The 284,919-nt window shown below is 44.8% G+C and overlaps 8 protein-coding genes and 1 non-coding gene across 85 annotated transcripts; 6 read left to right on the top strand and 3 right to left on the bottom strand.

The window, feature by feature from the left end:
• The first annotated feature begins 13,744 nt into the window (after nucleotides 1-13,744).
• SP1 (Sp1 transcription factor) lies at nucleotides 13,745-45,770 on the top strand. 5 transcript variants are annotated; one of them, XM_035256639.3, is made up of 6 exons: nucleotides 13,745-13,853; nucleotides 15,212-15,363; nucleotides 15,807-17,175; nucleotides 36,177-36,345; nucleotides 39,294-39,493; nucleotides 40,239-45,770. In XM_035256639.3, exons 1-6 carry the CDS (start codon nucleotides 13,847-13,849, stop codon nucleotides 40,550-40,552), a joined length of 2,211 nt encoding a protein of 736 aa, XP_035112530.1. In that variant the 5' UTR covers nucleotides 13,745-13,846; the 3' UTR covers nucleotides 40,553-45,770. The 5 variants fall into 5 exon arrangements, with proteins under 5 accessions (XP_035112530.1, XP_002752575.1, XP_054094471.2 ...); XM_002752529.6 differs by having other exon boundaries at nucleotides 15,663-17,175; XM_054238496.2 differs by having other exon boundaries at nucleotides 13,813-14,224.
• Nucleotides 45,771-56,372: 10,602 nt separating this feature from the next.
• Nucleotides 56,373-66,724, top strand: AMHR2 (anti-Mullerian hormone receptor type 2). Its single transcript, XM_078338158.1, has 11 exons — nucleotides 56,373-56,421; nucleotides 56,726-56,908; nucleotides 57,150-57,341; nucleotides 57,606-57,683; nucleotides 57,892-58,010; nucleotides 58,126-58,341; nucleotides 63,958-64,072; nucleotides 64,211-64,383; nucleotides 64,589-64,736; nucleotides 64,904-65,040; nucleotides 66,229-66,724. The coding sequence occupies exons 1-11, from the start codon at nucleotides 56,373-56,375 to the stop codon at nucleotides 66,523-66,525; spliced, it is 1,707 nt and encodes a 568-aa protein (XP_078194284.1). The 3' UTR covers nucleotides 66,526-66,724.
• On the top strand, nucleotides 58,725-58,831 carry LOC118144561 (U6 spliceosomal RNA). Its single transcript, XR_004729329.1, has one exon. It is a non-coding gene; the product is annotated as a U6 spliceosomal RNA (small nuclear RNA).
• A 6,667-nt stretch (nucleotides 66,725-73,391) lies between the features above and the next one.
• Nucleotides 73,392-79,025, top strand: PRR13 (proline rich 13). Its single transcript, XM_002752534.7, has 4 exons — nucleotides 73,392-73,435; nucleotides 74,333-74,371; nucleotides 75,054-75,421; nucleotides 78,386-79,025. The coding sequence occupies exons 2-4, from the start codon at nucleotides 74,353-74,355 to the stop codon at nucleotides 78,431-78,433; spliced, it is 435 nt and encodes a 144-aa protein (XP_002752580.4). The 5' UTR covers nucleotides 73,392-73,435; nucleotides 74,333-74,352; the 3' UTR covers nucleotides 78,434-79,025.
• Nucleotides 79,026-89,808: 10,783 nt separating this feature from the next.
• On the top strand, nucleotides 89,809-116,114 carry PCBP2 (poly(rC) binding protein 2). Of its 50 annotated transcripts, none has more exons than XM_078336528.1 (16): nucleotides 89,809-90,084; nucleotides 92,411-92,557; nucleotides 93,027-93,050; nucleotides 93,141-93,173; nucleotides 93,584-93,700; nucleotides 96,578-96,709; nucleotides 98,320-98,448; nucleotides 99,808-99,882; nucleotides 102,369-102,461; nucleotides 103,548-103,589; nucleotides 104,794-104,866; nucleotides 105,378-105,416; nucleotides 106,343-106,395; nucleotides 107,963-108,061; nucleotides 108,398-108,567; nucleotides 115,662-116,114. In XM_078336528.1, exons 2-16 carry the CDS (start codon nucleotides 92,489-92,491, stop codon nucleotides 115,696-115,698), a joined length of 1,185 nt encoding a protein of 394 aa, XP_078192654.1. In that variant the 5' UTR covers nucleotides 89,809-90,084; nucleotides 92,411-92,488; the 3' UTR covers nucleotides 115,699-116,114. The 50 variants fall into 50 exon arrangements, with proteins under 50 accessions (XP_078192654.1, XP_078192653.1, XP_078192652.1 ...); XM_078336527.1 differs by having other exon boundaries at nucleotides 106,340-106,395; XM_078336526.1 differs by having other exon boundaries at nucleotides 99,796-99,882; nucleotides 106,340-106,395.
• On the bottom strand, nucleotides 115,928-136,198 carry MAP3K12 (mitogen-activated protein kinase kinase kinase 12). Of its 5 annotated transcripts, none has more exons than XM_009003877.5 (15): nucleotides 134,428-134,459; nucleotides 123,347-123,520; nucleotides 123,039-123,247; nucleotides 122,529-122,712; nucleotides 122,146-122,337; nucleotides 121,728-121,886; nucleotides 121,422-121,580; nucleotides 120,498-120,606; nucleotides 120,152-120,261; nucleotides 119,862-119,978; nucleotides 119,604-119,741; nucleotides 118,525-119,149; nucleotides 118,269-118,339; nucleotides 117,916-118,186; nucleotides 115,928-117,551 (listed from the first exon to the last, which is right to left on the bottom strand). In XM_009003877.5, exons 2-15 carry the CDS (start codon nucleotides 123,481-123,483, stop codon nucleotides 117,453-117,455), a joined length of 2,580 nt encoding a protein of 859 aa, XP_009002125.1. In that variant the 5' UTR covers nucleotides 123,484-123,520; nucleotides 134,428-134,459; the 3' UTR covers nucleotides 115,928-117,452. The 5 variants fall into 5 exon arrangements, with proteins under 5 accessions (XP_009002125.1, XP_002752579.2, XP_078192637.1 ...); XM_078336511.1 differs by having other exon boundaries at nucleotides 117,393-117,551; nucleotides 123,039-123,237; XM_002752533.7 differs by having other exon boundaries at nucleotides 123,039-123,520.
• A 62-nt stretch (nucleotides 136,199-136,260) lies between these two features.
• Nucleotides 136,261-141,348, top strand: TARBP2 (TARBP2 subunit of RISC loading complex). 12 transcript variants are annotated; one of them, XM_078336541.1, is made up of 10 exons: nucleotides 136,261-136,444; nucleotides 137,004-137,168; nucleotides 137,968-138,070; nucleotides 138,477-138,568; nucleotides 138,666-138,744; nucleotides 139,336-139,408; nucleotides 139,643-139,760; nucleotides 140,069-140,196; nucleotides 140,558-140,759; nucleotides 140,901-141,348. In XM_078336541.1, exons 2-10 carry the CDS (start codon nucleotides 137,009-137,011, stop codon nucleotides 141,056-141,058), a joined length of 1,113 nt encoding a protein of 370 aa, XP_078192667.1. In that variant the 5' UTR covers nucleotides 136,261-136,444; nucleotides 137,004-137,008; the 3' UTR covers nucleotides 141,059-141,348. The 12 variants fall into 12 exon arrangements, with proteins under 12 accessions (XP_078192667.1, XP_035112524.1, XP_035112522.1 ...); XM_035256633.3 differs by having other exon boundaries at nucleotides 140,853-141,348; XM_035256631.3 differs by having other exon boundaries at nucleotides 136,999-137,168.
• Nucleotides 141,349-141,605: 257 nt separating this feature from the next.
• Nucleotides 141,606-142,405, bottom strand: NPFF (neuropeptide FF-amide peptide precursor). Of its 2 annotated transcripts, none has more exons than XM_035256637.3 (3): nucleotides 142,294-142,405; nucleotides 141,939-142,072; nucleotides 141,606-141,808 (listed from the first exon to the last, which is right to left on the bottom strand). In XM_035256637.3, exons 1-3 carry the CDS (start codon nucleotides 142,393-142,395, stop codon nucleotides 141,691-141,693), a joined length of 354 nt encoding a protein of 117 aa, XP_035112528.2. In that variant the 5' UTR covers nucleotides 142,396-142,405; the 3' UTR covers nucleotides 141,606-141,690. The 2 variants fall into 2 exon arrangements, with proteins under 2 accessions (XP_035112528.2, XP_078192673.1); XM_078336547.1 differs by having other exon boundaries at nucleotides 141,606-141,799.
• Nucleotides 142,406-151,507: 9,102 nt separating this feature from the next.
• Nucleotides 151,508-258,996, bottom strand: LOC100411313 (cyclic AMP-dependent transcription factor ATF-7). 8 transcript variants are annotated; one of them, XM_035256574.3, is made up of 12 exons: nucleotides 258,893-258,996; nucleotides 235,703-235,771; nucleotides 185,253-185,349; nucleotides 175,829-175,980; nucleotides 170,589-170,726; nucleotides 167,403-167,560; nucleotides 166,382-166,481; nucleotides 165,742-165,855; nucleotides 164,968-165,120; nucleotides 160,009-160,206; nucleotides 158,435-158,543; nucleotides 151,508-152,578 (listed from the first exon to the last, which is right to left on the bottom strand). In XM_035256574.3, the coding sequence occupies exons 2-12, from the start codon at nucleotides 235,748-235,750 to the stop codon at nucleotides 152,361-152,363; spliced, it is 1,485 nt and encodes a 494-aa protein (XP_035112465.1). In that variant the 5' UTR covers nucleotides 235,751-235,771; nucleotides 258,893-258,996; the 3' UTR covers nucleotides 151,508-152,360. The 8 variants fall into 8 exon arrangements, with proteins under 8 accessions (XP_035112465.1, XP_017831594.1, XP_035112467.1 ...); XM_017976105.5 differs by having other exon boundaries at nucleotides 175,862-175,980; XM_035256576.3 differs by lacking the exon at nucleotides 258,893-258,996 and adding an exon at nucleotides 258,558-258,604.
• Nucleotides 258,997-284,919: the final 25,923 nt, after the last annotated feature.

Below are 284,919 nucleotides of genomic sequence, written 5' to 3'. Positions count from 1 at the left end.
GATCAATGCAACAACAAGAGCTAACGATCCTAACACCCAGATACATAGAGACTTAGACTCAATGAGACAGAAAATTAATAAGGAGATCAAGGACTCGAACTCAGATCCGGAACAAGTAACTTAATAAATATTTATAGTGCTCTCCACTTTAAATACACAAAATATACATTCTTGTCAATACCACATCACACCTACTCATAGGTTTAAATGAAACATTGATTGGCCATTATTAATACCCATTTTTTTTAGAATAAAGCAACATTTCCGTTCTCTCTCCCTCTTTTTCTTTCTCTTTCTTCCTCTCCTTCACTCCTTTTTTTTCTTTCCTTCTCTCAAAAAAAGAAAAAAAAAGAAATCAACTTGTAGACCTCTAGATCAGGTCGGCAATGTCTCTCTCATTGCTTGATTTCCTTCCTTCCCTTTTCTCCCTCCCTCCCTCTCTCCCTCCCTTCCTCCCTCCCTCCCTCCCTTCCTTCCTCCTTTCCTCCCTTCCTAAAAATAATAAAAAAAAAAAAAAATTAAAAAAAATACAAAACTTGTCCGGGTGCAGTGACTCACACCTGTAATCCCAGCACTTTGGGAGGCCGAGGTGGGGGGTATCACGAGGTCAAGAGATCGAGACCATCCTGGTCAAACCCCATCTCTACTAAAAATACAAAAAATTAGCTGGGCATGGTGGCGCGAGCCGGTAATCCCAGCTACTCAGGGATTTTTGCCTGATCAGGATTTTATCCTACTCAGGCAGGATAATTGCCTGAACCTGGGAGGCGGAGATTGCTGTGAGCCGGGATCAAGCCATTGCACTCCAGCCTGGGTAACAAGAGCGAAACTCCGTCTCAAAAGAAAGAAAAAAAAAAAAAAATTTAGCTAGGCATGATGGCAGATGCCTGTAATCCCAGCTACTCCGGAGGCTGAGAGGCAGGAGAATCACTTGAGGTAGCACGGAGCTAAGATCATGTCACTGCACTCCAGCCTGGGCAACAGAGCAAGACTCTGTCTCAAAATAAATAAATAAAATTTCACCAGTGGTCACTGCACACTTAAGGAAATGCTGAAGAAGTAGAATTGTAGTCAGAGAGTTCTGCCTGACCTGCCTTGAGACCTTGGCCAGGCACACTTCTCAAGCTGTGTTTATTTTCTAATCTTTATAAAGGGATAATATATCCACAGATGTTAGTTATGAGTTTGTGAGTGACTGGAGAAATTCTTCCTAGGACACTTCCAGGGACCTTTGCCCAAGCACCTCCATCGCCTACAGCGGCGGGGGAGGGGAGCGCAGCGCGCTGGCAGGCGGCGGTGAAGGTTAGCGCTTCTTAAGTAGGGCATCTGGGGCGCAGGCAGCGGTGCGAAAAACCCCTCTTGGAGACAGAAATCTGTGACGCTCCTGTCCTCTCCCTCCTTCCTTTCTCCACTATTTTCCTGACCATACCAAGAAGGAATTAACACGGTGTTCCAGGGCCTTTCCCCTACAGGAGCCACCCACTCGCCCAGTTTTTCTCCCTGGGGCAGCGAAGGCTTCCGGAAGAAGCGCTGAGAGGTCAGGCGTCAGGCTTCCACGAACCTAGGATAGCTTCTCGAGCTCGAGGGAGGGAGGTCAAAGCAGGAAGGAGGGGTTTGCGGCCGGGGAAAGCCAGAGGGCCCACCCCTAGCCGGAAACTGGGTTGTGGAAAGGCCCCAGTACAGCTCACTCGTCTTACAGCTCCGGGCTGGGCCTGAGAAGCCGGCAAGCCCCACCCCATTCCTCTGGGCACCTCGTGGCCCAGGCGGGTTTGTTTACCAATCCAGTTCCCTCCTCCTACAGCCCAGCCTCCGCCCGCCCCCTGGGTGGCCCCAGTTCCCTGGGGGGGTGGGGGGAAACAGAGCCAGCCCCTGGCCCCGCTCTCGCCTCTCCTTCCCTTCCTTCCTCCAGCCTCTGCCGTGATTCTCGGGGAGGGCAGTTCCTTTTCCCACACCTGTCGGGGCCATGCTGTTTTTCTGGGAATGGGGTGGTGTCTCTTTCTCCTCAACTCTGGACTCTGGAGCGGGCTCAGGGCTACTTGTCTCAGGAGAGGAAGGAGGAAAGGAAACTGCTTCACTTTGGTTAAAAGAGGAACTTTTTTTTTTTTTAATGCAGAGCTGGGCCAGGCTTGGAGGCTCACACCTGTAATCCCAGCACTTTGGGAGGCTGAGGCCCACGGACCACTTGAGGTCAGGAGTTCGAGACCGGCCTGGCCAATATGGTGAAACCCTGTCTTTACTAAAAACACAAAAATTAGCTGGATGTGGTGGTACGTGCCTATAATCCCAGCTACTGGGGAGTGTGAGGCAGAATTGCTTGAACTAGGGAGGTGGTGGTAGCAAGGAGCCGAGATAATGCCGCTGAACTCCAGCCTGGGCAACAGATCGACTCGTCTCAAAAATAAAGCTAAATGTTTAGCCGCCAGGCAGGACCCCATCACCCTTAGCGTGCAGGGGTCTGGGTGTGTGTGGGTACCACAGTGGGGGGTTAGTTCACATTAAGCACGCCTTCCTGGGGGTGGGAGGATGGCAAGCCTAGGTTCCCTGAGGAGCCTTAGGGGTTTGTATATTTGGGGAAGGGAAGGGAAATGTTTTAATTATGTTTATTCCAAACTGGAATTCCTAGGGGTCAGATTTAAATTTTCAGGAAAGCTGTATGTTTGATCTATTTGGGGTCTAAGATAGTCTCTGACCCTCCTCAGTTCCCTGAGCCTGCCTTCTCCAGTTCTTAAGAAAGCACATGGATTGCCGCGCGGTGGCACGTGCCTGTAGTCCCAGTCCCAGCTACTCGGGAGGCTGAGGTGGGAGGATTGCTTGAGCCCAGGAGTTCTGGGCTGTAGTACACTATGCCAATCGGGTGTCTGCACTAAGTTTAGCATCAATATGGTGACCTCCTGGGAGCTGGGGACCACCAGGTTGCCTAAGGAGGGGTGAACCAGCCCAGATCGGAAACAGAGCAGGTCAAAACTGCAGTACTAATCAGTAGTGGGATTGCGCCTGTGAATAGCCACTGCACTCCAGCCTAGGCAACATAGTGAGACCCCGTCTCTTTAAAAAAGAAAAAAAAAAAAGTTTTTTTTAATAAAAGAAAGCACATGGATTGTGAAACTTCCAGTCTCTCAGCAATTTCTCTTCCTCTTCCTCACCATGCCTCCTTGGTTTTATTTGGTAAAGGATCTTCCAGCTCCAGAGACCCTTAAATGGGTTTACTGGCAGGGAATATTCCAAGAGGTTGAGCCAGAGTTCAGCTCCAACATTAATTAAATTGTGTTCCTGACCATGCCTTCCAATCCTCACACAAAAACTCTCATTTTATCCCCAGCATTTCTCGTCCAGGGCCTTCAAGACCACCAGAGCCACAGGCTCTGCAGAACTGAATTAATGCCTTCCTATTATTACTAGGTGCAGCCTAGGCACCGATGAATCATAATGTTTCTCAGATAAGGAAACAAAGACGGGGCAAAGGTACAGAATGAGTCATTTTAAATAATGCTAATATAAAGCCACTGCACTGCAGCCTGGGCAGCAAGAGCCAAACTCTGTCTCAAAAAAAAGAAAAGAAAAGCAAAAAGAATATTAGCAGCCAGTTAGCAGCAGCCAGACCTGAATTCCTCACAAGCTTTGGGTTTACCAACTAGAAAGAAGCTCGTCTTGTTTCAGTTTCTTTTTAGATCATTTTTTTGCTTTTCCAGGGCTCTTAAAGGACTTTGGGGGATGTATGTGATGTTCCATCCAGCTTCTATAGTCCTAATTGCACTGAATGAGCTTAGCCTGCTTATCACAAGCTTGTGATGTGAAAAGTCTAGGCTTGTTTTCTTGTTCAGAGAGGTGAAAAGTAAGAATTTAGAAGACTGCAGGACTTTACTATTTCGTCTTTTTTTTCTAGCCTCCTTTATCCTAGAATAGGCAGGAAAGGTAAAGAAATTTCAGTTAGTCCACTTTGTACTTAGCTATAGTTGAGAGTTTACTGCGAGGGAACGTTACCATGACCTTGTAAAAGAAGGGCTTCAACCACCTGTGTATTACATTTTCTAAAATGTTCTTTTTTTTTTTTAAAAGATGCGGTTTCACCATGATGGTCAGGCTGGTCTTGAACTCCTGACCTCAGATGATCCACCCACCTCAGCCTCCCAAAGTGCTACAGGTGCAAGACACCGTGCCCGGCCCTAAAATGTTCTTTTTTTTTTTTTAGATGGAGTTTCACTCTGTCACCAGACTGGAGTGCAGTGGCATGATATCGGCTCACTGCAACCTCCACCTCCTGAGTTCAAGTGATTCTTCTGCCTCAGCCTCCCGAGTAGCTGGAATTACAGGCACCCGCCACCACACCAGGCTAATTTTTGTATTTTTAGTATAGAGTTGGGGTTTCACTATGTCAGGATGATCTCAATCTCCTGACCTCATGATCCTCCCGCCTGGGCCTCCCAAGTGCTGGGATGACAAGCGTGAGCCACTATGCCTAGGTTTTTTTTTTTAAGGCAGAGTTTTGCTCTTGTTGCCTAGGCTGGAATGCAATGGTGCAGTCTTGGCTCATCACAACCACCTTCCAGGTTCAAGTGATTTTCCTGCCACAGCCTCTGGAGTAGCTGGGATTACAGGCATGCGCCACCACGCCCACCTAATTTTATATTTTTAGTAGAGACAGGGTTTCTACATGTTGTTCACGCTGGTCTCCAAAAGTGCTGGGATTATAGGCGTGAGGGCATGAGCCACCCCGCAACCTGGCCATTTTTGTTTTTTGTGAGAGTTACAAGGAGTTACACTCTTGTTCCCCAGGCTGGGGAACATCTTGGCTCACCGAAACCTCTGCCCCCTCAGTTTCAAGCGATTCTCCTCCCTCAGCCTCCCGAGCAGTACAGGCATGCGCCACCATGCCCAGCTCATTTTGTATTTTTAGTAAAGACAGGGTTTCTCCGTGTTGGTCAAGCTGGTCTCCAACTTCCGACTTAGGTGATCCGCCCACCTTGGCCTCCCAAAGCGCTGGGATTACAGATGTGAGCCACCAAGCCCAGCCTGTAAAATGTTCTTAATTATCAGATTGCTAAGTGGGAGACTGATGAAAGCTGAGGATTGGCTTCAAATTTAGGAAGAGGCTTGGAGCAGTGGCTCACACCTGTAATCCCAGCGCTGTGGGAGGCCAAAGGCGGGCAGATCACTTGAAGTCAGGAGTTCAAGACCAGTCTGGCCAACTTGGTGAAACCCCATCTCTACTAAAAATACATAAATTAGCTGGGTGTGGTGGTTGCAGGTCTGTAATCCCAACTACTCCAGAGGCTGAGGCAGGAGAATCACTTGAACCCAGGAAGCAGAGGTTGCAGTGAGCTGAGATCACACCACTGTACTCCAGCCTGGGTGACAAAGCAAGACTCCATCTAAAAAAAAAAATTAGCCAGGCTTGGTGGCGTGTGCCTGTAGTTCCAGCTACTCAGGAGGCTGAGGTGGGAGAATCACTTGAACCTGGGAGAGGGAGGTTGCAGTGAGCTGAGATCATGCCATTGCACTCTAGCCTGGGCGACAAAGTTAGACTCCATCTAAAAAAAAAAAAAATTGACCAGGTGCAGTGGCTCATGCCTACAATCCCAGCATTTTGGAAGGCCAAGGATGGCGGATCACAAAGTCAGGAGTTTGAGACCAGCCTGACCAACATGGTGAAACCCCGTCTCTACTAAAAATACAAAAAATTAGCCAGGCATGATGGTACAGGCCTGTAGTCTCAGCTACTCAGGAGGCTGAGGGAGGAAAATCATTTGAAACTGGGAAGCAGAGGTTGCAGTGAGCACTCCAGCCTGGGTGACAGAGTGAGACTCTGTCTCAAAAAAACAAAAATCAGGACAAGTGGTTTAACTTTTTTTCTTCTTTTTCTTCTTATTTTATTATTATTTTTTTAGAGACGGTGTTTCACCATGTTGGCCAATCTGGTCTTGAACTCCTGACCTCGTGATCCACCCACCTGTGCCTCCCAAACTGCTGGGATTACAGGCATGAGCCACTGCATCTGGCATTTTTTTTTTTTTTTTTTTTGAGACAGAGTTCCACTCTTGTTGCCCAGGCTGGAGTGCAACAACGTGCCCAGCACGTTAGTGGCTCACTGCAACCTCCTCCTCTTGAGTTCAATTGATTCTCCTGCCTCTCAGCCTCCCAAGTAGCTGGGATTGCAGGTGCCCACCACCACACCCAGTTAATTTCTTTTTTCTGTATTTTTAGTAGAGATGGGATTTTACCATATTGGCTAGGCTGGTCTCGAACTCCTGACCTCAAGTGATCCAGCAGCCTCAGCCTCCCAAAGTGCTGGGATTACAGGCATGAGCCACCTTGCCCGGCTGAGTGATTTAACTTTTATAAGGTACCCAAATAAAAACTGAGAGGCCGGGTGTGGTGGCTCAAGCCTGTAATCCCAGCACTTTGGGAGGCCGAGGTGGGGGGATCACGAGGTCAAGAGATCGAGACCATCCTGGTCAACATGGTGAAACCCCGTCTCTACTAAAAATACAAAAAAAATTAGCTGGGCATGGTGGCGCGTGCCTGTAATCCCAGCTACTCGGGAGGCTGAGGCAGAAGAATTGCCTGAACCCAGGGGGCAGAGGTTGCGGTGAGCCGAGATCGAGCCATTGCACTCCAGCCTGGGTAATAAGAGCGAAACTTCGTCTCAAAGAAAGAGAAAACTGAGAATCAATCTTAGTATTATCATATCTGGAGACTATTCAGAATGATGGATTAGGCTTCCCCTCCCACTTAACAAAAGTGTTTACTGTGACTCAACTGTATTCCAGGCCCTGAGAATCCAAAATGAAAAGGCATCATCCCTACCTTCAAATAGCTTAATCTAGTTGGGGGAGACCAGATACTTAGATACCTCTAATGGAGGCAAATAAAAAGAACACAGTGGCCAGTGTATTCAATAACTGAGGGAGATAAGAAAGGCTTCATATAAGTTATTATTATTATTATTTTGAGACAGAGTTTCATTCTTGTTGCCCAGGCTGGAGTGCAATGACTCGATCTCAGCTCACTGCAACCTCTGCCTCCCTGATTCAAGTTATTCTCCTGTCTCAGCCTCCCGAGTAGCTGGGATTATAGGCATGTGCCACCATGCCTGGCTAATTTTGTATTTTTAGTAGAGACAGGGTTTCTCCATGTTGGTCAGGCTGATCTGGAACTCCTGACCTCAGGTGATCCGCTCGCCTCAGCCTCCCAAAGTGCTGGGATTATCAGTGTGAGCCACAGTGCCCAGCCAAATCGTTCTTTCTTTTTTTTTTTTTGAGATGGAGTTTCGCTCTTGTTACCCAGGCTGGAGTGCAATGGCGCGATCTCAGCTCACCGCAACCTCTGCCTCCTGGGTTCAGGCAATTCTCCTGCCTCAGCCTCCCGAGTAACTGGGACTACAGGTGCGCGCCACCATGCCCAGCTAATTTTTCTATTTTTTAGTAGAGATGGTGTTTCACCTTGTTGACCAGGATGGTCTCGATCTGTTGACCTTGTGATCCACCCGCCTCGGCCTCCCAAAGTGCTGGGATTATAGGCATGAGTCGATCTCTTGTCCTCGTGATCCACCCTCCTCGGCCTCCCAAAGTGCTGGGATTACAGGAGTGAGCCACTGGGCCAGGCCTAAAATTCTTATCTTTTATAAGAATGATTTGGTCACACCTATAATCGCAGCACTTTGGGAGGCCGAGGCGGGTGGATCACGAGGTCAAGAGATTGAGACCATCCTGGTCAACAAGGTGAAACCCCATCTCTACTAAAAATACAAAAATTAGCTGGGCATGGTGGCGCGTGTCTGTAATCCCAGCTACTCAGGAGGCTGAGGCAGGAGAATTGCCTGAACCCAGGAGGCGGAGGTTGCAGTGAGCCGAGATCGCACCATTGCACTCCAGCCTGGGTAACAAGAGTGAAACTCCATCTCAAAAAAAAAAAAACCCAAAAGCCAAAACAAACAAAAAAAGAAGATAAGAATTTTAAGTGCGGTGTGGTGATTTATGCCTATAATCCCAGCACTTTAGGAGTCTGAGGTAGGAGGATCCCTTGAGCTCAAAAATTCAAGATGAACTAGGCCACATAATGAGATCTTATCTCAACAAAACATCAAAAAGTTAACCAGGCACAGTGGCTCACACTTGTAATCCCAGAAGTTTTGGAGGCCTCAGGTCAGTTCAAGACCAGCCTGGCCAATGTGGTGAAACCCCGTCTCTACTAAAAATACAAAAAATTGGCTGGGCGTGGTGGTGGGCACCTATAATTCCGGCTACTTGGGATGCTGAGGTAGGGATAATTGCTTGAATGGGAGAGGCAGAGGTTGCAGTGAGCCAAAATCATGCCACTGCATTCTGGCCTGGGCAACAGAGCAAGACTCTGTCTCAAAAAAGAAAAAAAAAAAAAATGGCTGGGCTTGGTGGCTCATGACTGTAATCCCAGCACTTTGGAGGCCAGGTTGGGTGGATCACCTGAGGTCAGGAGTTTGAGACCAGCTTGGCCAACATGGAGCAACCTGTCACTACTAAAAATAGAAAATTAACCAGGCATGGTGGCATATGCCTGTAAACCCAGCTACTTGGGAGGCTGAGGCAAGAGAATCACTTGAACGGGAGATGCAGTGATAGGAGGGGAATGTGATGAACCAAGATCACGTCACTGTACTCCAGCCTGGCCAACAAGAGTGAAACTCCATCCCAAAAAAGAAAAAATTAACCAGGTGGTGTGTGCCTATGACCCCAGCTACTCTGGAGGCTGAGGGGGGAGGATGCCCTTGAGTCAGGGAGGTCAAGCCTGCAGTTAGCTGTGATCCCACCACTGCACTTCAGCCTGGGTGAGAGTGAGACCCTGTTTCAAAAAACAAACAAAAAAATGGCTGAGGAACAGTGGCTGAAACCTGTAATCCCCGCATTTGGGAGGCAGAGGCGGGCAGATGAGGAGATTAAGAGATTGAGATCATCCTGGCCAATGTGATGAAACCTTGTCTCTACTAAAAATACAAAAATTAGCTGGGCATGGTGGCATGTGTCTGTAGTCCCAGCCACTCTGGAGACCGAGGCAGGAGAATCACTTAAATCCAAGAGGTGGAAGTTGCAGTGAGCCCAGATCACACCACTGCACTCCAGCCTGGTGATAGAGTGAGACTCTGCCTTAAAATAAATAAATAAACAAAAGAATTTGGTAGCCCAGGACAGGCTGAGTGAACTTTGGTTATCAAGTTCTGGATTTTAGCTGAGTGTAGTGGCTCACTGCTGTAATACCAGTACTTTTTTTTTTTTTCCTGAGACCGAGTCTTGCTCTGTCCCCTAAACTGCAGTGCAGTGGCACAATCTCAGCTCACTGCAACCTCCGCCTCCCGGATTCAAGCAGTTTGCCTGCCTCAGCCTCCTGAGTAGCTAGGATCACAGGCATGCACCACCATGCCCGGCTAATTTTTGTACTTTTAGTAGAGACAGGGTTTTGCCCTGTTGGCCAGGGTGGTCTCCAACGTCTGACTTTGTGATCCACCTGCCTCGGCTTCCCAAAGTGCTGGGATGACAGGCATGAGCCACTGTGCCAGGCCTACTTTTTTTTTTTGAAAACAGTCTGTCACCCACTGGAACTCCTGAGCTCAAGCTATCCTCCCACCTCGGTTTCTGAAAGTGCTGTCATGTATCACTTTCAGTTTTCCTAGAAGACCCAAGAAAGCATGAATTTTAGGGGGCACTTCAACAAAGAATAAAGTAAAGAGCAAGCGAATGCAGTGGACAGTAGTAATGGCTGATGAGCCCGAATGTGTGCAGGACAGATCACTAAAAGCATTGACTGCCATGCTGGAACATTTTACCACTTGGTACATATGAGGCTTGCCACATCATAGCCAAACACAATTCATGTTCATACAAGTTGTTTTGAAGTTAAACAACCATCATATGATCGCTTTTTTTTTTTTTAATAAAGATGGGTTTTGGCCGGGTGCAATGGCTCACGCCTGTAATCCAAACACTTTGGAGGCCAAGGCAGACGGATCACCTGAGGTCGGGAGTTCAAGACCAGCCTGACCAACATGGTGAAACCCTGTCTGTTTATTTAAAAAAAAAAAAAAAGGTGGGTTTCACCATGTTGGTCAGGCTGGTCTTGAACTCCCGACATCAGGTGATCCGCCCGCCTTGGCCCCCAAAGTGCTTGGATCATAGGCGTGAGCCACCATGCCTGGCCCATATGATCGCATTTAAAAAAAATTCTTTTTAGAAGTTCTTTTTCTTTTTTTTTTTGAGACAAAGAATTGCTCTGTCGCCAGGCTGGAATGCAGTGGGCGGGATCTGGGCTCACTGCAACTTCAGCCTCCCGGGTTCAAGCGATTCTCCTGCCTCAGCCTCCCAAGTAGCTGGGACTGAACAGAACAGTCATAATTTAACCAAAGTATTTGAGCCTCAGTTTTCTCATCTGTAAAAGGGGACAACTATCTCTTAAATTGGTAGAATGAATTAATTTAGATAAATATGTGAAATGTTTAGAATACTCCTCCACAGTGTTAGTTTCTCTCCCTATCCCCAAGCAAGTTTAGGTGTGTGTCCACAGTTGCTGAATGCAGTAAACAGCTATTAGAATCTCCAGAGTTTGGTTTACAAAGATGAGCAATGCAGATTCTTCCTTCCAGGAAATTTCTCCCTTTCTGGAAGTTTCTTTTCTCCAGTTTCTTCTCTCGATGTTGTTTTTTTAAATTTGTTTTTTGAAACCAAATCTTGCTCTTTCACCCAGGCTGGAGTGCAGTAGTCTGATCTCCACTCACTGCAACCTCCGCCTCCTGGGTTCATGGGATTCTCCTGCCTCAGCCTTCTGAGTAGCTGGGACTACAAGTATGTACCACTACGCTGAGCTAATTTTTGTATTTTTAGTAGAGATAGGTTTTCACCATGTTGGCCAGGCTGGTCTCAAACTCCTGGCCTTAAGTGATCTACCCACCTCAGCCTTCCAAAGTGCTGGGATTACAGGCGTGAGCCACTGCACCCAGGCTTCTTGGTGTGAGTTAAACTGGGTTTAAGGACTAATCATTTGAAAGAGCTATTTAAAAATAGGTTTAGGGTGAAAGTCTAGGAATGTGCCTTTTTTGAAAAAGAACCCCAGAGGATTCTGAGAGTGTGTGACATTATGTTTTTTGTTTTTTGAGAAATGGTTTCGCTCTTGTTGCCCAGGCTGAAGTGCAAAGGCATGATCTCAGCTCACCTCACCTCAACCTGCGCCTCCCAGGTTCAAGTAATTCTCCTGCCTCAGCCTTCCAAGTAGCTGAGCTGGGATTACAGGCATGCACCCCCATGCCTGGCTAATTTTCTACTTTTAGTAGAGATGGTGTTTCTCCATGTTGGTCAGGCTGGTCTGGAACTCCCGACCTCAGGTGATCTGCCTGCCTCAGGCTCTAAAAGTGCTGGGATTACAAGCGTGAGCCACCACACCTGGCCAGTGACATTATGTTTTGAGAAACCTTGATATAGTGAGAGATGCAATTAATTATCTTATAATCTGATAAGTTTTATAAGAGGTATATAAGAGGATGATGCCTTATGAGCTGTCCTGGTAGTAGGGGCGGGATTTTTTTTTTTTTTAGGAGCTAGACAGTAAAAATAAAAAAGCATTTACTTATTTACTTAGAGACGGTGTATCGCTCTGTCATCCAGGCTGGAGTGCAGTGGCACAACCTCAGCTCACTGCAGCCTCAACCTCCTGGGCTCAAGTGATCTTCCCACCCCAGCCTCCAGTGTAACTGGGACTACTGTCGCACATCACCAGGCCTGGCTAATTTTTGTATTTTTTGTAGAGATGGGGTTTCACCATGTTCCTCAGCCTGATCTTGAACTCCTGGACTCAAGCGATCAGCCTGCCTCGGCCTCACATAGTGCTGGGATTACAGGCCTGAGCCACTGTACCCCACAGCATTGTTTGGGTGAAGAAATTATAGAAAACTTTTTGTTGGGGCCGGGCGCAGTGGCTCATGCCTGTAATCCTAGCACTTTGGGAGGCCGAGGTGGGTGGATCACCTGAGGTCAGAAGTTCAAGACCCAGCCTGGCCATCAGGGTGAAACCCCATCTTTAAAAAAAAAAACAAAAAACTTTTTGTGGAACTATTCTAGGTTGGAAGGTAACACTACAACTCACTTGCTTTGGGACCTTGGATAAGTTACTTTTCAGCCTAAATGTCTTCACTTATAAAAAAAATAATGTAGCTAATACTTAATAAAATCTTCCTTATAATGATGACATGGAATACCAACTGTTTCCTTGACTTAGGTACCTAATATGGTAGGCAGTCAGCAATCGCTTCACCTTTTTCAGGTCCTGTCTAGAGCAGCAGAGACCTTGGTTCCTACCTTCAAACGGCTTAAAATATTTTAGGAGAATTCAAATTTTAAAACATAAGAACATATAAACAAGTGACAACATAAGAGATTACTAAAGGACATGACCTCATCGTATCATCGACAAGCTATTAGGGCCGGCTCCACCAAAACAAGGATACAAGTGGAGGCCGGAAATCCAGGTGCCTGCAGTAAAGTTTCTTAACCTTCGTGATTGCAAAAAGCAGGAGCTCAGCTATCTTGCTTTATGCACAGGCGGTATTTACTATTAAGGGAGAAAAATGGAAGTGACTTATTTGCACCTTAGCCTCAAAGCTCTTGAAAAGTTAACCAGCCGTAAGTGGTTAGAGCCTTTGTCTGGGGGAACTTAATAAAATGGCGTTTTCTCGACTCTTACGGAGACTCTGCATATTGGTCAGCTCAGTATTAACTTATTTGGTGAGCGCTGTTCCCAGATCTCCCGCCTGCACTAGCAAGGCTTGCGGCGAGATGATGCATCTGACTGCCTGTCTGCCCGCCCCGGGAGGGTTTAAGATTTGAGAGGTACGTTATTCATAGGGACAGTTAAATGAAGACTCAAACAAGTCCTGGTGTTGAGGCAGAACTGCGCGCCGATTGCCTTGGCTCCAACGCCTGTTGAGCCGCAGGGCTCCGCTAAAGCGTCCAACTAAATACATGCAACGACGTCCCCCGAAGAGGGCCAATATGGCGACGGTCTCCTCTTGGCACAGCCCTCTTCCCTCCCTCATGATGGGCGGCTCCAGTAACTCCCATTGGCCAACTAGGAGGCGGTGCCAGGCTTACTTCGTCTCCTCATTGGATTGAATAACTGAGGGAGCAGCCAATTCTCCTCTGCCCGCTCCAAGTTTCCGCCCTCAGAGTTAATTCGGCGTTTAATTGGCTTTTAGTTCACGTCAATATGCGTCCTTTCCTGTCTCTTTTCAGTCTTAATCCAATCATAACTTCCCTGGCTGCCCGCCTGATTTCTGATTGGTTTTAATCAGCTTCATCCTATTATATTCCTGCCTACTTCTTACCTCTCCTCCCACTAGGATTTTGCCCAAGCACATCCCGGACTCTGGTTGGCCGTTGTTCTGTCATTCCTATCAAAGTTTTCCCTATCCCTACGTCTCAGGGAGCCCGCCTGCCGGTTGACTGGTTTTTTTTGAAGCCAATCACTTTCAGTTCCCGCCCATCTTCACTTCCTGCATCTTTCATTGGCTTTTAATACTGAGAGGACAGTCTTTTTGGGCGGACACCAGGCACGCAACTTAGTCATACACGCCTTAGAGAGCAAGCTTTTCTTGCCATTGGATTATCTCACCGTCTTTCTTCTGCAAGTCCCTCCTTTCCCCCTCCCTCATTGGGCGGGGCAGCAGCGAAGGGGCGGAGCCTAGGTTGGGCTTGTGGCGCGCTGCTCCCTCCTCCTTACCCCCCCCCTCCCTGTCCGGTCCGGGTTCGCTTGCCTCGTCAGCGTCCGCGTTTTTCCCGGCCCCCCCCAACCCCCCCCGACAGGACCCCCTTGAGCTTGTCCCTCAGCTGCCACCATGAGCGGTAAGGATGAGTCCACTCCAAGCTTAGGGGTGGGAGGGGAATGAGGGGGCGCGCGCGAGGGCCGACCGGGCGATCCCCGCCGGGAGGGGGGGGCGGGCGGGAGGCGGCGGCGGAGGCCTAGGTCCCGCCCGGGGCGGAGGGAAGGGAGGGAGACGGGGCAGTGACGGGGCCTCCGAGGAGGAGGGGGATGGGCCGCCCGCCCCGGGGGAGGGGGCAGCGTGGCCTCGCCCGCCCCCTGCCCGCCCCGGCCACGGGGGACGGGCCTTACCCCCCACTATTCGGCCGACAGCCTAAGGCTCCTCCCGCCGTGGGCTGGAGCCGCGGGGGCGGCCCGAGCAGTGAAGGCCCCGCCCGGGCCAACCGCCGGCCTGGTCCGCCCCTGCTCCAAGGCCCTCCTCCCCCCACTTTCCGTAGATTTCCCTTCGCCTCCCCCCCACCGTCCCGCCCTTTCCACGCCCCTCACCCCGAAACCGCCCTTTCCCTGAGGGCCCGCCCTCCGCCCCGAAACCTCCTGATTACTAATCCGTAGACCCCTTTAGTCCCTTATCAGTATTCACAAATGCTTTCCTACTCACACTTTTTACTTTTTTTTCCCTCCCTTTTCACTCTCCTCTTGTTACTTTTCACACTTGGATTTTTCTTTCTCCATTTCTTTTTCTTTTTTTTTTTTTTGAGTTGGAGTTTTGCTTTTGTTTCCTAGGCTGGAGTGCAATGGTGAGATCTGGGCTCACTGCAACCTCTGCCTCCCAGGTTCAAGTGATTCTCCTGCCTCAGCCTCCCGAGTAGCTGAGATTCCAGGGATACGCCACCACGCCCGGCTAATTTGTGTTTTTAGTAGAGACAGGGTTTCTCCATGTTGGTCAGGCTGGTCTTGAACTCTCGACCTCAGGTGATCTGCCTGCCTTGGCCTCCCAAAGTGCTGGGACTACAGGCGTGAGCCATTGCGCCCGGCCTTTCCATCTCTTTTAACCTTAATTTTAGCAAGCTTTCCATCCACCCACATGTTGTTTTTTGCCTTACCTGTTCTTTTCTTTTGTTTCCCCCAGGATACTTTTTCTCATTTTGAAACTCTTTCAACATGCCTACCATCCTTCACATTTCCTATTCCCAAAGCACTTTTTGAATGTTTTCTTAGTTTAATTTTGTGCAAGGGAGAAGTGAGGCCCACTTTTGGCACCATTGAGCCTATTTCATGTCTTGCATGCCCTGCAGCTCCCCTCTGTCCTCTAATCCATTTTCTTTATACTGGCGCCTTTTGCCTTCCTGTTAGTCATTGCTGTTTCATCATAGCCTCCTTTTATCCTTCCTACTTCTTTTCTTCCCTCCAGTTTAAGTTGCTTGTTTTTTAATACTTTCAGACCAAGATCACTCCATGGATGAAATGACAGCTGTGGTGAAGATTGAGAAAGGAGTTGGTGGCAATAATGGGGGCAATGGTAATGGTGGTGCCTTTTCACAGGCTCGCAGCAGCAGCACAGGCAGTAGCAGCAGCACTGGAGGAGGAGGGCAGGTAAGTGATCATCACAGAGTGGGGAAGGTGTTCAGAGGATGTAAATATTATTAGATAGTTGCCTTACTCTTCACAGAAAGCTTTTTAGGGAGGGACTAAACCAGTTTATAGGTAAGGAAGTAAGCACAGAGATTGGAGATCCCCAAAGACAGGAGTTTCAGCAATACAGATAGGTCAGCTTTTTGTTTCTGCTTTTTGCTCCTTGTCTGCACTACGTTGCTTTTTATTTGTTGTATACTGCCCCCTAGGCTGGCAGCTGGGTGTCACTAACTCCTTTCCTCTCCCTTATTTTCGGCCAGGAGTCCCAGCCATCCCCTTTGGCTCTGCTGGCAGCAACTTGCAGCAGAATTGAGTCACCCAATGAGAACAGCAACAACTCCCAGGGCCCAAGTCAGTCAGGGGGAACAGGTGAGCTTGACCTCACAGCCACACAACTTTCACAGGGTGCCAATGGCTGGCAGATCATCTCTTCCTCCTCTGGGGCTACCCCTACCTCAAAGGAACAGAGTGGCAACAGTACCAATGGCAGCAGTGGCAATGAATCTTCCAAGAATCGCACAGTCTCTGGTGGGCAGTATGTTGTGGCTGCCACTCCCAACTTACAGAACCAGCAAGTTCTGACAGGACTACCTGGAGTGATGCCTAACATTCAGTATCAAGTAATCCCACAGTTCCAGACTGTTGATGGGCAGCAGCTGCAATTTGCTGCCACTGGGACCCAAGTGCAGCAGGATGGTTCTGGTCAAATACAGATCATACCAGGTGCAAACCAACAGATTATCACAAATCGAGGAAGTGGAGGCAACATTATTGCTGCTATGCCAAACCTACTCCAGCAGGCTGTCCCCCTCCAAGGCCTAGCTAATAATGTACTCTCAGGACAGACTCAGTATGTGACCAATGTACCAGTGGCCCTGAATGGGAACATCACCTTGCTACCTGTCAACAGCGTTTCTGCAGCTACCTTGACTCCGAGCTCTCAGGCAGTCACGATCAGCAGCTCTGGGTCCCAGGAGAGTGGCTCACAGCCTGTCACCTCAGGGACTACCATCAGTTCTGCCAGCTTGGTGTCATCACAACCCAGTTCCAGCTCCTTTTTCACCAATGCCAATAGCTACTCAACTACTACTACCACCAGCAACATGGGAATTATGAACTTTGCTCCCAGTGGATCATCAGGGACCAACTCTCAAGGCCAGACACCCCAGAGGGTCAGTGGGCTGCAGGGGTCTGATGCTCTGAACATCCAGCAAAACCAGACATCTGGAGGCTCACTGCAAGCAGGTCAGCAAAAAGAAGGAGAGCAAAACCAGCAGACACAGCAGCAACAAATTCTTATCCAGCCTCAGCTAGTTCAAGGGGGACAGGCCCTCCAGGCCCTCCAAGCAGCACCATTATCAGGGCAGACCTTTACAACTCAAGCTATCTCGCAGGAAACCCTCCAGAACCTCCAGCTTCAGGCTGTTCCAAACTCTGGTCCCATCATCATCCGGGCACCAACAGTGGGGCCCAATGGACAGGTCAGTTGGCAGACTCTACAGCTGCAGAACCTCCAAGTTCAGAACCCACAAGCTCAGACAATCACCTTAGCCCCAATGCAGGGTGTTTCCTTGGGGCAGACCAGCAGCAGCAACACCACTCTCACACCCATTGCCTCAGCTGCTTCCATTCCTGCCGGCACAGTCACTGTGAATGCTGCTCAACTCTCCTCCATGCCAGGCCTCCAGACCATTAACCTCAGTGCGTTGGGTACTTCAGGAATCCATGTGCACCCAATTCAAAGCTTGCCGTTGGCTATAGCAAATGCTCCAGGTAAGACTTCCAGTCTTTTGCATGTATTGGGAAGTAACCCTAGCATCTTAGCTGAAACTTGAGTCTAAAGAAGAGAATAGAGCCTTTTGAGATAACACTTTCTTGAGGGCTAGCCATTTAGGCAAATAGAGAAATAAAGATTCTGTTAAAGTAATTTGGAACTAAAGTAAAGGAAACTTCTCCAGTTAGTCTGATGAGAAAGGAGCACTTCTGAGCAGTACTCTGGAGTCTGTGTACTACTCAGTGTTTTTGGTGCTGCAGAGTAAGAGTTGACAAACTTTTTCTGTAAAGGGCGAGATAGTAAATATTTTAGGCATTGTGGCCCACATGTCAAGTTTTCTATTTTTTCCCTGACACACCTTTGCTTTTTGGAGACAGTCTCACTCTGTCACCCAGGCTGGAGTGCAGTGGCTTGATATCGGCTCACCACAACCTCCATCTCTCGAGGTTCAAGCAAATCTCCTGCCTTAGCCTCCTGAGTAGTTGGGATTATAGGCACCCGCCACTATGCCCAGCTAATTTTTTGTATTTTTTGCTAGAGACCAGGTTTCACCCTGTTGGCCAGGCTGGTCTTGAACTCCTGACCTCATGATATGCCTGCCCCAGCCTCCCAAAGGGCTGGGATTACAAGTGCAAGCCACCAAGCCCGGCCTCTGCACCCCTTTAAAAATGTTAAACCCACGGGGCGGGGTGGGGGAGGTTGTAGTGAGCCTAGATTCCGCGGTTGCACTCTGGCCTGGGCAACAAGAGCGGAACTCTGTGTCTCAGAAAAAAAATAGATAAATAAAAATGTAAAACCATTCTTAGCTCTAAGGCCTTCTTTGGCCTGTGGGCCAACTCCTCGATAGGATAAAAATTGATTATGGATGGGGCGTGGTGGCTTATGCCTGTAATTCAAGCACTTTGAGAAGATGGGTGAGTGGCTTGAGTTCAGGAGTTCGAGACCAGCCTGGGCAACATTTCAAAACCCCGTCTCCTACAAAAATACAAAAATTGACTGGGTATGGCACATGCCTATAGTCCCAGCTACTCTGGAGGATAAGGCTACTCCGGAGGTTGCAGTGAGCCAAGATTGTGCCACTGTACTCTAGCATGGGTGACAAAGCAAGACTGTTGAAAAATATATACAAAAATTAGTCGGGCAGCTGGGTGTGGTCGCTCAGGCCTATAATCCCAGTACTTTGGGAGGCAGAGGAGGGTGGATCACCTGAGGTCAGGAGTTCAAGATTAGTTTGGCCAACATGGTGAAACCCCTTCTCCACTAAAAATAGAAAAAATTAGCTGGGCATGGTGGCACACACCTGTAGTCCTAGCTGTATGGGAGTCTGAGGCCAAGAATTGCTTGAACCTGGGAGACAGAGGTTGCAGTAGGCTGAGGTTGCGTCACTGCACTCCAGCCTGATCAACAAAGCAAAACTTTGTCTCAAAAAATAAAAATAGTTCAGGGGTGGTGGCTCAGGCCTGTAATCACAGCACTTTGAGAGGCTGAGGCAGGTGGATCATGAGGTCAGGAATTTGAGACCAGCCTGGCCAACATGATGAAACCCCATCTCTACTAAAAATACAAAAATTAGCCAGATTTAGTGGTGGGCACCTGTAATCCCAGCTACTTGGGAGGCTGAGGCAGGAGAATCGCTTGAACCCAGTAAGCCGATATCCGCCACTCCACCCCAGCCTGGGTGACACCGTGAGTCTCCGTCTCTAAATAAATAAAATAAAATTTGATTATGAACTTGACCTGTTTGTAGAACACAGATTAAATCATCAGATATTTCTTGTGAACTGTAACTCCTAATTGAAGGGAAAATGATGTAACAGATTCTGGAATGATTTTTCAACAAAATAAGTTGCCTGGTTAATATTAACCAGAATATCTCACACTCTGAGCGTGCTGGTTAATCAGGGTTTAATTTTTTTTAAGTCGTAGTTATCTTTTTTTAACTTAATTTTTAAAAATTATTTTTATTTTTTTTTTTTAATTTTCTTTTTTTCTTTTAAAAGAGTTGAGACACTTCCTCTAACATTCACAAGTTATCTTTTTTTATTTTTCTTTGGAGTCTTGCTCTGTTGCCCAGGCTGGAGTGCAGTGGTTTGATCTCTGCTCACAGCAGCCTCCACTTCCAGGGTTTAAGCAATTCTCTGCCTTAGCCTCCCTAGTAGCTGGGATTACCGAGGCCGCCACCACGCCCTGCTAATTTTTTTTTTTTTTTTTGAGATGGAGTCTCGCTCTGTCACCCAGGCTGGAGTGCAGTGGCGCACTGTTGGGTTACCACAACCTCTGCCTCCTGGGTTCAAATGATTTTCCTGCCTCAGCCTCCCAAGTAGCTGGGATTACAGTTACGCGCCACCATGCCCGGCTAATTTTTTTTTTTTTTTTTTTTTCTTTTTTGAGACGGAGTTTCGCTCTTGTTACCCAAGCTGGAGTGCAATGGTGCGATCTTGGCTCACTGCAACCTCCGCCTACTGGGTGCAGGCAATTCTCCTGCCTCAGTCTCCTGAGTAGCTGGGATTACAGGCATGCGACACCATGCCCAGCTAATTTTTTGTATTTTTAGTAGAGACGGGGTTACACCATGTTGACCAGGATGGTCTCGATCTCTTGACCTCATGATCCACCCGCCTTGGCCTCCCAAAGTGCTGGGGTTACAGGCTTGAGCCACCACCCCCGGCCTTAATTTTTGTATTTTTAAGTAAAGGGGGTTTCACCATGTTGGTCAGGCTGATCTTAAACTCCTGACCTCGTGATCCACCCACCTTAGCCTCCCAAAGTGCTGGAATTACAGGCGTGGGCCACTGTGCCCGACTCTAAATTTTTGTATTTTTAGTAGATACAGGATTTCACTGTCTTGGCCAGTCTGGTCTTGAACTCCTGACCTTCTGATCCACCCACCTTGGCCTCCCAAAAGTTCTGGGATTATAGGCATGAGCCCCTGTCCGGCCAGCTCCTACTTATCTTAAAAACAAAATGTCATAGCTTCCCTTCACACTAACAAATGAGTGACCTAGGTGAGTGATTCTGATACTTCCTAGGTAGAGAATAAGTTTCTAGACTGCTTTGAAAGTACTATGTATGGTTAGGAAGGGGGGAGAAAGAAAGGGAATGAGGTAAATTGGGGCCTGGAATGGAGTGGAGGAGGTAGGATTGAGAAGAGTTAAGAATGAAGAGAACATCAAAGGAATAAAAATCTGGGAAGAATATTGAATTGGTTGACCGTAATGTTCAGCGTCTTTCATTTTGAACTGATGTTTCATTATTGGTTAATTTGAAATTTAAAACAGAAAACAGTTCTATGTAGACCATATCTTTTTTTTTTTTCTTTTTTGAGATGGAGTCTTGCTCTGCTGCCCAGGCTGGAGTGCAGTGGTGCAATCTCTGCTCACTGCAGCCTCCCCCTCCTGGTTCCAGTGATTCTTCTGCCTCAGCCTCCAAAGTAGCTGGGATTACAGGCGCATGCCACCACACCCAGCTAATTTTTTTTTTTTTTTTTTTTTGAGACAATTTCGTTGTTGTTACCCAGACTGGAGTGCAATGGCACGATCTCGGCTCACTGCAACCTCTGCCTTCTGGGTTCAAGCAATTCTCCTGCCTTAGCCTCCCGATTAGCTGGGACCACAGGCGCGCACCACCATGCCCAGCTAAATTTTTGTCTTTTTAGTAGAGACGGGGTTTCACCGTGTTGACCAGGATGGTCTCGATCTCTTGACCTCGTGATCCACCCGCCTTGGCCTTCCAAAGTGCTAGGATTATAGGTGTGAGCCACCGTGCCCAGCTAATTTTTATATTTTTAGTAGAGACAGGGTTTCATTGTGTTGACCAGGCTGGTCTCGGACTCCCAACCTCAAGTGATCTGCCTGCCTTGACCTGACTGTATAATTTTAAGTTCCATTGTATGGAGCTAATCTTTTTTTATTTTTGAGACGGAGTTCCGCTCTTGTTACCCAGGCTGGAGTGCAATGGCGCGATCTCGGCTCACCGCAACCTCCGCCTCCTGGGTTCAGGCAATTCTCCTGCCTCAGCCTCCTGAGTAGCTGGGATTACAGGCACGCGCCATCATGCCCAGCTAATTTTTGTATTTTTAGTAGAGATGGGGTTTCACCATGTTGACCAGGATGGTCTCGATCTCTTGACCTCGTGATCCACCCGCCTCGGCCTCCCAAAGTGCTGGGATTACAGGCTTGAGCCACCGCACCCTGCCTGGAGCTAATCCTTAATAAAGCACAATAAAAAGATACACATACAGTTTTGTTTTAATTTTTTTCTTTTTAAAGACAGGGTTTCGCCATGTTGTTCAGGCTGGTCTTGAACTCCTGACCTCAGGTGATCCGCCCGCCTTGGCCTCCAAAGTGCTTGGATTACAGGTGTGAGCCACCACACCCAACCTACACATATAGTTCTTACTTTTTTTTTTTTTTGAGACGGAGTCTTGCTCTGTCACCCAGGCTGGAATGCAGTGGCATGATCTCAGTTTACACAACCTCTGCCTCCCAGGTTCAAGCTATCCTCCTTCCTCCGTGTCCTGAGTGGCTGGGACTACAGGCATGTGCCAGCACACCTGGCTACTTTTTTTTTTTTTGTATTTTAGTAGAGGCAGGGTGTCACTATGTTGGCCAGGATGGCCTCGATCTCCTGACCTCATGATCTGCCCGCCTCGGCTTCCCAAAGTGCTGGGATTACAGGCATGAGCCGCTGTGCCCCACCACACATACATATTTATATTCTAGCACAGTTATACCAATATGGAAAATAGTTGAATATCACCAAACTTGCAGTTCTTTTGGCATATACATGTGGGTTTATAAATTGTTTTACTTTTGTTACCGAGTCCTCATTTTATTTAGACTGATTCCTACATAAGTGAGGGTAACAAATAGGCAACCATATTTCCTGCCTCCTGCAGTTTTGGTGAATCTGGAGGGAAAGTCTGCTTAAGGTCCCTGACTTTCTTATAGTCCTGTGGTGTGTTTAGAGATACTACATGATTGCAAAGTGTCGATCCTGAGTAAGATAGAAAAAAAAGTACTACATATTGAACTTTAACAAGACAGTAATTTTCTTAGTTAATTGAAATCTTAGAGCTGGAAGGAATCAAAAGTTATCTAGTACAACTGCCTTATTTTTTAGATGAGGAAATTGAGGTACAGAGAAGCACTTAAGTAATGAGACAATAGCCAGAGCTGGGGTTAGTTAGTTCTACAAGTCTAGGGTGTAACCTCTTTTAACTAGGGACTTGAAAAATTATTTAGATTGTTAAAAATGTGTTCAAAAAGGTGTTTTTGCTTTCAGATTTAATGCTCTAGAACAAACATGTTTTTATAAATTAAAATTGATAGGAATAGAAATGGGAAAAGTTTTATAAAAACTGAGCTCAAGGCCAGGCGTGGTGGTTCAAGCCGGTAATCCCAGCACTTTGAGAGGCCAAGGCAGGCAGATGACTTGAGGTCAGGAGTTCAAGACTAGCCTGGCCAACATAGTGAAACCCTGTCTCTACTAAAAATGCAAAAATTAGCCGGGTGTGGTGGCATGTGCCTGTAATCCCAGCTATGTGGGAGGCTGATGGGGAGTGGAGGTGTGAGGTGGAGGTTGCAGTGAGCTGAGATCATGTCACTGTACTCCAGCCTGGGTGACAGAGTCTATCTCAAAAAATAAAATAAAATAAAATAAAAAAAACTGAGCTAGATAGCATAGAAAATTTGACACTTCTGGGTAATCGATCTACACCATCATGTTTGTTTGTTTCTTTTTTTTTTTTTTGAGATGAAGTCTCACTCTGTCACCCAGGCTAGAGTGCACTGGCATGATCTTGGCTCATTGCAACCTCCACCTCCCAGGTTCAGGCAATTCTCCTGCCTCAGCCTCCTGAGTAGCTGGGACTACAGGTGTGCACTACCACGCCCAGCTAATTTTTTAATTTTTTTTTTTTTTTCTAAAGATGGGGTTTCACCATGATGGCCAGGCTGGTCTTGAACTCCTGAACTCAGGTGATCCACCAACCTCGGCCTCCCAAAGTGCTAGGATTACAGGCGTGAGCCACAGCACCTGGCCTAATTTTTGTATTTTTAGTAGAGATGGGGTTTTGCCACATTGGTCAAGCTGGTCTCAAACTCCTGACCTCTTGATCTGCCTGTCTCGGCCTCTCAAACTGTTGGTATTACAGGCGTGAGCCACCTCGCCTGGCCCATCATGTTTGTTTTCTATTTGCTCTTCAATTGAAGTACCCAGTTTTGCTGTTCTTCAAAGCAGACTGTGTATTATTCCTTTTAATAATTTGGATCCTTGCAATTTCTAAAAGGCTTATAACTTAGACTCTAGAGAACAGTTATATGGCATCTCATTGCTAAATCATGTTGTGGGGAAGTCTGCCAGGGCTACCTAGTTGTTATTGATGATCTCTGAGCTGAAGAAAATGCATGTGTTTCTGGAGCTTAACATTCACTAATGAGAGAATGAGGCATTGACAAGCTGTTTTGTGAGATTGTTTGCTTCATTAATAGAGGTTATTGAAAATCCAAGTTTCCTCCTTTCTGGCTAGTAATAATTGTGCAGCATTTTTCCTCTTTAATTGATCGTTTTCCTTAATGAAAGATAATAAAATCATTTCCTGGAAGCTTAGTGCTTTTCAGTTTTTGCCTTTCTGCTACAAAGTATCTTGTTTTAGCCAGGCGTGGTGGCTCACACCTTTAATGCAGCACTTTGGGAGGTCAAGGTAGGCAGATCACTTGAGCCCTGGAATTCAGGATCAGCCTGGGCAACATAGGGATCCCCTGTCTCTACACAAAAAATACAAAAATTAGCTGGGCATGGTAGCACATGCCTGTAGTCCCAGCTACTTGGGAGGCTGAGGTGGGAGGATCGCCTGAGCCCAGGAGGCTGAAGATGCAGTGAGCCATGATAATGCACTCCAGCCAGGGCAATAGGGTGAGTCCCTGTCTGAAAGGGGGAAAAAAAAAAAGGTGGCTCACACCTGTAATCCCAGCACTTTGGGAGGCCAAGGCGGGTGGATCATGAGGTCAAGAGATCGAGACCATCCTGGCCAACATGGTGAAACCCCGTCTCTACTAAAATTACAAAAAATTAGCTGAGCGTGTTGGCGAATGCCTGTAATCCCAGCTACTCGAGGGGCTGAGGCAGGAGAATGGCTTGAACCTGGGAGGTGGAGGCTACAGTGAGCCGAGAATGGCTTGAACCTGGGAGGTGGAGGCTACAGTGAGCCAAGAATGTGCCATTGCACTCCAGCCTGGGCAATGAGCAAAACTCTGTCTCAAAAAAAAAAAAAAAAAAAGCTACCTCATTTTACCACCCTTCTCTGATAGTTATTTTACTGTAAAATATAACCTTTTTGCAATATTTTCAACTTCTTGGTGGTATGATGTAGAAAGAACATTGGATACGGAAGCATGTTGTATGATACATATATAAGTGTACAAAATGAGATATATTACATGATCGTGGGAGACTGCAGCTTCCTTGGTGTTCACTTAGTCTGTTTATATTTATTGTTGTTATTATTATTATTTTGAGATGGAGTTTCACTCTTGCCCAGATTGGAGTGCAGTGGCCCAATCTTGGCTCACTGCAACCTCCACCTCCCAGGTCCAAGTGATTCTTCTGCCTCAGCCTCCCAAGTAGCTGGGATTACAGGCACCCATGACCACACCCAGCTAATTTTTGTATTTTTACTAGAGGTAGGGTTTCCCCATGTTGGCCAGGCTGGTCTAGAACTCCGGACCTCAGGTGATCCGCCTGCCTCGGCCTCCCAAAGTGCTGGGATTATAGTCGTGAGCCACCTCGCCCCGCCAAAATGATCTTTTTTTTTTTTTTTAGATAATTTTGCTCTTGTTGCCCAGGCTGGAGTGCAGTGGCATGATTTCAACTCACTGCAACCTCCGTCTATGGGGTCCAAGCAGTTCTCCTGCCTCAGCCTCTCAAATAGCTGGATTACAGGTGCTTGCCACCATGCCTAGCTCATTTTTGTATTTTCAGTAGAGATGGGGGGTTCACCATGTTGGCCAGGATGGTCTTGAACTCCTGGCCTCAAGTGATTTGCCCGCCTTGGCCTCCCAAAGCGGTAAGAATACAGGCATGAGCTACCACGCATAGCCTAAACCAGCCATCTTTGTGTTCCTGTGTTTTTCATGGCTCTGCCCCTTGTGGGTGATAGTGAGGAGGGACCACCCAGTAAACTGAGTTTAATTTCCAGACTATGAAATTATCTATGAACTCTTAGTTTTTTGAAAAATCATCAATTGATTTTTTTTTTTTTGAGATGGAGTCTAGCTCTGTCACCAGGTTGGAGGAGTGCAGTGGTGCAATTTCAGCTCACTGCCACCACCGACTCCCTGGTTCAAGCCATTCTCCTGCCTCAGCCTCCCGAGTAGCTGGGATAACAGGCACACGCCACCACACTCAGCTAATTTTTGTATTTTCACTATGCTGGCCAGGATGGTCTTGATCTCCTGGCCTCCCAAAGTGCTGGGATTATAAGCGTGAGCTTTTTTTTTTTTAATTGACAACCCTTCCTCTTTATCAGTACCTTTTTCTTTCATTTTGTAGTCATGTTTTCTCAGATCTTTATTTTATTTTATTTTTCATTTAAAGCCTCAGATTTTTTTCTTAGCCACTGCTGAATCCTGAAACTCTTGCCCCAAGTTGAGGGGCAGCTGGCTTTTAAAGATTGAATTTGGATGATTTCTTGTGAGTTCTGTCTAATAAAGAGTGCAGGGCTAGGCTTTGGCAGAAGAATAGAACATATTTCCTTGATGGATATAATTCACTCACAAACCAAATTTTAGATACTAAAAATAAAAAGTTCACATCTGCTGGGTTTTATTGGGGTCAGGAAAATGTCTTCTTAGAAGTTAAGTTGAATGTGATACCAGGTTTGGTTTGCCAAGGGTGTCACTAAACTTGAGGTCAGATTGCTGAGATCTAATTTGTTTAAAAGTTGTGTTTTAGACTAGTACAATTGGACATTAATGAAAAGTAGGTTTAGATGATTTAAATGTCTTAGCAGTTATAATTTTTGTGCAAAAGGTCATATGAGAGAATTTTCTATTTTAAGATATTTTATCAAATACAATATCAAATGTTTCTGCATCTTTTGTCTTTACTTAGTATAACACTTGTTTTGGGCTGGGCGCGGTGGCTCAAGCCTGTAATCCCAGCACTTTGGGCGGATCACGAGGTCAAGAGATCGAGACCATCCTGGTCAACATGGTGAAACCCCATCTCTACTAAAAAATACAAAAAATTAGCTGGGCATGGTGGCATGTGCCTGTAGTCCCAGCTACTCAGGAGGCTGAGGCAGGAGAATTGCCTGAACCCAGGAGGCAGAGGTTGCGGTGAGCCGAGATCGCACCATTGCAATCCAGCCTGGGTAACAAGAGCAGAACTCCGTCTCAAAAAAAAAAAAAAAAAAAAAATCAACACTTGTTTCTCTTTTTTAATTTAAAAAGTTTGTTTTCTAGAGATATCAGCACAGAAAGATATATACTTGTTTTTTAGGATATTTAGTGCTTTTTTAAAGGGTTATTTCCGTTTAGGTAGGAAAGATGTCATTTGAAATCTAAGTGCTTTGGTTGATTTGAAAATCAGTGGGAAGACAGTTTCAGACATTTTCAATTGCTCCTATTTATTCATTCCAGTGGCTTTCTATAAATGACGTCATTGTTAAATCACGTTGCCCTGTGTAATGTGGCCATTTTAGTTCTTAATTAAATAACAAGAGGACAACTGTGCCTTCTGTTTCAGAAAAGTTTTGTATCTGTTCTATCCTCCTTTTCCTTTGTTTCATTTTGTAAAGTAACATGTAAATGTGCAACTAGTAATTTAGTTTTGCTCATTACTTGTTTCTAGTTTTTGTTTACGCACTTTGAAAATGTTTTAAAATGTAAGGTGAACGTCTGTAGAAAAGCTTTATTACATAATGCTTTTTAAGTTATCTTAGTGTCTGTCAACATTAGTGGATAGTAGTTGAGTTTTTTCATTTTGTTACTTAATTGAAAAACAAGCACATTATTTTTCATATTTTTTACAGAAAGTGTTACAATAGTATTCTTTTCTTTAACATTTAGCAGTATACAGGGTCTGGTATGCTAAAGGATTACTTTAAAATATATTTGCCCACACTGTGATATGACTATGTTGTTAATACTGTGCTAGATTTTAGATTCACCTTTGTTACATAATCCTGAGGTTTGGGATACAAATGATCTTGATACCCAGGTTGTGAGCATAGTACCCAGCAGTTAGTTTTTCCACCCTCACCCTTACCCCTTACCCTCCCCTATCTAGTAGTCCCCAGTGTCTATTGTTGCCATCTTTATGTCCATGAGTGCCCAATGTTTAGCTCCCACTTAGAAGTGAGAACATGCGGTATATTGTTTTCTGTTCCTGCGTTTATTCACTTAGGATAATGGCTTCCAGCTGCATCCAGACATGGATGCAAAAGATATGACTTCATTCTTTTTTTTCAGGCTGTCCTGAAAAATGTTTCTGTAGAAAGTTTTTAAGTGTATCTTTGAGTTCGATGCAAATCTGCTGTAATTTGGATTTGTTCTTTTGTTCCAGTGTTTTTGGACTCTGAATGTCTTGTGGAAATTGGGCAGTATTACTTGTTTGACAAGTTTGGATGTGCATATCTAACTTATTATGAATCCTCCTTCTCACCTATATACAAAATAAATAATTTGCCGGGCGTGGTGGCTCATGCCTGTAATCCAAGCACTTTGGAGGCGAAGGTGGGCAGATCACCTGAGGTCAGGAGTTCAAGACCAGCCTGACCAACATGGTGAAACCCGGTCTTTTAAAAAAAAAAAAAAAGGAAAAAAAAAAATAATTTAACTACTTTGGAGGAGAAGTTTTTTGTTGTTGTTGTTGTTGTTTTTTTTTTTTTTTTTTTGAGACGGAGTCTCACTCTTGTTGAAATGCAGTGGCATGATCTTGGCTCACTGCAACCTGTGCCTCCCAGGTTCAAGTTCTTCTGCCTCAGCTTTCTGAGTAGCTGGGATTATAGGTACCCACCACCATGCCTAGGTAATATTTATACTTTTAATAGAGACAGGATTTTGCCATGTTAGTCAGGTTGGTCTTTAACTCCTGATCTCAGGTGATCTGCCCACCTCAGCCTCCCAAAGTGCTGGGATTACAGGTAGGAGCCACCGTGCCTGGCCTTTCCTCCCACCCCCGAGATGGAGTTTTGCTCTTGTCACCCAGGTTGGAGTGCAGTGGCATGATCTCTGCTCACTGCAACCTCCACCTCCCTAGTTCAGGTGATTCTCTTGCTTCAGCTTCCCAAGTACAGGCCCAGCTAGGTTTTTTTTTTTTTTTTTTGAGATGGGGTTTTGCTCTTGTTGCCCAGGCTCGAGTGCAGTGGCTTGATCTTGGCTCACTGCAACCTCCGCCTTTCGGGTTCAAGCGATTCTCCTGTCATCTCAGCCAGCCAAGTAGCTGAGATTATAGACATGTACCATGACGCCCAGGCTAATTTTGTATTTTTTTTTTTTTTTTTTTTGAGACGGAGTTTCGTTCTTGTTACCCAGGCTGGAGTGCAATGGCGCAATCTCGGCTCACCGCAACCTCCGCCTCCTGGGTTCAGGCAATTCTCCTGCCTCAGCCTCCTCAGTAGCTGGGATTACAGGCACACGCCACCATGCCCAGCTAATTTTTTGTATTTTTAGTAGAGACGGGGTTTCACCATGTTGACCAGGATGGTCTCGATCTGTTGACCTCGTGATCCCCCCGCCTCAGCCTCCCAAAGTGCTGGGATTACAGGCTTGAGCCACCGTGCCTGGCCAAATTTTGTATTTTTAGTAGAGATGAGGTGTCACCATGTTGGTCAGGTTGTTCTCGAACTCCCGACCTCAGGTGATCCACCTGCCACAACTTCCCAAAGTGCTGGGATTACAGGCTTGAGCCACCGCACCTGGCCGAATTTTAAAATATTTTTAGTAGAGACTGAGTTTCACCACATTGGCCAGGCTGGTCTCACTGACTTCAGGTGATCTGCCCACCTTGTCCTCCTAAAGTGCTAGGAATACAGGTGTGAGCGCCCCCACCCCTACCCTGTGCCTGGCTATTTTGTTGATTATTTATTTATTTTGGTGACAAGTTCTCACTCTGTTGCCCAGGCTGCTCACTGAAGCCTTTACCTCCTGGGCTCAAGTGATCCTCCCACCTCAGCCTTCCAAGTATCTGGAATTACAGGCACAAGCCACCACAGCTAATTTTTTTTTTTTTGAGACAGTTTCCCTCTTGTTACCCAGGCATGCAGGTGATTCACCCGCCTTGGTCTCCCAAAGTGCTGGGATTACAGGTGTGAGCTGCTGAACTTGGCTGATATTTAGTCTTTGAAATCAAGGTCAACCATGTCATATCTGGTGTTTAGAGGGATTAACCCCACCCCCTGTTTTTTTTAAATTAGGGAGATGTGATCTGTTTTCCTGTTTCTTGTTTTTTCCTTGATATGCTTGAGACATTGTTAGAACAAACTTTATCTTCATAATTGTTGCCCACCTGCCCATCTGTTGTTTTTCATATTATGCTGGAAATTCCCTTCACTGCCTTCCTGTTCCCCTACCCACCATTTCTGACTTAAAAAAATATATGCATATGCGTGTATATATACATTTATATATCCCGATGTACTTTTAGGAGATATGGTTTGACAACTTTTTAAAAGATGATAAAGAGCCCAATATTTGTTTATTTATTTATTTATTTATTTTTATGAGACGGAGTCTCACTCTGTTGCCCAGGCTGGAGTGCAGTGGCACTATCTCGGCTCAGTGCAACCTCTGCCTCCCAGGTTCAAGTGATTCTCTTGCCTCTGCCTCCTGAGTAGCCAGGACTACAGGCAATGCCACCACACCCGGCTAATTTTTATATTTTCAGTTGAGATGGGGTTTTACCATGTTGGCCAGGATGGTCTCGATCTCTTGACCTTATGATCCGCCTGCCTTGGCCTCCCAAAGTGCTAGGATTACAGGTATGAGCCACCTCGCCTGGCCCTTTTTTCTTTTTTGAGACAGTCTTGCTCTGTCACCCAGGCTGGAGTGCAGTGGGATGATCTTGTCTCACTGCTTTACTGCAACCTCTGTCTCTCTGGTTCAAGCGATTCTCCTGTCTCAGCCTCCCAAGTAGCTGGGATTATAAGCGTCCACCACCACACCTAACTACTTTTTTGCATTTTTAGTAGGGATGAGGTTTTACCATGTTGGCCACGCTGGTTTTGAACCCTTGACCTTAAGTAATCTGCCTGCCTCGGCCTCTCAAAGTGCTAGGATTACAGGTGTGAGCTGCTGTGCCCGGACAGGGCCCAATATTTCTTTCTTTCTTCTTTTTTTTAGAGTGAATCTCATTCTGTTGCCCAAGTTGGAGTGCAGTGGCATGATCTTGGCTCACTGCAACCTCTCCCTCCTGGATTCAAGCAATTCTTCTGCCTGAGTAGCTGGGATTACAGGCACATGCCACCACGCCCAGCTATTTTTGTATTTTTAGTAGAGACAGGATTTCACCATGTTGGTCAGGCTGGTCTCAAACTCCTAACCTTGCGATCTGCCCGCCTTGGCCTCCCAAAGTTCTGGGATTAAGGCACCCCGCCGGCCCAATATTTCTTATGACTACTGGCAGTATGATAATTTCTGAAAGTACTCTGCTGAGAACTCTTTGACTGTTTTTTGCACTAATTTAAAAAAATAAATTTTATGTAGATCATTTGCCTTAAAGAAGATAAAAAGCCCTTAACTCTAAAAACTGTTTGGAAATTTTCCAAATCATCAAATTTCTTTTTATTTTTTTGAGACAGAGAGACGGAGCCTTGCTCTGTCTCCCAGGCTGGAGTGCAGTGGTGCAATCTCGGATCACTGCAACCTCTCCACCTTCCAGATTGAAGCGATTCTCCTGCCTCAGCTCCTGAGTAGCTGGGACTACAGGCACCTGCCACCATGCCTGGCTAATTATTGTATTTTTTAGTACAGACAGGGTTTCACCGTGTTGGCCATTTTTAAGAGAAATGGGGTTTCACTATGTTTGCTTGGCTTGTCTTGAACTCCTGACCTCAGGTGATTCACCGGCGTCAGCCTCCCCAAGTGCTAGGATTACAGATGTGAGACACCTCGCCTGGCCTGACTTTTTTTTTTAAGAGACTAGGTTTTTTCATGGTGGTCAGGGTGGTCTCGAACTCCCAACTTCAGATGATCCACCCATCTCAGCCTCCCAAAGTGCTGGAATTACAGGCGTGAGCCACCGCACCCAGCTCTTTTTTTTTTTTTTTTTTGCATTGTTAATTCACTTTATTTTTATTGTATAAAAACGGTATGTTGTAGCCACAACTGGAGCTTAGGTCCTCTCCACAGAGACTCTGGTGTGGGTCTTGACAAGGTGGTCAGTGAATTCCTGAAGGGAGACTTGGTGAATACAGTCTCCTTCCAGAGATTGGGAGTCAGGTAGCTGTAAGTCTTAGAGATGGCATCAAAGGTGGCCTTGGCGAAGTTGTCCAAGGTGGCAGTGCGGCCCCTGGCTAAGGTGTAGCAGTCATCGATACCAGCCATCATGAGCAGCTTCTTGGGGACAGGTGCTGAGATGATGCCAGTGCCCCTGGGCATGGGGATGAGGCACACCAGCACAGAGCCACAGCGGCCTGTCACCTTGCAAGGGACGTTGTGGGACTTGCTGATCTTGTTCCCCCAGTAGCCTCTGTGCATGGGGATAATGGAGAGCTTGGCCAGGATGATGGCCCCACGGATGGCAGTGGCCACCTCCTTGGAACACTTAACACCCAGCCACATGACCATTGTAGTCCCTAATAGCAACAAACACCTTGAACCTGGTGCTCTGGCCAGCACGGGTCTGTTTCTGCACCGGCATAATCTTCAAAACCTCATTCTTGAGAGAGGCCCCCAGGAAAAAGTCAATGATCTCAGATTCCTTGATGGGCAGAGAAAAGAGATAGATCTCCTCCAGAGACTTGATCTTCATGTCTTTGACCAGGCGGCCCAAATTGGTGACAGGCATCCACTCCTTATCCTCGGCCTTGCCTCTGTGAGCTCCACGGCCTTGACCCTAGCCCCGTCCACAGCCACGACCCCGGTCCTGAATGCCACTGCTGAAACCTCTGCAGAAGCCACCGTGGTTCCCCATCCTCGGGCCTCTGGGCTGCCTGCTGCAGCGGTGTCATCTGCCATTTGGTGTTTTATCGGAGAAGCATTTTTTTTTTTAAGACATGGTGGTCAGCCGGGCGCAGTGGCTCACGCTTATAATCCTAGCACTTTGGGAGGCCGAGGCAGGTGGATCACGAGGTCAAGAGATCGAGACCATCCTGGTCAACATGGTGAAACCCCATCTCTACTAAAAATACAAGAAATTAGCTGGGCATGGTGGCATGTGCCTGTAATCCCAGCTACTCGGGAGGCTGAGGCAGGAGAATTGCCTGAAGGAGACAGAGGTTGCGGTGAGCCAAGATCACGCCCTTGCACTCCAGCCTGGGTAACAAGAGCAGAACTCCGTCTCAAAAAAAAAAAAAAAAAAGAGATGGTGGTCTTGCTGTGTCATGATTATAGGTTACTGCAGCCTCAAACACCTGGACTCAAGCAGTTCTTCTGCTGTGGCCTTCCAAAGTGCTAGAATTACGGATGTGAACCACTGTGCCTGGCCCCAGCTGACTTTCTTGTTAGGGGGTAATGCAGCTGGTTGCCTTAAAGCCAGTTCTCATTTTGCATTCTGAAAATTCTATGCCCCTTAAGCATTATGCCCTTCAGGTCGGGCACTGTGGCTCACCCCTGTAATCCCAACACTTTGGAAGGCTGAGGTGGGTGGATCACCTGAGGTCAGGAGTTTGAGACCAGCCTGGCCAATATGGCAAAACCCCTGACTCTACTAAAAATACAAAAATTAGCTAGGTGTCATGGTATGCGCCTGTGATCTCAGCTACCCAGGAGGCTGAGGCAGGAGAATCGCTGGAACCTGGGAGGCAGAGACTGCAGGGAACCAAGATTGTGCCACTGCACTCCGGCCTTGGTGACAGAGCAAGGCACTGCTCCCCCCCACCACCAAAAAAAAGGGCCTGGTGCAGTGGCTCATGCCTGTAATCCCAGCAGTTTAGCAGGCTGAAGCAGGCAAATCACGAGGTCAGGAGTTCCAGACCAGCCTGGTCAATATGGTGAAATCCCGTCTCTACTAAGAAAGAAGAAAGTTAGCCAGGCATGGTGGCAGACGCCTGTAATCCCAGCTACTCGGAGGCTGAGGCAGGAGAATCACTTGAACCTGGTAGGCAGAGGTTTCAGTGAGCCAAGATCCTATTACTGTACTCCCACTCCATCTCAGAAAAGTAAGAATGAGAAAGGAGAGCTTTATTAGGCATAGTAACTCAAAATTATGTTGAGCTGAAAAGAGTAGGGATTAGGTACAAAAGTAAAATCAAGAACCTGGATTTCTAGATGTTAAGTCTGTCCTACCTCATTTTCTTATTATTTTCTTTCCTGTAAAATAGATAAAGCTGGCTGAGTTAACACCTTGCATTTATAGAAATGTTTTTTGTTTTTTTGTTGTTTTTGAGATGGACTCTCACACTGTCACCCAGACTGGAATGCAGTTTGTACAATCACAGCTTATTGCAGCCTCCACCTCCTAGACTCAAGTGATTATCCTGCTTCATCCTCCCAAGTAGTTGGGACTCCAGGCACACGCCACCATGCCCAGCTAATTTTTTTTTTTTTTTTTTTTTTTTTTGTAGAGATGAGGTCTTCCTATGTTGCCCAGACTGGCCTCAAACTCCTGGGCTGAAGTACTCCTCCCACTGTGGTCTCTCAAGGTGCTGGGATTATAGGTGTGAGCCACCACACCTGCCCAGACATCTTAAATATGTGGATAGAGTTGTTAACTTATTTATAAGATGCCATGATAGACTAATACTTATTTATAGTAAATGCTTCAGAAATTTGAGAAAGGCCAGGCAGCTGTGGCTAACATCTGTAATGACAAGACAACACTTTGGGGGGCTGACTGGAGGATCACTTGAGCCCAGGAGTTCAAAATCAGCCTGGGCAACATGACGAGACTCGGTCTCCTTAAAAATAAGAAAGAAAAGTCTTGAGAAGAATGTTATCTGTCACTTTATAAGATGCTACTTTTTACCAGTGGCCTAGAGCTGTTTGAAAATGTCAGATGTGACCAACTGAGTAATGATGAGAGTCTAAAAAATTTTAGCACAAATTATTTATTTATTTTTTTGAATTGGAATCTTGTTCTGTTGACCGGGCTGGACTGCAGTGATGTGATCATAGCTCACTGCAGCCTTAAACACTTGGGCTCAAGCAGTCCTCCTCCCATCTTAGCCTCCTGAGTAGCTGGGACCATAGGCACCTGCCACCATGCCCAACTAATAATAATTATTATTATTATTATTATTGTTGTTGTTGTTTTGGCAATGAAATCTTGCTCTGTCGCCTAGGCTGGAGTACAGTGGCACAGTCTCAGCTCACTGCAACCTCTGCTTCCCAGGTTCAAGCAATTCTCTTATCTCAGCCTTTCAAGTAGCTGGGATTACAGGCGTGTGCCACCATGCCCAGCCGATTTTTTTTTTTTTTTTTTTTTTTGTAGAGACAGTTTTACCATGTTGGCCAGGCTGGTATTGAACTCCTGACCTCAGGTGATCCAACCACCTTGGCCTCCCAGAGTGCTGGGATTACAGGCGTTAGCTACCATGCTTGGCCTATTATTATTATCTTTTTATAGACAGAGTGTTTCTGTGTTGCCCAGGCTGGTCTTGAACTCCTAACCTCAAGCAGTTCTCTTGCCTCAACCTCCCAAAATGCTGAGGTTATAGGCAGAACCATATATAAATATATTGACATTGCTGGTTCAAAGTAGGTTATAAGCAGAACCATATGTAAATATATGGACATTGCTGGTTCAAAGTAGATGTACATTTAAATTTTTAATATTTTCAAATTGGCTTTCAAAAAGGTTGTACTAATTTATCACCATCTGTGTATAAAAATGCCTGTTTTTGATGAGGTCATACCTGTAATCCCAGCACTTTGGGAGGCCGAGGCAGGTGGATCACCTGAGGTCAGGAGTTCAAGAACAGCCTGACCAATATGGTGAAACCCCATCTCTACTAAAAAAGAAAAATTAGCCGGGCACGGTGGTGCATGCCTGTAGTCCCAGCTACTCGGGAGGCTGAGGCAGGAGAATCACTTGAACCAAGGAGGCAGAGGTTGCAGTGAGCCCAGATCGCATCACTGCACTCCCGACAGAGCGAGACTGTCTCAAAAAATAAAAACTAAAAAACGAGAGACAAATAAGGAAGGAGGGAAAGAAGGAAGGAAATAAATGTCTGTTTCCCTGTACCGTTACCAATGCTGCATATTATTAGAGTTTGAACTTTTGGTAATCTAATTGGTGAAAACTTACAAATGCATTATATGTGGAGTTGCATTTTTAAAATTATGACTGAGATTTGATCAGATTTTTACATATTTATTGGCTCTTGGTATTTTCTTTTTGGAGGTTGGAGGGGGTATGGAGTTTTGCTCTTGTTGCCTAGGCTAGAGTTCGGTGGTACCATCTTGGCTCACTGCCACCTCTGCTTCCTGGGTTCAAGCCATTCTCCTGCCTCAGCCTCCCAAGTAGCTGGGATTACAGGCATGTGCCACCACACCCAGTTAGTTTTGTATTTTTAGTAGAGACAGGGTTTCTCCATGTTGGTCAGGCTGGTCTCGAACTCCCGACCTCAGGTGATCTGGCGGCCTCAGCCTCCCAAAGTGCTGGGATTTCAGGCAGGAGCCCAGCCAGCTCTTGGTATTTTCAATAATGATTCTTGAGATTTAATTGAGTCTTCAGGTGTCATTGAATGGAATGGCTAAACATAAAAAAGCTTCAAAACTTGTTGTACTGTGGATCTGGGATGTCAGTTCAAAAGAAATGATGCTGTGAATGTAGGCTATTACTGAGATGCCTATGATATCCTGCACACGTCACATGTTGACCCTTTTCTCAATTTCAGGTGATCATGGAGCTCAGCTTGGTCTCCATGGGACGGGTGGTGATGGAATACATGATGACACAGCAGGTGGAGAGGAAGGAGAAAACAGCCCAGATGCCCAACCCCAAGCTGGTCGGAGGACCCGGCGCGAAGCATGCACCTGCCCCTACTGTAAAGACAGTGAAGGAAGGTGAGTTGACCCAGCCAATTTCTTAAAAATATAAAGAAAAATTGGCCGGGCATGGTGGCCCACGCCTGTAATCCAAGCACTTTGGAGGCCAAGGCGGGCGGATCAACTTAATTTTTTTTGGGATTTGATACTCAGAGCTTGGTGCAATGGCACATGCATATAATTGTAGCACTTTGGGAGGCTGTGATAGGAGGATCACTTGAACCCAGGAGTTTGAGACCAGCCTGACCAACAAAAGTGATAGCCATAAATTTTTTTTTTAAAGACAACTCCTGCTCTGTTGCTGAAGTGTGAGTGCAGTGGCATGATCTTGGCTCACTGCAACCTTCACCTCCCAGCTTCAAGCAATTCTCCTGCCTCAGCCTCCTGAGTAGCTGGGACTACAGACATGTGCCACCACACCTGGCTAATTTTTGTATTTTTAGGACAGATGGGGTTTCACCAGTTGGCCAGGATTGTCTTGATCTCCTGACCTCAGGTGATCCGCCTGCCTCGGCCTCTCAAAATGCTGCAATTACAGATGTGAGCCACTGCACCTGGCCCTTCTACAAATTTTAGTGGGAATATTTTACTGGCAATAAAAAGAGGAAATGACATTTTTTTTTTTGAGACAGAGTCTTGCTTTGTTTCCCAGGCTGGAGTACAGTGATGCAATCTTGGCTCACTGCAGCCTCCACCGCAGGTTCAAGTGATTCTCCTGCCTCAGTCTCCCGAGTAGCTGAGATTATAGGCTCGTGCCACCACATGTAGCTAATGTTTTGTATTTTTAGTAGAGATGGGGTTTCACCATGGTAGCCAGGATGGTCTCAATCTCCTGACCTTGGGAGTTGCCCAACTTGACCTCCCAAAGTGTTGGGATTACAGGCATGAGCCACCTTGCCAGGCCAAAACAATTTTTTTTAGAGACAGAGTTTCACTCTTGTTGCCCAGGCTGGAGTGCAATGGTGTGATCTTGGCTCACTATAGCCTCTATCTCCTGGGTGCAAGCAATTCTCCTGCCTCAGTTTCCCAAGCAGCTGGGATCACAGGCATATGCCACCATGCCCAGCTAATTCTGTATTTTTAGTAGAGATGGGGTTTCATCATGTTGGTCAAGCTTGTCTTGAACTCCTGACCTCAGGTGATCCTTCCACCTTGGCCTCCCAAAGTGCTAGGATTACAGGTGTGAGCCACTGCATCCAGCCATTTATTTATTTGTTTGTTTGTTTGTTTGTTTGTGACGGAGCCTCACCAAGCCGGAGTACCAGTGCACTCTCCACCCCTGGATTCGAGTGATTCTCTTGCCTCGGACTCCTGAGTAGCTGGGACTACAAGTGCGTGCTGTCACGCCCAGCTAACTTTGATATTTTCAGTAGAGACGGGGTTTTACCATATTGGCCAGGATGGTCTCCATCTCTGGACCTTGTGATCTGCCCACCTCAGTGCTGAGATTGCAGACTTGAGCCATCCTCAGCTGGCCTAACTTAAATTTTTTTATAGCGATGGGGTCTCCCTGTGTTGCCCAGGCTGGTCTCAAATTTCTGGGCTTAAGCAATCCTCCTGCCTCGGCCCCACAAAGTGTTAGGATTACAGGTGTGAGCCACCTTGTTCAGCCTAGAAGCCTTTTTAAAAAGAAACATTGGCTGGGCATGGTGTAATCCCAGCACTTTGGGAGGCCAAGGCGGGCAGATCACCTGAGGTCGGGAGTTCAAGACCAGCCTGACCAACATGGAGAAACCCTGTCTCTACTAAAAATACAAAAGTAGCTGGGTGTGGTGTCATGCGCCTGTAATCCCAGCTACTTAGGAGGCTGAGGCAGGAGAATTGCTTGAACCTGGGAGGCGGAGGTTTTGATGAGCTGAGATCGTGCCATTGCATTCCAGCCTGGGCAACAAAAGTGAAAGTTCATCTCAAAAAAAAAAAAAAAGCCTCTGGCCTGGCACAGTGGCTCACACTTGTAATCTCAGCACTTTGGGAGGCAGAGATGGACGGATTCATCACCTGAGGTCAGGGGTTTGCGATCAGCCTGGCCAACATGGCTAACTTCGTTTCTACTAGAGATACAAAAATTAGTTGGGCCTGGTGGCGTGCACTTGTAGTCCCAGCTACTTGGGATGCTGAGGCCAGATAATCTCTTGAACCTGGGTAGGAGAGGGAGAGGTTGCAGTGAGCTGTGATCATGCTACTGCACTCCAGCCTGGACGACAGAGTGAGACTTCGTCTCAAAAAAAACAAAATAGAATGAACAACAACAAAAAATGAGGCCTTAGCTAAGCGCAGTGGCTCACGCCTGTAATCCCAGCTGTTTGGGAGGCCCAGGTGGGCAGCTCACAAGATCAGGAGATCGAGACCATCCTGGCTAACATGGTGAAACCCCATCTCTACTAAAAATAAAAAAATTAGCCGGCGTGGTGGCCCACGCCTATAGTCCTAGCTACTTGGGAGGCTGAGGCAGGAGAATCACTTGAACCCAGGAGGCAATGTTGCAGTAAGCTGAGATTGTGCCACTGCACTTCAGCTTGGGTGACAGAGAGAGACTCAGTCTCAAAAGCAAAAAAAAGGAAGCCTTTTTCAAAAATAAAAGTTTGGTCACACCTGTAATCCCAGCACTTTGGGAGGCTGAGGCGGGCGGATCACAAGGTCAGGGGTTCGAGACCAGCCTGACCAACATGGTGAAACCCAGTCTCTACTTAAAAATACAAAAATTGGCTGAGTTTGGTGGCACGCCTGTAATCCCAGCTACTTGGGAGGCTGAGGCAGGAGAATTGCTTGAACCCGGGAGGGGGAGTTTGCAGTGAGCCAAGAGGGCACCATTGCACTCTAGCCTGGGTGACAAAGTGAGACTCTGTCTCAAAAAAAAAAAAGTTTGAGTAAGTTTGGTGTAGGTTGGGTAATTGCTGTTGATACTTTGTGGTTCTTTAGTTTCTGTCTTTAGAATGAATGATGAATAGTTGTATTCTTACTTTTAGGGGTTCAGGGGATCCTGGCAAAAAGAAACAGCATATTTGCCACATCCAAGGCTGTGGGAAAGTATATGGCAAGACCTCACACCTGCGGGCACACTTGCGCTGGCATACTGGCGAGAGACCATTTATGTGTACCTGGTCATACTGTGGGAAACGCTTTACCCGTTCGGATGAGCTACAGAGGCACAAACGTACACACACAGGTGAGCAAGAGCCTGTGGGAGAGAAAAATAGTAATAGATCAGAATGAAAAACACAAAATACACTTACAAAATAACTAAAATTTCTTAGCAACTTAATTTGAAACTGAATTATATGGGTCACAAATGGAATTGGAGTTAATCTGGAAAACTTTTAAGAAGGAAGGAGGGCCAGGTGCAGTGGCTCACGCCTGTAATCCCAAGACTTTGGGAGGCCCAGGCGGGTGGATCTCTTAAGGTCAGGAGTTTGATACCAGCCTGGCCAACATGGGGACACCCTATCTCTACTAAAAATACAAAATAGCCAGGCTTGGTGGCGGGCATCTGTAATCCCAGCTACTTGGGAAGCTGAGGCAGGGGAATCAGAAGGCTTAGTTGCAGTGAGCTGAGATTGCCCCACTGCACTCCCACCTGGGTGACAGAGCAAGACTCTGTCTCAAGGAAAAAAAAGGAAGGAGCTAGGTTTTGAGTGGGATTTTGAAGGCGAAGTATTGAAACCATTACTCTTAGTCTCTGCCTTGCCTTACTTTTCTGCTAAGTTCCACCGTCCTTACTGAGTACTCCCTAACCTTTATCTACTTTTCTTCCCTGTCCCCCCAACCAAAAGGAAAAGATACTTCAAGATTTTTCTTGTTTTTAATAATCTTGTCATACTGGCCTTATTCAGCCTAGTAGAGTTTGAAAGCAGTGAATTAGGTAAGGTAATCTCACTTCCTAACATGTCAGCTTCTTTTCTTCCTTTACCTAGGTGAGAAGAAATTTGCCTGCCCTGAGTGTCCTAAGCGCTTCATGAGGAGTGACCATCTGTCAAAACATATCAAGACCCACCAGAATAAGAAGGGAGGCCCAGGTGTAGCCCTGAGTGTGGGCACTTTGCCCCTGGACAGTGGGGCAGGTTCAGAAGGCAGCGGCTCTGCCACTCCTTCAGCCCTTATTACCACCAATATGGTAGCCATGGAGGCCATCTGTCCAGAGGGCATTGCCCGTCTTGCCAACAGTGGCATCAACGTCATGCAGGTGGCGGATCTGCAGTCCATTAATATCAGTGGCAATGGCTTCTGAGATCAGGCACCTGGGGCCAGAGACATATGGGCCATACCCATCAACCCTGGGATGCAAGGTAGCATGGGTCCAAGAGACATGTGGGAAGAGAGAGCCATGAAGCATTAAAATGCATGGTGGTGGGAAGAATTGGGAGAGGGATACAAGAGAAGAGATGGGGTCCTGGCACCCATCTATATCATCAGTGCCTCTTTGAAGGTGGGAAACATTAGTGAAAATTCTGTTGGTGCCACCCTTTGATGAGCATTTGTTTTACCCCAGTTTCTTCTTAAACTTCTTACTCCAGCCTACCCTTCCTGCATTTCTCTTCTCAGCTCTTCCATGATGGATCACCCCCCTGCCCCATTTCCTAAAGCCATCATGCCTTGATAAATATATATGATCATTGAAATACTTTTTAACAAAAAACAGATTCTATATTATTATATATATATAAATATATATATAAAGATATATAGAGATGCATTCACAGGGGTTGGCTGGGAGGAGGAAGAAGACCATTCTGTGACCAAAATACCTTGGTCATTTTTTTTATATTGCCTTATTTCCCTATGGCTGAGCCTTGTTGTGACACATCAGCTTTTCTGTAGATGTTGCCTTGGCTTCTCACCAAATTAAGCATTCATATGCTCTGCTTTTAGTTTATATATACATACATAATGTTTTTCCTTTCATAATTTTGTCTTTATTTGGGATCAGCTTCTTGCACTCCTTTCCTGACTCATCTGTTGCCATCTCACATTCTCATATCTGATCACTTCATGTTTTATTTTTGTTAGTGCCTGGATAAGGCACTTCTGTCAATTTTTTCAAGACCTTAGTTCCAGCAGCAGAATGGAAAAACCTTGAAGCCCAGGCTGATGCTTGAAGTAGCTGTGGAAGGAGTATTAAGAATACTACTGACGCAGGCACCTTCTTGGCGCTGGAGAGTCAAAGGCATCTGCCTTCATTAGCTGTTCTAAGCATTGAGAATTAGGAGTCTTTCAGTGGAATTGTACAAGAGACCCTTTGAAGATAATAATCTTGGCTAAGTTTATATGAACTGTCAAAAAATGGTCTAGTAATAGGTAGGGGGCTTTCACTAGGAAAATCATGTGCTGAGAAGAGGAAATGACTCATGGTAGTCAGGTTCAGGAGTTAGTGGAGTATTTGGACTTTGATACCACTATCTTCCAAGGTAACTCTTAAGTTTTAATGTGGGGTTCTGAGTTTATATTCTGAAAGGAAATAGACTTCTTCTTTTGAACATCCCCACTAGGTTCTTTTCCATTTTTGAGGAGCATCAGCCAATGAACCTGTTCCAGGTTTCCATTCTGCAGAACTCCAGAGCATGTGCTAGTGGCAGGACAGTGGTTCTTAAAATCTTTTCCTTTAACTTTTCATTGTATGTTCTTGGGTGGTTCCTAAGGGAAAAGGAAGCACAGGATCATAAGAATGATAGCCCAGAACAAAAAGAAATCTTGTCTTACCACTGTGGTTTATAGGAGAGATTGGGAGAAACCATCCTGTTTTCTCTGTGACCTGATTCCAGAAGAGACTGATCCAAAAATTATAACGGCAGGGAACCTAGTGCATTTGGCACTGAGATTTAAATGCAACCAGAATTGTCCTCAAGGCCCAGCCATAAAAGCATTGTCTCTCTCAACCTTCTGGTACCTTGTTAGAGAGCTTTTCACTGTGAGGATGTATGGAAAAATGGCTGTGTGTGTGTGTGTGTGTAATCTGTTAGGTTGGGGATAGGTTTTCTGCTAGCCAATATTAAAAGAGATCTGCAATAAAAAAAATTACCCTGATCTGATAGAAAGCAAATGTTTTTGTATGACTGTGTGTGTGAATGTGTGTTTATGCCTGTATATGTCTACACCAGATGAGAAATTATATTTGAAATTGTTGGAAAATAAATTCAGATCAAAATGCCTTTCAGGCCCACTACCTAGAAATCTATCTTAAAACCTGGATATGTTCCTAAGGTCATTTCTTTGCTTATGCTAAATTAATTACAATTATGAATGGAGGATGTTCTGTACTTTTTTTTTAAAAAAAGAAACTTTTTGTGTTTGAAAGTGAAACCAACATCCAGATCTATAGCAGAGTCCTTATTCTTTTCATAAATCTTTTTACTTTAGCTACAAATAGATGATGGTATGATTCTATTATATATTTTATATAAAATCCATCCAAATTAAGTTTTGGGTAAATGTGTTGTTGTTTAACCTGAAATACAATAATTTAATACTCTAAACAATAGTTCACTCCATTTGGTCCTTTCTCCACAGATGTAATTCTGTTTTAAGCTCAGGAACTATTGTAAGGAACTTTCCCCAGATCAAATTCTATTAACGCCAACATACAAGTCATTCATGCCTAGCCAGTATCATACACTTTATTCTCACTGAAAGGCAGAATTCAGAACCTGTTATTTTATGTCTGTAATCATGTACTTTGGCATCTTTCGGAGGAAAGGGGCAGGGTAACTCACTGGAGTGTACAGTATTTTGCTAGTGCATTTCAAGGAATGGAATCTTCTCTAGTATGAAATTATTAGATATAAACTAGTGTAATGATGCTGAGGATATAAGTTTTTAGAAGGTAATTTGATACTTCTCTTAAATGGAAAGCTGCTGGTTTACCCTCAGCCCTCTTCATTAGCATTACCGTGAGTGAATTTATATCTAATTATTTCCACTTGCCCTGTTCTCACCAAGGAAGCTCCAGAGCCAGTATCTCTTAGGCCCCCAAACAGAATCAGCTTCTTCTTTTGTCTCCCAGCAGTAGTGAGCCACTCAGTCTTTTCCACGGGAAGTTAGGAGCCTACATTCCTTGAGTTAGGAGCTCATTACAGAAAAACCCCCTTTCCCTGAACTTCTGGCCAATAGAAATTAATGTAACTGATAGGCAAATTGATTCTGAATTTTTTTTTGAGTTTTTTCATTTTTTTCAATGAGTTTAAAAAAATTTTTTAGATGACTAAACCTTGCAGGGCACGGGATGCTCTGAAGAGTGGTGAGATAGTAAAACACTCATTTCCTCATCCTTTCAGGTGGCAACCTTCATATTCATATTGTTTGAGGCAACCTCATCCTTCATATTCATTTGTTTGTCACTGACTGTCTCACTTTTTACCCAGAACAGTAACAACACACACCATCTTCCTTCAGGGACTCCCAACAGGCACTCTGTGAGTGCTACACAGAATGCAATTTAATGGATATTTCTCAGCCCGGTTCAGAATAAATTGAACCTTTGATCCCAGAAAGTATATATTAAAGTGTGGCATAAAGATTATGATTAGGGGAGGGTTGGAGACAAAAGCTGTAAATTACTATGGCTGATTTATTTCTACTATATACATATATATTTTTTGCTTTTGTATATCCTATATAGGAAACTAAGCATTGTATTTTTTTTAAGCAAATCTAAGAAAGCACTATGAACTGCAGGTGTTTGACTTTCAAAATATATTTTGTATTCTTAGTATCTTCACGTCGTGTGAATACTGGAAGCTGCAGATCTTTGCTAGGATGCAATAAATTTATATACTTTTTGAGGGGTTCTTCTGGGGGTGCTAATCAGGCCCCTGTTATGCTTAGGGGGAGCCCTGGTGCTACTTGCTTGAAATTTTCAGTTGTAAGTACCCTGATGCCTTTTGGACCTTGGGATCAGATCAGGAGTTTTGGAGATCAGGTACCAAGGAAATAAGGACAGTCTAGCTGCCTCAAGTGAGGGGTCATTTGCATAGCTCTCCTTCCCCCTCACTGAAGCTGGGTAGCTTCTTGGGGTTGAGAGGGAAAATGTGAAATCTCAGAATTTATCTCCCTTAGAAGAGAGCCAGTAAGTTATGTACCAGGATGAAAGGTGGCAGCAGTAGCTTTGGGGAAAGGGAGGAGGACATGGCACTTCTCCAACCCCGGAAAACATTGCTTTTGAAAACTGCTGATAAAATATGAGCCGATTATTACTTCTGTTTGGGAGACTGTGCTCTCTCTGGTGCCTCTCTTGGCTCTACTCCACAGATACCAGACCTCTTCTAGGAGGATGAGCAGACCAGCTTTGAGGTTGACCTGTTTCTCTTTGTCTGCCTTCCCAAAACACCAGCCCCCAGGAAGACATTAAGCAGCCTTAAGCTTAAATTCCTACTCCCTCTTCCAAATTTGGCTCATTTGTCTTAGATCCAAGTCAGGGAAAGGAAAAGAAGGGGGGTCCCTGGCTTTATTACCTACTCCCCTAAGTCTTCTCCGCTCTGATTTCCCCAGACCCAGAAAAATTTTCTCCAACAGTGTTCATTTGAAAGAGGAGTATTTTGTTCCATTTTCCCTTTCCTCATTATCAAACAGCCTCAGTCTTCCTTGTCTCTGCTAAGGGAGTAGAGGTGTAATGATCTACCCCTCAACTGCCCTAAGTCCTAGCTAAGTATGGGGGGACGGCGGGGGAAGCGCCTAACAAATGGGATTAGACTAGGGCTGCAAGTAGTGAGGATTTTGTTGATACCTCTCCTGGGATGTCTGCTTTCCCATATCTTGCCTTTAGAAATTACACTGTGCCTTCTTCCCAGGGATATGGGCTCTGTCTTCTCAGTGCTCCAATTTCCCGTAACTGCCCTTGAACATTGTGGACAAGGGTAGGTCTTCATATTTCTGATCATCCCTTTCTCCCAGTGAAATCCCATAGTCCTTACCTAGAGTCTAGGGCACAAAGACTTTGGGGAAGATATGCTGAGATTGACCTGAGGAGACATCACACACCAGTGGCAGCTGCCCCAGGGCCTGCTTCCTCTTCCTAAGTCTGTCATCCTCTGTAAGGGAGGGGTGGTGCTCTGATCTCTGGTGCCTAAAAATCCAAGTTTATTTCTCTTTCTTAACACTGGCAATAACCAGTCCACACCACTGTTGCCTTTTAAAACCTCTTAATCTCATGCTGTGTTTGTTGTTGATTCCAATCCAATTATCACCAGGGCTGTGTGGGTAAATGCTTTTAAATGCTTTCTCATCTTGCTCTTCCCCATCACCCCCAACTCTTAGGTATGTATGATGCTAATCTTGTCCCTAAGTAAGTTTCTTCCTGCTCCTTTTGTATCTTCCTTCCTTGTCTTTCCTACCTTTTGTCTCTGGGTGTTTTGGGGCTTTTTTTTTTTTTTTTTTTTGGCCTTTTGTACAAAGATTAGTTTCAATGTAGTCTGTAGCCTCCTTTGTAAACCAATTAAAAAGTTTTTTAATAAAAAGCCATGTCTCTGGTGTATTGAGGAGGGTTGGGAATGGGGAGAGTATATGTTTAAAACTTCATACTCTGAACTTAACAAAGGTTTCCAGCTACACTGTGTTGTGCTCCCATACATGTTAATCAGTGCAATTGCCCTACACTTAACTCCCGGATAAATGGTTTTGTGATCAGCTCAATGTGCTGCAACTACATGGAAATGAGGACCAAGTCAAACGGGCAGCACTTTTTTTTTCCCCATATGCTTTCTTATTTTTGAATACTTTTAGATTTACAGAAAAGTTGCAAAGCTAGAACAGTTTCCATATAATCCTTACCCAGTTTCCTTCATCATTAACCATGACCATGGTACATTGTCAAAATTAAGAAACTGGCACTGAGCCGGGTGTGGTGGCTCACACCTGTAATCCAAGCACTTTGGAGGCCAAGGTGGGCGGATCACCTGAGATCAGGAGTTCAAGACCAGCCTGACCGACAAGGTGAAACCCTGTCTTAAAAAAGGAAAGAAAGAAACTGGCATTGGTACATTACGTTAAACTCCAGACTATGGGTTTCACTAGTTTTTCCACTGATGTGTTCTTTCTGTTCCAGGATCCCTTCCAGGGTGCCACATAGCATTTACTTATCATGTCTCACCAGTTGGCTCTGAGAGAGTTTCTCAGTCTTTCCCTTTTTTTTTCATAACCTTGACAGTCTTTGGGAGTATTGGCCAGATATCCTGTAGGATATCTCCCAATTGTTAACACTTAGCTTATGAGCTTACCTCCTAGAGATTGAAATTATCTACATCTATAATCTATTGAGATTATCTACATCTGGAATTTTTGTTTTTTCCTCCCAGCTTCCCAAGCTTATGGTGGAATTCTGTAAGAAAGGGAGGTTTGAGGCTGGGCACAGTGGCTCACACCTGTAATCCTAGTACTTTGGGAGGCAGAGATGGGTGGATCACAAAGTCTCCTGATCAGCCTGGCCAAGATGGTGAAACCCCATTTCTACTAAAAATACAAAAAAATTAGCTGGGTGTAGGCTGGGCATGGTGGCTCACACCTATAATCTCAGCACTTTGGGAGGCCAAGGCAGGTGGATCACAAGGTCAGGAGATCGAGACCATCCTGGCTAACATGGTGAAACCCTCGTCTCTAAAAAAAAATAAATAAATGAACAAATAAAAATTAGCTGGGCATTGTGACACACACCTGTAGTCCTAGCTACTCAGGAAACTGAGTCGGGAATTGCTTGAACCTGGGAGGTGGAGGTTGCAGTAAGCCATGATTGAGCCACTACACTCCAGCCTGGGCAACAGAGTGAGACTCCTTTTCAAAAAAAAAAACGGAAGTTTGTCTCTTCTCCCTCATTTATTTAGTCAATTTATATTATTATGTGTTACTGTGTATTGTATATGTGGATTGTAATCCAATACTATTTTGTTGCTCAAATTTTTTTCAGCTATGGCCATTGGGAGCTCTTTCATGTTGGCTCCTGTATCCCTTTGATATATCTATATTCTTTTGTTTTCTGATAACTTTTTTTTTTTCTCTGTTGCCCAGGCTGGAGTGCAGTGGCGCTATCACAGCTCATTGCAGCCTAAACCTCCTGGGCTCAAGCAGTCCTCCCACTGCAACCTCCCAAGTTAGCTGGACTACAGGCACTCACTGTCACAACCGGCTAATTTTTGTGTTTTTGATAACATGGGGTTTCACCATGTTGGCCAGGCTGGTCTCAAACTCCTGACCTCAAGTGATCTGCCTGCCTCAGCCTCCCAAAGTGCTGGGATTACAGGTGTGAGCCACTGCCAACATTCTCAATTACTTTATTCATTTGATTTCCCATTTCCTTTGTAAGTCCCTCAGCCCCTGGTAAACTCAGCTTTTATTTATTTATTTTTTTTTTGAGACAAGAGTTTCGCTCTTGTTACCCAGGCTGGAGTGCAATGTCGCGATCTCGGCTCACCGCAACCTTCGCCTCCTGGGTTCAGGCAATTCTCCTGCCTCAGCCTCCTGAGTAGCTGGGATTACAGGCATGCGCCACCATGCCCAGCTAATTTTTTGTATTTTTAGTAGAGATGGGGTTTCACCATGTTGACCAGGATGGTCTCGATCTCTTGACCTCGTGATCCACCCGCCTCGGCCTCCCAAAGTGCTAGGATTACAGGCTTGAGCCACCGCGCCCGGCCAACTCAGCTGTTTTGATTCCTTACATAGCCATTAGCAATATAACGTTTTAATATTTAACTTCATTCGTGTTTTTTGTTCTGGGATGTGTTTTGTTTCTACAGCCTTAAGTGAGCCCTTAATAGCTGCATCATGTATTCATTCAACAAACATTTATTGAGACTTTACTGTATGCTTAGTTTGAGGATTAAAAAGTTAAATAAGGCCGGGTGCAGTGGCTCATGCCTGTAATCCCAGTACTTTGGGGGACCAAGGTGGGTAGATCACTTGAGGTCAGTAGTTCAAGACCACCCTGGCCAACATGGTGAAACCCCATCTCTACTAAAAATACAAAAATTAGCCAGGCATGGTGCCAGACGCCTGTAATCCCAGCTACTCAGGAGGCTGAGGCAGGAGAAATCCTTGAACCCCAGAGGCAGTGGTTGCAGTGAGCCGAGCTCGTACCACTGCACTCCAGCCTGGGTGACACAGTGAGACTCGCTGTCAAAAAAAGTCCCTTATATTGACAATGAAAAAGTTTTTATTTTATTTTATTTTATTTTTAAAGGCTAGTCAAGGGAAGCATTGGGAGTGGAGAGGAACAAAGAAATCTGTAACTGGTTGTGATCAATTAGTTGTAAACACCACTGCACTCGGACCAGCCGAAAATCTTTTAAAAAGGCCCTGACACCAAGGACTTCATAGTTTCACCAGTAAGGCAGATACCATGAACTGCCAGTTTGCCAATCCTGACCGCATTTTCAGCAGATAATTTGCCTCTTAGTTCACAGAGAAAATGGAGTCTCAAATTTCCCTCTCCATACAGACATCTATTTTTCACCAATTTACTCCTTTTTTTTTTTGAGATGAATCTTGCTCTGTCGCCCAGGCTGGAGTGCAGTGACATGATCTTGGGGCTCACTGCAACCTCTGCTTCCAGGTTCAACCTATTCTGCTCCACCTTCCAAATAGCTGGGATTACAGGTGTGTGCCACCACACCTGGCTAATTTGTATTTTCAGTAGAGATGGGGTTTCACCATGTTGGCCAGGCTGGTCCCAAACTCCTGACCTCAAGTGACCCATCCACCTCGGCCTCCCAAAGTGCCGTGAGCCTCTGCACTCAGCCCCATCTTTCTTTTTAGTAGAGTAATTTTTTTTTTGGTAAGGCCGACCCTGCCACTTGTGCTCTCAACCTGTTTCTTTGACTTATTTTTGTTCTTTGTTGCAGTATCTTCTTTTATCTTCAGTCTCTCCTTGGTTCCCTTTTGTCAACCTATAAGCATGTTCAGGCCAGGGGCAGTGGCTCATGCCTGTAATCCAAGCACTTTGGGAGGCTGAGCTGGGTGGATCACCTGGGATCAGGATTTTGAGACCAGCCTGGACAACATGGTGAAACCCTGTCTCTACTAAAAATACAAAAGTTAGCCAGGCATGGCGGTGGGTGCCTGTAATTCCAGCTACTTGGGAGGCTGAAGCAGGGAGAATTGCTTGAACCTGGAGGTGGAGGTTTCGTGAACCAAGATCTCGCCATTGCACTCCAGCCTGGGTGACAGAGCGAGACTCTGTCTCAAAAAAAAAAAAAAAAAGCAGGCAAGGCTGGTGGCTCACGCCTGTAATCCAAGCACTTTGGAGGCCAAGGCGGGCGGATCACCTGAGGTCAGGAGTTCAAGCCCAGCCTGATCAACATGGTGAAACCCCTGTCTTAAAAAAATAAAAATTAAAAAAGAACAACAACAAAAAAGCATGTTCAAGTATTCCCCCTTCCCCCATTTTGAAAAACCTCAGCTTCCTCTTCAAGCTACCGATTAGTTTTTTCCATTTCCAAAGTTAGTGAAAGTAGTTTACACTCATTTTTCTCTTCCTTTATTCAATCCTCAGGCTACTTTGTGGGTTTGGTTTTTGTGTAATTTTTTTTTTTTTTTGAGACAAGATCTGGCTTTATTGCCCAGGTTGGAGTGCAGTGGTATCACTCTTATCTCAGCTCACTTGTACCTCCACCCTCTAGGCTCAAGTCATCCTCCCACCTCAGCCTCTCAAGTAGTTGGGACTACAGGAGTATACCATTACACCTGGCTAATTTTTGTGTTTTTTGTAAAGATAGGTTTTTTTGCCATGTTGCCCAGGCTGGTCTTGAACTCGTGAGCTCAAGTGATCCACCTGCCTCGGCCTCTCAAAGTGCTGGGATTACAGGCGTGAGCCATTGTGCCTGACCCAGGCTACTTTGTTCAGCATCCACCATTTACCAGAAAATTTCCCATTAGCATCAGCCATCTGGTTGCCAGCTCCAGTGATCTTTCAGTCATTAACCTCTTAGATCTCACTGCTTCAATGTGCTGCCTTTGACTACTATATCTTAGAGCTTTCTTCTCATAGAATACAACACTGATACACTCTTGGTTTTCCTTCAACATTTCTCTATTTTTTAGTCTCCTTCATAGCCACTTATTCCTCTGTCTCTTAACTATTTGTGTTTCCTGTCTTGTGTCCTTTTCTTTCTCTACCTTTTTCGCCCTTAAACAAGTCCCATCCACTCTAAGGATTATGTCCATGTTAATGACTCCCAGATTGGGAGCCCTAACTTTTCTCTTGGCCTGGAAGTCTGCTGGCTAGACATTTTCATATGGATATCCTCCAGATAAACTCAACATGGTAGAAGGGGAAATAATTCCTGTGTTTCAACATCTCCCTTAATAATATCACCCACCACTCCTTGATCACTCAACCTCAGAATCATCTTTTAGTTCCTTTCACCTACTATTCATTTGATTACCAATCCTGTCAATATTACCTAGACAGTATATAGCAAATTTTTACTCTTTTATTTTCATGTCCACTGTCCCAGTACTCACTGTGTTTGCTGCTTAGGTCTTGCAGCTGACCTCTTCAAACCCCAGTAGTCATCCATCTTCCACATTGCCACCAGGCCCCTGCCTAAAATTCTTTGCTTTTAGGAAAAGTCTAAGCTCCTTGATACATAATCGAAAGCCTTTCCAATTTGGTCTGTCTCTCTCTAAGGTGATTTTCTGCCTCATATCTCATACTGCTTCCTCCTCACTCCTTCCACCTCTAACACACAAGGCTTTGTGTTTATGTCTCTTTGCCTTTACTCTTGCCATTCTCTTTGCTTAGAACAGCTGTTCGCCTTTTACCATTGTGTTTACTTTTGAGATTATTTAAATATCCCCTTCTCTGTGAAACTCTCTGGGTACCCTTCTTCTCTTCTATGCCCTAGGAAGAATCTATTTGTATAGCCCTTTGCTCACGCATCTAGTAGGAAATAGTTTTCTGGTTGCTTATCTAATACATCTGCCTGTATTTCTACATTACGAGTTCCTGGAGGTCAGTAATCACATCTTTGTAGGCCCAGCACCTAATGAAATACATTTTTTCGGCAGTACACAGTGGCTCATGCCTGTAATCCCATTACTTTGGAAGGATAAAGCAGGTAGACCACCTGAGATCAGGAGTTCAAGACCAGCCTGGCCAACCTGGTAAAACCGCATCTCTATTGAAAATACAGGCCGGGTGCAGTGGCTCACGCCTATAATCCCAGCACTTTGGGAGGCCGAGGCGGGTGGATCACAAGGTCAAGAGATCAAGACAATCCTGGGCAACAAGGTGAAACCCTGTCTCTACTAAAGTACAAAAATTAGCTGGGCATGGTGGTGTGCGCCTGTAGTCCCAGCTACTTGGGAGGCTGAGGCAGGAGAATTGCTTGAACCCAGAAGGCGGAGGTTGCGGTGAGCCGAGATCATGCCATTGCACTTCGCCTGGGCAACAACAGCGAAAACTCCATCTCAAAAAAAAAAGGAAATACAAAAAATCTAGCCAGGCGCGGTGGCTCACACCTGTAATCCTAGCACTTTGGGAGGCCAAGGTGGGTGGATCACCTGAGGTTAGGAGTTCAAGACCAGCCTGGCCATCATGGTGAAACCCCATCTTTATTAAAAAAGAAAAATACAAAAAATTAGTCAGCCATGGTGGCAGGCATCTGTAATCCCAGCTACTTGGGAAGCTGAGGTCAGGAAGCTGAGGTCAGGAGAATTGCTTGAACAGGAGGCAGAGGTTGCAGTTAGCTGAGATCGCACTACTTTACTCCAGCCTGGGCTACAGAGCAAGACTGTCTCAAAAACAAAATACTTTTCAAAAAATTTAAATAGGCCAGGCGCGGTGGCTCACACCTATAATCCCAGCACATTGGGAGGTCGAGGCGGGTGGATCACGAGGTCAAGAGATCGAGACCATCCTGGTCAACAAGGTGAAACCCGGTCGCTACTAAAATACAAAAATTAGCTGGGTATGGTGGTGCACGCCTGTAGTCCCAGCTATTCAGGAGGCTGAGGCAGGAGAGTTGCTTGAACCCAGGAGGCGGAGGTTGTGGTGAGCCGAGATCATGCCATTGCACTCCAGTCTGGGTAACAACAGCGAAGCTCCGTCTCAAAAAAAAATTTTTTTTTAAAATAATATATGAGTACACAGGTTTGAGTAGCTTAGAAAAAAATAAATACATAAAAATAAAAAAAATTTTTTGTTTGTTTGTTTGTTTTAGAGCCAGGGTTTCACCATGTTGGCTGGGCTGGTCTCGAACTCCTGACCTCAGGTGATATTCCTGCCTTGGCCTCCCAAAGTGCTGGGATTACAGATGTGAGCCACTGCGCCCGGCCAAAAATTTTTTTTAATAAAAAAGTTTAAATAAATATGGGTGTCTCACTATGTGCATTACCCAGGCTAGTTTCAAACTCATGGCCTCCCAAAGAATTGGGATTACAGGCATGAACCACAGCGCCCAGCCTCTAATACCATCTTAACTCTAAAACCTAACAGCCCAGAGCAGGTATAGTTCCCATAAACCTGACTGGAATGTTTCTAGCTTGGAAAGAATTAGTTATTCAAAGCTCTGGGTGAGGAGACTGCCTTTCTGCCTGATCCTTACCCTGCTCCCACTCTGGAGGAGATAGTCTCCTGAGACATTCCAGACATAAGAAACTATTTCACCTTCAAACCTCCCCTCAACCCCCACCACACACAGCACCCCAGACTTATCTGATGTGGGAGCCAGTGAAGGAAAGTAGCTGGAAGTACAACATTCCACCTTACTGGCAAGGCCCTGCAGACTCCTGGAAGTGACCAAGAAAGGATGGGCGGCTGTCTCCACCCTGGTCATTCCTCTAGCTGGTGTTTCACAACTATTGTCTCTTCCTTTCATGTGCAGGTGCCCAGAAGAAAGACCCCAGAATCAAAAAGTCAGTCCTCAGGCCAGGGGCAGTGGCTCACACCTATAATCCCAGCACTTTGGGAGGCAGAGGCAGGCAGATCACCTGAGGTCAGGAGTTCAAGACCAGCATGGCCAACATGGCGAAACCCTGTCTCTACTAAAAATACAAAAAAAAATTACCTGGGTATGGTGATGTGCGCCTGTATCCCGGCTACTCAGGAGACTGGGGTACAAGAATCATTTGAACTCGGGAGGCAGAGGTTGCAGTCAGCCAAGGTTGTACCACTGCACTCAGGCCTGGGTAACAGCGAGACTTCATCTCAAAAAAAAAAAAGAAAAAAGAAAAGAAAAGAAAAAGTCAAAAAAAAAGAGAGAAAAAGAAAAGAAAAAGTCAGTACTCAGACTATCATCCCTGGTCTAAGCCTGATCATTCCAAGAAAAGGGTTTCCAGGTAGTCACTAGGGGGACAGAAAGCTAGGGAAACAGATAAATCCCCACTGACTCTAATCTCAGGGAGCCAGATGCTCACAGGTGTGGAAGTGATTACCTATTTCTGTTGTTTCTTTTCTTTTTCTTCTTCTTTTTTTTTTTTTTTAGACAGAGTTTCGCCCTTGTTGCCACGCTGGAGTGCAATGGCACAATCTTGGCTCACCGCAACCTCTGCCTCCTGGGTTTGAGCAATTCTCCTGCCTCAGCCTCCTAAGTAGCTGGGATTAGAGGCATGTGCCACCATGCCCAACTAATTTTGTATTTTTAGTAGAGATGGGTTTCTCCATGTTGGCCAGGCTGGTCCGAACTCCTGACCTCAGATGATCCGCCACCGCGGCCTCCCAAAGTGCTGGGATTACAGGCATGAATCCACTGGAGTTTCTTTTCTTTTTCTTTCTTTCTTTCTTTTTTTTTTTAGACAGAGTCTCGCTCTTTTGCCAGGCTGGAGTGCAGTGGCTGAGATCTCTGCTCACTGCAACCTACGCCTCCTGGGTTCAAGTGATTCTCCTGCCTCAGCCTCTCGAGTAGCTGAGGCTACAGGCACACACCACCATGCCCAGCTCATTTTTGTATTTTTAGTAGAAATGGGGTTTCAGCACACTGGTCAGGATGGTCTCGATCTCTTGACCTCAGGTGACCTGCCCTCTTTGGCCTCCCAAAGTGCTGGTATTAGAGGCGTCAGCCACTGCGCTTGGCCTATTTCTGTTGTTTTTTGCTCTGGGAAAGAGTCTGGTGGAGTTGGACTCCTCGGTCTCTATTGCAGAACAAGCCATAGCCCTTTCCTCCCATCTCCATGCTGAAACTCTCCACATCCTGTGCCTGCCCTTCACATTTTATAGTCCCTGCAGCTTAGTAAATGTACAAGGTGTACTATGTGTATTAGTCATCAGAGGAGGTACTTTCTGCCCTCTCACCGCAGCTGGGAATTTCTCTTCTGCTGACCTCTGGTGGTGATAGTTTGAATTGTACCCTCCCTTTTTAGTTGGTGGTCTGTTGGCCATCAATTAATGGTGCATATTTTCTCAACAATTTAAATTCAAATGTCCAAGTATAGTAGTAAGTGGTAATTTTTTTTTTTGAGACGGAATCTTGCTCTGTCGCCAGGCTGGAGTGTAATGGTGCAATCTCAGCTTACTGCAACCTCTGCCTCATGAGCTCAAGCAATTCTCCTGCCTCAGTCTCCTGAATAGCTGGGATTACAGGCACGAACCTTCGCCCCCAGCTAATTTTTGTATTTTGGTAGAGACGGGGTTTCACCATGTTGGCCAGGCTGGTTTTGAACTCCTGACCTCAGACGACCCACCGGCCTCAGCCTCCCAAACTGCTGGGATTACAGGCGTGAGCCACTGCACCCGGCCCAGTAATTTTTTTTTTCATTGTTGAATTTTGTATGTGTTTCAGGCAGTATGGTGGAATGCAAAGAAGAGAGCCTGGACTTTGGAGTCAGACTTGCCTAGGTTCAAATCCCAGCTCTTTCCTAGCTGAATGACCTTGGGCAACTTAGCTCAGCTCAATTTTTTTTTTGAGACAGAGTTTCACTCTTGTTACCCAGGCTAGAGTGCAATGGCACGATTTCGGCTCACCGAAAACTCCGCCTCCTGGGTTCAGGCAATTCTCCTGCCTCAGCCTCATGAGTAGCTGGGATTACAGGCACATGCCACCATGCCCAGCTAATTTTTTGTATTTTTTTAGTAGAGACGGGGTTTTACCATGTTGACCAGGATGGTCTCGATCTGTTGACCTCATGATCCACCCGCCTCGGCCTCCCAAAGTGCTGGGATTACAGGCTTGAGCCACCGCACCCAGACTCAATGTGTTTTTAAGAAATTCTGATAAATTGGCCTGGGCGTGATGGCTCATGCCTGTAATGCCAGCACTTTGGGAGGCCGAGGCATCAGATCACAAGGTCAGGAGTTCAAGACCAGCCTGGCTGACATAGTGAAACTTCGTCTCTACTAAAAAATACAAAAATTCTCCTGCATCAGCCTCCCAAGTAGCTGGGACTACGGGCACCCATCACTACGTCTGGCTAGACATGGCGATGGGTGCCTGTAGTCCCAGCTACTTAGGAGGCTGATGCAGGAGAATCGCTTGAGCCCAGGAGGCAGAGGTTGCAGTGAGCTGAGATTGTGCCACTGCACTCCAGCCTGGGTGATACAGCGAGAATCTGTCTTAAAAAAAAAAAAAAATTCTGGTATACTTTCTGATTCTTAAGTTTGGAAAACAAGGTAACCTCTAGTATGGGCTGTGAGGCATTCCTCTGCCCAAGCAGCTACAGATGTGAACCCTGAATATAAAGGGATCTTAGGCTAGAAAGGATCTTGGGCAGAGCTGAATGACTCTAAGCATTTGACCTCACTTTGGCTTCCTACTGAAAAGAGTCAACAGAGTCTGCATCTTCTTCCAAGGTCAGCAAAGGGCAGAGATTTGAAATTAGGCATCACTGGGTTCTCAGCTGGGCCTCCAAGGTCCCCTCCTCCCACTTTGCAGAGCAAAGAGGAGGCTGCAGAAGAGAAGAGGATATAAGATTGGTTCTCTGCTCCTCCCTTTCTTTCCCTGCTTTCCCCACACCCACCCTCTCCCCCACAGCAGCCTTCTCCCCCACAGAGGCTGGGAAAGGATGAGGGGGGCGGAGTTGGGGACTGAGGGATCAGAAGTCCCACGATGCCCTGTATCTGAAGAAAGCTTTGGCCAGGGGCAGCTGTGCTGGCTCATGCTCTCCTTCTCCTGCTGCTGCCATCCTCCAGCAAGATGCTTGGGTCTCTGGGGCTTTGGGCATTACTTCCCTCAGCTGTGGAAGGTAAGCGTCGACAGGGAGGGGCAGGGTCTTTCCATCCATCCAGCGAGGGAAAGGGGTGCTTGAAGCAACAGCCACCCCTTTGGAAGAGTGGTGAGTGGGCTGGGTGAGTGAAGATGAAGGATAGAGCCATGTGTCCCCATGGCAGGGCTCAGGTTCCAGGCCTCTGCTGACCCTGGTTCCTCCTGTGGCTTTACCATACTGACGCTGGGATGTGAAACATGTTTTGTCTGTTCTTTTGGCCACTTTTCGGCCTCTGCATTCACTCCCATCTTGAATCCTTTCCTTTCCCCATCCTGGGCCTCAGCACCCCCAAACAGGCGAACCTGTGTGTTCTTTGAGTCCCCCGGAGTGCGGGGAAGCACAAAGACATTGGGAGAGTTGCTAGATGCAGACCCAGAGCTCCCCAGAGCTATCCGCTGCCTCCACAGCCGCTGCTGCTTTGGGATCTGGAACCTGACCCAAGACCGGGCACAGGTGGAAATGCAAGGTGAATGGCAAAGTATATGGCAGGCAATAGCTAGGGTGGGAGACAGACACATCCTGGGGTGTGGGTGGCAGCCAAGGGGGAAGGGGAGAAATAGAATATTTCATGGTGGGAAAGAAAAGCCCATGAGAGATGGAAGGGATGCCTCTGAAAGAGAAGGGATTTATCCTCTGTTTCCACACCACTTTGTGCTTTCTTCCTTGCTCCTTCTTTCTCTCCTCTTCCCCTAATCCCACCCCATCAGGATGCCGAGACAGTGATGAGCCAGGCTGTGAGTCCCTCCACTGTGACCCAAGTCCCCGAGCCCACCCCAGCCCTGGCTCCACTCTCTTCACCTGCTCCTGTGGCACTGACTTCTGCAATGCCAATTACAGTCATCTGCCTCCTCCAGGGAGCCCTGGGACTCCTGACTCCCAGGGTCCCCAGGTCACCCCAGGTAGCCACCCAAGGGTACTGGAACCTGGTAGGGGCTGGGGCCCAGGTTAGGATGAGAGGTGGAACCAGTGCTAGTTCTCACCCTACTCCCACCCCATACTTTCCTCCTCCTGGCCTTGGGAAGTTGGTTACCCTGGTGACTGGGAGATAAGGGGTCTTGTGACCAGGGTGGGGGTGGGTTGAGAAGCAAACTCTCAGGAGGGGAAGAGCAGAGAGCAGGTTTGGGTCAGGGTTCACCAGCCTGCATTCTTGCCTTGATGTCCAGGTGAGTCCATCTGGATGGCACTGGTGCTGCTGGGGCTGTTCCTCCTCCTCCTGCTGCTGGTGGGCATCATCATCTTGGGTACTAATCCACCCCATCCCTCCCTTGTGACCCCAGATTGCCCCAAAGCTCTGACCCCTCTCCAGGCACCCCTGACCCCATGGTCTTGGGATCTCTGTAGCCTGATTCCCAGACTCCCATTACCTCTCACAAAGCTGCCTTTCCACAAAGTCCCCTTTCCTGTCCCCATGCATGCGCACCCTAACCCTAAGGCTCTTCTCTGTTCCAGCCCTGCTACAGCGAAAGACTTACGGAGTTCAAGGTGAGCCAGAGCCAGAGCCAGGGCCAGACTCAGCCAGGGACTGGAGTGCGGAGCTGCAGGAGCTGCCCGAGCTGTGCTTCTCCCAGGTGCCCCAGGGAGGGAAAGAAGGGCTCCTCTGGGCACTCCTGGAGGTTGTGCTGGGGAGGAAGCCTTGCCCTGGTATAGCTGAGAGGCCAACACTCAGCACAGTGTCCCTACCAGGTAATCCGGGAAGGAGGTCATGCAGTGGTTTGGGCTGGGCAGCTGCAAGGCAAACTGGTTGCCATCAAGGCCTTCCCACCGAGGTCTGTGGCTCAGTTCCGAGCTGAGAGAGCACTGTACGAACTGCCAGGCCTACAGCACGACCACGTTGTCCGATTTATCACCGCCAGCCGCGGGGGCTCTGGGCCCCTGCTAATACTGGAACTGCATCCCAAGGTGAGAGCATCAAGGAACGTATATGTGTGTATGTATGGAGATGGGGGCTACACAGCAGCTGGGCCCTGTTCACGCTTCTGCTTTAGATTTTCTCTTTTCTAAAACATTAAAAATGGCCACACAAGATAGCCCACACCTGTAATCCTAGGCCTTTGGGAGGTCAAGGTGGGTGGATCAGTTAAACCCGGGAGCTCAAGACCAGCCTGGGCAACATGAGAAAACCCCATAACTTCAAAACTACAAAAATTAGCTCAGCATGGCGTTGCACACCTGTAGTCCCAGCTACTCAGGAGGCTGAGGTGGGAGGATTGCTTGAGCCTGGGAGGTTGAGACTGCATGAGCCACAAGCATGCCACTGCACTCCGGCATGGAAGAGCAGGATCGTGCTCGCTTCAGCAGCACATATACTAAAATTGGAACGATACAGAGAAGATTAGCATGGCCCCTGCGCAAGGATGACACGAAAATTAGTGAAGCGTTCCATATATAAATTAAAAAAAAAAAACAGAGCAAGACCATCTCAAAAAATAATAATAGGGGCCGGGTGTGGCTCACACTGGTAATCCCAGCACTTTGGGAGGCTGAGGTGGGCGGATCATGAAGTCAGGAAATCAAGACCGTCCTGGCTATGGTGAAACCCCATCTCTACTAACATAAAAAAAAAATTAGCTGGGCGTGGTGGTGCACACTGTAGTCCCAGCTCCTCAGGAGGACGAGGCAGGGGAATCACTTGAATCCGGGAGGCGGAGCTTGCAGTGAGCTGCAATTATGCTACTGCACCCCAGCTTGGTGAAAGAGCAATACTCCATCTCAAAATAAAATAATAATAATAATAGGCTGGGTGTGGTGGCACATGCCTGTAATCCCAGCACTTTGGGAGGGTGAGGTGGGGGAATCACTTGTGGGCAGGAGCTCGAGACCAGCCTGACCAACATGGTGAAACATCATCTCTACTAGAAATACAAATATTAGCCAGGCATGGTAGCAAGTACCTGTAATCCCAGCTACTCAAGAGGCTGAGACACAGGAATCGCTTAACCCAGGAGGCAGAGGTTGCAGTGAGTTGAGATTGTGCCACTGCACTCCAGCCTGGGTGACAGAGCCACACTCCATCTAAAAAAATAATAATAATTAATAAAATAATAATAATAATAAATGTTAAAAATAATTAGGCTGGCTGGGCCTGGTGGCTAATGCCTGTAATTCAAGCACTTTGGGAGGCTGAGGCAGACAGATCATAAGGTCAAGAGATCGAGATCATCCTGGCCAACATGGTGAAACCCCATCTCTACTTTAAAAAAATACAAAAATTAGCTGGGCATGGTGGTGCACACCTGTAGCCCCAGCTGCTTGGGAGGCTGAGGCAGGAGAATCGCTTGAACCCGGGAGGCGGAGGCTGCAGTGAACCGAGATTGTGCTACTGCACTCCAGCCTGGTGACAGCAACACTCTGTCTTAATAAATAAATAAATAAATAAATAAATAGGCCAGTTGTGGTGGCTAAAGTCTGTAATCTCAGCACTTTGGGAGGCCAAAGTGGGCAGATTGCTTGAACCCAGGAATTCAAGAACAGCCTAGGCAACACTGTGAAATCCCACCTATACAAAAACCAAAAAATTGTCTGGGCATGGTGACACATGCCTATGGTCCCAGCTATTCAGGAGGTTGAGATGGGAAGAGCACCTGAGCCTGGGGAGGTCAAGGCTGGCAGTAAGCTGAGATTGTGCCACTGCACTCCAGCCTAGGTGACAGAGTAAGACCCTATCTCATAATAATAGTATTTATTATTATTTTTTAATTACATAAACAATACATGTTTATATATATGTGTGTGTGTGTGTGTGTATTTTTTTTTCTTTTTTTTTGAGACAAAGTCTTGCTCTGTTGCTCAGGCTGGAGTGCAATGGCACGAGCTCAGCTCACTGCAACCTCTGCCTCCTGGGTACAAGTGATTCTCCTGCCTCAGCCTCCCCAGTAGATGGGAGTACAAGCATCCACCACCTTGCCTGGCTAATTTTTGAATTTTCACTAGAGACAGGGTTTCACCATGTTGACCAGGCTGGTATCGAACTCCTGACCTCAGGTGATCCGCCCTCCTTGACCTCCCAAAGTGCTGGGATTACAGGCATGAGCCACTGTGCCCAGTCAAAAAAACCCCAAAAAACAAATTTAAAAACCCCAACATTGTTAAGGAAATACCTCCAAACATAGCCCTCCAAACTCATTCATATATTAATTCAACAAATAATTATGAACTATATGTCAGGCACTATGTTAGAAGGCAGGAAAAACACGGTTCCTGCCTTTACAAATCTTACAGACTAGCAGAGGAGACAGAAATGGATCAAGTAAACACAAGCGTCAAATGTCAAGTGTGCTAAGTGCTAGAAGACAGCACCACTGAACTATAAGAAAGAATAATAAGATGTGACTTGATGGGGAGAGCAATGAACAATAAGAAGAAGTAACAGTAGGCAGAGGCCAGCCACACCAGGCCCTATGGGCCTGCTAAAGATTTGGGACTTTTGGCTGGACACAGTTGCTCACACCTGTAATCCCAGCACTTTGGGAGGCTCAGGCAGGTGGATCACCTGAGGTCAGGAGTTTGAGATCAACCTGGCTAACATGTTGAAACCCTGTTTCTACTAAAAATACAAAAAATTAGCCAGGCGTGGTGACACGTACCTGTAATCCCAGCTACTTGGGAGGCTGAGGCAGGAGAATCAGAGAGGCAAAAGTTGCAATGAGCCAAGATTGCACCATTACACTGCAGCTTGGGTAACAAGAGCAAAACTCCATCTTGAAAAAAAAAAAAAAGGCCTGGTTCCGTGGCTCATACCTGTAATCCCAGCACTTTGGGAGGATGAGGTGGGTGAATCACCTGAAGTCAGGAGTTCAAGACCAGCCTGGCCAACATGGTGAAACCCCGTCTCTACTAAAAATACAAAAATTAGCTGGACATGGTGGCCCGTGCCTGTAATCCCAGCTATTTGGGAGGCTGAGGCAGGAGAATCACTTCAGCCCAGCAGGTGGAGGTTGCAGTGATCTGAGATTGCACCATTGCACTTCAGCCTGGGCAACAGGGCGAGACTACATCTCAAAAATTAATTTGGGACTATTTAAGCTTTTGTATAATTTCCCATCTGCTTCCTGCTAGGTATTACACTACATACTCTTTTTCTTTTTGTTTTTGAGATGGAGTCTCACTTTGTCACCCAGACTGGATGGAGCACAGTGGCATGATCTCGGCTCACTGCAACCTCTGCCTCCCAGGTTCAAGTGATTCTCCTGCCTTAGTCTCCCAAGTAGCTGGAATTACAGGAGTGTGCCACCATGCCCAGCTAATTTTTGTATTTTTAGTAGAGATGGGGTTTCACCTTGTTGGTCAGGCTGGTCTTGAACTCCTGACCTCTTCTTTTATTTACTTTTTCTTTTTACTTAAGAGTGAACATGATTGCTATAAACTTCTGACCTCAAGCAATCTGCCCATCTCAGCCTCCCAAAGTGCTGGGAGCCACCCTGCCCTTTCTTCTTCTTCTTTTTTTTTGGACAGAGTTTCATTGTGTTGCTCAGGTTAGGGAGCAGTGGTACAATCTCGGCTCACTGCAGCCTCTACCTCCTGGGTTCAAGCAATTCTGTCTCAGCTACCGAAGTAGCTGGGATTACAGGTGTGCTGTCACCACTCCTGGCTAATTTTTGTATTTTTAGTAGAGACGGGGTTTCACCATATTGGCCAGGTTGGTCTCGAACTCCTGACCTCAAGTGATTTGCCCACCTCAGCCTCCCAAAGTGCTGGGGTTATAGGCATGAACCACCCCACTTGGCTGCAGTGCCCACTTTAAACACATTTTCAAACTTACCCTTCACAAACACATTGTGAGGAAAGAATGATTATCCACATGGGGCTCAGAAAAGGAAAGTCATTTGCCCAGAATCTGCGTGACTCTAGAGCTGGCTCCTCATCATCTTGTCTATTGCCTCCTGTTTACCCCTCCATCAGGACTGTGTGTGTCTCTGTCCACGTGGGACAGCTCCCTATTGTAAGTAGTTCAACCTGTACAACCTGTTTCAGTGCTCAGATGCAGGGGCTTTCCCCTGGACTTTATCAGCACCTATAGCTTCTGCACCTCTGAAATCTTGAATTCTGGAAAATTCCCTCTTTGACCCATACCTCCTGGCCCAGCTCAAATATCACGTTTTTGTTTGTTAAAATTTCTGTGACTTCTCCAGGCAGGGTTAATCATTCTTGCTTTATTCCCCTCTGGACTCAGTTAATTTTCCCATCTTGGGGTTTACTGCATTCTTTTTACTTTTTCTTTTTTTTTTTTTGAGATGGGAGTCTTGCTCTGTCACCCAGGCTGGAGTGCAGTGGTGCGATCTCAGCTCTCTGCAGTCTCCGTCTCCCAGGTTCAAGTGATTCTCCTGCTTCAGCTTCCCAAATAGTTGGGACTACAGGCAAGAGCCACCATGCCCAGCTAATTTTTGTATTTTTAGTAGACACCGGGTTTCACTATCTTGGCCAGGCTGTTCTTGAACTCCTGACCTCGTGATCTACCCACCTCAGCCTCCTGAAGTGCTGGGATTACAGATGTGAGCCACCATGCCCAGCCTTTGCATTCTTTATCTCTCTTTTTTTTTTTTTCTGAGACCGAGTCTCTCTTCACCTCCTGGGTTCGAGCAATTCTCCTGCCTCAGCCTCCTGAGCAGCTGGCATTACAGGTACCTGCCACTACTCCTGGCTATTTTTTTGTATTTTTATTTATTCATTTTGTTCCTTATTCTAATTTTTTGTATTTTTAATAGACACAGAGTTTCATCCTGTTGGCCAAGCTGGTCTCGAACTCCTGACCTCGTGATTCTCTTGCCTTGGCCTCCCAAAGTGCTAGGATTACAGGTGTGAGCCACCACGCCCAGCCTTGCTTTCTTTATCTCTTACCTTCCCTGAGCCATCTTGTGCCTGAAGACAGATCATGGCCACTGAAGGTGCTCTATAACACTTGTTGAATAAGGGATTCTATTGCTTCTTTCCCTCCAATTCCCATTTTCCCTCCACCTGCTACTCTGTTATCCACTGGCTCTGCCCATCCATGTGTACACAGGCCTGACACCTCAGACAAGGTGGTTCGTGAGGGATGCCCGAATAGCTTACCTTGCCTCCTCTGTTTCCGTCTTTGCTCCATGTCTTCTGAGTCAGTATAAGCTGCTGGTTATTAATAAGTGACCCTGAGTCAGAGTGTTTGGATTCAAGCTCCACTCCTGCCTCATCAACGGATTCAAGCATGTTTCCTTAGCTCTTTAAGGAAAAGCTCTTCATCTGTTAAACCAGGGTGTGATAGGAGCACCTACCTCCTAGGGTTGTCACAAGGATTACAGGAGGCCACGTACACTGGGCCTGGACTACAGTAAGTGCTCAGTACCCTTGACCCAGAGTTACTATTTTTTCATGTCAATCGATGCACAATCTTACTTCTTCTACCTACTGTCTTGGCCAGCATCTGTCAGTGTGTCTGTCTGCTGGGGAGATGCAGGGAGAAGACTGTCAATTGATCTTGCTCCCTGAAATGGATCAGCTGCCTCCAGCTTTGTGTACTGTCCTCTTCTCTCTGCTTTTCCCCAGGGCTCCCTGTGCCTCTACTTGACCCGACACACTAGTGACTGGGGAAGTTCCCTGCGGATGGCACTGTCCCTGGCCCAGGGCCTGGCATTTCTCCATGAGGAGCGCTGGCAGAATGGTGGGTGAGCTGGGAATAGGGAGTCAAGGGAGCCACACTGCTATGTTTCTGATTCTCTCTTAGTTTGGAGGGGAAGGATTGGGTCAAAAGAGAGACAAATAAGATCCATGTTCTTCCAACCTTGGAATTCCCCCACAGGCCAGTATAAACCAGGTATTGCCCACCGAGATCTGAGCAGCCAGAATGTGCTCATTCGGGAAGATGGATCCTGTGCCATTGGAGACCTGGGCCTTGCCATGGTGCTTCCTGGCCTCACTCAGCCCCCTGGCTGGACCCCTACTCAACCACAAGGCCCAGCTGCCATCATGGAAGTGAGTTCTCCGGATAACCGGTGAGGCCCAGGATGATGGTGGTGCTGCTGATGGCAGTGCTGCTGTTGTGTGTTAATAGTTGTAGCAATGCCTGCAGCATTTGAGACACTGCTGAGTCTGTGGTTGCGGGGATATTGCATGGACCATTGCTGCAATGAGGGTTGCCACAGAGATGATTCTTGGCCCTTTGTGCCTTGCTCTTCAGGCTGGCACCCAGAGATACATGGCACCAGAGCTCTTAGACAAGACTCTGGACCTACAGGATTGGGGCATGGCCCTCCGACGAGCTGATATTTACTCTTTGGCTCTGCTCCTGTGGGAGATCCTGAGCCGCTGCCCAGATTTGAGGCCTGGTAAGGATGGGTGGTACCATTCCCCTCCCTGGGTACTCCCTGCCCATTCTAGGTTCACCCCAACATGACCTGGTCCCAAGAAAGCTCTGCTCTTCCCCCTCTTGGCTTTTCTACATGGTAGGCACCCCTAGGGCTAACTGACACCCATCCCCTCTACCTTTCTCCAGACAGCAGACCACCACCCTTCCAATTGGCCTATGAGGCAGAATTGGGCAGTACCCCCACCTCCGATGAGCTATGGGCCTTGGCAGTTCAGGAGAGGAGGCGTCCCTACATCCCATCCACGTGGCGCTGCTTTGCCACAGTAAGAGGCCCAGGCTGTTGGGCTGGGGACCTGGGGAGTGGGGGCTGGGCATGGGCTTCAAGAATGTCTCTGCCAGGGCCAGTCTGTCTATTCATATCTCCTCTAATCTCCCATCACTCCTTGTTCAGGCTTAGCTGGAACTGGGCAAACTTGCTCTCTCCCTCAGTTCATCTTCTTCCACTCTAAGTCTCACACAGTCCGTTCCATCTACCTGAGACACACACCTTCCTCCTGCTCAGCCTTGCCTAGCCTGCTCTTCTCTCTACCATCAGTTAGCTCTGTTCCTTAGTCCCCTCCTCCAGGAAGCCCTCTTTGGCTTTGTTCTTGCTCTGAGCTCTGCCCTGTCCACTCTCCTGTCAATTCAACAAGTCCCCATTCTGTCATGCATTGATAATGTTTCTGCTGTGACCCAATAAAAGGCAGTTCTGGGTATAAAGGGTGAAAGCAGTGGCCTCACAGTGAAAATTCCAGACTTTGCATCAATACTTTTTTTTTTTTCTTTTGAGACAGAGTTTCACTCTTGTTACTCAGGCTGGAGTGCAATGGCGTGATCTCGGCTCACCACAACCTCCACCTCCTGGGTTCAGGCAATTCTCCTGCCTCAGCCTCCTGAGTAGCTGGGATTACAGGCACGCGCCACCATGCCCAGCTAATTTTTTGTATTTTTAGTAGAGACAGGATTTCACCATGTCGACCAGGATGGTCTCGATCTCTTGACCTCGTGATCCACCCGCCTCGGCCTCCCAAAGTGCTGGGATTATAGGCATGAGCCACCACGCCCGGCGCATCAATACTTTTTTAACAGAATGTCCCTTCTCTTGCTATCTGATCTGAACTTTCCACTGCACAAGTCAGGTAGGTTAGCTAACAGAAACCAGGCATTACTTGCAGAAGACTCTGGTTCTCTGAGCAGAAAGAGAGTAATTTCCCATTAGCATATTAAGCTGTCAATCTATATTAGCTCCTCAGAGGAAATGGTGGGCTGTATGGAAGGGCCCCAGAGAGCCTGTTTCATAGAGAACAAGACTCAGAGGCCTGGAGTTTAGCAAGAGGGAGAGGAGGGAGGCTCCAGGAAAATCGGAAATGGAGTGTTGAAAACAGGAGAGTGATGGACATTGAAGATGCCTTTTAACCCTGAGGCCCACTCAAGCTCCCTAGGATCAACCCTCCCCCTGTCATTCCTCCCAGGACCCTGATGGGCTGAGGGAGCTCCTAGAAGACTGTTGGGATGCAGACCCAGAAGCACGGCTGACAGCTGAGTGTGTACAGCAGCGTCTGGCTGCCCTGGCCCATCCTCAGGAGAGCCATCCCTTCCCAGAGGGCTGTCCACATGGCTGCCCATATCTCTGCCCAGAAGACTGTACTTCAACTCCTGCCCCTGCCATCCTCCCCTGTAGGCCTCAGCGGAGTGCCTGCCACTTCAGTGTTCAGCAAGGCCCTTGCTCCATGAATCCCCAACCTGCCTGTACCTTTTCTCCCATGTAAATATGCAATTTATGTATAGTCAATGTACATGCCAACATAAATATGGCAATTGTATAGCTGTCTTGTCTGTCTCACCACTGCCTTTCCCACCTGCCGAATCCTTGGACTCTTCCACAGGCATCCAGTCCATGGCAGTTCTGACCAGTGACTGGGGGTAGGTATGCACCGGAAACAGAATAAAGTCAGCTTTCCTGACGCATATCCTTGGGCCTTTCTCTATTCCTGTAATCCAGGGACCCTCTTGTCTCTCTCCTCTTCCACCAACATTTATTTTTATTTATTTATCTTTTTTTTTTGAGACGGAGTCTCACTCTGACACCCAGGCTGAATTGCAGTGGCATGATCTCAGCTCACTGCAACTTCTGCCTTCCAGGTTCAAACAATTCTGCCTCAGCCTCCCGAGTAGCTGGAATTACAGGTGTATGCCACCATGCCCGGCTAATTTTCTGCATTTTTAGTAGAGACGGGGTTTCACTATGCTGTCCAGGCTGGTCTTGAACTCCTGATTTCGTGATCCTCCTGCCTCGGCCTCCCAAAGTGTTGGGATTACAGGCATGAGCCACCAAGCCTATGTATTTATTTTTTGGAGACAGATTATCTTTCCAGGCTGCAGTGCAATGACACAATCACCTTGTCCTCCCTGGGCTCTTGTGATCCCCCTGGCTCAGCCTCCTAAGTTGCTAGGGCCACAGGCATGTACCACTATACCTAGCTAATTTTTTATTTTTTGAAGAGATGAATTCTTGCCGTGTTGCCCAGGCTAGTCTCGAGCTCCTGAGCTCAAGCAGTCCTCCTACATCAGCCTCCCAAAGTTTTGGGATTATAGGCATGAACCACTGCACTCAGCATTTTAAATTGCTTATTATTTTTATTTTTGAGATAAGCTCTTGTTCTGTTACCCAGGCTGTGATCATTGCTTACAACATCCTTGACCCGCTAGGCTCAAGCGGTCCTCCCACCTCAGCCTCCCAAGTAGCTGGGACTACAGATGCACGCCACCACACCCAGCTAATTTTTGTATTTTTTTCATAGAGACAGGGTTTCGCCATGTTGCCCAGGCTGGTCTTGAACTCCTGGGCTCAAGTGAAGGATTTCCAAAGTGCTGGGATTACAAGTATGAGCCAGCACATCCAGCCTCAAAATTTATTTTTAAAGGTGGTATCTCATGGTGGGCACTGGGGAAAGAAAGGCAAACACAACAAAATCACTGCCTTAAAGGTGCTCAATGACCTGCACATCGCACTGTTGGGGTCCGGTACACTGTCCTAGGGGTAGCAGGAGAGACTTGAGCAGGAATGCTTCACAGAGCACGGGATGCTTGAACCATGTCTTAACTGAGCAGGAGTTTCCCAGAGCATGCTCTTGTCCCTTCCTGTGACCCAGCTCTCATCCACGTCCAGTTAGTTCTCAAGTCCCACTGAGGCTGCCTAGGCAGGGCCTACTTCTTTTTCTTTCTTTATATGTTTTTTGAGACGGAGTGTTGTTCTGGTGCCAGGCTGGAATGCAGTGGCAGGATCTTAGCTCACTGCAAGCTCTGACTTCCTGGTTCCTGCAGTTTTGTGCCTCAGCCTCCCGAGTAGCTGGGACTACAGGTGTGTGTCATCACACCCAGCTATTTTTTTTTTTAGTAGAGATGGGGTTCACCATGTTGGCAAGAATGGTTTTGATCTCTTGACCTCGTGATCTGCCCGCCTCAGCCTCCCCAAGTGCTGAGATTACAGGCATGAGCCACCATGCCTGGCCTTTTTTTTTTTTTTTTTTTTGAGACAGAATCTCGTTTTATTCCCTAGGCTGGATTGCAGTGGCTCAATCTTGGCTCACTGCAACCTCCACCTCCCAGGTTCAAGCAATTCTCTGCCTCAGCCTCTCGACTAGCTGGGATTGCAGGTGCGCACCACCATGCCTTGCTAATTTTTGTATTTTTAGTAGAGACGGGGTGTCACCATATTGGTCAGGCTGGTCTCGAACTCCTGACCTAGTGATCCACCCACGTCGGCCTCCCAAAGTGCTGGGATTACAGGTGTGAGCCACCGTGTCTGGCCAATCCCAGCTCTTTGGGAGGCTGAGGTGGATGGATCACAAGGTCAGGAGTTCGAGACGTCTGGTGAAGATGGTGAAACCCCATCTCTACTAAAAATACAAAAATTATCCGGGCACGATGCCTGTACTCCCAGCTACTCAGGAGGCTGAGGCAGAAGAATCACTTGAACCCGGGAGGCGGAGGTTGCAGTGAGCCAAGATTGCACCACTGTGCTCCACCATGGGCGACAAAGTGAGACTCCGTCTCAGAAAAAAACAAACAAAAAAAGAATGTGTATAACTAAGTTGTCGTAGACCTTAGAAAACCTTCCAAATTATTTCAAGTATTTTGCAAAAAGCTAATATAAAATACATCAAAACGTAGTAGTCTTTTTTTATTTTATTTTGAGACCATGGCTCACTGTCATCTAGACTGGAGTGCAGTGGCATGATCTTGGCCCACTGCAACTTCTGTCTCCCAAGCTCCAGTGATCCTCCCACCTCAGCCTCCTGAGTAGCTGGGAGTATGATATACACAACCACACCCAGCTAATTTTTGTATTTTTTGTAGAGACAGGGTTTCGCCATGTTGCCCAGCCTGGTCTCGAACTCCTGAGCTCAAGGAATCCACCAGCCTTGGCCTCTCAAAGTGCTGGGATTACATGCATGAGCCACGTAGCCCGGCCAAAATGTAGTCGTTATATAAGATACTAACGTTGGGAGAAGCTGGGTAAATTTTACAAATTCTTGTGTGTCTAAAACTATTTCAAAATAAAAGAATATCTAGGCAATACCACTCAGGACATAGGCACGGGCAAAGATTTCATGATGAAATCACCGAAAGCAATTGCAACAAAAGCAAAAATTGACAAATGGGATCTAATTAAACTAAAGAGCTTCTGCAAAGTGGAAGAAACTATCATCAGAGTGAACAGGCAACCTACAGAATGGGAGAAAATTTTTGTGATCTGACAAAATGTCTAATATCCAGAATCTACAAGAAACTCAAATTTATAAGAAAAAAACCAACCCCATTAAAAAGTGGGCAAAGGACATGAATAGACACTTCTCAAAAGAAGACATGCAGCCAACAAACTGCATGAGAAAAAGCTCAGCATCACTAACATGAAAGAAATGCAAATCAAAACCATAATGAGATATTATCTCATGCCAGTCAGAATGGTGATTATTAAAAAGTCAAGGCTGGGCCCTGTTGGCTTATTCCTGTAATCCCAGCATTTTGGGAGACTGAGGTGGGCGGATCACCTGAGGTCAGGAGTTTGAGACCAGCCTGGCCAACATGGTGAAACCCCGTCTTTACTGAAAATACAAAAACTTAGCCAGACGTGGTGGCACGTGCCTGTAATCCCAGCTACTCGGGAGGCCGAGGCCGGAGAATCCTTGAACCCAGGATGCAGAGGTTGTGGTGAGCCAAGATCAGGCCACTGCACTCCAGCCTGGCCAACAAGACCAAAACTCCATCTCAAAAAAAAAAAAAAAAAAAAAATGTCAAGAAACAACAGGCTGGGCCTGGTGGCTCACACCTGTAATCCTTTGGGAGGCCAAAGTGGGTGGATTGCTTGAGGTCAGGAGTTTGAAACCAGACTGGCCAGCATGGTGAAACTCCGTTTCTACTAAAAATACAATAAATAAATAAATAAACAAACTAACTAACTAACTAACTAACTAACAGGTGTAGTGGCAGGCACCTGTAATTCCAGCTACTCAGGAGGCCAAGGCAGGAGAATTGCTCAAACCTGGGAGGCAGAAGTTGCAGTGAGCCAAGATCTTGCCACTGCACTTCAGACTAGGCAACAGAGCAAGATTCCATCTCAAAACAAAAAACGAACAAACAAACAAAAAACAAAAACACAAACCAGATGCTGGCAAGGTTGTGGAGAAATAGGAACATTTTTACACTATTGATGGGAATGTAAATTAGTTCAACCATTGTGGAAGATGATGTGGTGATTCCTCAAAGATCTAGAGCCAGAAATACAATTTGACTCAGCAATTCCATTATTGGGTATATACCCAAAGGAATATAAATAATTTTATTAAAAAGATACATGCATGCATATGTTCATTGTGGCACTATTCACAATAGCAAAGAGATGGGATTAATCCAAATGCCCATCAAGGATAGACTGAATAAAGAAAATGTGGTACATATATACCATGGAATACTATATAGCCATAAAAAGGAATGAGATCATGTCCTTTGCAGGGACATGGATGAAGCTGGAAGCCATTATCCCCAACAAAATAATGCAGGAACAGAAAACCAGACACCATATGTTCTCACTCATAAGTGGGAGCTAAATGGTAAGAACACATGGACACAGGAGGGGAACAACACACACTGGGGCCTGTTAGAGGGAGGAGCAGGGGGAGGGAGAGTATTAGGAAAAGTAGCTAACATATGCTGGGCTTAATACCTAGGTGATGGGTTGGTAGGAGCAGTAAACCAGCATGGCACACATTTAACTATGTAACAAACCTGTACATCCTGCACATGTACCCCAGAACTAAAAATAAAAATTAAGGGAAAAAAGTTTTTTGTTTTTTTTTTTTGAGATGGAGTTTCGCTCTTGTTACCCAGACTGGAGTGCAATGGCACAATCTCGGCTCACCGCAACCTCTGCCTTCTGGGTTCAAGCAATTCTCCTGCCTCAGCCTCCGGAGTAGCTGGGACTAGAGGCGTGCACCACCAAGCCCAGCTAATTTTTGTATTTTTAGTAGACACGGGGTTTCACCTTATTGACCAGGATGGTCTCGATCTCTTGACCTTGTGATCTATCCGCCTTGGCCCCCCAAAGTGCTGGGATTATAGGCGTGAGCCACCACGTCCGGCCAAAAAAAAGTTTAAAATATTTCAAAGGCTTTAGTTTAATATGACAAATTTGGCATAAAATTTTTTGTCTTTAAATTTTTTGTATCCCACTTTTTTTTTTTTTTGAGACAGAGTCCTGCTGTGTCGCCCAGGACACTATCTCAGCTCACTGTAGCGTCTGCCTCCCAGGTTCAAACGATTCTCATGCTTTAGCCTCCCCAGTAGCTGGGATTACAGATGCGTGCCATCACATCCGGCTCGCATGTCCAGCTCATTTTTTGTATATTTAGTAGACACCCAGTTTTGCTAGGCTGGCCAGGCTGGTCTCAAACTCTTGGCCTCATGTGATCCATCCGCCTTGGACTCCAAAAGTGCTGGGATTATAGGCATGAGCCACTACGCCTGGCCTACTTATTTCTAAGTATTTAATTTTCACCATGGTTTATTCTTTCTATGGTTATTTGAAAGGCAATTTATTTATTTATTTAGAGATGGAGTCTTGCTCTGTTGCCGAGACTGGAGGGCAGTGGTGCAATTTGGCTCACTGCAACCTCCATCTCCCAGGCTCAAACAATCCTCCCATCTTGGCCTCCTGAGCAGCTGGGACTATAGGCAAGTGCCACCACCCTTGGCTAATATTTTGTTTTTGTATAGATGGAGTCTTACTATGTTGCCCAATCTGGTCCTGAACTCCTGGCCTCAAGTGATCCTCCAGCCATGGTCTCCCAAAGTGCTGGGATTACAAGCATAAACCACTGTGCCCAGACTGAATGACAGTTAAACAATCCTAGAACTTTGGGAGGCCGAGGTGGATGGATCACTTGGGGTCAGGATTTCAAGACCAGTCTGACCAACATGATAAAACCCGTCTCTATAAAAATACAAAAATTAGCTGGGCGTGGTGGTGGGAGCTTATAATCCCAGCTACTCAGGAGGTTGAGGCAGAAGAATTGCTTGAACCTGGGAAGCGGAGGTTGTAGTGAGCCGAGATCACACCATTGCACTCCAGCCTGAGTGACAGAGCGAGACTCTGTCTAAAAAAAAATAAAATAAAATCTATCTGTATGTTTGCTTATATTTTACACTGTGGTCAGAGAATATATACGTATTGAACAATTCTTTCAAAACTGAATTTTGTCAGTTGAGACATGCTTAGCTTAGAATGTGACCAATTTTTATAAATGCTCTAAGTGTGCTTAAGAATAATTAGCAGTCTTTAAGTTTTGAACGCATGGTTCAATGTATGTTCATTAGGTCAATTTTTTTTTTTTTTTTTTTTTAAGGAGGCCATTGTGTAATTCAGGCGAGAAATGAATCCAGGCGAGAGATGATGGCAGGATAGGAGCAGGGAAGACAAGAGAGAAGTGGAGAGATTCCAGATGTATTTGAGAGACAAAACTGATAATTTGGGGCAAGGGAGGTGAAGGAGAGAGAGGCATCACAGATGACCTCCTTGGTTTCTGGCTTAGGCTACTCGACAGATGGTGGAGCTACACAATTGACAGAGGGAATCCTGGGAGAGATTATGAAATCTCTGCATTTTCCTCAAGATATGTTTCTTTGCTTCCCTTGAGAGTGTAAGAAGGAGCCGGCAACGAGGCTTGGGGCTGGGACTCAGCAGCTCCTCTGCCCTTGCCGAGAACTCTGTCTTTATCTGTATTACAACACTTAACCATAGTGTATTCACTTTACAAGTTATTGCACCCAATGAACCATGAGCAAGGGCAGAGTTTCTTCTCGGTGTTTCTAGTACTTTGCCCGGCAGCCAGCCCCGGCCCCCTCTAGCGCTGTCCCACTAGCCCCTCCCCCATGAGATTTCCGGCTTCTCTGTACTGGTCTAGCAATACAGGACTCGGCTCCGCCCCTAGAATAACTGGTTCCTCCTCAGGCGAACCAGAGTAATTGATTAGTCTCTTGTCCAATCATCAGCCGAGTGGTCACATAATTACCAATTAGGCAGTAGCAGAGGCGGGTGCCGAAGCAAGGGGTCTGTGTGACTAGGAAGTGAAAGCCTAGATTGGGAAGGAGAACGCGTCAAGCTCGGGCGGTGGTGGAAAGGTGAAGGGGTATCTGGATTTCCTAACTTTTTCCTTTTCCCATTACTAGGTAAAGAGTCCCTTTACAGCTTGGGGCTAGGATCTTCATTTGTCTTTTTTCATCTTTGGAGGAAGAGGGCTGTGGCCACATATTTAAGGTTCTTGCGCAACTTCCCTTTTACTTTGCCTCGAGGCATATTCTTTTCTTAGCCTAAGGTGGGAGTCCTCCCCGGGAGAGAAAGTTGTCTGAGATCCTTTCCTACTCTGTGGGTGGTTAAAGGCCTCCGGACTCAGTTGCAGGGAAAGGGAGACGAGTGATGGGGGGCCGAGACTCGTGGGTTCTGCTCTTCTTCTGAGGAGTTAGATGCTTCCACCTGGGGCCAGAGGTAGTGGAAGGTGGAGGGGCCCTGGGAACTAGACTCCTGTGTTAGGAATTAAGTAGGTATTGAGGGCGAAGGAACAAGTGGAAAGAGACTTTTTTTTTTTTTTTGAGACGGAGTCTTGCTCTGTCACCCAGGCTAGAGTAGAGTGGCGCAATCTCGGCTCACTGCAATCTGTCTGCCGGGTTCAAGCGATTCTCCTGCCTCAACCTCCGGAGTAGCTGGGAGTACAGGCACCCGCTACCGCACCCAGCTAATTTTTGTATTTTTAGTAGAGACGGGGTTTCACCATCTTGGCCAGGCTGGTCTCGAACTCCTGACTTCGTGATTTACCCGCCTTGACCTCCTAAAGTGCTGGTATTACAGGCGTGAGCCACCGCGCCCGGCCAGAAAAAAGACATTTCTTATGTGGAAGTTGTGGTAGTTCTCCAGGTAGGAGAGTCCACTGTGGGGCGGAAGACATTGGGACTGGGCTCCGGTGCTGTCAGCTTCCTACCTCTAGACCGTCATCTTTTTTTGCCTTATTTCTTTCCCTTCAGGGTGGAGGACACACCTAAACATGTGGAACCCCAATGCCGGTAGGTGTTTGGGGGTTCTGTTCCACCCCTAACCTTTTTTCTGATGGGTCCTAACATGAAGTTTCTGTATCAGCTCCCCTGCCTCCACCCACCGCACCCGCTGTACCCGCCGCACCCGCTGTACCCGCCGCACCCGCTGTGCCCGCCGCACCCGCTGTACCTGCCCCACCCGCAAAAGCAAAGTCCTTGGTCTACAGCTGATCAGTGCTATTTAATTTAATTTAATTTTAGTTATTTTTGAGACAGAGTCTCTCTGTCACCCAGCTGAGTGCAATGTCAAGTTCTCAGCTCACTGCAACCTCCATCTCCTGGGTTGAAGCGATTATTTTGTGAGATGGTGTTTCACTATGTTGGCCAGGCTGGTCTCCAACTCCTGGCCTCATGTGATCTTCCCACCTCAGCCTCCCAAAGTGTTCGGATTACAGGCGTGAGCCACAGCGCCTGGCCGGACCAGTGCTTTTGTCTTCCTCAGAGTTCACTGCCTCCCTCTTCTCCCCAGCCTTCTGAGGACATTCCCCCTTTTCTCCCCAACTCTGGTTTGTTTCTCCTACCCTCCATTCTCTTTTGCCACCTTTCCATTTCCCTTTAAGTACTGGGTGAGAAAGTGAATCTCTTTCTTTTTGTGGTTTGTTGTTGGAGACTCTGGGGAATTCTAATGTTTATTCTCTGCTTCTTCCACCAGGGCAGCTAAATCCATATCCCCCCAACATCGGGTGCCCTGGAAATTCCAGTTCTGCCCACCCACCACCTGTCAATCCATCCTTTCCCCCAGGCCCCTATCCTCCTCCCACAGGAGCTCCCCACTGCAATCCAGTTTTCCCCCCATGTGGGCCCCCTCCTCCTGTGTTACAGCCAGGGTATCCAGGATGCCAACCCTCTGGTCCCTACCCTCCTCCATACCCACCCCCTGCCCCTGGAATGCCTCCTGTGAATCCCTTGGCTCCTGGCATCGTTGGACCAACAGTGATAGTGGACAAGAAGATGCAGAAGAAAATGAAGAAAGCTCATAAAAAGATGCACAAGCACCATAAGCACCACAAGCATGGCAAGGTCAGTACCCTCTGGGGCCTGGTGAGGGAAGGGGTGCCCTCTCAGAGGGACTAGGTGGGCAGGGTTGGGGTGTGGGGGATTCACATTCTGTGGACATGGAGATGACGATTGTGTCACTCTGGTAGATGATTCTTCCTTTTTATGAAAGATTGCTACTTGGAAGAATCTGATTATCTTTGAAAGAAACACCAGGCTTCTCTTATCTGGAGGGAGCTAGGTGAGCCTTAGAATGGATTTTAGAATCAAAAGCCACATCTTGTCTGCCCTACTCTCTCCCAGAACTTTTGCTCCCCCCAGGTGCATATTCTAGCAAGTTGGACATACCCACTGACATTGTCAAAATAGCAAAGTCCTTTGACAAAGCGAAGTCTCATAATAATAAACAGAGTAATAATCTTGCCCTAGTTCCTGGAGTTCTTTCTCTCTTTCAGTGTTCTTAGGATGTTGTTTTAATTACATGGGACCTTTACCCTATCATCCAGCAGAAAAAAATGAAGACATGAGCAGCAGTGACTCAGCCTCTAACAAAACAGAGGACTGAGGAGGTTTTAAACTCAGCCCCAAGGCTAAGTATCTTTGTTTCAGAGGAGTTTTAAAATTAGCAGGCCAGGCACAGTGGCTCACACCTGTAATCCCAGCACTTTGGGAGGCCGAAGCGGGTGGATCATGAGGTCAAGAGATCCTGGCCAACATGGTGAAACCCTGTCTCTACTAAAAACACAAAAAAATTAGCTGGGCGTGGTGGCGTGTGCCTTTAGTCCCAGCTACTCTGGAGGCTGAGGCAGGAGAATTGCTCGAACCTGGGAGGTGGAGGTTGCAGTGAGCCGAGGTCACACCACGGTACTCCAGCCTGGTGCCTGGTGACGGAGTGAGACTCTGTCTCAAAAAAAAAAAAAAAATCAGCAAGAGTGGCCGGGCACAGTAGCTCAAAGCCTGTAATCTCAGCACTTTGGGAGGATGAGGCAGGGGGATCACTTGAGGTCTGGTGTTCCAGACTAGCCTGGGCAACATGGTGAAACCTCATCTCTACTAAAAATGAAAAAAAAAAAAATTAGCCAGGTGTGGTGGCATGTGCCTGTAATCCCAGCTACTCAGGAAGCTGAGTCAGGCATATTGCTTGAACATGGGAGGCAGAGGTTGCAGTAAGCTGAGATTGTGCCACTGCTCTCCATCCTGGGGTGACAGACGAGACTCCATCTAAAAAATAAATAAAAATAAAAATAGCTGGCTCAGTCCTGTAATCTCACCACTTTGGGAGGCTGAGGTGGGTGGATCATGAGGTCAGGAGTTTGAGACCAGCCTGGCCAATATGGTGAAACCCTGTCTCTACTAAAAATACAAAAAGTATGCAGGCATGGTGGCGTGTGCCTGTAGTCCCAGCTACTCGGGAGGCTGAGACAGAAGAATCCCTTGAGCTCAGGAGGTAGAGGTTGCAGTGCGCCAAGATTGCGCCACTGCACTCCAGCCTGGGCAACAGAGTGAGACTCTGTCTCAAAAAAAAAAAAAAGATAAAAAATAGCAAGGGTAAAAGCAACTCTGAGGACAACTCTGGAAGGATTAAACCAATCTGCAACTTGATGAGGCCTTGTTTACATTTAACTGCCCAGTATTTATTTGCCTTGTGGATTCTAATTCCTGATTCTGGGTCTTTGAAGTCTGAAGAGAAGTGAGATTGAGTGGGGAAGAAGGTGAGAAATTACCTTGGAGAGACTGAAATTTTATTTTATTTTTTTGAGATGGAGTCTCAACTTCTACCTCCTGGGTTCAAGCAGTTCTCCTACCTCAGCCTCCCAAGTAGCTGGGACTACAGGTGTGTGCCACCACGTGCCCGGCTAATTTTTTTTTTTTTTTTTTGAGACCTAGTCTTGCTCTGTCACTGAGGCTGGAGTGCAGTGGCATGATCTCGGCTCATGGCAACCTCCGCCACCCAGGTTCAAACGATTATCCTGCCTCAGCTTCCCCAAGTAGTTGGGACTATAGGTGTATGCTACCACACCTGGCTAATTTTTGTATTTTTAGTAGTGATGGGATTTCATTATGTTGGTCAGTTGACCTGGATCTCTTGACCTTGTGATCTGCCTGCCTCAGCCTACCAAAGTGCTGGGATTACAGGCATGAGCCACCACACCTGGCCAGTTTCTGTATTTTTTTTGTTTTTCTTTTTTCTTTCTTTTTTTTTTTTTTAGCCAAAAGGTGCTGTTCAGAATTTTTTTTTTCTTAACTCCTTTCAGCATCCGTTTTTTTTGTTTTTTTTTTTTTAATTTTTTCAAATTTCTGTATTTTCTTTTTTAGTAGAGACTGGCTTTCACCATGTTGACCAGGATGGTCTGCATCTTTTGACCTCATGATCCACCCACCTCAGCTTCCCAAAGTGTTATGATTACAGGCATGAGCCACTGCGGCCTGCTGAAAAATGTTTTTCTTTAATAACTGTAGCATTGCTGGGAGTATAGGCATAGTAGAACTCCCACCCTTTTCTTACATCTTCCCCACTTTTTCCCATTGTGCTTGGGAAAAAGTAGAGATACATGCATGCACAGCTGCTGTTTCTACTCTCTTTTCTTAGTTTTATAGAATCTAATTTCTTAAAATCATAGGACTTTGCATGCAGCTAATGAATAAGCATTTATAAGGTGCAGCTGGTTTCCTAGTACTATACTATGCTTGTGTCTGTAATTTATTCCTTGCCTAGGCATCAACTCAGGTAAAGAAAGTTGGAGATTTTCTCCAAAGTCAATATGTTAAATTTGTTAAATTCTATGTGACAATTTAGGATGGTTTAATCCTGTATGCTCACTGCAGAAGGAAACTTTTACTTTTGTTTAGGTACAGTCTGTTCAAGACTCGACCTTCTTAGGGAAGCAAGGGATACTTGGGTGGAGGGGTGGGGCCAAAGAATGGCCCCTAGTGTCATAAAAGATCATTTGGATCTGATGCTATCTCCTTTCCCCTTTCCCCTTGCAGCATTCCTCCTCCTCTTCCTCCTCCTCTTCCAGCAGTGACTCTGACTGAATACAGGCCCTGGACCCTTCCCTCAAGTCTCACCAGTTCTGCTGTCCCATCAAGCTTCAGATGCCATGTTATACTGGGGGAAAGTAGCCCTTGTGCTCCCTTCCCTCACCCCCACCTGAGCCTCACCCTGCTGTTCAGCCCTGAGTGCCTAGGAAAAATGGGAAGAGGACTGCCATGGCATGGCTGTCTTCTTGCTGCTGGGATAGATCATATAGCTAATAAGTTTAGCAGGGGAGCTATTTTTTGAAGATGATGAACTAAATGTTGAAGACAGGTTTGAGATCTGTAAAATGTGATTTTTACTTCCTTTTATAATACTTTTGATTGAGGGGTTTGTGGAAATTTAATTATGATGAAGAACCTCTATCTTTTTTGTAATGTTGGCATACTTGGAGAATTTAGTGGCAAATACATTCCCCAGCAGGCCTTTTGTTGGTTGCACTAACTGCAAGGTTGCTGGGAAGTAGAGTCCATTTGGTCGATGAGCTTTGACTGCCGTTTTGGAACCTCACCTCTTCTCCTTAGCCCAATATACTGTGTCAGGTCCTATTCTCGTTCTCCAGCTCAGTCCAAATAAAGTTATTTCTCCTGGTCTCTGTTCACCTGTGCCATCACCTTGCCTGGGCGTGGCACATTCTACTACTTTTGCTAAACTTCCACAGACCCTTTAAAGTATCAGTTTTATAGAAGGGAACCAGAGCATCAGTGAGGAAGACACTGTATGATTCCTATGTTTTTTTTTTTTTGAGATGGAGTTTCACTCTTGTTGCCCAGGCTGGAATGCAATGGCACAATCTCAGGTCACTACAACCTCTACCTCCCAGGTTCAAGTGATTCTCCTGCCTCAGCTTCCTGAGTAGCTAGAACTACAGGCATTCACCACCACACCTGGCTAATTTTATATTTTTAGTAAAGACTAAAAATAGTTTCTCCATGTTGGTCACGCTGGTCTTGACCTCCCGACCTCAGGTGATCCACCCGTCTTGGCCTCCCAAGCTGCTGGGATTACAGGTGTGAGTCACTGTGCCTGGCCGATTCCTATGTTTCTTAAGTGGGAGGACTCTTCAAAATTGGTTCAGGCATAGTGGCATGAATCTTTATTGTCTTCCCTTGGGTGAATGGTTATAGATCTTTAGTTTATGTTTTCATATATGCTACAGAGGTTCTTAACCTTGGCTGCCTATCAGTTATGAGACAGGAATTTGGGGCTTAGTATTTATTTTTATTTTTTAAAAAATTTTCCTAAGACTTTTTATTTATGTATTTATTTATTTTGAGATGGAGTTTTGCTCTTGTTGCCCAGGCTGGAGTGCAGTGGTGCAATCTGAGCTCACTGTAACCTATGCCTCTTGGGTTCAAGTGATTCTCCTGCCCCAGCTAACCAAGTAGCTGGGACTACAGGCATCTGCCACCATGCCTAGGTAATTTTGTATTTTTAGTAGAGATGGGGTTTCACCATGTTGGTCAGTCAGACTGGTCTTGAACACCTGACCTCAGGTGATCCACCTGCCTTGGCCTCCCGAAGTGCTGGGATTACAGGCTTGAGTGACCACATCCTGCTAAGACTTTTCAATGTGTCCCTACAAATCAGTATATTTAAGAAACTGAGTAATTCTGATGTACAGCTAAACTTGGAGGGCCACTGATTTACCATATACCATGCATAGTACTATACATAGAGTTCTCCAAGATCTGTTGCGTGGAGGAAAAAGACATCTAAGAGAACTAATTAATAAAGATAGGCCCTATAAAATGTCAGGGGGAGGCCGGCATGGTGGTGCGTGCTTGTAATCCCAGCATTTTGGGAGGCTGAGCCCGGTGGATCACTTGAGGTCAGGAGTTTGAGACCAGCTTGGCCAACATAGTCAAACCCTGCCTCTACTAAAAATATAAAAATTAGCTGGGCGTGGTGGCAGGTACCTGTAATCCCAGCTATTTGGGAGGCTGAGGCAGGAGAATCACTTGAACCTAGGAGGTGGAGGTTGCAGTGAGCCAAGATTGCACCACTACATTCCAGCCTGGGTGACAGAGTAAGACTCTGTCTCAAAAAAAAGTCAGGGGGAGAAAGAATTCTTATTGGGAGAGGAGAGAGGAGTGAAAGATGACTTCACAGAAGTGACATTTGAACTACCTCTTGGCCTTCAGTGTGAAGAGTATGGGTAGAAAACAATAGAAGAATGGATTTCCCAAGTGATGGTGAAGAGCTGGGAAAGTCATATGCTTACTTTCAAAGTCATAAAGTTGTACAGCATGTTTGGGAATCACAGGTATCCCAGTGGGGCTAGATTGATTTTCTGGAAAATTGTTTATTGAGAAAAATGCTGTTTTCTAGGTGCAAAAGCCACAAAGATAAATAAGGCACCTCCTACCATCTATGACCTGCAAGATCTAATGAAGCAGACAAATGTGAATACAGTAAAAAGGACTAAAAATATGGTCAAAAGGACTACAGGAGAGACATAGATCAAGCAATGAGGGAGCGGCAGTCTCACTGGGAAAAAGAGCTAGGCGTGGGCTGGGACTTAGGATGAGGAGTTTTCCCATGTGGTAAATAATATCAGCTAACACCGAGCATTTGTCATGTGTAGACACTGAGCACTTCACATTCATAACTGTAATCTTCACAGCAACTCTGTGAAGTGGGCAATATTATTTCTTTTTTGTTTATTTGAGAGGGAGTCTCATTCTGTCCCCCAGTCTGGAGTGCAGTGGCACGATCTTGGCCTACTGAAATCTCCACCACCTGGGTTCAAGTGATTCTCCTGCCTTAGCCTCCAGAGTAGCTGGGACTACAGGCGAATGCCATCATGCCCGGCTAATTTTTTGTATTTTTAGTAGAGACGGGGTTTCATCATGTTAGCCAGGATGCTCTCGATCTCCTGACCTCATGATCCGTCTGCCTTGCCTCACAAAGTGCTGGGATTACAAGCGTGAGCCAGTGCACCCAGCCCTTTCTACCTCATAGATAAGGAAAATTGAAGTATTAAGACGTTCAATAACTTGCCCAAGGTCACACAGTAGTCAATAGTTCAGTCAGAGTTAGAGCTCAGATAGCCTGGCTCCTGAATCTGTGCTATTAACCCAACGGATTCCAGACAGAAGCAGCAGTTTTCCAAAGGCAACAAGTTGTAAAAAGTGTACGATGAGGCCGGGGCAGTGGCTCACGCCTGTAATCCCAGCACTCTGAGAAGCTGAGGTGGGTGGGTCACCTGAAGTTGGGAGATTGAGACCAACCCTACCAACATGGAGAAACCCCGTCTCTACTAAAAATACACAAATTAGCCAGGCGTGGTGGTGCATGCCAGTAATCCCAGCTACTTGGGAGGCTGAGGCAGGAGAATCACTTGAACCTGGGAGGTGGAGGTTGTGAGCCGAGATCACGACATTGCACTCCAGCCTGGGCAATAGAGCCAGACTCCATCTCAAAAAAAGAAATGCCAAGGCCCACTTTTCCAGTGTCTTGGATTTGGGGGCCATTCTAACTTTTTTACACCAGTCACTCTGTTTTCCTTTATCAGCTCTTCATTTTTGGAGAGGAGAGGGAGATGGTGGGCATGGGACAGATCATGAGGTAAAGAGAAATAGATGGCAGCCAGGTGCAGTGGCTCATACTTGTAATCCCAGCACTTTGGAAGGCCAAGGCAAAAGGATTTATTGAGCCCAGGAGTTCAAGACCAGCCTGGGTAACATAGCAAGACCTGTCTCCAAAAAATTTAAAAACTAGCTGGGTGTGGTGGCTTCAGCCTGTAATCCCAGTTACTTGGGAGGCTGAGGCAGGAGAATTTGCTTGAATTTGGGAGGTTGAGACTACAGTGAGCTGAGATTATGACACTGAAGTGTCCGCCTCAGCCTCCTAAAGAGTTGGGATTACAAGCCTGGGCCACTGTGCCTGGCCCCAGCATTCCAATTTATTCAACCAATCTTTTTTTTTTTTGAGATGGAGTTTCACTCTTGTTGTCCAGGCTGGAGTGCAATGGCACAATCTCAGCTCACCACAATCTCCGCCTCCTGGGTTCAAGAGATTCTCCTGCCTCAGCCTCCGAATAGCTGGGACTACAGGTGTGTGCCACCATACCCAGCTAATTTTGTACTTTTAGTAGAGATGGGGTTTCTCTCTGTTGGTCAGGCTGGTCTCGAACTCCCGACCTCAGGTGATCCACCCACCTCAGACTCTCAAAGTGCTGGGATTACAGATGTGAGCTGCTGTGCCCAGCATTGCCTCAATCTTTTATTACTATAATTTTAGATTTGTTTCCAGTTTTGATATATACTTAACTACTGTTATAAACATTTTGGTTCATACATCTTTGTCAGAGGTTGAAAAATTAGAAGCCCATGTTATACCTGGGTCAGAGACTTTTTTTTGAGGGATTCCTCTCTATGTTTTTCAGTAAAGTTTCAGGTTTTAAACTGGCGAGTCTAGCAAGAATTTCTGCCCACATTCCTTAAGGCAGAAATTTCTGACTCCGAGTGGTAATCATTGCATGCAGATGGGTCTTCCCATAGTCCTTTCGACTCCCTGTTGTCTTTCTGTAGGCAGATTATATTACTGCTTGGCTCTTGAGAGCAGTGCATTTGTTCCCTGCTTTGTCCATCAGTATAAATCTACAAAGATGGTGGTTCACAAACATTTTTGTCTAGGCCTTCAGCATCTCATACGAGAACCTCTGGGATTCTGCCATTCTCTCTTTTTTTTTTTTTTTTTTCTTATTTTGATGCATGCCTAGCTAGTTTTTTGTTTTGTTTTGTTTTCTATTTTTTTGAGGCAGAGTCTCACTCTATCCCCCAGTCTGGAGTGCAGTGGTGTGATCTCAGCTCAGAAACCTCTGCCTTATGGGTTCAAGTGATTCTCCTGCCTCAGCCTCCTAAGTAGCTGGGATTACAGGTGTATGGCACCATGCCTGGCTAATTTTTGTATTTTTACTAGAAATGAGGTTTTGCTATGTTGGCCAGGCTTGTCTCGAACTCTTGACCTTAGGTGATCTGACCACCTTGGCCTCCCAAAGTGCTGGGATTACAGGTGTGAGCCACTGCGACCGGCCATTGTTTTGTAGAGACAAGGTCTCACTGTATTGCTCAGGCTGCTCTCGAACTCCTGAGCTCAAATGATCCTCTCACCTCATTTTCCCAAAGTGCTGGGATTACAGGCTATTCTCTTTTTACTAGAAACTAGCAAAACTCATTTCCATTCAAATGAGAATGGAAAACATAGGAAATCCATGGGATCTAAAATAAGTTGACAGTTTAGGAACTGTAAATTAATGGGATAAATCTTCATCTAGTTTGCTGCCTCTTGGACCCAACTCCCTGTATCAGATTGCTCTGTGGCCCTAGGCAGATTCACTCTCTTGACTTAGTTTGGTTCCCCTTCTGGAGAACCAAATAATCAATAAATTGATTCATAAAATTATCAGGCATTGCTATTATATACATCTCATCTTTTACTTTCAAAGCCGGCTGCAACTGTTGGCCAGCTCCAATACAGATATTTACTATTTGTTTTGTGCCAGCACCCCCACCCCAGCCCCCGTGTTAGAGGTACTTTTATGGATAGACACTTTCACCCCAGCCCTCAGAGGTATAAATGTCCCAACTTTGAAATCTTAAGGTTAATGTGACCTTCAGCCATGGCTTTATGGTAAGTACACTCATTAGTTTGCTTTTTTCTGGGTATCCTAACATTTTTCTGCTTCATTTCCTCCCTTTTAATTACTTGGTCTGCCCCTTACCAGATGACAGACTTCTTTTTCCTTATTTTTTCAGAGACAGGATCTCATTCTGTTGCCTACGTCAGAGTGCAGTGGCCTGCTCAAGCTGTGCGTTCACCTCAGCCTCCTGATTTGCTAGAGGTGGCGCTGGCTCATATTTTAAAATGTTTTTAAAAATGATGAGTTTGTGTCCTTTGTAGGGACATGGATGAACCTGGAAACCATCATTCTCAGCAAACTGACACAAGAACAGAAAATCAAACACCGCATGTTCTCACTCATAGGCGGGTGTTGAACAATGAGAACACATGGACACAGGGAGGGGAGCATTACACACTGGGGTCTGTTGGGTGGAAATAGGGGAGGGACAGCGGGGAGTGTGAAGTTGGGGAGAGATAGCATGGGGAGAAATGCCAGATATAGGTGAAGGGGAGGAAGGCAGCAAATCACACTGCCATGTACCTATGCAACAGGAACCTATGCAACAATCTTGCATGTTCTTCACATGTACCCCAAAACCTAAAATGCAATTAAAAAAAAAAGGAAAAAAAATGTTTTTGTGGAGATGAGATTCTTGCTGGTCTCTACAACTTTTGGCCTGAAGCAGACTTCCTGCCTTGGACTCCCAAAGTGCTAGGATTAACAGGGATAAGCCACCTTGCCTGGCTGTCTTTTTCTTTCTTTTTTTTGAGTCTCACTCTGTCACCCAGGCTGGAGTGCAGTGGCACGATCTCAGGTCATTGCAGCCTCCACCTCCTGGGTTCAAGTGATTTTCCTGCCTCAGCCTGCTGATTCTCCTGCCTTAGCCTGTAGCTGAGATCTACGGGCACTGTAGTTGGGACTACAGGCATGTGCCACCATGCCCAGCTAATTTTTGTATTTTTAGTAGAGACAGGGTTTCACCATGTTGGCCAAGCTGGTCTAGAACTCCTGACCTCAGGTGATCCACCTGCCTTGGCCTCCCAAAATGCTGGGATTACAGGAGTGAAGCCACTGCTCATGGCCCTTTCTTCCTATTTCACATTGTTCCTAATACAATTTGGGGGATGGGAGGAAAGGCATTTTAGTCCTCAAGCCTAATTTTCCACTTAAGGAAGCTATATCTCTTTAGATGATTCCATCAATTTGGGTCTGTCCAATAAAACTTGACTGAGAGTCCAGGGGCTAGAGTGCAGTGGCATGTTCAAGGCTTACTGCAGCCTTGATCTTCCTGCTTCATGTTCTCCTCCATCTTAGCCTCCCAGTTAGTACCATGGGTGTGTGCCACCACACCTGACTAATTCTTTTTTTTTGTAGGGACAGGGTCTCACTATGTTGCCTAGCCTAGTCTCGAACTCCTGGCTTCAAGTGATCCTCCTACCTTGCTCTGCCTCTGAAAGTGCTGAGATTACAGGCATGTACCACCATGCCTAGCCATTCCTTTGGTTGGTTGGTTTTTTGTGGTGGTTTTTTTTTTTTTTTTTTAGACAAAGCCTTGCTCTGGGGGTTGGAGTATAGTAGGATACTCACAACTCACTGCAGCCTTGACCTCTCAGACTCAACTGATCCTCCCACCTCAGCATGCCTAGTAGCTGGGACCACGGGTGTGTACCACCATACGTGGCTAACTTTTGTATTTTTTTTTTGTAGAGACGGGCTTTCGCCATGTTGTCTAGGCTGGTCTCAAACTCCTAGACTCAAGGAATCTACCTGTCTTGGCCTTCCAAAGTGCTGGGATTACAGGTGTGAGCCACTGTGCTCAGACCCCACTCTTTTTTTTTTTTTTTAAGTGTTGTAATGTGGAAATGTACAGATATACACAACGGTAAAGAAAATCGTTATTTATTTATTATTTTTGGGACAGAGTTTTGCTCTTGTTGCTCAGGCTGGAATGCAATGGTATGATCTCAGCTTACTGCAAGCTCTGTCTCCTGGGTTCAAGTGATTCTTCTGCATCAGCCTCTGGAGTAGCTGGGATTATAAGTGCCCATCACTATGCCCAGCTAATTTTTCTAATTTTAGTAGAGACAGGGTTTCACCATGTTGGCTAGACTGGTCTCAGGTGATCCACTCCCCTTTGCCTTCCGCTGGGATTACAGGCGTAAGCCACGCACCCAGCCAAGAAAATAGTTTAATTAATTCCTATACTCTCATCATCTAGCTTTAGTAATTATCTACATTTTGGAAATCTTTTTCCATTTATTCCATCATATTTTTTTCCCATTTTTATTATGAAAATTAAGTTTGGGGTCGGGCACAGTGGCTCATGCCTGTAATCCCAGCACTTTGGGAGGCTGAGGCGGGTGGATCACGAGGTCAAGAGATCGAGACCATCCTGGTCAACATGGTGAAACCCCATCTCTACAAAAATTCAAAAAATTAGCTGGGCGTGGTGGCTCATGCCTGTAATCCCAGCTACTCAGGAGGCTGAGGCAGGAGAATTGCTTGAACCCAGGAGGCGGAGGTTGCGGTGAGCCGAGATTGTGCCATTGCACTCCAGTCTGGGTAACAACAGCGAAACTGTGTCTAAAAAAAAAAGAAAGAAAAAGAAAAACTATTTTCACCCGGAGTGGTGGCTCATGCCTGTAATCTCAGCACTTTGGGAGGCCAAGGTGGGTGGATCACCTGAGGTTAGAAGTTCAAGACCAGCCTGGCCAACATGGTGAAACTGTCTTTAAAAAAAAAAAAAAAAATTTCCTTACATACCCATGGTTCCATTATCACACTTAAGAAAATTAAAGGCCGGGCGCGGTGGCTCACGCCTGTAATCCCAGCACTTTGGGAGGCCAAGGCAGGTGGATCACGAGGTCGAGAGATTGAGACCAACCTGGTCAACATGGTGAAACCCCGTCTCTACTAAAAATACAAAAAAATTAGCTGGGCATGGTGGCGCATGCCTGTAATCCCAGCTACTCAGGAGGCTGAGGCAGGAGAATTGCCTGAACCCAGGAGGCGGAGGTTGTGGTGAGCCGAGATTGTGCTATTGCACTCCAGCCTGGGTAACAAGAGCGAAACTCTGTCTCAAAAAAAAAAAAAAGAAAATTAAAAATACTTCCTAATATTATCATTCAGATCATGTTTGAACTTTCTCAGTTGTCCCTTAAATGTCTTATCCAGCAACTTTTTTTAAAACCAGGATCCAGGCCAGGTGTGGTGGCTCTCATCTGTAATTCCAGTGTTTTGGAAGGCCAAGGTGGGTAGATCACGAGGTCAGGAGTTTGAGACCAGCCTAGCCAACATGGTGACACCCCATCCCTACTAAAACTACAATTGGCTGGGCGTGGTGGCAGGCGCCTGTAATCCCAGCTTCTTGGGAGGCTGAGGCAGGAGAATTGCTTGAACTTGGGAGGTGGAGGTTATAGTGAGCATAGTACCACTGCACTCTGGCCTGGGCAACCGAGCAAGACCATGTGTCAAAAACAAAACAAAAAACCAAAAACAATAACAAAAAAAAAAAAACCCAGGATCCAAGCAAGGGGCACTCATTATATTTGGTTATTACGGCCTTAAACATTTTTAAATTCCTGCTCTTTTCTTTCCATTCATTCGTTCATTATTTATTTTAGACAGACTCTCAGTAGCCCAGGCTAGAGTGCAGTGGCATGATCTGGGCTCACTGCAATCTCCACCTCCCAGGTTCAACTGATTCCCCTGCCTCAGCCTCCCAAGTAGCTGGGACTACAGGTGCGCACCACCATGCCCAGCCAATTCTTTGTATTTTAGTAGAGACAGGGTTTCACTATGTTGGCCAGGATGGTCTTGATCTCCTGACCTCATGATCCGCCCGCCTCAGCCTCCCAAAGCGCTGGGATTACAGGTGTGAGCCACTGCCCCCAGCCTGTTTATTTATTAAGAGATGGGTCTTGCTCTGTCACCCAGGCTGCAGTGCAGTGGTGACATCATAACTCACTGCACCCTTGAATTCCTGGGCCCAAATGATCTTCTCGCCTTAACCTCTTGAGTAGCTGGGACTATAGATGCACACTACCATGTTCAACTAATTCTTTTTTTATATTCCATTGCTTTTTTGACAAGACCGGCTAGTTGTCTTGTGGAATGTCTTACATTCTGGATTTGTAAAATATCTCCCTGTGTTGTATTGGTATTGAACTTGTTCCTTCATCCTCTTTAAATCTCCTATAAATTGCAAATCAGATATAATGGCTTGATTAAAGATTAAGCACTTTTGGCAAGAATATTTACTAGATGATGTGGTGTACTTCTTGTTGCATCTTTCCAAGGACCATTCAGTGTAAAGATGTCCTACTATGAGTGATGTAGTTTGATCACTTATTTACTTGGGTAAGGTGGTAACTGCTAGATCTCTCTATTTGAAGTTGTTTTTTAAAAAATTTGTTGTTTTTGAGACAGGCTGGAGTGCAGGGGCTGTCATTATGGCTCACTGCAGCCTTGACCACCAGGGATTAAGTGATCCTTTCATCTCAGCCTCCTGAATAGCTAGGACCACAGGCATGTGCCACCACACCAGCTAATTTTTGTATTTTTTAGTAGAGATGGATCTTACTATGTTGGCTGGTCTGGAACGCCTGAGCTCAAGCCATCTGCCTGTCTCAGCCTCCCAAGGTGTTGGGATTACAAAGGTGAGCCAGCACCCCCAGCCCATTTGAAGTTACTTAAAAAAGAAAAAAAAAGATGTTATTTGCAAATCTGTGTGGTGATATTTAGTGTCATGATAATATCCTGTTCCCTAACAACCTTTCTCAAAATTTTAATGATTGATAAACTTGCCTGAATGAATTATTTCATTCTGGGTCACACAATGGTGACTTTTCAACTCCAATTCCTTCTATTTCTTTCATTTCTTCTACTTATTTATTTATTTTGAGGTGGAGTTTCCTCTTGTTGCCCACACTGGAGTGCAATGGCGCGATCTCAGCACACTACAAACCTCTGCCTCCTGGATTCAAGCGATTCTCCTGCCTCAGCCTCCCGAGTAGCTGGTACCTGCCAGCACACCCAGCTGCCTTTTTGTAATTTTAGTAGAGAAGGGGTTTCACTATGTTGGCCAGGCTGGTCTCCAACTCCTGACCTAAGGAGATCCACCTGCCTCAGCCTCCCAAACTGCTGGGATTACAAGCATGAACCACCGCGCCCGGCTCCTTCTACATTTATTACATGGAATTCTTTTTAAAAGAGCTTTCCCTTATGGATTACAGATGAACTACATTTCTTCCTAAAAGGAAAGTTAAATGTATCTTTCCTTTTAAGCCTAAGGAATTGATGTAATGGTCACCTTTAAAGTGACGTTAGTATTTTTCCCTTTCTTTTTTGAGTATCCCTGTAGATTACTGGGATTTCTTCATCCTTTCTCATTCTCTTTCCACCCATTCCTTTTTCCTCCTCTCCCTTCTTGATCCATGGCGACTGCTCCCTCTCCACACTAACGCCTGAACTTTCCAGCCAGTCCGCTAGGGGCCACTGGTTTCCTTCCCGCTCCCCCGCCCCCGCCACGCTCCCTCTCTATAGCAGTTCGCCGTTTGCTAGCAGCCATTGTCTCGCTGGTGCTGACGCTATCCAAGGAGCCGCTCTAGGCTTTCGGGAGGCCGTCTGCATTGCGTGGGGAAGCTTTGGACGAAGCAATTGCCTCGCCGGTCCCCGGGGCGGTTAGCGCTTCCGGGGTCGAAGGGTGCGCGGGGTTGAAAGCAGGCCGCTCCGCCCCGTCCCCCTCCCAGACCAGCAGAGGCAGCAGCCGGAGCAGCCGCAGCCTGCGCCCTCTCCCGCCCGCCCGCCCTCCGCCCGCCCGCCCGCCCTCCGCCGCCCTCCACCCGCCCCGGGGTCTCTTTCCCCCTTCCTCCTCCTCCTCCTCCACCCCCCCCTTCCTCCTCCGCCCGCCCGCGGGGCCCCCCTCGCCTTCCCGCCCGCCCCTATTGTTCCGCCCCCGGCCTCCCGCCCTTCCCCTTCCCGCCCGCTCCCCTTTTCCCCTCAGTCGCCTCGCGCCTGCAGGTAAGCCTAAAAATTTCTCCTGCGTCCCCGGTTATGGTTACAATTTCCACTCCTGCTTTCGTTCTTAGTGGGCTCGGGTCTTGGTCACGAGCCCCGGTCTTGCGTAGCCCTGCGTGAGCGCCTACCCCCTCACTGTGTCTGGTCGGTCATTCACGCGAGGCCCTGGCTCTGGCGAGGCCTAGTAGGCCTCGCGCAAGGCCTACCCCCTCCCCCCGCCTTTTCCCGGTGGCGGCTGCGCAGGAGTCAGGGAGGGCGCGCGCGCGGTAGGGGGGGCGGCGGTGGATTTGTTGGTTGTGGGGGGTAGGGGGAGGCGATGGCCGGCTTGCTGGCCGGGCGGGTGAGCGCGGCTCCCCGCGGGGGTCAGGCGCTGGCGCAGCCACACGAGGAGGCGCTACTAGTCCGGCCCCTCCCCCTGGATCGCAGCGCCCCCCCCCGACCGAACCGTTTATTCCCCCCCTCACTTCTTTCTTGTCCAGGGAAGGGGGGGGCTTTTTTTTTTCTGAAGTGGAAAATGCTTGGATGACCGAGGGGAGAGGGGGCTGCGGAGTTAACGAAAGAGTAAATGGGCTCCCAGTTGCCGAGTTAATCAGGACGTTTTTCGTGGTAACGACTTTTTAAATTACAAAATGCCTGCCGATGTAGACCCAGAGTGAGCTATTTATAGAAGGGGTATTGGACAGCAGTATTAGCAGCTGGATTGTTGGAATGGGATACATTTGTCTTGACCAAGTCGGGAGAGAAATTCGACAGATTTGTTGGATTACTAAGATGGTTTGGAGTTAGAAATGCATCTTTGTACTTTACCTAAAGAAATGGCTTCAAATAGGTTTCCTGTTTTTTTTTTTGTTTTTTTTTTGCCTTTTCGAAGTTGCGTTATTAATGGTATTTGTAAAGGGCTTCATATTACATCTGCAAGGGGGTAAGGAATTAAACTGCCAGATTTTTACCATATCTTACTAAAAAAAGAAAGCCGTTCTTATACACCTAATGCTTCTTTCCTTACCAAGCCCTGGTTTTCCATAAGTGAAAAGTGTTGAATTCTGGGATTTTGCCAGCAATTAATTGTAATCTGAAAATAGGGAAACGATGTGCTTTGGGGATGCACTTATATAATCACATTCTTGGAGTAGCCAGAGGACAGTTTGCCATATACAGAATGGTGTGACAGCCACTTAAGCACCTAAGATATTTAGGGTATGGGCTTTTGTGTTAGAGGAAAGTTAACACAGTGGCTGGTTTTGTGAAGGAGGAAATCTAGCTGTGGGAGGAGAGAGATGACATGTTGAGTTTTAGGATGGATACTTAAAATGTCATTGGGGACATTCTACAACTTGGGAGAGAGGTCCTTTTTAAAGATAAAGGAGGTATTGAAGGGGAAGGCATATCCAAAAAACAAATTTTCTTTCTACACATAACTAGTTATTCCAACGCAGAAATGTTAGGAACAATGTTAGAAATTGTTTCATAGGTGGGAAAAAGGCCATCCTATATAGGAAAGGTACATTGCTGCTGTTCCTAAAAACAAATTTTAGCAATGCCAGTTTTACATTAATTGTTTTCTTGGGAGAAAATTTAAGATTTAATAGACTTGAAATAAAAACTGGGTGGTAAACACAAAAGCAAGGAAAACATCTCAAATCTAGTTACTACTATCAAGATGGGTTGGAAGGAGGAATAGGAGAAAAGGATTCAAGTGTACTCAATGTATTGAGTTATTTTCCAGAAGGGAATATGGAACCCCACCCTGCATGGAAGGCATCTCAGACAATGCCTTTTAAGTGAGGGTTTTAATCTAAACCTTCTAGAAACCATTTGGTGTTAGCCATCAACGTTTGAAATTGGTAATGTGGGTTACATCTCAATTTCCTTATCTAGAAATTGCTACTACTAAGAAAATTTACATGTGTTCTCTCTCGATTTCAACTTGAACAGCATGCTCCCCAGCAGGGAAACAAGGTTATTTGCCCTCACTATAGTTAGAGGTTTGCTCTCACGATTTCCAGGTGTTTCTGAATTCTTTGAAGCTTTTTCTGCTGAAGGACAAGTGGTGCACGTTCAGCAGTTCCCTTAGAACCATTGCCAATTGAAGGAACCTTCCTCATCCCCAGAGTCAGCGGAAACCCTCTCATTAATGAGAGGAACTGGAGAGTTGCCTTCTATACTCTGTAACAGAACTTGAGCTGTAAATGTTGTCATGCAGTTGTGCTTGGTGTGTTTATAAGTCTGGCATACTGTCATTTAAGGAAAAGTGTGAAGTAGAAAATATTAATAAGGTGAAAATAACTTGGGAATAATAACTCTGATTTTGGTCATGTTTGCATTTTAGTTTTTGGCTTTCACCCCCCACCAGTGACCAAAGACTTGACCACTCCCTAGAGTCCAGCTCCACAGAACACTGCTCGACATGGACACCGGTGTGATTGAAGGTGGATTAAATGTCACTCTCACCATCCGGCTACTTATGCATGGAAAGGTATGCTCCAGCTTGGGAAATTGGGTCATAGTAACTGCTAGGGGAGGGGCCAGGAAGAGCAGACATGCATCTTGGAGCTCATCAGATTAGCACTGTGGGGCATCTGGCTTTAGCATATTTCCCTAATGGAGTAGATGTGAGTGTAGTGGGAAAATGGACAGACTTCACTAGGAAGCTCCACTGAGCAGGAAAGGCTTAATTAGAGGCTGGAGCCAAAAACTGTCTCAACCTGGAAGGTAAGAATTTTCTCGTGGCGATTGCTCTTAGCAAGTACCCTCTCCCCCCAATAAATCTTCAGAACTCATTCTTTGGGGTAATAATTAGCATAGATGGTTGGCTGGATAGTTAAAATTCCTTGTCATAATGAATACTTCATTAGAATTCGGAGAAAAAGGAAAAATAAAATATATTTTTAAAAAGGAACACTTGTGAGTTTTCTCTTAACTGACATTAGTTTTCTCCATTGCAGGAAGTTGGCAGTATCATCGGAAAGGTAAGACAATTTCACTTCAACTCTAATTACCATGTAGTCATTCTGGATTGACATAGCAGTAGAGCTCATGCTTGACTTTTCCTTTTACAGAAAGGAGAATCAGTTAAGAAGATGCGCGAAGAGGTAAGTTATGAAAAACCTGCGATTGTTAACTTTGGGAAGTGAAAAACCTTTAAAACAAGTGAAAATTCTTTTTCAGAAGTTAGAGGGAAGAAGTTCTTAATAAGGGAAACGTGCGTTTTTTTCAGTTTGGTTATTTGTAATGATAATCTGGGAAGTATAGTTTTTTTGTTTGTTTTCTATTTGGGAAGTGTGATTTTGACAAGTCAGAATTCATTCAAGACTTACGGCAGCTCCTGTAGGCTGTATTTGAGGATAGATGTGGAGGAGTGTTTGAAATGATGCTGATTTTGCCTTGCATCAGGATTGTGTACATTGGCAGCTCCTTGTCCTTCTTACAAGGGGCTGTATCCTGTACATACTTAGATCTTCTTTGTCTGTTTAACATCTTTTGGCTCTTGTTTCCTCTCTAGAGTGGTGCACGTATCAACATCTCAGAAGGGAATTGTCCTGAGAGAATTATCACTTTGGCTGGACCCACTAATGCCATCTTCAAAGCCTTTGCTATGATCATTGACAAACTGGAAGAGGTTTGTTTTCTCCCATTCCATCATTCTTAATTTTTAAGTGCTTCCAGAGAGCTTGTTGGTTTTCTAAGCTTTTTAAATTCAGGGACAAACTGGACCAGAATACTCTGTAAATGGGTCCTTAGCTTCCTGCAGCCTCCCACAAAATTTGACCATTTATAGTTTAAAAAAGGGTCACTTGAAGCCGGGCACGGTGGCTCACGCCTGTAATCCCAGCACTTTGGGCGGCCGAGGCAGGCGGATCACGAGGCCAAGAGATTGAAACCATCTGGCCAACATGGTGAAACCATGTCTCTACTAAAAAGAATACAAAAATTAGCTGGGCGTGATGGTGTGCGCCTGTAGTCCCAGCTTCTTGGGAGGCTGAGACAGGAGAATTGCTCGAACCCGCGAGGCGGAGGTTCCAGTGAGCTGAGATCGCGCCACTGCACACCAGCCTGGTGACAGAGCGAGACTCTGTCTCAAAAAAAAAAAAAAAGTCACTTGAATCATCAAACAGTTCAAATTTTGCCATGGACTTAGTGTAAGTAATTTGCATGAAAATCATGTTGAAGGTATGCCATTGCTTTGGTAAAAGGCTTGAGTATACCAAACTAATAAGGTTTACCCGACTGACACTATAAACATAAATAATTTTTCAGTTCTGATGCTCTTAGGTTAAAAAGTCAGTCTAACATTGTGTCAAAATTATACTTGTTGGGAGAGACATAGAAAATACTTACCCAGAGGTTTTTTCAAGAGGAAGTTGTTTTTCCCCCACCAACCTTCAGAGGCTAACCTATTGTCCTAGGTCTTGCATTCAGTCTCTCCCTTTACTGCTTCTGCAGTAATGCAGCTAATCGTGCAATTGATACCACAGGCAGAGGAGTGCTGCTGCTTTAGTGGTTGGTACTTAATGGTGCCTGAAATCTTATCCTTGCCAAGATTAGAAATGTTATCTTTTGACCCCCAGGACTCTCTTGAGTCCAGAACTCATGGCTTAAAAAACATTTGGGAAACATATGTTTAGTTTTTTTCTTTAACAAGAATGAACTTGAACTGGTTCTGTTTTTTTTTAATACATCATAGTTTTTTTGTTGTTTTTTGAGGCAGGGTTTTTCTCTGTCGCCCAGGCTAGAGTGCAGTGGTATACTCTAGCTCACTACATCCTCTCAGGCTCAAGTGATCTGCCTTAGCTTCCTGAATAGCTGGGACTACAGGTGCATGGTAATTTTTTAGAAACCTTTTTTTGTTGTTGATATGGGAGCTTATTAGGTTTCCTGGGCTGGTCTCAAACTCCCCTGCCCTCAAGTGGTCCTCCTATCTTACCTCCCAAGCTGTTGGGATTACAGGTGTGGGCCACTATTTTTTAAATTATTTTTTGAGCCAGGGTCTCGCTCTGTTCGCCAGGCTGGAGTACAGTTGTGTTATCATGGCTCACTGCAACCTTAATTGCCTGGGCTCAAGCAGTCATCCCACTTAAGCCTCCCCAGAAGCTGGGACTACAGGCACGAACCACCATGTCTGGCTAATTTTTGCAGGTTTTGTGGAGATAGCCTTCCTATGTTACCCAGGCTGGTCTTGGGTTCAAGTAATTCTCCTGTCTCAGCCTCCCAAAGTGCTGGGATTATAGGCATGAGGCACTGTGCCTGGTCTTTATTGAATTTTTAAAAAAATTTTTTGACAAATCTAGAAAGCTAGAGTATGAATTGTTTATTCCTTAACCAAGTAATAAACTTGTCCTTGACTTTAGGGATCTTAACTGCTTAAGCAGTTTGTTTCCACGTCTCTAGTTATTAAGTGATATGTAAACCACTTAATCTTCACAAGGCTGAATTTAACTAGGTTAAAACTATGACTTTCTGGATACAACTTACATTTATGGGAAAGACTTTAGGCTTTAAACCAATACAGTTTCGAATCTATGGCCCTTTTTTTTTTTTTTGGATATGGAGTCTTGCTCTGTCACCCAGGCTGGAGTGCAGTGGTGTAATCTTGGCTCAGTGCAACCTGTGCCTCCCAAGTTCAAACAGTTCTCCCGTGGCATCCTCCCAAATAGCTGGGATCATAGGCATGACCCACCATGCTTGGCCGATTTTTGTGTTTTTAGTAGGCATGGGGTCTTACTATGTTAGCCAGGCTAGTCTTGAACCACCTGCTTTGGCTACCCAAAATGTTGGGATTATAGATGTGAGCCACAACTGCAACTGGCCTCTTTTTTTTTGTTTTTTTTTTTTTTTGATGGAGTCTCTGTTCCCCAGGCTGGAGTCCTGTGGCACGATCTCTGCTCACTGCAGCTCCGCTTCCTGGGTTCAAGCAATTCTTCTGTGGCACCCTCCGGGTAGCTGGGATTATAGGCATGAGCCACCACACTCAGCTGATTTTTGTGTTTTTAGTAGAGATGGGGTCTCGGTATATTGGCCAGGCTGGTCTCAAATTCCTTGACCTGAAATGATCCACCTGCTTTGGCTACCCAAAGTGCTGGGATTACAAGCGTGAGCTACTGTGCTTAGATGTATTTAATTTAATTTTTATGTCAAGTTTTTTTGCTCATTGCCTAGCTAAGTGTAATTGCAAAACAGGTTATCACTTTTCTCCCTACCAAGTACATTCCCCGGGGGTAAAGGAAAATATATTTATGGCTAATTCTGAGGAGTTTTTCAAGAGTTTTTATCTTTACATCAAAAACAGTTCGAGTTTATCAAAAATAGTTAATATAGTTAAAGATAAACTTTATATTTTTGATGTAAAGTTTTTATCTTTACATCAGAAATAATTTGAACCTTTGTGGTGGGTTATGACCTCACATGTCCTGATAAGATCAAGGGTAAGTGGTTCTGTAACGGCAGTTACTCATTTCCAGGGATCTGCTTATCCTTCTGGTGTTCTTTCTTTCTGTAGGACATAAGCAGCTCTATGACCAATAGCACAGCTGCCAGTAGACCCCCGGTCACCCTGAGGCTGGTGGTTCCTGCTAGTCAGTGTGGCTCTCTCATTGGAAAAGGTGGTTGCAAGATCAAGGAAATACGAGAGGTTAGTGACTTATGCTCCTTTTAGAAATGTTAACTATTTGGTCCAAATGGGCTCTTTGTATGGCTAGGAAAAGTTAGCAATGAGATGAAGATTTTTATTAAAATACCAGTTCCGGAGGATTACAATGTGATTGTATTGAAAATGAAAGTATCTTGCAATAGAATTATTTTGCATAATTCATAAACTTTAATAAATCAGCATGAGAAAGGTAATCATAATTTTTAAGTATTATGTATAACAAGTGTCCATTTTTTTTGGCAATGTTTTCATGTCTCAAGAGATAACAGATACAGTAGCAACAGTTTCTTCTATTTTCTTTTTTTAAAAAAATTTTTAAAAACCAATTTTTTTTTCCTCCTGTCACCCCAGGCTGTAGTGCAGTGGCTCAATCTTGGCTCATTGTAGCTAAACATCAACCTTCCAAGGCTCAGGTGATCCTCTCATCTCAGCCTCCAGAGAAGCTGGGATTATAGGCTCACACCGCTACACCCAACTAATTTTTGTAATCTTTTTTTTTTTTTTTTTTTTTTTGGCCAATCAGTTTAAGCTTATAAGGTTGCTCAGGTTAGCCTTGAACTCATGACCTTGCCTTCGCAAGCGCCTCTGGCAGGAGCCACTTTGGACCCCGTAATTTTCGTAATCTTTATAGAAGTGGGGTTTTTCCGTGTTGGTCAGGCTGGTGTGGAACTTTGGCCTCAGGCGATCCACCTGCCTTGGCCTCCCAAAGTGCTGGGATTACAGGTGTGAGCCCCCACGTTTTTTTTTGAGACAGGATCTTACTCTCAGGCTGAAGTGCAGGGCATAATCATGACCATGGCTTACTGCAGTCTCGACTTCCTGGGCTCAGATGATCCTTCCACCTCAAGCCTCCTGAGTAGCTGGGACCATAGGCGCGCTCCACGATGCCAAGCTGATTTTTGTATTTTTGTTGTAAAGACGGGGGTCTCACTGTTTTGCTCAGGCTGAGCTCCAGAGATTAGACTGTCTTGGTCTCCCAAAGTGCTCAAATTACAGGTGTGAGCCACCGTGCCTGGCGCCTACTTCCTGTTTAACTATGGAAGTTACTATTAGGGAAGATTTTAATTGTGTCTAGAGGTTACTGAATTTGGTGTTGGAATGAAAGTCTATGGCTTCTCATTTGAGTTTTTGGGAGCCTGCTGTACATGGCATGACAGCAGAGATCTTAATTTTGTTAATTGCTGTATTCTGAACACTTGTCATGGTACCAGGCACATAGAATGGACTTGATGTAGAAGATATTTATTCAGTAAGATAATGAAAGGTGGGTGATATTTGTGGCGCTTTTGCTTTGCCCAGAGAACTGTCATTAGTTGAGAGGAAGCTGTCTAGAAGGACCTTTTGCTTGAGAGTAGGTTAAATTTAGGCTTTTATTCACTTATTCTTGTCTTTCAGTGGCTCATTTATTTTTAACTCTAATTCATTAAACAGTTCTATCTGGAAGAAGGGAAGAGTGGGACAAAGAACAAAAAGGGAAGATGGGAAATGGGATAAATATCCACTAGAGTTTTAGACTCTGAAATTGCTTCTGGGAGGAATTGGAAGAGTATGAGCTGTTTTTCTCTTATTCTGAATTTCTTTTTACTCCAAAGAGTACAGGGGCTCAGGTCCAGGTGGCAGGGGATATGTTACCCAACTCAACTGAGCGGGCCATCACTATTGCTGGCATTCCGCAATCCATCATTGAGTGTGTCAAACAGATCTGCGTGGTCATGTTGGAGGTAAGCCCTCAGGCTCATGCTGAGAATGCGGGGAGGGCAATTCTGGGGACAGAAGGACTGTGCTCTATATTTAGTAAGACTAGAATTAAGTGAAGCTGTTAAGTCTTCCAGTGGGGGTGGGGGGTAAAAGGTTCCCTGAGTTCATATTTTCCTTCCCCTAGCTTTGACTTTTCTTATGGTCTGTGAGCAAAAATAGAAACTGCTAAGCAGCAGTGATCTTTTGGTTCACAGCAGTTATAGCAGAGTGGGAGGGGAAGGTGCACTACATGGACTGAAGAGGCCAAAATGTATATGGGTTCCTGAGTAGCTGAGTTAAATTACTTTTTTAATTACTGTATTTGGGTTACATGGAAATTTGATATGCTCTTTAACATCTTGTCACTTTGTAGCAGGGTATTCAAAATATTATGTAGAATAGAAAAATAATATGTATGATGATGTTTCCGAATGACTTATGAGGTCCTGATTACGTACTATTATTCTCTTAAAAGAATAGCAAAATTCAGGAAAATTAAGCCTTTTCAGATTTGTGATACGGAGTTGGTTTCATTGGTGAGAAATGAAACTGGAATTTTTTTGTATGTGTGTGTTTGTGTGTGACTGGTCGCTCTGTCACCCAGGCTGGAGTGCCTAGATGCGATGTCGGCTCAGTGCAACCTCTGCCTACCAGGCTTAAGTGATCCTTTCACCTGTCTCCTCAGTAGCTTGTTCTACAGGCATGTGCCACCACACCTGGCTTTTTTTTTTGTTACTTTTTGTAGAGACAGGATTTTGCCATGTTGCCCAGGCTGGTCTTGAACTCCTGAGCTCAAGCCATCCACCTGCCTCAGCCTTCCAAAGTACTGGGATTCCCAGCATGAGCCACCGCCCCCAGCTAGAAACTGGAATTTTCAAGTAGAGATTAGCAAAACCTTGCTTGGGCCTTTGAACTATTTATAGATCGTGTCTATATTATTCTAGACAAAACATTTGAGTACTACTTTATTTCCAGTTTTGACTTATTTTCTATTCAGGCCAAAAAATGTAAGCTAAACTACCAACTAAAATGTATATGTTTACACAGTTTTTCACATTCATTATATTTACTTAAAACTTTGGAAATAGTGCCAAAGATTATTACAAGCATATCTTCCTTCATGAGAATTAGTTTGAATTGTGTAGTCCTTGGAGTTACTGCATTAAAGGCAAATAACTTCTAGTAGATAATTTGAGATTAGGTCTAGCCAGAGACAATTTGGTGTAGGTAAGGGGATGGAAATAGTTTTTAATTATCTGATCTGTGTGAGCTAAAGCCACACAGCTGAAGCAGCTTTGAAACCTTATCTCTTTTTGTTTTTTTCCCCTCTGACTCTCTCCCAGTCCCCCCCGAAGGGCGTGACCATCCCGTACCGGCCCAAGCCGTCCAGCTCTCCAGTCATCTTTGCAGGTGGTCAGGTAAGAAAATTCTTATTGGTGGGCTAGAGTGAACAGAGATTATATTTGAAATGTCAACTTTGCCAGCATCACACCAAACCACTCTGCATGCTTGCTGAAACCTATACTCTGGCCATAGTTTGACCTGCTTTTAGTTTTATTTTTTGTACTGGAGAAAGCTGTGAATGCCTTAAATTTGAGCAGGCAATGGAAGTTTTGTAGGCACTCGGAAGAGGTAACTTACTTGGTTACTTAAGGCGGGTTGGGTTAGAATTGCCTCACTGTCACTACTTCGCTCCCTGTCCCCACCCCATCCATGTTTTATATGTGTGGGGTGATATTTAGAGGTCTAAATAAAAGGTAGCAAAGAGTTGGACCTCTGAAGGAGATTCTGGATGGTGGTCTCAAAATTTGGGGGTCCTGAATTTGAGTGTCCTACAAACTTCCCCTTCCCTCCACCTCACCTCCCCTACTCCTACCCCTTCACTCCCAAACTCCAGTGTGTTGTCCCCCAGGCTCTTAACCTCATAAACACTGGTTTGAACCCACATGGCATAACTGAAATCAGCTGGGGTAAGAGTTCAGTATGTAAGAATAGGGGGGTGAGCATGTTGGGCTGTGGTGCCGTGACCTTTGGTGTTAGAGTAAGAACACCAAAGCACCCCCTTGGCCTCTCTCTGCTCCTTCCTCACCAACCTAAACTCTTAATCTTTGGCACATGAACTATTCTGAAGTTAGATTATTATGACTGAAGCATTGATCAGGACCATGGTAGTCCTATGCTCTGATTGTATTTGAGGAGTAGGTAGGTCAGTTTTTAAAATACAGTTGGCCCTTTGTGTTTGTGGGTTCCACCTTCAACCCAGCTCAGATCAAAAATATTCAGGGAAAAAATGGGTGGTCGCATCTGTACTGAACATGTACAGGCTTTGTTTTATCATTAACAAAGTATAAAAAGTATTTAGTATTTACATTGTATTAGGTATTATTAGTAATAGAGAGATGATTAAAGTATATGGGAAAATATGCTTAGGTTATATGCAACTACTATACCATTTTATGTAAAAGACTTGAGTATTGGCTGGGTGTGGTGGCTCACGCCTGTAATCCCAGTACTTTGGGAGGCCAAGGCAGGCGGATCATCTGAGGTTGGGAGTTCAAGACCAGCCTAGGCAACATGGTGAAACCCCGTCTACTAAAAATACAAAAATTAGCCGGGCGTGGTGCATGCATGTAATCCCAGCTACTCGGCTGGCAGAGGCAGGAGAATCGCTTAAACCTGGGAGGCGGAGGCTGCAGTGAGCTGAGATCATGCCATTGTACTCCAACCTGGGCAACAATAGTGAAACTCTGTCTCAAAAAAAAAAAAAAAGAGGCTTGCACATGGATATTTATTTCTATGGGGGGATCCTAGAACTAATCCCCCACTGATAACCTAGGAACACCTAGGGATAACTGTATTGGGATTCAGGTTGAAATAGTGTCTGATTTTAGTAGCTACCTAAGCAAGTGCATTGCTCAAAATACCTTTTCCCACTTGGGGCTGGTCTGTTAGAAGCATATTTAGTTAACTAGTTTCATCTTATTTGCATTTGTTTCGGAGCCATTTAGAGGGCAAGCATAAACTTGGGAGTCCATCTCATTCACGTTCTGTTGAATTGTCATAAAAATGAACAAGTTTTTAGGGATTTAGTTTGTCGTGTAGTTATCATAGCTACTTTCACAGAAGGTTAGTTACATCACAGTATTACCTTGAGTTTAGTACCTTGCTTTTAGCACTAGCCTTGTACAAACTGGTTTGGCCAAAAGGCTCTCAGTCCTAGACAGTCAGAATTGGGCAGGATAAGCAAAGGTCCAGAGTCAGTGTAGCCAGGAGGGGTTAGCCTTTGGAATTTTTCCTTCCCAGGAACTCCAGGTTCCTGCTCTTCTGGATTCTCCCACTCACCTTTGGAATATATAGAGTCCCATACTGGGTGGCAGCAATCCTCTCTGCTTCAATTTCTTCCTTCATTTCCTTTTTTTCCCCTCCCCATCACACCTCCCCCTTCATACCTCTTTGCTTCCCTACCTTCCTCCCTCCCTCCCCTTTATTTAGTCGACCACCGTCTAAAAACTTGCAGTTTCTTCTATGAGTGGCCCTGTCATGGTTCGTTCCCACAGGCCTTTTTAAATATACAATATCCACAGATGGACCTGTGTCTTTTGTTCCTTTGTGGCAAAGTGGGCTCTGTAGGGGTTCAACTTAATCCCACACTGACTAGGAGCTGGCATCAGCTCTGTTGCCCCACCCCTTCATTACTGAAAATAGCCCAATTGTGCAGTGTGAAATCTGCCACTAGGTAACTTTTTTTTTAAATTCACTGATTACAGCTCGTTTCCAATTGTGTTTGAGCTCCTTTTTAAAGGAAAAAGGAAAAAAAATAAACTTTTTTTTGTGTGAATTTCATGCTGGTGACAAGGTGCCGGATTGACAGCCCTGGAGACTGAAATCCTCTATTTATCCACAGGACAGGTACAGCACAGGCAGCGACAGTGCGAGCTTTCCCCACACCACCCCGTCCATGTGCCTCAACCCTGACCTGGAGGGACCACCTCTAGAGGTGAGAGGGGATGTTCAGTCTCCAAGGCTCACTCAATCCTTCCGCCTCAGCCGAGACTGCCAACACGCGGGGGGGCCAGTGGCGCTGGTGATTTTTGGTGCTGTGGACACCACCTGTCCACGGGGACCTGGACTGACCCCCCAACCTCATTTCACCCAGGCCGCGTAGCCCACCAGATGGTAACACCAACTTTTTTTTTTTTTTTTTTTTTTTAATTTTTTTTGTTCAACCCCTCTTCCCTTCTCCCACTCCTACCCCATTTTCACCTTCCTTCCACCCCCACCTGGGTATACTTTTGGGGGTACTGGCCACTGTGATGTGAGAAGCTTCACATCCTGTTAACCAGCCACTCCTTCCCTTCCCTCCCTGTTCCCTCTTCCTTTCCTCCTTGTTCCCCACCCCATTTCCCTGAAGACCCAGCTCCCTTTTTGGGAGGTTCCGTTGTTGGGGGGTGGAGGGCATAGTGGGAGCTGCAAGTACCTTTTATGATGGAGGGGAGGTGGGAGAAGACAGGAATTAGAACACAGTGGTTTTTGTGTACCTGTGATCAACTCCCTAGTGTTAGGGACTCAGCTAGCATCCAGTGTTCTTAAGTCTTTAGGCAGATGAAAAAATAAGTTGGGGAAAAAAGAAAGTGTTTCAAAACATGCCATGTAGGTTTGTGCAGATACAGATCTCCCACATCACCACAATTGGTAGAAGGGTTGGGGTGGTGAGGGAAGAGACTATTATTCCTCCTAGGCTATCCTGTATACAGGGAGGAAGAGTGGGGCTTGGTCAGTCGAGGCATTGCTAATCTCACTTCCCACATTTTCATTAAGAAACAGTTTACGTATATTTTGCCTTTAACTGCAGGGAACTTGACTACCTTTATAGGATCCCCGGAATAAAGTTATACTTAGGGTTCAAAGAAGGCCAATTTGGGTCTGCCCGTATTTGTGAGATTCCATCTACTGCCTCAGTCTCTGGCCTCCCCCATTCTGTAATTCAACTCTGGCTTCCTGGCTAGTTGATATGTCTTTTTCCCCCCACTGGGTGGCTGTCCGTGATTGGTTTTTAATAGGAACTGTTTTCCTCCTTTTGTAGGCCTATACCATTCAAGGACAGTATGCCATTCCACAGCCAGATGTAAGTTTTGTTTTCACTTCTTGTTTTGAAAAGCTCCCTCTCCCATCCAAAATTGTCTCACTCCTTTCTCCCAAGTAGCCAGAAGTGAGTTGGGTCTTCAGCATTTGCAATATTGTTTTCTTCACAAGGTCAATCCCATATTTCAGCCCTTTAATCAGGGTAATGCCTTGTTTGCCTTTTGACATTTAACCCCTGAAATTTAATTCAGCATATTAGCTCCTCCTTTCCCCTGTATTTCAGATTACCCTTTCTAAAAGAGAAATGTTCCATGGTATACTGTGATTTGTTATCTCAGGGCACAGTTTAAATTGACATTCAGACTGTGCTTCCTTGCATGCTCTTCTTTCCATGGGGGTATTGGGAGGTTGGGTTTGCCCTTGGGTACTCCTCACTCAGGTGACAATTTTAAAAGTATTTGGAGGGATGGGGAAGGGGCTTATTTACACAGAGAGGAATAGGAACCTGAACATTTTAGAATTAAACCTTTCTTGCCGCTAAAACCTCCTATTTAAAAGTGCTGGTATTTAGACTTCAAGGGCATTTCTTTCTGCACTTTTATCCTTACTAACCTTTTCAGGTACTGAATATTAGACTTGGGAAGTTGAGTTTGGGTCTTGGTTAGTGGTAGGTCCCAGGAGAGAGGGAAGTAGACGTGAAGAAGGATTATTTTATGACAGGACAGTTTATATAGATGAATAAATAGCTGTAGTAGTCAGTGGTGGCAGTGATGGGACTAAACCCACTATGGTTTCTTAACTTCTCTCCTCCTTCCAGTCTCCCTGCCCTCCTCATTTCCTTCCCTCTCCCCAGTACTGATGAAACCCTGCATGGTGTGTTTTCCCTAGCACCACTGCAGTTTGTTTACCTAGCCTGTCTGTGCTTGTCCCTGCGGCAACTGTTGCAATGGCTGCAAACTACCTTCATTAAGTAGCCCACAAGGGGACGGTCGTGGGGCAAGTGCTGTTGCTTTTCTATTCACACACCCAAAATGCATTCATTCTCTAACAGACTCCCTTTCTATTTCTAACCCTTACCCTTCATATTCTGCCAATCCCAGGATTGTGATGTAAACCCCATCCCTACCCTTTGTTGTAGTTTGAGTAGTAGAGTCAATTTTGGGGATCAGGACCTGCATTTTCTCATTTGAATGTGTTTGAGCCCTGGCTGTTAAATCTAATGCCAACCTCCTGTTTCCTCCTTGCAGTTGACCAAGCTGCACCAGTTGGCAATGCAACAGTCTCATTTTCCCATGACGCATGGCAACACCGGATTCAGTGGTATGGATACCTCAGTGTTTATTTCTGTAAGGTGTAGTGCAAGAGAGAGGCCAGTCCCAAGGTCTCAGCTTGACATCTGTATAAAACAAACTTCGTTATCCAGCATCTTGCTGGTTTAAACTTGCCTGTCTACTATGGCTAAGCCCAAGGAGGTAATGTGTTTGTTAACGTGGTTTTCATTTGGGGTCAGTTATTCTAAAAAAAAAAAAAAAAAAAAGGCCCTGGAAGGTTTGGGGGTGAGGTTTGGGGATGCTTGTCAGGTAAAGGGTAGGCTGATATTTCTTTGAGCTCATCCTGACTGTTGCCCCCTTGATCTGATCAGCACCCCCTTTCTCTCCACCAGCAATTCACAGGCTTGGGTAGAGACCATCCATTTGTGCCAAATTGTGTAGTGTTTTTTTGTTTTTGTTTTTGTTTTGTTCTGTTTTTGGGGCTTTTCTGTATAAGGAATAACTTGTCCGATAGGGTTAGGATGAGACCACCAAACTCATTTTCACTTGTATCTTAACAGGCATTGAATCCAGCTCTCCAGAGGTGAAAGGCTATTGGGGTAATGATTAAAAAAAAAAAATCTGTAGTATTCTACTGTTATATTAATAAACTGGTGGGAGTCTTGTTTCACTGCCCATGAACCATACCAGCAACATGCACATGGCAGAGAGGAGCTGAGAGAGCAAAGGGGTGGGCCTGGTGCCCCCGAGGGTCCCTTGATGGATCTGGCCAACCCCCTTCTAAAAATGTTGAGACCAGCAGCCAAAGCTGAGATCAGGACTAAGCTTGAGTGTTAGCCAGCTGACCTGGTTCAGTCCAGGTGTTGTTAAAAGATGGGTATGGGTATTTGCTGATGGGTTTTTTTTTTCTTTTTCTTTGTAAAACAAAAGCCAGAACAAAATTATTGAGCAGAAGACAGGGAGTAAATCCGGAGAAATGAAGTCCCCCTCACCTGACTGCCATTTCATTCTATCTGACCTTCCAGTCTAAGTTAGGAGGATAGTGGGTGGAGGGCATTAATCTGATAAAGGTATATTTAAAGCAACTCTGCATGTGTGCCAAAAGTCCATGGTACCCATTAACAGGCATAATATTGGCACTGGTGCTAGTGAGCATCAGGTGAGATACAATATGGAACACAGCAGGAAAGGGGTAGAAGTACAGAAGGACTTGTTTAGATTTTGATCCTCTTTGAGGATACCACACTCCCTTGCCCTTGCGTCCATCCCCCATCCCTAATAGTCTGGGCTTTGCAGGAAATGGCATGAAATCAGCTCTTCTGAGTGTACAGAAGAACCTTTCGAGCATTATTTCTACACCCTTCTCCCACCCTCTTTCCTCTTTGGAGGCTTCCAAGTTAGTGATGAATCCCAACAGCCAATGCTGGGTTTCCAGTTTATTTCCTTCTGTTAGTTTAATGTGCAAGTCAGTGGGGTTTTGAATGCAGTGCATTGAATTTGCTTGCTCTCTTCTGTCTTTTAGCAGGTTTGGATGCATCCGCTCAGACTACTTCTCATGAACTCACCATTCCAAACGATGTAAGTATAGTTAGGTTGCATGGGATGAAAATAAGAAAATTGGTTTTAAAGAAACAGACATCTTTACAGCAGTGTCCTGCTATTTGTTTATTTATTTATTTATTTTTGAAACGGAGGTTTACTCTTGTGGCCCAGGCTGGAGTGCAGTGGCATCATCTTGGCTTGCTCCAACCTCCGCCTCCTGGGTTCAAGCAATTCTCATGCCTTAGTCTCCTGAATAGCTGGGATTATAGGCATGTGCCACCATGCCCAGCTCATTTTGTATTATTCATGGAGACAAGGTTTCTCTATGTTGGTCAGGCTGGTCTTGAACTCCTGACCTCAGGTGAACCACCAGCCTTGGCCTCCCAAAGTGTGCTGGGGTTATAGGAATGACCCACCTTGAACTTCAGGCTTAAGAGATCCTTCCATCTCAGCATCCTGAGTAGCTGGGAACACAGGTGCCACCACTAAGCCTGGCTTAATTATTTTTATATATTTGTTTGTAAAGATGGGATTTCACCATGTTGCCGAGGCTGGTCTCAAACCCCTGAGCACAAATGGTTGGCTCAACTCAGCCTACAGGCCTGAGCCACTGCCTCCCCCTCCAGAGTGTAGTGATTCATGAACATTAGATCTGTGCTGTCCAAGGTTATATGATAGCCACTAACCACATGTGGGTATTTAACTTGAGAATAATAAAATGACTAGTTCCTCAGTCTCCCTTGCCACAGTTCAGGTGTTCAGTAACCACATATTACTGTTTATAGTATTGGACAATGCAAATGTAGACCAGTTTTCTTTTTGTGTGTTTGTTTTTACCTTTTACCAAGGCAAAAACACCTTAGGAATTGGCCAGAATTCTTTTTTTTTTTTTGGATGGAGTTTTGCTGTTGTTACCCAGACTGGAGTGCAGTGTCACGATCTTGGCTCACCACAACCTCTACCTTCTGGGTTCAAGCAATTCTCCTGCCTCAGCCTCCCGAGTAGCTGGGACAACAGGCATGCACCACCATGCCCAGCTAATTTTTGTATTTTTAGTAGAGATGGGGTTTCACCTTGTTGACCAGATGATCTCGATCTCTTGACCTCATGATCCACCCGCTTCGGCCTCCCAAAGTGCTGGGATTATAGACGTGAGCCACCGCACCCTGCCCTAGAATTCTTGTCAGTATAGTAAGGTGGTAATGATGGCAGGATGACTGAATGTATTTCTACCTTTATTTTTAGCTAAGCTTATTCTTGGATTGCTCTGGTTTATTTTGTCTTTGGAATTAATAATACTCTGAGGACAGCAATAATGAAGAACTAATACTCGGACATAAGAGCAAGTTAGCTCAGAACTGGCTCTCACCATGAGTGGTTAGACTAAAGAATGGGTCAAGAGTTAATTGAGTTTTTTGATTAAAAGTATATAGGTAAAGGGTGTAGGATGAAGTTGGGCCTGGTGGTATGCACCTGTAATCCCAGGTACATGGAGCACAGAGGGACAGAAGCTGAGGTGTGAGGATGGCTTCAGCTAAGGAGTTCGAGACTAGCCTGAGAAACATAGTAAGACCCTGTTTCAATTTTTTTTTTTTTTTAAAAGGGCCAGGCATGGTGGCTCACGCCCGTAATCCCAACACTTTGGGAGGTCGAGGCGGGCAGATCACGGGGTCAAGGGATCGAGACCATCCTGGCTATCATGGTGAATGAAACCCCATCTTTACTAAAAATATAAAAAGAAATTAGCCGGGTGTGATGGTGCATGCCTATAGTCCCAGCTACTCAGGAGGCTGAGACAGGAGAATGGTTTGAACCCGGGAGGTGGAGGTTGCGGTGAGCTGAGATGGCGCCACTGCACTCCATTCTGGCCACAGGGTGGGTGAGACTGTCTTTAAAAAAAGGATGTTTAAAAAAAAAAAAAAGGAAGTTTCCATTGCCGTTTTCTGGGACCCAAGTAGTAGGAGCTAGAGGAGAGGGTGGGATTCTTGGACTTAGCCATGCAACTCTAATTCACTGTGCCTTGATTTTCTCCCTTAAGTTGATTGGCTGCATAATCGGGCGTCAGGGCGCCAAAATCAATGAGATCCGTCAGATGTCTGGGGCGCAGATCAAAATTGCGAACCCAGTGGAAGGATCTACTGATAGGCAGGTTACCATCACTGGATCTGCTGCCAGCATTAGCCTGGCTCAATATCTAATCAATGTCAGGTAAGATTGCCCTACCTATTTATTGTCTTATTCATACCAACACAGTAACATGTGTTGAGGAAAGCTGCAGTATATTACTAAATATAAGATTACACGGGTAATGTGTAGAGATGGCCAGAATTTGTTTGCTAGCCCTACTTTCTTTGAGTGTAGCAGAAAGTAAACAAATTGCAGTAAGTTTGCAAGGGGTTGCAGAGGGAGGAACAGAGATTGCCCGCATTTAACTTCATGGTTTGGGAAGTGGAAAGAATGGCCCATGTCTTTTGGCTAGAGCACTCACTGACAAAATCAAATGTGGGCCTTTCTTCTACATCGCATGTAGACTACTCTTTCTTTGATTTGATTTGGGGTCCAGAGCACCCTCAGTTGAAATAATGACAGTGGAGTAATAGGACAGCAAGGCAGTTTCTGGAGGCAGCAATTATCATTTATTCTGGAAACACCCATTTTTCTCAAATTGCAGGTGTTATTGTTCAAAGCTTGTGGGAATGTGGGAAGCACAGATACCGGAATGTTTTGGAGAAGTGAGAAGTATGTTTTTTATCTCAGCCCTCCCCCAATCTCATCCCTTAATGACTTCATGAGGGTTCTTTTCCCCTTATCCATAGCTAGCTACACTCAGAATTTTAGGACAATGGTCGCAGTCAAATGGGATCCTACAGTCATTTATAGTACTTGCTTTCTCAACTCTTGAGCTTAAGTTGCTTATTAACATTTTAAAGCATTGTTAGCCCTAAGGCCCTTAGGTCCCTTTTAATGGAGAGTGTTGTCTAGTTGTCATTTACCTTTTTTATAAATGTCTGGTCTCTTTGTCATAAAAGTTTTGCATGAGTTCCTGAAACTAGTATGGGGAAAGGAATTCATTAATATGAGGTCTGTATTGTCATGCTTGTACTGACCATGTATGTATGCCATGGTTATTTAGCCCTAGCTAAGAACTTACCAGTTTTCCCCAGTAGCAGTCTGACTTTTGCCTTAGGTCTCTTCATGTCTTGAGGTGCTGCTACTCTTGGCATAGAAAAGCTTTCCCGTTACTTGGTTTGTTTTCTTGTCCATCCACTAAGCACACTAGGTCCTTAATGTTCAGAATGAAATGGTAGTACCAAACTTTTACATAGAGGTTGTTTGCAGAGGTGCTTTAATAGAGACGGGGTTTCACCTTGTTGGTCGGGCTTGTCTCCACAATTCCAGACATCGAGTTATCTGCCTCCCAAAGTGCTAGGATTACAAGAATTAGTTTTCTTATTTCTTAACTTTTTTTTTATGGCATTCTAACCCTTCTTGAATACCAATATTTTTCTTATTTCTAACTAGGATTTTGGAGGGGCGTTTTCAGTGGCAACAGTCATGTTTTTGAAAGCTGGAATTTGTTTTGTTCTTTTGATAGGCTTGCCCTGCATAAAATTTAAATGTGACCTGTTTGCCTAGCCCCTGCAATAGGTCAGTGGCGACATTGTAAGGAAATAGAATTCTCTAGTTAGAGTCACTCTTTTCAGGATCATTTTTTTTTTTTTTTTTTGAGATGGAGTTTCACTCTTGTTACCAGGCTGGAGTGCAGTGGCATGATCTCGGCTCACCGCAACCTCTGCCTCCTGGGTTCAAGCAATTCTGCCTAAGCCTCCAGAGTAGCTGGGATTATAGGCACGCGCCACCGTGCCCAGCTAATTTTTGTATTTTTAGTAGAGATGGGGTTTCACCATGTTGACCAGGATGGTCTTGGTCTCTTGACCTCGTGATCCATACTCCTCGGCCTCCCAAAGTGCTGGGATTACAGGCGTAAGCCAGTGTGCCTGACCTTTCAGGATCATTCTTAATTGAATGGCAGTTCAGGATCATCCGAACCATGGATTAGGGTCAGTACTTTTTCAGAGCTTCATCTAACACCGAAACAAGGACTATGCATGCACAAAGCTTATTCTTTCTCATCTTGGTCCAGTTTAAATGCAGAAGTCAGAAGGGTTTTTTGTTTTTTGTTTTTCTCTTTTTTTATTTTTAAGGCAAGAAGGATTTTACTGGCTTCTGAGCATTTTCTCCTGTCTAGATTTTTTTGTGGTGGCAGTCTGAGTCCTTTTATATAGTTAGTGGAGTTCTGTATCCCTCTGCTTTATGGATTGCAGCTGCCCTTGGACATAGGTAAACAAAATGAGGTTTTAAGGGGAGCCTTTCTGCTCTTGAAGACTTAGGTTTGTGGGCTCAATTGTACAGGCAAATTTCTCAAATATATGTAGTTCTGACTTAGACACATATACAGGCATTTGGGAGATATATATCCTTACTGTTCTCTGGAGGTTATTTTAGGAGTAGAAGCAGCAGCATTTTCACTTTTTAAATATGAATTTTTAGGTGATGCTTGAGTTTGTCTTTTCCACTTCTGAAAGGTCCACATTAGAAGTATGTTCAGTCAGAAATAAAGAACTACTTATACCACCTCCCACCAGAAAAGCTTTCCTAGTTCTTATCTACACTTCTGTTCTCAGCATTTTTCTTTGAAAACGCTGCATTCTTTGAAATTTGAAATTAGTGACCTACTTTGGTCTTGTCTCCTTCCACCCTAATACTGGTTTGTTTGTTTTGGAAATGTAAGCAGACTTTAATACTACAGCTGGGAGGATTTTTAAAAATTGTGTTTATAAATACTCAAAGCTTCATAAGTAATTTTGGGTTAATTGATTTTCCATTAGAATAGGAAATTGACATTTGATTGGAGGAAACATTTCTTCTTTGTTGGGTGATTGATGAGTATCTTTCATTTTCTACCTGAAATCATTCCTTCAATATCTGGGTTGGGTCATTGTGTCAGATATATGGAAGTATGTGCTCTGTGATTTGATTTCTCTGTCAGCTTTTTCTACGCCATAGCAGTTTTTAAGTAGCTCTGTGGAAAGGAAGGTGGAATGGAAGTATACATATTTAGAGGGTGGGACACAGGCTAAAAGAGAGCTTGTCACAAGTTGATACTAGGTTTTCCTAATTGTCAACCAGAGGCACTTACTGATATAACTGAAGCAGTTTTTGTCCTGTACTTATTCCCTTTTGTGGTCTTCCCTTCCACCCACCCTTTTTTTTGTTCCTTTTTTCCTCTGTTACAGTTTAGAAAACGCTAAACCCTCCTCCCAGGCAGCCTCCGTCACGATCCCTGATCACCTCAGCATCAACCTCTCTCAACCCTCCACCCCTTCTTCTTCTTCCTCCTCCACCACCACCCCCTCGCTCGCCACAGCGGGGACCTCCGACGCACCCTCCAGCCTCCCCAACCCTCTTCCGACCGCCCCTTGTGTCTCCAGTCTGCTTGGCATGAAACCCATCCCTCTCCTGGCTCTAAATGTTGTGTCTGCTGCTAAGGGTACCGGGGCTTCAGCTACCACCACCACCACCTCTGCCGTGCCATGTGTAACTAACAAACTGAAAGGCGAGAAACAGAGATTCTCTCCCTACTGATTGCATATCTTGAGGCACCTCCTCCAGTATTATTTGGTTCATTTTGTTTTCCTTTGTTAATATTGGTGAGAATGAAACTATTGTGAGCTTGTTACAGTTTCCTTTTTGCTACCTTGGGGGATAACTGGGTGGGGGTGGGGGGAGTGGTAACCCTTGTTTAGGTTTAGGCCATTTCAGCTGAGTGCCTGTTTCAGGGTCTGACTTGAATTCTTTATCTAGAGCCACAGTTTACTCTTCTTTCTTGTTTGTTACCTTTTCTTTGTAGTTTTATTCTGCCTTGCAATATAACAATGTGTTAGGCTCTGTGTTAATGAATAAAAGTTTCTCCGTTAACTTTTTTTTTTTTTAAAGAATTATTTAATGATTAAGCTATCAGCAGGCCTTTCTTGGCCATATTTGTGTTTCTAGCTGTAATAAAGTTGGCGCAGTAAGAACCTTAGTTCACTGTGTGCTGTGAAGGGTAAAGGGTTGGGGGCTTGTGACTTGTGGCTCTTCAACCAGAAAGCCTGTATAAGTGACGTGGGCTTTTGGAATCCCAGGTTAAATTTATAGTCCTTTGTCATATATTCCCACAAAGAGATATGATCCTATGGCAGTTTAGATCCTGAGGGTCCTTTGTAATTGGCAACAAGCTTCATTAGTGAGGAAGTTTATCTGACTTCTCAAATGGCCTTACCTTGCCAGCAGCAGCTAACAAGGTGTTCATCCCAGGTTTCCTCTGGTGAATGGTTACCGTGAGGATCACTTCCAAGTTACACATTCAAAGAACATATTTTTTTACCCAGAATGAAGAGGAGGGGCAAAGTGGGTTAAGTCTAACAAAATTAGGCAGCTTCTGTCTGCTCTGCATTCCTCTGAATTAGCATTATCCCTCTTTGTGACTTTAAGTATATCTCAGCCAACCTGTGACATTATCCACAATTTGACATGATGCCATTCACTCATCCTAAACCAATTCTGATAGTCAACCAGGTTACTTTGCACTTTTTTCAATAACCTGCTGTACCCTTTCTCCTCCCCACCAACACTATCACAAGTAGGAAGTGACATGCTTACATTTGGAAGAAACCTTAAGGAACAACTAATCTGTGATACATTGATCCCCTCATTTTGCAGATTAAAAAATAGAGACCCTAAAGATAATTTAAATTCATAGATTATGAGTGACTAGCCAGGACTAACAACTTTTAAAGCTCTACTTTTACTCAATCATATTAACCTCCCTACAACCTTACTCATTTTCTTTGGGCACGGATCTCATAAAACAGTAGAAGTGGTTTAGAATAGTAGCATAAAGCCTCTGATAGCCTTCCATTCAACCAAAGTACACATTGCCACAGTGCTGAAAGTATAATGCTCTTCCCAGGGCATTAGAGAACGCACTGTGGAGTTATTTTCCCTTTTCCAGCATCCCCATTGGTTGACATTAAAAAAAAAAAAAAACTTATTATTCATATATATATATATACTTCATGTATTTTTTTTAGAGATGGAGTTTCTTCATGTTGGTCAGGCTGGTCTCAAACTCCTGACCTCAGGTGATCCACCCACCTCGGCCTTCTGAAGTGGTGGGATTACACGTGTGAGCCACCATGCCTGGCCATAGTATTCCAATATATTATCTCATTTTCTGATGTTATTGTGGCCCCTCCATCCCAGATTGGGCCTGTGAAGAAGTGTTACATGGCCCAAGTCTGCATAAAGGATTAGATAGGTAAACCTGTCCAGTTAGGAGTTTTATTTAGTTGCTCCTTTATCATGTGGTCCAGCTCTCTCCCTTAGGAAGCTTGTTCCTTCTGTAGTTTGGACATAATCATGCTGATATGATCTCCCTGCTGAGGGACCTGGTTTTATTTTATCTAGTTCTTGATTTGGAAGGCCTCTAAACCTAATGACTATACCCCAGGAAGGATTGCTGAGGAAGATTACAGATGTTTAAGGGGCTAGCTACCATCCTACCATCACTACCTCTAAAGGCCCTCAGTTTTAAATTTGTTTAAAGCCTAGAGCTCCCCCATGTGGTTTTCTATTCTAGAGTGCCTGACTCAGTATTTCATAGTATTTCCTTTTCCCTCACCTCCCCCACCCCAGCAAATCCCCATTCGGGCTTGATATACATTCAGGGCATTTCTTCTAGAACTCTGGTGGGGCCAGAGTGCTACCACCAATTTTCATTAACTTAAATTTTTAGGTCCTAGATCTAATGGTATCTAGCAGTTTCTTTTTTTTAAATCGGCACAAATCTGCCCCCTTTTTAAGAACTAAATATTCCCTAATGCTGAGGTGGAGAAATCATTTCTGACTAAAAATAAATACCGTTTGTAATGGAAGGACTCTTCAGTTTTCTGGCCCTCGCTTTTCTACCCAGCTTTTGGCTTTGCATTGTGTGGAAAGGATACAGATGGTGAATTACCAGTCATGTCCTCGTGACCACATATCACAAATATTTTATGCCAATCAATCTAAAATTTTTATAAAATAACTTCATGAACTGAAAAGAAGTCTTATACATTTGTTTCTATTCAAAATGAGAGCAAAGTCTTGGTGTCTGCCTACCTACCAGTGAAGCATACTGAGTACTTAAATACCTTTCCCTGAAAGCCCTAAATTGGATTCCAGGACCTCAGATGACCTCTTTGAAACAGAAAGAAAGGCATTGTAGTCTGGTATGTTTAGATGGCTTGACAAGATCTAGGAGCTTTGTACAGTGAGCTACATAGTTGAAACATTATATTGTCTGCTACTTTTAAGTCCTGAAAACTTTTTTCAGAATTTAAGGCCAGGTGAAGTGGTTCATGCCTGTAATCTCAGCATTTTGGGAGGCTCAGGCAAAAGTGGATCACCTGAGGTCAGGAGTTCTAGAACAGCTTGGCCAACATGGTAAAACCGTGTCTCTACCAAAATACAAAAAGCCGGGCATGGTGGTGTGTACCTGTAATCCCAGCTAATCCGGAGGTTGAGGCAGGAGAATTGCTTGAGCCTGGGAGGCGGGAGTTGCAGTGATCCGAGATCATGCCACTGCACTGCAGCCTGGGTGAGAGAGCTAGACTCCGTCCCGTGCCCCCCCCCCAAACCAATAAATAGGTATAATTCTTTACCCATAGTTAATCTTTTTATCTCTTTTTAACATCTTAACCTTTAAAACTGTAGTACCTCATAATATCCTACACACTGATAGAAATCCAGGGCTTTAAAGTCAAGGCCTTGAGTTGTCTCAGCATTATTAAACCCTTGAGGCTCTCTCAGATTAGTGTTTCTTTCCTAAACTGGTATTCTGTCAGCAGTTTGGGAGGAGCCAAAGTGAGCTCAGCAATAAAGAAACATTGCTTCTGTGCATTGTGAGCACTCTTCAGTGAGCAGCATGTTTTCAGAAAGTATTCTCCATGGTTAGCCCACTGTGGAACTAAAAGAGAACATAGTTTGAGGAACATTTCGTAACCAAGGGCTCTGTTTCCCTTAGTTCTGAAGTGATATACCTCCACGTGCTTGCATTGCAAGGATTAAAGGATTATGGTACTGGTAAATTTAAGAAACCTTAATGTCTCCCTTGATACTCCAGCACGGATTATTTACTCTTCACATTTCATGAACCAGGTAGAGATGAGGTGCAGCTGGCCACTGGGGAAACTAACTGAGTTCTTGTTTCTGTGTTACAGGCTTTCCTCGGAGACGGGTGGCATGGGGAGCAGCTAGAACAATGCAGATTCATCCATAATCCCTTTCTGCTGTTCACCACCACCCATGATCCATCTGTGTAGTTTCTGAACAGTCAGCGATTCCAGGTTTTAAATAGTTTGTAAATTTTCAGTTTCTACACACTTTATCATCCACTCGTGATTTTTTAATTAAAGCGTTTTAATTCCTTTCTCTGTTCAGCTGTTGATGCTGAGATCCATATTTAGTTTTATAAGCTTCTCCCTGGTTTTTGTTTTTTTTTTTGGTTTTTTTTTTTTTTTTTTGGCTCATGAATTTTTCTGTTTGTCATGGAAATGTAAGAGTGGAATATTAATACATTTCAGTTTAGTTCTGTAATGTCAGGAATTTTTCAAAAAAATTAAAAGATGGACTGGAGCTTTTTCTTTGTGAATAGAAACTGGATGCCACAGTGATTCATGTGGGTTTTATTCCTCTTGTCTTGCTGTTATTTTTGTACCTTTTATCCCTCAAAGGACCCTCCTTGAGTTTTGAATAGAAGCCTTTATTCCAGTTAAGATATTTTCTTCTCTTTTACCACTTCCATCTTTTTTTGTGTACCTTAATCAGATTTTTATCTTACCTCGTACTTGGTTGGCCCTTAGAAAACTTGTGCCCAAAAGATTGAGGATTAGACTTTCCTAGGACTTACCTGTCCTAGGAGTAGGCAAGCACTTCCACTGGGGGGTGGTAGAAAGGAATGACATGACATACATGGCATACACAGGAAGCAGTTGGTTGTGTCTGACTGGGTTCCAGTTTCTTGGGAATGTTGGTCGTCTTGTTCAGGCTTGCATATTTTAAACTAAAAATTTCACTCTATTGTTCTTAGTAACTTCATTTATAGTCCTCCATAACAAGTTAGAAGGACGTACCTGCTATCATTTATTGCTATAATTTTAGAAAGTTGGGGCTTGACATTATATTCATTTAATGAGAACAGATGCATAAAAGTGGAGGGGCAGAACTTGTCCAAACACCTCAGATAAAGTCCTGAGCCCAAGGCTTTATCTTAACCATGTATGGTACCCCATTCATTCATCAAGAAAACCCTCAACAGCTGGGCCTGCATGGAGTGGTTATATTTCAAGATTTTTCACAGGGGTTACAATATGACAGTCCCCACCCCAATCAGGCACCAGGATAAAAGCAGGGACTTAAACAGCACCCCAGTTCTTCAGCCTGAGCCATCACATGCTATCAGTCTCCTAACCTCCCCCTGGGCCCTAAGGGCTTGGACCGAGAAGATAAATGGAGGGACAAAAAAAATGAGTTACATTGCCACCTGAGAAATTTCAGAGGGGAGGACCCAGCCTTGGTCTCCCTCCTCCCAAGTGCAAAATGTGTAAACAGTAAACGGAAAACAGAAAAGTGCAGTCTAAGTGTTTTCTCTCCTGCCCCTCCCACCCTCCCCATTCCCCTATCTCCCCAGTATTTGGGGATAAAGAATATAAAGACAAGCCTGGCTTTTCTATTGCCTTGTTGCTTGCCGAATGTAAGGAATGGAGTGGGGCAGGAAGGGGCCAGTTTGCCCTTACGCACAGCTATACAGCTATGCCTCATTCATTTCCACAGCTGCCAAAGTCCCTAGAGTTTATCAGGTGAATTGTCAGGGGATCAGTCTCCCTCAAGCCCGACTTACGGCTGAGACAGCCCCATGTTTCTGTTGATTATGTGGCGCGCATATATATATATTTATATATATATATCATTTATATAAATATTTCTCTATGTACACGGAATATGAGTGGCTTTCATGGAGGGAGGGAAGCTGGGGGCCGCAAGGCATCAACGCTGTTGGAGTTGTCCAATTCAGTGCTGTCACAGTCTGAGTCCTCAGAATTGGGAGGGCCCTGTAAGGAAGAGTAGAAATGCAGTGAGATTCCTTAGGGTTCTTTGCTAGGATCATTTTAATAGCCAGTGGCTTACTGATTTTATTGCTTCCAGGTTGCAGTTGCTCAGACCATTCTCCAAGGTGTCAGGCTCTTACCTGTAGAATCCTTCCCTGGCTGCAATTTATAGCTACATATAAGCTACTGGTCAGGCACCACAATAGATGCTCTGTGCTAGAGGCTTCTGAAATTCCACCACATGGATATTTGCTCTTTACAGTACTTTGTAGCCTGTGCATCTGTCTTCCCAAAAGCTGTTTAAGACAAGGCATCTGCTTACAGCCCTCCCTGTTCAATATCTGCTGGTTGGTGTTCTACCACTCACCTGCTTTCCTCTAAGTTCCTGGTGTGGAATGGGCAGGGAGCTGGGTTCAGGGTCAGGGATAACCTCTGAAGGAGGTGGGTCCAGTGGGATTTCTGAGCCTTGGGAGCACATGTCATCAGACCGCTCATCTGGCCGCTCATCAGTGTTGGTGCTGCCAACTTCAGGTGTGCCACTGGGGGAAGGTTCACTAGCTGTGCCTTCCTCCCCATCTGATGGATTCTCTGAGCTGAAGGTAGATAGTGACTGGCGCATGTTCAGGCTCTGGGGCCACCTACATGTTGGAGAGAGGGGATTACAACTTGGTTCTGCCCTTTGCAGGAGACAATGCCATACCTCCTGTACTCATCACTTACCTCTGGCTTGATGTCAGCTCTACTTCACTGTCCACCTCTCCCTCCTCCTCTTCTGATGAGATGCCACGTTTCTGCAGGAGAGATGGGGACTGTGGTCAGAAATGGAAAGAAGCCACTAAGAATCCAGAAGGGAACTTAGTTACAAATGGTGAAGTAGGGAATGGCTTACAATTGAGCATAATTTGGGGGTTTAGACTTGGACCCCAGGGAGAATAAGGAAAAAGGGAAAGAGCTCAGGAGACTTTCCATACTTTACCTGACTTCGGGTGACGGCAGCCCTGTACAGCAGTGCAGCTGGGGTCAAGTGCTGGGACCCAGCCCGGCTTCCTCCCCGGCCCGAGGTCCCTTCCCTTCCAGTTCCCAGAAGCCCCACACCTTCACCAGGTCCTACTGGTGGAGGTGGCTCCCCTTTGGCTCCCCCGGGTGAATCTGGGCTGGTAGAGCCAGGGGCTGAGCCCTCACTTGGTGGGGTGTCACCCCGGGCTGGAGGTGGTGAGCCAGGATCCCCAGCTCCCCCTGTGGCTCCCCGGCCCCGGGATCCCAGTGCTGCTGACAGCAGGTCTGGGGACGATGAAGACATTTTGCGGAGCAGGAGGTCATGATGAAGCCCACGGAGGGCAGGGGGGCAGGCCTCCCAGGCTGAGGGTCCCCCGCCTAGGCCCCCTGGGCTTGCTGGACCCCCAGGTTCATGGGGTGGCACAGCTGCACGAAGCCCAGGCAGATCCCCACAGCTGCCCTTGGCGCTGGCCTTGCGGTGACGGGTCTTGCCACGGCGACTCCGTCCTGGTGAGGGGGGGCCCTTAGGACACCCAGGAAGCCCAACCCCACTTAGGGCTGCATCTAGTTTAGGGAGCAAAGACTCCGTCTTGAGAATATCTGGTCTGGAAGCAGAGAAGACATAAAAGGTTGAGACTGCTGAATTTATGTACTCAAAGCACCCCTTAACTTTGGACACTAAAATACACATCTCCAGCCAGGTGCAGTGGCTCACGCCTGTAATCCCAACACTTTGGGAACCCAAGGTGGGTGGATCATGAGGTCAGGAGTTCAAGACCAGCTTGGCCAACATACTGAAACCCTGTCTCTACTAAAAATACAAAAATTAGCTGAGTGTGATGGCACATGCCTGTAGTTCTAGCTACTTGAAAGGCTGATTCGGGAGATTTCGCTTTAATCCGGAAGGTGGAGGTTGCAGTGAGCTGAGATTGTGCCACTGCACTCCTGCCTGGGTGACAGTGAGACCCTGTCTCAGAAAAGCCCACATCTCCCTGCTAAGTACTGCTGCCACTTTGGCATCCCTCTTGCCGTACTGGAACCACAGTGTTTGTGTCCCACCTTTTGCTATGAGGTGACAGCTTCTGTGGCACATTCCTCTTCTTGATGAGCTTCTCCATTGTGTTTCCATGCAGGAGGCCCCGGGAAGGGTGTGGCTTCAGCAGGCCTGGGCACCTCCGCTCTAAAGCTTGCTCTCGCCTAAAGATCCAGGCACCTTCTTAGCTGGGCAAATGACCAGGAAGGGGCACCCCAGTCTCCATAGGACCTCTAAGGCAGGCACAGCTCCAGGGATTGGTGCATAAGGACAGGTAGGGTTACCTGAGCAGCTCCCTCTCCTTGAGTTCCAGCTGCAACATGAGGGCATTAAGTTCCATATACAGGTTGTTGGCTCTCTCCAGCTTCCTTTCATAGTGCTCCCTGATGTCCAGGGCATGTCTGCAATGGGCAGAAGGGTTCCCCAAGGTGAACTGTGTTCACTTAGTGCCATAATAGATCCCAGTCTCAGAATTCCTGTCCATAGTCCTTCCACCTGCCCTGGGGTTGGGTAGGAGCTGACTGGCATAGTCCTAGCTATTGGTAAAGTCACCTCCCCAAGCACAGGAACTCACCTGAGCTCCTCCCTCCTCCTCATCACCAGTTCCTCTTCTAGGCGGTGCAGACAGGTCCCTTCTGACTTAATCTTTTCAAAGTGCAGTTTTACTTCTTCCCGCCACTCTGCCTGGGGGTGGAGAGCAGATAAAGAGTGAGAGCCATCCTTTCAGCCAGTGAAAGGCTTTACAGGTTGCCTATACCTGTCAGTGTGTGTGCCGGAACAAAAAGGAGTGGATTGACTCAGCCCTCTAAGAGCCAATCTCTTCATCCCACTCAACCCATTTCCCAGCCTCCCTCTCAAAGGGCATCATCATCTCTGCAAAGAAGGGGAGTTAGGTATTCATTTTCCTACCCACAGCACACCTGGGACTTAAAGTAAGTCTCCTGGGGTGTGGAGAGTACATCAGCTGAGGCAATGTCCAGATGTAGCAGGATCTGTCGGAATGAGGGGCGATTTCGTGGTTTGCTGTTCCTGAAAGGAATGGAGTTAGAAGGAGAGAGGAGAATTTGAGGGAGGACCATGTAGGAATTAAAGCATCCTTTCCCAAAGTGTGTCCTGGAGAATTCAATTTTAGAATGTACTCTGGGACAAAAGAACTTATGGTCAGCTGTCTCTAGGGAATGTTACACAGTATCCATTGGCATGTCAAAGTCCTGTAGTAAGGAAACCTATTGAATCCTGTTATTTTCCAACTTGTCTGTCAAAAGCCTTTTCTGAGTAACTCCATTGAAGGAACTACTTCGGGAAATGCTCAGTGACAGATAAGGAATCTTCAAACCCTGGGTCTAAGTTCCAAATGAGGTTCTGGGGCCCTTTCCCTCTGTGTTCTACGGTTGTCTACTTGAGGTTCAACCAACCATGCTAGTGGTTATGCTGCTCCTTCCTTGTACTTGTATGCACTCACTGGCACTTCATGGCAACCCAGGAATGCAGATACTGTTAACTGTATTTTATAGATGAGGAAACAGGTTCAGAGTGATACCACTTGCCCCTGATGACTCAGCTCAGAAGGTAGCATGCGCCTGATTCAGTTGAAAGTCAATCTGAATTAAATGTACCCCTCCCATTTATTGTTGAGTCCAACCCCTCTTAGTTCCAGATTCTAGTTCCCTGGATCACATCCTGAGTCCTCAGTACTTATGGAGCCATATCTGAGAGCTCTTGACAACCTTCCTGTTAAAGATTCTGTGCTTGGCTGCTTAGGATTCTAGGTACTGGCTGTCCATCAGTACTGCTATGCTTCGCAACTTCTCCAGGCCCAGTATCCCAGCCCAGACCATCCTTACCAGCACTGGCGAAGCAGGATCTTGAAACCATCTGGGCAACTGGAGGGCACGGGCAGATGGAGACTATTGCTTCCCACACCCCAGATGATGGCTGAGGAATCTACATCTTTGTAGGGGATCTCACCAGTCAGCAGTTCCCACAGGACCACACCAAAGGACCTAGGGATGAAGGGACATCACTTGGGAAGGGCTTCCTCCAGAGGTCCTGGTTGCTACAGTTCATCACTTGTGCTTAAGCCCTGTAAGTTGTCAGCCATCCCCCAGTGCTGGCTACCCACTCTTCTCAGTTTTCAGCCTAGTCCTCACCAGATGTCGACCTTCTCAGACACAGGCTCATTGCGGATCACCTCAGGGGCCATCCAGGCTACTGTCCCTGCAAAGGACATCTTGGTGCTCTTGTCACTCAGCTCCTTGGAAGTGCCAAAATCTGAGATCTTCACCACATCGTCGTAGGTGATTAGCATGCTGGTAAAGAGTGTAGTCAGCTGGGATCCACGCCCCTCCACATACTTTATCTAATTCTGCAGGAACTCTTTCAGTTTTAAATCATCTGGGACACCCAAAGGGGCTCACTACAGCGTTCCCGAGGTGGGACTGTCACTTGGAAGAGGTTTCTGAGATGGCCACATGGACCTAGGACATGGTTTGGAAGCGGGGAGAAGGCCACACTGACTTGAGTGGGTCACCTGCATGCCCATCTGTTGCTCCCTGCTTGCTTACTCACTTGGGTGACTTGAGATCCCTGTGGATAATCTTGTGCAGGTGCAGGTAGTTCATGCCACCGGCGATGCCCATGGACCAGTCAACCAGTAAGGAGGGGGTAACAGGGCGGCCAGCCCGCAGTACCTCATACAGCTGGCCCTGGGCGCAGAACTCCATGAGGATACAGTAGCAGGGAGCCTGGGTACACACACCCCTGGGAGCCAAACAATGGTATGAAGGCCTCAGCTGGATCAACCTTCCAACTGATTGATACCTGGAACCCCCATTCCCACCCATTCCGCCTAAGGGTCTCCTCTGGGAAGGATGGGGTAGGTCCCACTGCCCAGGAGGGTACCAGGCCTTAGCATAGTATCCCGAACACCCAGCCCCTGCCTTGGACCTCACTTGAAGGTGATGATGTTGGGGTGCTTCAGCTTTCGCAAGTGCTTGATGTCGGTCTCTTTGAGGTCTCGCACCTTCTTCACAGCCACCTCCTCCCCGTGGAAGCGCCCCAGGAAGACAGCACCCTGGGCCCCTGAGCCCACCCACTGCAGGTCCAGGATTTCCTCAAAGGGGACCTCCCAAAGGTCTGTGGGCAGGAGGCACAGCGCCACAAGCCTCAGAAAGAGCCACAATCAAGGCCAGGAACAGGGGATAGCATTGGGTTGGCTGAATTGACTTGAGGGTAAGGCAGAAAGGTAGCCAAAATAGGCGGAGAAGGTAGTTTGAGGGGACAGGGAAGGAATGAATGGGTGGCCTTAAAAAAAGCTGGGAAGCTAGAGGCTGATGGATGACTACGGTACTAGGGCTGGGGCATGGGGAGGGAAGGGACCATTGGGTGATTTTAGTGGAGCTGACCAACCAACAGATATTGGGCTCAGGGCAATAGGAGGCTCCCACAAGGATGTGACCTACCTTCCTGCTGCTGCTTGTGCTCAGTGGAGTAGGCTTTGCCAATCATGGTCCAGACAGGGCGCAGACAGCCAAAGAGACCCTCAAGGAAGCCACTGCCACTCTGGCACTGCAGCCGTACCTCGTCAGCTCGAACTCTGGATGCCCGACTCTCAGGTGACCCAGCTGCTCCCCCTGGGCCCCCTGCATCCTGCTCATGTAGCTGCAGGACACTGTTGGCAAAAGGCTCAGGGGGCGGCTCTCCACCTGGGGAGGGGCTGGGCCCTCCCCCACCCTGCCCACCAAGGGGTACCACATCTCGAAGTACACACTGGGTAGGTGTCAGGTCCTTCTCAGGAGTGCAGTCAGAAGTGTCTGGGTCCAGCTTGCGCATGGATGCCTCGCTTAGGGTAGACACAAAGCCCCCAAAGGAAGGAGAAGGTGTTCGGGTCTCATGGAGGCAAGCCATCACCTCTGCCCCCTGGTATGATGGTGAGCACAGGGCCCTGTGGGAACGAAGGAAGGAGGAGCTGTTAAAGCCCCAGTGTACCCGCTCAGGACGCTTACCTCAGAGGCACAGATTGGAGTGCTGGGCTCACAGTAGCCCTGCTGGAGGTAACACTTGTGGCTCACCCTCAGTTACCCTTTCCCCTCCAAGTTTCACCTTGAGCCATCTTAGGAAATCTGATACACCTGGGCTTCCTCTCAGGCATGTTAGTAAGGCAAGTAAGTAATAGGTATTCTGGTATTGTACCTGCATATCATTCTCAGGTAGACACTGGTAAAATATGTCTCAAATTCAAGTATAATGGTAACAGATGAGTTCCCCTTCTCCCTGTAAGAGGACTAATTCATTGCTGCAGCACATTTTTTTCATCTGAGACTCAGGTACACACAATACGACGGTCTCACATTTACACCTTTATTACCTCAGGGTCAACCTGAGGTACGTACACAGTGGTAACACCTAGTAGACCTCCCTCACACTGAAGCACACATAGGATGCTGGTAGACCTGTTCAGGCACCCTCAGACAGCATTCGAGCTGCCTACATACAGATGATGCACCAGGCCTCCCACCCAGGCACTAACACACGGTACTACTGAGGCCCTCTCAGGAGCACTCAACTCAGGTGAGAGCCTCATTCTAAGACACATTCCTGGGCCTCTCCAAGGTATATGAAGATTGTAACCACAGAGTTCTGTGTGTTTCCCCCCTCCCCGGCACAGGTGGGGAAAAAGGCAGAAACAGCCAATGGGGATGCAGACACAGAAGGCCACTACTTCATCCCCCTTAGCCCTCCCTTCAGTCCAGTGGCTCTCCCAGGGGTCAAACAGGGTCTTGTTTCCTCTTCCCCATTGTCCCATCCCCTGTTCCCCAAACCATGACCTAGCTTTCCAGGCAATGGAGATTTGTCCCAGTTCATAGCTGGGTGCTATTTAAAAAGCAACCATTAAAAAACCCAAATCTGGCACGGTGTGTTGGCTCATGCCTGTAATCTCAGCACTTTGGGAGGCTGAGGCAGGTAGATCACTTGAGCTCAGGAGTTCAAGACCAGCCTGAGCAACACAGCAAAACCCTGTCTCTACCAAAAGTTAAAAAAAGTTAGCCAGGCATGATGATGTGTGACTGTGGCATCCCAGCTTCTCTGGAGGTTGAGGTGGGAGGACTGCTTGAGCCCAGGAGGCGGAGGTTGCAGTGAGCCACCGCACTACAGCCTGGACAGCAGAGCGAGACTCCATCTCAAAAACAATAATTAAAAAAAAAAAAAAAACCTGGATTCTGGACTTGCTTCTGCCACTTAATGGCTGTGACCTCAGGCAGGCTGTAGTTGAGCCTGTTTTTCCAACTATACAAAGGAATAAACTGGCTGTCACTCGGGCACAGCAAACCCTTCATCCTACACCAGACTTGTCCAGAACTTGACACCAGGAGTCATCCTGGTCTCCCAGTCACTCCACACTTGTCAGTTACCAAATCCTGAGATTATTCCTGAGAAAAAACATCCTTCTAATTGTTCCTCATAGCTAGTAGGGTCCTTCCATGAGCCCCTGCAGTCTGGAAAGAACTGCCATACATTCTGAATTACAATGTGGGAGGGGTGGCAGGAATCTCCACATGCAGAAGGCATACAAGGCGGCTAGGGAAACTAATAGTTCTTATAATGCTTAATTTCCAGGCCTTTCCCTTGAAGACTTTTTCCTGGGGGGTGAGGGCAGTAGGCCTGGAATCTGCATATTTAATAAGCACCCTAGGTGATTCTTACAGCTGGCACATTTGTAAAGCTCTGACCCAATGCATGCTATTCTTTAGTCCCAGTGTTACTGCCTTAGTTCAAGCCTCATTAGCTGTCCTCACCTGGCCCAGGAAGATTGTCTCCAAGTGCCCTCCTTACCCCCAATTCTCCACCCAGCACCTTCAGAAGGATCTTTCTAAAACAGATTGGTGGCTGGGTGCGGTGGCTCACACCTGTAATCCCAACACTTTGGAAGGCTGAGGTGAGGGGATAACTTGAGGTCAAGAGTTTGAGACCAGACTGGCCAACATGGTGAAACCCCATCTCTACAAAAAAAAAAAAAAATTAGCCTGGCATGGTGGCATGAACCTGTAGTCCCAGCTACTCAGGAGACTGAGGCATGAGAATCGCTTGAATCTGGGAGGCAGAGGTTGCAGAGCCGAGATCGTGTATTGCAGTCTAGCCTGGGTGACAGAGCAAGACTCGTCTCAATTAAAAAAACAACAGGCCGGGTGCAGTAGCTTATGCCTATAAAATCCCAGCACTTTGGGAGGCCGAGGTGGGTGGATCACAAGGTCAAGAGATGGAGATCATCCTGGTCAACATGGTGAAACCCTGTCTCTACTAAAAATACAAAGAAATTAGCTGGGCATGGTGGTGCATGCCTATAGTCTCAGCTACTCGGGAAGCTGAGGCAGGAGAATTGCTTGAACCCGGGAGGCGGAGGTTGCGGTGAGCCGAGATCGTGACATTGCACTCCAGCCTGGGTAACAAGAGCGAAACTCCGTCTCAAAAAAAAAAAAAAAAAAAAGGGCCAGGCATGGTGGCTCACACCTTTAATCCTAGCACTTTGGGGGCCAAGGCACTGAAGCCTGGAAGTTCCAGACCAGCCTGGGCAACGTGGGGAAAACCCATCTCTACAAAAAAATACAAATTAGCCAATTGTGGTGATGTGGGCCTTTAGTCCCAGCTACTCAGGAGGCTGAGGTGGGAGGATAGCTTGAGCATGGGAGGCTGAAGCTGCAGTGAGTAGTGACTGCACCACTGCACTGCCGCCTGGGTGACAGAGTGAGACCCTGTCTCAAAAAACTGCCCCCACCAGCACCAGAAGAATCACTCGAACCCGGGAGGTGGAAGTTTCAGTGAGCTTCCACTGCACTCTAGCCTGGGCGACAGATCAAGACTCCGTCTCAAAAAGACAAAGGTTTATTAAATATGTTAGCTTCTGTTATAGGTACATTAGTACTTTGCGTATTTAATCCTCTAAAGTAAGGTGGGCATTATTAGCTCGTTTTACAGACTAAGGCATAGAGGTATTAACCTGCCCACAGTGCCATAGCTATTAAGAAGCTCAGGCCGGGCGTGGTGGCTCACGCCTATAATCCCAGCACTTTGGGAGGCCGAGGCGGGTGGATCACGAGGTCAAGAGATCGAGACCATCCTGGTCAACATGGTGAAACCCCGTCTCTACTAAAAATACAAAAATTAGCTGGGCATGGTGGTATGCACCTGTAGTCCCAGCTACTCGGGAGGCTGAGGCAGGAGAATTGCTTGAACCCAGAAGGCGGAGGTTGCAGTGAGCCGAGATCGTGCCATTGCACTCCAGTTTGGGTAACAAGAGCGAAACTCTGTCTCAAAAAAAAAAAAAAAAAAAAGCTCAAGCTCGGCGGGGCGCGCGCGGTGGCTCATGTCTGTAATCCCAGCACCTTGGGAGGCCGAGGTGGGCGTATCGTTTGAGCTCGAGAGTTTGAGACCAGCCTGGGCAACGTGGGGAGAGCCTGCCTCCGCTAAAAATACAAAAAATTAGCTGGGTGTGGTGGTGCATACCTATGGTCCCAGCTACTTGGGAGGCCAAGATGGGAGAATCGCTTGAGCCCGGGAGGTGGAGGTTGTGAGCCAAGATTGTGCAGTGCATTTTAGCCTGGGTGACAGCAAGACTGTGTCTAAAAAAAAAAAAAAAAAGGCTCAAGCTTCACCCCCAGCCTCACTTTATCCTGCACGTCCTTCTTTCCTGATCCGCTCTAGGTTAATGCGCCTTCTAGGCTGGCACAGCCCGGCTATGCTTTCTCCATCATGGCTCCCATTATACTGGAGCCTGTGCAGCCCTTAGAGGCTTTGCATCACAAGGGAACCATGGCTTGCAACAGCACCTGGCGTGCAGAAGGTGCTCGGTAAGGTGGAACCAGGGCTCTACCCACCCGGAGGATTGCCTTAAGCACCAAACACTCTGTACGCGCGCACACACATTAGCTCTCTGAATCCTCAGAAGAACCAGGTGAAGGAAGTACTACTGGTCCCATTATATTCTTGAGAGAACTTAGACCCAGAAAGCACACATCACAGTGAAGTTCAGCTTCCAAATCCCCAACATATTCCACGCGGTATTTTTGACTTCACGAGGTAAGGTGTACACTGCAATGCAAATTATAGGCAAACACAGACCAAGTAAAGTGCCAACACATGGGAGAATTTCGTCTGGAGGACCCAAGGGAGTTTGCCTGCCCCCGCCCCCCCCCACCACCACCTCCCACTCTGCCGCAGGCCGGGGCTTCGCTTCCGGACCACCCAGAACCAAGGCCCACGACTCCGGGACGCTCTCGCCTGGCAGGCCAGGAGGGAGGGCTGGCAGTAGTGGAGCGCTCTGGGAGGAGCTGGGGTCGCCTCCTGGACCGCTTGCCCACCGGCAGTGGAAGGTCGAAGTCAGAGCCGCTCAAAGTGGAGCGGAAGGAGTTATGGCCACAGCGCCCCCTCCCCCATTCCGACCTCCTTCCCGGCCGTCACGTGCCGCGTGGCTGGGGCGAGAGCCGGGCGACGGAAGGGGGTGGTCCGGGTGGGGAAGGGGAGGGGACACGGCCAGCTAGGAGAAGCGCTGGGCGCTGCGGCGTAACCATGACGACTGGGCCCGAGGCGGTGCGTGAAGTCACCAGGACAAGATTAGCCCAGGGTCACGTGAGCGCAACGCGGGGGCGGGGCTGCGCCTGGGCCCCGCCCCTGACCTGGGCTGGCCTTGGTGGCTGGTTGCGGGGATTGTAGGTGTGGGCCCCCACCCAGCGGTCAGCCCCATCTGTGTCCCCTTCCTTCCCGTACCTTCCCCTGCCCCCGCATGCAGAGAGATCTTCGGCTGAGGCGTCGGGTGTTGGCAGTAGGGGACTTGGGTTGGCATTGGGGGTGCAGTGCCACAGTGAAGGAAAGCAGGAAATGAGAGAAAGGGAGACAAGGCACAGAAAAGGCGAAAGGCACAGCTAGGGAAGAAGGAAGGAGCCGAGACGTATACAGACACCGGAACAGTGTGAAGCGGAGTCAACCCCGAGAAGGATGGCTTGAAAAGCTGTTTGGAAAAGCAGAGGAGGACCCTGAGAAAATGGAGATGAAAGGGGAGTGAGAAACACAGAGAGCATCCACCTCCTTTTCTATCTAGAAGCTGAGCTTTGAGTAGGCAAAACACCTGGCTTTTTAAAGGAATTTTTCAGCCGTCATCTGGTTGTTTGACGACTAGGTGGTTTAGTCATAGAAAGGGGGACATGCTCAGAGACACTTGCAGCCAGCCGAGCCTCCCTCCAGTTCACCAGGCTTCCCCAGAGGCCCTTCTGGTATCCAGAGCCAGCAGCTGGGGAGAGGAGAGAAGCCATTTCACCTGTCTGTCTTTTAGGGTCCTGGGGATAGCTGAAGAAGTAGGAGATGGGACCAAGGGAAAGATCTCAGGCTAATGACAGCTCTTCCAGAATTGACCTGGAGTGGAGGGAAAACTGCTGCCCCTGGGAGCTATAGTTTTATAGAGGAACTGGAGATTCCTCCCTACATACACACACACACACACACACACACACACACACACAGACACACGCTTTCTGTTTCCTTTATTCCTGACCTGCCAGCTGTGTCTCACTGCCCCCTGGCCGGGCCTTGGCGCCAGGGCTTTGGAGGGGCGTCTGGGATGGCTGGGAGCCCCTGGCCCAGACGTTCAGTCACCCTGGGGGAGGGGAGCTGTCTCTCCGTTATCAATTATGCAGAACTGGGAGAAGGACAGCAATGTGACAGGGTGGATCTCTGTGTCACTCACTCTGTCAACCATATCTACGAAGTGTTGATGGTGCTTCTGCCTCACATTGGGTGAGGGGACAGAATGGTCTCTAAGCCACACATCTGCCAGGGGAGGAGGCTCTTTGGCCACCCAAAAGGCCCTAATTCAGTGCTTTGCTGGTGGTTCCAAAGTGCTCCATAAGTCGGCAACAGGGTAGAGTGGGGTGGAAATCACCCCCATCTATCCCACCTTCTAGGTTCTCTGGCCTGAGATTTTGGAAGCCTGTGGCAGGTAAACTCTGAATTCTCTCTAGCTCCTTGTCTAACAGCAGAATGTCAATGCCAAGCTGTTTGGTGGTCTGAGGGGCTCGGTGCAAGGCCAGGCCATCTGCCTTAATCTTAGGATCTCACATTGAGTGCTCTCCACTGTCTGAGACCTCAGTTTTTACTTAGGAAAAGGAGGATGATTCCCTTTCTCTCATGAGTGGGGGTAGGGAGGGGAGTCTTCAAAGGGAAAGGAGACCCAAGACTTTGGAGTCGTAGTTCCACCTCTGCAAGCTTTGAGACCCTGAGAGGATAAAGGACTCTGACCATTTGTGGCCATCCCTCCTGTCCGCTTGGCTTCAGCTTGTATTGTTTTTGAAACAGGGTCTCGCTTTGTTGCCTAGGCTGGAGTGCAGTGGCACGATCATGGCTCACTGCCTGCAGCCTCAACCTCCTGGGCTCAAATGATCCTCCCCCTTCAGTCTGGGACTACAGGCACTCACCATCATACCAGGCTAAATTTAAAAAAAATTGTGGAGACCATGTCTCACTCTGTTGACCAGGCTGGTTTCAAACTCCTAGGCTCAAATGATCCACCAGCCTAGGTCTCCCAAAGAGTTGGCGTTACAGGTGTGAACCACTGCACCCTGCCCTGCAGCTTGTTTTCATTTTCCTTTTTGACAGGATCCATGGTCTTGGCCCCAGGGTCCCAAGATGAAAAGAATTGTAGCTTTTCTTAGTGCCCTCATGAGAGGTTCCCCTGAGAACTTGGGGGAAAACGAGATCACCCCTAAATTCAGGTCCTCAGCCCTATACCAATCAAGCCCTGAAACTCTTAGCTGCCATACTTCTTCCAGTAGGGTGGATGGTGAAGGGTTTCAGGGAAGGGAGGGACATTACTGTTTAGCACAAAAGAATCAGCAGCTGAGCGCTGTGGCTTACGCCTGTAATCCCAGCTCTTGGGGTGGCAGAGGTGGGAGAATAGCTTGAGCCAGCCCAGGAGTTAGATGCCTGGGCAATATAGTGAGACCCCATTCTCCACAAAAAGGAAAAAAAAAGACAAAAAAAGAATCAGCTTCAGATTTGGAGAGATCAGAGCGAGAATCCCAGTTCTGCCACCAATTAGTTTAAGGAATATAATCTCTCTGTGGTGCCCAACCCTCCCTTCTGGGGTGGTGAGGGTTAAGTAAGATGGTGGAGGGGTGCAGGGAGCAGCCTTCTTGCTTTGTCTTCCTGGTTGGCTGGACAGCAGGTCTTTCCTTGTGGATCCTGGAGAGAGGCTCTCTCTTCTCTCTGACCAGAAGAAGGGAGGCTTCGTCTCCAACCTTCGCTTTCCCAGAACAAATGGTGATTTCAGGTTCCAGTGGAACCAGGTCACAGTGCTCGTGATTGTGCTGGAGTCCCCGGTCATTCCTCTACCAGATCACCCGTCCCTCCTCTGTAAATCCTGCCATTCTCTCTCTTCTGGACTAAGGGGGAAGGCCTGCTTTTCTGCAGCCTGTCCTCACTCCCTGGCCAGTTGTCTCTGGAATCTGCTCTCTTAAGCAGCTACACTGCTTAGATCCTACCTTTGATCATGTGGCCCTGGATCACCCCTCAGCCTTCCCCACAGAGGCCTGGGGAAAGGAAGGGCAAGAGCAGGGCAGGATGCATCACAGGAGTCCCTCCTACCTAGGACCTCAGATGGACCTGGAAGAAGTTCAGAGGATGTTAACAAATAGTTCCTCAGCTGGATGGGCATTTTTAAAAATCTGGGGCTGAGCACGGTGGCTTGTGCCTGTAATCCCAGCATTTTGGGAGGCCAAGGTGGGCGGATCATGAGGTCAAGACTTTGAGACCAGCCTGGACAACATGGTAAAACTCCATCTCTACTCTAAATACAAAAATTAGCCGGGCATGGTGGCGCACACCTGTAGTCCCAGCTACTCGGGAGGCTGAGGCAGGAGAATCACTTGAAACTGGAAGGTGGAGGTTGCAGTGAGCCAAGATTGTGCCACTGCACTCCAGCCTGGGCAACAAGGGCAAAACTCCATCTCAAAATAAATAAATAAATAAAACGAAAATCTGGAAGAATAAATATCAAAGTATAACAACAGTTTCTAGTTAGGTGGAATGAAGGGTGTTTTAATTTTCTCCGTTAGGTTTACCTACATTCTTAGTATTTCAGTAACAACTTTGAATTGCTTTTAATGTAAGATATAAAATTTAAAGTGTAAAAGAGAAAATAAGATTGATGAACTGCTCATGAATTCCTGTCACTTAGCTTATTAGGATAGTTGTGCTGTAGGGAGAGGGCAGGTGGAGGAGAACACAGGCCTCAACATCAGAGTGGCTTGCTGAGGACTTGTCTCTCTGCTCCTGGCCAGTTGGGTGACCTGGCCTGAGACTTCTTAAACCTCAGTTTCTTCATTGCTAAATGGGGACAGTGATACCTATGTCACATAGTGCCAATGCAGTATTAAATATGGTGGTAAGAACACAGGTTCTGGCCGGGCGTGGTGGCTCACTCCTGTAATCCAAGCACTTTGGAGGCCAAGGCAGGCGGATCACCTGAGGTCGGGAGTTCAAGACCAGCCTGACCAATATGGTGAGACCCTGTCTTAAAAAAAAAAAAGAACACAGGTGGTTCTGGGTCACACAGACCTGGGTTCAAATCCTACCTCTTGCCACATATTAACTTTTTTACTTGGAGCAAATTATTTAAGTTTCAGTTTCCTCCTCCATCAGAGATGATGATAACACTGTCTCACTCAGTCTTGTTAAGGTCATTATTAAGGCAATCAAAATAAAGCTCTTGGCCCAGGACCTGGCACACAGGAAGCTCAATATAAGCATTAGACATACGGAAAGTACCTAACACACAGTTGTGTCTTTTATGAATGTGATTCCCTTCCTTTCTTTCCCTTGTTCTCTTTCTCAGAGCAAGTGCCAGTAGGGAGGGTACAGGTGGAAAGGGAGGTGGAGAAACAAGAGGGAAAAAAGACTGAAGAATTAAGAAACCAAAGTGCAAGGGCTCTATCCTGAATGATCTTTAGCCTCCTCTGGAATCTGGTCACTGTCGCAGTCTCCCCACCTTCCCCACACACACATTGACCCCAGTCCTTCTGGGAGCCAATGAACCGGACAGACCAGTCTGTGTGGCCAGGCCCTCATGAAGCCCCTCTGTCTCCTGCTAGCATCATCTCAACAGTATCCTTCTTCCCAGCATCACCTCAGTCAATAGTGTGAATGGGTGAGTGGTGGGTGTTAGGGGACAGATATTTTCACCTCCCTGGAAGAGGCATGGCAGCTGGGGGTCCCAGGGCTTGACTGGTACACAGCTGAGGACCTGATTATAGGGGTGATCTCCAGCCCACCCTAGTAAGGACTTTCTTCTTTATCTCCAGATTCCGGCAGGGGAGCGGGAGGACTGTGCATGATGACAGTCTGGGCCATGAGTGGTAGAACCGAGGGTCATCTTCCTAGCAAAGCCAGATCTTACCACAGTGTCACCACCAGGGGAAGGCCTGGGGAACAGCAATTGGTTTTTAGAAGGTTCCTTATGTAGGAAACCTAGAAAATCCCGAGCCACGTCTAACTTCTTGCCTCCTTGGTCCATAACTGGATTTCATTAGGGATGGACATTTAGCTGGTGTCTCTATGTTGAGAGCTGGGGTTTTCCCAAAATTACCTCAGTTGACAATGGAAGTGATGGATGAATGGTATGCTTGAGGGGACACACTTTTTTTTACTTGTGTGAGATAGGAGGGAGCAGGACCCTAAAGCTCAGAGAAACTTCAATGTCAACAGGAAGGCTCAGGGGGCACTTGAGTCCTTTCCTTCCTAAATCCTTTCTGCTAGCCTTAGCTTGGTATGACCCTCTGGCTGAAACTCAGAGCTCCTAGAACAATGGAGTCCACCCTGAGAACTGTAAGGGAAATGTGTTTAGAGGGATGCACTGACAGTGGCTTGAGACGACTCTGGGTGGGGTGAGGAGACCTCAGTGCACTCCCTCCTGATTGGAGGCCACTCACCTACGCTTCTCTGAAAAAGGCAGCACATGAGGCATCTACAAGGTAGGACTCCTCCCTTAACTCTAAGGGACTTCTCACTATTTCCTCCCACTGTCTACAGAGCCTTGACTCTTCCCTCCTCTTAGTCAAGGCCTTGGTTACCAGCAAGTCTCAACTCTTGCTTATTTTTAAGCCAATGAGTTTGAGGAGTGTTTGTGGGAAAGGGAGGAGGTTTTTGGAGGGCCTGACTGGGGGAGATGGGTTAGGGGAGCCAGAGGAGATGGAGAGAAAGAGGACGGAGAAACCCACACGTGAATGGGGGAGGGGAGGATGCAACAGCTGGATGGAGGTGAATGCCACAGCTGGCGGAGATTAGGAGGATCACAGCTGGAAGGGGAGGGGGACCAACGCCTGGGATCCAGGAACAGGTGCTCTCTGACTAATCTTGAGGTCCAGCCTGCTAAGTGTGTGTGTGGAGGGAGATGGTAGGTACATCAGTCCTTGCCCTTCCTTTCCTTCCCTGGAGGGGGCCAAAACTCTCCCTCCTCCTTCCCTCTCTCCCTTCCTGAGGATGAGTGGGAGGAGATGTTCTCTTGCCCTCTGTCCTTTACGTCTGTCCCCCAGTCACCCTCCACACCACCCCAATACGGTCCTTTCCAGCTCTGGAGGCCCTTCGTCTCTAAGCTGGGCCGCGGCATCCCTCGGCTCCATTCCCTTCCTTCCCAGCCCCACAGGCGTCGGGTCCAGGTCCCCAGTCCCTCCATCTACACAGCTTCAGCATCCCCAAGCCACCACCCTGCACCAGGCCACATCTGCATACCGACCCTCCCTTCACGCCCGGATCCCAAGACCCGGACCCATCCCTGCCCCCCACCCCCCCACAACTCGGCCAGGATCTCACCTCGGGGGCTCCGCGGCCGCAGCACAAAAGGCGGCGCTGCTGCAGCTCAGCTCCGGATGCTGCTCCCGCCTCCTCCTCCTTCTCCTCCTCCTTCCCTCCTCCCCCCGCTGCCCTCCACCGGACCCGGGGCGCTGTCACAGGCGATGCTAGTGCGGAGTCCGGATGCACGGGTGTCAGCCCCAGCTTTCTGCCCCCACCTCCCGACCCCTAGCCTCGTCCCAGCTCGGCTTGAACTCCCGCTCCTTCCAGGGCCCCCGCCCCTGGCCCCCCGGGACGGACACGCCCTGAGCGGGGGATGCTGCGATGGAGCCGCCGGCCTCTTAAAGGAGCCTGCTGTTGCCATCCGGCGCGCTCCAGGCTCGTCCCTGGTCCGCCTGGGCCCCATGCCTCCCTACTGGCGGTGCCCTATGGAGGTCCCACCTCGGGCCTTAGGCTGATTTCGCAGGAACCCTCTATGACCCGTCCTATAGACTCCTTTCTACACCGGAGAGAGCAGCCCCTCACATGGGATCCCTAGCACCCTGGCATAGCTCCCCTATCATACAGATCTTGCCAGCTCTCCTTCCCTTGATTGTCACCGCTCACTCGAATTTAACCCACTTGGAATTCACTCAGCTCTAGGCCCCATCCTCCTCCACTGTTCCTGGATTATCATTCCAAGATTCCTCTGGATCTCCAACCCTACCCCGGCTCAGAGTAAGACATCTCTTTCTTGACCGGTTCTCAGAAGACTCATTAGAACCCTTTTCTTTCTTTCTTTCTTTTTTTTTAATGTGATCTCTCTCCAAGGTCACAAGATTTCCCTTAGCCCGGTGGTTGTGCGACTTTCGGGGAGAAGGCAATGGGGCTCTAGGACTAAGAAATGAGCATCTGCTCGTGTACACCCAGATCAGTTGATTAGTCTTAGGTGGCCAAAATTCACTCCTGCTCTCTTCAGCTGAAAGACCCAAGACTCACGGCAGAGGGGACGAGACCACCAGGTGCCTAGTCCTTCTAATCCTATCGTCCCACTATAACCTGATTTTCAGGACCCAGAGGTTTCCTGGCCAGTGTAAGGGAGGTTCACTAGAGCCGTTCTAAAAAGGCTTACAAAAGCAGCAAAACCTGAAGGGAGGTGAAGGACAACCTAGAAAAAGGAAACAAGTTCTGCGTTACGAAGGCCCAGCAGCCAGGGGCTTAAGCTGAGGGTTGAGGGGACTGTCTGAGATGGACATGGACCTGCACCAGCTCCAGCGCCCTGTGGAGGCAGAGATCGGTCCTCTCCGGTGTCTGGGTAAGACCCACCCTGACCGCAATAAGCCAGGATCCGAAGGCAGCCTCCCCGGACCAATCACAACCTTCCTTTGACAAGCAGGCGTGGTCAGGGGGGCTGACTTTTCCTTGTCCCCGCCCGTTTAGTCGAAATAACCAATCTCAGTGCGCCGAGAGGAAGTAAACGCAACGGGAGTAACCAATGACGCCGCTAAGCTTCTCGTGCGTGCTTGACCCTGCCCCTCCAGCTGCGACAAAGATGGCGCGCAGGCTCCTGGGTTCTGTAGTTTTCTTGGAATCCAAAAGGCCCCGTGCCCGAGTGAGTCCTTACCGCCCCTGGCTTCCACTCCGCTAGTACGCATGTCCACAGCCTCACTGCCCGGGAGACCCGGGGCGCGGAAGGAAGGAGGCGGGACAATATCACAAACAAAAAAATACGGCCTTCTCGGGAAGCGACGGCGAAGGGCCCGCCCCTCCCAGAAGGCGGCGCAGCCTGCCCAGGCCAGCCACGCGGAGGGTTGTGGGGCGGATAGCTCCCCTCCAGATGGAGGCTCATGAAGTAGGGTGGGCGGGGGACTCCATATCCCAGCGTGCCCCGCGGCGGGCCCTACCGGCCGCGACTCCGGGCTTGGCCCCGGCCCTAGCTCGTCTGCGGTGTATTGGGGCGCGTGGAGGCTGCAGTCACAGTGGCGCCCGCGGGGACGGAGGAGGGAATGAGTGAAGAGGAGCAAGGCTCCGGCACTACCACAGGCTGCGGGCTGCCTAGGTGAGCCGCCCCGTACCGATCCCTTCAGGGCGAAAAGCGTGGGGCTGTGCGGAGGGGGTAGCAGCGGGGCCCCAGCATGCACCTGGCCTGGGGGTTGTTCCCGGCAAGCACTGGGGCAGTGGGCAGTGGTTCCCGGCGTGCACCGGGGCAGTGGCTGCTGCCTCCAGCTCTAAATAGTTTGGGGTTGGCCCGGTTCCCAGACTGCACTGGAACACTGGGCTTTATGCCCCCACATTCAGTGCATTTGGTGGGTACTGGGTCCCTGGCTTGCAGTATGTCAGGGGGTATGCATTTTCAACCTGCACTGGGGCACAGAAACGTGCCTACCTTAACTGAGGCAGAAGCAGTGCATTCTTCCCCCCTTGCTTTGGGGTAGTGGACCCTACTTTTCCAGCCTGCACCTCCACTTGGAACCCAGTCAATAGATGCTAGACTGCTTGGGGTTCCCCTGGACCCTATGTCCCCCATAATGTGCCTAGGTCTCATATGGCAGTGCTTGGCCAGGTGGGTGCAGAGAGGGGAGGTGTGATGTCGGTCTGTGCCCCTTCCCCCAGTATAGAGCAAATGCTGGCCGCCAACCCAGGCAAGACCCCGATCAGCCTTCTGCAGGAGTATGGGACCAGAATAGGAAAGACGCCTGTGTACGACCTTCTCAAAGCCGAGGGCCAAGCCCACCAGCCTAATTTCACCTTCCGGGTCACCGTTGGCGACACCAGCTGCACTGGTGAGGAAGGCTTGGGCAGCCTGGCTGGGGTGCGCATTCATAGGTCCCCATGGCTTTGTTTCTTGGAGTCTCTGTCTTCACAGTCCTCTTCAAGGCCAGTGAGGGAAGGAGAGCTTTCAGGGGAAAAGCCACTGACTGGATTGGGAGAACAGGGTTGTCAGAAGGTGGGTAGGATGTGGGAGAGTTAGAGGAGCAAGCAGGACTGCCACAGTGATCTGGCGGATCCTCATCACCCTAGAGGAAAAGTAAGAGAAGATAACTGAAATCCCAGTGGAATATTTGGGGGAGTGAGTTCCTGGCGTGCTGGGCTCTGTTCCAGGTGCTTAACCAAATTCCCATTTAATTTTAAACTTCAGTCTAACCAGTGATGTAGGTGGCAGTATCCCCCCCACCCCGCCTGCCCAGGTTGAACATGAGGAAACAGTATTTGAGATAATAAATGGCTGGTGCACAGTCACGTGGGGCTTTTACTCCAGAGCCTACCCTCTCTTTTTCCAGCTATTTATTGAGGGAAAAGAAAGTGCTTTGCAAAGGAAATTAAGGCATTTGAGCTCAGCAGTCCACCTAAGGCTTTGAGTTCAGAAGTCCTGCTTGGCATGGCCTAATTCTGGAAGCTAATGGAAAGATAAGGGCTATTCCTTCCAGCAATTAGTGAAACACTTCCAGTCTTCAGCAGGAGGAGGTTGGTCAGAGGGGGCTTGATTGATTCCCTCTGGCTGTGAGAAGAGAGGCTGTGGGATGCTGGTTTCTCTCCTGTCCTTCCAGTGACCTCCAGTATTGCCCATGCCCCCTCTCTCAGGTCAGGGCCCCAGCAAGAAGGCAGCCAAGCACAAGGCAGCTGAGGTGGCCCTCAAACACCTCAAAGGGGGGAGCATGCTGGAGCCGGCCCTGGAGGACAGCAGGTGAGGGAGGAACCGAGGCATCCCAGAAGCCCTTCGAGGAACCCAGGCCCTGCACCACCTTTCTGCCCCCAGGCCTGGCCTGGTGACACTTAGCCACCCTGACCTGGCCTCTTCCTGAGAGTCCCTCTGGACCTGAACAGAGTCTTCCAGGGCCTCTGCTGCTATGAAGAATTCTTGGGGGGGGGGTTGGTTAGCCCCACAGAGGGGTTATGGCAGTAGTTTGGGGCCTGGGTTAGGGAGGGAGAGGGGTAGAGACTGAGACTAAAGGGAGTTGCTTCCCACCATGCCTCCTTGTTCTAGCAAGATGTCCTTCTTCCACACGCAGCTCGGCGTTTGTTACTACTTGGTTCTTGGGTACCAAGAGGCCCTCTTCTCTGAGACCCTCTTTTCTCGGTCTTTTTGCCAGTGTTTGGCAGCACAGGATCCCAGAAGGAAGCTGTTGGTTGAGGCTCCCTGATCCTTTGGCTCAATTTGGAAGTTCTCTTAGGGGATGGGCAGGTCAGGAAGACCTGGGTCCCCTACCCCTCTCTTCCCCCTATACATGGGTGTGAATCAAAGGCCCCCTTCCCCTCGGGAAGTTCTTATTCTCCCCTAGACTCTTCACTGCCTGAGGACGTTCCGGTTTTTACTGCTGCAGCAGCTGCTACCCCAGTTCCATCTGTTGTCCTAACCAGGTATCTTGTGTCCCCTGATTGCCTGAAGGGGGTGGAGGAAGGGATTCTGGTTTCTGGCTCCTTAGTCCTTGGACCCAGGCTGGTCAGGAATGAGGAAGTCTGAGAATAAACAGAATGGAATAGGTGGGAACCAGAACTTGAAGAAATCACACCTGCTGGTAAGCTCTTGGGACAGGAGGTCATTTGTGATTTTCAAATAGCCTTATGGATGATGTTCCACCATGTTTAAGGGGCTTGCAGCCCCATTTTCTTCTGGGTTTGACTGCATGTCAGTTCTGTGTTTGAGACCCATCAGGCACTTCTGGGACTGGAAGTACAGCCCTTCTCCCACTGTTCTGGCTTAGATGATAGCCGTGTTCCAGAATGGAAATGGGCTGGGGCCTGGAGAAGGCCTTCCTTGAGTGGGAGGGGGAAGGAAGCCGGCTAGAGCAGGAAGGAGCAGGCTGGATGTGTGGACAGACAGCTGCCTGCCTGGTGGGAATTGGGAGATGGTAGTCGGGAATCTAAAGTAGTGGTTAGGCTTGAAGCTCATGGGCAGGCTCAGATGGAACTATTCAGCTCAACTTTGGCCCTGTGCCCTTTTTCCTTCAGGAGCCCCCCCATGGAAATGCAGCCCCCTGTCTCCCCTCAGCAGTCTGAATGCAACCCTGTCGGTGCTCTACAGGTGTGCCCTATCCTCATTTCCTGTGCATGCCTGTCTTCCCTTGAGCCAGGGGCTATGAGGGAAGGTGGTATGTGGTTGGGGGCGGGGGCAGGGGCGGTTCCCGGTACTGAGGCCCTTTCCACCTACCTCTCTCCTTCCTCTCACCTAGAGTCTGAGGCTCCTGCTTGGGGACCCTCGTGGGTGTGAGAAACGTTTTTTCACCCAGCCTCATGCACCCTGTGTCTCCTTTCCAAGGAGCTGGTGGTGCAGAAAGGCTGGCGGTTGCCGGAGTACACAGTGACCCAGGAGTCGGGGCCAGCCCACCGGAAAGAATTCACCATGACCTGCCGAGTGGAGCGTTTCATTGAGATTGGTAACGGGTTCTCGAAGCTCCTCTCCCGCAGCACTCTGGCCCCAGCCCCAAAGCAGCTCCTAGCCTCACTCTGGTATAGCCCTTGCTCTCTTTGCTTCACAGTCCCTGGCTCAGCCCCTTCCTTCTAGTTTTTTGGCACCCTGTCTGTCCCCTTCTCTCTGGCCGACCAGGTTCTCAGGTGCCTGGGCAAGTCTTGAGTTCCCCTTTCCAGTTGACATTCTAGGGAGACCCTCAATCCAAGTATGACCTGGGTGGAAGCACTGGATCTGTGGGGAATCAGAACCCAGCAGCCCTCTCTTCACATGTAGGAAGTGGTACGTCCAAAAAATTGGCAAAGCGGAATGCGGCGGCCAAAATGCTGCTTCGAGTGCATACGGTGCCTCTGGATGCCCGGGATGGCAATGAGGTGGAGCCTGATGATGACCACTTCTCCATTGTGAGTGGCCCATCCTCCCTGCCAGGGCAGGGCTCTAGGGATTTGGGTCTGTGACTCAGCAGTGAGCCTCTCTGGGCTCTAGGCCTGCTTCTGCCAGTTTTCCTACCAGACCCAGGGTTCCTGGGGCCGACTCAGCTTTGACTGTAGGCCCGCTCTGTAGCTCTGTTACTGGGTTGAGGAGGGTTGCCTGGCCATCTGGCCTGGGGCCTGGTAGTTAGAAGGGGCCATGCGGGGATTGACTCGGGGGAGGCAGGCTGGAGGAAGCATTCTTTGTGCTTTTTTCTCCTTTGATGTCAAATATGCAAATGCCTGGGTCCCACCGTCTCTTGCCTCATCTTTCTCACTGTTCCCATCTTGGCAGGGTGTGGGCTCCCGCCTGGATGGTCTTCGGAACCGGGGCCCAGGCTGCACCTGGGATTCTCTACGAAATTCAGTGGGAGAGAAGATCCTGTCCCTCCGAAGTTGCTCCCTGGGCTCTCTGGGTGCCCTAGGCCCTGCCTGCTGCCGTGTCCTCAGTGAGCTCTCTGAGGAGCAGGCCTTCCATGTCAGCTACCTGGATATTGGTATGGCTGGCTGGGGAGCAAGCCAGGGGTGGTGGGGGCTGGACAGGAACAAGTATAATGGGGTGACGATGATGTCAACATACCCCTCCCCAGGGCTGCCTCCCACCCAACACTGCCTCCTTCCTCCCTCTTGCTCTCCAGAGGAGCTGAGCCTGAGTGGACTCTGCCAGTGCCTGGTGGAACTGTCCACCCAGCCGGCCACTGTATGTCATGGCTCTGCAACCACCAGGGAGGCAGCCCGTGGTGAGGCTGCCCGCCGTGCCCTGCAGTACCTCAAGATCATGGCGGGCAGCAAGTGAAGCCCCAGCTGGACTCATGGATGTGCACCCTTTGCTCCCTGCTCTTCCTGCCTCTGGGCTCATGTATCTGCGCAGCTCTGGTACCCTCTGTGGGTGCCATCTCTACCTCTGACACAGACTGCCTGCCTTGAGGTGAGAAGGCACAGGGCAAGGAGCCAAGGACCACAGGGCCTCAGCCAGCCCAGGATCCGTCCACATTTTATTGGTGATGATGAGTGGGAATGAAATCAGGGGGCTGTCTACTAGAGCACTAGAGCCTGGAATAAATATGCTGCTTTGTGGATTTTTAAGCCCTTCTCTTCTGTTTCCCTGAGCCGTCTGGATGGCAGAGGAAGTCACCATGTTACTTTTGTGTGCCTTTCTTGAGCTCCTTTTCCAGCCATTCTCATGTTTTACCTTCTGGCGGGAAGAGGCTGGGTACAGTGGCCTCCAGGACCGTTGTTGTCAGCTGCCTTGCTGGAGGCTGGGTTTGGTGGAGGGGGAGGGGTAGTGGCTCTAGCCCTTGGGCTTCCACCCAGCCCTCTAAAGTTACACAGACACACATGGATTCAGAAATCAGACACCTTTATTTGGGGGCACACGTTGGCACTTTTGGGTGTGGACATTGCATGCAAACACATCAAGGGATGATATCACTTCTTCCCAAAGCGTTGAGGGACAGCCAGGCTCCAGAACTGGGAATGCAGCCCCTCTCCAGCCCGAGGACTCAGCCGTTCATTGCTCCAGGATCCCTGGGTGTTTCTGCCAAATCTTAGGAGAGATTAGTCCTCAGATCCCTTCAGTCTTCCTTCTCTAGCCCCTTTCCTTTTCCTCTTCCTCTGTCCCCTGCTCTTTCCACCCCCAGCCCCTGTCATGCTCATGTCCCTTTCAGACTCCTCACCTCTGGGGCTGAAACAGGAAGGCTTGGCTCCGGCCAGGTCTCTCCATTGCCTGGAGCAGGGATCGCAAGAGTGACCCAGGGCTCTGGGCATCCTGTGGTAGGCGGGGTCCACTGTCTTTCTCCTGTACCAGGGGCTATCAGGCAAGGAAGTTGGGCAAATACCCTGGACACATAAGTCACAAGGGGAAGGGACTGGCTTCCAGGGGCAAGTGGTAGGTGCAGAACCATTTCCTCAGATGTGAGGACCTAACGACAACCTTGGCAACCAGAGAAAGTATCAGAACCTAGAGCACAAGTCTCAACCAAGGTAGAGGCGACAAGGTATGGGTGATAAGGGGATGGGCTGCTCACTTACCTGGGAGAGCTGGTCTTCCTGCCGGCCTCCTGGCCCCTCAGCACAGGCGGGATCTATGAGCAGCAGCAGCACCAGCAGCGCAGCAGCCTGCCCAGAATCCATGCTGCCATCCACCCTCCTACAGCCACCCCAGCCTCTTATACCTGCTGTTACCCCACCCCCAGCCTCACAGCAGCCTTAGGGGGAATCTAGAACAGGCAAATGGAAGTGCAGGGCTCATTAGGAGCCGCCTGGGATCCCTTCCCATGGTGCCCCCAGGACTTCCTGCTCTCATCATCCTGCCCCCGGCCCCTAAGCCTGGAGTGATAGACTTTATTAGATGCATAAATTCTGTCTCCAGCGCTCAAGAAGCATCATTAGTTGCAGAGGCTTTGTCAGAGCCAGGCCCTGGGGGGCCTTACAAGAACCCCCAATCCCTCAACAGGTTGGAGAGCTTCAGTTTATCACTTCCCCTCTTTCCTAACGGGTAAAGCACAAGAAACTCATGTCAGCCGGGCACTGTGGCTCACGCCTGTAATCTCAGCACTTTGATTGGCTGAGGCAGGCGGATCACCTGAGGGCTGGAGTTTGAGACCAGCCTGGCCAACATGGTGAGGCTCCATCTCTACTAAAAATAAAAAATTAGCCGGGTGTAGTGGCACATGCCGGTTGTTCCAGCTACTTGAGAGGCTGAGGCAGGAGAATCGCTTGAATCTGGGAGGGAGATGGAGGTTGCAGTGGGCTGAGATTGCACCACTGTGCTCCAGCCTGGGTGACAAGAGACTCCATCCCCTTTGTCCCCCAAAAACGAAACTCATGTCAGGAGGGGTTAAGTAGGATATCCTGGAGTAGAAGAGGAGTGGGAAGAGCCACCAGGTTCAGAGTCCAGGATGACCAAGCCTGGTCCTCCCCGTCTGGGGGCTGACAGGCCCACACAGCCCATCCTCTGCTTGTGTGCCTCTTGAGGGCTACTCAGATTTGCCTGTGGATAGAAGATATATTCAGCTTCATGATAGTGCAGAAGATTTAATTTTTTTTTTTCTTTCTGAGATGGAGTTTCACTCTTTTTGCCCAGACTGGAGTGCAGTGGCACGATCTTGGCTCACTGCAACCTTTGCTTCTCTGGTTCAAGTGATTCTCCTGCCTCAGCTTCCCAAGTAGCTGGGATTACAGGCGTGAGCCACCGTGCCTGGGCTGTATCTTTTTTTTTTTTTTTTTGATTAAAAAAAATTTTTATTTTGGCCAGGTGCAGTGGCTCACCCGAGATCGCACCACTGCACTTCAACCAGGGCAAAAAGAGTGAAACTCCATCTCAGAATATTAAGATATAGAAGAAGGCTAAAGGGTTTTGGAGCCCACTGAATGGGCATGGCTTTAAATCTGCAGACAGACCACCATCTTCACTAGAGCTTACTACTGCTTCCGACCCGCCTCATAGCCCTTCCTATGAAGTCGCCCTCCACAGCTGAAGCACTGCTGCCACCCTGTGGTCACAGCTCCTCACTGCCAGCTCCGGCCATTTCCTTTTCCTAGAATCTAGAGCTCTGCAGAGGAAGCTAGGAGGGTGAGGCTGAATGGAGGTGCTAGGGTCTAGACTTCAGGGAGTCCCTGAGGGACAGGAGCAGGCTACTGTGGAGCTGGACTATCATTCTGCCTCCTCTCTCTTTGGTCACCACAGCCTCTGCCTGGCTCTGGCTCTGACATATTAGGGTAGCCTAGAATCCTGTCTTAGGAAAAATCAGAATCACTAATCCTCAGGAAAAGGCCTTCAAGCCTATGGTGCAGGTTCCTTCTAGTCCTACAGTCTTTTTCTGAGCATCCCCACCGGTGTGGGTCTCTAGCCTGTGCTGAGGAAGAGCCATGACGTAAAGGCCTTGGACTCTGCTTTGGCAAGCTGTCCCTTGCTCTGAGCTTCAGTTTCCTTACCTAAAACATGGGCCCATTTTACAAGGAGCTTCTTCCTAGAGTATGCATTATTTAACATCCTTTTTGTAATCCATTCAGCAAAACAGCTGGCATAGAACAGGTATCCTCAAACATGAGCTGTGATCGCCTCACACGCCCCAGCTAGGGAACTTACCATCTCCTGAGGCAGTCTTCAGACATATTTATCTTTGTGCCAAGGGGGCTTTGGGCTTCCTATGACTTCTACTAGGGGTTCTTAGTTTGCTTCATTAAATCTCACAGAACATCTCTCATCTCTTTCATGTGTAAAGCTCTTCATATTTTTGAAGACAGTTCATTCTTCCACTCCAGTCTTTTTTTTTTTGGCACTGGCCTTGAACTCCTGACATCAAACAATCTAACCACCTTGGCCTCCCAAACTGCTGGGATTACAGGTGTGAGCCACCGTGCTCGGCCCGCTCTGAAGTCTTTTTTGCTCAAGGGGAAGCACCCCACTCTTTAAGGCAAGGGATCTAGGAATCAACTTACTCGTTAGATATGTAGATTAGAGCAGGTTTGTATCTATCTGGATGCTCCAAATACCATATTTCTATTAATGTAGACGGAGCTAGGGTGAATCTTTTTGTAAGCTTTGTCTCATGGTTGGTCACAAGCATAGAACCTGACATTCATCATCATGACATCTTGTAGTTTACCACCTATTTTTTTTTAAGACGGAGTTTCGCTCGTTACCCAGGCTGGAGTGCAATGGTGCGATCTCGGCTCACTGCAACCTCTGCCTCCTGGGTTCAGGCAATTCTCCTGCCTCAGCCTCCTGAGTAGCTGGGATTACAGGCACACGCCACCATGCCCAGCTAATTTTTTGTATTTTTAGTAGAGACGGGGTTTCACCATGTTGACCAGGATGGTCTCGATCTCTTGACCTCGTGATCCACCCGCCTCGACCTCAGGTGATCTGCCTGCCTCCACCTCCACCTCCACCTCCGCCTCCACCTCCGCCTCCCAAAGTGCTGGGATTACAGGCGTGAGCCACCTTGCCCGGCCAGTTTACCACTTCTTGAAAGGGAGCATCATGGCTCTTCTGTGGGCAGTAGCTGCTGCATCCCATCATGATCCTTGTCTGCTCCTGTCTGTGTGAGGATGGATGGGATATTGCAGAGCTGGCTCTGGGCCAGACAGAACTCAGTTGTAACCCTAGCTCTTGCACTTCACCGTGTGACTTGGCTAAAAATTCATCATCAATAAAATGAAGTGACTATTACTGTTATCCTGAGATGAAGAGTAAAGCACTCTACCATCCCATGTAGCATGGGGCAGCCACGCGATGTTTACCAACCTGCTGCTTCTAGTATTTCTCTAAACATCAATTACAAGTGGCTTTGAGCTGAGCTGCATTCAGAAAGAGGCTGGTCTAGCTGGCTTCCTGTGTCCAGGATGGAGGTGACTGGTCTCCTCTCAAGTTGGAATAGATGGGTCCCTCTAACTCGGTAAACTGCCCAGTCTTTAGAGTTCATTCCCACCTCCAAAACCTCATAATGTGGGCTTTGGTATTTGGCTTTCAGCAATTGTCATTCTTACCCTTCTCTGGACCCCCATGTGCTCCTGGCCACAACACAGTGAAGACCACCACTGCTTTTCCCACTCTCCTCAGGAGGCACAGGCTATTTGTGTCACATGTCTCCCAAACACCAACCATATATAGCTTCTTAAATCATTTCTCTTCTACTGAGAAACTCCAGAGACTCCTGCTATCTTTTGTCAAATTCTTCAGCCTGGCTCACTGTTCTCATTTGTGATGTTAATTATAAAGGAATAAACAGATGCAAGAAATGATCTGTGATTTCCCTACACCTCTTCCTGATTCCCACAGGCTCTGAGCATTACCTATTTTTCTTGTGAACTCTTGACTTGCTTCTTCTTTTTTTTTTTTGAGACAGAGTTTCACTCTTGTTGCCCAGGCTGGAGTGCAATGGCATGATCTCCGCTCACTACAATCTCCGCCTCCCAGGTTAAAGTGGTTCTTCTGCCTCAGCCTCCCGAATAGCTGGGACTACAGGTGTGTGCCAACATTCAGCTAATTTTTGTATTTTTAGTAGAGACGGGGTTTCACCATGTTAACCAGGATGGTCTTGATCTCCTGACCTCATGATCTGCCCGCCTCAGCCTCCCAAGTGCTGGGATTACAGGAATGAGCCAGTGCGTCCAGCTTAGGGCTTTTTTTTTTTTTTTTAATGGTTGGGTGGGGGTTGTCAACAAAACACTGAAAAGTAAAAGGCAATTTGCCATCAGCAGCTCTCCCACCTGCCATCCACATAAAGCACATACTAAGTTTCCTGGTGAGTGCTTGCTGCCAGGAAGCCAAGGGCCCTTGTCTCCAAGGCAGTCCACAGGAGCTCTGCCCTGGGCCTTCTGTCATATTTCGTAAGTGATAGAAATCATCCACCTACTCTAGGCTGTGTCTCTCCTGTATAAAAAAACTAGGGACAACAATCCCTGTTCCTTCTGTCCTAAGAAATGGGGGAGTAAGGAAGTTGACAGACCGAAAGCCCAGTGACCTCCCCGAAGAGTGGACAGTGGGACCTGTAGATAGAGTAGTGAAGCATCAGACATAACAGTGGTTCACTTGATAGTTTAATGTTATATTTGCAGCATAAATAAGGCACGATATATGCCAGGGCAAGGGAGGGAGGGAGAAGGCATGGCTGGGGGGATAACTGCTAAGTGGCAAGGGGGAAAGGAAGATGGTACAGTTAGGGAGAATAGAGCGAAGCCCCTGCCTCAGCCCCATCCCGGGAGATTGTGAGAACCAGCTCACAGGGATCATGCTGAATCAGGTGGAGGGGAAAAGGGAAAAGACAGTTTTGTAACAAAAAATAAAATAGCCTGTAGCACTGCATCCTCCTACCTGTCAAAGGCCACCACTGGGCACTGGGGAGACCCAGACCGAGTTGAGTTTCCTTGATAAGATGGAGAGGTGTTGCCACATGTCAAAAATATATAGCTGAACAGAGATATAATCATAGATACACACTGCTTCCTTTTCAATAGTACTATGTTAGGATGCGGCAGCCTCCACTCTTGGGGCTCGGGGTTCATCTCCTCCCTGCCTGACAAGTGTGTGTGCTGTGGGGGAGGAATGGGACAGCTGAAGCTCTGGCTGGTCCTTACTGTAACAGAGAGCACAGAGTGACCAATCTGTAAGGAAACATGGGATAACTCCTGTCCAGACCAATGCATGGCTTTAAGGATACGGCTAGAAAGAAGACAGATCAGGATTTTGAGATCACTGATATAATGGTGATTGTTTTAATGGGAATGGAGGAAGAGACTGAAAGAAATGGAAGAATGTTAGTGCAAAGGCAAAAGATGTATTTGAAATATCCTCCACACCTGTAAGAATTTCCCAGGTTTTCTTAGGGATAACCTAAGAAAAGGTTTTTGGCCAGGCATGGTGGCTCATGCCTGTAATCCAAGCACTTTGGAGGCCAAGACGGGTGGATCACCTGAGGTCGGGAGTTCAAGACCAGCCTGACCAACATGGTGAAACCTCATTAAAAAAAAAAAAAAATTGAAATGGTTCTTAACCCTTAGTGTGCATTAGAATCACTTGGAGTGCTTTTAAATCCTGCTCCCGGAGTGTGTGATTCAATAGGTTTGAGATGGGGCATGAGAATGTATATTTTTAGTAAGTTTCCCGATGATTGTGGTACTGATGCTGCTGGTCCTGGACCATATTCTGGGACCACTGCTTTAAGGTCAAGTCAGTGAAACTACTGCTCATAGCCACTTCTTACAGATAAAAAATTACTCACCAGTAGCTACTGCTGATGAGTTATCTCTATGCTATTAGTCCCCCATTAAAAAAATAAGCCCTAGTAGCTATGATACAAACCTGAATCTACAAAGGACATACACTGCTGTAACCTGCCATACTCTCCCCAGCCTTTCCTCATTCTGGGGTAGGACTTCACCCCAAAGAGAGAGAACTCAATTGGTGCCGAGGGTGGTAACGGTGGCCAGCAGCCACCTATGCTCATTCCTACTGGGAATTCCACCACCTTGGTGTGCGCTGGGGGAATTTATGTCTATATGCACATTTGTGGGTACAAACAGACACAGAGAAATCGGTCCTGTACTATGAGAGGGACGACTAGAGGTGTGGGAGGCTGTAATGGGGTGGAGGGTCCTTTAATCTGCTTTGGAATACTCACCTTTCCTGTTCTTCCAGACGCCCCCACCCCCATCAAATGTAAGTGTAAAGAAAGCAGAAAGGGCGTATCAACAAGGCATATGAGATACAGTGAGGAGGACTGGAAGCTACAGAGACTGGTTATGAAATTAAAAAAAGAGATAACATTTCTTTCCTGTGTATACAATGTACAGCGCTAATGGAAAATTAATGATTTGGGGATGGGAAGGAGCTAATGAAAAAAGGAGAAAACTGGCGGGGACAGCTGTCTCAGGGTCTACCACCTTTAGGAGCCTCTCAGCGTGGAGAGGGGAGCCCCAGAAACCTCAGGAATAATTTTTTGGTGTCTGTTTGGTGGTTCAGGCTGTACATAGTGCACAGTTGGGGTCAAGGCTCCATCTACCAGGATGGGTGGTGCCAGAAAGCAGTGAATCAAGAAAGGAGCAGAGCATGTGACAGAGGTCATATGTAAAATAACAGAAAAGGAACAGAACAGGGAGAGAGGAGTGAATGAGAGGAGGTTCAGTTAGCCCAGTCCCTCTTCACCACTACTTGAAGTACATGGTCTAAGCTTAGGGCAAGGAGAGAGGTGAACGCTTAGGAAGTCAGATTTGGGGTGTATAACCTGCAGCAAAAGAGTAAGTAAAGGTGGGGTATGACTTATTTTTGGCCTCTCTAGTAGTGTGGGAGGCTTTCTTAGACTTTTCAACTCTAAGCAAGCTTTCTGTTAGGGGAATGGGGCAGAGAGTGAGCAGACCAGAGGACCTGGTTCTGGCCTCTTCCTCTGTGGCCTTGGGTCTGTTGCAGCTAGCTAGGGTGCTTACATATCTAGCACTCACACTGGAGTGGGGTGGGAAGCCTGAGTCCTGTATTCACTGAATTCAGGACACCCACCATACACTCAGCTCCTTTCTGAACGTGTCCTTTCTTGGGCCTCTAGAAAGGCCATGGACCTTAGGAAGGGCCAAGTGACACCTTCCATGATGTTTGGTTCTGGTCCAGATGAGTCTGGAAGACAAAGATTGGGGGAGTGATCACATGGCTGTAGAAATAACAAGGTAAGTGACTTCACCTCTGACTATCATGGAAGCTTCAGGGTAAGCAATTTTTCTGCCTCCTTAGTGAGACTGAGAACAAACTCAAGAGCTATCTTGGGGCTCTGACCTGCTGCTTCCTTATTTTAGTTCCATTTCGTTACTGTTTCGATACTGTGGTTCTGACACTGCTCCGTTTAGGTCCCATATACAAACTTCCCACTGATAAAAATGAAGTTAGGACTAGATAATTAGTCATGGGGGCTAAGAACTAAAAAAGACCCTCACATAAATTAGCCACTCAACACAGGGACAGACTGGTAGGGCACGTATGCAGTGACAAACTGATTCTTAACTTTAAAAACTTGACTGAAGGGGGAAGAAAAATAGTCAAGAGTCTTAGGAAAGCTCCTTAGGAGCCATAAATTCAGTCAAGCTGTAGGGCAAGGCTGCTACTGGGAAATCAAGACAATAAAGCAGGAGAAAAATCCCAGGGAGCAGCCATCCAAAGGAGAAGTCCTGAGCACAAGTTATGGCTGTGAATTTTTAAAGGCAAAAGTGAAGTCCCTGGAGGTGGTAACCTGCATCCTGACCATCTGTCATAACATTTGCTAGTCTGAGTCACTTCAGGGGCTATTCCAGTTAGGCACCTGGTGGTAGAGGATGAGAAACCCATGTTTTCCCTCTTTTGTCTTTAGGGGTGTGGCCTGTTCACACCAGCCCTGAAAAGCAGGAGGGGAAATTTAAAACAAATGCAGCAGAACATGTTACCTGACTGGTTCACTAGGATAGGCTATCACTTTAAGGAAATGGGAATCTTGTAGCTTACGTTTTCTCATTCCCCTGTGACAGTCAATTTTGGAGACAAAACAAGAAAGGAAGCTGAAGCTAGCAGTTATTGTGTGCGTACGTTTAGATGGAGGCAGAAAAGATGGAGAGGAGGACATTCTTGGCTTGCACAGATGGCAGAAGGTGGCTCTGGGACAACTGGAAGGGTTTCACATGGAAAGGCTATTAAAGCTGACCTATCTATCCACAGGCCTCTGGCTCTGAATTGCTTCCTATGGTCCTGGTGGAAACTGCATAGTTCAGAGCCAAGGGGAGATAAGAAGCTTTCATGTGGAAGGAAGAGGGACAAGAGGGATGGACTGCTCCCCCTGCAACCCAACTCTTCAAAGTAAGAATGGCTGAAAGCAATAGTCACCAATTTCCCAGGCCAGACTCTGGGGTCCTTTGCTGGGAATAGTTCTGTACTTCCCCTCTTCCCTTCGTCCCTCCTTTCAATCTAATACTCAAGTAAATCCACTCAGGACTCTGGCTATGATGCTTCAAGATCCTGGAGCATTGCATGTAGGGAGAAGAGAGCAGAAATGGGTTGAAGAAACTCTAGAGGACCTGGAAGACCTAGTGTCTAAGCTAGGAACCTGGTGAAAGAATAAGAAGGTAGTCCAGATGGTGAGGGGCACTTGTGAACAGAAGATTCTAGCTCAGAAAAGAAGACAGACGTCTGAGGGGGAGACATGGGGTACAAGTCCCCTACATGACAGCCTCCAGGAGGGCTGTATCTGAAGTAGTTACAGAAGAGAAGCAGAGGCAGGAGCAGGAAGATGACCAAAGATGACAATATGTATGCTTTGGCCAGTAATCTCTTATAAAGGAATCAGTTAATCCCTAACCTGATGGAACAAGCCTTGAACTGCTTTGTTCCTGTCTGCCCTGATGATTAAAACTGAAGGGAGAGGGAGGGGAGGAGATAGAATCGGCCAGTCAGATCCTGGGCCCTTCCCTTTTCACTACCAAGCAATCTTGAATAAGGCCACAAAATGAGGTTGCTGAGGCCTAGTGGGGTGGTGGGAAAGACCCCACCACTACACTAGATAAACTCAAGTGACAAAGTGAGGTACCCAAATAGCTCTGGAAATAGATGAAAAAGAATTAGAACTCTTTTTTTTTTTTTGAGACGGAGTCTCGCTCTTGTTACCCAGGCTGGAGTGCAATGGCGCGATCTTGGCTCACCGCAACCTCCGCCTCCTGGGTTCAGGCAATTCTCCTGCCCCAGCCTCCCGAGTAGCTGAGACTACAGGCGCGCACCACCATGCCCAGCTAATTTTTGTATTTTTAGTAGAGATGGGGTTTCACCATGTTGACCAGGATGGTCTCGATCTCTTGACCTCGTGATCCACCCGCCTCGGCCTCCCGAAGTGCTGGGATTATAGGCGTGAGCCACCGCGCCCGGCCAAGAATTAGAACTCTTGAGGGTTTCTTTCTTTTTACCTCTTTTTTTTTTTTTTTTTTTTGGTGGTAGGCAGGGAGAAGGAATAAAGCTTATGGAAGAACTGGAAAATACTGCTGCTTTATACAACAAAGGTAACCTCACATTCTCTGTAAGTAAATGTTTTAACTAGAATTAAGGAAGGGAAAAAGGAAATGGGTAAAGAAGCAGCAGTGGGAGACGGTCCTGAGTCCACTGGGTGGCTGGGGCTGGGTCAGTGGGTGATATCCCATCAAATCTAGCCTCCCTCTATCTGGCAGGAAGTGGCAAGCTGGTAAGGAACAGAAAGGTAACAGCCACGGCTTAGTGGGAAGAGAGGGAGCTGAGAAACCCCAAACCTAGAAGTGCCAAGGGTTAGTGTTAAAAGAGACAGATACACGTGCATGGGGCAGGGGTGATTGTTCGGACCATCTGGAAAGGCCTTTGGCTGTGGGTGCATCAGAAACCCCACCCTTGGGGATGATCTATGAGGCTCTGGGGCTGGGAGGCCCCCAGTACAGGTGTCAAACATACATGACCATGTGGCTAAAAAGCCTAAAAAGCCCCATATCTGTCCATTACTCACAACACACAATTCCCCCCTACCCCGTATTGCCATGTCCAAGGCAGATGGGAGGGGGTAAGATGACATTTCTCTTGGCTCTTGGGTGGCGAGCTCTGGCTGGGAACCTCTTCACCGGAGGAGGCATCATCTGCCCGCAGACTGGGACTGTGGGGTCATGATCACATGCGATTGTATCGGCATACTCAGTTCTGTCCTTTGGCTGGCCATCTGAGTAAGGACCGAGGTGGCCACAGCTTCAGCTGCAGAGCGAACACTGAGGCCATTGCTAGGGGCTGTTGCTGAGCTGTGCTGAATCACGGGGGCTGGAGAACCCGTTGGCTCTGAGCTTTCCTTGGGGCTTTCTGCCAGGAAGGAGGGCAAAGAGCAAAGAACAATTGGTTAGAAAACAGAATGGGGAAAGAGGCATGACTACCTTTTGCCGCAGTTCTAAAGAAGCCAAAAGGGGAAATGAAACTCATCTTTTTTGGGGGGGAAACTTTCCAGAATCCTGGCTTCTAAGTCATAAATGGACTAGGAAATGGGAAGTTGTAAAAAGGGAAGAACTGGCCAAAATCAACCTATATATCCCAATAAAATGAACCTCCAACATGATCATTTCAGTGTCTGGTTTCTAGGTCTTTGCATAGTTCATTACCCATATTTAGAACACTCATGCAACAACTCTTCTTCTTAGTCATTTCTTTCTTTCTTTTTTTTAAGAGATAGGGTCTCAATCAATCCTCCTGCCTCTCAAAGTGCTGGGATTACAGCATGAGCCACCGCACCTGGCCTTCATTTCTTTAAAGGTGATCTAAAATAGATCTCTTTTAGGCTGGGTGTGGTGGCTCATGCCTGTAATCCCAGCACTTTGGGAGGCTGAGGTGGGTGGATCACGAGGTCAAGAGATCAAGACCATACTGGCCAACATGGTGAAACCCCATCTCTACTAAAAATACAAAAATTAGCCGGGTGTTCGGCACACGCCTGTAGTCGCAGCTATTCAGGAGGCTGAGGTGGAAGAGTTGCTTGAACCCGGAAAGTGGAGGTTGCAGTGAGCCGAGATTGTGCTACTTGGCTCCAGCCTGGCGAAAAGAGCAAGCTTCTGTCTCAAAAAAAAAAAAAAAAAAAAGATCTCTTTTTAGCAATCTTCTTTGATTAATTCTCACAGGAATTGAATTATTCCATTATTTTATTTATTTATTTTTTTCCCTGAGAATGAGTGTTGCTCTGTCACCCAGGCTGGAGTGCAATGGTGCGATATCAGCTCACTGTAACCTCTGCCATCCAGGTTCAAGTGATTCTCATGCTTCAGCCTCCCAAGTAGCTGGGACTACAGCTACACACTGCCATACCTGGCTAATTTCTGTATTTTTAGTAGAGACAGGGTTTCACCATGTTGGCCAGGCTGGTCTTGAACTCCTGACCTCAAGTGATCCACCTGCCGTGGCCTCCCAAAGTGCTGGGATTACAGGCGTGAGCCATTGTGCCTAGCTTATTCCATTATTTTTATTTATTTTTTTAAACAGAGTCTTGCTCTGTCACCCACACTGGAGTACATTGGTGCCATCTCAGCTCACTGCAACCTCCACCTCCTGGATTCAAGCAATTCTTCTGCCTCAGCCTCCTGAGTAGCTGGGATTACAGGTGCATGCCACCATGCCCAGCTAATTTTTTTTTTTTTTTTTTTAAAGAGACAGGTCTCGCCATGTTGCCCAGGCTGGAGTGCAGTGGCTATTCACAGGCGCGATCCCACTACTGATCAGTATGCGAGTTTTGACCTGCTCCGTTTCTGACCTGGGCTGGTTCACCCCTCCTTAGGCAACCTGGTGGCCCCCTACTCCCAGGAGGCCACCACACTGATGCGGAACTTAGTGCGGACACCCGATCGGCATAGTGCACTACAGCCCAGAACTCCTGGGCTCAAGCGATCCTCTAGCCTCAGCCTCCCGAGTAGCTGGGACTACAGGCATGTGCCACTGCGCCTGACAATTTTTTATATTTTTAGTAGAGACGGGGTTTCACCATGCTGGCCAGTCTGGTCTCGAACTCCTGACCTCATGATCCACCCACCTCAGCCTCCCAAAGTGCTGGGATTACAGGCGCGAGCCACTGTACCTGGCCTATTCCATTATTTTTAACGTGCCTTTTTCATGTAGTTGTACCACAGGTAAGTCTGATAAATATCAAGTTATAATCAAATGACATTATGAATGGCCAGTCCCTGACCCAGGTTCAGTTAACATGTAAAACTACAAAGAAATATTTAGACCCTTCTGACTAAAATTTAGCTGGCATGAACAATTATAACACATTATGAGCTATGCCACTCCACCTAAAGTGACACTAACATTTTACTACTCAACACAAGTACCTGAGCTACATACAATGGTAACTCCATGTTCCTCATCAGTTAAATGTTTTTAAAGTTTTTTTAGAGGGTCTTACTCTGTCACCCAGAATGGAGGCACCATGGAACCATCATAGCTCATGGCAGCCTTCAACTCCCGGCCTCAAGCCATCCTCCTGCTTCAGACTCCCAATTTGCTGGGATTATTACAGGTATGAGTCATCACACTCAGCAAGTTAAGGAGTTGTATTAAACATCAGATAGCTTCTATGGCTGCTTAAACAGAGATTATGTGGAAAAAAGGCAAACTTCCTTTTTTTTTTTTAATTAAAAAAAGAGATGGGGTGTCACCATGTTGGTCAGGCTGGTCTCGAACTCATGACCTCAGCTGATCCACCAATCTTGGCCTCCCAAAGTGCTGGGATTACAGGCGTGAGCCACCGTGCCTGGCCAAAAGGCAAACTTTCAATAGTCAGTTCTGTTTCTGACTTCCTGATGAATGCCTGAGTCTTCTTTTAAGATTCAAATACTGCCTTCTCTGTAAAGCTGTCTTTGTTACTCTCAGTAAATTAACTGTTTTATTCTTTGTGTTTTCATAGCATATATTCATCAAATATTTACTGAGCATCATCCATGTACCAGGCACGGGTACATAGAGAAGAAAACAGGGATCCTGTCCTTAGGAAGCTCCCAGTTCAGCGAATCCTTGACTGCGATATTTGTCCTTAGCTTATTCATAGGTTTATATGACCCTATGAATCTCTCAGAGGTAGTGACAATGTCTTATTTAACATGTGTCAAGTACTTACACAATGTCTATACCACACAGCAGGAACTAAATACATCTTTGCTATAATGAATAAGCATTACAGGCATGGTGGCTCATGCCTGTAATCCCCGCACTTTGGGAGGCAGAGGTGGGTGGATCACATGAGGCCAGGAGTTCGAGAACAGCCTGGGCAACACGGCAAAACACTGTCTCTATTAAAAATACAAAAATTAGCTGGGCATGGTGGTGCCCAACAACTCAGGAGGCTGAGGCAGGAGAATCACTTGAACTTGGGTGACAGAGGCTGCAGTGAGCTGAGATCAAGCCACTGTACCCCAGCCTGGGTGACAGAAAGAGACTGTCTCAAAAAAAAAAAAAAAAAAAAAAAGAATAAGTGGTTTAATGGACTGACTACATGTCAGAGTTCTTGCAGGGATTAAGTAGAAAACTGACTGTATGTAGACTACATACTGATAAACAGTCCTTATCCTCTTTAGCCCATCAACAAGGTTTAAAATTACTGAACTTCTTGAAGCACTTTCTTATTTTGATTTACAGAACACCACGTTCATCCACATAGCTGGTTTTCCTCCTCACTTCCTTGCTGTAGGTTCGTTCTCATTTCTATGAACTGTAAATGCTGGAGTACTCCATGGTTCATTCCTAGGATGACTTCCCTTTTCTGTCTATGCTGTCTCCCTTGGGAACTTCATCTAGTTTTAAGGCTTTAACAACTAACTATGGCCAGGTGTGGTGTCTTACACATGTAATCCCAGCACTTCGGGCAGCCAAGGCAGGAAGATCCCTTGAGTCCAGGAGTTTGAGACCAGCCTGGCCAACACTGCGAAACGTCATCTCTTAAAAAAACAAAGGAGTTAACCAGGCATGGTGGTGCACGCCTGTGTTCCCAGGTACTAAGGCTGAGATGGGAGGGTCACTTGAGAGTCTGGGAGATAGAGGTAGACCCTGTCTCCAAAAAAATCCAAAAGCAAAACCAACAAAACCAAAATTAACTCTATGCTGCTAACTCCCAAAGTTTTATCTTCAGCCTTTCCTCTGAATTACAAACGCTTATAACAACTGCCTGCGTGACATCTCCACCTGTAAGCCTAATAGGCTCCTTAAACTTAGTTTGTCCAAAACTGAGTTCCTGATATACTTCCCAAACCATGTTCCCCCATATTTTACCCTGTCTCAATTAATGACAACTTCATTCTTGCAGTTGCTCAAGCCAAAAACTTTGGTGCAATTTTTTATTCTTTTTCTCATATGTACCACCCCATCTACTCTCATTACCCTAACTTCAAAATATGTACTGAATTCAACCTGTTCTCACCGCTTTCACTACCATCATCCCTTGCTTGTATTACTATTAACAGCCTCCTAAGTGGACTGGCTGCTTCTGCCCTTGTACCCCGATGTCTCTAACAGAGGAATCGTGTTCAAATGTAAGTCAGATCAATTATTATTACTATTTTGAGACAGTTTGGCTCTTGTGCCCAAGCTGGAGTGCAATGGAACAATCTTGGCTCACTGCAACCTCCATCTCCCGAGTTTAAGCGATTCTCCTGCCTCAGTCTCCTGAGTAGCTGAGATTACAGGCATGCGCCACCACGCCCAGCTAATTTTTTGTATTTTTAGTAGAAACAGGGTTTCACCATGTTAGCCAGGCTGGTCGAGACCTCAGGTGATCGCCTGCCTCGGCCTCCCAAAGTGCTGGGATTACAGGGGTGAGCCACCGCCCCGGGCCTAGTCAGATCAATTATATCACTCTTCCGCTGAAAATGGTCTCTCATGGCCCCCAGTGTAAAAGCTGAGATCCTTACCATGACTGAAGAGAACCTACATGAAATGTTGCTGTTACCTCCCCGACTTCCTCTCTAATTACTCTCCACCCCCAACTCCAGCCAAGCCTCCTTGATGTTCCCAGAATGTACCAGGTACCTTGCCACTTTGCATTTGCTGATCCTCCTCCCTACAGTACCTTTTTCCATATAAATGCATACAGCTCCCTCAGTTCCTTCAGGTCTTTATTCAAAAGCCACCTAATCTAAAATTTCCATCCTGCTGCTAACATTTCATATTACCCTTCCCTGTTTTCATTTTCCTTCTAACATTTACTATTATCTAACATGTCATATATTTTACCTATTTATCTTGTTTACTGTCTTTATTTTACCACTAAAATATAAGCTCCTCAAGGGCAGGGATTTAATCTAATCTATTTGGTTCCCCTATCATAAGCCCAGCATGTAAAACAGTGCCTGGCACAGAATAGACACTCCATCAATATCTACTTAATGAATGAATGCACCCTGAAGTACATATTAAAATTAAAATGTAGAGAGTTTAAAATTGGGGATATGGTTACTCCTTTTCTACGGGAACACATCTCTGAAATGATAAAGACAGTGGAAAAATAATTCAATACATCAAAATTTGATAGCAATAGTTCTATGAATTTAATTTGCCAAAAGAAAACTAGCATTTGTTGCCCATAAGCCAATTATTCACAGTAATTTAAACTTCAGAATTGTGCATGTCCTGAGCACAACTCCATGGCCATTGCCTTCTAGCACTATTTTATGTGTGCTCATAGATTACAAACTGAAACCAGCATCAGCCTATCATTAGAAAGATAAAATGTACCCTAAATACCAATGTATCATCTGTGGTTTATGTCTTTTCTAGGCCAAGACAGTGTCTTTGGAATAAGAAATACCTAGATATAAATCTTGGCTTCACCGCTTTCCCAGCTTGGTAACTTCAGCTAAGTGACCTAATCTGAGTGCAGTTTTCTCATATATAGACATATCCATTTCATGAGAGACTTGGGAAGACTCTAGCGTGCCTAACACAAACTATGTATCTGGTAAATATTGCTACCCTTTAACCCCCAACTATAACAGATAATTAGGATAACTCTATATTGTTGTCAAAAACATTTTTTCCTAGGTCTAGTTGCTCCACAAGGGCTACTCACTCATCAGCGTGGGGTCCCCAGAACATTCAGAATGCAGTTATAAAATTCTAAGCAGCTGAGACACTCAGTACATGCAGTTTACTGACTGACTGACTTAGCTTAGGTTGTGAGCCACTCACCTAAATAGCCTTGAGTCTTTTTCTGTAGTGCAGTGACCGGGCAGTCTTTATGAGCTAACAGTAGCTGTTTCAACTGAGCCACCTCGTTGCGTAGTAATGTAACTTCATTCTGAGGAGGGAGGGAAGAAAAGAGTATCAAGAAAATTCATCCTCTACTCTTGCACCCTCAGTGGCTGTTCCCAAAGTGAGGACAGAATACTGCCTCAATTTTCTCCCCTGAATTGGGACAAGACTCCTGATCCAGCAAGGCTTCAGATAGCCCAGGGACAGTATAGTCATGAATTAAATGACAGGAGTTGCTTACAGTGAAAAGTAGGGATTTATAATAGAAAAATTACTCCTGTTTAAGATAAATATGATTATACTGAAATTAATAATACACATGCTCTTTGACTAAGAAAGCCTCCTTCTAGGAATCTATTTACCAGAACTGTTAAAATAGGTGTATGCAATGTTCACTGCAACATTGTTCTAGCAAAAAATCAGCCAATATCCATACCTTATAACATAACTATACTACAGAATATACTACTACACAGCTATTAAAAACAATGAGGTAGGCCAGGTGCCGTGGCTCACACCTGTAATCCCAGCACTTTGGGAGGCTGAGGTGGGTGGATCATAGGTCAAGAGATTGAGACCATCCTGGCCAACATCATGAAACCCCATCTCTACTAAAATACAAAAAAAAAAAAAAAAAAAAAAAAAAAACAAATTAGCTGGGTGTGGTAGTACACACCTGTAGTCCCAGCTACTTGGGAGGCTGAAGCAGGAGACTTGCTTGAACCCGGGAGGCGGAGGTTGCAGTGAGCTGATAGTGCACCAGTGTACTCCAGCCTAGCGCCTGGCGAGGTAAATCTCCCATATCCATGGCTAGATTTCCAATAAATACCATTAACCTATTTATGTTAAAACAAGCACACAACCCCTCCAGCCCTACACAAAAACTATAAATAAAAAATATTTAGGAATAGGAATCTGTCTGAAAGGTACATGCCAAATCTATCTACAGGGAAGAGAACAGGACTAGAAAAGGTAGATTAAAGAGGGACTTTGTTTCTATTCCATACATTTGTGTGTATATTTTATAATAGAAATATGTATTCATATATTCCTTTTTTAGTTAAATATTTTAATAATCAGAAGAAAGAAAAATAACATTCATTCAAGAGACTGTATGGTTTATAGATTAAAATTATTCTATTTGTGCTTGTAGCAATTTTTTTCTTTCTCTCTTTTATTAAGCTGCATTATCTAGGGCAAAAACATATGAGCCCAGTCAGATTCTACAGATGATTTAAAAGAGCACCCTGGGGTGCTTAATCTAATTCCTTCATCTAAACGAATTTATGGATAATTCTAGTAGCAGATTTGGGGGTAGATGGTGAGTGTCTTCACCAACCCCTATGAAAGAGATTTCAACTCTGACTGTTAAGAGATTCTTCCTGGCACAGCTTCTAGATTTGTCCTAATTAGAGAATTAGCATCTTCTATCAAATTGTCCCACTTTTTTCTGATTCCATCCCACTTTCTAGAGTTTCAACAATTTCAATTATCATCCAGGATCCACTCACACTCAGCTGAATGTTCTGAGAAGTGAGTTCTTCGGCCTTCTTCTCGAGGGAGGACACCCACAGCTTTCGCTTTTGGCGGCAGCGGGAGGCTGCAGCCCGGTTGCGCTCCAGAAAGCGCTGCCGTCGCTCGTCTGGATCTTCATCTACTGTGCGCCGCCGTCGCCCCCCAGTACTAGGGGTGGGCTGGGCTGGTGAGACCTGGTGCCCAGAAAGGAAGAGAAGTTACTTGATGGAAACATGAGTCCCTTCCAAATAACACCTGATGTTAGGTAGAGTAGTAAGGTTGGGTAAAAAGATGTACCAGCCTCTGGTGACCACAGCAAGTCTCATGACTATGTCCTTGAGCTTCTCTTTTGTAGGAATTCTCAATTTTGCCTCCTCTTTCCTTCCAGTCTTCTCAGTCTCAGACTAACTACAGTTCATTTGGAAACTCTGATTATTTCTAAGACAGACAGACGAATGAAACTAGGGTTACTTTTTGTTTCTTAACAATAGGGAATCTTGCCGGTACTTGAAGAACTTCGGAAGGCTGAGGTGGGTGGATCACACGAGGCCAGGAGTTCGAGACCAGCCTGGGCAACAGAGAGAAACCCAGTCTCTACTAAAAATACAAAATTAGCCAGGCATGGTGGCGCATGCCTGTAATCCCAGCTGCTTTTTTTTTTTTTCCGTTTTTTAAAGATGGGGTTTCACTATCTTGGCCAGGCTGGTCTTGAACTCCTGACCTCATGATCTACCCGCCTCGGCCTCCCAAAGTGCTGGGATTACAGGTGTGAGCCACCATGCCCAGCCCAATCCCAGCTACTAAGGAGGCTAAGCCAGGAGAATCGCTGAAGCCAGGAGGTGGAGGTTGTGGTGAGCCAAGATCACGACATTCCTCTCCAGCCTGGGCAACAAGAGTGAAACTCCATCTCAAAAAAAACAAAAACAAAAAACAAACACACAAAAAAAGTTATACCAAGTGTGCCTGCTTCTCTGGACCCCCTTCCAACTTCTCCATCTCTTCTGCCTCTGCCACCCCTGGAACAGCAAGACCAAGACTTCCTCTTTCTCCTCAGTGCGAAGATGATGAGGATGAACTTTTATGATGCTCCACTTCTATTTAATGAATAGTAAATACATTTTTTCTTCCTTATGATTTTCTAATATTTTCTTTTCTCTAGCTTCCTTTATTGTAGGAATATAGTAGATAATACATATAGCATAAAACATATGTGTTAAATCAACTGTATGTTATTGGTATGGCTTCCGGTCAACAGTAGACTATTAGTATGGTTTATGGGGAGTCAAAAGTTGTATGTGGCCAGGTGTGATGGTTCACACCTGTAATTCCAGTATTCTGGGAGGCCAAAGCAGGTGGATCACCTAAGGTCAGAAGTTCAAGACCAGCCTAGCCTGATGTGGTGAAACCCTGTCTCTAGTAAAAATACAAAACTTAACTGGGCGTGGTGGTGCACACTTGTAATCCCAGCTACTCACAAGGCTGAGGCAGGAGAATCGCCTGAACCCAGAAGGCAAAGGTCGCAGTGAGCTGAGATCACACCACTACAGTCCAGCCTAGGTGACAAAGAGAGACTCCCACTCAAACAGAAAAAAAAAAAAAAAAAAAAAGACAGAAAAGAAAAAAAAGTTATATGTGAGGCCAGGTACAGTGGCTTATGCCTGTGACCCCAACACTGTGGGAGGCCGAGGTTGGGAGGATCACTGGAGCCCAGGAGCTTGAGACCAGCCTGGGCAACACAGTGAGACCCCGTTTCTACAAACAAATAAAATAGCTGGGCATGGTGGTGTATTCCTGTCGTTCCAGCTACTAAGGAGGCTGAAGTGGGAGGATCACTTGAGCCCTGAACGTTGAGGCTGCAAGTGAGCCATGATTGTCCCATTGCACTCCAGCCTGGGCAACAGAGCAAGAGCCTGACTCAAAAAAAAATAAAGGCTGGGCATGGTGGTTCATGCCTGTAATTCCAGCAATTTGGGAGACCTAGGCAGGTGGATCACTTGAGGCCATGAGTTCAAGACTAGCCTGGTCAACATGGTGAAATCCCACCTCTACTAGAAATGCAAAATTTAGCTGGGCATGGTGGTGCACACCTGTAATCCCAGCTACTTGGGAGGCTGAGGCATGCTTGGACCGAGGCATTCTTGGAGGCTTCAGTGAGCGGAGATAACACCACTGCACTCCAGCTGGGCAACAGAGTGAGACTCTGTCTCAAAAAAAAAAAAATTTTGTGCGGGGCATGGTGGCTTACGCCTATAATCCCAGCACTTTGGGAGGCCGAGGCGGGTGGATCGTGAGGTCAAGAGATCGAGAACATCCTGGTCAACAAGGTGAAACCCCATCTCTACTAAAAATACAAAAATTAGCTTGGGCATCGTGGTGCTTGCCTGTAATCCTAGCTACTTGGGAGGCTGAGGCAGAAGAATTGCTTGAACCCAGAAGGCGGAGGTTGCAGTGAGCCAAGATCATGCCATTGCACTCCAGTGTGGGTAACAACAGCAAAACTCTGTCTCAAAAAAGAAAAAGAGTCTTGTATTCTACTCTAAGCCCTACTGAATTATGTTCTCCATTAATATAGATAACAATTAAGAAATTTCTTAAAATTCATACTAGTATTATCTCTCCCAAAATAAAAAAATGAAGAAGAAATTTCCAATTCAGTTTAATGATCTAGAGGCCTTGGGTCACTGCTTCTCACTGTATAAGAAATTTACCATAATTCTTGGAGGATTATCAGCCTCCTCTTTATCTTTAGCTGACTGGAGCACATGTAAAGATTAGTGCTTTAGGAGGACAGGGAAAGGAAAGGTTCTTGTTTTGCTAGAGGCAATTCAGTAACTCATGCAAGGAATGGAGGTGAAAGACTAGTCCAAGAGAAAAAGGGGAAGAATGACAAGGAAAGGAATCAGTGTTGATTAAAAAGGAAGCTGGGGCTGGGCATGGTGGCTAGCACCTGTAATCTCAGCACTTTGGGAGGCTCAGGTGGGAGGACTGCTTGAATCTAGGAATTTGAGACCAGACTGGGCAACATGGAGAGACTCCTGCTCTTTTAAAATTTTAAAATAAAAAACAAAGGAAGCTGGCCAGGTACAGTGGCTCATGACCAGCCTGGGCAGCATAGTGAGATTCTGTCTCTACTATTATTTATAATAAAAATTCTAAAAATTAAAAAAATAAAAATAAAAAGGAAGCTATATCATTTCCCCAAGAGAGAAGGCAGCACAACTCAGGCAAGGGGGCTGCTGCTTTACCATCTTCAGGACTGGCTTTGGTGGGGTTACAGAAGGCTAGGCAGGCTTAGCTTCCAACAAGAAAACTCGAATGAAAGCTTTTGTTGTTGGCCAAGCTTTACTGTAGCATATGGCCACGAAATGTTTGGACATGTGGCAGTAACTGATGAAGCAGGTGGTGACATCAGGAAAAGAAGGGCCAGGCAAAGGGTATAATTCTAGAAACCAATCTCAGGTGCTGTCACCTGTCCAGTGCAGATGATATGAAAACTGGGGACTATTCAGTTTCCAAAGAATCTTTTTAAAACTGAGACCTCCTTGAGAAGAGAAATGGGTAACTTAATGGGACCCTTCTGGCTTTTTCAGGATTTTAGTTTCTTTGTGATAAAAAAGGAATTTAATTGGTAATGAGGTATTTCTTGGTGTGTGTCTTGTTTTTTGTTTGTTTTTTCGTTTTTTTTGAGACAGAGTCTCACTCTATTGCCCAGACTGATCTTGGCTCACTACAGCTTCCGCCTCCTGAGTTCAAGTGATTCTCCTGCCTCATCCTCTGGAGTAGCCGGGACTACAGGCATATGCTACCATACCTAATTTTTTGTATTTTTAGTAGAGACAGAGTTTTGCCATGTTGGCCAGACTGCTCTCAAACTCCTGACTTCAGGAGATACACCTGCTTCAGCTTCCCAAAGTGCTGGGATTACAGGCGTGAGCCACCTCGCCTAGTCTATTTTTTATTGAGTTATCTTTTTTTTTTTTTTCATTTTTTTTTAAGAGATGGGGTTTCACCATGTTGGTCAGGCTGGTCTCAAACTCCTGACCTCAGGTGAGCCACCCACCTAGGCCTCCCAAAATGCTGGGATTACAGGCGTGGGCCACCATGCCCGGCCTATTGAGGTATCTTAATACTGTAACATCACATTTCATTAATATATTATGATTTTTGTTGTAAAATCTTATCAGGTAAGTTATTATTTTTTAAGACTTAATAGATGGGAAAGAGACTAGGGGGGGCCTCTTTTGTTTAGTGTGTGGCTTGAAGTAAGGCTCTGTCACATTTTAGAGGATTCTGCAGATAAACTAAACCATGCATGACTCAAATATGAAAAAAATGGGGACGGGCATGGTGGCTCATGCCTGGAATCCCAGCACTTTGGGAGGCTGAGTCGAGTGGATCACCTGAGGTCAGGAGTTCGAGACCAGCTTGACCAACATGGTGAAACCCTGTCTCTACTAAAAATACAAAAAATTAGCTGGACATGGTGGTTGGCGCCTGTAATCCCGGCTATTTGGGAGGCTGAGACAAGAGAATTGCTTGAACCCTTGAGGCAGAGGTTGCAGTAAGCTGAGATTGTGTCATTACACTCCAGCCTGGGCAACAAGAGTGAAACTCCATCTCAAAAAAAAAAAAAAAAAGGGAGTCCACTGCAATAGTTCTGCATTACTTAGTCTGTTTGCATGAAAGTCTAACACAAGGGTGAATAAAGAATGGTGTGTTGTTGCTATTAAATGATGGTCTCAGTTAAAATAAAAATAAATAAATAAATAATAAAAAGAATGTACATTTTGCTGTAGTCAAACTGCCAAAAAGAACCAAAGTAAGCAGGAAGAAACCTAGAAAGTTGACGTCTATTCTTCTCTAATTTTCTGCTCCTTGAAAAATAGATAGGACATAAAGAGTAAGAGTAACACATGTTAACACATGTGGTTTCCCCATCTAACAGCCCGACTGACCTGTGGCTGGGCAGGGGATGGGGCATCAGGGTGTTGGATGAGGATCTGGCTCTGGTCTGGGCGGGCTGTCACCATGGTGCTGGCAGTTCCCACCACCATTCCACAACCACCATTGATTGAAGAGACTTGGTGAGTTAGGGTGGCTTTTAGTCTCTGTGGGCAAAGATTAGAAAAAAATGATTGTTATGGATGAGATTCTATCAAGGATGAGGAGAGTGGCCTTAGATTTTATTATTGACCTTACAGATAGGTAAAATTTCCACTCTAATTCTCTCTTAACAGAGGAATTAAGAGAAAATGACAGGCAGAGAAAATGTGCACCTGGATCCTTAAAATGCCTACTCTGTTCCCTGGCTATCATCCTGGGCACAGTTGGGGGCTGGGGGTTGCTAACGCAATAGTGTCCAGATGAAAGCTCTCTCCTGGAGCCTGGCCAGATGCTGGTCACGCAGCTATCCACCTCTTGGCCAGCTCCTCTGCCCACTCACCCACCCTCCATCTGTCACCCTAAAACTAAAACGGCAAGTGTTCCATTCCAAACAATCTGTGCTGCCTCTTTTCACTGCCCATGGTCTATGTACCAGGCTCTAAAGGTGGGGAGAGGAGATGGGAGCTATGAATCAGAGGCTTTTCTTTTCCAAACCCCATGGCATGGAGTCCTTAGCTTTGCAAGCCCCAGAAGGTTCCTTTGTTTGGCTCACTTGAAAGACCTAGGCTGATACCACCTACTTCTTTTAGAAAGGCCAACATTGCCCCAGGCTGGGATATACTCACCATCTTGGCTTCTGATGGTAGAGGGTGGCCAGAGGGAGAAATGGAGCCACTGCTGTTAACTGGTGGGCCAGGGATACCAGGAATGTTGGGCACCATGGACACAGGTCTGGCCAGCTGGATCAAGAGAAGGAAAAACCAGAAGGGAACATAATACTATTGGTGGGGCAACAGTTTCCCTAAAATGAGGATTGAGATTGGCATGTCAGGGCCTGTTCTGTGCAACGTGCCCATGGGGCATGCAGGGACAACCTAGGAAATACCTTTCCCAATGGAGCACCATAGAGTAGGGAGTCTAATCCTTCAGTGTTGAGGCAGTTTCTGTGGGAAGGGTTGGGGCTGTATCTTGAGGAAAATGTTGGGCAATTTGGGAGGTGCTACGTGCCAAGTGAAAGCAACTAATCAGCAAGCTGGCAAGATCAATTCCTAGACCAGGAGCCAATTGTCCAGATGAGTCTTTATCTAGTGTTCCGCAGTGCTGGATTGGCAGAGGTTAGGGAAGAGTTTAGGCAGGCTGCCATGCTCAACTAATACAGATCAGAGCCCACATTTCCCCAGGGCTCATGTGTGTTTTATGACCATTCAGGTGGAAGGGAAGGATTACCACATTGGTAGGGTTGGCTGCCCCAACTACAGAGCTCACCGATATAACAGACGGCATCTGTACTGGAGGCCCTGGCAGCACAGGCATGGTCTGTCCATTAGCAAGATGCATGACAAGAGGGAGGGAGCCAGTGGGAGACCTAGAGGAGACATGAAGTGAAATGCTCGTAACACAGACCTTTTGTCCATGGATCTTTCTCCTATAATTACAGAAGATTTCCAGTCTTTGTTAGTTAGGGAAGGTATAGGGCAGCACTGTAAAAATCTTGACACCCTCATGAAAGTGGGAAGGCAGAGAATCCTACTTAGCTTACCTTTTAGAGAAAAATGGCAAAATCTTTATACCTTGCAAATTAAGCAAATTTAAATAGTAGGAAGCTAATCCTATTAAAGGGTTTAGAACAATTACACATCCCTACCACTGGCTTGCCTTGGGAAAGGGGGAGTTGGATCAAAGTCATCATTTTGCAAAGCTGAATCAGGTCACATGATGGCCAAATCTGAATGTTTCTTTTGTTCCTTTCCATGGTTTGCTCTACCCTGACCAAAAAAAGAAGCTGTCCCTTTTTATTTTTCCTAGTGGGTCCAGAGAACAATAAGCTCTAAGAATCTGAATCCTGACAACAGCCTCTTAACCCATGGGTACCATGCCAGGAGTGAAGACAGACAAATAAAATTAGAGATAGCAAACACCAAGAACCCTAACTGAAACTGAGGAGACCTAACGGGTTTCAGTGTTTCATTCAGTACTGCCCCAACGGACTTTATAGGGTGTGGCTTCCACATTGTAATGAACTTCTAATGTTTTAAGGGTTCCTCTTTTTAGATTGAAGAAGTTATTAAACCCTAAAATTAAGAAAGTATTACCCCCAAATAGATATTTGCTTGTCTATTAAAAAGGTAAAAAAGATTCTGTTTGTGGGGGAGAAATTTATTTTGAGAGATAATCTCAGTGACTTGTTTTCCTTGGGTATTGAAAAACAGTCCCAGTTTTATCAAATAGTTTCATGTAATGGAAAGAAATGTAGCCTTCACTATTTCTCCCTGCTCTCTGTACTTACCCCATTTGCCTGTTGGAGGGTGGAGCCTGTGTGATGACAGAGGTTGGGGAGGGAAGGGTTGGATGAAGTGGATCATAGCCCAAGTGGAGAGGCAGGGAGCCAGGACGTACAATGGTGGGCGTGGGGGTAGAGATCACAACAGGCTTTGGGGCAACCTCCTGGGGAGAAGAGACCAACAGATCACAAAATGCTTTAAGGTGTGCTTATAGGGAAATACATAGATGGTAAAATCTAGTACAAATTTATTGGAAAGAGCATTAGAGCCACTCATGTAAATTGTGACCTGATTCCATCAGGATCAGGGACCCATAACTCACTCACCCGTTCAGGAGGAATGGTGCATTAAGATCTCTTGGCCATCTCCCCTTTCAGGGACAATGGCTGCATAAATAAGATGACAGTTGGAATATCACTTGAAATCTTTGAAGCAGCACTGTATCACCATATAAATTCTAGAGACTTAGAATTTTTCACAATCTAGATACTCTCATTCTAAACTTGATGCCAACTGTCCTCTGAACTTCAATGGGAAAGGCAGGTATACTGGTTATAAGGCAACCCAGTATCTCCAATACACCTCTTTAAAAAGGGCTATGAAAGTTTGGATAATGATCATACTGTAATAAAACAAACTGCTCTCATGTTAACTTCTTAAGATCTTAGACTGCCAGTGGTCATAATGGCCGTGAGAGCATCTCCAGACAGTCTCTAGGACTTTGTTGCTGATGAAAAGAGGGAGGGAGGCCGGGGGTGGTGGCTCATGCCTGTAATCCCAGCACTTTGGAAGGCCGAGGCGGGCAGATCAAGAGGTCAAGAGATCAAGACCATCCTGGCCAACTTGATGAAACCCTGTCTCTACTAAAAAATACAAAAATTAGCCGAGCATGGTGGCACGCACCTGTAGTCCCAGCTACTTGGGAGGTTGAGGCAGAATTGCTTGAACCCAGGAGGCAGAGGTTGCAGTAAGCCGAAACCATGCCACTGCACTCCAGCCTGGCACCTGGCGAAAGAGCAAGACTCTGTCTCCAGAAAAAAAAAAGGTAGGGGGAAGAGAGAGGTGGAGATTATCAAGCCAAATTTGGAGGGAAGTAAGATGAAGTATAGATGCTCTCTATCCATAGTGGATGTTAAAATTAATAACCACTGGTAGAGCAGTAGAGACTGAAAGGAAGCCTGAGGTGGTTTCTGAGGTTCTAATAAAATGTTTTTGCTCTAGGTGCTGGTTATACAGGCTATTAATTTCATAAAAATTCAGTAAGTTATATAATTACTATTTATGCACTTTTCTGTACATGTACTATATTTCAATAAATGTATTAAAAATAGTCTTCATGAAAGGTTTCCTTTAAAAATAATAATAATCAGACTCCTAGTAGATACTTCCTTTAAATCACTTCCCTCTAGGATGACATTTTTTTCTAAACTGTTTGATGTCCAATTTATGAATTATATGAATTTTTCTTTCTCACTTATTAATTGAAGTATAACATACAGTGATGTGCATTATAGTCATGACAACAAGATGACTTTTAGGCTGGGTGCAGGGGCTCTCGTCTGTAATCCCAGCACTTTGGGAGGCTGAAGCATGAGAATTGCTTGAGCATGGGAGGCAGAGGTTGCAGTGATCTGATATTGCACCACTGCACTCCAGCCTGGGCATCAGAGTGAGACTCTGTCTCAAAAGAAAAAGACAAAAACAAAATGACTTGTCACAAATGTTAAATCAGGATACAGACCATTTCTCACACCCCAGAAAGTTCTATGTCCCTTCCCAATCCACACCACTCCTTCACAGGAGATAAATGCTATCCTGAGTTCTCTCATCAGCAAATAGTTTTGCCTCTTGAATTACATAAGTATGTACTTCTGTGTCTGACTTTTTTGTTGTTGTTTAATATATTTGTGGGATTCATTCACATTGCTGTGTAAATATCAGTTCACTTCTCTTTTTTCTTTTTTTTTGGGACAGAGTCTCACTCTGTCACCCAGGCTGGAGTGCAGTGGCGTGATCTTGGGGCACTGCAACCTCCGTCTCTTGGGTTCAAGCAATTCTCCTATCTCAGCCTCCTGAGTAGCTGGGATTACAGACACACACCACCACACCTGGCTAATTTTTGTATTTTTGGTAGAGACAGGGTTTCACCATGTTGGCCAGGCTGGTCTCGAACTCCTGGCCTCAAGTGATCTGACCACCTTGGCCTCCCAAAGTGCTGAGATTACAGGCATGAGCCACTGTGCTCGGCTGATTTTTGGCTATTAAGAATACAATTGCTGGCCAGGTGTGGTGGCTCACTCCTGTAATCTCAGCACTTTGGGAGGCTGAGGCAGGAGGATCACCTGAGGTCAGGAATTTGAGACCAGCCTGACAAACAGGCTGGGTGTGCCCAGCTACTAAAAGTACAAAAATTAGCTGGGTGTGCCCAGCTACTCAGGAGGCTGAAGCAGGAGGATTGCTTGAACCCAAGAGGCAGAGGTCACAGTGAGCTGAGATTGCACCATTGTACTCCAGTCTGGGCGACAGAGCAAGAGTCCATCTCAAAAAAACAGAAAAATAAAAGACTACAGTTGCTATGAACATTCTAACATACTTCTTTTGGTAGACATATGCACTAATTTGTCTTCCATAGAGACTTAGAAGTGGAATTGCTGAGAAAGAGAATAGGTATAATTTATATAAATCTTCTAAATAATTAACATTCCTTTAAATACAATCCGTCCTCCTATAGGGAGGACTGTTAACATAGGGAGGGAATGTTAATTATTTTTGTTATTGTATTTAAAGGAACGTTAATTATTTTTGTTAATTATGTTTATTTTTTCTTTGCTGTCGCCTCCTTCCGCCTCTTTTTTTTTTTTTGAGACAGGGTCTCATTCTGTTGCCCAGGCTGGGGTGCACTGGGGCAATCACAGCTCTCACTGTAGCCTTGAGCTCCGGGGGCTTAAGCGATCCTCCTACCTCAGCCTGTCGAGTAGCTGGAACTACAGGCGTGCTCCACCATGCCCAGCTAATTTTTGTATTTTAAGTGGAGATGGGGTTTCTCCACATTGTCCAGGCTGGGCTTGACACTGGCTCAAGTGATTCTCCCATCTTGGCTTCCTGAGTAGTTAGGACACACTATTTGTATAATTAATAAATCAAAACTTTATCAATTAACATTTGAGATGACCCTTAGTAGAGAATTTTACCTTCTCCTTCAGTGATGGGGAACAGGGGCTAGAAGCAGGGCTATCAGGTGGGGATGAGTCTACCTCCACTGGCTCTTCTTCTTTGATTTTGATGTCTGGTGTGGAAGGTAGAGACATGTCAAGGGGCCCAGCAGCAGCCTGTTGTGAAAGAAAAATGAACAGTTTAACCCTATGATTCCTTTCAGGTTGAATCTATATTTTCCCAGGTCCAAGATAAGGGAATGTGCTTCCAACAAGTTCAGCTCTTGGTCAAAGCACTGAACTGCATGTCAAAGAAATCTGGGCCCCTTATGTTTTATGTAGAACTCTGGCCAAATCATTTTATCAGTAATTCTCAGGGCTTCTGTCCCTAACCATAAGATGAAGATTATACCTGCTTCACCAAAGGTGAACAAATATTTATAAAGACCGGAAAAAAAAGATGTCATTTAAATCCATGCAAATATTATAGTATTTTTCAGGAAATCAAAATGATTCCTGAATCTGCTGGCCACTGGAGAACTGTCAACACTTTCTCTGCCAACAGGATGACTAGATTACCCAATTACTAAAAGCAAACAAAGACAAACTGGCTATTCGAGTACTGCAAACAAGATAGGAAAGGTATTTCCTGGGGAACTCACCATGCTTGATGGTGATTTCACCCCAAAACCTGGTGCTGGAGGCTAGATACACCAGGTAGATAGGGTTTTGGCGTAACAAAGAAAAGAAAGGCTAATCATCTGATTGGTGAAATAAATGAGAACTTGGTCTTAGGAGCAAGACTGGAGAAACCCAGAAAGTAAAGAGAGCACTTTCCTGGCAATGATGCAACCACCTCACAGAACTGTGGAGGTGGAAATGGCCTTGCAGGAAACAGTAAACCATTTGAGATAACGGCCTTGACACCGCAGGACAGGAGGGCTGGCATTGCAGTTCAGTTTCATGACAAAGTGGATCCTTTGTTCTATCCATAACGTATCCCAGGTTTCTTGGTGAAGCAACTGCTTGTTTCTAGCTCTTCCCTTGCTACCTTAACCCTTAGAAACCTTCTTGATAGCTAGCTGAGGAAATTAAAGATAATCTGGTATCTACTACATTAGGGAAGGTAGTAATACTTCTTTTTCCCCAATCTGATGAGGGTGAGCAACAGCAAAGGTGGCTTCATTTCTGCCTCATTTTTTCTACACTGCTAAGATGTCAGGTCCAATTTAGCTAATTCTGAGATCTCTTAAGTCTGAGATTAGTGGGAAGGAGAAGCCTCTACATAAATACAACCATACATTTGAAATCCTCTATAGGGCATCTCCTAGAAGAGCTGTGGTTCAGGAAATTTCCATGCTCATTAAACACTCCTGGAGACAATTTGTGCTTCTCATCAAGGAGAAGTAAAGACCACTCCTGAATAGGCAGGAAGAAACACCAAGGAATGCCCTGAGGAAAGGGCTGACTGACTATGAACTAGTCTCCCAGAAGTGTCCACTGAGCTAAAATGGCAATGAAAAAGACTTGAAGCTTTTTACGGGAGGCTAATTTTCTTGAATTTGCCAATAATTAATTGGGTATAAAATCCCACATAGGCCAAGTGTGGTGGCTCATGCCTGTAATCTCAGCACTTTGGGAGGTTGAGGTGGGAGGATTGCTTGAGCCCAGGAGTTTGAGACCAGCCTGGGCAACACATTAAGACCCCATCTCTCTGAAAATAAATTAGCCAGGCATGGTGGTATATGCCTGTAGTCCCAGTTACTTGGGAGGCTGAGGTGGGAGAACTGCTTAAGCTCAGGAGGTGGAGACTGCAGTGAGCCATCATTCCACCACTGCACTCTAACCTGGGAGACAAAGCAAGACCCTGTCAATGAATGCATGAATAAAAATGAATGATGAGAAGACTGTGGCCAGTTCTGCCATTTGAAAGTGGAACTATAAGACCAGGTGTGGTGGCTCACGCTTGTAATCCCAGCACTTTGGGAAGCTGAGGCTGGTGGATCGCTTGAGCCCTGGAGTTCAAGACCAGTGTGGGCAACATGGCAAAACCCCGTCTCTCTTAAAAAAAAAAAAAAACACAAAATTTAGCTGGGTGTGGTGGCTCATGCCTGTAATCCCAGCACTTTAGGAGGCTGAGGCAGGCAGATCATGAGGTCAGGAGTTCGAGACCAGCCTGGCCAGCATGATGAAACTCTGTCTCTACTAAAAATACAAAAATTAGCTGGGCATGGTGATGGCATGTGCCTGTAGTCCCAGCTACTTGGGAGGCTGAGGCAGGAGAACTGCTTGAACTCAAGAGGCAGAGGTTGCAGTGAGCCGAGATCGTGCCACTGCCCTTCACCCTTGGGCAAGAGAGTGAAACTGCCTAAAAAAAAAAAAAAAAAAAAAAAAAGTAGAACTACAAGTATATGCCACTGAATTTCCCCACTTTATTAATTTATTTAAAGACAGGGTTTGGACCAGGCACGGTAGCTCATGCCTGTAATCCCAGCACTTTGGGAGGCTGAGATGGACAGATTGCTTGAGCTCAGGCGTTTGAGACCACCCTGGACAACATGGCAAAACCCTATCTCTACTAAAAATACAAAAAAATTAGCTGCATGTGGTGGCATGCACCTGTAATCCTGGGTACTTGGGAGGCTGAGACAGAAGAATTGCTTACACCTGGGAGGTGGACATTGCAGTGAGCTAAGATTGTGCCACTGCACACCAGCCAGGGTGACAGAGAAAAACTCTGTCTGGAAAAAATAAAACAATAAAGACAAAGTATTGTTCCATTGCCCAGGCTGGAGTGCAGTGGTTTGATCATAGCTAACTGCAGCCTTGACCTCCTAGGCTCAAGTGATCCTCCTGCCTTGGCCTCCTGAGTAGCTGGGACCACAAGAGTGTACTACCACACTCAGCTGATTTTTAAATTTTTTGTAGAGATAGGTCTCACCATGCTCCCAGGCTGGTCTTGAACTCCTGAGTTCCAGCAATCCTCCTGTTGTGGCCTCCCTAAGCACTGGGATTACAGGTGTGAACTACCATGCCCCATGCAGCCCTCATTCTGTTAGTTTGAGGGAAACAACATAAAAAGAAACTCATAGAAATCTATGGAACTTGGAAATAACTCCAGTGATAAAGATACTATCTTGCTTTCTTACCACTTAAACTGGATGGAAAAGTCATGTATAACTATCTTGATTTACTGGCTACTCCCTCTTAGAAGGAAAGAGCTTCCATGGAAATTTTTTCTTAAATATAGGGAAAACCAGAAGCAGTTCCAGCTATTCTATATTCTGATAGGATCCCATGCCTCACTATACTATACAATTGAGAGGTTAATGTGTTAATACATATGTTTTAGGATAGAGATATTGGAATCTTTTATGATTCCAGAAAATCAGGAACACAGACTCGATTTCAAAAATAGTGACCAATAACCTAGAATTCTAATTCTACAGTAAAATTTTATCTTTGCATTTTTCTTTTTCCCTCAAGTCCCTTATCTGTGGGAACTATCTTCTTTTGACTCTGCTTCTTCAGGTATTTCCTCTGGTCTTCCAAACTAAGGGATCCTCTAGGGATCTGGACTATATAAAGGCTCAGGATTACAGAATCACAGCATCTCAGAATTAGAAGGGATTTCTCTACAATATCTCTATTAAGTGGCCTACATATAATTGAACATATTTTGTATTCAATTATATGTAGGCCACTTAGTAGAGATATTATAGATCACCCAGTGATCCAACTTCTACCTTTGGGCCACATGGAATAAATGTAATCCCTCTTTTACTTGAATGCTCTTGAAGACTGCGATTTGTTTACACTAAATCTCTTTTCCAAACAAAATTTCCTCAATTTCTTTCTTTTTTTTGAGACAAAGTCTCACTCTGTCGCCCAGGCTGGAGTGCGGTGGTGCGATCTCAGTTCACTGCAACCTCTGCCTTCCAGGTTCAAGCAATTCTCCTGCCTCAGCCTCCTGAGTAGCTGGGATTACAGTGCATGCCACCACACCCAGCTACTTTTTGTATTTTTAGTAGAGACAGGGTTTCACCATGTTAGTCAGGCTGGTCTTGAACTCCTGACCTCGTGATGCACCGTGTCCAGCCTGGCCGCCCACCCCGACTTTTTTTTTAAAGAGATAGGGTCTCATTCTGTCACCTAGGCTGGAGCACAGTGGTATGATCATAGGTCACTGCAGCCTTGAACTCCTGGGTTCAAGCAATCTTTCCACTTCAGCCTCCTGAGTAGCTAGGACTACAGGCATGCACCACCATGCCTGGCTAATTTTTAAAACTTTTTTTGTAGAGATGGGGGTCCTGCTATGTTGCCCAGGCTGGTCTTGAACTCCTGTAATCCTCTCACCTTGGCCGCCCAAAGTGCTGGGATTACAGGCATGAGCCAGTGTGCTTGGCCACTTGATTTCTTTAAAAGTTCCTGAAGTGACATAGTTTCTAGTTCTTTCACTGTCCTGTTTGATTTCCTTTGAAAGACAGTAAGAACATCCTTCTTTTCTTTAATGCTTTGAATAATAATAGAAAACTACTTAAAGGCAAAAACCACATATATTAAAACAAAGAAGAGTGGAAATTTAATAAATGTTTATTGACTTGCTGATTCAAAAAAACAGTGCAGCTGAGAAGTCTGATCAGCTCAGAAAAGAGTGGGATTTGGCAACAAATATGTTATCTAACAAAATCTGAGTAATTTATAACCTTTTAAGATCTTCAACATATTTATAATATAAATAATTATTATTATTTTTTAAGACGGAGTTTCGCTCTTGTTACCCAGGCTGGAGTGCAATGGCCCGATCTCGGCTCACCGCAACCTCTGCCTCCTGGGTTCATGCAATTCTCCTGCCTCAGCCTCTTGAGTAGCTGGGATTACAGGCACGTGCCACCATGCCCAGCTAATTTTTGTATTTTTAGTAGAGATGGGTTTCACCATGTTGACCAGGATGGTCTCGATCTCTTGACCTCGTGATCCACCCACCTCGGTTTCCCAAAGTGCTGGGATTATAGGCGTGAGCCACTGTGCCCGGCCAATATAAATAATTTTTAAAAAACGGATTATTAATCTAATATTCCCCTGGAGGAACAAGAGGACTAATTTTTGGTGAAGACAGACTTGTGCTGATCCATCATCTGGAACTCCTAAAGACCTGAATGGCTGACTGGGATTAGTGACTGCTATCTGGCTTGACTGTACTAAGCCCATGATTTTGTGTTTTAACCCATTAAGCAAATTGTCCCAAAGCACAACAAAAATAGCCTAGGTCTGAATACCACCAGTTTTTTGCCAACAGTCCTGCTTCTTGCCTTTTTCTCATCCTCATCTGCAGCTTTCTTGAATTCATGTTCAAAGGAGCTAGCTAGTTCATTGAAGAGTCCCACTTCCTCACAGTTCTTCAGGAATCTAGTTGGAGTAGGAGTTTGATCTGTAAACATGAAAGAAAAGGAAACTTTTAGTTTTGATCTGAAATTAAAACTTGCTATTATGTAGTATATAGAGAATGCATTTGTACTTTTTGATTTGCAGATAGAGTCTCTGTGTTAGGGCAAATTTGCTTTAATAGAGCTCTAGTAGGCAAAGGCTGGTGCTAGGCCACCAGAGGGTGTCTGTGTTGTGTTGCCTCAAAGCCAGCAAGGGGAAGACAGAACAGTATTTTGTTGTGTGACTATCCATGTACCCACGTTTCTCTCAGCGCTAGTTTTACCTCCTTTACCTCCAACCAAACCAAACCAAACCAAACCACGCATGCAGGTGGCACAGTTTTGTGAAACCCCTAGATCTAGTTAAGCAATGTTTTCTTTTGTAAACTCACTCCCTGCTAAGTCTGAAGTGAGCAGAAAAAGCAGATGGATGTTAAAATTTGATGAGAAGAAACTGAGGATCAGATGGTTGAGTTTGCTGACTAAAGCTACCAAGTAAGAAATAGTGCCCTGGCCGGGCGCAGTGGCTCACACCTATAATCCCAGCACTTTGGGAGGCCGAGGCGGGTGGATCATGAAGTCAACAGATCGAGACCATCCTGGTCAACAAGGTGAAACCCCGTCTCTACTAAAAATACAAAAATTAGCTGGGCATGGTGGTACGCGCCTGTAGTCCCAGCTACTCAGGAGGCTGAGGCAGGAGAATTGCCTGAACCCAGGAGGCGGAGGTTGTGGTGAGCCGAGATCGTGCCATTGCACTCCAGCCTGGGTAACAAGAGCAAAACCCTGTCTCAAAAAAAAAAAGAAAAAGAAATAGTGCCTTGTCTTTGAGGTAATGGTCGCTGAGGTAATGGTCTGTTACCTTCTGAAGGATTCTAGGCAAATCTAGCGGCTGAGGGGTAAGACAGCAAGATCATGAGCTAGAAATGGAAACTGCAAACAGTGGGGCTCATTTCACAGAGACCTAGGCCCAGAGTGAGTTCTGGAAACCAGAATATTTCGATTTTGCCAGCCAAAATATCCCCACAGGGGCTGCACGAATCTCTCCTTAACATAGTTCCTCTGCCCTTGGGAAGAGAAAGCCTCTTGATAACCCATGGGAACTTTTTAAGCAACTTGAATTTGAGGTTTGAGCTTCTCCCTCACAACGCTGCTTTTTTAGAGCTGAATCTTGTTCACAGATCCTAACTCTATTACGATGGCTTTCCTTGGCATGCTACTTCAGGGATTAATCTCATACCCCAAACCACTAGAATGAATGACAGAAATAGAGAACAATTTTTTTTTTTTGGAGAGATGGATTATGCTCTGTCACCCAGGCTGGAGTGCAGTGGCGTGATCTCAGCTCACTGGAACCTCCACCTCCTGGGTTCAAGCAATTCTCCTGCCTCAGGCTCCCAAGTAGCTGGGATTACAGGTATGCGCCATCACGCCTGGCTAATTTTTGTATTTTTAGTAGAGACAGGGTTTACCATATTGGTTAGGCTGGTCTTGAACGCCTGACCTCGTGATCTGCCCATCTCAGCCTCCCAAAGTGCTGGGATTACAGGCATGAGCCACCGCGTCTGGCTAAGAACAATGTTTAAATGATACATTAAGGAGTGAGATTTAGGATTAAAATCACGCCTTTTTGGCCAGGCTCAGTGGCTCATGCCTGTAATCCCAGCACTTTTGGAGGCTGAGATAGGAGTATCACTTGAGGTCAGGAGTTTGAGACCAGCCTGACCAACATGGTAAAACTGTCTCTACAAAAAATACAAAAATTAGGTGGGTATAGTGGCAGGCGCCTGTAGTCCCCACTACTTGGGAGAGTGAGGCAGGAGAATCCCTTGAAGCCAGGAGGCAGACGTTGCAGTGAGCAGAGATTGTTGCCACTGCACTCTAGCCTGGGTGACAAAGTGAGACTGTTTCAAAAAAAAAAAAAAAGAAATCACTCCTTCTAGCATGATCAATTGAAAATAGTGCAGTGGGATTTTCCATGGAAACAGCACAATTTTTATAAAAAAACATTTAAACAAAACCTCTTCTGAATCAGAGTGTTTGGAAAAGTTACCACTACTTCTCTAAATAGTTTTAAAAGGTTCTCTGGCAGCTTTGGTTGGCTAACGATAAAGCCACTTTCCCTCCATCCTTGGGTGAGTAGAAGTAATATCATCCTTATGCTTAGAGAGTACTTTAGTAAGGGCATACACAGAATCACAACTCAAGTGGAACAGGAAGGGGCAGCTAAGGGCATGGCTATGGCAGAAGAGGGACTTTCAGGCCTCTGATATGAGGCTCAAACAAACCTCCCCTGCACCCTGCTGTTCAGGCTAATTTCTCATTTTTTAAAGGCTCCCCTGTGTTAAACCTAATTCCTCACTTTGCAAGCGGCCTCTAACCTTCAAATGGCTCTGGTTCGTGAACAAACAGACTGAAAATATATCAGAGTATCATGAGTCTGCTCTAATGAATCCTAAAAAAAAAAAAATCAGTAAATGTTTTTTCTTTTTTGAGACAGAATTTTACTCGTCACCCAGGCTGGAGTGCAATGGCGTGATCTCTGCTCACCGCAATCTCCGCCTCCTGGGTTCAAGCAATTCTCCTGCCTTAGCCTTCTGAGTAGCTGGGATTACAGGCATGTGCCACCACGCACAGCTAATTTTATAGTTTTAGTAGAGGCGGGGTTTCACTGTGTTGCCCAAGCTGGTCTTGAACTCCTGAGCTCAAGGGATTCTCCTGCCTTGGCCTTGCAAAGTGCTGGGATTTCAGGCCTTAGTCACTGCCCCCAGCCTAAGAGCCATGTCTTAAATCTGGGAAATACTCCTATATTCCTATCCCTTTCCTCCACCAGGCATGTACAAAAGTGTATTCATGTAGCACCAAAACATACAGAAAGTATTCAGTAAAAACTTACTAATTTTTTTTGGCCAGGTGCCGTGGCTCATGCCTGTAATCCCAGCACTTTGGGAGGCCAAGGTGGATCACCTGAGGTCAGGAGTTCGAGACCAGCCTGACCAACGTGGTGAAACCCTGTCTTTATTAAGAATACAGAAATTAGCCAGGCATTGTGGCGCATGCCTGTAATCCCAGCTACTCTGGAGGCTGAGGCAAGAGAACTGCTTGAATCCAGGAGGTGGAGGTTGCAGTGAGTTGAGATTATGCCATTGTACTCCAGCATGGGCAACAAGAGCAAAACACCATTTCAAAAAAAAAAGCCTGGTACAATGGCTCACCCCTGTAATCCCAGCACTTTGGGAGGCTGAGGTGGGAGGATCACTTGACGTTTGAGACCAGCCTGGCCAACATGGTGAAACCCCGTCACTATAAAAAAAAAATAAAGAGAGGAAAAAAAAAAAAAAGAAAACATGGCTCTTGGCTGTAGAGAATTAAGATATTTTTTCTTTTTTTTTGAGATAGAGTTTCGCTCTTGTTACCCAGGCTGGAGTGCAATGACGCGATCTTGGCTCACTGCAACCTCTGCCTCCTGGGTTCAGGCAATTCTCCTGCCTCGGTCTCCTGAGTAGCTGGGATTACAGGCTCGCGCCACTATGCCCAGCTAATTTTTTGTATTTTTAGTAGAGATGGGGTTTCACCATGTTGACCAGGATGGTCTCGATCTCCTGACCTCATGATCCACCCGCCTCGGCCTCCCAAAGTGCTGGGATTACAGGCGTGAGCCACTTCGCTTGGCCTCTTTTTCTTTCTTTCTTTTTTTCTGAGACAGGGTCTCACTTTGTCACCCAGGCTGGAGTGCAGTGGCGTGATCTCGGCTCACTGCAGTCCCTGCCTCCCAAGCTAAAGCAATCCTCCCACCTCAGCCTCCGAAGTAGCTGGGACTACAGGTATGCACCATCACCCTAACTAATTTCTGTAGTTTTTGTAGAGATAGGGCTTCACTATAATGCCCAGGCTGTTTTTTGTTTTTGTTTTTGACACGGAGTCTTAATCTGTCACCCAGTCTGGATACAGTGGTACAATTTCGGCTCACTGCAACCTCCGACTCCCGGGTTCTAGCGATTCTCCTGCTTCAGCCTCCCTAATAGCTAGGATTACAGGTGCACACCATCCTGCCCGGCTAACTTTTGTATTTTTAGTAGAGATGGGGTTTCACCATGTTGACCAGGATGGTCTTGACCTTCTGACCTCAGGTGATCTGCCCATCTCAGCCTCCCAAAGTGCTGGGATTACAGGTGTGAGCCACCACACTTGGCTGTTTTCTTTTTTTCTTTTAAAAGACAGTCTTGCTCTGTCATCCAGGCTAGAGTGCAGTGGCATGATCATAGCTCACTGAAACCTTGAACTCCCAGGCTCAAGCAATCTTTGTCTCAGCCTCCCAAGTTGCTAGGACTACAGGGGTGTCCCACCATGCTTGGCTAATCGTATCTATGAAGGATATATTTATTTTTAGATACAAGGTCTCACTCTGTCACCCACACTGGAGTGCAGTGTTGTGATCATAGCTATATATGTATGTATGTATATATGTATTTATTTTTAAATACAGGGTCTTACTCTGCAGTCACCCAGGCCGGAGGCAGTGGCATCATCATAGCTCACTGCAGCCTTGAACTCTTCAACACAAGTATCTCCTACCTTAGCTTCCTGAGTGGCTGGAGTACAGGCAAGTGGCACCATGCCTAGCTAATTTATTTTCATATCGAGGCGGGTGCCTCATCATGTTGCCCAGGCTGGTCTCGGACTCCTGGCCTCAAGCGATCCTCCTGCCTCTGCTTCCTCAAGTGCTGGGATTGGAGGCATGAGTCACTGTGTCTGACCTGAGGCTAATTTTTACAAAATTTTGTTAAGATGGGTCTCATGTTGCCCAGGGGTGGCCTTGAACTCCTGGACTCAAGCAGTCCTCCTGCCTGTGCCTCTCAAAGCACTGGGATTACAGGTGCGAGCCACTGTGTCACTAGGCCCCAGAGATGTTTTCTTTTTTCTTCTTCATTCTTTTTTAGACACAAGGTCTTGCTTTGTCACCCAGGCCGGAATGCAGTGGCGTGGAATGCAGTGGCGTGATCGTAGCTCACTGTAACCGTGAACTCCTGGGCTCAAGTGGTTCTCCTGCCTCAGACTCCCAAGTAGCTGGGACTAAATGCAAGTGTCACCACACCTGGTTAATTTTAAAATTTTTTGTAGAGATGGGATCTTGCTATGTTGCCCAGGCTGGCCTCTAACTCCTGGGCTCAAGTGATCCTCCCACCTTGACCTCTGGAGTACTGGGATTACAGGGTCAGTCACAGTGCTCAGCTGATAAGGCTTTCTAGTAGAGGAAATAAAACTAATATATGTAGAAAGCATCACAGTGTACAAAAATAAGTACTTGGCTGGGCATGGTGGCTCACACCTCCCAGAACTTTGGAAGGCTGAGGGGGGAGGGTTGCCTGAGGCTAGGAGTTCAAGACCCAACTTGGGGAACAAAGCTAGAACCCATCTTTACAAAAAATAAAATAATTAGCTGGGTGTGGTGGTGCACATCTGTAGTCCCAGCTACTGGGGAGGGTGAGGTGGGAGGATGGCTGGAGCCCAAGAGTTTGAGGCTGCAGTGAGCTGTGATCACACCACTGCACTCCAGCCTGGGCAACAGAGCAAGTCTCTGTCTCCAAAAAATACCCCTCAAAACAAGGAACAAATTAAAACTTGGGTGAATGCCATGGTGCTAGGTTATGAAGAGCCTAAAAATCCAGGCATAAATAGCCTTTGTCTTTTTTTGTTTGTTGGTTTTGAGACAGAGTTTCTCTCTTGTTACACAGACTGGGGGCAATGGCACGATCTCAGCTCACTGCAACCTCTGCCTCTTGAGCTCAAGCAATTCTCCTGCCTCAGCCTCCCAAGTATCTGAGGTTACAGGTGTGCATCACCATGCCTGGCTAATTTTGTATTTTACATGGTTTTTTTTGAGATGGAGTCTTGCTCTGTTGACCAGTCTGGAGTACAGTGGTATAATCTCAGCTCACTGCAACCTCCGCCTTTCAGGTTTAAGCAATTCTCCTACCTCAACCTCCCAAGGAGGCCAGGCTTATCTTGAACACCTTACCTCATGATCCACCTGCCTCAACCTCCCAAGTGCTGGGATTACAGGCATGAGCCACTGAGCCTGGATAATTTTGTATTTTTAGTAGAGATGGGGTTTCCCCATGTTGGTCAGGCTGGTCTTGAACTCCTGACCTCTGGTGATCCACCTGCCTTGGCCTCCTAAAGTGATGAGATTACAGGCGTGAGCCACTGCGTCTGGCCTTAGTCTTAAAGTAAGAGAAAAGAGCCCAGTGCGGTGGCTCAGGCTTGTAATCCCAGCACTTTAGGAGGCCAAAGCTGGTGGATCATTTGAGGTCAGGAGTTCAAGACCAGCCTGGCCAACATGGTGAAACCCCGTCTCTATTAAAAATACAAAAATTAGCTGGGTGGCAAGTGGCGTGCACCTGTAATCCTAGCTACTTGGGAGGCTGAGGCAGGAGAATCACTTGAGCCTGAGAGGTGGAAGTTGCATGAGCCAAGATCATGCCACTGCACTCCAGTCTGGGCGACAGAGTGAGACCCTGTCTCAAAAAATTAAATAAATAAAAATAAATAAAGAGATAACAGGAAGATAATGATAGATTTTGACTAGAAGAGAGAATTTAGGGAAGACCGGCTTTTCTCTTCTTTTCTTTTTTTTTTTTTGAGATGGAGTTTCGCTCTTGCTACCCAGGCCGGAGTGCAATGGTGCAATCTCGGCTCACCGCAACCTCCACCTCCTGGGTTCAAGCAATTCTCCTGCCTTAGCCTCCCAAGTAGCTGGGATTACAGGCGTGCGCCACCATGCCCAGCTAATTTTTGTATTTTTAGTAGAGACGGGGTTTCACCATGTTGACCAGGATGGTCTCGATCTGTTGACCTCGTGATCCACCCGCCTCGGCCTCCCAAAGTGCTGGGATTATAGGCTTGAGCCACCGCCCCGGCCCTGGCTTTTCAATACTATGTATACAACATAGATTAGAATGAGAGACTAATCAAGGAGGTCAGCAAGGAGACTTTGGAGGAATCTAAGCATAAAGAATGTGATGGTAGGGAACAACAGAAAGGAATAAAACAGAAAGAATCTGAAGAATAAAACAACCAAGATTTTAAGAATATTGATATTAATGAATAATAAAGGAGAAAGAGCTGGTTTAGAAGACAAGGAGGTAAGTTCAGTTACTGACATAAAGATTGGAATGACAGCCAAGTAAAAATGTTCACATAAGGGGTTGGAATACATGACATACCAGGTCTTAACTGGAGATGTAAGAATTACCAACGTAGCCAGGCGTAGTGGCTCAAGCCTGTAATCCCAGCACTTTGGGAGGCCAAGGCGGGTAGATCACGAGGTCAACAGATCGAGACCATCCTGGTCAACATGGTGAAACCCCGTCTCTACTAAAAATACAAAAAATTAGCTGGGCATGGTGGCACATGCCTGTAATCCCAGCTACTCAGGAGGCTGAGGTAGGAGAATTGCATGAACCCAGGAGGCGGAGGTTGCGGTGAGCCGAGATTGCGCCATTGCACTCCAGCCTGGGTAACAAGAGCGAAACTCCGTTTCAAAAAAAAAGAGAATTACCAACGTAGATATATGATAGCTGAAGTCACATGCAACAAGATGAGCATTCTAGAACTGAGAGCAAAGAGTAACAGAAGAACACGTTTTCTCCTTGAGAGTGTCCTGGAGCAACTTCCTTACCACCCCTGGAGACTTGGCGTAGACCCTTCCACCAATTTGGAATAATCTCTCCAACTTTATAACCTTGCCCCAAACGTACCTCTCAAATAAACTTCCTCTGATTAATTCTACTTAATATTAACTTGTTTAGTATTCATATAGTTTGCAGTATTCACTTATACTTGTCTGCAAATACGACTTTATGAATATATGTCCTGAATTAATTATATCTTACTATACGCATACCCTATCCACTATTCCCTAAGATTTCCCCTAGCTTTTCCTTTTGTTTTTAGAGATGGGGTCTCGCTTTGTGGTCCAGACTGGGGTGCAATCATAGCACACTGTAACCTCATACTCCTGGGCTCAAGCAATCTTCCTACCTCAGCCTCCCAAGTAGCTAAGACTATAGGCATACAGCTAATTTTTAAACATTTTTGTAGAGGTCTCCCTATGTTGCTCAGGCTGGTCTTGAACTTGCAGCCTCAAGTGATCCTCCTGCCTCGGCCTCCCAGAACATTGGGATTACAGGCATGAGCCACCACACCTGACCTTCCCCCAGGTTTTCCTAAGGATCACTAATGACAATGTTTCCATTTATGTCCTTTTCCTAAGGATTACAAATCTACAAGCTCCTAGCAAATGTGCCTGGTGTATATAGTAGATATGAAATAAATATATGCTGAATTAATGAGGAATAGGAGGTCTGTAAGGGCAAGTGGCAAGTCCCTTTCATCATGTATAGAAGTATGATGAGGAAGTTCTGTCTCTCCTTCTCCATGTCTATGGAAGCATTTTGGCTAGTAATACAGAAACTGTCTTATCTGAGTTATAAAGTAATAACCACCAACTAAATACCCTAGAAACTAAATATTGAGTTAAGCTTGCTTAAATTGAGCTAAATCAGAACCGCTCATGGATCAAAAGAAAAAGCTCACTTTAGTTTGTATGTCTGTCTAGCTGAAAATGGTGCAGCAGAACTGCTGCCTGGTTTGCGAGCAGTTGCTAAGAGGGATCCCTTGAGAATGGCATATGCAAGCAAGACAGTATCTACAACTGCTGAGAGGTTCCAGGTCACCCACATTGGCTTAGAAAAGTCCCACTGACTAAATGTCTTGTTTGAGCTTTGGAAATGTTCCCTCAGTGGTGTCTGGGTTCACAAGGGAAGTTGAATTTATGAACTGACAATCTGCCTGCTGGAGGAAAACTGACACCCAGTGGAAGAGAAGCAGTCAGGCTGGGTTGGCTTTTTTGCATTCTTTTGTTCACCCCTTCACTGTGGGTAGAGAAAAATGTCAAAAGCATCTTTTGTCTGTAAATCTTTCAAAGTCTTAATAAATAGAAAGTAAGAAGGTAATAGACCGAAAAAAGTTAAGACGAAACCTCAACACACCTACCCTCAAAAACTGCAGAACACAAATTTTGTTATTAAAAACAGAGTAGAGAGTACAATAGAAACTTGGGAGCTTTTAGTGTTCCTTTTTCCTGATTAAATGCAGATCACATAAGGGCTCTTAATGGGAAAAGGGGAGTATAGCTCCCAGTACATCTGGTCTCTGGTATTAATCTTAACTGTCTGGTGATATCAAGGCACGTGGCTTTTGGGGCAGCAAATACCTGCAATGATGACTGAATCAGTTCGAGCTGGGCCAAATTTCAATGTCATCTCATGCTTGTGTTTATGAACTGCCAGGTGGTCCTCGTTTGTAAATCTCTGAAACGAAACAGAAATGGAGATGTGAAAAAACAAAAACAAAAACCCAATCCAGTGCCCTTTTAAAATGTCCTACCAAACATCCTGCAATGAGGTTGGTCCCTGGAAAGAACTGGAGAGGGAAGAAAAACTAGAAGAGAAGACATGGAGAAAAAAAGGTGCTAGAAGGCAGGGAGAAGAGGAGAGGGGAAGACCACACCACCGACTGCTCTGTAATATCAGGTCCAAACAACAGAAGTGGACAGATTGTTGGTGAAGTGGGATCCAAGTAGGAGGCTCCAAATGAAAAAAACATTAAGGCACACTCGTATTGAACAAGGGGAAAACAATTTTTAATAATAATAATAAAGGGAGAAGGGAAGGGCTGGGTACTCGCTGCCCATCACAAAAATAGGAAATTGAGAATGAAACTCTCCATGGTAGGGCTGAATTGGACTCTTTTATGAGGGGGCTAACAGGGAGATAAATTATGCAGGATTAGGAGAACCATTTAACTTCTTGGCCCCTACAGTGCTGCAGCAGGCGCCTGCATGGCTATTTGGCTCAGAGTTTTAATGAGCCAGGATGGAGCTATAGAGGACCAAGGCCCAATGGCCAGCAATAATGGCACATACCAGCCCCATCGGCCAAATGCTGTCTCCCCTCATCGGGCAGCCCGCCTGGGCTCCATTAGCCATAAAAAGGCCAGTACAATACTGACGACTATATAATGGTAGAATAAAAATGCCAGCAAAAAATATTTTTTTTAAGGGTATGGAGGAGCCTGTAGGCAGGATGAGGGAAGAGAAAGGGAGATGTATGGAGATTTTATTTGTTTGGGATTTGGGTAAAAGGACAATGAAGAAAAGTGAGCTAAGTCTATCCAGTTTATGTCTAAGTAAAATAGCGTTACTGGACAATAATTTATGCTCCCATCCCTTCTTAAAAGGGGTAGAGTGAAGGGAACAGATGAACAGCAGTAATACAAAAGAATAATACTCTCAAAATCCCTTTGAGGCTCCTGGCCATATTCCTTCATTAAAACATGCCTGCAACACAGTCACAGCCTGGATGCTGCAGTTTTCCACAGTTCCTTCACAGTGAGGCTCTGAAACATGATTCTGTTTTTCTTTTTGCTTCTAAAAATGGTGATTGGTTAGTCCCCTCTTCTTACTTTCTTCATCATGAATATACTTCCCACCAAATCCTACACCTTTAGCCTTTTTTTCCAGTTCTTGACTGCAAACTAAATACACAGGAGTTGGCCCCACCTCGCTCCTACCCATCAGGAAAGCAACACTGAATTGTTTCTACTACTTTATTTTACCTGAAAGTAGCTATTCCCTGAATTTACAACTAAAGCCAGCTTAAGATCCCAAATCCTAGGCTGGGTGCAATGGCTCATGCCTGTAATTGCAGCACTTTGGGAGGCTAAGGTGGACAGATTGCTTGAGCCCAGGAGTTCAAGACTGACTGGGGATTGTCGCAAAACCCCATTTCTATACAAAAAAATTATTTATTTATTTACTTTTCAGACAGTCTTGCTCTGTTGCCCAAGCTGGAGTGCAGTGGCATGATCTCAGCTCACTGCAACCTCTGCCACCCAGTTTCAAACAATTCTCCTGCCTCAGCCTCCTGAGTAGCTGGGACTACAGGCGCATGCCACCAGGTCTGGCTAATTTTTGTATTTTTAGAATAGAGACGGGGTTTCACCATATTGGTTAGGCTGGTCTTGAACTCTTGACCTCACGTGATTCAGCTGCCTCGACCTCCCAAAGTGCTGGGATTACAGGTGTGAGCCACTGCGCCCAGCCACAAAACATTTTTAAACTAGCTGGGTGTGGTGATGCTCACCTGTAGTTCCAGCTACTCAAGAGGCTAAGGTGGGGGGACCACTTGAGCCCAGGAGGTCAAGGCTGCAGTGAGCTGTGATTACACCGCTATAGTCCAGTGAGATCCTTTCTCAAAAAAGAGGGTTGGGCATGGTGGCTCATGCCTGTAATCCCAGCACTATGGGAGGCCTAGGCGGGCAGATCACTTGAGGTAAGGAGTTTGAGACCAGCATGGCCAACAACATAGTGAAACCCCATCTCTACTAAACACACAAAAATTAGCTGGGTATGGTGGTGGGCACCTGTAATCCCAGCTGCTTGGGAGACTGAGGCAAGGGAATTGCTTGAACCCAGGAGGTGGAGTTTGCAGTGAGCTGAGATCCCACTACTGAGCTCTAGCATGGGCGACAGAGCAAGACCTTGTCTCATAAAAAAATACAGTCTCAGTGGTTTCTGATTGATCTAGGACAAAACTGAATAAAATGTGGGAAATGTGGCCAAAAACATTAGTTTTCTCTATTACTGGTAAACTCCAGGTACCAACTTTTTCAGTTACAGATGTTTCCATAAGAAAATTGGCGGGCATGATGGCTCATGCTTGTAATCCCAGCACTTTGGGAGGCTGAGACAGGTGGATCACCTGAGGTCAGGAGTTTGAGACAAGCCTGGACAACATGGTGAAACCCCTTCTCTACTAAAAATACAGAATTAGCAGGGCATGGTGGCGCATGCCTATACTCCTAGCTACTTGGGGGGCTGAGGCAGGAGAATCACTTGAACCCGGGAGGTGGAGGTTGCAATAAGCCGAGATCACACCATTGCACTCCAGCCTGTGCAACAAGAGTGAAACTCCATCTCAAAAAAAATAAATAAAAAGGAAAAGGAAAAAGAGTGAGGGTTGCGGGGAAGGAAGGAACAGTATATTAACCAGGGGTACGATAAATGTAGGCTAAACAAGTCACTGTAGAGGGTCTGGGATTGCCGGGTATTTGGTAAAGGAAATAAGCAGAACCTAGTTTATAACAAAGAAAAAAACTATAATTTTTTTTTTTGAGACAGAGTTTCACTCTTGTCACCCAGGCTGGAGTGCAATGGCGCAATCTCAGCTCACTGCAACCTCCACCTCCAGGGTTCAAGAAAGTCTCCTGCCTCAGCCTCTTTCATAGCTGGAATTACAGGCGCCCACTACCACACTAGGCTAATTTTTGTATTTTTAGTAGAGACGGGGTTTCACAGTGTTGGCCAGGCTGGTCTCAAACTCCCAGCCTCAGGTGATCTGCTTGCCTGCCTCAGCCTCCCAAAATGCTGGAATTATAGCATGAGGCACTGCACCTAGCCAAAAAAAAAATTTTTTTTTTTTTTTTGTGACGGAGTCTCGCTCTGTCACCCAGGCTGGAGTGCAGTGGCACAATCTTGGATTACTGCAACCTCCCCCTCCTGAGTTCAAGCAGTTCTCCTGCCTCAGCCTCCCAGGTAGCTCCAGGTAGCTGGGACTGGGGGCACGCGCCACCATGCATGGCTAATTTTTTTTTTTTTTAAGTAGAGATGGGGTTTCACCATACTGGCCAGGCTGGTCTTGAACTCCTGACCTCGGGATCCACTGTGCCTGGCCTAAAAAATATAATTTTAAGGGGATATGATGAGTAGTAGATTATGCAGGGATATAAGTTTTCAAAATGTGCTTGTAATGTTGGCTGGGATTGGTGGCTCATGCCTTTAAGCCCAGCACTTTGGTAGGCCAAGGCAGGTGGATCACCTGAGGTCAGGAGTTGGAGACCAGCCTAGACAACACGGTGAAACCCTGTCTCTACTAAGAATACAAAAATTAGCCAGACATGGTGGTGCACACCTATAATGCCAGCTACTCAAGAGGCTGAGACAGGAGAATTGCTTGAACTCGGAGGCAGAGGTTGCAGTGAGCTGAGATCGCACCACTGCACTCCAGCCTGGGTGAGAAGAGCGAAACTCTGTCTCAAAGAAAGAAAGAAAGAAAGAAAGAAAAAGTACTGATGGCCGGGTGTGGTGGCTCATGCCTGTAATCCTGCACTTTGGGAGGCCAAGGCAGGTGGATCACGAGGTCAGGAGATTGAGACCCACCTGGCCAACATGGTGAAACCCTGTCTCAAAAAAAAAAAGTACTGGTAATGTTATAACAGTCTTTGTCAAAAATACATTTATAGGTACTTAAAGGAAATTTCATAGCGGTAGCTTGAAAAATTGTTGTTGAATCTAAAGAGTAATTTTTGGCTAGGTGCAGTGGCTCATGCCTGTAATATTAGCACTCTGGGAGGCCAAGTGGTTGGATCGCTTGAGGCCACTCCAGAGTACAAGACCACCTGAACAATGTAGTGAGAGCCCATTTCTATTAAAAAAAAAAGACTTTTAAGTAAGAAGGACTTCGACTATCAGAAATCTAGTTTGCTCAAAAATGAGCTAGAAGAAAGATTTTAAATCTCTATCAGGTTTTGCTCTGGTTGCTCAATATGTTAACAAACAACTCTCCTCTTCTGCTGTAACTTAGCTACACAGTCCTGACTTATTAGTCCTCTAGTCTTGTTCTTTTTTGCTGCCTACTCGTGACCCCCAGCTTCCTCCATACCACTCTTGAGCAATATATATATATATATTTGAGACGGAGTTGCGCTCTTGTTACCCAGACTGGAGTGCAATGGCGCAATCTCAGCTCACTGCAACCTCCGCCTCCTGGGTTCAGGCAATTCTCCTGCCTCAGCCTCCTGAGTAGCTGGGATTACAGGCCCGCGCCACCGTGCCCAGAAAATTTTTGTATTTTTAGTAGAGACAGGGTTTCACCTTGTTGACCAGGATGGTCTTGAACTCCTGACCTCAAGTGATCTGCCCACCTCGGCCTCCCAAAGTGCTGGGATTACAGGTGTGAGCCACTACGTCTGGACTACCTCTAAGCTGTTTTTTTTTCCAAAAATCAAAAGCTGGGGCCTAAAGAGAACTAAAGGTGGCTGGAGGGATCTCGCCCACTCACCAGCATCTCAGAGGGTTTGATAAATGTGAACACAGGAAAAATATTTCATCTTTACTTTCAGTAAACTCCAACTAAAATTTAGCATTCCTAATTCATAATGGAAATCACATATATTCTCATATCACATTGGAGTTATTATAAAATATCTCAAAATATTCTTTATACTCATCACTATGAAATTATGGTATTAATAGTTCCAGATCTATCACTAGAACTTATTTAATACATTAATAGGAAACCACATATATTATCAAGTTTTTTGTATATATATATATATATACATATACATAAATATATTTTTTGAGAGAGTCTCACTCTGTCTCACCAGGCTGGAATGCAGTGGCGCAGAATCAGCTTACTACAACCTCTACCTCCCAAGTTCAAGTGATTCTCCTGCCTCAGTCTCCCGAGCAGCTAGGACTACAGGCACCTGCCACCACACCCAGCTAATTTTTGTATTTTTAATAGATAAGGGGTTCCACCATGTTGGCCAGGCTGGTCTTGAACTCCTGACCTCAAGTGATCCGCCTGCCTCGGACGCCCAAAGTGCTGGGATTACAGGTGTGAGTCACTGTGCCCAACCTTTTTCTCATGTGTTTTTGAAAACCGCATTATAATATCATTAATTTCCTTTGTAATCCTATGTATTTCATGAATTTTAAAACATTACTCTAGGCTGGGCACAGTGGCGCATGCCTCACAGGAGTTTGAGACCAGCCAGGGCAACATGGCAAAACCTATTTCTAATACCATTCTTATATGCCTAGGGGCAGAATAAAAGTTTACTGAAGCTTTAAGTCAAAGTGATTGCCAGGTCGGGTGCAGTGGCTAATGCCTGTAATTCCAACACTTTGGGAGGCTGAGACAAGCGGATCATGAGGTCAGGAGTTCATGACCAGCCTATCCAACACAGTGAAACCCCGTCTCTACTAAAAATACAAAAATTAGCCAGGCGTGGTGGCAGGTGCCTGTAATCCCAGCTACTCGGGAAGCTGAGGCAGGAGAATCCTTGAACCTGGGAGGCAGAGGTTGCTGTGAGCATAGATTATGCCATTGCACTCCAACCTGGGCGACAAGAGCAAGACTCTGTCTCAAAAACAAAAACAAAAAACCCAAAAAACAAAGTGATTACCAATCCAGCTATTGTTTTGTATAGTCCTTATATTTTCTCTCATTTATTAAGAGTTAACACTTCAGAAATGCTCTAGAATACTGAGTCCCAGTTGTCCTGTCCTTGACCACAACTGGGGTGAGTGGGGCTGAGCCAGGGGGCTGTGGTAGCTTGGTACACCCTCACTCGTGGCAAGGGAAGGGTGGGATGGATACCCCTAAGAAAAAAGAAATTCTCTAGATTAGTAATTAACTTCATGCTTAGGAAACCATCCTTCTGAAAGCAATTTCTCAATTAAAACACCTAAAATTATCATCAGGAGTAATTTTTAATAAGATGGGATATCACTATGTTACCCAGGCTGTTCTTGAACTCCTGGGCTCAAATGAGTCTCCTGCCTTAGCCTCCTGAGTAGCTGGAACTACACGTGCACAACATTGTGCCTGACTGAAAATAGCTAAAATGTTATTAAATGATAAAAATTTTGAGCTGGGCTGGGCATGGTGGCTCACGCCTTAATCCCAGCACTTTGGGAGGCTGTGACGGGCAGATCACGAGGTCAGGAGTTCAAGACCACCCTGACCAACATGGCGAAACCCCATCTCTATTAAAAATACAAAAAATAGGCCAGGTGCGGTGGCTCATGCCTATAATCCCACTACTTTGGGAGGCCGAGGTGGGTGGATCACGAGGTCAAGAGATCAAGACTATCCTGGTCAACATGGTGAAACCCAGTCTCTAAATACAAAATAAAATTAGCTGGGCATGGTGGCACACACCTGTAGTCCCAGCTACTCGGGAGGCTGAGGCAGGAGAATTACTTGAACCCAGGGGCTGAGGTTGCGGTGAGCCAAGACTGCACTATTGCACTCCGGCCTGGGTAACAAGAGCGAAACTCCATCTCAAAAAAAAAAAAAAAAAATACAAAAAATAGCTGGCCATGGTGGTGTGTGCCTATAATCCCAGCTACTCAGGAGGCTGAAGCCAAAGAATCGCTTGAATCTGGGAGGTAGAGGTTGCAGTGAGCTGAGATCACGCCACTGCACTCCAGCCTGGGCGACAGAGCGAGACTATAAAACAAAAATTTTTTTTTGACCTAAGTAAAAATATATTCTATTGAATTAAAATGGCTGAAGAGACTCCCCAGAGCATTTCCTTAAGTTATTCCCCTTTAAAAAATCTAGTTCCCTCATTTGTTTGTTTTCTTGTTTGTTTGAGACAGGCTCTTGCTCTGTCATCCAGGCTGGAGTGCAGTGGCACGATCTCAGCTCACTGCAAACTCTGCCTTCCAGACTTAAGCAATCCTCTCACCCCAGCCTCCTGAGGAGCTGGGACTATAGGCGTGCACCACTATGTTCGGGTAATTTTTGTATTTTTTGTACAGACGGGGTTTCACCATGTTGCCCAGGCTTGTCTTGAACTCCCGAGCTCAAGTGATTTGCCAGCCTCGTCTTCCCAAAGTGTGAGGATTACAGGGATGAGCCACTGTGCCCAGCCCCTCATTTTTTAATGCCCTTAAAGGATCTTCCTTTGTTCTTTGGCTTTACCTATGTCTAAAGTTTTGGCAAACAGCCACTCATTCAGGGAACACACTCACCCTCACTGTAGAGTAAATATAATAACCATGTCTAAGGCAGCAGAAGGCTTAATACAAAATCAGGACAGTTTCTGCCCCTCCTTTATGCCAAAACTAATTTACACACCCATCTGGAGACTAAGATCATCTGGATCTGCACTATCCACCATGGTGCTGACTAGCCACACACTGCTATTGAGAACTTGCAGTGTGGCTAGTCTGAATTAAAATGTACTGAAAATCAAACACACTGGATTTCAAAGACTTAGAACAAAAAAAAAAGTGAAATGTCTTGTTAATAATTTTTATTTTGATTACATGTCAAAATAATATTATTTTGGATATACTGGGTTAAATAAAATAAAATATATTATTACAATTAGTTTCACATGTTTATTTTCACTTTTTAATGTAGCTATTAGAAAATTAAAACTTATGTATGTGGCTCACATTTGTGGTTTGCATTATATTTCTTTTGGACAGCTCTAATCTAGATAATATGCTCCGAGATCTCATGGGAATTTTAATCATGTGCCAATCTTAAATCTTTCCCTAGATCCATTTTCTTTAAATGCAGCTTATAGCATGTGGCAGTCGTTCTCAACCAGAGGCAACTCTATCGCCCATGGGACATTTGACAATGTTTGGAGACATTTTTGTTTGTCACAACTGGGAGGATGCTACTGGCCTCTAGAAGGTAGAGGCCTGAGATGCTAATAAATATTGTATGGTACACAACACAGCCTCCCAAAACAAAGAATTACATAACCCAAAATATCAGTTGTATTTGTTGAGAAATCCTGCTACAGAGTATACAGGGGAAAGGAAAAAGAAATAAGAAAAAAGGCTGTTTTTTAGTTTCCTTTTCCAAACTGCCAACACATGTTTTTAGACCTGAAACTTGGAAGAAAAAAAGCAGGCAAAAAACTTCCAGCCTCATTTTATAAAATGGCTGATGTGCTCCAGATCTGCAAATACTTAGGATAGGGAACTTAGGAAGATGGAGACAGAAGGCACTGTAATTGGGAGAACAGATTGCACGGAATTCTCATGCACTGCTTTGTTAGTAACCAAGAGAGAATACGGAAGAAGCTAATCAAAACAATTTTGGCTACTTTTGATTTGTACTCCCTTATGAAGAAAAAAGTTGCGAGAAAGAAGATTCTTTTCATTTAAGAAATATTAAGAGGCATAAAATAGAATGTCAGGACTATGAGGAAGTCAATTTGAAAACGGATATTACTTACAGAATGGACAGGCAAAGTATAGTTTCCAATTAACTTTCCAAGGGACACCTTTGGTAAAAACTCTTTCTATTTCTAGGAAGTTTTACTCTTACCTATCCTTTTGTAATAGAAGAATCCAGAATCTGTCCTCCTGACAAACTTACTAAATGAACAGAGCTAAGTAAAGAGTTAGGATGGACTGGGCACAGTGGCTCACACCTGTAATCCTAAAACTCTGGGAGGCTGAGGTGGGAGGATGGCTTGAGCCCAAGAGATCAAGATCAGCCTGGGCAACAGTGTGAGACCTTGTCGCTATTTAAAAAAAAAAGGAATGGCTTGAAGAACAAAGATGGTGGAAACTATAAATAAGAAATAAATCTCAATGAATAAAGTCTTAAGATTTTTAAACTTTTTTCTTTCTCCTTCTTTTTTTTTGAGATGGGGTCCTATTATGTTGCCCAGGCTGGTCTCAAACTCCTGGGCTCAAGCAATCCTCCTGCCTTAGCCTCCCAAAGTGCTGGGATTACAGGTATGAGCCATCATACTTGGCCCTTTTAAGACTGAGGTATAAAATACAGAAAATGGGCTGGGTGCAGTGGCTTACACCCATAATCCCAGTACTTTGGGAGGCAGAGGTAGGCAGATCACTTGAGGTCAGGAGTTTGAGACCAGCCTGGTCAACACAGTAAAACCCTGTCTCTACAAGAAATACAAAAATAGCTGGACATGGAGGTGCATGCCTGTAGTCCCAGCTATCTGGGAGGCTGAGGCAGGAGAACTGCTTGAACCTGGGAGGCAGAGGTTGCAGCGAGCTAAGATCATGCCATTGCACTCCAGCCAGGGTGACAGAGTGAGACTCCAACTCAAAAAAAAAAAAAAAAAAAAAGCAAAAATCCTTAGTGTACATCTCAATGAATTTTTAATTTTTATATTTGCATATACCTTTGTAATCACAACCTAGTTCAAGATATGAAACATTTCAGACATCGCAGAAGCCTCCCTTATATCCCTGTTTTCTTAAGCTTTTAAATGAAATAATTATATAAAACAGTACAGTACCTTGGACACAGCCCATACTCATCTAGTTCCCTCCTCTTTACTTTTTTGAATTTCAAGAGAGACAGGTATTATAGTAGAAAAGTAACTTTTCTTTGCAGGATAATTCTAAACAAGTTAATGCCTAGAGATGCTGCAGTTCTTTTCCTAATCTAATTTAACCTATTCTCTAGAAGTATTTTGAAATAGCAGCACTGAACAGACCTGAAATGAAGGCTCAGGGCAAATGAGACATAAGGTCAACTAAAACTAAATTTTTGCCTTTTGACTCTGAGCCAGGCACAAACATTTGGGGATTAGGAATATAACAGTTTCAAGCTAAATCCTTAGTAAAGCATTGTGACCAATGAAATTTCTCTGCAATATGCACTCAACTCCTAGCCAGACACATTCCTGAAATGTTGCTTTTGGCTACCACAGCTCCAGTTTTCACGAGGACTTGCCTCACATTTAAAAACATTCTTAATATCCTGACCCATGACGAATTCATGTCCCTTTCCTTGTTTTAGAAGAGTAGACTGGGGGAAGGAGACAATTAGAACTCGTTAGTTATTAGAAAATGAGTCCTGAGTGCCTAAACTATCAAGAAATAATACAAGAAACTGAGTTTACATTTGTGATAGTCTGAAAAGTCATTTATGTTGAAACCTAACTACCCCTTTCCTCCAAAGTTTCTGGGTTTGGCAGCACTTTATGGGCAAAATTACTCTCTTAATTCAGTATCTATACTTGGCCTTTTTTTTTTTTTTTAAGAAAGGGTCTCACTCTTTAGCTCAGGCTGGAGTGTAGTGATGTGATCATAGATCACTGGAACCTCGTCTACAACCATACCACTCTGAACCCGCTCGACCTCATCAGATCACTGTAACTTCAAATTCCTGGGCTCAAGCAATCCTCCCACCTCAGCCTACTAAGTAGCTGGGACTACAGGCTTCGCACCACCATGGGCTATTTTTTTGTATACTTTAGAGATGGGGTGTTGCTATGTTGCCCAGGCTGCTCAAAAACTCTTGACCTCAAGTGATTTTTCCACCTCAGCCTTCCAAAGAGCTTGGTTTACCTGGGCCAGTATAGTTGGGATATTTTGATGAAAGAATAGTATGAAAAAGTCATAGAAGATAGTACCACTGAACTCTAGCCTGGGCAACAGAGTAAGACTCTGAAGACAGAAACTTGAGAAAAACCTTGAGAAGTAAGTTCTAGAATATAGTGATATTGGTGCTGAGCAGATAAAGGAAGAAATTTTTGAACACTAATTAACCACTTCAACTGATCACATATTCTGAAAGAAGAAACTGGAAGATCTGTAAAAGTCTTGACAAGGCTTCTCACCCTCACTGCAGTGCTTCTGTTCTCAATGTAAGACATTATTTAAGTTTGGGAAAGCAGGGAAATGGAGAAAGAAGGGATTAAATACATACTTCAAACTAAACATAACTTTCATTTCTACATTGGTCAGTCCTAGGCTCCTGCTCTCTACTTCAAGATGTTTAGCCAATGATGGGTAACAAATAAATAAATAAATAAAAAGGAAAAAAAAAGATGCTGCTGTTTGCTAAGTGAGTCATACATCCTGCTTTGAATGCTTCACGGCTCTTAAATGAATCATTTCAAAGTACAGGATTGTTCAACAAATAAATACAACCAGAGCAACAGTAGCTTATATGCTGCATGTGTGAGTGAGACAATTTATAGAGGACAAATAGGAACAGAAAACTTTTCCCCAAAATACTCAGAGATAAAATGTTGTCAGAGGAATGAAGAAGGACAAACTAAATAGAGGAAGGGGTACAACCCACCAAACTGTACCTAGGGTAGATTCATTTGTCAATGGATTAAGGAATTTTCTGTTTTGGGAAGGCTGTTGGAATATCTTAAAGATTCTGGCAGCTGAACAAATAAGTCCACTGTCTAAAGAAAAAAAGGAATTTTGAAAGCAGAGACATTATTTGATAGTTGCTCTAGCTGCCATGTTGCTGCTAGAATGTAAGCTCCTCAAGAACAAGGATCTCTCCTTTGCTTGTTCACGGACAAATCTCAAGTACCTAGAACAGTACCTGTATACAGTAGTTGCTTAATATTTGTTGAATAAATGCCTACTAGCACGTCTCACTAAAGTGCTACAAAGCAACCTCAACCTACAAAACTTTTGCCCATGTGTGCAATGGTGGGACAATTTTCATTGTCCAGATCCAAACGGAGAGTTGGTATCTATTTTAAACACCAAGTTTTTCCTATGGAACCAGAGGCTAGGCCCAGTCAGGACCAAGAATACCCTAATGCAGGGATGCAAGAAGATCGGAGTAAGAAAGAAACAGAATTTCAAAAATTGTTACAACAGGAAAAAAACAAAATAGCACCAGTGGGGATTTAAATCATCAAGAAGGATTTGACTCTGGGCGTGGGGTGGGTTTGAAATCATTCCCAAAGGAGATTTTAAAAGAATGTAAATACATTACCTTGCTGTCTTCTTGTCCTTGTTTATGGTTTCATTTTCTCCTGTTCTACTAACAACTTCTACCCAGGTCAGTCTCTTACTGATCTCCAAAGTCTACTTGATTTCAATTTTGTACCTCCATGATCATTCCCATTCCTTGACATGTGTTCCTCTCTCCATCGTTTATTGGAATCCTATCATTTTTCAAGGCCCAGCTGAAATCCAATAGCTTTTTGAAAGCTTCTCTAATGACTTCAGTCTTTAGTGATCTATCTTTCCTAAACCTGTATACTATCCAAATGGAAATTTACTTATATAATTTTATATATAGAATTTTAGACTATATGGTTTCACAGTTTTATCTTTTTAAAGTAGACTGTATGGGCAGGCGTAGTGGCTCACACCTGTAATCCCAACACTCTGGGAGGCTGAGGCAGGAGAATTGCTTCACCCCAAGGGTTTGAGACCAGTGTGGGCAACAAGGTGAAACTCCACCTCTACAAAAAAAAAAAAAAAAAAAAGAAATTAGCCAGGCGTGTTGGTGTGTGCCTGTGGTCCCAACTAGGAAGGCTGAGGTGGATCACTTGAATTGGGAGTCGGAGGTTGCAGTGAGCCAAGATTGCTCCATTGTACTCCAGCCTGGGCAACAGAGCAAGGCTGTCTCAAACAAAGTGACTGTAAATTACCAGAGGGTTAAAAATATGTCTCACCCTTATTTTTTATCCTTCTCACCTGCCCTACCTCTGGGCTTGCCCAGTTTGGTACTTAATAAATTTTTGCTTATGTGATTGGGTCAGGTTTTATATAGTGACATGAGAATAACTGTTGAAAAGCTTTATTACTCTTGGATTCACAGACCTTAACATGGCACACTTTCAGAAAGATCTGATGGCTTTCCAACTCCATTTGCAATGTAAATTTCACTTTTCAAATTGGTGAGAATTAGCGCATCCTCTTCCCTACTTTGTTTGACACCAGATTCCCTTTATTACAGAAAGGCACCTAAGACAATTTCAGTATACTAGAGTTACACTGCTCTTGTATGAAAGGAAACTGGTGCCATGGTCTTTGTGGGTCAATTCACTTTCTTAGTCTGATTCCAGCACTGAATTTTATTACCAATTAAAATGCCTGTGCGGCCAAATGGGGTGGCTCATGCCTGTAATCCCAACGCTTTGGGAGGCCAAGGTGGGTGGATCACTTGAGGCCAGGAGTTTGAGACCAACCTGGTCAATGTGTCTAAACCCCGTCGAAACTCTGTCTCTACTAAAAATATAAAAATTAGATGGGCGTGGTGGTGCATGCCTGAAAAACCAGTTACCAGGGTGATTGAGACACAAGAATCGCTTGAATCCAGGAGGTAGGGGTGGCAGGGAGCCAAGATTCTACAACTGCATTCCAGCCTAGGTGACAGAGCAAGACTCTGTTTTGAAAACGAAACTAAACTAAAATAAAAATGCCCTGTGCAAAAAATTGTGAATTTACAAACCATTCCCTTTTAAGTTCCTTCTTCACTCTCCAAACCACTAGTGGTAATTTTAACCACATCCTTTTGAGCATTTTCTTTTAGGATCCCAATTATTAGAATTTTATAGGCAGAATATGAGCATCTCATAGGTGTCAAACAGTGTCAAGAATTGGATTCCTCCTTTAAAAAACACTTTAGTATCTGACAAGAGGAAAATCAAATCAACATGCTAGCTAGAAGGGAAAAGGAAAAAGAATAATAAAGCCACAGTCAACACTGAGCGGTTGGGTCTTCATCATTATGATCTGGGTTTAATATCAACGTATTATTATTCCACATCAAGCTTATCCAATTTCGGGCCTGCAGACCACATGGAGCCCAGAATGGCTTTCACGTGGCCCAATACAAATTCTTAAGTTTTCTTAAAACTTTATCAGGCTGGGCATGGTGGCTTCTGCCTGTAATCCCAGCACTTTGGGAGGCCGAGGATGGCAGATCCCCTGAGGCCAGGAGTTCAAGACCAATCTGGCCAGTATGGTGAAACCCTGTCTTTACAAAAAATACAAAAATTAGCCAGGCATGGTGGCAGTTGCCTGTAGTCCCAGCTACTCGGGAGGCTGAGGCAGGAGAATCACTGGAACCTGGGCAGTGGAGGTTGCAGTGAGCTGAGATCATACCACTGCACTCTAGTCTGGGTGACAGAGTGAGACTCCATCTCAAAAAACAAAATTATCCGATTTTTTTTTGCATTTTTTTTGTTTTGTTTAGTTCATCAGCTATCATTAGTGTTAGTATATTTTAACATGTGGCCCAAGACAATTCTTTTTCCATTGTGGCCCAGGGAAGCCAAAACATTGTACACCCCTGTTTTATATCATATGGACCAATGGTTTAACTATTCCTCTAAGTAGCCTAAGTTTTAAGTACTCAGCCATACCACAACACTTGCTTCTATTTTGGTTCCTTGTTCCTTCCTCCTGACAAATGTGAAAATTCATGAGCCCCATGGGTCAGGTCTTTTGCCAAGTAAGTTGCAGGTGCTCAATAAATCACAGCAAAAAGGAAACTGGGCTCCAAAGATCATTTAGGCCAACTCCATCAGGGATCGGGCAATGTAGAAAGGAGTGTGGTAAATATAATTTATCAGTTTGGGTTAGAAAAGATTAGTTTTTTTTTAATGTTACTTATTATTTGATGTGATTGAGAAATATAACTTCATCATAGGTACAGATATACTTAACCTAAGTCCTGGTCATTTCAGCTTCTGCTATGGGATTCCTAAACATCATGGTCAAGCAGAAAGTATAATTCTTTGGTCTTTCTTCTCTATTTTCTTTTCTTTCTTTCTTTCTTTTTTTTTTTTGTGGAACAGAATCTTATTTCATCATCCAGACTGGAATAGTGGCATGATCTTGGCTCACTGCAACTTCTACCTCCCAGGTTCAAGTGATTCTCGTGCTTCAGCCTCCTGAGTAGCTGGGATTACAGGCACCCACCACCACGCCCAGCTAATTTTTATATTTTTAGTAGAGATGGGTTTTCACCATGTTGGCCAGGCTGGTCTCGAACTCCTGACCACAAGTGATCCACCCGCCTTGGCCTCTCAAAGTGATGGGATAATAGGCATGAGCCCCTGTAGCTGGCCCCCTTCTCTCTCTTTTTAATAGTACTCTCTCACAACTTTTTTCAATAAGGCTATTGTATTAGTCGGTTCTCATGCTGCCAATAATGACATACCCGAGACTAGGTAATTTATAAAGGAAAGAGGTTTAATGGACTCTCAGTTCCACATGGCTGGGGAGGCGTCACAATCATGGTGGAAGGCAAAGGAGAAGCAGAGTCACATCTTACATGGTGGCAGGCAAGAAGAGCATGTGCAGGGAAACTCCCCTTTATAAAACCATCAGATTTACTGAGACTTATTCACTATCACGAGAACAACATGGGAAAAACCTGCCCTAACAATTCAATTACTTCCCACCAGGTCCCTCCCATAACACATGGGGATTATTACAATTCAAGGTGAGGTTTAGGTGGGGATTCAGCCAAACTACCTCAGCTATAAACTAAATTCTGTCTCCAGTGACTTTAAAACTGGAAATTTGTATGGGTTATCAGGGCTGTGGTCCTGAGAAGATTGTTACCAATTAATGCCTTATATAACTGGATTGCTGAAGAGAAGGGAGAGTTAGGCAGTAAAAGGGAAGAGGCTATAGGTTTGAGGAAGACACTATTGGTTTCTTAACCCAACCTCCATTTTTTCAACCATTTTCTCTTGCTTGCCTCTCACTATAAAGGCTGAAAAGTGAGATATTCCTTTTTCCTATGCAGCTGGTATTAAATCTGTCACACAGTTCAGGCCAATAAGACAATGAAATTCACTGTGGGGTGGGTGAAGAATGGCACTTCTGAGTAAGGCTTTTGTCTCCTTATAAAAGGGAAAGCTAGAAGAAGAGAGTTCCTGATGCTACCTACCCCTTATTTCTTTCCCATCCTCTGATAGTGAGGCAACAGGCAATCTCTGTTTTTGATTTTGAGAAAATCCTCTGATTTTGAGACAATCAAAAGGTAAAAGCTAAAAATGGTACAGCAGAGAGAAAGAACCTAGGTCCTTGATAAACTTGCTTAGCTGCTGAAACAGTCCTAATTCTGGACACCTTGTGTTATATCTAAGTGTTCACACAGTTTTAAGCTACTGTTAGGTATTTGCAGCTGAAACCATACCTAACCAATATACAATTTTCAGTATGTATAGATTCTGCTTCATTTTCTAAGGAACTTGGAAATGGAATATACAAGCAAGTATTTTATTCCTCATCTTCATGAATATTTATCAGTTGTATCCTAATGCAGAATTCTGTTTTCTTTTTCACATAGTATATCAAATAAATTATATCTCATCATTACCTATTGTTCCAAGCTTCCTTAGGAACAATGGCTATACACTGGGCTTTTGGGAAGAATAAGATGGTAAGAGAGTGACACCTTATGATGCTGCTTTGGAAACTGAAGCAGTTAAATATCACTCCTCACTAAAGAGTGGAGCTTTAGACTGGAGTAACGTCTTTTCTTATTCCTTGCTGCCCCCTTCCTCAATGCCTAATGTTTGGCTTTTTATCAAACTCCAGGGCACTCTTGGGAACTATGCTTAAGACTTAACAAGGACAGATCCATTATCTTTCCTCAGATGGCAGCTACTTACTTGGCTGGATTAAATGCTCAACAAACTTTAAAGGACCAGTGCCTAAGAGGCAGAGAAATCTCAGCAGCAAGTCAGCCAGGCCTGGTCCTGTGTCAGTTACATGGCTAATTGCTTTCTCCACAGCTCTTGCCTAATGGTAGACCTTTTTGTATTCTACTTTCCAGATGTAGCCACTTAGCTGGGGTACCATTAAAGTCCCCAGAGGGATAACTTTAGTTTTTAACAAAGCAAGGAAAAGTTCTTTTTAAGCTAAATAATTATCACACAGCCCTATTACGTTCTTGTTGACATTACCCATTTCTATTTTTCAATCTCATCTCTCTCCGCAAATTTTTATTAGGATGTTATGAGGTGCAAAACCATTGAAAAACATATCACATACTTTTATCTTCTAATTTGCTACACATTAAGTGTTACAGTCCCTGGATCTCATAAATGGGTGGGAGGACAAAGTTTCAGAGGGAAAAGTGTGAACCTTAACCATTAAAGTTAGGAAAATCTACTACGTTGTGGTTTGGCTGGAGCTGCCGAAAGTTTCATTGTGGAAAAACAATACTGTAAATACTTCCTGATAATACAAGAGTTTTAAAATTTTGAATGCTGTGGCCGGGCCTGGTGGCTCACGCCTGTAATTCCAGCACTTTGGGAGGCCAAGGCAGGCAGATCACCAGGTCAAGAGATCGAGACCATTCTGGTTTCAACATGGTGAAACCCCATCTCTCCTAAATATACAAAAATTAGCTGGGTGTTGTGGTGCACACCTGTAATCCCAGCTACTTGGGAGGCTGAGGCAGGAGAATTGCTTGAACCTGGGACGCGGAGGTTGCAGAGAGCTGAGGTCATGCCACTGCACTCCAGCCTGGCACCTGGCGACAGAGCAAGACTTACAGTGCATTCAGAGCAGATCATATACAAGTCAGTACTGGGGTCTACAATAACGAAAACTCTGCCCTGATATTTAAGGCCTTATACAATTTAGTACTGTAACAGTCAAGCCAAAAGAAAATATAAAACTGGAAGGTGAGGAGCAGGAGACAGAGAGTGCGTGTGTGTACGTGCACTCGTCTCTAAAACCAAGTGCTTAGATGGTTAGTGCAAGTTTGCAAGGAGATTACACACACACACACACACACACACACACACTTTCTCTCTCACTCCCTCAGTTTAAAATAAGTCTACAATGCAGTATTAAGCTTTGCTTTTAAACAAGCTATCAAAGCTTAAGGGCCCAGAGACTCAGAAACCACAGAAGAGGTTGCAGCTTGGTAAAGAAATAGGCAATGATAAAGCTCAAATCGTTTGATTTGTATAAAGGTCTTCTGTATAAACCATACACTGGTTGAGTGCTCTAATTCCGCCTTGCCATCTTAATTCAATGCAGCGAAAAATTCTTACCATAATTTGTTAACATATTCATCTGATTATCTTTGTGTCTAGCCAGGAGTTCTGATAAGCTATCTTTATTTTTACAAAGTCAGGCAAATGAAAAAACTTCAACCTGCTTTTTAGACTAAGTAATATTTTTTAGAATGCTGGTCATAGACTAGAAGTCTACACTAAAAGAAGACAGGCAGGCAGGCAGGGAAAAAGAATGAAAGTGCAGCTAAGCACTGTGGCTCACGCTGGTAATCCCAGCTACTTGGGAGGCTGAGACAGGAGGATCACCTGAGGAATTTAAGACAAGCCTGAGCAATATATATTGAAATCCTGTCTCTTAAAAAATTTAAAAATTAGCCAAGCATGGCAGCACATGCCTGCAGTCTCAGCTACTTGGGAAGCCAAGGCAGGAGGATCCCTTGAGCCCAGGTGTTTGAGGCTGCAGTAAGCTATGATCGTGCCACTGCACCCCGACCTGGGAGACAGAGCAGGACTCCATGTCTCTAAAAATAAAAACAAATAAAAAAAAAAAAAGGACTCTACACTGCCTAATAGTAATACTTATCCACATACTTCTTGACAATCACAGTGATCCAACACAGAACATCATCAGTTGGCGAAATTGTCCTGTTCCTGTTTCGTCTCCTGCTGCTCTCCATCACAGTATTAAACTACTTGCATTTTTTCTGAACATATCATGCTGTTTCATTTTCTTGTATCTGCTATTCTCTTATGTATGGAATGTTCTTCTCTACTTTCACTGTCTGGGAAACTTCTATTTACCTTTCAAAACCTGTTAAAGCATCATTTCCTCCAGGAAGCCTTCTCTGATGTCTACCAGAATTCTCAGTACTTGCAAATACTTACATTATTATATTTATCATATTAGAATGTAATTATATTTTCATGTGTCTGACTCCCCTATAAGGTAGTGAATACTTTCATGTCTTACATGTTGCTCTGTCACTAGTACCTAGCATGGTGTTTGGCACACTGTAGATATTCAAGTATTTTTTATTGAACTGAACCCACAAAGGCTTATGAGGGTCTGATGACTGAACTGAGAAAATTATTCATGGACTAATTTCTGGAAACCTGACCCCAAGCTTCCTCTAGGTTAGAGATACCAGGTAGAATACATGAAGAATAAAATCAAATGCCTTGATTTTATTTTTAAAAGGGATTTGCGTGCACTAAGTCTCTCACCAGAGACATTTGGGAAAACCCTTGTTCAATTTTTGATTATGGTCTAAAATGATAACAAATTGTCCCAATTATACAGAACCTCCCACTCTATTATATTATAATGTAAACAAACCAGAATGTGCTAACGGGATCCTATTAACCTTCATAGCACATTACAACGGCCTAGGGGAGAGGAGAGCAAGGATAAATAAAAAGGCCATTAAACATACCAACAGGTGTCAAGCAGGAGCTAAGAGGTTGGAACTTCCAGTCCTCACCTCTAATTAAGAAATCACTACAGTAAAGCAATTGCAGATTTCAACCATAGTATGGGAGGCTGATAATGCCTTCAGTATTAGTTTGCTAGACCTGTGCCTACCAAAACACAACATACCAGGTGGCTTAAACAACAGAATGTTATTATCTCTCAGTTCTGGAGGCCAGAGGTGTTACCAGAGTTGGTTTCTTTGAAGGATGTCAGCAAGAATGTGTTTCATGCCTCTCCTAGATTCTGGAAGCTTGCTAGCAATCTTTGGTGTTCCTTGGATTGTGGCAGCATAAATCCAATCTTCACATGGTATTCTCCCTGTATATGTGTGTCTGTTCAATTTCCTCTTTTTATAGGACACCAGTCATACTGGAGTAGGGGTCCACCTTACTTCAGTATGACCGCATATTAACTAATGCCATCTGCAATTACCGTATTTCCAAATAAGGTCACATTTTAAGGTAGCTGGGGTTAAGACTTCATCATGAAAATTCAATTTTATCCATAACAGCTCACAAAGATGTATCAATGTCCTAATTCTTAGAAGCTGTGAATGTTATCTTATATAGTGATTAAATTAAGAGCTCTGAGGAGAGGAGATTTTCTGGATAGGCCCTCAATGCCAGCACAAGTGTCCTTATAAGAGAGCAGCAAAGAGAGATTAGATACAAACAGAGAGGAGAACACAATGTGAAGAAAGAAGCAGAGATGGAAGTGATGTAACCACAAGCCAAGAAATGCTGGCAGCAACCAGAAGCTGGAAGAGGCAAGGAAATGATTCTCCTGGAGAGCCTTCTCAGGAGGACATGGTCCTCTTCAACACCTTGGTTGCAGGCTTTTGGCCTCCCAAACTGTGAGACAATAAATTTCTTTTCTTTCAGGCTACCTAGTTTCTGGTAACATGTTATAGCACCTATAGGAAACTAATATACATATAATATTCTCATAATTTAAATAATAATCTCCATTCTAAGAGTAGTAGAGAGGCAGCAGATAGAAGACAACAGGTGACAAATTCCAAACAATTATACCGGTAACCACAAACCCCCATAACCAGCATTTTTAAAAAAGGGAAAGCCAGGCACAATGGTGTGTGACTGTAGTCCAGCTACTCAAAGGCTGAGGAGGGAGGATCATTTGAGTCCAAAAGTTTGAGTCCAGCCTGGGCAACACAGTGAGACTCCATCTCTTTAAAAAAAAAAGAGGCAGGGGGAGGCGAGGAGAAAAATCCATATTGAAATACCACAACAACAAGAGAAACTACAGAGTACATCGCATTAGGTAAGGGTGAATACTATTACATGGCTCTCTAATTTCTATTATATAAAAATTGTGTTTTGGCCAGACATGGTGGCTCAGGCCTGTAATCCCAGCATTTTGGGAGGCCAAAGCAGGCGGATCACCTAAGGTCAGGAGCTCAAAACCAACCTGGCCAACATGGTGAAACCCCGTCTCTACTAAAAATACAAAAATTAGCTAGGTGTGGTGGTACATGCCTGTGATCCCAGCTACTTGGGAGGCTGAGGCAGGAGACTCGCTTGAACCCCAGAGATGGAGGTTGCAGTGAGCCGAGATCATGTCACTGCACTGCACTCCAGCCTGGGAGACAGAGTAAAAGTCCATCTCAAAAAAAATAAAAAAGTGTTTTAAGTTGTAATGTAAAATGTATTTCTTACTCTGATTCGTAAACCAAAAGGATTGAGACTTCTAGTTTTTAGCTTAGCATATAAAGAGCTTAGAATAGCAGTTGTCACTCCATCCTAACAACAAATAAAAAGCTGAACTGAAAAATTGAACAACTCTTCATAGATAAATCAGAAACGTGAGTTTACAGGGCAAGCTGTTGTCCCCCAAATCGGCAGATATAGAGAATCACATACATACCCAGTATATCATGTCCGCCTTTCAACAGGACATACTAAAAGGCAAAAACACACTTTGAAGAAGCTCAATAAGCATCAAAACTGGTGTGATATGGCAGAACTATCAGAATTAACAGTCCAGGAATTCCAAAACACTATGATTAACATCAACAACATGTAAGAACAGATGGATAATATAAGAAGGGAGATGAAAATTCTAAGAAAGAATAAACAAGAGAAACTTCTAGGCTCCTGAACACATGGAGGTGAGGGAGTGTGGCAGGCCCGGGAAGGGCACGGAACCCTGCACCCCTTCCCAACAATGCATCTCCTTATCTGGCTTTCATCCATAATATCCTTTATAATAAACTGGTAAACATCAGCCATCCACAGGTATCCTCTCTCCATGGACAGCAGGAGATTATCTTAGGACCCCAGAGAGCCAGGAGAGATCAAGACTAAAGCCAGAAATCCATCTCTGTCCCTACTGCCCACTGGTCTTTTCCAGTCAACACTTCTTCAACAAATACATGTCGCATAGCCATGCTGCTCAGAGGTCTCCAGGCTTATATGCAGGAAAGGATCTGTGGCCCAGGATTACGGTAGCAACAATATTCTCATCGAAGCAGCCACAGTGATACAGCAGAAGGTCAAGAGACAGAAAAAAAGCACAAAACCCTGACTTATAAGAGAGAGGCAGACTTTAAGGGTCGTCTCCTAAGACAACAAGTGAGCTCCAGGGGAAGCTTATAACCAGTAAGCTTCAGAGTGATGAAAAAAGAGCCCAGCCAGGCCCAAAGGGAAAATCCTAAAGAAATAGACAAATATTAAAAGAAGTAGTAAATTCAAGATGGGGAGCATTCACGTGTGCAGAGGGTGAGCAAGAGTTTAGTCAGAAAATAAAGTTGGCCAGGCACGGTGGCTCAAGCCTGTAATCCCAGCACTTTGGGAGGCTGAGGCGGGTGGATCACGAGGTCAAGAGATCGAGACCATCCTGGTCAACATGGTGAAACCCCGTCTCTACTAAAAATACAAAAATTAGCTGGGCACGGTGGCACGTGCCTGTAATCCCAGCTACTCAGGAGGCTGAGGCAGGAGAATTGCCTGAACCCAGGAGGTGGAGGTTGCGGTGAGCCGAGATCGCGCCATTGCACTCCAGCCTGGGTAACAAGAGCGAAACTCTGTCTCAAAAAAAAGGAAAAGAAAGTTACTCTTTCTCAACACTGAGCTTAAGCCAAAAAAAAGAAAGAAAGAAAAGAAAGAGAGAGAGAAAGAAAGAAAAAAAAAAGAAAAGAGAAGAGAGCTACCTGGCCAGGTGTGGTGGCTCATGTCTGTAATCCCAGCACTCTGAGAGGCCAAGGCAGGTGGATAACCTGAGGTCAGGAGTTCAAGACCAGCCTGGTCAACCTAGTGAACCCCCTGCCTCTACTAAAAATACAGAAATCAGGCTGGGAGTGGTGGCTCACACCTGTAATCCCAGCACTTGGGGGAGGCTGAGGCAGGTAGATCACCTGAGGTCAGAAGTTCAAGACCAGCCTAACCAACATGGATAAGTCCCATATCTACTAAACATACAAAATTAGCCCGGTGTGGTGGTGTATGCCTGTAACCCCAGCTCCTTGGGAGGTTGAGGCAGGAGAATCACTTGAACCGGGGGGGCAGAGGTTGTGGTGAAACAAGATCACGCCATTGCACTCCAGCCTGGGCAACAAGAACAAAACTCCATCTCAAAAACAAACAAACAAAAATTAGCTGGGTGTGGTGGTGCAGGCCTGTAATCCCAGCTACTCGGGAGGCCAAGACAGGATAATCATTTGAATCTGTGAGATGGAGGCTGCAGTGAGCCAAGATGGCACCACTGCACTCCAGCCTGGGAAACAGGGCAAGACTGAGTCTCAAAAAAAAAAAAAGAAAAAGAAAGCCACTAATACACAAATAAGCACACTCCAAGCATTAGTTTTTTTATATGCAGGGAGTGACGAGTCAGCATTACTCTTGCACCAAAGTACACATGCAGGAGGGAAGTCCTATGTGTTCAGTAAGTGAGGGCGGGGTTTTAGAAATAAGTCACACTTCATCCCACACCAGAGGACACACTCAGGGAAGAAGGCTTTCTTGTGAAAGGAGGGTGGGCAAGGCTTCTTATAGAAGGTAATTCTCATCACATATCAGAAAGTCCACTCGGGGCAGAAGCCTTTTGTATGCAAGGAGTGTGGGCAAGACTTTACCCAGAAGTCAACTGTGCATGAGAGAACATACTTGGCAGAAAAGCCTTATAGATGCCAGAAATGTGGACAAAGAATTAGGTATAAACCATCCTGCGATAAGCACTTGAAGGCACACTCAGGGAAGAAGGCTTTTTTTGTGCAGGGAGTATGGGTAAGACTTCAGCTTGAAGACATCTCTTACCAGACACCAGAGGATACACATAGGGAAGTAACTCTACTTCTTTACAAAGCTGTAGCCAAGGCTGTGCACCTTGTTTATGGGTATATCATGAAGGCAGAAGGGATCCAGAGGGCTAAGAGAACCTGAACTTGGCCCAAGTTATTCCCCGAGATTCTGAGAAAAGAGGTCAAGTTTTGGGAAACAAAGATACGAGGTAAGGAGATGGGATTACCTGACTCTTGAGGAAATGTGGCCTCTTTCCTACTGAGCTGATGTTCCAGTGTTGTATTTGTGCCAGGCCATACTTCCCAAGGGCTGTTCTTAGCCAGTGACTGTAGGTCTGGCATTGAGAGCCTCATCAATCTCCTTAGATGACACAGCAGTCTAGGACCCCTCCACTAAACGTTTCCTCCCTCTGTTTTTCCCTCTGGCAGCTCTCTCAACATTCCTTGGTGCTATGGTTTGAACAATGTTGTCCCTTACAAAATTCATATTGAAACCTAATCACGAATGTAACATTATTAAGAGGACGTGATTACATCATGAGGATGGAGTCTTCATGAATGGCATTAGGTGTCCTTATTAAAGGATTTGGCAAAGGGAGTTCATCACTTTACCCTTTCCTCTGACTGCTATGTGAGGATACAGAGCTCCTCTCCTCTGGAGGATGTTGTGTCAAGACACCATCTTGGAAGCAGAGAGCAGCCCTTGCCAGATAACCAAATCTGCTGGCACCTTGATGTTGAACTTCCTAGCTTCCAGAACTGTGAGAAAATTAATTTCCATTCTTTATTTTTAAAAATAATAAAATAAATAAATTAAGAAACACTAGAGATAAAAAATACTGTAACAGAAATGAAGAATGCCAGCTGGGCATGGTGGCTCATGCCTGTAATCCCAGAACTTTGGGAGGCTGAGGAGGGAAAATCACTTGAGGTCAGGCTTGTTCAAGACCATCCTGGCCAACATGGTGAAATCCCATCTCTACTAAAAATACAAAAGTTAGCTGGGCATGGTGGCACACGCCTGTAGTCCCAGCTACTCAGGAGGCTGAGGTATGGGAATCACTCAAACCTGGGAGGTGGAGGTTGCAGGGAGCTGAGATCGTGCCACTGCACTTCAGCCTGGGTGACTGAGAAAGACTACGTCTCCAAAAAAAAAAATGGAAATGAAGAATGCCTATGATGGGCTCAATAGTAGACTGGGCATGGCTGAGCAAAGAATCTTTGAACTTGAGCTGGGCATGGTAGTATATGCCTGTAATTCTGGCTACTTGGGAAGCTGAGATTGGAGGATCACTTGAGCACAGGAGTTTGAGACCAGCCTAGGCAACATAGTGACATAGTGAGACCCTGTCTCTAAAAAAAAAAAAAGAATCTCTGAACTTGAGGATATGACAATAGAAACTTCCAAAACTGAAAAGCAAAGAAAAGAAGAACTAAAACAAAATAACAACAAAATATCCAAGCACTGTAGGGCAAATATAAAAGGTTTAATATGTGCATAATAGAAGAAAGAAAGAAACGAATGCAGTATTTGATATTGCTAAATAATAACTAAAGCAATAACTAAAAATCTCCCCCAAAATCAATGTAAGACACCACACTGTAAGAATGTCAGGCAAACTAAATGCCAAAAAAACTACATGTAGGTATATCATATCCAAAACTTCAGAAAACCAAAGACGAAGAGAAACATCTTGAAAGAAGTCAGAGGAAAACACCTTACTTACTGAGGAGCAAACACAAGAATTACATCTAATCTCTCAGAAACCATGCAAGCAGACAGTAGAGTGAAAGAGAAAAAACCCCATCAGCTTGGAATTGTATATCCTGCAAAATTCTTCACATGCATTGTGTGGCTCATGCCTATAATCCCAGCACTTTGGGATGCTGAAGTGGCTGGATTGCTTTGAGTCCACGAATTTGAGACTAGCCTGGGCAACATAGTGAGACCTCATCTTGACGAAAAATAAACGAAATTGGACAAGTGTTGTGGCATGTGCTTATAGTCCTAGCTATTTGGGAGGTTGAGGTTGAGGCTGCAATGAGCCATGATCACGCCACTGCACTCTATCCTGGGCAACACAGTGAGATTCTGTCTCAAAAAAAAAAAAAAAAAGTGAAGGAAAAATAAAGACTTTCTCACGCAAACAAAAAAACAGAGGAATTGTTGCCCACAGACTTGCTTTGCCAGAAATATTAAAAGAAGTTCTTTAGAGAGAAGGAAAAATGAGGTGGGCACAGTAGCTCATGCCTGTAATCTCAACACTCTGAGAGGCTGAGGTGGGAGGACTGTTTGAGCCCAGGAGTTTGAGACCAACCTGGACAATATCAGAAGACCCGATCTCTAATAAAAATAAAAATAAATTAGCTGGGTATGGTGGTGCTCATTTGCTGTTCCAGCTACTCCAGTAGCTGAGGTGAGAGAATTGCTGGAGCCTGGGATGTTGAGGCTGCAGTGAACTATAACCTTGCCACTGCACCCCAGCCGGAGTACCAGAGTGAGATGCTGTCTCAAAAAAAAAAAAAAAATCTGGGATTTGAATCAGCCCTCTCCAGCTCCAAACACACTGGGATCCTTGCTGCTAGAGGTTGCTGTTGGCTTCTGCCCATGCTGTGTGTTGGGATCTGGAGCCAACAGGCTTAGGAGCTTAGGAAGGCACCTGGTGGTTTCTCGGTAGGAAAATAGTGTGGATGCCGGAAGTGGTGCCTCATGTCAAATCCCAGCGCTTTGGGAGGCTGAGGCAGGTGGATCACCTGAGGTCAGGTGAGGTCAGGGGTAGTCCTAGTTACTCAGGAGGCTGAGGCAGAAGAATCACTTGATCCCCGGAGGCAGAGGTTGCAGTGAGGCAAGATGGTACCTGAGGAAACGCTCAGAGGCACTTCTCTTGTTTGTGAAGCCTGCCAGCATGTCTGTATTGGTCAGCACTGAGATACGTGTGATAAATTGTGCGAAATGCCTCAGTACAGCCCAATGGTTGTTTTTTTTTTCTGTTTACGATTAACTAGCCTTGGACAGCGGGAGGAAACCCTAAATATTTCCTTTTATTCTCACAAGCTCTTTATCTTTTTTTTTGAGACAGTCTTGCTCTGTCCACCAGGCTGGAGTGGCACAATCTCAGCTCACTCCAACTTCCACCTCCTAGGTCCAAGTGATCCTCCTGACTCAGCCTCCCAAGTAGCTGAGACTACAGGCACACACTGCCATGCCTGGCTAACTTTTGTATTTTTAGAAGAGATGCGGTTTCACCATATTGGCTGGGCTAGTCTTGAACTCCTGACCTCAGGTAATCCACCTGCCTCGGCCTCCTAAAGTGCTAGGATTACAGGCATGACCCACTACTTCTGGCCTCACAAACCCTTTATCTAATAAAACAAAATTACTGCCAAAAAAAAAAAAGACAATGTCAGAGTCAATCAAAAAACAAGACCTAATTATATGTTGCATAAGAGAAACCCCCTTTAATACAGACACATATAGGTTAAAAGGGATATAGAAAGATATATCCTCATCCAAAAACGGTGAGAATAGCTATATTAATTTCAGGAAGAAAGACATTAGAAAAAAAGAGGAGCATTGCATAATGATAAAATGGTCAATATACTCCAAGATGACATAAAAATTCTTAATGTAGGCTTGGCTTGCTGGCTCACACCTGCAATCCCAGCACTTTTGGAGGCCGAGGTGGATAGATCACTTGAGGTCAGGAGTTCAGGACCAGCCTGGCCAACATGGTGAAACACTGTCTCTACTAAAAATACAAAACTTAGCCAGGAGTGGTGGTGCATGCCTGTAATCCCAGCTACTCAGGAGGCTAAGGCAGGAGAATCACTTTAACCTGGGAGGTAGAGCTTGAAGTGTGCTGAGATTGCGCCACTGCACTCCAGCCTGGGGAACAGAGCAAGACTCCATCTCAAAAAATAATTAAATAAAAATAAAAATTATCAATGTGTATGTAGCTAACAACAGAGCATCAAAATACGTGAAGCAAAAACTGACAGAACTGCAAGGAGACAGACAGATGAATCTGCTTATATTAATAGTTGGATCCTTTAACACCCCTCTATCAAAAATGGACATATCTAACAGGCAGAAAATCAGTAAGGACGTAGCTGAACTCAATAGCACCATTAATCAACTGGATATGATTAACATCTATAGATAAATTCATCCAACAACAACAGATTATACATTGTTCTTAACTCACATGGAACATTTACCAAGATAGACTACATTCTGGGCCATGTAACACACCTTAATAAGTTTAAAAGAAATCATACAATGTCTGCCCTCTAACTGCAATGGAATTAAAGTAGAAATCAGTAACAGAAAGATAGCTGGAAAATATTAAAAGACTTAGAGATTAAATCACATACTTCTAAATATACATGAAGCAAGAAAGAAATCTCCAGAGAAATTAAAAAGTATTTTGAATTAAATGAACATACAACTTGTGAAAATTTGTGGGATGCAGCAGAAACAGTGATTACTGGGAAACTGATAGCAGTGAATGAACATACCAGAAAAGAAAAAAGATCTAAAATCAATAATCTAAGCTTCTACCTTAGAAAACTAGGGGGGAAAAAGAGCAAATTAAATCCAAAGTAAGAAAAGAAATAATAAAAATTAGTGTAGGCCAGGGGTGTGGCTCACGCCTGTAATCCCAGCACTTTGGGAGGCTGAAGCAGGAGGATTGCTTGAAGCCAGGAATTTAAGACCAGCCTGAGCAACAGAGTAACCCCATACCTCTATAAAAAATAAAAAAATTGGCTCGGTATGGTGGTGCTCGGGAGGCTAAGGCAGGAAGATCACTTGAGCCCAGGAGCTGGAGGCAACAGTGAGTTCTAAGATCACACCACTATACTCTAGGCCTGGATAACAAAGTGACACCCTGTCAAATGAATGAATGAACACAAAAAGAAAAGAAAGAGGCTGGGCATGATGACTCATGCCTGTATTCCCAGCATTTTGGGAGGCCAAGGCAGATGGATCACATGAAGGAGTTTGAGACTAGCCTGGCCAATATGACAAAACCCTGTCTCTACTGAAAATATAAAAATTCTCCAGGTGTGGTGATGCATGTCTGTAATCCCAGCTACTTAGGAGTCTGAGGCATGAGAATCGCTGGAACCCAGGAGGCAGAGGTTGTAGAGAGACAAGATCGCACCACTGCACTCCAACCTGGACAACAAGTGAGATGCTTTTCAAAAAAAAAGAAAGAGAAAAAGAAAGAAAGAAGGAAGGAGGGAAGGAAGGAAGGAAGGAAGGAAGGAAGGAAGGAAGGAAGGAAGGAAGGAAGGAAGGAAAAGCCAGAGAAAGAAAGAGGATATCAATGAAACTGAAAACAGAAAATCAATAAAGAATGCCAAGAAAACCAAAAAGTAGTTATTTGAAAAGATTAATGAAATTGATAAGCCTCTACCTAGGATTAAGGAAAAAAGAGAAGACACAAATTACTAAAATGAAAAATGAAAGAGGAGACATCACTATAGATCCCATGGACATTAAAAGGATAAATATTGTGAACAACTTTATGCCCACAAATTTGAAAACCTAAATGAAATGAACTAATTCCTTGAAAGACATAATCTGCCAAACCTCACACAAGAAAAAATAGACAATCTGAAATTGAATAAATAATTAACAACCTTCCAAAACAGAAAGCACCAGGCCCAGAGATTCACTGATAAATTTTACCAAATATTTGAGGAAAAAATCATACTTATTCTTTACAATCTCTTCCTGAAGATAAAAATGGAGATAATACTTTCTAACTCATTCCATAAGGCCAGAATTACTCCAATACTAAACTAGACAAAGACATAACAAGAAAACAAAACTATAAATCAGTATCTTTTATGAATAGAGATGAAAAATCCTCCCATTAGCTAAATATTAGCAAGTTGAATCCAACAATGTATAAAAAGAATTACACACCATGACCAAGCAGGCTTTATCCTAGGTATGCAAAGCTGATTCAACATTTGAAAATTGATTTAATACAATCCATCATACCAATAGGCTAAAGAAGAAAATTCATATGATCATATCAATATATGCAGAAAACTCACTTGACAAAAATCATGATGTATTTTAAAAAAATCATTCATGATTTAAAAAGAAGGGTTCAAGTGATTCTCCTGACTCAACCTCCTGAGTAGCTGGTATTACAGACGCTCGTCACCATATTTGGCTAATTTTTTGTATTTTTAGTAGGAACAGGGTTTCACCATGTTGGCCAGATGGGCTGTGAACTCCTGACCTCAGGTGATCCACCTGCCTGGGTTTCCCAAAGTGCTGGGATTTCAGGTGTCAGCCACTGTGTCCAGCCGATAAAGAACATCTTTAAAAAACCTACAACTAACTTCATATTTAATGTTGAGAGACTCAAAGTCTTCCTACTAAGATCAGGAACAAGGCAAGATGCCTCCATCACCATTGCTTTTCAGTATAATATTGGAATTCCTAGTTCATGCAATGAAAAGACAATAGAAGCTATATAATGGGAAGAAATAAAATTGCCTTTGTTCACAGATGACATGATTTTCTACATACAAAATCCAAAAGAATCAACAAAAAAAAACTGGAATAGGCAGTATAGAAAGGTTGCAGAATACAAGATTAATGTATAAAAGTCAATCACTTTCCTATATGTCAGCAATGAACAAGTGGAATTTGAAATTCCATTTACTAGCATCCTGAAATGAAATACTTAGGTATAAATCTAGGAATATACAAGAACCATAAGGAAAACTGCAAAACTCTTGATGAAAGATATCAAAGCCAAATGAAAAGATATTCTATGCTTATGAATAGGAAGGCTCAATATTGTCAAGATGTCAGTTCTTCCCAACTTGATCTATAGATTCAATGTAATCGAAATCAAAACCTCAGCAAATTGTCTGTGGATATTGATAAACTGATTCTAAAGTTCATATGGAAAGGCAGAAGACCCAGAATCGCTAACTCAATATTAAAGAAGAAGAAAGTTGGAAGACTGACACTGCTTGACTTTAAGACCTACTATAGGCCAGGCATGGTGGCTCACACCTGTAATCCCAGCACTTTGGGAGGCCGAGGCGGGTGGATCACCTGAGGTCAGGAGTTTGAGACTAGCTTGACCAACATGGAGAAACCCCATCTCTACTAAAAATACAAAATTAGCTGGGCGTGGTAGTGCATGCCTGTAATCCCAGCTACTCAGGAGGCTGAAACAGGAGACTCACTTAAACCCAGGAGGCAGAGGTTGTGATGAGTAGAGATCATGCCATTGCACTCCAGCCTGGGTAACAACAGTGAAACTCTGTTTTTTTTTAATTAAAAAAAAAAAAAAAAAGAAAGATCTACTATATGTTGGGTGCAGTGGCTCATGCCTGTAATCTCAGCACTTTGGGAGGCCAAGGCAGGAGGATCACGAGGTGAGGAGATCAAGACCATTCTGGCCAACATGGTGAAACCCCATCTCTACTAAAATACAAAAACAAACAAACAAACAAACAAACAAAAAACACTAGAGAGGTGTAGTCCCAGCTACTCAGGAGGCTGAGAGGAATCACTTGAATCCAGGAGGCGGAGGTTACAGTGAGTTGAGATTGTGCTACTGCACTCCAGCCTGGTGACAGAGCAAGACTCTCCATCACAAAAAAAAAAAAAAAAAAAAAGAAGGCCTACTATAGGCCGGGCATAGTGGCTCATACCTGTAATCCCAGCACTATGGGAGGTCAAAGTGGGAGGATCACTTGAGACTAGGAGTTTGAGACCAGCCTAGGGAACATAATGTGGCCCTGTCTCTACTAACATCCCCCTCTACAAAAAAAGGGAAAAAAGCCTACTACAAAGCTACAGTAATAAACACAGTGTGGTACTAGTAAAAAAAATGGACAAATCAATTACTACATTTATGTGAATAAACAGAGGACCCAGAAATAGACCCACATAAATATAGTCATTGATCTTTTACAAAGAAACAAAGGTAATACAATGAAGCAAAGATAATCTTTTCAACAAATGGTGCTGAAACAACTGGATATCCACATGCAAAAAAATGAATCTAGACACATGCTTTATAGCCTTCACAAAACTTAACTCAAAATGGATCACAGACCTAAATGTAAAATGCAAAACTATAAAACTTTTAGAAGACAATATAGGTGAACACCTAGACCAGGGGCCACACAGCAGGAGGTGAGCAGTGGGTGAGTGAGTAAAACTTCATTTCTATTTGCAGCCACTCCCCACTGACTCTGCCTCCCGTCAGATCAGTGGCAGCATTAGATTCTCAAAGGAGTCCAAACCCTACTGTGAACTGTGTATGTGAGGGATCTAGGTGGCATGCCCCTTATGAGAATCTAATGCCTGATGATCTGTCACTGTCTCCCATCACCCCCAGATGGGACCATCTAGTTGCAGGAAAACCAGCTCAGGGCTCTCACTGATTGTACAATATGGTGAGCTGTATAATTATTTTACTATATATTACAATTTAATAATAATAGAAATAAAGTACAAAAAAAAGTACACATAAATGTTATGTGCTTGAATCTCCCCTAATGCTGGTCCATAAAAAAATTATCTTCCAGGAAACCAGTCCCTAGTGCCAAAAAGGTAGGGGATCACTGACCTACATGACTTTGGGTATGAGGATGACTTTTTAGATACAACACCAAAGGCATGATCCATGAACTAAGTAATTGATAAGCTGGACTTTGCTAAAACTAAAAACTTCTGCTCTGTGAAAGACAATGTCAAGAGAATGTAAAGACAAGCTACAAATGCAAATCAACAGGAAGTAAAAAAAAAGACAAGCTACATAATGGGGGAATGTTTGTAAAACATACACCTCATAACAGGACTGTTATGCAAAATACACAAAGAACTCTTAAAACTGAACAGTAAGAAAATGAAAAACCTGATTAAAAAGTGGGCAACAGACTTTAGTCAGACACCTCACCAAAGAAAAATACAGATGGCAAATAAGCATATGCAAAGGTGCTCAACATTATGCCATCAGGGAAATGCAAATTATTCTTCTTATTATTTTTTGAGACAGAGTCTCACTCTGTCACCCAGGCTGGAGTGCAGTGGTGTGATCTCAGCTCACTGCAACCTCTGCCTCCCGAGTTCGTGATTCTCCTGGCTTTAGCCTCCTGAGTAGCTGGGAATACAGGCGCCTGCCACCACACCCGGCTAATTTTTGTATTTTTAGTAGAGACAGGGATTCACCATGTTGGCCAGGCTGATCTCGAACTCCCGACCTCAGGTGATCTGCTTGCCTCGGCCTCCCAAAGTGCTGGGATTACAGGTGTGAGCCACCACACCTGGCAGGGAAATGTAAATTAAAACAACAAAATCCCCTACACACCTATTAGAGAGGCCAAAATCCGAAACACTGACAACATTAAATGTTGGTAAGGATGTGGAGCAACAAGAACTCTCATTCATTTCTGGTCGAAATGCAAAATAATACAACCACTTTGGCTGACAGTTTGACAGTTGCTTACAAAACTAAACATAGTCTTACCATAATTAAACATAGTATTACCATATGATTCAGTGATCACACACTCATTGATATTTACCCAAATGAACGGAAAACTATGCCCACACAAAAGCCTGCACATGGATATTTATATAGCAGCTTTCTTTCCTCATAATTGCCAAATCTTGGAAGCAATGAAGATGTCCTTCAGCAGGTGAATGGATAAATTGTACATCCAGACAATGGAATATTACTCAGCACTAAAAAGAAATAAGGTATCAAGCCATGAAAAGATAAGGAGGAGCTCCCACCCCTGCCCCACTCAAAGAAAAGATAAGGAGGAAACTTAAATGCATATTACTAAATGAAAGCTAGTATGATATGGCCTTATATTGTATGATTCCAACTAAATTGACATTCTGAAGACAGCAGAACTACAGAGACAGTAAAAAGATCAGTGCTTGCCAGGGGTCAGTGGGAAGTGAGGGATAAACAGGCAGAGCACAAAGGATGTTTAGGGCAGTGAAACTCTACTGTATGATACTACAATGGTGGATACATGTCATTTTCTATAGTGATTGATTGATTGATTGATTTGACAGGAGCTCACTCTGTTGCCCAGGCTGATGTGCAGTGGCACAATCATGGCTCACTGCAGCCTTGACCTCCTGGGCTCGAGCAATCTTCCCACCTCAGGCTCCTAAATAGCTGGGACTACAGGTGCACACTACCATACCTGGCTAATTTTTTTTTGTTTTTGTAGACAGGGTCTTACTATGTTGCCTAGGCTGATCTTGAACTCCTGGGCTCCAGCAATCCTCCTGCCTCGGCCTTCCAAAGCACTGAGACTACAGGAGTGAACCAGTGTGTCTAGCCTCATTACATATTTTTTAACATCTACAGAATGTGCAATACCAAGAAGTGAATCCTAATACAAAGTATGGACTTAGGTGATATGTCAATGCAGCTTCATCGAATATAATAAATGTACCATTGTGGTTCAGTGTGTTGAGAGTGGGGGAGGCTAGTGGGTGTTAGGTCAGGAGGTATATAAGAACTGTCTGCACTGGCTGGGCGCAGTGGCTCAAGCCTGTAATCCCAGCACTTTGGGAGGCCGAGGCGGGTGGATCACGAGGTCAACAGATCGAGACCATCCTGGTCAACATGGTGAAACCCCGTCTCTACTAAAAATTACAAAAAATTAGCTGGGCACGGTGGCGCGTGCCTGTAATCCCAGCTACTCAGGAGGCTGAGGCAGGAGAATTGCCTGAACCCAGGGTGCAGAGGTTGCAGTGAGCCGAGATCGCGCCATTGCACTCCAGCCTGGGTAACAAGAGCGAAACTCCGACTCAAAAAAAAAAAAAAGAACTGTCTGCACTTTTCTCTCAATTTTGCTGTGAATCTAATACTGCTCTAAAAAAAATGGTTTCTTAATTTAAAAAAAAGCAAAGGAAGAACATAAATGAAAAAAGACTGAAAACCACTAAGTAAATGTGAATAGCTTCTTGCATATGCAGTCTCGCAGAGTGCTCAGAAAAGAGTCTAAAATTTTAAGCTCCAAGTAGAGTGCCCATTGTTTCTTCTTTTTTTTTTTTTTTTTTTGAGACAGAATCTCGCTCTGTTGCCAGGCTGGAGTGCAGTGGCGCAATCGTGGCTCACTGCAACCTCTGCTTCCCAGGTTCAAGTGATTCTCCTGCCTCACCTCCCAAGTAGCTGGGACTACAGGCATGTGCCATCAAGCCCAGCTAATTTTTGTATTCTTAGTAGAGAAGGGGTTTCACCATGTTGGCCATGATGGACTTGATCTCCTGACCTCACAATCCGCCCGCCTCAGCCTCCCAAACTGCTGGGATTACAAGTGTAAGCCACCGCATTCGGCCCATTGCTTATTATTCTAATGTTAAGACAGAAAAGCAAAGCATAGCAGAAAGTCCAGCTTCCAAGCAGGAACTGTTGTCTCCTTGACAGAGCTCCAATCCAGTTATGCCCTAGCCACTGATTTTTCTATCACCACTTCCCCTTTGTTTCATAGACGGTATCCACAACCTTCTGTTCATTCGGTGGAGGAAGAAATTGCTTCCCAGAAAGGCTTAGTCCACTGCATTTTACTAGATAAAGGAAAAACAAAAAGCCATTCCACTCTGACAAGCCGATTACTGTCTATGGAGAACCAAAATGCCTCCCTTAGGACTAAGGGAATAGCCAACAAGGTACAATATGTTAAAACCTTTAACCACTACTCTGCCAAGAGTTGTTATGTATGTGAATACAATCTTCTCATCTGGGCAGTCAAATATGCATAACTGAAAGTACAAGCCTCCATAAGGCCCTGTCTAGTTATAGTTTCAAAATGCATAGAAAGTGAAAGAAGGCTGAAATAGTCTCCCCTTTCCACTACTGCAATTATCTAGGTAAAGCCTAGAAGGAAAGAACAGGAAAGACTGAATAGGGAATAGCTAAAGTGTTGAATATAATATGATATTTTATAAAATGTACACAGATATCTAGACTCCTGAAAATTTTAGAGTAACTACTTTTATTGTTCCCACACAATATATACAGCCTACGGAGACTACAGTCTCCCTCTTAGTCCTAAAAAATACCTGAAACTAAAGTAAAATGACAAATGTCTGAAGTTATGAACATAATAAAAAAATTAATGTGCATAGATTGCTATTATGAAAAAAAAAAAGATGTTCACCGAAGTGACAGATGTCTATAATACTATTTACCCATTCTGGTATTATACAAACTCCAGGTATATACTACAACTGAGATCTTTAAAACTATCTGAATACCTCTTTTCACTTGATTCAAATAACTATGCCAATGAAAGATTTGTTATTGTCAGTGAGCTTGAGAACAGAGACATAAAATGTAGGTAACTGAAGCTTAGCATTAAAATGTAGTCTTCATCCACCCTATTAAACTGTCACTGTCTCTCTGATAACCTCTCAGTAGCCAAGCTTTTAGCTCTGTTCTATAGGCTGCTTCCCTGAACCACTTTTTCTTTTCTTTTACTTTTTTATAGGAACTCCTGGCATCACACACACAACACATATACACACACAGGCACACACATGCACGCTCACACACAACTAAGCAGTCTATCAGAGGCACCCAGCAAAATAAACAAATGAGATCTATGGAGACCAAGAATGATCATTTCGTCAGTTACAACCTTACCCAGTGAGCCATTCTCAGTTCTGAAGCCAAGAACTTGACTTCGTGGTCAGAGGTGGAAAAGACAAGATTCTAGTCAGATACTTCCTGCAGTTGAAGGCAGGAATTTCACATGATTCACAGATAAATAGTGAATCATTATCAGAATTAAGAAGGAAAATGTGCCAGGTGCGGTGGCTCACACCTGTAATCCTAGCACTCTGGGAGGCCAAGGGAGGCGGTTCACTTGAGGTGAAGAGTTTGAGCCAGCCTGGCCAACATGGTGAAACCCTGTCTCTACTGAAAATACAAAAATTAGCTGGGTGTGGTGGTGCACGGCTGTAGTCCCAGCTACTTGGGAGGCTGAGGAGGAGAATCACTTGAACCCGGAAGGTGAAGGTTATAGTGGGCCAGGTTTGCACTACTGGGGTCCAGCCAGGGCAACAGAGTGAGACTCTGCCTCAAAAAAAAAAAAAAAAAAAAAAAAGAAGGAAAATGTGGCTTATGCCTGTAATCCCAGCACTTTGGGAAGCTGGCGTGGGTGGATCATTTGAGGTCAGGAGTTGGAGACCAGCCTGGTCAATATGGCAAAACCCCATCTCTACCAAAATAATACTGTTAGATTCTCTGGTCTCTTTTGATCCTCTGTATATACTTCTACATATTTTTGTCACTTAAATTATTTCATGTAAATATTTCCAGAAATCTACATAGCCATATATTTTCACTTCTGATGATAAATTATAAATGAAATGTCTATTGCATTAACATAACACAGTTTCTAAAGGAAAAAGAAAAAGCAGATACCTAGAGGTGCTATGACATCAAAGAAAGACAGGATGTGAGACCTGAGTGCGGAATTGTATTATTCAACAGGTAAGATCTTCTATGTAGCCATATGCCAAAAATGTCAGAAAATAAACAAGTTAGCAATCACTGAGCAGATCATACACCTCACTATCCTGTTGTTCTAATCATACCCTAATTACAACTCTTTTCAATTGATAAAATACAGGGGAAGGAGAAGTACTGATTTCTTTAGTTCTGGGACTCATGCTTCCTGTCTGCTTAGAATTCTAGCTCCTTGTTATGGAGTAGTATCTTTTTTTTCATAGAGGTAATGTCTCTTTATCCTCTATATTTGACTAAATATAAGAATATGCTAATCTTGGATCAGTTACTTTCTTAACTTGTCAGACTGAACTGACCCTGTGGTAAAGTGAAATAGTAATATTTCCTCTTACCAGTAGGTACGGCAGCCATCAGAACAAAAGCCCCAATTACTACATGACACTAGTCAAAGCAAGATACCCATCCTTTGTATGTGGGAGCTTATGGGCATAAAACTAAGGCAAGAAAGAAGGAAATATGGATCAGGAAGTAACCTAGCCTAGAATGCACAAAGATGACACCCACAATGCTTCTCTGGGCCTTTTAGTAGAGGTTGCTGAAGCCATGAAGGTCCCCATTTCTACATTTCTACATTTCTAATTGGGCAAAAATTAATTTTCTTTCCTCTTTAGAATCATGTCCTTGCTGCAAAATGATGCTGGTTTACCTCAGAGAGTAGACACATTTCAGCAGCATTACCAGGCAAATAAAAAAACACTGTACATTAAGGCTGAGGCAGCTGCAGAAAGATTTCTTCATTTTCATAAGAATTTATATATATATATATATTCCCCCCCCCCCACAGGCAGAGCTCAGCTACAGATTTAGCTTAGCTCTCTTTGGTATGACAGCCAGATATATAGATCAGTAACAAACTATATCAAATACTTAGTTGACTGATTTGGACCATTATCCAAAAAAACATTACTTACTCACTTTTTTCTAGGCTAGATGCGCATACTGAAAAATAATAAGGAAGTAATTTAACAGAGTAGTTAAGAGTGCTGGTCTGGAGTCTAACCATCTGGGTTTGTGTTACAACTCCATCACAGAATACTGAGTAACCCTGTACAAGTTAGCTCTCTGAGCTTTAGTTTTCTCCTTGGTAATTCTCCCTCAGAGGTTGCTAGGATTAAATAAAACATCCCTGTAAAGTACTTTGGCATAGTACATGATAAAAGCTCAGTGAGCTTAAATTATTGCTGTTGTTGCTGCTGTTGTATCAATAAAATCAAACAATTTTCATTGTATTTTATTCTCTCCCTTCCCTGTATGCTTTCTGGATAGAAAGATCATTTTCCCATACCTAATATAAACATGTCTCCTCTAAATTGTGTATGTATATATGCATACATTACCTGTTAATCTGCACTAACTGATGTTAACCCTGACCATCATGCTAAGAACCTTCCCTAGACTAATGTTCACTTTACCACAGGGTCAGTTCAGTCTGACAAGTTAAGAAAGTAACTGATCCAAGATTAGCATATTCTTATATTTAGTCAAATATAGAGGATAAAGAGACATTACCTCTATGAAAAAAAAGATACTACTCCATAACAAGGAGCTAGAATTCTAAGCAGACAGGAAGCATGAGTCCCAGAACTAAAGAAATCAGTACTTCTCCTTCCCCTGTATTTTATCAATTGAAATTTTCCAGAGTGGGAAAAGGAGGAAAGGGTTCTTTCTTTCCAAATTAAGTTGGTTCCAGTGTTTATCTGGGCTATTCTTAACATTTATACTTCTCAAATAGGTTCATTTTTTATTTTTATTTTTTGGTAGTATCAGGGTCTCACTTTGTTACCCAGGTTCATCTTGAACCCCTGGCTTCAAGCAATCCTCCTGCCTTGGCCTCCCAAGGTGCTGGGATTACAGGCATGAGCTTCTAGTAAAGGAAGCTGAGATATCTCAAAATAAAATGCAAAAGTAAATCTGTGTATCTTGTACATATTCATAAACTTCAATATCTCCTTTGCTAAGGGACCATTCTACCTATGCCAGTCTAAATCTGTGATCCCCTAACCCCAAATAAAAACATCCATTTCTTTATGTAGCAATATCATAGTTGTCATTAAACCAATTCATACTGAAGTGTGAATGATAGCCCCCATAGAGTTCTCCATAGTTTTCCAAGAACTTCGTAATTTACATGAATCTTTAATTAGTGTAGAATTACAAAAGTTTATTTTTGTATGGGGAATCTTTGCACTGATCTTCTTCAATCATATATAAAGCTGCCCATGGAAAGAAGGGAGAGAAGGAGACGTTATTGTACTCAACCTAATCAAAGGAAAAAGAATCAAATGCTCTACTTCCTTTTGCTCAACCCAAATACCTTGATTCCCCGGATACAGCCCATTCAGTGTTCATCTTGTCCTTGCTCCTAACACCTAGAATCAATAAAATGTCACTAGGCAAGCTAATTCCTATAACATCAGAGAGACCCCCAGCAGAGAAAAAGAAAGGCTGGCCACCTACATCACCCTGGATAAATGCTTGGAGTTTTAGATAGAACTTGGAACTGTGGAACCTCCCACATCTAATTTTCTCTCCCTTTTTTTCCTAACAATTTTTAGTTACATGCTTATCTACTCACAATTTAAAAAAATTAGAGGGCTATATGATTCCTACTACATGACATTCTAGAAAAAGTGAAACTACAGACACAGTAAAAAGATTAGTGGTTACCAGGGGTTCAGGAGGGTGGGATGAATAGGTGGAGCACAAAGATTTTTATGGCAGTGAGACTATTCCATATGGTATTATTATAGTAGATACATATGTGATATACATATGGTATATATTTATGTTATACACACATAGTAGACACACTTGTGAAACCCCACAGAATGTATAGGCAGTGAACACTAATGAAAACTATGGCCTTTAGCTAATAATAATGTATCAATGTTGGCGCAACAACTGTAAAAAATATAGCACACTGATGTAAGATGTTAACAATAAAGGAAACTGTGGGTAGAGGTGGAGTGAGGAGGTATATGGGAACTCTCTGTAGTCTCCACTCAATTTTTCTATACACTTACCACTGCTCTAAAAAATAAAGTCTATTAATTATTTTTAATAGAGGAAACACTGATTAATAATCCCCACCAGGTACAAAGGCTAATAAGAGCCAAGATAAGCTGCATAAAAAGGATGTAAAAATGTAAAAAATTAAGACCGTAGGGCTTGATCTCAAACACTAACTAAAGGACAGTAACTAAAGACAGGAAAGAAGCTTGAGGAAGTGAGGGAAGGAAAGACAACCACGCAGTAGCATTTTATAGTGACTGGTGTGCAAACAACTAAAATAAATTTATTTCCCTCAGAGAAAGAGAAGAGAAGTCAAGACACTTATAAGGGACACTGAATTTTTCAGCAGAAAAATCACCCCCATTAAGCCTCTGGCATACTTAGGAGTATCACCCTGATGCCTCTCCCTGTGGCTAAGGAATCAGAGCTTGTCATTGTAACCAAGTCAGCAACCTGTGCTGGTGCCAATCTTTATAGTGGATTGAGCTATTTTTCAGGAAAAGCAAGGGATAATTGCCCAGTATCAAAAGAAGATCTGACCCTTGGGAGGAGAAAGGAGGTGTTCCTTTTGCCACAGGATGGTTCTCTCTGGAATAACATAAATGGCTCTTTGAGAGACCGTGTCTTTGATAAGCAGTGCTGCAACTCTGACAGCCAATCTGCTGAATGCGGAACAGAGCACTCAGCTTTCTACAATGACTCAAAGGACACAGCAAGGCTGCAGATTTATTCTGCTGACTTTCCCTGCGCAGCCACTCAAGTTTTTCAAAGGCAAAAAGGAAGAACTCTTGCCTTTCAATCCAGGGAATTGCAAATTCCACTGGGATTTAAAGACAGAGCTATGTTTGTTCAAAATTTGACATCACTGATGTGAACAACAAGATTTAAAAGCTTGGAATTACGGCTGGCAATTAGCGCAGTTAGAGCAGAAGTTGGTTCAGCACTTCAATCTGCCCGCAGAATCAGCAGCCACACAAGGGCACATGGTGTGCCAGACTGGGAATGAGCTAATTTCACAAAATTCATTCTCATTCTCTTTGTACTTTCACAGACAATTGCAAATAGTCCAGATTCTTACCAAAGCACAAATATAAAGGTAGCATATTTCACTACACAAAGAAATTTCAAAGTAAAAACACAAAGGCACTGTTACAAAGAGATAAACCTCAAAGCTTCCATCTTTTCTTCATGATGCTTTCTGCTTGAAATCCTATCCTTAACATGATAATTTTGTGAAAGAAAACTTTAAAAAGCAACATCTCCCTATAATAAACTATTAAAAGCATTTCTTCTTCACAACTTGTATGTCAATTCTTCAAGATGAAATTTTGAAACAGCAAAGGATTCTACACATTCTACCTCAAAAGAAAGAGCCATGTGCTATAATTTAAATGACAAGTTCTCTGTGGTCAAATAGATTAAACCCTCAATAGACATAATAAAATTAGGTTTGAGAGTTAAGATACCATTTAAAACATTTTTTGTTATCATATAAGCAAACAAACAAACAAAAAAACCCCTCAAATTTAGAAGTAATCGGTTCTATCGTGATTTTTAAAATATGTATTATTGTACTAAGCACACTAATACAATAGGTACTGAAGCAAAGGGATTAGCAAAACAGCACAGAAAATCATAAGCAGAAAACCAGAATAAAAGTTTTCCCCAAACAAAATACATAACCTTTTCACAAAAATTAACGGAAACAGGACAAAAACAGAGATGTTTTGCTTTATAAATAATATTGGCAAACACTATACTTTATGTATTCAGTTTTTAGACATAACCAAAGGCCTGACATTTAACCAAATGTCAAATAGCACTGTCACTCTTTCAGAAAGGTTTGTCATTTGGTGATAAAGACTCTATTCAGATCAAACTCTTAATATGACTGTAATCCATAATTTTCTTAAAATATTATAAAGTCCAATTTAAAAGGGACTTTGGGCCAGATGCGGTTGCTAACAACTGTTATCCCAACTACTTGAGAGCCTTAGTGAGATGACTGCTTTAGGCTAGGAGTTTGAGAACAGCCTGGACAGCACAGCAAGACTGTGTCTTTAAAAATAAAAACATAAAATTAGCCAGGCATGGTGGTGTGCACCTGTAGTCCCAGCTACTCAGGAGGCTGAAGCAGGAAGACTGCCTGAGCCCAGGAGTTGGAGGCTTCAGTGAGTTATGAATGTACTATACTCCAGCCTGGGTGACAGAACAAGACCCTATCTCTAAAAAGATAAATAAATAAAAGTGGTATTGAGTTTAAGTCACTGGCATATAGTTAAAAAGCTTAAGTTTGCATAGTCACAACCCTTTGAGCAGAATGTTGAAATTGTTTTTCTCTTCAGAAAAATCTTCCAGAGAGCATCTCTTGTACCTTGTTCATAATGTACAATTTATTGGCATTTCTTTTCCTTTCTAAATGGCCAGGAGGGAAGAAGAGCTCCACAGCCACTGTATGTGGTTAGTAATGGCGCTTTTACTTGTCATTGTACAAAGCCTGTTAAATATTTACAACACAGACAGCAATATCTAGTCCTAAACACCCAGTTGTGAGTTTGAATTTTTTTAGAAATAAATCTATGACAAGTTTTCCCCAGCAAAACGCCAGACGACTTTACTAACAGCTTCAAGAGACCCAGCAGGTCCAAAGGAGCAGTTATAGGCCATCTGGTGATTACTTATTATTATTTATACAGCACTGTAGATGTACACACAGATGTGTTATGAATCCACATACAGAGAGGCCCTAACAAGGGCTTCAGACAGAATGCGACTGCTGAGCAAGTCAATCTGCATTAAAGAAATACGCAAACCAGAGAGAGAGAGTATGCTGCCTGCTTTTTAATCTGCGGCATTAGCTGGAAGACTGCTTGATAAATGAATGAAGAATTCTATACAATAACAATATCTTGTAAGTCAACAACCTAGCTATATTCTATATGTAGTTTTGCTAGGGTGGCAAAAGAAGGATAAATGAAAGACAGGCTCTCAGATTCAAAAGGCACTTTGTAAACTCAGCAGTCTGTAAAAGAAGGGAGTAGGAAAGAGGCCTCTTAATTTAGGAAGAACTTAGCTACAAAGACAGGATTCTATTTTTTTTAAAACAGGAATACTCTGAGAACAGTTTCTGAGCTCCCATTTCAAATACTAACTTATATCTAAGAAAAACAAGAGTAAATAACTGAAAAATGTCAACTTGATTTATAATGGGTATATTGCCAATTAGATTCATACAGCCTTTTTTGGGAGGGGCAGACCAGAGCAAGGATGCTTTTAATCTACTATGCTCTAGTAAACATACATATATTTGTTTAAATATAACATGAAAAACAAAAAAAACAACTATATGTTTCTAAGGGCAAGTGTCAAGAGTATTAGATATGACATTAAGAAACCTGAGTTTAACTACGTCTCTACATTTTAAAAATCCAAGTCCCAGGCCAGGTGCAGTGGCTCATGCCTGTAATCAAAGCACTTTGGGAGGCCAAGGTGGGTGGATCACCTGAGGTCAGGAGTTTGAGACCAGCCTGGCCAACATGGCAACACCCCATTTCTACTAAAACATACAAAAATTAGCTGGGCATGGTGGTGGGCACTTGTAGTCCCAGCTACTGGAGAGACTGAGGCAAGAGAATCACTTGAACCTGGGAGGTGGAGTTTGCAATGAGCCAAGATCGCACTACTGTGCTCCAGCCTGGGCAACAGAGTGAGACTCCATCTCAAAAAAAAAAAAAAAAAAAATCCAGTCCCAATTTTGTCTATACAATGCATAAGAGTGGTTTACTTCCGCCACAGGTTACTGAAGCATCCAGAGAGTGAACTGAAAGTTATTACAAAGTCAACATATTACAAAAAATAAGGTTAGCATTTGGCCTAATTTGTGTATAATGCCTTGTATTTTCAGCTGCCTGACAGCATGTAGGCACTCTTACCAGATGGGAACTAGATGAATTATTGAATGAAATATGAATTATTAAATAAAAATTAGAATTTTTAAAAACTCTTGGCAGAGGATGGGGAAAAAAGGCTTATTTGTTTGCCTGAAATTGCTTTCACCTGTCGAAACATGTAAACATAGCATATACTACCACAAATGGCATTTACCTACCAGAGCCATTGCTTCCACTTGTAATTCTCCAATTGAAGATGCTTCCCTAACAATAAAGAATCAGTAATCACCACCAACTCATTCTCTCCTGCTTTTCTTTTGTGGTTATGCAAGGTAATAGGGAAACTTGCCAAAGGGATAGAATTGAAGATCCAGAGTCCCACAGTACCAGTATGGCCCATTTAATGGGAGGGCTGGGATAACAGGAATAATCTCTATAGATTTGTGTTATATAGGCAATAAAACATATACCTTTGCAGCATGCCAGCCTTTAACCAATCATAGGAGCTATTTGTTGCCTCATATATTACAGAGCAATAGAGATTTAAGGGATAATGTTCATGGAGGCAGAGGATACGAAGCAATAAACAGCTTTGGAGGTTGGATAAATGCCAAGTGAAGCCAGGACTACAACACCATAAACATTATTCCTATTATATGACAAGATAAGGAAGTACAAGAAGCTGCCCTCAATCCCATCACAACTAGGCTCCATCACTATTGTTGGCCTTAGAAAGGAAAAGCAGGCCCCAGAGGTCTATGAGTTAGTTATATGTTTCCTGTCACAGAAAGATATGAAGAGAATTTCAACCTGTACCTAAATGACCTCTGGGAGAAGAAAAGAAGATCTGATAGTAGGTATCTTTGAGGAAAAAAAGAGTAATAGCCCCTCAGGGTCACACTGGACAGAGAAATAATCAAAGGATTTTTCCTTAAAAGGACAGAAGTGGGCTGGGCGTAGTGGCTCACGTCTGTAATCACAGCACTTTGGGAGGTCAAGCCTGGCCAACATGGCCAAACCCCTTCTCTACTAAAAATACAAAAAAAAAAAAAAAATTAGCCAGGTGTGGTGGCGCCTGTAATCCCAGCTACTAGGGAGGCTGAGGCAGGAGAATTGCTTGAACCCAGGAGGCAGAGGTTGCGGTGAGCCGAGATCGCACCACTGCACTCTAGCCTCGGCAATAAGAGCGAAAGTCCTCTCAAAAAAAATAAATAAAAAAAGGACAGGTGATAGAGAATATAGTTATGACAGAAACGTTTCTTACTGACTAAGAGCAGGATGATACTTACTCTCCATAAGTAATATTTCCTCAGAGGAAATGTGTTCCTGTTCTTAAGGAAATTGACATTCTAAGAAATAAGCTGATTATGACCAGCTTCTATTCAAACACTTGATTATGGTAACCAGAAGGACTACTTAAATTTCATAACTTATACTGCAAACCTGTGTCATGTGCCTGAGAGGGAGGCATAGGAATAAAGAATTTGTTGATCCCCGAAATAAAAAACTGGGCATAAAGCATCCTAAAGGTAAGTTATATAATGCATCCACATGAAATAACATCTAAAATTCAAGATTAGTGACAGAGACATAGTATGTATTCCTGCTTCCACATGCAATGGAACAACTTTATAATCCATATTCAAGTAAAAGTGTCCTCCAAAAGTATTAAAAACTTTTAAGACTTCCTATTAACAGATTCAGTACCAAACTATATTTCTATTATTTTAACAATACAAAGCTGTTTTATAGTCACAATGTCTTTAAGATGCTATCTTATAAACATTTCAAAAACGAATACAACTCAGATTCAACCACCCCTCTGCCAAGAGGGTATCTGGGGCACTGTTGCCTTAACAACACTAACTCCATTCTCAGGAGGCAGCTCTATTAACTACTCCTGCTACCACATTCCACAGAAAGGTATTAGCAGAGATATTGCTTTCCCTGAGTTCCTCTTCATAAGGTTGATGAGGCCTCAAGAGAAACAAAAAAATCTCAACAGGAGAATAGGATTAACAGGCCTAAAAAACCCTATCACCTGTCTTTTCCGGTAAGAATGCAGACAGCACAACCTTCAGCAGCTTTTTTTTTAAAGTACATGCAGCACATTTAGAACTCAGCTGTGTCACATCAGACTTACTGTTGGGAAGTGGATCATGAACAGAATCCAAAAATAACAGCCATTAAAGACCTAGCAACCAAAACATGTTTACGTATCCATTGAAAGCCTAGTGGTTTTGATTATATAGTGAAGAGCATAATCCACTAGTCTATTTTAGGTGAATTTTCCTTTCACCTTCCCTTAATATTAAGGCAGAGGATGATGTCTGACTTTAGGAATGTATAGGGTAAAGTCTGGGCAATGAACAGATACTGAAATAATGCAAGATTCCTATAGTTTTGTTTGTTTTTTAAGAAACAGTATCCTGAATTATAATTGTTTTCATTCCTACTTCCTCTACCTGGTAGAAACCACTGCTTTTTGAGACTTCTATGGTAGCAGGTTCTAAACCATGTCTTGCAAAAATTATCATGGTCCTTATTACCCATCCTGGGACTTACATAGCCTTTTTATTATTCTACCATTTCTGGAAAAAAGAACTTGAATCAATGACAAATGGATTATAAATAGCTTCAAAGGCTCAAGGTGGCTCCAGAATGAAACCATTCTCAAGGGATATTAAGTAAGTTGGATGACAGGTCAAGGGTAGTTCACTTTACCAAATTTATTTTCTCTGCCAGATTTTCACTATTTCATATCACATAAAGCAATCACAGTAAATCTTGTAGAGATCCCAATCTAGAGCTGTTTGTTACCAGATAGTGGGAAAAACTTGGAAGAGACTAAATATAACTAAAGAGCTATAATCTTACCTGACTATAAAGATCTGACATGCAAAGGAGGTAAAGGGATGAGATGAATCATACTACCTTCAAAGCCTTAAGTTGTACTTTTGTATCCTTTTTCTATGAAACAAGTACCTTGAATCCAAAAGAAGAAGGTAGCAATGTTCCACACTCACCTTCCTACTGAGGGGAAAAAAGCTTTTAGAACCTAAGCCAGAGGTTATAATGAATCCTAATAATCAAAATACCAACGAGTAATTCAGGAACAGGAGAGAGATGTGGGGGAAGGAAATGGCTTCTGGTAAATGGAACCCAACCTTACCAAAAGGAACCAAAGTCAAGAGTCCCTACTATTTTCCTACCTCTGGTCCAAAACAGAGCAAAACAAAAACAAATTTCACAAATCTGTGACATTTCACAAATTTCAGTGGACACTGCTCTCTTCTGATGAGACAGCTTGAAGAGATGTTTATATCTTTCTTCCTCGGAAAGCGTAAAGAGATGCTTTTCCTGTGTATTCCTTATTTTTACCATCTATTTCTACTTCTTTGCAAAGTCCTTGTCGGTGGTTTTAAGCATATAACATATAAGGGGAGTTCAGGAGTTGAGTAGCTTAAATAATAAGTGAAGAAAAATAATGGTAAGTATGAGAAAAATCTTTTCACCAAAAATGCATATTTTTCAAGTAAAAGTGTAAAAGCAAGAATTTAAAAAGGTACCAGGTATTGGTTGCAAGCATCAGAGTAAATAGTATTATTTGATTCACATGTAAAAATTTGGAAAGATCATTTTTTAAAAAATTTATTTATTTTGAGACAGTGTCTTGCCCTGTTGCCCAGGCTGGAGTGCAGTGGCATGATCATGCAGCCTCACACACCTGGACTCATGTGATCCTCCTGCATCAGCCTCCCAAGTAGCTGGGACTACAGGCATGTGCCAACATGCCTGGCTAATTTTTTTTTTTTTTTGAGACAGAGTTTCGCTCTTGTTACCCAGGCTGGAGTGCAATGGCACAATCTCGGCTCACCGCAACCTCCGCCTCCTGGGTTCAGGCAATTCTCCTGCCTCAGCCTCCCGAGTAGCTGGGATTACAGGCGTGCGCCACCATGCCCAGCTAATTTTTGTATTTTTAGTAGAGACGGGGTTTCACCTTGTTGACCAGGATGGTCTCGATCTCTTGACCTCGTGATCCACCCGCCTCGGCCTCCCAAAGTGCTGGGATTACAGGCTTGAGCCACCGCGCCCGGCCTGCCTGGCTAATTTTTAATTTTTTTTTTTTTTTTTTTTTTTGCAGAGACAGGGTCTTGCTATGTTGTCCAGGCTGGTCTCAAACTCCTGAGCTCAAGCAAATGCCCTGCCTTGGACACTGAAAGTGCTGGAATTACGGCACAAGCTACCACACTGGGCTAGGAGAGATCATTTTTAGAAATGTATTTTAATAAAGCTGTCTGAAAAGTCAAACAAATGTATTCTATTTTCCCAACTGGCTTTTACTGAAAATATTCATATATATCCATATATGGATATATATTTTTTAAAAAATGGGAAAACATGCAGTTAATAATAAAGTTGAAAACTTTGACATGAAAGGAAATCTGCTGAGGCAGGGAGGCCCGTTAGCCTTTCCCAAGGTATTGCTGCAAAAGCTCACTGCTAAAGCCATTGGGAAAATATAAAAAAGATAAATAAATAAATAAATAAAAAAGGAAATCCACCCTAGGATGCCAAATACTGAAGAATACAATGCCTTATTGGTCTTTTTTGAAAATTTTAGCATTTACTGGAATTTGGAATCTTCCTTCTGTTCATTCCTTGTCACCATCCCCATTTTATCTACCTCTCAAATTCATAGGAATCTCTGAAATTTAGCTCTTCTTTTTGTCCAGATATTTACAATGTTTAATATAACTAGTCTGTAATCTCATATACCACCGGTGTCAGTGGACAGTCACATGACACATTCCTAAGTGAACAGAAACTCAACCCTTTAAGTTCTATAAAATGAATTAACGAAGGCAAATAAAACTTCCTTTTTATTCCTTTCTTCATCCTTTGTGGAACACGGCAATAGGGGAAGGTCTAGGAAGAACAGTTAAGAAGATGCAAAATGAAAAAAAGGCAACTTCAACAAAATTACTTTATTAAAAAGGCATATGATGAAAAATGACATACGATATACACATATGAATATAATTATGTGACAGCTGACACATAGAACAATGCATTTATGGCATTACACAGAGAAAATGTTTATATAATGCTGTGAGATCTCAAGTTCTATATTGGATTTGTCTTTCCTAGATAGATAACTGCTGTAGCTGCTAACAATGATTTTCTGGATCAACAGTCAAAAGAGACTTTTTTTTCTTTATTTACAAAATTCAAATAGATTCTGGCAAATTGAGGTTCACAATGAATGTGTACATTCTCAGCTGGCAGACTTTTACATCCATGCAAGTTGAAGAGAAAACATCTTTTTTTTTTTTTTAGACGGAGTTTCACTCTTGTCATCCAGGCTGGAGTGCAGTGGTACAATCTTGGCTCACCACAACCTCCACCTCCTGGGTTCAAGCGATTCTCCTGCCTCAGCCTTTTGCGTAGTTGGGATTATAGGCATGTGCCACCACGCCTGACTAATTTTGTATTTTTAGTAGGGATGGGGTTTTGGCCAGGCTGGTCTCAAACTCCCGACCTCAGGTAATCTGCCTGTCACCGCCTCCCAAAGTGCTGGGATTACAGGTGTGATCCAGTGCACCCCGCCTGAAGAGAAAACATTTCTAAACTTGCTTTGTATTTAGATGGATAGCTTTAGAAGGAGGAGAGAGCAACATGTATTCTTCCATACTGTGTGGTGGGAAACAAACACCAGTAGAATAACAATATGGAAGAGAGCAAGGCAGATTTCATTACAGTAGAGTGCCTACACTTCCTCATAACTTGGATTTACACACTGCAAATCCTCTGATCTGATTACCTCCAGTGATCACGTAAAATACCGGCTTTAAACTCTTTGCCTTAGTGATAAAACAGCCACTTTGATTCACAACGAGACATTCACAATAAAGTATATTGTAAACGTACCTGTCCACAGCCCGGGGCATTGCACACAAACGGTCTGTCGTCTCCCATATTTCATATAGCAGAGCGGAGCTGAGGAGGGGGAGGTGGGGGAAAAAGTTATGTTAAATATGCTGGAGCAAAAAAAAAAGTGCTTCAAAAATATCAACCCTAGAAACAGGTGTTCCACGAATGCCATCTATCAAAGTTGTAAACACAGGCTACTTTGGGGAGACCCATTAGACAGGTGGCATATGATCTACTGTGCCTCAATTGAAACTTTTAATTAGAAAGATTGAGATCTAAATAGTCAAGGAATTTAAAACCTTTGCTAGATTTTCCCTCTTTCTACTACAGTATATAACACACTTCTCCAATCTGCTGAATTACAACTAGTGCAGTTCCCTATGTCAATAAATTCACGGAACGCTCGATGCGGAAGCCATATTTCTGAACTAGAGAAGACCAAAATTTGTCATTTAATTAATTAAGGGATTATAGGAGGGGTGCTCCATTTTACAGGGCCATAATCTGGCTCCCTGGTGTATAAACTACGAGACTGTTGGCAAGGGCTGTTTATCCCATATTATTGCCAAAGAAAACAAAGCACCCATCCTATTGGGCTACACAGGAAATGGTTTTCATTAATAAAAAAATAAAAATAAAACCCAGCAGCCTCCTACTCCCCCCACCAATCGTCTGTGGCAAATGGAGAAATATCGATGCCCTTCCCCCCTCTGATTCTATTTATGGCTAGGTTTTTAAAAGCAGCAATAAAACAAATGTCGACTCTTTGGGGGTTTGCTGGGTGAATATGTTCCGGCTGTTTGTGCTGCTCTCGGCCAGTGTTCTTGGGCTGCTCTGCTGCAGCCAACAGATGTGTGCTGCTGCAGGGGATAAAAGAAATGGCACTAAAAGGCATCACCATCCATCCCTTCTATTTCTCTGAAGACTTTAACAGGGTTTATACTGTTTTTTAAATTATTGAAGCTAAACTCTCAAAGTGTTTATTGAAATTCTTTGTTGAAGAACAGTAATTCCAATCTGAATGTGTGGGATAAATTTCTCATATCCCAACTAGAAATAAAAATAGAAGTGGAGATGGATAAAGATTAGAAATGCAAATTATAGTAAAAACAATTCCTAAAAGATAACAGTATTTTGCAAGAGTGGAAGAAAAAAATGGAGTGGGGGATAAAAATAGTCTTATAAACTCCTAAATGACATTTTCAAACATCCTTCCATAAAAGAGAAAGGTATACAAAAGAATATGAACCAGGGAAGATGAGAGAGGAACTACAATTTGAATATGCCTGGAAATGACTTCAGAACTGCAACCAAATTTTAAATTTTTATCTTGGAAATAAATTGAAATGTCAGGACAATCTGTCAGGCTCACATTGAAATAAAATGTTAACATGCTAGACTGAATCTGGTAATCGGAAAACCATGCTTAAAACCCAGTGGGTAGCTAGGTAACATCTCTCCTACTCTCTTAGGACGCACTCTGGGGTGAGAAACCAGTATTTCTGGTTGTCTAATCAGTAATTCCACAAATAATTGGTGTTTAAAATTGTGGGGTTCCCCATAAAATTGAAGGGGCTTCTTGGTCATCTTTCAGTGTGATAGAAACACGATCTAACTAGGAAGGAAACTGACGCTACAGCACTGCTATAATGGAACAGAGCCTGTACGTACATACATGTACACAGATTTATATCACATTTAGCCAGAATAAATTGCTTCAATAAATTCTGTTCCTAGGAGAGGCCAGCTCAAGCTGATGATTGGGTACTGGGAAATGAGGGCTTCATTCTTCTTCACACAGCCCCAGGATGAGGGGATTTTCTGGTTTGTTTGTTTGTTTTAAATACGTGATTTTTTTTAGCACTTTCTGGAACTACAACATGGTACAAAAAATAACAAGTAAACAAAAGCAAATAAATGCAAAGACCAGGACCATTATGGCTGAAAACTTAGAGCATATCTGGAAAGCAATTTATCTCTGAAAAAATTCCTAACTCCTGTGCTAGAGATAATTTCACTACATGTCCCAGAATCCGCTTTCCTAATATAATCATAAAATGAAAATTTTACTTCAAAAAGGTCTTGTATATTTTCAACCAGGAAGTAAACTACAAGGGCTAGAGGAGACATAACACAAGGATCAGGCAGGATTCCTTACTTTTATCTTGGTTCTATTATTTGATGCTAAATTTTCTCATTTTTCTACCTATTTAGAGGAGGGAAAGAGTTCTGGCTGAGAAGTGGGACAGTACTGGCATAGGAAGTGGTGAAATAAATTCTGGAATGGTTTTCCTCAAACCACAAAATTAAAAATGTAACTTGGCTTTGCATAATCACATCACAATATATGGCTTCCAAATTTTATTTAGTGGCACACTTACTAGGAAACAGAGATGAAAAATCATGTCTTTCTGAAAGAAAAAAAAATTTGGGGGGAAAAAAGCATTAAAACCTAACAGAAGTATTTTCGTTGCTCTTAAATATTCAACTGACAGCCACTAACTAGGATTTCCTGCTTCCTCCTAAATTTGCTGGCCTTTGTTTTACCATTTTCCCCAAAGGGAGATCACAATGAGAGGAAGAAGGCTCTCTCCTTAAACACCCACAATTATTCTTAAATCATTCCTCAGTCTCTTGCCTCTTGTCATTTCCATTATTCTTGTTTAAAAATTGTTTCACACTGAAGTGATTTTTAAAGTTTAAATATTTAACAAAAATAAGAATGATCTCTCTCCCCATTTAAAAAAAATCCAGCTAACATCTTTTTTTTTTTAATTTCTCCTTCACTCCTAGTCTACTACATCAATTGCCACATACAAAGAATGCCATTTTGCTTATTTCTATCTGACACTTAAAACAAATTTCTAATTATCAGTGAGGTCTCACTGATGCTGTCTCAAAAACAAAAAGCAACACATTTCTGTAGTGTAAACAGACTAAGACATAAAGTGAAATCTTGAAAACCAAAGCTGCCACTCACTAGAATTTAACTCACAGCTCATTTGTAACTATACTGCTTGACAAATACATCATGTGTCTGGGCAAGGCACTCACAATGTGTCATCTCCTTCCCAACCTATTCTTCAGGATGAAACATAAGCATTTTACAGAACTAAACAATAAATGACAGAAGAGGAATACACCCATTAAGAAGCACTGCCAAGGGGAAGTGGGATGCTTTCAGCAAAGACCTTAGAACAGGAAGACAAAGATGCATAAAAAGACTGTCTTAGAGGCCAACATCTGCAGAAAAGGCTCATATATTCAGTCACCAGAATTTTTAAAATGACTTTTAAAAATTAGTATTTACTCAAAAGAGAAAGTAATCTAAATGCTGGGAGAGAACTGAAGAAAACCCAAAGTTCAGAGGATGATTTTTAATAACTGAGATAATTTCATAAAATCTTTTAGTTTTGTTAGAGACAGAGGTAGATCCTAAAATGGTAATTGTGCAAGAAAACAGATTCTCTCTTTATGTACATGTACATGTCTATCTACATCTGTATCTTTTAATATACTAAGCATTGAGTCTATCACTGAGGACTACAAAGTAAATTCTCTAAACCTGGTGTGATATTACCATTATAACATAATAAGAAAAAATAATGCAGACACAGTGGGATGTGATCATTTCTCTAGCACCCAACTGATGTTAATAAGATGGCCCAACTCTAAGCAAGGAATAAAAGCCACATACAAACACATCCAGGGGCCTGTTGTCAGGTTCCTAATGACAAACAACAGATACTGCTAGGTACAAAAACACTACAAGCATGCACTGTAAGTATCAAAGAGTCATAAAAACCTGGAAGACGTTAAGACTATCATTCATTCATTCAGAACCCACTAATAAGGAACTATCAAGTGCTAGGCAAAGTGGATACAAAAATAAAAAGACAATAGGCCTTTACACAGAAATAATTTTTTACTCATCTATCAAAAAAGAAACCAACATCATTAAGAATGATGGCTTAATTTACAAGTTTGATTAGTCAGAGGTTGATCAGTATACATATCATTTAGATGCTACTGTATACAGTCATTTATCAAATTATTTTGTTAGTAACTCCAGATTATAAAAAAGAGGAGTTGGCCGGGTGCAGTGGCTCACCTGCAATCCCAGCACTTTGGGAGGCGAGGCAGGTGGATCACTTGAGGTCAGGAATTCGAGACCACCTGGCCAACATGGCGAAACCCTGTCTCTACTAAAAATACAAAATTAGCCGGGTGTGGTATGCACCCAGCTACTCTAAGCAGGAGAATTGCTTAGAACCTGGGAGGTGGAGGCTGCAGTGAGCCTAGATCACGCTACTGCACTCCAGCCTGGGCAACAGAGGGAGACTGTCTCCAAAAAAAAGGGGAAGAATTAACAGTCTTGGTAAAAGATTTACCAAGGAAGAAGTTTGAAATTAATAATCATAATTTGCTTTTTGGATTATACACATTTAGTTAGTTTTAAAATTCATTAATTCACAAATATTTTACTCAGTATCTGTGTACAGCCCCATATGCCCTAGGCCCAAGTAATTCAAGAGTAAAGGAGACGGACAAGATTTCTGCCCTCATAGAATTTACTTACATTCTAAAAGGAAGAAACGAACAAAATGCAAGTAAGCAAAATAATTTCAGATTAACAGCAGATAACTGCTATTAAAGGAAAATGAAAGGCTGATGTGTTAGCGACTGGATGAGGGCTATTTTAGTTTCCTAACTAAAAAGGGAATGGCTGTATTATCTGTAATCAAAAGAGGAATGGGATAGAATATAGAGATCTAGGTTAAAACTGCAGGAAGCCTTTCTTCTCATAACATAGGAGATATTCAATAAATATTTATTGATTTAATATTTAATAAATATTTAAAGTCTATATTCAAGTTTGCACTTAACTTCAGGTTTCTGCAGAAAGCTGCTGGATCCACAAAATATTCGCTATTCAAGTATTTACATATTTAAGGCTACACATATTTTAAATCCATATTTATGACTATGTTGTGTCTAAGGTACTTAATGACCACAGCCAACTAAGTCTATGCTTTTATCACCCAAATAACATGAAGCTCTGTAGTTTTTGGTTACAGTGCTAAAAATGGGGAGGAGGGAGGAATTTGTCTAGTTAACCCTTAATCAAACCTTAAAAACAAAACCTCACCTACAGCTGTTAAGACATATATTCAAGGCCAGGTGTGGTGGCTCACGCCTGTAATCCCAGCACTTTGGGAGGCCAAGCTGGATCAGCTGAGGTCAGGAGTTCAAGACCAGCCTGACCAACATGGAGAAACCCCATGTCTACTAAAAATAGAAAATTAGCCAGGCATGGTGGCACATGCCTTGTAATCCCAGCTATTGGGGAGGCTGAGGCAGGAGAATCACTTGAACCGGGGAGGCAGAGGTTGTGGTGAGCCAAGATGGCACCATTGCACTCCAGCCTGGGCAACTCTCAAAAAAAAAAAAAGATATATATTCAAGTACAAGAGTATGCCAATAGCTTGTTCAGCAGAAAGGGCATTTTTATATAGTAGTTTTGGGAGTACACAGTTGGACAGTCTTTCTGGAAGTCAATTTCGTAATATTTACATTAAATGCCTTAAAATGTTTTATACCTTTTGAACAATTCATTCTTCTTTCAGACTCTCTAAGATAAAACCAGACATGTGGACCATTTTTGCATTAAAGTGTTTATCACAGTCATTTTTATGACCAAAAAAGGACAAGAATTAAACATTTAAGAATGGATAAATACAAATTAAGGTACTGCCTTATAATAAACTATATTTAAGTTATAAAGAGTAACATTTTGGGTCAGGTGAGGTGGCTCACACCTGTAATCCCAGCACTTTGGAAGGCTGTGGCAGGCGGATCACCTGAGGTCAGGAGTTCAAGACCAACCTGACCAACATGGTGGAAACCCCGTCTCTACTAAAAACACAAAAATTAACGAGGCATGGTGGCACATGCCTGTAATCTCAGCTACTCAGGAGGCTGAGGCAGGAGAATCACTTGAACCCAGGAAGTGGAGGTTGTGGTGAGCCAAAATCACGCTATTGGATTCCATCCTGGGCAGCAAGAGCAAAACTCCGTCTCAAAAAAAAAAAAAAAAAAAAAAAGCAAATGAAATAATAAGCATAGAAAAAATAAGAAAATTAACATCAAAATGTTAATCATGGTTATCTCTGGATAATGGCAAGGCTATGAGTTTGAAGCCAGCCTGGGCAATATAAGAACCTGTCATTCATTAAAAACAAAATTATAAAATTATAAACCACTTCATATAGAAAACAAACATGGCGGAAACTTAAACTTATATCAACACACAAGGTAAAACAGGCAATTCAAAATAGCTCCTCCTTTTGTTACCTTCCAGGACCCATTTTTGGAATCCTATAAATGCTCCCTCACAACAATTATGCTTATATTAAACAATTAGAAATTGCCCCAGCCACGTATCACAAAGGGAATATAGAGTTGAAACCAAGTTTAGCAGGTATTGAGTACCTTTCAGCTCAGTACAAATAAACTGAAAAACTTAGGCACTCACACAGAGCTCTATGGGTTCCATTTCTTTATGACAATAAAAAGACATTAAACGCAAACAGCTCTCTTCTTCTTCTTTTTTTTTTTTGAGACGGAGTTTCACTCTTGTTACCCAGACTGGAGTGCAATGGCGCGATCTCGGCTCACCGCAACCTCCACCTCCTGGGTTCAAGCAATTCTCTTGCCTCAGCCTCCCGAGTAGCTGGGACTTCAGGCGTGCACCACCATGCCCAGCTAATTTTTTGTATTTGTAGTAGAGACAGGGTTTCACCATGTTGACCAGGATGGTCTCGATCTCTTGACCTCATGATCCACTCGCCTCGGCCTCCCACAGTGCTGGGATTATAGGCGTGAGCCACCGCGCCCGGCGCAAACAGTTCTCTTCTAACCACACAACTTTGGTTACCACTTTTCAGACTCTAAAATAATTTAGCTGCTATTAAGCAAAGAGTACAAACACAAGCTCTTTGCCACAGTGGTCTCAACATTTTACATTCTCCGTAGGATACTCAATGCTGCTCTGATTTGCATTACATCTAGCAAACTGACTTAAGATTCCAGTTAACACATGAACTGTGAGACTATAATGCAGGTTATGGGAACCCCAGAAAACAAAGTAGACTACTCAAGTTTTACGAGGCAGATTATTTAGGTATTAAAATTTCTGTTCCTAGGCCAGGCGCCATGGCTCACACCCATAATCCCAAGCCTCCCGGGTTCAAGCGATTCTCCTGCCTCAGCCTCCTGAAATGCTGGGATTACAGGCATGCACCACTACATCTGGCTAATTTTGTATTTTTGTAGAAACAGGGTTTCTCTTTGTTGGTCAGGCTGGTCCTGAACCCCCAAACTCGGCTGATCCGCCTGCCTTGGCCTCCCAAAGTGCTGGGATTACAGGCATGAGCCACTGCGTCCAGCCACAAGACCGTTTCTAAAAAAAAAAAAAAAAAAATTAGCCACGCGTAGTGGTGCGTGCCTGTAGTCCCAGCTACTTCAGAGCTCAGGAGACTGAGATGGGAGGATCCCTTGAGCCCAGGAATTCAAGGTTGTAGTGAACTATGATCACACCACTGCCCTCCAGCCTGGGACTATGTCTCAAAAAAAAAAAAAGTTCACAAATTCTGAACTAATTTTCCATTGAATTATTTAGCATAACAACAGCTTAGCATATATTATCTCATTATAAGTAAATTAAATGTTCTGAAAGGATATTTAGAAAGCATATATGTACCCCTCTATAACCTTAAACTAATTAGCCTTATTGTTTCAAATCTTATGCTTTTTTTTTTTAGACAGGGTCTTGCTCTGTTGCCCAGGCTGTAGTGCAGTGGTGTGATTTCGGATCACTGCAACCTTTGCCTCCTGGGTTCAAGAGATTCTCATGCCTCAGTCTCCTGAGTAGCTGGGACTAAAGGCACTCGCCACCACGCCCAGGTAATTTTTGTATTTTTAGTAGAAACGGGGTTTCGCCCTGTTAGCCAGGCTGGTTTTGAACTCCTGACCTCAAGTGATCTGCCCACCTCGGCCTCCCAAAGTGCTGGGTTTACAGGCGTGAGCCACCATGCCTGGCCTTTAGCCTTATTGTTTTATATCAGTGTTTTTTAAAGCACTTGCTAAGAGACTGGAAAACTGAGGCAGAGAGTTACAAAAAAATATATAGGCAAAAAAAAAAATCAAGGGGTTAAGGCTGGTCTGATCCTAGTTACCTGTTCTTATACATTCCAAACAAGATACAAACATGGGCCAGGTGCAGTGGCTCACACCTATAATCCCAGCACTTTGGGAGGCTGAGGCAGGGGTATCACTTGAGGCCAGAAGTTGGAGACCAGCCCAGCTAACATGGTCAAACCCCAGCTCTACTAAAAATACAAAAATTAGCTGGGTGTCGTAGCGGGGGCCTGTAATCCCAGCTGCTGGGGAGGCTGAGGTGGGAGAATCTCTTGAACCAAGGCAGAGGTTGCAGTGAGCCGAGATCATGCCACTGCACTCCAGCCTCGGCAACAGAGTGAAACTCCATCTCAAAAAAAAAAAAAAAAAAAAAAAAAAAAGATACAAGAATGGAGACCACATCTTTTTTTTTTTTTTTTTTTTGAGACAGAGTTTCCCTCTTGTTACCCAGGCTGGAGTGCAATGGCGCGATCTTGGCTCACTGCAACCTCAACTTCCTGGGCTCAGCCAGGCCTGGTGGCTCACGCCTGTAATCCAAGCACTTTGGAGGCCAAGGTGGGTGGATCACCTGAGGTTGGGAGTTCAAGACCAGCCTGACCAACATGGTGAAACCCTGTCTTTAAAAAAACAAAAACAAAAACAAAAAAAACTTCCTGGGCTCAAGTGATCCTCCTGTCTCAGCCTCTTGAGTAGCTAAGACTACAGGTGTGCCCCACCATGCCCAGCTCATTTCTTTTCTGTAGAGACAGAGGATCTTGCCACGTAGTCCAGGCTAGTATCACAACTCCTGGGCTCACGCGATCCTCCTGCCTTGGCCTCCCAAAGTGCTGGGATTGCAGGGGTGAGCCATCATGCCCAGCTAATACTCATATTTTTAACATTAAGCATATTTTATTGTAATTATTTTAAAATTCATAATCCATTTATAGCATATACCAAGAGATAGCAAACTTCAACTGATGGGCCATAAGCAAAGAAGAGGTTTTACATTTTTCTTTTCTTTTTTTTGAGTCTCACTCTGTTGCCCAGGCTGGAGTGCAGTGGTGTGATCTTGGCTCACTGCAACCCTCTGCCTCCCAGGTTCAAGCGATTATTACTCCTTAGCCTCCCAAGTAACTGGGACTATAGGCGTGTGCCACCATATCCAAGTGATTTTTAGTAGAGATGAGTTTTCACTGTGTTGGCCAGGTTGGTTTTAAACGGCTGGCCTCAAGTGATCTGCCCACCTCAGCTTCCCAAAGTGCTGGGATTACAGGTATGAGCCACTGCGTCAAGCCAGTCTTTACATTTTTCAATGGTTGAAAAAAATTCAGAAAGAATATATTGTGATGTGAAAATTATAGGAAAACAGCTACATTTCTTTTCTTTTTTTTTTTTTGAGAAGGAGTCTCACTCTGTCACCCAGGCTGGAGTGCAGTGGCACCATCTTGGCTCACTGCAACCTCTGCCTCCCAGGTTCCAGCAATTCTCCCACCTTAGCCTCCTGACCAGCTGGGGCTACAGGCATGCACCACCATACCCAGGTAATTTTTGTATTTTTAGTAGAGACGGGGTTTCACCATAGTGGTCAGGCTGGTCTCGAACTCCTGACCTCAAGCAATCCTCCGTCCTCAGTCTCCCAAGTGCTGGAATTAAAGGCGTGAACCACCGTGCCCGAGAGCTGGATTTTTCTTTTCTTTTTCTTTTTCTTTTTTTTTTTTTTAATAGAAACAGGGTTTCACCATGTTGACCAGGATGGTCTCGATCTCTTGACCTAGTGATCTACCCGCCTCGGCCTCCCAAAGTGCTGGGATTACAGGTGTGAACCACCACGCCCAGCTTCTTTTCTTTTTTAAGACAGAGTCTCTGCTGCCAGGCTGGAGTGCAGTGGCACGATCTCAGCTCATTGCAACCTCCATCTCTTGGGTTCAAGTGATTCACCTGTCTCAGCCTCCTGAGTAGCTGGGACTACAGGCGTGCGCCACCACCACCACGCCTGGCTAATTTTTGTATTTTTGGTAGAGATGGAGTTTCAACATTTTGGCCAGGATGGTCTCAATCTCCTGACCTCATGATCCACCCACCTCGGCCACTCAAAGTGCTGGGATTACAGGCGTGAGCCACCGTGCCTGATAGCTGCATTTTTCAAGGTTGGCACTACACAACAATAGTTCTCAAAGTGGGCTCCAGGGATCCCTACAGATCTTTCAGGGGATTCAATGAAGGTTAAAATCATTTGTAAGTAAAAGATCTATTTAAAGAGCTAGCTAGGCTGGGCACAGGCATGAGATTTCACTGTGTTGGCCAGGTTGGTTTTAAACGCCTGGCCTCAAGTGATCTGTCCACCTCAGCTTCCCAAAGTGCTGGGATTACAGGTATGAGCCACCGCGTCAAGCCATGATTACAAGATCATGCCTGTAATCTCAGCACTTTGGGAAGCTGAGGTAGACAGATCACCTGCAGCCAGGAGTTCAGGACCCTCTGGGCCATAATTGTGAAGCCCTGTCTCTACTAAATCTACAAAAATTAGCAGGGCATAGTGGTTGTTTGTCCTGAGCCAATACATTTTAATGTAACAATACAAAAAAGTTCACAGATGTGGTTTCAAATTCTATACCACAGTCAACCTTTATGAAACTACCCTTTTTCAGATTTTGGTGTAGTACCAAAGAAGACTATATACAATTACCCAAAAATAATCTTTTCTTTTCCCATTACATCATTTTCTTCATATGCTTAAACCAAAATGACATATCTTAACAGACTGAATGCAGAAGCAGATATAAGAATCCAGCTGTTTTCTGTTTAGCCAGACATTAAAGAGATTTGAAGTTCTTTCCCCAAATTCTTTTTAAAACTATAGATATATTTATTTACGTTAACATGATATAGATTTGTTCTTATTTTAAAATAAATAAATATTTTTAAAATTTATCTCTTAATTGCTAATATGCTAAATATCAACAGATATAACCCAGATAAACAAATGCTCTTTGGAGTCCTCAATAAATTTTTTTTTTTTTTTTTTTTTGAGACAGGGTCTCACTTTGTTGCCCAGGCTGGAGTACAGTGCACAATCTCAGCTCACTGCTGCCTCCCTGGCTCAGGTGATCCTCCTACCTACGCCTCCTGAGTAGCTGGGACTATAGGAGTGCACCAACAAGCTCAGCTAATTTTTAAAATTTTTGTAGAGACACAATCTCACTATATTACCTAGGCTAGTCTCAAACTCCTGGACTCAAGCAATCCTCCCACCCCCACCTAAGCCCCGCAAAGTGCTAGGATTAAAGGTGTGAACCACTGTGCCTGGCCCTCATTAATTTTTTAAGAGTATTATGGGGTGAGTTCTGAGATCAAAAAGTTTGAGATCCACTGCTTTAAGAAATACACAAACAGTAGAGGGCCCTAAATTGATCAAACAGAAGGCTGAAATTAATTTCTGGATTTCAAGCTCAGACATGCAGAAACAGGTTTCAAAGAGAGGAGCCAGCTTAAATGGACCAAATAGTTTTGCAGCAAATGACTGAAAACAGATGAGGGTGAGAATTAGGCTGAATCACAATTTAGGCAACACATGGCCAAAGCTTAGAACCTAGCTGGAAGCAGCTTTATACAGGCAACTACTTGAAGTTTTTTTAAGGCTCTCTAGGCTTTCAGAAGATTCAAGGACTATTTTGAGCTATTCCCCAGAAAGATTAATAAAGCAAAAAAAAAAAAAAAAAAAAAAAGCAACAACTTGCTAAACTGACAGCAGGAAGCAAAGTTAGAAATAACTAGAGAACATTGTATTTATCATATTTGGCCTCGATGTGCATTTTAGAAGTTGAAAAACCCCTGGAAACCGATAGGATGCTGAACAAAAAACAAACAAAAAATTTTGTTTTTTCTGCTCATTTTCAGATAAAGTATGATCTTCAAAACAATAAGCCAAAAGTTATCAACCCCAAAACACTGATCTTTTAAAATTATCTTCTAATTTAAAGGACCAATTAAAAATCTTAAATAGGCTGCAAACAACAAAAATCCTGACAGACTTTAATATTAAAGTATAAGATTGGTTCTGAGTAGGAAATAGCTGCACTATCCCACAATGACAATCACTGAGATACTTAGAAGTTCTCAGGAAAAAATATTTATTTCCAGCCGGGTGTGGTGGCTCACATCTGTAATCCCAGCACTGTGAGAGGTCAAGATGGGCGGATCACTTGAGGTCAGGAGTTCAAGACCAGCCTAGTCAACATGGAGAAACCCCATCTCTACTAAAAAAAAAAAAAAAAAAAAAAAAAAATTAGCCAAGTATTGTGGTGGTCACCTGTGATCCCAGTTACTTAAGAGGCTGAGGCAAGAGAACTGCTTAAACCCAGGAGCTGGAGGTTGCAGTGAGCTGAGATCACACCATTACACTCCGGCCTGGGTGGCAGAGTGGGACTCTGTTTCAAAAAAAAACCAAAAAACCAAAAAAACATGCATTTCCTAAGTCTGTCCACATAATTGCAACAGTGATCTATTTGGGGAGTATTCCAACGCTCACCGATTCACTCTCACCAGCCCCAAACATGTATGCAAACTACTGCTTGACCAAAACTTTAAAAAATAAGTTAAAGTAAATGGTGCTGGCTGGGCCCCGTCTACTACAGCAAAAGGAAGCAATTTACCAAATCAGGAGAAAACAGTAAGCAATTCTACTCAAAGGAAGCAAGTTGCATTTTGTGAGAAGGTGGGGCTGTAGCAAAACACCGTTACTACAGATGTCCATGCCACAAGCTCATGAAATGACTTTCTAAGCTAAATCCTGGCTCCCATTAGTTTGGTTTTGGGTTTTTCTGAGCCAGGATCTCACTCTGTCACCCAGGCTAGAGTGCAGTGGTGAGATCTCAGCTCACTGAAACCTCCACCTCCTAGGCTCAAGTAATCCTCCCACCTTGGGCTCCCAAGTAGCTAGGACTACAGGCATGCACCAGAAAGCCCAGCTAATTTTCAATTTTTTGTAGAGACGGGTCTCACTGTGTTGCTCAGGTTGGTCTCGAACTCCAAGCAATCTGCCCATCTCAGCCTCCCAAAGTGTTGGGATTACATGTGTGGGCCACCTCACCCAAACTACACTTTCATAAATAGACTTTCATGATATTTATTAAGAAGAGATGCAGTATTGAACCAAAAAATAGAAACTTTATGCACATTCTGGTTTCAAACGTATGGGAACATCAAGGATTAAAATTGCCAAAAGATGAGAAAAAGCATGGCCAGGCATGGTGGCTCATACCTGTAATCCCAGCACTTTGGGAGGCTAAGCCGGGTGGACTGCCTGAGCTCAGGAGTTCAAGACCAGTCTGGGCAACACAGCAAAACTCCATCTCTACTAAAATACAAAAAACTAGCCAGGAGTGGTGGCTTGTGCCTGTAATCTCAGCTATTCTGGAGGCTGAGGCAGGAGAATCGCTTGAAACTGGGAGGTGGAGATCATAGTGAGCTAAGATTGTGCTACTGTACTCCAAGCCTGGGCAACAGAGTGAGACTGTGTCTCCAAAAAAAAAAAAAAGATGAGAAAAAGCTAAGCTAACAACCTGAAATCAAGAGTCTGCAATGACTTTCACTGCAAACTTATGTGTTCTTTCCTTCTTTGAGACAAGGATTAAAATTTTTTTGCCCAGCCTAGAGTCCAGAGGTGCGATTTCGGTTTGCTTCAATCTCTGCTTCCTGGGCTGAAGCAAACCTCCACTTCAGCCTCCCAGGTAGCTGGGGCTACAGATGTGTATTACCACAGTCGGCCAATTTTTGTATTTTTCATAGAGACAGGGTTTCATTGCCCAGCTGGTCTCTAACTCCTGGGCCCAAGCCTCCTAAAGTGCTAGGACAATAGGTGTGAGCTACTGTGTCTGGCCAACGCTTACATATTCTTATGTCCTTAAAACTACTGTACTAGGCCAGGCGCAGTGGCTCAGACCTGTAATCCCAGCACTTTGAGAGGTCAAGGTGGATGGATCATTTCAGGTCAGGAGTTCGAGATCAGCCTGGCCAACATGGTTGAAACCCCATCTCTACTAAAAACACAAAAATTAGCCAGGCATGGTGGCAGGCACCTGTAATCCCAGCTACTTGGGAGGCTGAGGCAGAAGAATTGCTTGTAATCAGGAGGCAGAGGGTGCAGTGAGCCGAGATCGCGCCACTGCACTCCAGCCTGGGTGACAGAACAAGACCAGGTCTCAAAAAACATTTTAATTAAGAAAAAAAAAGAGATTACTATACTAACTTACCTGTGCTTTGGTTGGGAACCTTAAATGTTTGCCTACAAAGTTTTAAAAGCTTATCTTTTGATACAAGTTTATCTTTTCATACAACCTTTCCTGAATTGTAACACTCATCCTTCATTTCCAAGGAAGTGATATAGCAAATACTTTCAAAATTGAATTGAATTTTGCTTCATTGTATACAGGCAGTCAGTACATTATACAGAAGACCAAAAAAAAGTTTTTAAACAAAAGGACAAACTAGAAAGGAAGGAAACAAAATACTATGATTTAACAGGAACAAAACCCAACATTCTTTCAACACAAAGTGTCCACCAGGGAAATGTCGAAGAGAAAATGTCATGATAAAATATTTTTAAGATATAAAATGACCCCAATGCAAAATATTTGTTGTTGTTGATTTTTGTTTTGTTTTTAGCTCAAAGGAGTTATTATTTCTGGTCATTTATGCTCCTTACTTGTGTTTATCCATTCCCACTGGGTTAATAGAAACATTTCAATTTTATTTTCTTTACAGTCTATTTTTCTTCCTGATTCTTCAAGAGTAAGTTCCTTGATCTTAATTTCTATTTATGAATGTCTGGCCTGAAAAGGACCTTGAGGGGTCATCAAGTCCATCCTTCTGCCTTCCAGGAGAAATCGTAACTAATACTATCAGATAGATGAGAAGGTATCAAAAGAAAATGCATTGTTTCCCTGACTAGTAGCATGCTAATTTAATGTGCACATTCATTTACAATTTGCAGCTTTTTTAAAAATGAAAGTAAAAACTAAAATGCCAAAAGAGGAAGGTACTTAAAAAATGCATTTATCAGCTAAAATTGCTCAAACATAAATTCAACTGTCAGGTCTAAAATTAACAAGCAAGAAAGTTATCGGCTGCCAATGTAAAGTCTTTAGTCCCTAGAGATGTCTTCTGAAGTTCTATCTCATTTGTAGCACCCTTCAACTACAGCACATAGGCTGGCAAACTTAGACCATCCTTGCCAATAAACTACAATTACAAATGACAATTGTGTGTGCGTGTGTGTGTGTTTGTGTGTTTACAGTTGGTATAGGGTTATATTCCAAACAGAAAATGAAAAGTTAGGGCCAGATGCAGTGGTTCCCACTTGTAATCCCCGTACTTTGGAAGGCCGAGGCAGGTGGATTGCCTGAGTTGCATGAGCTCAGGAGTTTGAGACCACCCTGGGCAACATGGTGAAACCCCACCTCTACTAAAACACAAAAAGTTAGCTGGGAGTGGTGGTGGGAGCCTGTAGTCAGGAGGCTGAGGCATAAGGATTGCTTGATCCTAGGAGGTGGAGGTTGCAATGAGCCGAGATGGCACCACTGCACTCCAGCCTGGGTGACACAGTTAGATTCTGTCTCCGAAAGAAAAAAAAAAAAAGAAAATAAAAAGTTACATCTATATTGGAGATGTCAATATTATGGGAAAGCTACAATATAATTGTTCTTTGGAGAGTAGTTTAACTTTTTCATTTCTAAGTTAAAATGTCCAGGGAATAAAGTTTCCTCCTAAGAGTTTCCAGGACATGTGCAGTAGCTCATGCCTGTAATCCTAACACTTCAGGAGGCCAAGGCAGGCGCATCACTTGAGGCCAGGAGTTCGAGACCACCCTGTAACATGGTGAAACCATGTCTCTACTAAAAATACAAAAATTAGCTGGACATGGTGGCATATGCCTGTAGTCCCAGCTACTCGAGAGGCTGAGGCAGAGAACTGTTTGAACCTGGGAGGCAGAGGTTGCAGAGAGCTGAGATTGTGTCACTGCACTGTAGCCTGGGAGACAGAACAAGACTCCATTTCAAAAAAAATAATAAAATTTCCCAAACAAGCTGGGCATGGTATCTCATGCCTATAATCCCAGCAAGCTGGGCATGGTGTCTCATGCCTGTAATTCTGGGAGGCTGAAGCAGACAGATCACCTGAGCTGAGTTCAAGACCCGCCTAGGCAACATGAGAAACCTGTCTTTACAAAAAATACAAAAATTAAACAGGCATAGGAGTGTGCACCTGCAGTCCTAGCTACTTAGGAGGCTGAGGCAGGAGAATCGCTTGAGCCCAGGCCAAGATTGCAGTGAGCCAAGATGGTGCCACTGCACTCCAGCCTGGGAGACAGAGACCCTGTCTCAAAAAAAAGAAAGTTTCTGAAACAGAATTTTATCTAATGTCAAAAAATCTGGCTAGGTACAGTAGTTCACGCTTGTAATCTCAGCACTTTGGGAGGCTAAGGCAAGAGAATTGCTTCAGCCTAGGCGTTCGAGACCACCCTGGGAAACATGATGAGACCTCTACAAAATATAAACAAAATTAGCCAGACATGGTGGCATGAGCCTCTAGTCCCAGCTACTCAGGAGGCAGAGGTGGGAGGATTGCTTGAGCCTGGGAGATTAAGGCTGCAGTATGAGCCATGACTGTGCCACTGTGCTCCAGTCTGGGCAACAGAGGAAGACCCTGTCTCAAAAAAAAACAACCATGGCTGGGTGCAGTGGCTCACGCCCGTAATCCCAGCACTTTGGGAGGCCAAGCTGGGTGGATCACTTAAGGTCAACGTGGTGAAACCCCACCTCTATTAAAAAAATACAAAAATTAGCCAAGTGTGGTGGCTTGTGCCTGTAATCCCAGCTACCTGGGAGGCTAAGGCCAGAGAACTGCTTAAACCTGGAGGACAGAGGTTGCAGTGTACATGCCACTGCACTCCAGCCTGGGCAACAGAGTAAGACTCTATCTCAAAAAAAAAAAAAAGAAAAAAACACAACCAAAAGACAGACAATAACAAAATAACAACAAAAAAATCCCTGCAACTACAAAGAAATACGGTTAATTGTTCTATAATTATTTGAAAATAAAAAAACAGGACTAGAAGTCTTAGAAATGAGAAAAGTGTAATTTTTTTTAAATGTAGGGCAAGGGAGGTCAAGTACAGAAACTGTAGAATGGTGAAATATTATTTCCCAGAAAGATTCTAAATGAATTATTAAACAGATCACTTATGAACCACTGACAAGGTATGCAGTAATCTATAAACAGTAGCATAAGATACCCAAACAGCAACTGACACATAACTTCAAACTTCTTTTTCTTTTTTTCTTTTGAGACAGAGTTTCACTCTTGTTGCTCAGGCTAGAGTGCAATTGTGCAATCTTGGCTCATTGCAAGATGAACCCACTGCCTTCTGGGTTCAAGCAATTCTCCTGCCTCAGCCTCCTGAGTATCTGGGATTACAGGCATGCACCATCACACCTGGCTAATTTTCTATTTTTAGTAGAGATGAGGTTGGTCAGGCTGGTCTCGAACTCCTGACCTCAAGTAATCCACCTGCCTCGGCCTCCCAAAGTGTTGGGATTAAAGGTGTGAGCCACAGCGCCCAGCTACTTCATTTGCATTTTTGACAGGGTCACTAGCCTAGGAGTTCAGAGATGTCAGAGGCAGAATATACTGTATTTGGATTTCAAGAGGATACCTCTTGTTATTTCATAGAAAATAAAGGTTAGATGATATAAAACAGCAGGTGAGCTTCACAACTGAATTTTACCCAAAAGGCTAATTAACATATTAATGTTAAAATAATGATAGTCTACTCATGTTGCATAGCATTGTTGTATCCTTATACATGTTTACTAGTGACCTAAAACAAAAACATAGGCATCATGTTTATCAAATTTATCAGTAATACAAACAATTGAGAAATGGTCAAGAGGTGAAATGACATTATGAAGCTAAAACAATAAACCAAATTAACAAGATGATAATTACAGGGATAAACGTAAAGTTGTCAATTACATTAAAAAATCAACTACATAGCCTGGCACAGTGGCTCATGCCTGTAATCCTAGCACTTTAGGAGGCGGAGGTGGGTGGATCACTTGGGGTCAGGAGTTCGAGACCAGCCTGGCCAACATGGTGAAACCCTGTCTCTACTAAAAATCCAAAAAAATTAGCTGGGTGTGGTAGCAGAAGCCAGCAATCCCAGCTACTCGGGAGACTGAGGCAGGAGAACCGCTTGAATCTGGGAGGTGGAGGTTGCAGTAAGCCAAGATGACAGAGCAAGATTTTGCCTCAAGGGAAAAAAAAATCAACTACACAAACTAATGTGATTTTAGGCTTTAAGAAAAGAGGCATAGAGTACAGTAAAATAGAAGCTGTGCTTCCCTCTAGTTTGTATGTATGTATTTATTTATTTATTTATTTTGAGATGGAGTTTTGCTCTTGTTACCCAGGCTGGAGTGCAATGGCGCGATCTCGGCTCACCACAACCTCTGTTTCTTGGGTTCAGGCAATTCTCCTGCCTCAGCCTCCTGAGTAGCTGGGATTACAGGCACGCGCCACCATGCCTAGCTAATTTTTTGTATTTTTAGTAGAGACGGGGTTTCACCATGTTGACCAGGATGGTCTCGATCTCTTGACCTCATGATCCACCTGCCTTGGCCTCCCAAAGTGCTGGAATTACAGGCTTGAGCCACCGTGCCTGGCCTGTAGTTTGTATTTATTAGATTATATCTAATAAATATATTAAGAAATAGCTCAGGCTGGGCTCGGTGGTTCATGCCTATAATCCCAGAACTTTGGGAGGCCGAGGTAAGCAGATCACTTGAGGTCAAGAGTTCAAGAGCAGCCTAGCCAACATGGTGAAACCAATCTCTGCATAAAATATAAAAATTAGCTGGGTGTGGATGGCGGGTGCCTATACTCCCAGCTACCCAGGAGGCTGAGGGACAAGAATCGCTCGAATATGGAAGGTGGAGGTTGCAGTGAGCTGAGATCGCACCACTGCACTCCAGCCTGGGCAACACAGCAAGACTCTGTCTCAAAAAAAAAAGAAAGAGGCCAGGCTAGGTGGCTCACACCTGTAATCCCAGTACTTTGGGAGGCTGAGGCAGGTGGCTCACAAGGTCAGGAGTTCAAGACCATCCTGGCCAACACGGTGAAACCCAGTCTCTACTAAAAATACAAAATTAGCTATGGTGGTGTGTGCCCGTAATCCCAGATACTCAGGAAGCTGAGGCAGGAGAATCACTTGAACCCGGGAGGCAGAGGTTATACTGAGTGGAGATCGCACCACTGTATTCCAGCCTAGGTGCCACTTCGAGACTCCAGGGAAAAAAAAAAAAAAGAAAGAAAACAAAGAAAGAGCTCAAAGTACTTAAGGCATTTACCCAGGAAGAGATGACTCCTGTAATACCAGCACTTTGAGAAGCCAAGGTAGGGAGATGGCTTGAGCCCAGGAGTTTGAGAAAGAGCCTGGGCAATGTAGGGAGACCCCCATCTCTACAAAAACTTAAAAATTAGCCAGGTGTGGCAGCATGTGCCTGTGGTGCCAGCTACTTGGAGGCTGGGAGGACTGCTTGAGACCAAGAATCCTAGCTATTCAGGAGGCTAGAAATAGCCCAGGAGTTTGAGGTTGCAATGATCTATGATCTATGATCACATCACTTGCACTCCAGCCTGGGCAACATAGCAAGACCCTGTCTCTAGAAGAATGAAAGAGATAAGTGTTATGAAATACTTGAAGACTACCATGTTAACAAGGAATTAAATTTATTTATTGTGGCTTCAAATAACAGAACTAAAGAGCTTCAGCACAATGTAAAAAATGTTCTAAATGTAAAGCTTCAATAATGGAGCTTTACTTTATTGGAGTAAAGCTTCAATAATGGAACAGGGTATCTATGAAGTGGAGACTTTCTCCTTAGAGTGTTCAGAAGTTAAAAGACCAACCATCGGGGATACCAAATATGATGTGTTTTCACCTATCATGGATTTATTTGATACTTCCTAAAAAAAAAAAAAAAAGCCTCTTAGGGGAAGGCAACATGTCAAAATGAGTAAATGTCAGAGAAGCTTAAAAATTATTTTCTTTGACATGGTTTTAAAGAGACAGAAGACTTTTTCATGAACTCCAAAACTATAGGACCATTTTCTGAGAAACAAACAAAAGAAAAGAATGCTTTTTCCTTTTAAATGAATGCTGCATTTGTTTTTCTCAAAGAAACATCTGTACCTTAACTTTAGTAGTTTTATCAAGGGATAAGGGACAATTATATGACAATATGCCAACTAGTCTCAAGAAGAGAGCTGGCTTTATTAGACATTTACATGGAGTTCTATTTGCCCCACCTAAAACTTCCTTGCAAGGAGAAGGCTCCTCCTTATCAGACGTGGATAGGAGGCTGCGGTAACACTAACTCCCTCTCCCTGTGGCCTAGGAAAAACTCAGTCTTGACATGCACAAAACAATAACTTCTGAGAACTTCAGAGCAGCTGTGTTCAGCCATAGCCAGCGACTTTACTCCAGGCAAAGAAGGAGCTTAAGAGTGGTTGAAAAAACAATTTTCATTTTGGGTTGGAAATGAGGAGAGGAAAGAGAACAAGATACAGGACGTGGAGCTATTAACATTTTTAAACCGTGGTAAACAAAGGTGTTTAAAAATTACAACACTGAAACTAAACTTCGATCCACAAGTTGAAAGATGAGCAGTGTTATCACTCTAGCTTTCTCCTAGATGGTAACACTAAAAAAATAATCTTGGGTTTAATAGTGCCCTAGTCAAAGCCATCACAAATTCTAGGACAGAAGACCAAAACAAGGGACTCTGCTCTCTCACTGAGTATTTTTTTGTGCTGCTGCCAGCCAAACTGAAAAATGTTGTGAATGTCCAATAGCAATGCTCTTACTGTGAAATTCTAGAACCCAGCTCAGTAGTTAATGCTATAGGGTCAGCAATGAATTGGTCTCAATGTGCTATAGGGGTAACTTCTTGGCCAGGGAGAAAAGCTTCAAATGGTTGCAGAAAACCAAAGGTTAATACAACTACATACTGTGGTTTCTCTTCATATAATAGCTTTACTGGTATTTCAGACATTATTTCACTTCTCAAAAGTAAAAGGAGAAGAGAAGGAACGTAAAAGCAAAATCTATGCAATACTAAAGAGGCTATTAATTGGCTATATTTAGTCCAATTTATTATTAAATGATACACAACTATCAAACAAAGGGCAAAGCCCTGTCCCTTTTCTGTACAGAATTAAGAACTGGTAAGACTACTTAGTAGAGCTGCCAAACTTTTCTTTAGCTTCTTTTCTTACAGACATGTTAACATTTCGCAATAGCCTCCACTTACCTTACATCTTCCATGTTTAAGTACAAATTGTGTTTGATTTCCCCAGCCCTTGGCCTAAGATACTATGGCAGATCTTTAGTTTCTGAGTGTGGACACAAAGCAAAAAAACTGAACGTTTTTCACTTTCCTGAAATAACATGTCTATTTTATTTACACCATTTAAAAACATACTATATAAGCTAACTAAAACGAACTGCAACCACCCATTTGACAACTCTTTGAGAATGACCAGGGAAGCCACGATTAACAAAACAAACTTCATTTTGGTATATTTCTGCTTAGAATGCCCATAAAGACCGATATCTCTACAAGAATTAAATTACTGTACAATTTTTAAACACAGGACTCGTGTGAGCTTCCTAAGAAAACTCTGCACACCCCCTACACACCTGTACTTTAATATGACATGACCCTCAGAGATACTAAAATACCCTCTTTTAAGTAAAAAAAAAACTTTTAAAGTTAGGAAAGTAGCAACGCGGGAATCTGGGTAGGAGGTACCCTGGGTTGTAAACACCCCAGTCAGAGAACATAACAAGCAATTCAGAGCAACATATAAGTCCCTATGGGGCTCCAACTTGGACTGCTTAAGTTCCAAGCCCACATCCCAGTGTTTCAAGAGTTTGGGAAATGGAAGAGAGGGAGAAAGAAAATCAGAGAAGTGATGAAAGGGCTATTTTTCTCCTCAACCCCCATGCCAGCATCTTGGAGGCTGGTCACCAGTCTGGGTGCCATATCCATCAGAAGCCCTAAATCAATATCGCAACCACCTGATACCTAAGCAAAAGACATATGTATACCAGTCATCTCCTTCCCAAACACCTCTCTCATCGCTCTCAAGGCTCATATACTTCCAGAAACCATGCCTTATGGAGACTCAGCTCACCCATGCTGTCCTCTTAAACTCATTCACTTAACTTTCTCCAAATCCATACTTTCTCTCTGATATCACGTCCCTGATGTTCTTTTTATTAATTCAATCGAAATGCGATGACCCTCATTTCCAATAATCTACCCCTATCTATCTTTCCTGTCAAACCCAACGGGTGTTGTGTCACCAGACCAAGATCTTTGTTCTCATCTCCTCATTCCTACCTCCTACCTATTACCCTTTTCCAATTCCAAGCTCCTAATCCCACTCTTTGGGAAGCCCTGGGTTCTTAACCTAGTTTAGTATCCCTCCTCTTTCTACCATTCCACCCCATCCTGTGATCACTCCTTTAGGCTCCACTAGACTACCGTTCCCTCAGGATTCAATTCCCCTCTCCTTGCCACGCCCTGTGCCCCCCGGGGCTACTTACCCCAAGTTCTCCCCACACTTCAAGTCTCTGGCCCCGCCTTCCCCCTCCCCAAGGAAGGAGGCGGGAGTAGAGAGAGAGAAGAGGGCGGTGCTCGGCAAGGAAAAAGCGATCTCTCATTAGCGCTCATTGCCGCCAATCGAGGTTTCCTTCTCCCCCATTGGTCAGCTTTGGCCTATGCCCCACCCTCTTCCTCAGACAGGGCCCGGCCACCGCCTCAGCGCCCCCGTCCAACACACACTGGGAGGGGAGACCCCAGCCTGGAACGCTGGGACTGGCCAGAGTTGAAAGGGAGACTCCCGTCAGATCATGGACTAGCTAATGTTAAAAGTACTTACCGGCTGGTAGCTCCGTTGCCTCCCGCCTGCCCGCACTCTGTCCTACAATCTATCTCCAGCTCCTTCTTTCCCCCCTCGGCAGAGCGGATACTTTCCTCCCGTCCGGTCAGGCGCGCTTAACTCTCGCGAGAAATCATGCGGCCGGGGGGAAGGGCGAGATCCGTGGGGGCTTAGTTGGAAAGCGGCCGAGAGGCGGGGCTCCAGGAAAACAAGGGGCCGGGCTTATTGTGGGCAGGGCTAGGGAGGGAGACTGAGCGAGTGCTGTACACACAGGTCACACGTGTTCGCCTGCAGAGTAGAGCGGGGGAAAAAAAGGAAAAAGGAGAGGATCTTTACAGGTGCCTGTAGTAGTGGTTACTACCATCTTTCAGAGTCATCGCTTCCTTAAAGGCAAAGTGATTTAAAATACCCTTAGCCCTAGAAATGAAGTCCATGTATGGACAAAGCAATCCACCTGTAGAGCAATTATAACACTATCATTTTCCTAGCCCTATTGCCTTGGGTGAAAAGTTTCTCTGAGTCTCTGTACAATGGGACTAGCAATCGCATTTTATTTATTTATTTATTTTTTAATAATTTGAGACGGGCCAGGATGGTTGGCCAGGATGGTCTCGATCTCCTGACCTCGTGATCTGCCCGCCTCGGCCTCCCAAAGTGATGGGATTACAGGCGTGAGCCACCGCGACCGGCCTCATTTTATTCAAATAGTTGAAATGATCAAATGAGATACATGAAACTGCTTGGGTTTTTTTTTAAATCACTATATTATTCAGCAAATATTTTCACAAAACATAGGGCATACTACGTGCAAAGCATTGTTCTAAGCCTAGAGTTAAGGAGTTATCAACCCAGGTAGAATTTATATTTGAATGGGGAAGGGGAGACAGTTAAAAAGCCAATAAACACAAATGTTTTAAATAGTGAAAAGTGCTTCAGGATGGTGAGACAGAAAGTGACTCGGAGTGGGGAAGAAGCTTAATAGTGTTTGAGCGACCTCTTTGAGGAAGTAACACTTAAACGAGGAGTTGAATTATGACAAGATAGCCTTGGGAAGATTTTGGGGGAAATATCAAATGCAAAGTCTGTATTCAAAAATGTATATGTCTTGCTCAAGACAAACCAGGAAAAGAAAAAAAAAACAGGCTGAGTGCAGTGACTCATGCCTGTAATCCCAACAGTGGCAGGATGAGGCAAGAGGACTGCCTGAGCCCAGGAATTTGAGACCAGCCTGGGCAACATGGCGAAACATCAGCTCTACAAAAAATACAAAATTAGCCAGGCATGATGGCCTGTACTTGTAGTACCAGCTATTTTGGGGGCTAAGTGAGAGGAACGCTTGAGCCCAGGAGGTTGAGGTTGCAGTGAGCCCAGATCAGGCCACTGCACTCCAGCCTGGGCAACAGAGTGAGACCTGTCTCAATAAATAAATAAATAAATAAATTTCTTAAAATTTAACAAATTGTAGTTGACTTAAAATATTTTTTTAATTAAAAAAAAGTATATACTAACCAGCTTAGAAAAGAGACTTAAAATATTATCCACGAACTCTCTGTTCTCTCCTTTTGCAGCTTTATGTTACTAAACTTTCTGAACTTTCTGCCTAGCATCTTATCTATCTTCACATCACCCTCTGAGAGGTAGGAAGAATCTACATGATTTCTCCCTAGATAGCAAAGCTGAAACGGGTGTAGGTTCACTTTCTTGTGTAGTTAATTGAGAAAAGTTGAGAGGCATCTTGGTTTCCAAACTACTCTCCCCTAAAACAATTCCTACCTAAAAGAATACAACGGTGGAAACATACCTTAAATATGTAAGAAAAATTTGCATGTTGGCCAGGCGCCGAGGCTCACGCCTGTAATCCCAGGTACTTGGGAGGCTGAGGCAGGAGAATCTCTTGAACCTGGGAGGCAGAGGTTGCAGTGAACTGAGATCAAACCACTGCATTCCAGCCTGGGCGACAGCAAGACTCTGTCTAAAATAATAATAATAATAATAATAAATCAGAGGGAAAAGAATTCTACACATCGTGCTGGAACAATTGGCTATTACCATATACATTCAATAGCTAATATTTATAGATTTTACTATGTTCCAGGTACTATTCTAAGTGGGTGGTTTTTTCATTTTTTTTGGGGGGGGCAGGGTCTCCCTCTGTTGTCCAGGTTGGAGTGTAGTGGCATGATCACTGCTCACTGCATCCTCAACCTCCCAGGCTCAAGCAATCCTCCCAGCTCAGCGTCCCAAGTAGCTGGGACTACAGGTACATGCCACCACGTCCAGATGATTTTTCAATTTTTTTTATAAAGACTAATCTCAACTATGTTGCCCAGGCTGGTCTTGAACTCCTAGACTCAAGTGATCCTCCCACCTCAGCCTCCCAAAGTGCTGGGATTACAAGGTATGAGCCTCTGTGCCTGGCCTATTCTGTTTTACATGTATTAATTTTCTCCCCAATTTTACTATGCGCAGTATCTCCAACCCATCTCTCTTCCCTAAACTGCAGACTAATATCTCCAAAACAAATCCACTTAGATGTCTGTTAGGTATTTCAGAGTTACCATATCCAAAACAGAATTTCTCCTTTCTCCCTTACATGTGTCCTTTTCCCAGTCTTCCCAACATAGTAAATAAAAGATACCTTTATTGGGCAGGGCACGGTGGTGGCTCACTCCTGTAATCCCAGCACTTTGGGAGGCAGACGTGGGCAGATCACCTAAGGTCAGGAGACCAGCCTGGCCAACATGGTGAAACCCTGTCTCTACTAAAAATACAAAAACTAGCCTGGCACGGTGGTGGATGCCTGTAATCCCAGCTACTGAAGAGGCTGAGGCAGAAGAATCACTTGAACTGGGGAGGTGGAGGTTGCAATGAACTGAGATGGTGCCACTGCACTCCAGCCTGGGTGACAGAGTGAGACTTTGTTTCAAAAAAAGAAAGCAAAGATACCTCTGTTGTTCCTGTTGTATTTTTTAAATTGAGATACAATTTATATACCATAAAACTCACCTTTTTTTTTTTTTGAGACGGAGTTTCGCTCTTGTTATCCAGGCTGGAGTGCAATGGCGCGATCTCGGCTCACCACAACCTCCGCCTCCCCAGTTCAAGTGATTCTTCTGCCTCAGCCTAAAGTGTATAATTCCTGATTTTTACCATAGTTACAAAGTTATGTAACAAAACAATTACCACTCTCTAATTCTAGAATATATTCATTACTCAAAAAGAAACCTCATACTAACAGTCCCTCTTCATTTACCCCTGACCAACCACTGGCAACCATGTCTACTTTCTCTCTCTATGGATTTGCCTACTGTGGACATTTTATATAAATGGAATCATATAATATGTTGCCTTTTGTGTTGCCCAGGTTGGAGTGCAGTGGTATGATCACTGCACTGGACTCCCAGGCTCAATCAACCTGCCACCTCAACATCCCCAGTGGCTTGGATTACAGGTAACTGCTTCCATGCTTAGCTGATTTTTAGTTAAAAAAAATTTTTTTAACATTATTTAACAGTGTTTTCAAGGTTCTTGTTGTAGCATATATTAGTACTTCATTTCATTTATGGCAGAATGATAGTCCATTGAATGGATATACCACATTTTCATTATCTATTTGTCAGTTGATGGCCATTTGGGTTGTTTTCACTTTGGAGCTTGTATTAGTCCATTCTCACATTGCTGATACAGACATACCTGAGACTGGGCAATTTACAAAAGAAAGAGGTTTAACGAACTTACAGTTACACATGGCTGGAGAGGCCTCACAATCATGATGGAAGGCATGTCTCACATGACAGCAGATAAGAGGAGAGAGCTTGTGCAGGGAAACTTCCCCCTTTTTTTTCTTTTTGAGATAGTTTTGTTCTTGTTGCCCAGGCTGGAGTGAAATGGCACCATCTCGGCTCACACTAACCTCTACCTCCCAGGTTCAAGCAATTCTCCTGCCTCAGCCTCCTGAATAGCTGGGATTACAGGCACCTGCCACAACACTGGCTAATTTTTTGTATTTTTAGTAGAGACAGGGTTTCACCATGTTGGGCAGGCTGGTGGCAAACTCCTGACCTCACGTGATTCACCCACTTTGGCCTCCCAAAGTGCTGGTATTACAGGCATGAGCCACTGCACCCAACTGGGAAACTCCTCTTTTTAAAACCATCAGATCATGTGAGACTTATTTGCTATCACCAGAATAGCACAGGAAAGACCTGCCCTCATGATTCAATCACCTCCTACAGGGTCCCTCCCACAATATGTGGGAATTCAAGATGAGATTTGGGTGGGGACGCAGCCAAACCATATCAGAGCTATTATGAATAATATTGTCTTGAATGTCTATGTACAAGTTTTTATGTTTGCTTTCAATTCTCATGGTACATATCTAGGAGTATATTGTTGGGTCATATGTTTAACTTTTTGCAAAACTGCAAAAAGGTTTTGCCATGTTGCTTGCCTAGGCTGGTCGTGAACTTCTGAGTCCAAGTGATCCACCTACTTCCCAGCTTCCCAAAGTGTTGGAATTACAGGCATGAGCCACTGTGCCCGGCCTTTTTATTGTTGAGATGTAAGTTTTTTGTTTTTGTTTTTTTTTTTTTTGAGACGGAGTTTCGCTCTTGTTACCCAGGCTGGAGTGCAATGGCGCGATCTCGGCTCACCGCAACCTCCACCTCCTGGGTTCAGGCAATTCTCCTGCCTCAGCCTCCTGAGTAGCTGGGATTACAGGCATGCACCACCATGCCCTGCTGATTTTTTGTATTTTTAGTAGAGACGGGGTTTCACCGTGTTGACCAGGATGGTCTCGATCTCTTGACCTCGTGATTCACCCGCCTCGGCCTCCCAAAGTGCTGGGATTACAGGCATGAGCCACCACGCCTGGCCCAAGAATTTTTTAATATATTCTAGATACTAGATGCTTATCAGATATATGATTTGCAAATATTTTATCTCATTCTGCAGGTTAGTTGTCTTTTCACTTTCTAATAGCGTCCTTTGAAGCTCAAAAGTTTTAAATTTTGATAAAGTCCAATTTATCTTGTTTGTGCTGTTGGTGTCATATCTAACAAACCATTGCCTGAAGATTTCCGCCTATGTTTTCTTCTAAGAATTTTGTTGTTTTTAGCTCCTACACTTAGGTCTTTGATTTTATGGGATGATTTTGTATGTAGTATGAGATAGAGGTCCAATTTCATTCTTTTCTGTGCACATTGTTGCAGCACCATTCATTGGAAAAAGTATTATTTCCCTCATTCAATCCTCTTGGCACCCTTGCCAAAACTCATTGGACCTTAAATATATCGATTTATTTCTGGACTTTCAATGTTATTTCTTTCTTCTATATGTCTGTCCTTATGCCAGTAACAAAAGGCTTGATAATTTTAGCTTTGTAGTAAGTTTTGAAATTGGGAAGTATGATTCCTCCAATTTCATTCTCTTTTTTCAAGATTGCTTGGCATATACTGGGTCCCTTGCATTGCCACGTAAATTTTAGGATCAGCTTGTCAATTTCCACAAAAAAGCCATCTAGAATTTTAATTGGAATTCTGTTGAATCTGTAGATCAAGGAGTATTGCCACCTTAACCATATTGTATTCCAATCCATGGACATCAAATGTCTTTCCATTTATTTAGAGCTTTTTAATATCTTTCAACTGAATTTTTTGTAGGTTTACTTTGGTTTTTATTTTGTATTTTTTTTTAATTTTTTTTATTTTTTTAGAGACAGGATTTCACCATGTTGCCCAGGCTAGTCTCGAACTCCTGGGCAACATGGCGAAACCCCATCTCTAATGGGGTTAGATCCACTCACCTTGGCCTCCCAAAGTGAGTGAGCCACCTTGCCTGGCCTTATTTTGTTTTTTAAATTAGAGACAGGTTTCCACTATGTTGCCCAGGCTGGTGTTAAACTCTTGGTCTCAAGCAATCCTCCCACCTTGGCCTCCCAAAGTGTTACAATTATAGGCATGAGCCACCATGCCAAGCTGTGTTTTGTGGTTTTCACTGTACATATCTTGCATTTCTCTTGTTAAACTTACTCATAAGTATTTTTTTTTAATTTTTTGAGACAGGGTCTTACTTTGTCACTTAGGCTGGAGTGGTACAATCATAGCTCACTGTAACCTCCAACTCCTAGGCTCAAATGATCCTCCCACCTCAGCCTCCTGAATAGCTAGTACTACAGGTGTATGCCACCATGCCTGGCTAATTTTTTTTCTCCTGCCTTGATCTCCCAAAGTGCTAGGAATCCAGGTCTAAACCACCATGCCTGGCCTCTTTTTTTTTTCAGTTAGAAATGGGCTCTTGCTATGTTGACCAGGCTGGTCTCAAACTCCTGGCCTCAAGGGATCCTCACTCCCAAAGTGCTGGGTTTACATGTATGAGCCAAGACACCTGGCAAGTCTTTCATCATTAAGTATGTTTCTAGCTTTTGTATTTTGGTAGATGTACTTTAATCACAGTGAGGGAGTTACCTTCTATTCCTAGGTTGTTGAGTGTTTTTTAAATCACGAAAGAGTGTTTGATTTTATCAAATATTTTGCCTATTGAGATGATCAGGCGGTTTTTGTCTCCTATTCTGTTAATATGGTGTATAACATTGATTGATTTTCATTTGTTAAACCAATCGTGCATTTCTGGGATAAATCCCAGTTGGTCACAGAGCATAATCTTTTTACATGTTGCTGGATTTAAGTTTGCTAGTGCTTTGTTGAAGATTTTTGTGTCTATATTTATAAGAGCTATTAGTCTGTCGTTTTTTTCTTATGATGTGTTTATCTGGTTTGATTATCAATCAGGGTTAGACTGAGCTCATAGAATGAATTGAGATATATTGCCTCCTCCTCTTCTTCTTCTTTTTTTTTTTTTTTTGGAGACAGAGTCTCACTCCTATTACCCAGGCTGGAGTGCAGTGGTGTGACCTCAGCTCACTGCAGCAGCCTTTACTTCCTGGGCTCAGATGATTCTTCCACCTCAGCCTCCCAAGTAGCTGGAACTACAGGTGTGTGCCACCATGCTGACTAATATTATGTATTTTTAATAGAGACAGGGTCTTGCCATGGTGCTCAGGCTGATCTCTAAATCCTGGGCTCAAGTGATCCTCACACCTTGGCCTCCCAAAGTGCTGGGATTACAGGCCTGAGCCACCATACCCAATCTCCGCTTCTATTTTTTTGGAAGAGTTTGTGACGAATTGGTAGTATGGCCAGATGCAGTGGCTCATGTCTGTAATCCCAGCAATTTGAGAGGCTGAGGTGGGAGGATTGCTTGATGTTAGGAGTTCAAGACCAACCTGGACAACATATTGAGGTGCTATCTCTACAAAAAATACAAAAAAAAAAAATACATAGCCAAGCATCATGGTGGCATGTGCCTGTAGTCTTAGCTACCTTAGGAGGCTGAGGCAGGAGGATTGCTTGAGCCCAAGAGTTAGAAGTGGCAGTGAGGTATGATCATGCTACTGTACTCGCCTGGGCAACAGAGAAAGACCCTGTCTCAAAAAAAAAAAGGGGGGGGGGAAAGAAATAAAATAATTGGTGTTAAGTCTTCTTTAAACATTGGACAGAATTCACCAGTGAAACTATATGGTTGTGGGATTTTCTTTGTGGATATTTTTGATTTTTAATGAGTAATTCAGTCTTTTTTCTTTTATAGGTTAATTTAATTTTTTTATTTCCTATTGAGTCAGTTTCAGTAGCTTGTGTTGTTTTAGGAATTTTTTTTTTTCTAGACAGAGTTTTGCTCTTGTTGCCCAGGCTGGAGTACAATGGCTCGATCTCAGCATACCAAAACCTCTGCCTCCTTGGTTCTGGTGATTCTCCTGCTTCAGCCTCCTGAGTAGCTGGGATTACAGGCATGCATCACCAACCCCGGCTAATTGTTACATTTTTAGTAGAGATGGGGTTTCACAATGTTGGTCAGGCTGGTCTCGAACTCCTGACCTTAGGTGATCCACCTGCCCTATCCTTCCAAAGTGCTGGGATTATAGGCATGAGCCACCACACCCAGCACCTGAACCCAGGAGGTTAAGGCTGCAGTGAGCCATGATCGCACCACTGTACTCCAGCCTGGGCAACAGAGTGAGACCCTGTCTAAAAAAAGAAAACAAAAACAAAAACAAACAAAAAATACCAATGCATGGAGAATCACAGCAAATAAAGAGTTTAATTACAGCAGGTTCAGCCAAGAGGATGGATGGGAGAAATTTCTCAAATTCACCTCTCCAAGAATTCAGAGGCTAGGGTTTTTTTGTTGTTGTTTTGTTTTGTTTTAGAGACTGAGACTCACTCTGTTGCTCCAGCTGGAGTGCAGTGGGGTGATCTTGGCTTACTGTAACCTCTGCCTCCCGGGTTCAAGCAATTCTCCAGCTCAGCCTCCCGAGTGGCTGCGATTACAGGTGCCCGCCACCATACTTGGCTAATTTTTGTATTTTTCGTGAAGATGGGGGTTTCACCATCTTGACCAGGCTGGTCTTGAACTCCTGACCTCATGATCCAGAGGTTAGGGTTTTTAAGGGTACTTTGACAGAGGCCTGGGTAACTGAAACAATTGATTGGCTGGAGGTAAAATCACAGGGGTATCTAATAAAGACCACCAGAAGCAGTTTGCTTTTAGCTGGCAAGGCCAGCAGTACACCTTCACTGTGCTATCTCAGAGCTACATCAACACTCCAGTCCACTGTCATAATTTAGTTCACAAGAATCTTGATTGCTTTTTTCTTCCACGGGATATTATGCTTGTCCATTACATTGATGTTATTATTATTTATTTATTTAGAGACAGTCTCACTCTGTCGCTAGGCTGGAGTGCAGTGGTGCAATCTCAGCTCACTGCAACCTCTGCTTCCCAGGTTCAAGTGATTCTCCTGCCCCAGCCTCCCAAGTAGCTGGGAGTACAGGTGCGCACACCACACCCAGCTAATTTTTTTATTTTTAGTGGAGACAGGGTTTCTCACCATGTTGACCAGGATGGTCTCGATCTGTCAACCTTGGGATCCGCCCACCTTGGCCTCCAAAAGTGCTGGGATTACAGGGGTGAGCCATCGCGATCGGCCATGTTGATGTTATTATTTTATTATTTTAGAGACAGGATCTCACTGTCACCCAGGCTGGAATGCAGGGGTGTGATCATAGTGCACTATAACCTCAAACTCCTTGGATCAATATATTCCCCATTTGGGTATGCTACTCCTGCCCATTTACCAAATGACCTGAGAAGTTTCCAGTTTTGAGTGGGGCCCAGAACAGAAGTCTCTGTAACAGGTCCAGGTTCTGTGCAAGCAGTTCTGCTGCTTGAGCCATGTGATCCAGCAGGTCTGGTGGCACCTGAAGTGTCAGGATCAAGGTGGCTCACGCTGTAATCCCAGCACTTTGGGAGGCTGAGGTGGGCAGATCACGAGGTCAGGAGTTAACCACTAGCCTGGCTAACATGGTGAAACCGCGTCTCTACTAAAAATACAAAAATTAGCCAGGCGCGGTGGCTCAAGCCTGTAATCCCAGCACTTTGGGAGGCCGAAGTGGGTGGATCACGAGGTCAAGAGATCAAGACCATTCTCGTCAACATGGTGAAACCCCGTCTCTACTAAAAATACAAAAAATTATCTGGGCATGGTGGCATGTGCCTGTAATCCCAGCTACTCAGGAGGCTGAGGCGGGAGAATTGCTTGAACCCAGGAGACGGAGGTTGTGGTGAGCCGAGATCACGCCGTTGCACTCCAGCCTGGGTAACAAGAGCGAAACTCTGTCTCAAAAAAAAAAAAAAAAAATTAGCTGGGCGTGGTGACAGGCACCTGTAATCCCAGCTACTCGGGAGGCTGAGACAGGAGAACTGCTTGAGCCCGGGAGGTGGAGGTTGCAGTGAGCTGAGACCACGCCATTGCACTCCAGCCTGGGCAATAGAGCAAAACTCGGTCTCAAGAAAAAAAAAAAAAAAAAGAAAGAGACTGAATACTTAACCTTGGGTCACCTAGTTATAATGAAACCTGAGCTGCTCATCATGAATTTGGTGTTATCTGCCCCACCAAGTCACAACATTGGGTGTGCACAACAGCATTCCATCATCAAATGGAAGTAGTGTATACATGACTGGGCTTGAATAGTCCCTGAAGGCACAGGTAGGTTACATGAAGAAGTGATCCAAATACCCCTAGCCCCCATTCCTGTTACACTGCCTTCTCTCTCCCAGCCTGCACCTATGGCATCATGGAGCATTGTCTATGATCAGTTGACAGAGAGGAAAAAAGGACTCAGATCGTATTTACAGATGGTTCTGTACACTTTGCAGACACCACCCAAAAGTGGACAGCTGCAGCACAAGAGTCCCTTTCTGGGACATCCCCAGGGACAGTGGTGAAGGGGAATCCTCCCAGTGGGGCAGAACTTCAAGGATCATACCAGGTTGTTCACTTTGCTTGGAAGGAGAAATGGTCAAACATGCAATTATATATGGATTCATGAGCTGTAGTCAATAGTTTGGCTGGATAGTAATGGCCTTGGAATGAACATGATTAGAAAATTGGTGACAAAGAAATTTAGAGAAGAGGTATGTGGATAGACCTCTTTTGGCAAAAAATGAAAAGATATTTGTGTCCCATATGAATGCTCACCAAAGCATGACCTCAGTAGAGAAAAATTTCAATAGTTAAGTGGATATGATGACCCATTTTATGGGTGCCAGTCTGCCCTTGTTCCCAGCCACCCCTGTCATTGTCCAATGGGCTAATATACAAAATGGCCCTGGTGGCAGGAATGGAACCTATGCATGGGGTCTTTAAGGTGGACTTCCACTCGCCAAGGACAACCTGGCTATCACCACTGCTGAGTGCCCAATCTGCCAGCAGCAGGGACCAACACCAAGTCCCACTATGGCCAATTTCCTAGGGTGATCAGCCAGCTTCCTGGAGGAATATTGATTACATTGGACAGCTTCCATCATGGAAGGAGTAGCATTTTGTTCTTACTCAGATTTGCCTTTCCTGCATTTAATGCTTCTGCCAAAACTACTGTCAGTAGATTTGTAGAACGCCTTATCCACCATCCTGGTATTTCACACAGCATTGCATTTGATCAAGGAACTAACCTCACAGCAAAATAAACACACTAATGGATCTGTGTTCATGGAATTCACTAGTTTTACCATATTCCCCACCATCCTGCAACAACTGATTTGACAGAATGGTGGAACAGTTTCTGCTCCAGCCAGGTGGTAATATATAATTAAGAGCTGGGGCAATGTTCTCCAGAAGGATATGTGAGTTGAATCAGTGTCCAATACATGATGTTATTTCTTCCACAGACAAGTTTCACAGTTCTAGGAGTCCGGGGGTAGAAATGGGAGTGGCACCACTCACTGTTACCCGTGGTAACCCCCTAGCCAGAAAAAAACATTTTTTTGACAGTGTCTTGCTCTGTCACCCAGGCTGGAGTGCAGTGGTGTGATCTCAGCTCACTGAAACTTCTGCCTCCTGGGTTCAAGTGATTCTCCTGGCTCAGCCTCCTGAGTAGCTGGGATTACAGTGGGCACCACCATACCCAGCTAATTTTGTATTTTCAGTAGAGATGGGGTTTCATCATGGTCTCAAACTCCTGACCTCAAGTGATCTACCCGTCTCGGCCTCCCAAAATGCTGGGATTACAGGTGTAAGCCACCACACCTGGCCACCCAAGCAAAATTTTGCTTTCGATTCCTGCAATCTTATGTTTTGCTGGCCTAGAGGTCTTATTTCCAAAGGAAAGACTGCTTTTCCTAGAAGCCACAACAATGATTCTACTGAAACAGAAGTTAAGACTGCTACCTGTTCACAGGACACCTGTCACATGGAGTCCTCATGCCTCTGAATCAACAAAGGGAGTCACTCACTGTGCTTGTTGGGGTGACTGATCCCGACCACCAAGGGGAAATTGGACTGTTATGAACGTTGGCGGTAAGGAAGAGTATTATCTGGAATACAGGAGATCCTCAGGGTGTCTCTTAGTATTACAATGCCTTGTAATTAAGGTCAATGGCAAACTACAACAACCCAATCCAGGCAGGACTATTAATGGTCCAGACCATCCAGGTACACAGGTTTGGGTCACTCTACCAGGTAAAGAACCATGACCAGCTAAGGTGCTTTCTAAAGTCAAAAGGAATGGGTAGTTGAAGAAACTGTTATAAATAACAGCTACACCTACATTTCAGTTACAGAAATAAGGACTGTAATATTGTAATGTGTATTCCTCTTTATTTTGTTATAAATATGTTTGTGTCTGTATACATATACACACACACACATCTCTCAATATATATATGTATATGTTATTAGTCAAGGTTCTTCAGAGGGATAGAACCAATAAGCCATATGTATGTATAAAAGAAGTGTGTTGGCCAGGTGCAGTGGCTCACACCTGTAATCCTAGCATTTTGGGAGGCTGAAGTGGGTGGATCACTTGGGGTTAGGAGTTTGAAACCAGCTTGGGCAACACGGTGAAACCCCATCTTTCCTATAACTACAAAAAATTAGATGAGTCTGGTGGTGGGGGCCTGTAATCCCAGCTACTTAGGAGGCTGAGGCAGGAGAATTTGCTTGAACTTGGGAGGCAGAGGTTGCAGTGAGCTGAGATCGTGCCACTGCACTCCAGCCTGGGTGACAGAGTGAGACTCGGTCGCAAAAAAAAAATGTGGCTGGGTGTGGTGGCTCACGCCTGTAATCCCAGCACTTTGGGATCTACTAAAAAATACAAAAATTAGTCAGGCATGGTGGCACATGCCTATAATCCCAGCTACTAGGGGGGCTGAGGCAGGAGGATTGCTTGAACCTGGGAGGCAGAGGGTGCAGCGAGCCAAGATTGTGCCACTGCACTCAGTCCAGCCTGGGCAACAGAGTAAGACTCTGTCTCAAAAAATAAAAAAAGAACGAAGAAGAAGTTTATTAGAGAGAATTGGCTCACATGATTACAAGGCAAAGTCCCACAATGGGCCATCTGCCAGCTGGGGAAAGAAAAGCCAGTAGTGTGTCTCAGTCCAAGTCTGAAAGCCTCAAAACCAGGGAAGCCAAAAGTGTAGCCCTCAGTCTGAGGCCAAAGGCTCAAAAGCCCCTGGGAGGCCACTGATGCAAGCCCCAGAATTCAAAAGCCAAAGAACCTGGAGTCTGATGTCCAAGGGCAGGAGGAGAGGAAGCAAGTGTCCAACTTGGGAAGAGAGAGAGAGAGCCAGCTGGGCTCAAGTGATTCTCCTGCCTCAGCCTTCCAAATAATTGAGACTACAGGTACATACCACCATACCCAGCGTATTTAAAAAAAAAAATTTTCCTGGCCAAGTGAGGTGGCTTAAGCATGTAAATCCAGCACTTTGGGAGGCTGAGGCAGGTAGATTACCTGAGGTCAGGAGTTCAAGACCAGCCTGGCCAAAGTGGAGAAACCTTGTCTCTACTAAAAATTAAAAAATTAGGCCGGGCATGGGGGCTCACACCTGTAACCCCAGCACTTTGAGAGGCCAAGGTGGGTGGATTGCCTGAGTTCAGGAATTCGAGACCAACTTGGGCAACACAGTGAAACCCTGTCTCCACTAAGATACAAAAAAAATTAGCCAGGCTTGGTGGCATACTCCTGTAGTCCCAGCTACTCGGGAGGCTGAGGCAGAAGAATTGCTTGAACCCAGGAGGTGGAGGTTGCAATGAGCCAAGATCGCATCACTGCACTCCAGCCTGGGCAACAAAGTGAGACTACATCTCAATAAAAAAAGTTAGCCAGGTGTGGTGGCAGGCACCTGTAATCTCAGCTACTCAGGAGGCTGAAGCAGGAGAATCACTGGAACCTGGGAGGTGGAGGTTGTAGTGAGCTGAGATTGTTCCACTGCACTCCAGCCTGAGTGACAGAGTGAAAATTCTGTCAATAAATAAATACATGAAATAAAAATTATTTTTGTAGTAATGGGTTCTCACTATGTTGCCCAGGATGGTCTCAAACTCTTGGCCTCAAGTGATTCTCCTGCCTCGCCTCCCAAAGTGCTGGGATTATCAGCATGAGCCACTATACCCTATGTAAATCTATTTCTTGGCTCTATTCTATTCAATTGGTCTGCTTACCTAGATTTATTTCAATACCACACTGCCTTGACTTATGTAACTTTATATGTTACATAAATTATATGTCAGTCCTCCAACTGTTCTTTTTCTTTTTTTTAAAACAGAGTTTTACTCTTGTTGCCCAAACTGGAGTGTAATGGCATGATCTCGGGCCACTGCAACCATTGCCTCCCAGGTTCAAGCTATTCTCCTGCCTCAGCCTCCCAAGTAGCTGGGATTACAGGTGCCTGTCACCATGTCTGGCTAATTTTTGTATTTTTACTAGAGATGGGGGTTTCACCCTGTTGGCCAGGCTGGTCTCGAACTCCTGACCTCAGGTGATCCACTCGCCTTGGCCTCCCAAAGTGCTGGGATTACAGGCATAAGCCACCGCACTTGGCCTACTTTGTTCTTTTTTAAAGTTGTTCTGGTTATCCTGGATTCCTTGCATTTTCATATACATTTTATAATCAGCTTGTCATTTTCTTTTCTTTTTTTCTTAGAGATGAGGTCTTGCTCTGTTGCTCAGGCTGGGCTCAAACCCCAGGACTTAAGCTATCCTCCTGCCTCAGCCTTCCAAAGTGCTCGAATAACAGGTGTGAGTCACTGTGCCCAGCCTTGTCATATTCTAAAAAACACCATGGTGTTCTAGTTGCATACTGTAAGGCTACACATAAGTTTGATTTGTCTCATTTCTGGTAACGTTAACATTGGATCTCTGGATTATGGCAATATTTGGCACACCACTGTAAAATTACTTTTTCCCTTTTTAATTAATATTTTATGAGAAAGTACTTTGAGACTATGGAAATACCTTATTCCTCATCAAATTACCCACTAGGTTTAGGATTTGTTGATGTTTTATGGCTTAGTTATTACTATGATGGTTACTAAATAATATACAGGTATTCTAATTCCATCGTTCCTTCTATGTTAACTGTCATTTTAGACAGAAAAGTGCAATGACTCATGGATTACTACTTTATTCAATGGATTTTAATATTTTACTGTCGCTGGGCGCAGTGGTGCATGCCTGTAATCCCAGCACTTTGGAAGGCTGAGGCGGGTGGATCACCTGAAGTCAGGTGACCAACATGGTGAAACCCCATCTCTACTAAATACAAAAAATCACTCGGGTGTGGTGGCAAATGCCTGTAATCTCAGCTACTTGGGAGGCTGAAGCAGGAGAATTGCTTGAACTCATGAGGTGGAAGATTGCAGTGAGCCAAGATTGCACCATGGCATTCCAGTCTGGGAAACAAGAACGAAACTCCATCTCAAAAAAAAAAAAAAGAACATTTTACTATCATGATTTAGTTTGATGTTCAAATTGTTCCAGATTTGGCCAATGGGAGACCCTTCAAGCTGGCTTCCATAGCCTTTGATATGCCTCCATCATTCTTTGAGCACTTCATACCTTCTGACACAACCAGATATTTCAGGTTCATCTTGTACTTTCCCTCCCCAGCCCTAGAATCAGCCCTTTCTTCAAGGAGCAATGGTTCTTTTTAAAGGAGAATATTTGGAAACCAATGCCAGGTGATCAATGCTATGGGGTACTATGATTCCTTCAGTGAACAGAATTTGTGGAAATATCAATGTTATTGTGGTGTCACGATTCCCTCTCAATGAACACAACTGGGAGGTGATATATAATTACTATATAAATATAGTATATAATTCATGTGTATTTCACTTTGGTTATTTCCAATTCTAACCTAATGTAACAGGATTAATTCTAATTTTTTCCTGTTCTACAGTTGAGACCCTTGTCTGGCAGCAAGAAATCTGGGTTCCTTTATCCTCAATCTATTTATTGACTTAACCAACCCCCCTAATATGTAACCAATCTCTGTTGCTATTAATGCCTGCCCCTCCCCACATCATGGATGCCCTTCCTAACCTCCTAACCCTACTTGAGCTCTACCCACAGAACTTCTCCCACTGAAGCTGCCCCCACATAGAATCAAACTGTCTTCATCCTCCTCAGGTTCCAACACCCTGAAATAAGCCACTGTTGCTGCTCATCTCACCGGACTCCTATATTCCCCATCTAATAGCCTTTCGACTGAATTTTTCAGGAAGGATGGAAGGAAGAAACAGAAAAAGACTGGCAGGCAGGCTCATAATTATTATTATTACTTTTTATTTTTATTTTGAGATGGAGTCTCGTTCTGTCACCCAGACTGGAGTGCGGTGGCATGGCCTTGGCTCACTGCGACCTCTGCCTCCTGAATTCAAGTGATTCGCCTGCCTCAGCCTCTTGAGTAGCTGGGATTACAGGCGCCTGCCACCATGCCTGGCTAATTTTTGTATTTTTAGTAGAGATGGGTTTTTCACCATGTTGGTCAGGCTGGTCTCAAATTCCTGACCTCAGGCGGTCTGCCCACCTCAGCCTCCCAAACTTCTGGGATTACAGGCATGAGCCACCACACATGGGCTCATAATTAATTTTTAATTAAGGAAAAAAAGTCTCCAATCATTTTGATTGCTAATTGTCATTTATAGGAATATTGCTGGCTATTCCTTTACTTGTGGCAGAAAGTAAATCAGGTTTCATTATTATACGAGGTGTGGCTAATCTATGTCCACGATAGTATTTCTAATAGCTTACATAGACACACTAAAAATAACCATATTTGAGGTTACTAGCTATACACATTTGGGAGACAACAGAATACCTGTGTCTACAAGAGCAACCAAAAACCAAGTATTATTCTTTTAATTTTCGACTAAACTCTGAAGTACATACCTCTAGCTAGAAAATATGCTCCAGGTACTTATAGAAAGTCATGCCCGGTCTGGGTGCGGTAGCTTATGCCTGTAATCCGAGCACTTTGGGAGGCTGAGGAGGGCAGATCACTGGAGGTCAGGAGTTCAAGACCATCCTGGCTGATATGGTGAAACCCTGTCTCTACTAAAAATACAAAAAAAAATTAGTGGGACGTGGTGGCACACACCCATACTTCTAGCTATTCAGGAGGCTGAGGCAGGAGAATAGCTTTAACCCAGGAAGTGGAGGTTGCAGTGAGCCAAGATCACGCCACCGCACTCTAGCCTAAGCATCAGAGTGAGACTGTCTCAAAAAAAAAAAAAAAAAAAAAAAAAAGCCATGCCTTGCAGCTTTTGCTATAGGATGTAAAAGATATATTGGACGGGCTGGGTGCAGTGGCTCAGCACTTTAGGAGGCTGAGGTGGGTGGATCACGAGGTCAGGAGTTCAAGATCAGCCGGGTCAACCTGGTGAAACCCCATCTCTACTAAAAACTACAAAAATTAGCTGGGCATGGTAGCAGGCGCCTGTAATCCCAGCTACTTAGGAGGCTGAGGCAGGAGAATCGCTTGAACCTGGGTGGCAGAGATTGCGGTGAGCAGAGATTGCGCTACTGCACTCTAGCCTGGGTGACAGAGTGAGACTCCATCTCAAAAAAAAAAAACTATTAAAAAAAAAAAAGATGTATTGCGGAGAACGCCAGACCTGGACTTAGGATGGATGATAAATGTTTCACACAGATTCAGGGAGGCACAGTGCTTAAAAGCACAGACTCTGAAGCCAGACATACTGGGTTCCCTTCCTCCCTGTCTTACTTAGAAGAAGCAGGACCTTATGAAAACTCATCAGCTTCTTTGTGCCTCATATTTTCATCTGTAAAGTGAGATTCTACTTCATAGAGTTGGCGATAATATACCCTTAGAACAGTGCCTGGCACTAGAAGTGGATTTGCACTGAAACTAAAGACATGTTTCAAGGGCTCTCACTTGCACAGGCCTCAGCGTCCCAAATAGCTGGGATTACAGGTGTGCACCACCACACCCAGCTAATTTTTGTATTTTTAATAGAGACAGGGTTTTGCCATGTTGGCCAGTCTGGACTCAAACTCCTGACCTCAAGTGATATGCCTGCCTCAGCCTCCCAAAGTGCTGAGATTTGGGTGAGACCAGGCTAGGCAAGATGGCGAAACCCCATCTCTACCAAAAATACAAAAAATTAGCCAGGCGTGGTGGTGTGTGCCTATGGTCCCAGCTACTCGTGAGGCTGAAGTGGGAGGATCACTTGAGCATGAGAGGTGGAGGTTACAGTGAGCTGAGATTGTGCGACTGCACTCCAGCCTGGGTGACAGAGTGAGATCCATCTCAAAAATAATAAATAAATAAATAAACAAATTAACTACAATGAGATACCACCACATACCCACGAGAAAGTCTAAAATTAAAAATATAGGCCAGCTGGGCACAGTGGCTCACACCTGTAATCCCAGCACTTTGGGAGGCCGAGATGGGTGGATCAACTGAGGTCGGAGTTCAAGACCAGCCTGACCAACATGGAGAAACCCTGTCTATACTAAAAATACAAAATTAGCCGGGTGCAGTGGCTCATGACTGTAATCCCAGCTACTCAGGAAGCTGAGGCAGGAGAATTGCTTGAGCCTGGGAGGCAGAGGTTGTGGTGAGCCGAGATCTTGCCATTGGACTCCAGCCTGGGCAACAAGAGTGAAACCCTATCTCTCTGTCTCTGTCTTTCTGTCTATCTGTCTGTCTGTCTGTCTGTCTGTCTGTCTGTCTGTCTGTCTGTCTATGTATGTATATATGCCGGGTGCAGTGGCTCATGCCTGTAATCCCAACACTTTGGGAGTCCAAGGCAGGTGGATCACGATCAGGAGATCGAGACCATCCTGGCTAACACGGTGAAACCCTGTCTCTACTAAAAATACAAAAAATTAGGATAGGCGCAGTGGCTCAGCTAGGTGCAGTGGCTCAGCTGGGCGCAGTGGCTCACGACTGTAATCCCAACACTTTGGGTGGCTGAAGTGGGAGGACCACTTGAGCCCAGGAATTTGAGACCAGCCTGGGCAACATAGAGAGACCTCTTCCTATGTTTTTATATATAAAAATTTTTTAAAAGACATTTTTTTTTTTTTTTTTTGAGACGGAGTTTCGCTCTTGTTACCCAGGCTGGAGTGCAATGGCGCAATCTCGGCTCACCGCAACCTCCGCCTCCTGGGTTCAGGCAATTCTCCTGCCTCAGCCTCCCGAGTAGCTGGGATTACAGGCACGCACCACCGTGCCCAGCTAATTTTTTGTATTTTTAGTAGAGACGGGGTTTCACCATCTTGACCAGGATGGTCCCGATCTGCTGACCTCGTGATCCACCCGCCTCGGCCTCCCAAAGTGCTGGGATTACAGGCTTGAGCCACCGCGCCCGGCCTTAAAAGACATTTTAAAAAGAGTACTTGGGAGGGTGAAGTGGGAGGATCACTTGAGCCTGGGAGGTTGAGGCTGCAATGAGCTGTGATCATGCTATGACACTCCAGCCTGGGCCTCAGTGTGAGATCCTGTCTCAAAAAAACAAGAAAAGTTAAAAAAACATGGCTGGTCGCAGTTGCTCACGCCTATAATCCCAGCACTTTGGGAGGCCAAGTTGGTTGGTCATGAGGTCAAGAGATCGAGAACATCCTGGCCAACATGGTGAAATCTCATCTCTACTAAAAATACAAAAACAGCCCGGCATGGTGGCATGCACCTGTAGTCCCAGCTACTCAGGATGCTGAGGAAGGAGAATCACTTGAATCTGGGAGGCAGAGAGTACAGTGAGCAGAGATCGCGCCATTGCACTCCAGCCTGGTGACAGAGTGAGATTCTGCCTCAAAAAAATAAAAAAAAATAAATTAAAAACAAAGATTTTGGAAACTTATAAACAGGTTATTATAAATAAATAAAAATTACAGACAGTACGCAGTGCTGGGGAGGACAAGGAGCAAGTGGAACTCTCATACATTGCCGGTGAAATACAAAATGAGGTACTATCACTGGAAATCAGTTTGGCAGTTTCTTATAAATCTACACCTACACTAATGCAGGAATCCCACTCCTACGTGTTTACACAGGTGAAAGAAACACATATGTTCATGCAAAGAACTGTACAGAAATGCTCAGCAGCAGTGGGACGCAGTGGCTCAGTTTGTAATTCCAGCACTTTGGGAGGCCAAGGTGGGTGGATCAATTGGGGTTGGGAGTTTAAGACCAGCCTGCCCAACATGGAGAAACCCCATCTCTACTAAAAATACAAAATTAGCTGGGTGTGGTGGCATATGCCTATTACTTGGGAGGCTGAGGCAAGAGAATTGCTTGAACCCGGGAGGGGGAGGTTGCAGCAAGCCTAGATCATGCCATTGCACTCCAGCTGGGACAACAAGAGCAAAACTCCATCCCCCGCCACACCCCCAAAAAAATGCTCAGCAGATTTATTGTAATAGACCCCAACTGGAAACCCCTTAAATGTATATAATCTGGTGAATGAATAAAAAATTATAGCACAGAATATAGTCAAATACTATCTATCAATAAAAAGGAATAGTACATGTAACTACATGGATGAATCTCAAAACCATTGATATGGTTTGGCTGTGTCCTTACCCAAATCTCAGTACCTCCCAGAATTCTCACATGTTGTGGGAGCGATCCAGGGGCTGGTAATTGAATCATGGGGGCTGGTCTTTCCTGTACTATTCTCATGAGAGTGAATAAGTCTCATGAGATCTGATAGCTTTATCAGGGTATCTGATTTTGCTCCTTCCTCGTTTTTCTCTGGTGGCTGCCATGTAAGAAGTGCCTTTCACCTCAAGCCATGATTCTGGCTTCCCCAGCTATGTGGAAGTGTAAGTCCAATTAAACCTTTTTGTTTGCAGTTTGGGGTTTGTCTTTATCAGCAGTGTGAAAATGAATACAAGTATGCTAAATGAAAGAAGCTAGATAGAAAGGCCTATACATTTCATGATGCCATTTAATGACATTCTGGAAAAAGGCAAAACGATTGGGACAACAATCAGATCAGTGGTTGCTAGGGGCTGTGCTGGTAGTGGGGAGGGGACTGACTACAAATGGGCATAAGATAATTTATTTTCGGTGATAAAAATGTTCTGTATATGGCCGGCATGGTGGCTCACACTTGGAATTCCAACAATTGGGAGGCCAAAGTGGGTGAATTTCTTGAGCCCAGGATTTCAAGATCAGCTTGGGCAACATAAGGAGACCTCCACTATACAAAAAATACGAAAATTAGCCAGGCCTAGTGGCCTGTGCCTGTAGTCCCAGCTATTTGGGAGGATCACTTGAGCCAGGGAGGTCAAGGCTGCAATGAGCCAAGATCACATCAGTGCACTCCAGCCTAGGTGACAGAGGGAGACCTGTTCCAAAAAAAAGGAGAAAGAAATGTCCTGTATCTCAGTTGTGATAGTTACATGATTGCATATATCTGTCAAAACTCACAAATTGTACACTTAAAAATAGTGATTTTTTTTTTCTTTTCTTTGAGATGGAGTCTTGCTCTGTCGCCCAGGCTAGAGTGCAGTGGCACCATCTTGGCTCACTGAAACCTCCTCCCCCCTAGTTCAATCTATTCTCCTGCCTCAGCCTCCCAAGGAGCTGAGAGTACAGGTGTATGCCACCATGCCTGGCTAATTTTTACATTTTTAGTAGAGAGGAGGTTTCACCATGTTGGTCAGGCTGGTCTCAAACTCCTAACCTCAAGTGATCTGCCCACTTAGGCCTCCCAAAATGCTGGGATTACAGGCGTAAGCCACTGCACCCAGCCCCCATGAATCTGATTTTTTTAAAAATAGTGAATGTTGATCAATATGGTGATGTCATGCTCTGCAGGGCTGGGCCTAAACCATCCAAGGGAAGGAGATTCATGGCGATTGGGACCACTCTTCTCATGCCACCTGTTGATCCCTTGCCTTTCCCCCATCTGTGGGTAGTGCATTATTTAACAAATGAATTTTACTTTATGTAAATTATTCCCCCAATAAATTTGAATTTTAAAAGATCCGCCAACTAGTAATGAGTTTTTGTTTTTGTTTTTTTAGCCAACAAGAATGAGCTTGAAGTTTTTTTTTTGTTTTTTTTTTTGAGATGGAGTCTTGCTCTGTTGCCCAGGCTGGAGTGCAGTGGCACAATCTTGGCTCACTGCAACCTCCACCTCCTGGGTTTAAGTGATTCTCCTGCCTCAGCCTCCCAAGTAGCTGGGATTACAGACATGAGCCACCATGCCTGGCAAAGAGTATAGTATTTATTTTTTATTTAATTTTATTTTTTGAGACAGAGTCTCACTCTGTCACCCAGGCTGGAGTGCAGTGACTTTGATCATGGCTTACTGCAGCCTCCACCTCCTGGGTTCAAGCGATTCTCCTGACTCAGCCTCCCAAGTAGTTGGGATTACAGGCACATGCCACCGCGCCTGGCTAATTTTTGGATTTTTAGTAGAGATGGGGTTTCACCATGTTGGCCAGGCTGGTTTTGAATTCCTGACCTCAGGTGACCCACCCACCTCGCACTCCCGAAGTGCTGGGATTACAGGTGTAAGCCACCATACCCAGCCAGAGTATGGTTTTTAAATGTGTCTTCAAATCCTCTTTTCCCCCACCAAGACAGGGTCTCGCTCTGTCACCCAAGCTGGAGTGCAATGGCTCAACTTTGGCTCACTGTAAACTCTACCTCCCAGGTTCAAGTGATTCTCGTGCCTCGGCCTCCTGAGTAGGTGAGACCACAGCACAGGCCACCATGCCTTGCTAATTTTTGTGTTTTTGGTAGAGATGGGGTTTCCCCATGCTGCCCAGGCTGGTTTCAAACTCCTGGGTTGAAGCAATCGACCAGACTCAGCCTCCTGAAGTGCTGAGACTACAGGTGTGAGTCACCATGCCTGGTCCAGTCCACACATTTTTTTTTTTTGAGAAGGAGTCTTGCTCTGTCACCAGGCTAGAGTGCAGTGGCACAATCTTGGCTCACTGCAATCTCCGCCTCCCAGGTTCAAGCCATTCTCCTGCCTCAGTCTCTTGAGGAGCTGGGACTGCAGGCACATGCCACTATGCCCAGCTAATTTTTGTATTTTTTAGTAGAGATGGGGTTTCACTATATTGGCCAGGACGGTCTCCATCTCTTGATCTCATGATCCACCCATCTTGGCCTCCCAAAGTCCGGGATTATAGGCATGAGCCACCGCGCCCAGCTCCACAAATTCTTTACTCTCCTTTCTTCAACAGATGGAACCTAATTCCACTCCTCTTGAGTGTGGGCTGTTCTTATTTAGTGATATGCTTCTAACAAACAGAGTTCAGAAGTGATGTGTTTGAGTTCCAAGACTAGGCCATAATAGACATTGCAGCTTTCCCTGTTCCCTGTTTGGCATCACACATTTTGGGGGAAGCCAGGTCCCATACTGTGAAGATACTCACCTAGTCTTATGAAGCCCATGTGTTAAGGTACAAGCCTCTTGCCAACAATGATGAATGACACATCTTGAAATTGGATTCTTGAGGCCCATTCCTTGAGTCAGGTGGAGCTGCTGCTCTGGGTGACATCTTACCTGCAACCTCTTGAGATATCTTAAGCCCAAACCATTCCTGAGTTCCTGACCCACGGAAACTGTGACCTAAGTATTTGTTGTTTTAAGCCACTAAGTCTGGGATAATGTTATATAATGGTAGATAATGCAATTATATGTATATATGTAGGTGTTGTGAAGACTTCAGATTTGATTCTAAGTCCAATGGGAAGCCATTGAGGGTTTCATTCAGAAGAATAACAGTCATAATTTTACTTTACTAGGGAGTGAGCAAGAATGGAAGCAGAGAGATCAGTTAGGAGGTGGTTACAGCAGTACAGGTGAGAGATTATGGTGGCTGAGAGTAGGGTGGTGACAGTGGAGGTAGATGTGTAAAGTCAAGGAAGTAGAGCAATCCAGGATGAGCCTTGGGTTTATTTTTTATTTTTAGAGACAGGGTCTCTCAAATAAAAGCTGGAGTGTAGTAGCGTGACCACTGGTCACTGCAGCCTCAAACTGCCAGGCTCAAGCCATCCTCTCTCCTCAGCCTCTCAAGCAGCTGGGACTACAGGAACATGCCCCCACTCCTGACTAATTTTTTAATTTTTTTTGTAGAGACAGGGTGTCTGTTGCCCAGGCTGGTATTGAACCCTGGGCTCAAGTGCTCCTCCTGCCTCAGCCTCTTGGGTAGTTGGGACTACAGGCACAGGTCACCTCGCCCAGCTCAGCCTTGGTTTGTTATGAATAGTTAAAATGAGGATAAGTGTAAAAGGAAAAGATTGAGAGAAGGCCTGAAGGAGTATGTAAGCATGTGTTTGAGAAACTGTAAATAGGCCAGTATGGTTGGAGTTTATGGTGACTGGATGGGAGGAAAGAGTGCAAGTAGGCCGAAAATACAGACATGAAAGAAAGGCTTTGTTTGCCACCACAAGATGTCTACACTTCGTTCAAAGTCTATTTAGCCACTGGAAGTCACTAAAAGATTTTAAGAAGGAGGGTGACTGATGAAACACATATGTGAGAAAGATAACTCCCAGCAGCAGTATAGAGTTTGGATTGAAGAAGGAAAGTATTGGAAACTAGAAGACATTTCGAATAACTTCCTGATTTTTAGGAGGCAGCATAGTGCACTGGAAAGAGCATTAAATGGCTTTGGTGTCAGATGGATCCAAGATGGATTCAACCATCTGTTATGGGGTTGAATTGTGTCCCCCACAAATATATATGTTGAAGTCCTAACCCCTTGTACTTTGAAATGGGACCTTATTTGGAAACAGGATCATTACAGTGTCATTAGTTAAGATGAGGTCATACTCAGTAGGGTAGGCCCCTAATTCAATATGACTGGTGTCTTTATAAAAAGCAGAGGTCTGGTGCGGTGGCTCATGCCTGTAATCCCAGCACTTTGGGAGGCCAAGGCAGGTGGATCACTTGAGGTCAGATGTTTGAGAGCAGTCTAGACAACATGGTGAAAACTTGACTCTATTAAAAAAATACAAAAATTGGCTGGGTGCGGTGGCTCAAGCCTGTAATCCCAGCACTTTGGGAGGCCGAGGCGGGTGGATCATGAAGTCAAGAGATCGAGACCATCCTGGTCAACATGGTAAAACCCTGTCTCTACTAAAAAATACAAAAAATTAGCTGGGCATAGTGGCACGTGCCTGTAATCCTAGCTACTCAGGAGGCTGAGGCGGGAGAATTGCCTGAACCCAGGAGGCGGAGGTTGCGGTGAGCCAAGATCGCGCCATTGCACTCCAGCCTGGGTAACAAGAGTGAAACTCCGTCTCAAAAAAAAAAAAAAAAAAAATTAGCCGGGCTTGAACCCGGGGGTTGAGGTTGCAGTGAGCTGAGATTGTGCCACTGTACTCCAGCCTGGGCAACAGAACAAAACTTGTTTAAAAAAAAAAAAGCGGAAATTTGGACACAGATATGCACACAGGGACAACGCCATGTGAAGATGAAAGCATAGATTTACAGGCCAAAAAAATGCTAGATTGCCAGCAAACCACTAGAAAGCCAGGGGAGAAACATGGAACATATTTTTTCTCACAGCCCTCAGAAGAAACCAACCCTGCCAACACCTTTATCTTGAACTTCTCGCCTCCAGAACTGTGAAACAGTAACTTTCTCTTGTTTTTATTTATTTACAGAGGCAAGATCTGACTCTGCTGCCCAGGCTGGAGTGTAGTGGCACAATCATAGCTTACTGCAGCATAAAGCTACCGGGCTGAGTGCACACGACCATACCAGCTAATTTTAGCAACTTTCTATTGTTTGTTTTTGAGATGGAATTTCGCTTTTGTGCAATGGTGAGATCTCGGCTCACTGCAACCTCTGTCCTCTGGGTTCAAGCAGTTCTCCTGCCTCAGCCTCCCGAGTAGCCAGGGTTACAGGCATGTGCAACCATGCCTGGCTAATTTAGTATTTTTAGTAAAGACGGGGTTTCTCCATGTTGGTCAGGCTGGTCTCAAACTCCTGACCTCAGGTGATCTGCCCATCTTGGCCTCCCAAAGCGCTGGGATTACAAGTGTAAGCCACTGGGCTTGGCAACTTTGTACTGTTAAAGGCACTCAGTTTGTGGTACTTTGTTATAGCAGTCTTTGCAAACTAGTATATCATCTATGTGACCTTGGACAAATTATTTCATTTTGCTAATCCCTAGTATCCTAATCTGTAA

This window comes from Callithrix jacchus, chromosome 9 (genome assembly GCF_049354715.1).
Source record: "Callithrix jacchus isolate 240 chromosome 9, calJac240_pri, whole genome shotgun sequence".
Classification (NCBI taxonomy): Eukaryota; Metazoa; Chordata; class Mammalia; order Primates; family Cebidae; genus Callithrix; species Callithrix jacchus.
The sequence above is the reverse complement of the archived record's forward strand: the minus strand, read 5'-3'. Positions and strand labels throughout refer to the sequence as shown.

Excerpts from the sequence above, each read along its gene's own strand:
- MAP3K12 (XM_078336510.1), bottom strand. The coding sequence starts at position 123,483 with ATGGCTTGCCTCCATGAGACCCGAACACCTTCTCCTTCCTTTGGGGGC. Across the intron at positions 119,979-120,151 it reads AGGAGGAGGGAGGAGCTCAG|ACATGCCCTGGACATCAGGG; the intron begins GTGAGTTCCTGT and ends TGCCCATTGCAG. Across the intron at positions 118,187-118,268 it reads GAGCTGACATCAAGCCAGAG|GTGGCCCCAGAGCCTGAACA; the intron begins GTAAGTGATGAG and ends TCCAACATGTAG.
- TARBP2 (XM_035256630.3), top strand. The coding sequence starts at position 136,392 with ATGAGTGAAGAGGAGCAAGGCTCCGGCACTACCACAGGCTGCGGGCTG. Across the intron at positions 137,169-137,967 it reads TGGCGACACCAGCTGCACTG|GTCAGGGCCCCAGCAAGAAG; the intron begins GTGAGGAAGGCT and ends CCCCTCTCTCAG. Across the intron at positions 139,761-140,068 it reads GGAGCGTTTCATTGAGATTG|GAAGTGGTACGTCCAAAAAA; the intron begins GTAACGGGTTCT and ends CTTCACATGTAG.
- PRR13 (XM_002752534.7), top strand. Across the intron at positions 75,422-78,385 it reads AGCACCACAAGCATGGCAAG|CATTCCTCCTCCTCTTCCTC; the intron begins GTCAGTACCCTC and ends TTCCCCTTGCAG.
- PCBP2 (XM_078336512.1), top strand. The coding sequence starts at position 92,489 with ATGGACACCGGTGTGATTGAAGGTGGATTAAATGTCACTCTCACCATC. Across the intron at positions 103,590-104,793 it reads ATGCCATTCCACAGCCAGAT|TTGACCAAGCTGCACCAGTT; the intron begins GTAAGTTTTGTT and ends TCCTCCTTGCAG. Across the intron at positions 108,568-111,656 it reads CAATATCTAATCAATGTCAG|TTTAGAAAACGCTAAACCCT; the intron begins GTAAGATTGCCC and ends CCTCTGTTACAG.
- SP1 (XM_035256640.3), top strand. The coding sequence starts at position 14,041 with ATGGGCCGCCCGCCCCGGGGGAGGGGGCAGCGTGGCCTCGCCCGCCCC. Across the intron at positions 14,225-15,211 it reads CCGGGCCAACCGCCGGCCTG|ACCAAGATCACTCCATGGAT; the intron begins GTCCGCCCCTGC and ends TAATACTTTCAG. Across the intron at positions 15,364-15,662 it reads GCACTGGAGGAGGAGGGCAG|GAGTCCCAGCCATCCCCTTT; the intron begins GTAAGTGATCAT and ends ATTTTCGGCCAG.
- AMHR2 (XM_078338158.1), top strand. The coding sequence starts at position 56,373 with ATGCTTGGGTCTCTGGGGCTTTGGGCATTACTTCCCTCAGCTGTGGAA. Across the intron at positions 57,684-57,891 it reads GGTGGGCATCATCATCTTGG|CCCTGCTACAGCGAAAGACT; the intron begins GTACTAATCCAC and ends TCTCTGTTCCAG. Across the intron at positions 64,737-64,903 it reads CTGCCCAGATTTGAGGCCTG|ACAGCAGACCACCACCCTTC; the intron begins GTAAGGATGGGT and ends ACCTTTCTCCAG.
- NPFF (XM_035256637.3), bottom strand. The coding sequence starts at position 142,395 with ATGGATTCTGGGCAGGCTGCTGCGCTGCTGGTGCTGCTGCTGCTCATA. Across the intron at positions 142,073-142,293 it reads AGGAAGACCAGCTCTCCCAG|CCCCTGGTACAGGAGAAAGA; the intron begins GTAAGTGAGCAG and ends CTTGCCTGATAG. Across the intron at positions 141,809-141,938 it reads TTCCTGTTTCAGCCCCAGAG|ATTTGGCAGAAACACCCAGG; the intron begins GTGAGGAGTCTG and ends ATCTCTCCTAAG.
- LOC100411313 (XM_035256574.3), bottom strand. The coding sequence starts at position 235,750 with ATGGGAGACGACAGACCGTTTGTGTGCAATGCCCCGGGCTGTGGACAG. Across the intron at positions 185,350-235,702 it reads ATGCCCCGGGCTGTGGACAG|AGATTTACAAACGAGGACCA; the intron begins GTACGTTTACAA and ends GTTTCGTTTCAG. Across the intron at positions 158,544-160,008 it reads CTCAGAACATTCAGCTGAGT|AATGAAGTTACATTACTACG; the intron begins GTGAGTGGATCC and ends CTCCCTCCTCAG.